General features: G+C 40.2%; 9 protein-coding genes across 15 annotated transcripts; 5 read left to right on the top strand and 4 right to left on the bottom strand.

Moving 5' to 3' along the window:
• Positions 1–83,885: 83,885 nt before the first annotated feature.
• Positions 83,886–96,404, bottom strand: hnf4g (hepatocyte nuclear factor 4, gamma). The gene is made up of 11 exons (XM_083995175.1): positions 96,221–96,404; positions 90,416–90,581; positions 90,024–90,118; positions 89,221–89,327; positions 88,948–89,097; positions 88,652–88,739; positions 87,646–87,798; positions 86,813–86,862; positions 86,482–86,668; positions 85,569–85,688; positions 83,886–85,057 (listed from the first exon to the last, which is right to left on the bottom strand). Exons 1-11 carry the CDS (start codon positions 96,249–96,251, stop codon positions 84,933–84,935), a joined length of 1,272 nt encoding a protein of 423 aa, XP_083851301.1. The 5' UTR covers positions 96,252–96,404; the 3' UTR covers positions 83,886–84,932.
• Positions 96,405–97,075: 671 nt separating this feature from the next.
• gpr141 (G protein-coupled receptor 141) lies at positions 97,076–98,810 on the bottom strand. Its single transcript, XM_083995080.1, has 2 exons — positions 98,646–98,810; positions 97,076–98,086 (listed from the first exon to the last, which is right to left on the bottom strand). Exon 2 carries the CDS (start codon positions 98,083–98,085, stop codon positions 97,147–97,149), a length of 939 nt encoding a protein of 312 aa, XP_083851206.1. The 5' UTR covers position 98,086; positions 98,646–98,810; the 3' UTR covers positions 97,076–97,146.
• A 2,217-nt stretch (positions 98,811–101,027) lies between these two features.
• pign (phosphatidylinositol glycan anchor biosynthesis, class N) lies at positions 101,028–110,267 on the bottom strand (the record flags this gene model as incomplete). Of its 2 annotated transcripts, none has more annotated exons than XM_083995701.1 (29): positions 110,004–110,267; positions 109,401–109,652; positions 109,101–109,222; positions 108,840–108,938; positions 108,493–108,599; positions 108,149–108,273; positions 107,922–108,052; positions 107,689–107,808; positions 107,474–107,514; positions 107,285–107,344; positions 106,996–107,088; positions 106,805–106,860; positions 106,480–106,558; positions 105,965–106,147; positions 105,712–105,851; positions 105,216–105,315; positions 104,943–105,035; positions 104,263–104,354; positions 103,635–103,740; positions 103,443–103,551; positions 103,161–103,263; positions 102,956–103,058; positions 102,341–102,427; positions 102,192–102,247; positions 101,845–101,920; positions 101,681–101,754; positions 101,547–101,589; positions 101,353–101,405; positions 101,028–101,151 (listed from the first exon to the last, which is right to left on the bottom strand). In XM_083995701.1, exons 2-29 carry the CDS (start codon positions 109,625–109,627, stop codon positions 101,028–101,030), a joined length of 2,802 nt encoding a protein of 933 aa, XP_083851827.1. In that variant the 5' UTR covers positions 109,628–109,652; positions 110,004–110,267. The 2 variants fall into 2 exon arrangements, with proteins under 2 accessions (XP_083851827.1, XP_083851828.1); XM_083995702.1 differs by having other exon boundaries at positions 110,100–110,261.
• relch (RAB11 binding and LisH domain, coiled-coil and HEAT repeat containing) lies at positions 109,534–142,694 on the top strand. 2 transcript variants are annotated; one of them, XM_083995699.1, is made up of 32 exons: positions 109,534–109,613; positions 110,564–111,232; positions 116,456–116,545; positions 119,209–119,280; positions 119,426–119,481; positions 119,678–119,791; positions 120,056–120,250; positions 121,415–121,509; positions 122,052–122,184; positions 122,326–122,483; positions 123,618–123,693; positions 123,780–123,875; positions 124,858–124,881; positions 128,327–128,439; positions 128,692–128,782; positions 129,602–129,673; positions 129,785–129,925; positions 130,129–130,293; positions 130,423–130,570; positions 130,745–130,901; positions 131,008–131,131; positions 131,546–131,594; positions 132,233–132,312; positions 132,611–132,717; positions 132,826–132,925; positions 134,504–134,586; positions 136,745–136,808; positions 136,923–137,061; positions 137,193–137,309; positions 138,851–138,939; positions 139,550–139,620; positions 141,000–142,694. In XM_083995699.1, exons 2-32 carry the CDS (start codon positions 110,773–110,775, stop codon positions 141,118–141,120), a joined length of 3,600 nt encoding a protein of 1,199 aa, XP_083851825.1. In that variant the 5' UTR covers positions 109,534–109,613; positions 110,564–110,772; the 3' UTR covers positions 141,121–142,694. The 2 variants fall into 2 exon arrangements, with proteins under 2 accessions (XP_083851825.1, XP_083851826.1); XM_083995700.1 differs by lacking the exon at positions 124,858–124,881.
• A 3,078-nt stretch (positions 142,695–145,772) lies between these two features.
• tnfrsf11a (tumor necrosis factor receptor superfamily, member 11a, NFKB activator) lies at positions 145,773–160,161 on the top strand. Its single transcript, XM_083995444.1, has 10 exons — positions 145,773–146,059; positions 151,167–151,245; positions 152,108–152,233; positions 152,538–152,684; positions 152,770–152,860; positions 153,260–153,336; positions 153,550–153,651; positions 153,955–154,004; positions 154,159–155,092; positions 158,930–160,161. Exons 1-10 carry the CDS (start codon positions 145,985–145,987, stop codon positions 159,211–159,213), a joined length of 1,965 nt encoding a protein of 654 aa, XP_083851570.1. The 5' UTR covers positions 145,773–145,984; the 3' UTR covers positions 159,214–160,161.
• Positions 160,162–160,888: 727 nt separating this feature from the next.
• Positions 160,889–164,919, top strand: LOC311003663 (retinol dehydrogenase 12; the record flags this gene model as incomplete). The annotated part of the gene is made up of 7 exons (XM_083995457.1): positions 160,889–160,947; positions 162,778–162,893; positions 163,273–163,428; positions 163,519–163,623; positions 163,713–163,922; positions 164,363–164,555; positions 164,817–164,919. 7 exons carry the CDS (start codon positions 160,889–160,891, stop codon positions 164,917–164,919), a joined length of 942 nt encoding a protein of 313 aa, XP_083851583.1.
• Positions 164,920–165,690: 771 nt separating this feature from the next.
• On the top strand, positions 165,691–172,709 carry LOC311003662 (retinol dehydrogenase 12). Its single transcript, XM_083995456.1, has 7 exons — positions 165,691–165,774; positions 166,458–166,573; positions 168,840–168,995; positions 169,182–169,286; positions 171,187–171,396; positions 172,216–172,408; positions 172,594–172,709. The coding sequence occupies exons 1-7, from the start codon at positions 165,764–165,766 to the stop codon at positions 172,694–172,696; spliced, it is 894 nt and encodes a 297-aa protein (XP_083851582.1). The 5' UTR covers positions 165,691–165,763; the 3' UTR covers positions 172,697–172,709.
• A 2,213-nt stretch (positions 172,710–174,922) lies between these two features.
• Positions 174,923–177,010, top strand: sec61g (SEC61 translocon subunit gamma; the record flags this gene model as incomplete). 2 transcript variants are annotated; one of them, XR_014596280.1, is made up of 4 exons in its annotated part: positions 175,001–175,072; positions 175,477–175,580; positions 175,757–175,859; positions 176,839–177,010. XR_014596280.1 is itself a non-coding variant. In XM_083995594.1 (3 exons), exons 2-3 carry the CDS (start codon positions 175,487–175,489, stop codon positions 175,861–175,863), a joined length of 201 nt encoding a protein of 66 aa, XP_083851720.1. In that variant the 5' UTR covers positions 174,923–175,072; positions 175,477–175,486. The 2 variants fall into 2 exon arrangements, 1 of the variants encoding a protein (XP_083851720.1); XM_083995594.1 differs by lacking the exon at positions 176,839–177,010 and having other exon boundaries at positions 174,923–175,072; positions 175,757–175,863.
• A 103-nt stretch (positions 177,011–177,113) lies between these two features.
• On the bottom strand, positions 177,114–242,747 carry tpk1 (thiamin pyrophosphokinase 1). Of its 4 annotated transcripts, none has more exons than XM_083995591.1 (9): positions 242,707–242,747; positions 239,959–240,050; positions 235,401–235,475; positions 227,707–227,776; positions 215,092–215,164; positions 212,933–213,028; positions 203,015–203,161; positions 198,619–198,730; positions 177,114–177,892 (listed from the first exon to the last, which is right to left on the bottom strand). In XM_083995591.1, exons 2-9 carry the CDS (start codon positions 239,999–240,001, stop codon positions 177,747–177,749), a joined length of 762 nt encoding a protein of 253 aa, XP_083851717.1. In that variant the 5' UTR covers positions 240,002–240,050; positions 242,707–242,747; the 3' UTR covers positions 177,114–177,746. The 4 variants fall into 4 exon arrangements, with proteins under 4 accessions (XP_083851717.1, XP_083851719.1, XP_083851716.1 ...); XM_083995593.1 differs by lacking the exon at positions 242,707–242,747 and adding an exon at positions 241,565–241,630 and having other exon boundaries at positions 198,619–198,727; XM_083995590.1 differs by lacking the exon at positions 242,707–242,747 and adding an exon at positions 241,565–241,630.
• Positions 242,748–288,358: the final 45,611 nt, after the last annotated feature.

The raw sequence follows: 288,358 nt of genomic DNA on the forward strand, positions 1-288,358 counted from the left end.
TTGTTTCCCCAAAGCACAAGTTCTTGATTATGGTCACAAAAAAGCCATGGTGTTCCCATTTAGCCTTGTTATGAGGCCTTTCATCCACTGGCAGAAGAAAAAAAAATCAAAATCTACTGTCAGTGTTTGGTCTGTAGGGCACATTCAAGGAAAGACAGAGAGGGAGAAAGTTAACAGTGCTATAAAAGATAAAACTGGCATATGACACCTAATTTATATTGTGTGTGTGTTTTATTGTGTGACTGTTACCTTGGGTAACCTCGGGAAAACATACGTCCTCTCACTTGAATAAAATGTGTACATGGACTGGGTCAATGGTTTTTAAGAGTGCACACACACATGCGCATGCACACTTACACACAGTGATACACCCACACAGGTTGTTCAGTTCTTGATTTTGAAGTAGAGAATGGAAGTTGATGGTGCCTCTCCTCTCCTCTCCCTTCTCTCAGTTTGGTGTCTCTTTCTCTCTCTTTGCATGAGCAAGTTTTCTACTCAGTCATGCTCCCTTCTACCGAATGTTAGTCCTAGATGGGCCAATTTAATCCCTGGTTAAACCAAGCTGCAGTGAACTACTGAAATCTAACTAGTTGGCTGTCATTAGTTGTAAACCCTCATGTTCAGATCCAGATTACAGCAGGATTAACGTGGATGAACTCAAGCTGAGTGTTGGAGCGGGTTTAACTTTCTCAACCTCTCCCCTTGAAAGGTGAGATACGGTAGGATTCCTAGTGTAACACCTGGATTAAGCCTGGTTTCACTTCCTGGGTTCCCCTTTCATTATGACAGAGGTTACTGTAGAGCAGCGCAGTATATTGCACCATAATAGGAAAACTTGTCTACATCGTTTCAATTTCTTCAGGCACATTTAGTCATGATAAAGCATCAAGTAAAGCATTCGGTTTCACTGATTTTGTAGCATTATGGTAATGATGGTGTTGGCTCTTGCTGTAATCATTTCGACATTCTTCTTAGATTATTTATTCTTGTGTTTATGTGCATACATTAAGGTTTCCAACTGTTATAATCATAAATTATTCTCAACATATTTCAGCACTCCACACTCACAATTTGCAGCTCAGTAAACTTTCTCAAGGTCATCTGTGCATGAGGGTAGAAGTCAACCCGCCACTCTCTTTTAAAACTGAACAGTGTTTTAGTCCATCTACCCACTTTACTGTTGAATAAAGACAAAAGGTTTATTCCTGCCAACATATATTGTACATTTTTGTTGCTTCCAGATTGTGACATTTGAGGAGAAGCTAAAGAAGCAGGAGGATGAGATGGAAATTCTTCGTCAGCAGCTGAAAGGAGCCATGGAGGAGCTAAAATGCGCCAGTTTGGAAGCCCAGGAGCAGAAAGAAACAGTGGCAATTTTTAGACAAAAGTACTCTGCAGCGATAGAGAAAGTGCATAGGGTGCAAGGTCGCGTGGAACTTTTAGAAGAGGAACTACAGTATTCACAGCAACAGGTATGGGTGGTAGTTGTTAACAATACAAGTGACGTTTATGTAGAGCAGTATCTTATAAAATTGCATTTTTTGCAGGCTCAGTGGCTTGAAATTCCATTTTAGTTTAATGTGTCTTTAGTGCTGAGTGAAGCCACAATCTGAAACCCTGCCTTTGTTGTCTTTACTATGTTTAATTGGCAGCTAAGGGAGTCCCAGTTAGCAACTCATTTGGTGAAGACAGAGCACGCAGAGCTGGAGAGGAGGTACCAAGAAAAGGTTGGCCAATGGGAGAGCTCGCAGGAGGCTTTTGACCAGTTAACAGATGAGCTGCAGGCCAATCAAAATCTACTGATGGAGAGTCAGCAAAAACTGTACCACTTCAAAAGCCTGACAGGATCCCTGCAGGAGCATGTGGACTCACTTAAAGAGCAGGTCAGGACACATTAGCATATATAGACACAGGTATACGTGCACTCATACAAAGTACATGCTTATCATTCACAGGGTTAAGTAGTGGCTTGTTTTGAAGCTTATGTAACTACTGTTTCTATACATACATTAAATTAAACAGTCCTGCTATTAAAAGAATTACACCTGAAAACTGTAATTTTCATTTTAAAGGTTGAAATCTAGTAAAATGTACATGGAACAATCAATAAAACTTGTTGGCAGATAATTGTGTTAACATAGTGAGGTGATGTCATCACTCAAAATATAAACCTTATATTATTACATATTCCTATTAGTTGCATCTATGTTTTTAAGTTAGCATTTTTTTTAACATTTAACTACAGTCTTCAACAAGGAGATGTGGATTCTACGTCTTAATGTTTAGATAAAATCACAAGGGTGCCTCAGCCTTCTTGCATGTGCACCCAGGTGCTTGCCTGCTCCATTAATGTTGTGTGAGTGCATCCATGGGTGCATCCGTCCTTTTGTGTGTGCGTGTGTCATTGTGCGCATGCATAAGCGTACGTACAAGTGTGCTTTTGTGCATGTGTGCAGTGGTGTGTGTCACTTAATCTTTTCTCCCTTTTCTTTCTGTTTTATATTTACTACGTCAGGCAACAAATGAATCATCTTTATTACGGAGAAATTTAATTTGGATGAACTTAACTGCTGCCACCAAGGTCAGACGGGCAGAATGTCATTTTAATCCAATCAACTTTAATCTGTTGGTTATAAAAGAGTTAGGCTGTTGAAGAATGGCTGTATCTCAGGCCCTTTATTACACTGGCTAATGACTTTGATTGTGAGGCGCCTATCAAGAGGTTAGGAGCTCTTATGGAGTTTCACGTCCTGGTAATTCTCTACCTCATGCCAGTGTTGGGCTCAACTAACCCTAAAGTCACTAATGCCTTTATTCCCTGTTTACAAGAAAATCTAAATATTAGAAAAATATAATACTTATCAGAAAAGAAAAAGTCTAAATAAATATAAAATCAATGTTCAAGTTATAGCTTTTCATATTGAGCACAAATGGAAAAAGAAGTAGAATCTAACGCATTAGCTTAAGTATTGTATCTTAATGGTATCTCTCTTGTAGTCCATTTGTATTCTGACTATGGAATATTTCACTATAATGTTAAGATGAAAACCGGACAAGTTAAAATTCCCCCCTTTCCTACAAAGATGTCTACTTTTGAATTAGTTACTTAATTTGCCTATATAGAGGACAGCAGCTAATAGAGCACGATTGAGAGAAGTTAATACATTGAGCAATTTCCTACATAATGAACACAGGCATGGAGGCACTGCACATACTTTTAGCTTTTGTTAGCGTTTAGTTTGTTGCGGTTGTTTGGGTTTGGAACACCAAGGCCATGTTTCTCTGCTCTGTGATGCACCAAATCAATACACAAATGAGTGTAATACATACTGATGTGTTTCCTCAATGGCATATCACTGTCATTTGTTGTTTCTTCGTAAACCAAACCTGTTGAAATGCTATACATTACAAATGCAAGTCACTGTGGTTGCAATCAGTGCGATTGAGTAAAATCAACCTAACAAGAAAACAAGTAAATTTGTTTTTTTTATATTAATTATTTTTCTTTTGCTTTACCGTCATAGAAACTGATGTTGGAATGTGACCTGCAGCTGTATAAACAGAGTCATTCTCATTCTGATGAGGAATACCTGAGCCTGCTAAGAGACAGACAGCAGCTACAGAGGGTAAGGCTGTATATTTGTACATCCTATACATTAAGATTGTACATTATAGATTACACCACGGTGCACATTATCGCCACCCTAACCATTAGAATATATATGTACAGTTCCATTCACAGATAACTAGGGAGAGATAAAATTCAGTTGGATTCTTATTTAATCTAAAACCTACACAACCGATTGCAGTTGCACAAAAAGTTAGTTTCAGATTTACATTAACAAAAAAAATAAGGCTTCATACCATTATCAACATTTAATGTATGTTTTTGGATGTGTCTGTCTCTGTGCTTGTGTGTTTCAGTGCTGTGCTGAGCAGGTTGAGCGCATTGCGGAGTGTGAAAAGGCTATTCTTCAGATGAAGTCAGACCTGGAGAGACAGTAATAACGGAGTCTATAAAACTCTCATTCTCCTCTGCTGTTCCTGGTTCCTGTCCTTGTCTCCCCTCTCATGCCCTTCCCATCCCCCTCCACCCCCCACTCTCTCTCATTCTCTTTACAGTTCGCTAATGAAATGACACATTACTGGCATATTACATGTTTCATGGAAAATGTATCATAATCTGCTCAAGTAATTTATTTTAATTTTAATAATCTGCTATCAGATTTTGTTTCTTACATTTTGTTAATTGCTACTGTGCATACCACAGCAGCTTGCATATATAAGTCACTCTTTGCTGTCCTCCCTATAGAGCCCAGGAAAAAGCTGATTTGAAGCAAAGTCTTGCTGCATCTCACCATACACACCTGAGCAGCCGCAGCCAGCTGGAACAGGAAGTGACACGGCTGAAAAGCAAAGTAACACACTTAGAGCTTAAGCTGGCAGACACCCAAAAGGTATTTAAGTAATGCGTACCTTCTTACCTGTCCTCTAACTTACAGAGAGTCATTTTGACCCAATTGCTTTGAATTCAGGGACCTCACCCATTGGCTTTAAATGATGTCTATGCTCAGGCTGGATTTTCAGTTTTCTAAACTCAGTTTTCTAAAGAGGAATACTCAACACACCTCCACTGGCACCACACACCCACCTCTTGTGATTTTCCTGTGATTGCCTGGCAGAAACAAATTGCCTCACCATTAATTAAAGCACCAAACGGTGCCAAGGCTGGTGAAATTGACTCCAATTAAGAGCTCAATGGGACACTAAATATTCAAATTACTCAAAGTGGTGACTGTAACCTGGCAGAGTGCCAACATTGCTGGCAGTGAAAGACACATTATTTAGTGGGAGTGTGTGTGAATGTGTGTGTGTGCTCACATTCACATGCTCACGTCCACAAGTGTGTGTGGAAACATAAGTGCGCAGGTCAAGGTGGAAACTTTTGATTTTACCTATTAATTCATTGTTGTGCTTCTTACAGGCACACAAACATACATTAGACTAGATACATAAGTGTATTCTCCTCTTGCTGCCAGGTCTTGGCCATTCTTTCAGTCTGCTTCCCTGTGGACTATCACCTAATGAGACTGTGTCATGTAAGGACACATGTATTGAAAGCTACATCTACATTTGTACAACCACATGCATTAAACATTCAGACATTATTAATCTCCATTATGCATATATACATGGTTTCATATAGAGTTTAATGCATTACATGAATGCTTCATCATAGACACACTGTGGCTGTATTCAGAGCTATTTTCAGTGACATCTTTTGAAGGAAAATTAGTATAAAAATGTAATTATCTATCAAAGTTGTCAGGGACATGTTTATTCTTACACATCCCATATTGTATGGCATGTAGAGTGTGCCATTCAATGTTTTACATGGATAGCGAATGTAAATGAGCAAGCAAAATCTAATGATTAAAGGTCACTCAAGATACATTTAGACTCCTTTTTAGTTAAATTGTTAAATGCATTCTGAATAGTCAAAAAAAACTTGATCTGAATAGTGCAACAAGAATAAAACATGCATGTACAGGAAAATACAGTCGCTCATTCACTGCTCCTCTTTGGCCCTCACTAATGCCTGCAGGTCCGTGTGGCGCTCCTCAGGCAGTCAGAGGAGGAGCTGAAGGAGGCCCGGCAGGAGGCCGCCAGAAAGAGCAGGGAGGTGGATGTACAGCAAGGAGAGGCGCAGAGGCTTCAGGGGGAGTTACAGAGGGAGGAGGAAAAGATGAGAGGTGCCATCAGAGAGAAACAGAGCCTGAGCACTTACATCAAGCAGCTGAGCCGAGAGCTGGAGGAGCTACGCAGCAAACACCAAGTGACAGGTAGCAATCAGTCAATAAATCTATCAGCCACTCATTTTGTCCATCCATCTGCCCATTTATCCATCAACACATAACTTTAAGTCAACCCACATCCACAAATACAGTAAACAGTATGTGTATGTGTGTGTGTATATATAGAGAGAGAAAGAACATGAGATGCTTTTTTTTATTTGATGGATAAATTATTTATTTTCATTCAACTCAGCATTTTTCGATATAAAGAATGAAGATTTTTCTGTGATTTGCTGGTTGTCCTGCTTTTAGAAACCTGGCACACTGTGGAGCAGCTGTATTGTGTGCACGGCCTTTTGTTGGAGAACCAGACACATTGCTGTTAGCTCAATCAGTTAGCTCAAATTAGCCAGCAATGCTACAGCATTGTGGTTATTCGGTTGCTAGCTGTCTGCACACAAAGTTAACTCAGACACATACACACAGACAAACACACACACTGTAGATTGAGGTTTGATTTAATGGTGCACTGCTTTAGCTGTATGGTAATGATCTGGTTTGTGTGTGTGTGTTTGTCTGTATCTGTGTGTGTGCGTGCATGTGTGTCTGTGCGTGCACATGCCCAGTGGTGGCGTTTGTAGTAGTGTGTCAGTACAGGAATGGTGATGGCTGGGTCTCTCTGGGCACAGAAATGTCTCATTAAGAATTAACGTACACATCTACGGTCACGCCAGGCAAACACCTCACGCACACACACGGCCATTTCTCCCAACTCCCACTGCTTTAATTAGCACACACACACTCTCCAAAGTACAAACACACACACACACACACACACACACACACACATACAATCACCTATTGTCCGCAGAGAGATGAATCTGAGGTCTCTCTCTGTGGCAGACAGTGGCAGGCTTGCTCGGTGAATACTGCTCATTAACAAGATAGAGACAGAAGGACAACGCTGTGTAGCTTGGCCTTTGTCTGTGATCAAAACGCATTCCCTCAACTCTATGCTCCACACAAAACCACATATTATTCAGCTTTTACCTTCAGCAAATACAGTCCAGAGACGTAGAGCCTATTGTAATGACTTAAGAAGAATAAAGATGCATTATTATAACAAAGGAGGCATTGTTTACCTGGATATAGCAATGGCCTGAATAGACTGGGTGAGGAGTCAGCTTGAGAAATTACTGTCATGAACAAAAGGCCTTTTTATTAACATGAAGCCCTTGTCAAGGTTCTGTCTGTGTTTTGAAAACATTGCCATGAGTGGTGATGATTCTTTTTGTTGCTTGATAACAGTAGATCTGCTCTAGATTGGAGTGGATTGTAAAAATAAACAGGTTAGACTGCGGATATTTAGAGCCATATAGTACACAGGGTATGGGAAAATAAATGCTGAGGAAAAATAAACTTGTACGAAGGGTAGATGCTCATCACCAGACATAATAATAATAATATATTTAAGATATTCTTACATTGATGTATGTATTTATTAGCCTGTCATATTGTTGTATGGAGTCAGTATCAAGTAATTTGTCTATCTCTGCCTTTTGTGCTCTGTAAAACTAGAATTACTCATCCAGTAAATAAAAATGAACTGAAATATCCACATGGTACTGTAGCAGCCAGCAGCAGGTTTAAAAAGCAATAATCACACTAGTTCCATATAATTCTTAGTGCTGATGTGTAAATTATTTTGGAATTGAAATTTTTGTGGTCACAATCAAAGCATTTTTTATTTATTTGGTGATGTGAGGCAAGTATCATGTTATCTGTATGGCACAGTTAAACTGAGCATATAACTGTAGGGATTTTTTGCAACACGATGGATATTATACTGAAAGTGGCCAGATAGAGGAAATGTCAAAGGAGGAGAGAAACAGAAAGGAAAAAAGGATTGGTGGATGAGTTGGGAGCCAGAGAAATGTCATAGGGATGATATGGAAGTGTTGGTAGGCAGCTAGACTCAGTCAGTCTGTGTCACGAGAGGTTGCAGGGATGAGAAAGTAAGGGCTGATTAAAAATGAGAGGGAAAAAGTTCTTAAACTTGCTGTTTGACTGCATGAGTCAAATTTTGTCACTGTTTGACAGCAGCATTTCTGTATGATTCCCAGCTCAGTACTGTAGATATCCTGTTTCTGACAAATAGTGATTTAATAAACTTCATACAGTGCTAAGAGCATGCCCGTGTGTGTACAGTACACAAAAAGGGGTCCATAACTCCATGAGACCATGTTCACACACAAGTGAGTTAGTTTTGAACCAGAGCATATATATTGCAAAATGATATAGCAGAGTATGTTCGGTTTGCAGTAAATATATAATGCACAGTGTAGTGAATTTACTGGTCTCAAATGAGAACAAAAAGCTATAGATAAGTAAAGATGGTGTTACTAGTCAGTTTAATAATTAAATGTGTTTGCTGTAATCTAAATGGGTGGTTAATAGTTTAGTGAAAAGTTTGTATTCACCTAACTGTGAAAGCCAAGCAAATGTGACTGATGTTGTCATCTTACATGTTAAATAAGATGTGTTGTAAAGCTGGCCATAATGTGAAATAAATGTGATACTGTGTGACAACAAATGAAATAACAGCATAAACAAAAACACAATATCCATATTTCCACACTCCCACAAAAACAGAAATGTGATATTACCACTCCTCTGTGCTGCTGATGTGCATCTGCCTAAAGATGATGAAATCATTATTGTGTGCATGGGTGTGTGCGCACAAGTGTTTGCGTATACGTGCGTGCGGGTGCGTGTGTGCTGCTATCCAATCTGGATCCCTGGACGCACACGTGCACAGGCCTCTCTCCTCCAATTCACCTCTATTACTAGCTATAATCCCATTTCACACTCTATCGATCCCCAAAACTGTTGTTCACCGGAACCAGCAGCAAACACTGGCATTTCTCCCCATCATTTCACCACCATTGTTCTTTATTACACAAAGAAGCCCCCCTTTGTCTCAGAGCAAACTCAGCCCACTGAAATATGAATTATAAATGTATGGCTAATAAAAGAGAAGGGGGGGAAAGAGAGAGAGAAGGGGAGAGAGCTGGAGATAGAGAGAAGTGGTTGGTAGAAACATCAGAGAAAATGACTCCTTTACAAGAGTCTATTGATCAGTTTCTATCAAAGGGGGATGTCAGACATGAGATTACCTGGCAGTTTGAGCATTAGGTGCCGTGTGTTATAGCCCCGGGCCCTTGTACCGCTGCCAGAGGATTGTAAATAAAGCGAAGAGGAGAGAGCAAGAGGGGAGTGTGTTGGGGTGTATGTGTGTGTGAGTTTTAGATTCTATGTGTGTATGTTAGTCTTTGTCTTTGTGAGTTTTCACTGTTGTGTGCATACCTCTTTTTTTTGTTGTGGTGTATTTGTGTGCATGAGGGTGTGCAGCTGTGTGCCTGCACCTTGTGGCTTATACCCAAAAGCAGTGTTGCAAGCCCATGAAACTTCATAAAGAGAGAGAAAGAGTCTTGGGAGGCTTTGGGACGCCTCTCGGGAGCACCTTAGCCTGCTACGAATCCCCCAACAAAGCCAAAGGAAGCCCCTATGAAGCCTTATGAAGCTTTTATGAGGGGCAGGCAGGGCCCAGCCTAGCCCCAACCACTGATTCAGGGTTAGCTCGGTTTTCATCCTTCTCATGTTAAAGGTTAGCTGTGAGAGCAGGGTAATCTGACCGCAGATCTGTGATTATAGGCTGATGCTGTATGATGGGCTTTGAAGCTCATATGAAGGTGTTGAGAGGGAGAGATCGAGGGAGAGTTAGATTATGGACTAATGTCATACCTTAAGTTGTGAAGCCAGTATAAAAGGGTCAAGAAAGTGAGAGAGTGAGGGACCCAAGATCTTAGATTGTGGACTAATGTCATAACTTAACTCATGAAGCCACTAAAAACAGGTTGTAAAAGAGCCCAAACCTCACAGTATGGAATCCCCTATGGGCTAAATCTTGCAGGTATCTGGTCATCAATCCCTACTAGGCTAAATGTACCCCTGAGCTTGCCTAAGGTAAACACCTGGTGTGCATGTGTTCTACACTTTGTTTTCTATGATTTTGTGTCTGTCTTTATATTTTTAGAATAGTTTTTCACGTTTGTGCCTGTGCATGTACCTCGGCCTCGGTTTTATTAGGTGCAAATAGAACAGTTTGTCTAAATGTCCAGACTATGCAGCTTCTCTCCGTGGCCTCCTCTGGTTGCAGGTGTCACTCAGGTGATCTCTAACCTAATGCCATGAAAGCAAACTTGATCCCCACTTCCAAGGTTTCACATCTTGGCTTTATTGATTATTGAGTCATATCAAACTTTCACCTTGATATTCATAAAAAAAGGAGCAAGGCTTGGGTGCATACATTCACATACACACAAATAAAAGTGTTTGTGCATCGTTGAATATTTAGCAATTCCAGTTGCAGCTTCAATATTCCTAGGGCTTCAGTTTAAACAGTTTGGATGCTGCAAAACCATGAATTAATCATAGTTTTATTAAATGTAGATTTTCTTCTCTGTATTTCTTCCTTTCTGGTGTTGGTTTTAGCTTCCTCCTATTCAATCTGTCCAACTACTACCATCACAGCATGGTGCGTGGCCCTAAAAGCACTACAGCAATACACTAAACATTTCTCTATTTCTATTTCACACACTCAAATACACATGCACACCCACAAAGTCAAGGTCCGTCCTGTAAATATTCAACACACACACACACACACACACACACACACACACACACACACACACACACACACACACACACACACACACACACACACACACACATACACAAATATACACACACTCAGGAGCGCACACACCTCTACATATTCAATGCACACACCTTCTCAATATTCACAAGCCTTGGCCACCGATGGCTGACAGTTTATGTTATATTCAATGAATACTGAATTTAGTGAAAAGGTTTTAAGGGCTATGAAGAAACATTGACTCACAAAACAGCATGCAGAACAAAAAAAAAAGGGGGAAGGAAGCAAATCCTAAATTTTAAATTCAAACTGAAAAGGGCCTGCAAAAGCAAACCTTACCAAGGAACCTGACTAGTGGTTTATTTTTGCATCCGCTCGATGTGCTAAAGTACTAAGTGTAGGACAATGGGGTTTTATTGCATGCAGACGGAAGAGACAGCTGAAAAGGGAATGTGATTGAAGGACTACAGTGTATGAGCTTAAGTGGCCTGCTCAAGGTAAAGAGTGCCATCTATTGACGTGGTCGGGGAGCACTTCTTTTGTGTTTCAACAAAAGAGCTGTTGCCCCATGTAAGTGTAAGCAGTGCAATATGCTCACTCATTCCTTCTCCGCCTCTGAAAGGCATTTTGTGCCTCCTCTGTGGCGGAGTTCTTCGTTTTGCTTTGAAGGTGACTCGCGGTTCATATTTTCCCACTCATGCTGAACTTGATGAGAATCAATAATCACCCCTGCGTATGCATGTATTGTAAATCATTCCATTAACCTTGGTCTGCTGGAAGATGTGAAACACTGTGGAAATATTTACTCACGTTGCGCACTTCTTTCTTTTAAACACAATCACAACAAAATCAACTCGGTCAAAAGAGCTGAGACAATTGTATTAATATCTCAATCAAACTGTCTATTTTTCTGTCATATGGCAATTTGAATTAGGTCTAGTCTCTAATGGATCTTAACCAAGAGTGTCTGAAGTGAACTGTTGCTCTTTATCTCACACTTTCTTTCTCTGTCTCCCCCTGCTCAGTGGAGGATTTGGCAGCCCATGCAGAGGAAGCGAGGCGGATGGAGGGGTGTCTGAATGAGGGAAAGCTAGCAGAGGAGAAAATAAGGTAAGAAGGGAAAGAGGGAAAGAAGCTTCCTCTGTTATCCCATTTCCCATCGTCCCCTGTGTAAGCTCAGTAATCAAAAACATGTAGCTTTTTTATGTGCGGCGTACAGTAGGCTGTTTAACTGAACATGTGTTAAACAGAACAGCTTTAAACTCTAAATATGTACATTGCTTAGAGTGTACAAAGCAAAATGACAGACTGTGGGTTTTTTTTTTAATCAAACATTGAATGTTCATTTCTAAGGATTGTAATAACCCAGCTGGTCAACTTAAAAAACACTGACAATTTTCTGTTCTGTAGAAAAATTCAAATGTGTATTGATGGGACACAGTAGGTAAGCAGATCCTAGGTCATGGAGTTCAGAGTTCAGAGGTGAAACCCCTGGTTGACCCCTGTGTGTCACCAGAGCTGTGGTGATGACATCAGCAAGCATGTATCACCCAGTGGAGAGTGTGTTTGTGTGTTTCTGTTTGTGCGCACATAGTTGTGGTTGTGGCTTTGGCTTCGACATGACCTCACTGCAACGGTCTCCGTCTCAGGGAGTTTCTTGGTTAAGTTGAGCCATGGAACATTTTCCTTGTCAACCGACAATTTAAAACGCGGCATGGAGACTTTATAGGTTACATTCTGAATTATTGCATTTTATTACATTTAAACCAATTTTAGGTACTGGATGGTAAAACAATCGCTGTGTCTGCATATTATATCCATTTGCAGAATCATGCTGTTTACTGTTAACCCAGTATTATCTAATAACTGCAAAGACATGAAAGGTTTTTAAGCAACAACACCATACTAATGGCTTCCATCTGTGCTGTGGGAAATCCCCTCCTTTCTCCACAGGATGCCTCGTCTCTTTCTTTCCTTTCTTTCTCCCGCTCTGTTCATCCTATCATGTGTTCTCTCCGTGGACCAATCTATCAAGCATTGTCTTTCCTTTTTGTTTTGGCTGTTCCAATTCTGCTTCAGCTTTTACCACTGAGTTACTCTTGTATCTGTTTTTACTTCACTGCTCAAATAATCTGTGTTAAGAAACAGACAGAGAGTCAACTGTAATTTATTTTGATAACATACTTTAGAATTTATGCAGATTTTTTCATGAATTATTGAATAATCATTCGAAAAGATGTTTAAAATAATCAAGCTTTGGCTCATTGTACTTTATTGCACCATCATATGATGAATACTATACTTTGGCTTTTTTATTATAACATACTGAGTCCAGCTGGGAGCTTATGTTGCATATCGGAATCCATCTTTCACACCCCACAGTCTCTGTCCACTTCTTCTGCACACCGTCTCATAAAGATATAAAGATGAAAATTATCTTCAAAATATCTCATTTGAGCTGAAAGGATTTGTCAGTTATTAAAAAATGTAACAGATAATTGACTGTAAGTTTGTCATTTCAGTCAATTCTGGAAGTAAATGCCAAATTCAGCAGTCCCAGCCTTTCTGATGTGAATATCTCAAGGTTACCTCTATTAGTTTTGTTGTCTGTCGGTTTGACAAAACATAAAATCTGGGTTTTGGAAAACTGTGATTAACTGTTTTCTGATGAATGAGATTCATTAATAATAATAATAATAATGATAAAACAAGTCAAAGTAAGAACATTAACAGGAGTATGTACAGTAACTTGTTGCCATTGTGATAATCATTTAATGATAACTAAAAATAACAAGTGCTGAACAGACTGAGGAGTAAATAGTGAACTGTACATAGTTTTTTTTGGGGGGAGGGGGGTGGATTTAATTAAAATTGTATTGTTAAATGTTGACTAAAACTGTCAAATATATAACATACTAACTTCAGATCACACAAAATGTTTTCCCCCAGAATGTGATGAATATTTTCTACTATTTGTACACTTTTAATTTATAATTTTCACATTTATTTATAGATGTGTGAGTTAAGAGCGGGGCTGGTTTGTTTTGGTGTGTGCGTGCGTGTGTGTGTGAGTGTGGACGGGGTTGATAGGAGTGTTGAGGCTCACTGAGCGGCCGAAGTGCGGCTGTGGAGGGAGGTTTGTGGAAATGGTAATCATTTGTCGTATTGATCCTGCTGTAGCCAGGGCAGCTGGCACACACAAACTCACTCACAAGCATGTACACAGACACTAACTGACTCACATACACACAGACGCACAGTTGCGTGGCAGGAATAGACCCTTTTATATTGATCCCCTTCACATTCCCTTAGCTCGGCTGCCATACACACATACGCACACACATAAATACTCACACTCACACATAATCTAAATCAAACACTTGTACAAATCTGGCTTTTCACCAAATTTAATATTGGAATTAAATACTTTAAATGTATTTGTTTATTTTAAGGAACATTCATCTTGATAATGAATGTGAAAATCATTTATAGATTGAAATGAGTTTTAAAAAATGCATTTAAGTTGTTGAGATTATACATTTTTATTAAATATCAACCTTATATGAGTATACTGTAGTATTTTCATTGTTTTTGTTTGTGTGTGTGTGTGCAGGTCAATGGCTGTGATGCTGGAGACAGAAGTGGCAGAGCTCAGGAGGAACCTTCAACAGGCTGTCAATCTCAAACTCAAGGCAGAGAGAGAGAAAGAAGATGCACAGGACCAGGTAAATAAATACACGCCAGACCTGGGTGACACAGCCTTGGCAAATAATTTGGAGTGTTTTTTTAAAGCGGGCTGGAGGACTGCGTGGGTGAGGTGTTTGTCATCCGAATCACTGAGACACACACTGCACTCGCAGAAAGCTACACCAATGTTACAACTTAATATCATTAAAATGTTATCTACTCCTTTTGCCAATTAGCATGTTGATTTTTGTTACTGATCCTGTCCATGTTAGAGCCAGGTCTACTGTAGACAAGAGGAGGCCTCCTCTCCCTTCTCTCCTCCAACGCCCTCCAAGGTCTTCCTCTCCTCTCCTCTCCTTCCTCCTCCTTCTCTCTCCTACCTCACTCCCACCTCCCACCCCCTACCTTTTTGATGATTAGTGGCATATATCCGGTGCTACAGCCTGGATTATCTTGTCCAAGAGAAGGAGGGGTGTATGCGGGACCTAAACCTGGCAAGGTGATTTGGAGCGTTAATTCCTGGGAGTAATATTCCCTGATATTCCCTAATGTTCTGGCTGGGAGCGTGGGGGAATCTCTGGGGAGAGCAGTTGTCAGAGCTGAGCTGCCGCTGTACAAAGGCAGAATGGATAATTAAGGGTAAAGCCAGGATGGCGAAGTGATGTTCATTTAGATTCGACAAACTTTGAATTCAGTGGAAAGCTTCCATGCACCACGGTGCTCTCTTGGATCTTGATTTTGCATTTTGCTCAATGTCTTTTCATAGAGTTGCTCCTTTTCTTTCCTCCTGTCTGCCTTTGTTCCTCTCTCCCTCTCTTTCTGATCTCCTCTCTTACCGTCTTTTTTACCCATGTGCTTCCCTGTCTTCCTCTCACTCTGTTTCTTTCTCTTTCAGTCGTTCTCCTTCACTCTACTCTCTTTTTCATTCTGTCCTTGTGAATAATGCAGTTCACATAGCGCGGCTCTCCTTTTTTCTCCTGACATTAGTACACCAGGGTTTAACAATAGTGATTGCCCAGGGCCAGTAAGACACTGACTTAGGCCAGTTGATTGGTCAGTCAGTAGCCAAGCCAGTGCTCGCCAAGAGTTCATCTCTTTCTGAACTGTTGAAAAATCCTTTCATCTCTGCCTTTGCTGTGCGACTGGCCATATTTTCTCTGTTGTACAATTTCTGATCAAACATATTGCATGATATGTCAGAGTTAGTCAGGGGTCTGTCAAGTCAGAGCCTTGCATGAAACAGACATGGCAATGGCTACCAGTGTATGAATTACAAAGTATAAAGTAAAGGTCTGTTCCTTTTGAACTTGAAGCAACAATTTCCTTGAGCTGAAATCGTGGTGATTAAATTGATGTTATGGATGCTGTCTGAATATTAATGACTATATTTTTTTCTGGTATTGATATATATGACAGTATAGTTGAACAAAAGCTCATTTTAGGTGAAATATTGCATTACACCATTAATTGCCAAGTGTTGGTGTTTTCCCATTGGACACTGCTCTTTCAAAATGATTTGAAACTGTTTATACCGGGTAGCTTATTTGTCACTAGGGATTAAAAAAAAAAAACGCCTACCAACAAATCCTGGCTTTTGGGACAAACCATAGCTAGTACCCGTGGAATAGAGTTGCCCCAGGGGTAAAGTGGGCCAGAAAGATCTGAAATGGACACCTTTGATTAATGAGTAAACAAATCTGAGTGTCTTAACAAAAAGCAAGACAGATGATCACACACACACACACACACACACACACACACACACACACACACACACACACACACACACACACACACACACACACACACACACACACACACACACACACACACACACACACACACACACACACACACACACACACACACACAGAGACACACAGGCAGGCAGAGGAGAAGAGAAGCCCCTCTGGCAGATCATCACACAGGGCGGTGGTCCTTTTAACGTGATTGTTACCGAAGAAGTGCCCTTCCGAGAACACAGAAAAAGCTCTACATTATAAATTCACATGATTATAAAGATCAGCTCCACCTGTGATTAAAAAAGAGCAATGCTCGTGCCGCTTCTGTGAACAGCCAGGCGACTGCTGCATGACACCGGAGATAGATTGGTCACTATTTCAAACTTGTTCTGTTGTCTGACAAGATTAAGAGAAAAACATGTAAATGAGAACAGCTTAATAGGAAACTTGGCTGTATTTAAATATAGTTACAAAGAGAGTAGGAGACAAGCAAAGATAGATGACGGACTGAATCCGACCGACACTATAACGACGCAATGATTTCAGTTGTTTACAGCAGCTCCACAGTGTAGTTTATACTGTAGCTGCGTCCTCAGTTTTGCACATTGACCATTCTTTGTCCAGCCTGAATAAGGTTTTCAAGTCTTGTTGACTCTTGAACCATTTTCACTTTCTCCATTGATTTCGGTAGCCAAAGGTTAAAGGTATAGGTCATGGCAACTTCACAAAACATTACATCAGCCTTGCAATCACAATATATTGAGAGTTCCTCTTGAATCGCTTCAAATTTGGCATTCACACTCACTTGAACTGGATGAGCTGTTTCAATTTTGGAAGGTCAAAAGGTCAAGGTTGTGGTGACCGTTTCGTGACCAGTTTTTTTTTTTATTATCACTCAGAGACTCCAGGAAGTCACAACCTCAATCCAACAAGTGGTCCTGTTACCTTTGGACAGACCTTGTTTTTTTGTCTCCCCCTGCTTCCAGTCTTCATGCTAAGCTAAGCACACTAGCTGCAGGCTATATAGCCTGGAGTGGTATAGATCTTCTCAAATCTTTGCAAGGAAACAAGGGAGCGTATTTCCCAAAATATGAACAACTATTCTTTCAAGGGAATGGATCTACAAACAGACTGTAAATATATGATGCTGTACCTATAACAGCAGGCGGCATTCTCAACCAATGCATTGCAGTTTTTAAATGACTCAATCAGTTTCATATGTATTGTTTACTTTAGGCCTGTAATTGTAATAAGCTGTTTGGGACTGTGCGTGTATGTATGTGTGTACACTTAACTGTTTGTCTGTGTATCTGTATAGTCGCTGGCTGGATCCGGTGCTCATACACAATCCCTCACATTTCCCCTCTGCATCCGTGCTGTCTTCCATCATCTCAACAACAGATGAGTTTTTCAATGAATTTGCCTCCAAACAGTGTTTAAACACCTGTGTGATGGCCATCCTGACTATGACTCCTTCATTAGGTCCCAATCTCTGTTATTGACTAGCAGAAGATGAATTATCCGCTGGTGAAAAAATCAAAGGGTTTGAAATGGTAAATGGTACACTACAGTGGCCTATAGAGGAAATCTATATTACAAATTGCCTCGGTGCACAGTAGCTGAACCTCAGATAGCTCTGTCTTTTTCTGTGTGTATGTCTTTGTATGCAGGGTGTATATGTGTGTGTTTGTAGTGTGTGTGTGTGTTTTATGCTGAATATTGTTTGTGTTTTCTGGGCCTTTTTAGTGTCTCTTTTCTGATATGAAGAAAAAGGATTTGCATGATATCGGTTGGTCAACTCTGTGCTTGCATGTATGCCTCTCAGAACACACACACACACACACGCACACACACAAACTTCACTCGATCCCATCCCTCTGCATGAGCCCAGTTCAAATACAAGTAATGGTAAACATGGGGAATGTTTTGTGACTGATCAGATCATCCCTCTCTTCTTTTTCTTCTTACACACACACACATACACACACACACACACACACACACACACACACACACACGCACACAATCATAGTCATTAGTTTGTTTACCTCAGCTTCGTTTAGCATGGAGTAAAAGATTTCAAACAGTTTTAATGAGAATTTGCCGCAGAGTTTTTTGATAGCAAAAGTTTATGAGTATGTTTTTATGCCCATCAGCGTTCCTTAGTTACCCAAAAATCTTTAAAACTATTGATACCATCCTATAGAAATACAATTAGACTGTAGCTTTTAATCGCCTTGACTCTGTGGGGTGACTAGGAATAGTCCTCCCTTGAGGATCCATGATCAAGACACTGAATCACAAACAGCACTGAGACTCTGCTTTACTCTGCACAGCAGTTGGACGTGGAGGTGGACAAAGAAAATGTCCATTAACTTCAGTTCCCTCTGTTTTCTTCACCACTTCAGTAGCTATAGACGACAATTTACTGTCACTGCCTAAGGTCGCTGTTATCTAATCATTTTTGTGTACGATGTGCAAATGTACATCTTCACCTATAAGTGGCTGTGTGGGTGAACTTTTCAAACATGATGGACTACTGTTTTCATTTTGGTGATGCTAGAGAGAGTTGGTCTCTGGAACGGTCTTATCTGTTCATTGATCTCACTCATTATACCTGATTGAGGCCCCAAGGCTGGCCTAATTAGCTTCGAATGACCCACACTAGATCACAGTTCTTACACATACTATACACACTCGCACAGGTTTGATGTTGGACAAATGAGGACAGATAAATGAAGCTCATTTGTTTAGTTGATGAATCAAGAGACGCGGACCAATTGTCTGACTGTTTAAGCATAGAATGGACTTCGTATTTGTTCTGTGTGCGTGCATGTGTGTCCTTGTGTCCCATCAGTCTCCAGCACAGCTCATTAAGCCACAGAGCTGTAATTCATTTGAGAGAAGAGATGGACAATCAAACAGACAAACTAACCGTGTTTTCTTTTTCTTTTTTTCCTTTCACTCATGTTGTTTACAGAACTTTCTATGCCCTTAGCAGCTTCAATACAGTGTATTTTATGATACATAATTATCCTATTGTATTTTATGTTTCAGGTGCTTTTTTATGATGTACAATTCTATTATTGTGTTTTATGTTTCAGCAAAAAATGATTAGAGCCATTAACAGGAGTTCAAAGTTTTATTTGTCGTATGCCAAGTTACAATGTACAAAAACCAAAGCGGTGAAATGAGTGATGGACTGAGCAGTAGAGCACAAAGGATGCAAAACAGCATCATTTGTCTGGTATTATGAAAAATATTCCCTTGGCCTATGGCAGGAAATATTACGATATTCAATATTACTGAGTAGCGGCCCTAGGAAAGTTGGTGTGAAAAGGTTTAAGTTTTTCCTCCCAAAGTGTGTGCTTGGAGTGTGTATTTACTTTGTTAGTTAATTGCAGTTGGTCAGAGCGAGACTCTTTTTTTATTCACCCGTGTGAATGTCACCCGGGCCAAGGTTTGCAACACTTGAAAGAAAATGAACTTTTCCAAATCACAAATCACACTTCTTTTAACAGTGTTTAATTTCCAAAAGTAAGAAAGAAAGCTGTTATAATAATTATTCAGAGTTAACCTTCAATCATCTCAGGTACAGATTTTACTTTACTAATAGCCTGTTCACAGATTTCAAAGCTATGCAATGTCAATGTATTCAAATTCAATCAAATCTTTCTCTATCTTTAAACTAAAGAATAAAAACTAGTTGGCTTTAAGTGGAATGATTAATGACAAATAAAAGGGAAACCTAAAGACACAGCTCTTTCCCTTTTCAAAATTTGCCACAAAAGCGTGTGTTTTTTTCCTTTCTTACTTTGTGAGGTTTTTTATACATGAGTTATGAGTTCAATGCTTCTTACTGTATTATAAAATCAACTAAAAGATATTTGTGTGCATAATATATGTCTCACAAATCATATGTAAGGAAAATAACTGTATAAACAGCATCTATACATTTTCTTTTATTTTCCAATGGTTTATCAAGGTGTTGAGGAAATGAACAACTTTGTGAATGCAATGTGCAACCTGTGCGCTGGAGCTATTCACAGCAGGGCTGGCTGTGTTTTTCCCAAACTTGCTGTTTCAGCTCATCACTAAACAATACAGCAACAATAAAAACTTTAAATTGTTCTTTTGTGTTGCTGCTGTCAGCTAAGCACTGCTGCAGGCTGCTCACCTGAACAACTAAATGCCTGCCAGTCTACCAAATGGGACTCCTTCACATCCAGGATACATTTATAGCTTTCTATTGTTAGAGGTTTCCAATAAAAAGAGCATTCTTATAAATTGCACGAGACTATCTGCATAGTTTATTCAGTAATTCTACAGCACTTACTTCAACCTCAAGGACTAACCAACCCTAACTAATGCAGAATCAATGGACTAACACTGTGAAATTAAGTTATATACACAACAGGGTAGTCTTTAAAATCATACTAACATTTGATTAGCAAAAACACCAAAACTATATATATTTTTTTGTAAACCTTACATTTTTCAATTAATAAAAAGAAACCAAATCTTTCAAAATTATTAATTTTCAGAAACTTGACCTAATGCAGTCTGAAATGATCAAGATTATGATTGATTTTTGAAACTACAGTATATGATAAAAACGCAGTCAGGAAGATTATAAAGCTGAGTCCAGTGCCAGCATTCAGTGTTTGACATCACCTGACATCCAGTGCTCTGGACATATGCACCAAAGAGAAAAAAAGTAGTTAATTTGTTTTCTGTATAAAGGATACCACCAATTGAGCTTGGAAGTGGTTAAAGAAACTTCCACAAAGGCTTGTAATGTAGTTGTGCTCATGCAGGCTAGATGCAAGACAGGGGACTTCAATAATGGCAGCCACTGATAAACAGCCCACCAGCATGCGTAGGAGAGTGTGTGATGAAAGGGCTCAGGGAAAAGGAGTCAGGCCATGCTGCAGCAGACGAAGGTAATTAAAGAAGCCATCATCAGCATCATTAATATGCTAGATCTGCTGTGGCCCACTGACTAGTCTAATGGAGAACATGTCATCATCGTCACCATTAGGGAGAGTGGGACACACACAAACACACGCACACATGGTCTTAATGTTGGGTCACGCCATGATTATCACCATTAAGCCTAGAGTGAGAAGACCTGCTTAGGAAGCCTCATTCTCTCCTGCCATCGTACATGCACACATACAGTACACACACACACACACACACACGCTTGTAGATCTTTAATTCAAACCCTGTGAGTGATAAGTATGCATATTTAAGTGATGTCAGGCCTGTTGGGTCTTTTAATTAGACAGAATGAATGAATGTTTTATAAAAACGTGTTTAACAATAAATGTGTTCATTAATTTGATGAGAGGATGTGCTCTGATGAGCTGAGTGGAACAGAGTAATGGCTCGTATTCGGCTCTGCTGGTTTGATGGTGATGGTAGCAACAACCGGGCTGTTTTGCTCATCTTCATGTTACTCTCTTTTGCTCAGAAAAAAAAGTTAACTTTGACTTATGTTTATCCCATGATGTTGGACACTTTGGTCTCTTATAGTGTAAATGCACTTTTGTTCTGTATGGCTAATGTGCAATGTGACACCAGTCCACATCTATATGGAGAACTAGAAAGATGGAAAATCCATTAACTGTTAAAGTCACCCACCTTTTTCTTACTCCTGTCTGCAGGTCCACTTTGTGGTTTGTCATAAAAGCAAATTCAGATGTAAAAGTTCAGAAAAAAAGATTGTGTGAGTTCACAAAGTCCATCTTGTATCTTTTGTGAATGAAAACTGCGGGCTGTGGACTGGACAACTCTGCCTTATTTCGATAAAATAAACTATCAACATGATAAATACAGTTGAAGCAGCTGTACCGATTCCAAATGCTTCACCAGCAGTGCAGCAGTAAACTCATATTTTCTGGCATAGACCTGAAAGGGCCGGCGGTATCACCAAACTTGATTATAAGTGTGTCCCAAATGCATTTTGTTGCCCCTTTTAGCCCCCATCATCTGGTAAAATATTTGTGCAACAAAACCAATCTAAATGTTAAGCAGGTATGCTACTTTACTCCTCCCCCCTCTTGCAATCGCACCTCCTTGTCCTTTTTTCCTTTTTCTCTAAATGTCCCCCCTCTCTCTCACACACACATGCACTCTCCCCCTCTTTCTCACACACCCTTTCACTGCCTCCCTTGACACTGTTGGAAACAGAGTGACGGTGTGTAATTTAGTCCTAATCACAACATCAGACTTGCGCTGTGATTTACATCCCTCCACCAGCCGAGCCAGTCAGGCAGTCAGGAGGGAGATGTTAATGTGAGACCACAGGTAATTACTGTCATTACAGCACGCCACAGATCCTGCCACCATGTGTGTGTGTGTGTCTATGTGTCATGCATGTGGAGGTGTGTGCAAATGTATTGTGAGTGTCGCTTTTCTTTTTTGTGAGCTTTTGGAAGGCACAATTGAAACAAATATATAAATATTTTATACATGAGATAGATTAATCTGGATATGCAATGTGAAGTTGTGGCAGTTCAGAGGATCACATGAAGATGTGTTAATGCATGAAACAAAACTTGAATGAGAACTGAACCAACAGGGGATTCACAATATTTATTCCATTGTTAAAATGTGATTACAATCGATACCCTGACTCAGTTTCCTTCAACAATACAATTGAATTTGCTTAATATGATTTCATTGCTCAAACTGTTTTGCTTCATGTTTGCATCTGTTGAAACGCAGCTGTTCTTTAATCCAAATGTAATTACCATTAGACAAAGTGGTGACCTCTTTGTTTTTTGTTTTATTCGACTAGAACCTTTTTGGTTATCAATGGCTTACAATGGATGTTGAAAAGGAGAGCGCAGGTCCGTTCCCCAGTGATGCGATCTTTGTAGATCCTGTGGGCCCACATTAGCTCCATGCAGCTCAACCGGAAAGGTTTGGAACCATTTTGCCGGTGACGGAGTGAGATACTGTGAGGCGTTAAACCCACCAGCCCCTTCTTTCAGACCGATGACACATTTAAACTTTGAGTTGTCCTTCACAGTACTTGACCCATTCTGTGAAACTGTGTGAACCTAATTGTTACAGTATGTTAAAACAAGATCAACCGAGTTTAACTGGTGAACCTCTAAACTGGCTCGGTGGCCCATGAGAAGAACAAACAATTAATATCTATTTCTCATCTTGATTCCTCCTTCCAGTGCTTGCTCTTAATATCTTATTTTCTGTATTGTCTTGCTCCACTGAGGCCATGTGATGGTGAAATGATCATAATCAGATATTTTAATTAGTCCACCATTGTGTTTTCGTTTTTTTTTTTCCATTGAGCTCTGTTTAAATAGAATCAGCTATTTTCATTTCATTTATTTGTTTATTTGTAACGGGGCTCTGCATATTCATGAACATACAATATGTAAATATGCCAGATTTAGCTCTAAAGCTAATTTTCATTATCTTTGCATTAAGTTTGTCACTTGCACATCAACAGTAAAATAGTTTGGCATTCGTATGGTTTGCAAAATACACATATAGGCATACACACACATGCACACACTACATGATTCATTTCATACAGCAGTTGATATTTTGACATTTTAGGTTAATCATGTGATATTTTTAGATACTCAAATCATGGCCCACATATTGGAAACTTTTTTCATGTTTGCCCGAGTCTTTGTGCGAAGATGCTATGGTATATCAAGGTGTTTCCATGGCGATAAGGGTAATGTGTCAGGGTCCCCAGAGTTAGGTCTGGAAAGGTCCTGACTGATAAGCAGAATGAAAAAGTCAGCAGTTTGGCCAGTGCTATCCCATCCCTGTTTTCACCCCACACCCGTCTTTCCCTCCTGTCGTCAGGCTGATTCTGCTCTCCACCATCCTCCATTTTTCCTCCTTGGCACCTGCGTATTACCTCACCCTGCGATTTATACCTGCATCTGCAAATGTCACCTCTTTCATTCCTCATTATTCTCCATTTGTCTAATTTTCCTCTTGTATTGCTATCATGCTCTTATTTTTGACATTTCCTGTCACCTTTTCTTGGCTTCCCATATCAGAGCCTCACATTTATTTTTTTTATTTTTTTATTCACACCTTTGCCTTCCTTCACCCTGCAAAGATACCTTAATGTGGAAAGGAAATAACATTTTTTTCCCTTTTCTTTTGAGATGCAAACCTCTTTTTTAAATCAAGTACATTAAAACTTCAATGTGGAGTTTTGTTTATCACCAATCCAGCCTGAATAGATGAAGGGATTTTAAAAATAGGAAATATAAACTTAAAAAACAACAACAACCCACATCTGCTTAGGTTGTAAGAGATATTCAGCTACTTGCATTTTGTAGGTGGAGACTCTTCAAACAGAGCTGGAGGGGACGCGGTCTGACAACACTAAACTTCGCCATGAGAGCCAGCTGGTCATGACCAATGTGGACCGTTGGATTGCTGAACAAAAGTATGAGCACACAATGTGACATGTTTCTATTTTATATTCCTTCCTCCATTACATAGGCATATATACTGTAAAGAAATCATAAATAAATGAACGAACAAAGTAACTTGGGTACCCGTCTTGGTAGTGCGTTTAATGCAATTGTGAATATTATTTGCATCAGTGTTGCTTATTCATCTCTCAGTATACTGCACTGTGTCCTTCTTGCTGCTGCAAAAGACACTTTTCAAGTTGAATGTTGTGTAATTCTTTATAAGCGGTTAGAATTTTTTTTCTTTTCCACTTTCAGAGATTCCAACAAGAGCCTCACTGCCCAGATGAAGGCCCAAAACAAGGTGCTGCTTATTGTTGCTGATGAGAAAGAGTAAGTATTTATTTCCAGGTGAGATTTCTATCAGCTTGTGTGTGTACTGTATGTGTGTGTCTCAGCTCTGTGCAGTGTATTTTTTTTTGTTAAAGACGACTAAAGATGAAAAAACAAAACAAAACAAATACTCAGCTAACTGCTACATCTGCAAACAAGGTCACCTTTTCTCACCAGGAAAGAGCTGGTTATTATAGTGCATGAGTGTATGAAATTATGTGCATGTGTTGATGTGTTCAAGTGGATTCTCTGACATACTCGCACCTGAGCTGTCTATTTGCATGTCTGCATCATCATGACTCTCTCACATACACACACACACACACACACACACACACACACACACACACACACACACACACACACACACACACATACAGTGCACGAACAGACTTGGGCGTGACATATTCCTCTTTCCAGAGATCAAAGTGGTCTAGCCGTCTTCTGTCATCCCGCCCCCCTGCGGTGCCATACCTCCCTCAGCCCCTCCCATCAGCACCATGGCTGTCTGTGTCTGTCTTTTCCCCTCTCTCTCGATTGCTCTCAGCTTACACTTTGTGTTTGTGTGTTGGAGTTTTGTTACGATTTTGTTATGGTAACCTGTAGCAATGGTAACAATCTTTATACACCTTGAAAACACTGCCTAATTATGTTCTAGTCCAAAAACAGCTGATGACGTGTTTCATAGAAAGATCAGTGCCCACAATATTCCATAAATGGGAAATTTCTACTTCCATTCAATAAAATACAGCAATTTCATGTTGTATAGTAGTAAAATATCTTAATAATCATCACTGAAATAATATTTTTAATAGCTCTGGTGTCTGGAGAATTGTTGGCATTACAAAATACTGGGGGGAAAAATAGCCGCAAGAATAAGTGACAATTGGCAGCAGAAATATAGCATTTCATTATAATGGACCATGATGTGTGTTTGTGTTTGTGTGTCAGAGATAATGTCGGAGCTGCTAGTTAAAGGCTGTTCTGAGAAGAGAGAAACACAGACACCACTGCAGTTGCATTGCAGAATATTTTGTCTGCCATGTTAACAAGAGTCTCTTGATGATAATAGGTGTCTGTCTCTCTCTCTGGGTGCCTCTCTATGTATATTTTTCTGCTCAACTCCGTCTCTGTATCTCCCTCGCTTTGTCAGACATCTTCAGGAGGCTAATGACACATTGAAGGTGGAGGTAAAGAGACTGAAAGAAGTGGCAGAGAAGAAGGAGAGAGACATGGAGCGCTTCAAGGTGAACAAGTGCAGACTGGAAAAGCAATGAACTACAAATAGGAAGAGACAAAAGAGAGTCGATCACAAACAGGTTTGTTTTTCATTTTATAATTGTTTGCAGGCCCAGATCCGAGACCGGGGCGTCTGGCAAGATGAGAGAACGTGAGTCATCTACATGCATGCTTGTGTGTGAGTGTGCGTGTGTGTGTGAGCGTGTGTGACCGTTTGCTCAGTGTAAGTGCATATGCATTTGTGTGCATCCACCAGCTGATCAGAGTTAAGCGTTCACATACAACAAAAGCGTTGCCCACCATGTTTCACTCTTTCACACACAATCTAGCCCGAACAAAGCTGATGATGATAATAACAGCGGGAGTGCCAAGTTGTGAATGAAACACCCCATGGGCCCAGACACCTGTGTGTGCGTGTGTGTGTCTTGTGTGTGCGTGCGTTATGTCTCTCCTTCAATCTGAATACGTTATTCATGCTGGGCCTTTAACAATGATTACACTCCAATCAAGGGCCCATCCTCTCCTGCTTGCCACCCCCATGGCTGTCAAATAGCATTCATCAATAGAGAGGAGATATATTTATTATGTTCATTAAGGCAATGAAAATGAATGTGGCACAGATGGGATTGGGTGTAGGATGGAAGTGAGAAAGGAGGGTGTGTATGTGCGTGTGTGTGTGGGGGGTGGGGGGAAAGGATGCTTGTGGGGGCACCTGCCTGCAACAGTGCTCCCCGTACCCCCGGTGTGACCCCCTAAAGTCTGCCTCATTAACAACTCCCCCCTTTCCCCCACCTCACCCTGTTTTACACCCATGCACGCAGTCATGTTGCACCCCTCCCCTAACGAACCACCAGGCTTCAGTTTCCAAAACGGATCAGATTTGTTTTGACTGGGGTAGGTTTCCAATGCTATTCAAAGCTGTCAGTCATTTTAATGATATCATTAAGGGGCCACGACAGAAAGATGAATCGCTTTTCTTTGTCTTTCCCTCATAATTGCGAACGAACGAGAGAGAGGGACAGAGCGAGAGAGGCAGTTCATATAGATGTATGCATAAGAGGGGTTTTGATTGAGCGAATATAATAACATGGAATGAGATAAAAACAGTGAATGAAAGCCTCTTCCATAGTGTCTCCCCGTCCATTCTCTTTCCTCTCTCTCCTATTTTCTTTATTATGAGGATTCCTAATTTATTTCATTTCATTATTTAACCCCCCACCACACACACACACACACCTCCCACCAAGACACCTACCCAAAATGCCATATGTATGAAAATCATGAATCTATAAGGCAACAGATGTGTCATGGCAGCCGTATACATTTAGTGTATAAATCTCATTACTGCTGGCAAAGGGGGTATCTTCACAGTGTCTCTCCACCGTCACTATCACTGACAGCAATCAACACAGCATGAAGGTTTTGTCATTAGATATGCCTTTATTAAAGAAATGTATTATGATTATGTGGCCTTCTGTTCCATAGAAGCTGGAGTGTCATGACTTCACATTGTGGATGATATTTTGCACTAATACAAAGCCACAGAGAGATGAGGAAAGGAGAATGGGGAGGATCGAAATTTAGATAAAATGAAAAGATCGTTGTTATATTTAACATGGAGAAGTTTTGTGTGTTTAGGAACAAAATAAATGCCAAGACAATGACAAGAAAAAAAAAAAAAACAGCTCGCACAATAACAAAAAAGGCTCCTGCTTCATATGCAGCGTTCGCGTCGGTGCCAACTTTGCAAACCCACACCCACGCAGCTGATTTCCAGAACCAACCTGTTTCCCATAATGTTAATGAAACACATTGCAGTCGCTCACTTCACTTGTATGTATGTATTAAGCAGGACTTGATGGCTGGTCTGAGGTTATCTGTAATTTGGCATAATGCACTTTCTCATTCAGATGAGCGAAACACTTGCACACTTGTTGTTAATGTAACACACAGTGACACAAAGATAACCCACGTTCTTCTCAAAGGACTGCGCTGCCGCTGTCATTCAGTGGCACCCTCAGTTCTGAAATGATGACGAACAGAGGGGTGAAAGGCGACATCACAGGCATTCACAATTAATAAAGAAACCAAGGCAGCTAATTAGACTTGATTAAATCATGTGTTAATGCGCCCCCTTTTTTTCATCTTATACCTGCTTTAAGCTTGTTTTTACCCATCCATACCTGTGAATTGAATATATAATTAATTGCATTATAATTATCTTTCTTATTCATTATACATAATTTATACAACTTATGTGGAGTTACCAAACCTAGTGCAGAAAGCAGCGTGTTACAGCAGGTTTTGTTCCGAATTCCAAATGTAAATATTTCAGTTTGTTACTTTACAGGAATTATCCCTCAGTCTCAAATTCATTAGACGACTCGTTATCAAAGTCATTATCGTTTCACCTCAAAGTATCTCGGAGCAGATCTGAAGACACTGACATACCAGCGCACATTGAAAGGCACTGAGTAATGAAAGCAGAGATTGATGCTGTTTGTTGCCGTCAGCGTTGACTGCCTGACACAAACCCATGTGGGGGAAGTGCTCATAAAGCATCAGGCTTCATCAGTTGCACCACTAACTAACCCAGAGATCACAGAAGAGAATTTGTACAAACACCGAGAACTAAAGTGACAGACAAACAGAAAGAGGAGATAAGAGGGAGACCGCGAGAAGAGAGTCAAGTCTTGCATAAAATTTACAGCAATATGAAAGCAGTAAATAAGAAAGATGAGTGTGAGATTGGAGCAAGAGGAAGCCTGTAGTTTATTGCCTAGTTTAGAGAGCATGGCAGCTTGGCTTTGACACTAATGACCGTAATTATATACACACTGATTGGGTTAGGCTGCTAATTACACACAACCATGTTTGCGTGTAAACACAGGAACACATGTTTACACAGGCGTCATACCAAGCACTCAGCGCATCGCTGCCTTCTCACATCGGGTGCATAAATCTCACACAGTTGTCTCAGCAGCAGTGATGTTTCATGATGTGTTGAAGACCACATTACCATCGAGGAAGGAGTTTAAATCACAAGAGGAATCTGTGTAGATGTGGCGCTTTGGATTTTATGGAGTTGGATCGTGCTTCGAGTTTACGCCTCTCGTTCTTTTTCCTTCGCTGTAGCAATTGCAACTCATCTTCTAAAAGGCGTTTACAATTTAGAAGATCAAAGGAAAATTTCAGCATTTCTCCTTATTAATGTTCTTTGTATCATCATTATGGTGTGAAATTAAAAGATCTGTAAGGGTCACTAGCAATTATGTTCAGTTTATGAATTTCATCTGAGGGAAATGAGCTTTCTTTAAAAATGTTTACATTGGCCAAGCTAAATTAGTTAGACCATTAAACGCAGTGATTCACAGAGTGTGTGTATGGAATTTTTTCCATGTAAATTGTCTGGATCATTTAATCTCTTTATGCATATAAATTAAAATACACACACATACTATATGTATAGCATTTTAACATAGATATTCATACTTTATTGCCTTCATCACTGATATACAACTAAAACAGTGTTTGTTTAGTGATGAATTTGTCTACTCCTTCACTTTTTTGTATCTCACTGCACAAGAACAAATATTACACATCACTAATTTACTACTTAGATTATTTTCTTCCTTTTATTGTTTAAAATGGTTTTTAGTTAGTTAGTCTGTTTTCACTGTTAATTGTAACTCAACATTGCAAAAAAAATCATATATGCCATTCCATAAGTGATCAACTTCAAAGCCAGGTGTCATCCTGGTCAAGACTTTGTTGAGATGGTAGAGTGAGAGCATTGTTAGTCAGTGGTGTTGTTGTCACTATTGTTTACTTTACTGTTATTGTCTCTCAAGTCAGGATTTACCATAGATGGATACAAATACATGGGAATTGTGTAACTAATGAATCTCATAAACTTTTCAGACAAAAATGTCAGTTCACATATCAACATCTCCCTCCAGTGTCTCCTTGGATCTTAAATGTTTTAAGATGAGGCTAATAGGGGCAAAAGTGTGTGTGTGTGTATGTCTGCTCACCCACATTTAAGATGCATTTATTAGCGATTCGATGAGCGCATGCGTCTTCTCAACTGAAGCAAAACGGGACCATCTTTCCATCCGTTGTTCTGATAGAAAATCCCAGCTTGCTCTTTTACAAGAAAATTAACATTGGAGAGGTACAGTGGTACTTTAATGGGCTAAGAAGTCTTCAATAAAGTATTTAGAAGGTTTTTTCCGAATGCTAACTGGACAGGTTCAGTGGGGCATGAAAGAAAGAGCGTAAAGCGGGGGCAGCAAGCTCTTCAGCCCGTACAGAGCACCATTATCCACCGTCGTTAATTTAATAGACATTCCTTAGTCAGCCCTGGGTCTGAAGATAGCAGACCCTAACATTTGTTTGTCATTTCCCAAACATTTTTAATAAACAGTTAAAATCTTAAATGGCTTCTTGTACTCTTAATGTTCCCTGGCTGCGGTGGCGTTCATGTTGTTTTTGTATTTTTTTTTTTTCCCTAGTTTTATATGCGCTTTAATATATAATTTAATGATTCCTGGAACCCATTTGCTCACCCATCTCCTTGTTTAGTAATAAGTTAAAATGAAGATGGTTATAATGAAGATGATGTACGCCAACTTCTTTATGCCCCAGATTTCAGAGGACATTTGATTGAAACTGTTTTGTGAGGCAAATACAAATCACTGTGCAAAAATACTGGAGTTTAAAAGTTTACCATGGGAGATGCAAAGTGTATACTGAAATGTGCTTTTTATGGTAGATGACAAATGAGGTCGTTTTAAGCCACATCAGGAAAGTGAAGTCTTTTTTTACAATACTGCAGGTATAAGGATTTTAAAAATGTCAAAAGTTGGTTTCTGATATATGTTTGTTTGTATGCATATGGATATTGTGTTACAGCATGGAAAATCAGAGTTGTGTGGCTCTAAACCTCAGCAAAATCGAGGAAATGCAGACCAGACTGCGAAGCAACCTGGAGGCCATCGGAATGCTAAATCAACAAGTAAGTCCGCGTGCACACACACAGACACAGACACACACGTTTATATATACAGTCCTGACAGTCCTTTTACCCAATAGATAGAAACACACACCCACACACAGGCCCACCTGCTGTTGAGCTCACACAGAAGAGGAAGCTTTCATGCGTCCAACTTCAAACGCACACACGCACTTACACACAGGCACACAGAGGCATCCATTTCCTCTTCCTACGATAAAAGTGAAAAGTCGGCAGCGGGGTGGGGGGGGTGTGTGTGCGGTGTGGGGAAAGGGTTGAAGGGGGGGGGGCAAATTGTATCGGGAAAAAGCAGTGACGTTTCTTTCCACTGGTAAATGATTTCCCTTTCATGAAACTGAGAGAGGGATGTATATCAATACAGCCGTGCTGATCTCTCCATGACAGCATAGGGAAATGGCCTGCTGTGATAAAACAATGTGGGGGGAAAAACACAGAGGAATATTCTGAGGAAAAGCTGACATTTTTTACTCTGTTGAACTTCACAAGAGTCAACAAATCACCAAAGGAGAGACGAATCAAAAGTACTGCTCAGCCCCCTCAGTTCTCCAAAACTCCAGGGCCTGCAGAACGGCTCACCTGACTTTTGTTAGTTTGTGGAATGGCCCGCTGATTGACGGGGTACGACGAGAGCTGGCACTTGTTGAAGTTTTTAATGTAGTGTCAGTGAAAAGGAAATGGCGTTAGCTTCCATGTTTGAGACAGAGGAAGGAGAGAGGAAGAGACAGACAGACAGACAGAGAGAGAGAAAGAGAGAGAGAGGTGTTGTTTAACAGGTCAGGTGTGTAATAGCACCTCTTAATCTCTAGTGTGAATCATTACACACATCGATCCAACATGGACAGTCCACTCACACACAAACATACAAGTAGAATTGGAAAGAAGGATATAGACAGTTCATTTACACAGGGCTATACCCTTCACTGTCCACTGGACACACAGTCACATACACAGTTGCACACACTTACAGATATCAGTAAAGAGGCTGAATGGAATGTCTCAGTTTATCTGTGTGAGAGGCGTCGGGTTATAAATCAGGTCTGTGTCTCTGCTTTGGATTAGTCTCATTCACTCATAGCCACAAACTGCTTTAGCACTCTTTCTTTCTCATCCACCCACAGGCGCATATTAACACTCGCTGTAGCCTGTACATCACATGCACAAGCTTGACGTCCCTCCGACTGTCAAGCAAATTTCATGCAAACTTTTGAAATGTCACAGAAAATTAAATGTGAATTAAATGAATTTCCATCAAGTGGGATAAAGATGAAGATCAGAGGGAAAAAATGAGATTTCCTTCAAGACTTGATTAGCATTAGGCAAGCTGTTATTTTTCTTAGTGTCAACTAATGTCCAGAGTGTTTCATGATGCCATGCAAAGATAAGAAAATAAAAAAGAGAGAAACATGAGGCAATTTTCCACCACAAGCCGCTGCAGGTATGACATGGAGGTCAAGATGGACAGCTTTTCCACAGTGTTTTCACATTTTGAAAACTCCTTTTGCTGCTGCTGACAGATCATCACGCTCAAACTGAACTAAAACATCATAAAAAAACACATTTGAAAAGTTTTCTGTCAATATGAGGAAATTTGCTCAGAGTTTGCTGTGTCTATTCATCTTTTCTAGCTCAGTAATTTTCATAATTTGAATTAAAATACTCGGATGGAAACGGAGCCATGCAAAGTGCAAACACGCTTGTGCAGCAGCATTAAAACATCCCCCTCTGTGTCTTTCTGTCTGTCGCTCTCTTTCTTTCATTCTCCCCCCACTTAAACACATTCTTTTCATCCAAACATATGCACACCAGTTCACCCGTACCAATGTGAAGGTTGAGGAGACAAGCTGTGATTTTTAATTTCATCCCCCCTCCCTTGCAATTAGGGAAGCATCGAGAGCCACCAAAGACCAGGAAAATTAAACAGGTCCCCTTGAATGTACAGTTAATTATAAATGTCAGCCTCAGTGTTTTTTTTTTTATCTAGAAATTATATTGCTTTTGGCAGAACATAAAAAGAAGGCATTGTACGGTGTTTGCCTGTTGTAGATACTGAATACTTTTTAAGCATCTTACTGTTGGAGAGTTTTGACACATCGACATGTCATCGGCTCTTCAAGGGTTAAGCCTCAGACCCAGCTATTTCTAGTCATCACATGTAATACATTTGCCCAGATTTATTGAGTGTGCATGTGCATGTGTGTGTGTGTGTGTGGTGTCTGGAAGGGTAATGTTAGCGGAACCGTCCGGAAATGTGTCTGTCTCATCTCCGTTTGTGTTTTTCCCTTTCCCTACTCTCTTTCGCTCTCAAACACACACACACACACACTCACACACACTCGCACACATGTACAAAGATATACGCGCACACATGGCCAGACATGTCGATGTGACATCATTCTTTAACCGCAGCTTTCACACAGATATACACACACACTAAAAAAACAGATGTGGAGAGTGCAACTGTCATTACCCGACGTGTCTCTTTGTCTCTGTTCTTTAAGTTCTTATTTTACTCTTCCTCATGGCTAAAAATACATTATTTTAAATCTTTCATTCTCTTTTATCCACCTTATTACAATTTTTAGACTGGCACATTTTTGCATATAATTATTATGGGTTGCAGCAAATACAAAAATACAAATGCTTTTTTTTTTTTTTTTTGCTTTTAAAGGCACTTTTAACTCACACTCCTCGCTGCCTTTACCCAAATGTCCTTGTCAAAAAATAAAACGCCCTCAATTTAGCTAGTCTGTAATTGTGTTTCAGGGAGCCCAATCATGTTCTGACGATGTGCGATTTGTTTTGTGTCACGGATGATTTTGTGTCAAATCGACCTCTAATGATCGCTCAAATTGGTTGTTTTCATGTAGAAATTTACACCGTTGCATGACTCCCACTTGCAACCATTTCAAACTGTGAACACAATACTCTCCTGAAACCCCCCCCCCTGCAATTTTTCCATTTGCATTTCTGTTTCAACAGGCATGAAAGCAAGTATGAAAGATGAATTAAGCATATAATAGGATGTCAGCTACCTCATCAACATGATAGCTGTTGACTTTTGATGGTTGATATTTATTGGTAACATGAAATTAAGTTTTGTTATTTTGTTGATTTAACTAAATGAGTGTGATGTTTTAACTTTCTTAAGTTGAAACTCCCCTCTCCACACACACACACATACCCCCCAAAAAACTGCCCCTCTTTCTTTTTCCCTCAGTCTGTTTCATGGTCACACATGAAGGACTCTTTTCAAAATGTTTCCTCCTCTGCGCATATGTCTCTCTCAGTGTCTCTTTCTTTCTCTTCCCAGTTAAACACCCTCAGCGGGGAGAATAAGCGGTTGCGCAGGCAGCTGGAGCAGGAGAGGTCCATGCGTAGACAAGTAGAGCAACTGCTCCCTCCACCTCCCACCTCCCAGCACTGCTCCTCCATCCACCTACCCGTCTCCTTCCGAGCCCGCCCACCTCCTCCCGCCATCTCCCTTCCCTCATCCCTCCGCCTCCCTATCCCAGCGGCGGAGGACACAGATCGGATTCTTACCCAAGCTAAGATCAGTGTAGCTGGGAGAGAGAAGTCAGGTGAGTCCCAGGCTTTGTGTGAAGCGCTGTGGTTGAGGCCAGCTGCAGAGCGCTCTGTCTCCGCCGCTCTGGAGGATGCTCGGTCTGGGAGGACAAGCAGGGATCTGACCAAATAAAACCCCCGGAAGACTCTACCCTGTCATGACTTTTTGACCTCCAGCTCCTCACCGGGGAGTATATTCAGTATGAGGTTAATGTCCTGCAGGTCAAAGTCAAGTCCCTGGGTGCTTTTTGCCTGAGGGGGCTCCAGATCCAGCAGATGATAGAATTTACTCAAATCGTCAGCTAAAAACAATCTTTACAACTATGCCAGGAAGTGATTATTCTCAGAAAACATGTGCAGTTTTAGTAGCTGTAAAAATCAGACTCTTTTTTCTATATATAAAAAAAACTATTGATTGCATCCTCATAGTATTACAGTGCTGCAAGCAGTTGTAGCTTAGAACATTACCACTTAATACTTCAAACAATGATCATGTTGTGAGACTAAACTGAAGCACTAAGTGCACTAAGATGTTTGTGTGTGTGTGTGTGTGTCAGCACTTATTGGAAAAACTCAACCATTTCTGATGAACCATAATGAATTTAATTCAACCTAATTGAACAAATGAGCTTAACCGATCACATGATCAACTCCAAGTGTTGATGAATGTGTCTTCCACTGGAGATGAGTCTTGCTTAGGGAGAAATGCGCGGCGGTACATCATGGGTATCCACAGACATGCCTCAGATGTTAATGTGAATGGCTGTAACACAGTCTGATTGCGCTGCAGCTGTGCGCCATGTGTCCTGCATCTACTGTGGTAAATGTGGCTGTGTGTCTTTTTATGCGAGTACATTATGTGTCTGCGTGCTTCTGTCTCTCTCTAAGTGCCTGTTGGTGAGCATGTGCTTGTGTGTGATTGAGACTGGATGTTTATACTATATATGTTTTTTTATGTTATGTTTTATAGTTCAAGAACTATTTGTTGAGTGTCCCCTGTTGCTGAGAACCAGTGTGGTCATGACAGAAAAATAAAAACAGATACGTTGGTAAGTAGTGGCACAACTTTCACCCATTTTTATTTCATCTGTCAGTATGTCAGTGATATTTTATTTAAGCCTGAAGCTTGTAACAAGAGGCTACCTGTTGGTATTGCATAATTCTTAGACCTGAGACACAGAAAGACGTTGACACAGCTAGGCACCAAAACCTTTATCTAAAATAATCTAAAATGGTTTTGAAGCAGGTACAACGGTGCACTCACGAACACAAGCTCACATACACCCACACAAACACACAAACTGTGTTGATTTGACATCTTTCAGTGCGCATCTACAGGTGACTCATGCCTCTTTTTATATTTTATAGTGGTTCAGTGAGAGTATTGCTCATTCGTGCAAAACAAAAAGCAAGGAGAAAATGCATGCAGATATCCGCACTTTAAAAAAAAGCACCGTTATGCTGTGATGATTAGAACTGTGAGGAAAGAAGGTCTCAGACCACAGTTGGCCTCCTCATCTTGCCTCATCTCTTTCACCATCCCACCTGTCTTCTAAAGCCTTTTTATCATTCATTGGTTCTGTATATACATAGCTGTTGTATACTGTAGCTGGTCAGGATGTTGTACATTTTAATGATTTTCCCGAGCGCTGCCTGTCCTTGTTAGCTTGGTTCTCCCCATCTGCCATGTCAACACTCAAAAATACCTTTCTTTTATGTGCAAACACACATGCATGCACCCACTCACACATCCACGCGCATTTAGATTCTCTCACAAAAAAACACGCACACTTGCACAAACGGCACAGTCATTAAAAATGAAACCACAGGCTTTTTGAAAACTCCCAGGACTGAGGGAAAAGTCAGCAGCGCAGCGGTGAAAAAAGTCCCCCTGGAAACAATGAGGAGAATGATCATTTGTTGTTCTTGAAAACCCGGTGAGGTTTCACAGAGGTTAAGCTTCCCTTTGATGTGTTTTTAACTCGTTTCAGCTCTGTGGAGGGATTAGTCAGCCTCTCTCACACACACACAAACACAAATGCACACATTTGCGCACACAGGCACATACAGGCTCTTAATTTCCACACCACTTTCTCTCACAAAGACGGAAAGCACAGAACAGGCTCCTTCCTAACCTAATTTCATCAAATGAGCGTGTGTGGTACTCTGCTGCTGTATGTGTGGTCCCCTGGAAATCTGTGGTAAACCAGCAAAATATTGCAAGTCAGTATTTTCTTTTTATCCCAAATTAGCGTCGGGTTGTTTTTGAACAGTTTGGGCCCTCAACCACGAGAGACACTGAGAAAGAGAGGCAGGGTAGCTGTTGATCATCATGGCACTCATTACAGTGTTTACAAAGCATTATTTGATCCTTACTTTACGATACAAATGGCTGGAGTGCTTGTGCCCATGTGTGTTTGTGTGTGTGTTATCAGCTCCAGTCTGGGCTTCCCTGTAGGTCTGTGTGTGGTTGCCCATGCTAATAATCGCACAGAAAGCTTGCGTTCATTGCTTATGTTGTAAGCAGCTCTGCAACAAATAGTGTTTGCAAATGACTCATGTTTGTTTAACCATCGTGGAGTTACAAATAGGTGAATATAGACCACAAGAGGGCAATTCACAAAGATGACTTGCGATTGTAGTAAATACAACAAGAAAAGTTATATACAGAAGTCGTTTTATGTTTATTTGTCATATATCATTACTTAGAACCATCATTTGGTAACAGGGTTTTCTCAGGAACTCATTCAGACCATGAGCATAAGAAAAATAAACGTTGTGCTCAATTAGATTTCATTTGTTTTACTAAAAGTAAAAATAAAAGTCCATAAAATTGATTTTTTTGTGTGTGTGTGATTTTGACAAAATCATCACTGGACCCTTACATAGTAAAAACAATCAAACATAGGCTTTTTCTTTTCTTTTTTTTAAACATTTATTCAGCATTGCTATATTCACTGTGACCCTTACACAGTTCATACCACAGACTTTTCTCAGGAGGAAACTGACTACACATGCTCTCATTTTAGAAACCTGATGAATGTCTTTGATATTCATTTCTTTTTCTTTTTTTTAATGGCCACATCTGACAACCTATATACAGTATCTGACACCTACCTGGAGAAAGCCTCTTTTGTCGTGTGAAAAAACACTGCAGCTGGGACCAGCCCAGTATTGTGCCACTGTTAAAATGAAAAAACTTTCAGGCAGTTCTGTCACACCACGAACAGAAAATGACAGACCAGAAGGAGAGGGTGAGAAAGAAATAAAACTGACAGGAGTGCTGGCAACATGTCTCCTCTAAAAGTTAGGTCACTCAAAAAAGGAAGGAGAGGGGAAAGGGAGACAGTTGCTCTCACAGTGTTTCACTTTTTAAAAGGTGAGTTTTTGTTATGTGGTTACTTTTTATAGACACTATACAGCAGACAGTATAGCAAAATGCTGACATTGTGACGGTGCAGTTGAATTTAAGTTGCAGACAGAGTGACAAAGTATCCCAGCACGAACCCCGATTTCTCCTCACCAACCCACACACATGCACTTATTAACTACTTTTTGTGTTTAATTTTGTTCAACATTAAGGAGCGAATTGACATAAAATCACTTTTAATGTCTCTGTACCAGTGAAAACTGGCATATTGTTTTGACGCTCTTTGGTCGTCCATTCTATTCCCATGTACATGATATCTCAGGAACGCCGTGACAGAGCCTCTTCAAATTCGGCACAAACATTCACTAGGATTCAAAGATGAACTGATAACATTTTGGTTGTTAAATGCCAAAATGACAGTAACCATTTTGCACTTTTGGATCCACCTCAATATTTCTTGCAGGTATTTTCAGCCTCAGAGCCCTCAAATGTTGCTCATTCAGAACAGTTAGTCTGTAACACTTATAGCTTTCTTATACAGATATAAAAAATATCCATTCATTGTGTTGGTTACACTTATTTGGATAGTTTGCCTTCAGAGAGTTTACAGGGTATTTGTAACATTTAATCCTTATTAGACTCTCCAATGTTCACCTAATGTTCAGTAAATATATGCAGAAGTGTTCAACAAATCAATTGTAAACCATTTCAGGGTTGAATAATCTTTTAAAATATTGCGAATACTGTCAGCCTTGTATCCAAATATCATATCCAAATAAAGTGTTGCTATTATTCTCTGTAGATACAAACAGGCAGTGTATTTTAATGTCTGACACACAGGATGCAGCTGAGTTTGAAGAAAAACATACTGTGTCTCGATAAAATAAAACAACATTTGTATTCAGAAGCTATAATAATATTATTAAACAAGCATAGTTTACATTTTTATGTAATGATTTCATTGTGGCATGGCCTTTATGCAGACTGAACTCCCTGCATTGCCATGGTCATGCTTAACCCACAAACATAAACCACACAACCAGCTGTTAATTCAAATGCCCCCGAGGAGGACTTGAAGCAGCCATAACCAATGCTACAATATTTAAATATTATGTCCATTGGGGAGTTGTAATTAAAATTTTAAAAAGTAAAGAGGTATTTTCTTATTGGTTGAAGTAGAACCCTTTTTACAGTAGGTATTAGTCAGTTTTGAGAGTTACTCTGGATTAATGGTCAGTGCTTTTGTTGTAAAATTGGATGTGGGTATACTCCAAGCTTGAGTCAAAGCACAACTCTGATTGGCTGCAAAATGAGAACACCGTTCCTCCCCGTTAGGCTGTCTGGCTGACTGATCTTCTTCTTTATGTGCAAGATAATGATTCTCTCTGGATCCAGTTATCAATTTAGTTTTTTTATATATATATATATTGTATATACTGTATATAGTTGCAACGTCCAGAGCTGTATTTGACCAACTAACAGTGCAGACGTTGCATCTTTTTGTCATTTCGCTGGGTCTAGCTTTGTAGATCAGACACAAATGAAACATGAAATAACGTGGAGAAAGGCAAGGAATGGAAGTAGTGGAGTTAGTGATATGGATGAAGGTGCAGACAAGAAGGAAATTAATAGAAAGATGGACGGATGAAAAGGTTTGCAGGTAGGATAGATGGATAGGGCCGGTCAAGTAGCACTAGGAAGCAGGGGATAGGGATTCACTGTCAATACAGGAGCACAAACTCAGGCGTTGTTACTGATATCTTAAACAATACAGATTCTCAGGGAGACTTTAGTCACCTGTTCAACAAACTTGTTAAGTATAAGAACAAAGAATAGATGCTGAAATGTTTTTCAAAGGTTTACTTGCAGAGCGCTGTTCTAAACAACAGACAGATCTCTTTACATTTGAGTTAATGGGCCGCGAAACATTACCACAAATGACAACTTGCAACACAGAATCTATAGTGAAAATTAGACAATCTAAGTGAAACATAGCCCAGTTTTAGAAATAAAGAAATAACCCTTTAAGGCTTGCAACAATATTGAGTTTTCTCTTTTATCATGTGAATATTTGTGATTGTCACTATTTGATGCCTCTGTGTATGATAAAGATAACCAGCAACATAAGTGTTATAATATACCGTATGTAGATATACTAGATACATATTTTTTTATAACAGCTGTATTTTAAACTTATACACCTCTAGCAACTTTTTTAGTGAATGTCAGTTGTCGCAGGATGAAGGTACTACCTTCCATCATAAATATTGTATATTATAGTGCCTGCATGAGTGTGGGGTATGAGAGGAGACAGGGGACATGTGACAGATTTTTGGTTCTGCGTTCCCATCTCTTAATGGGTACGTTGACCATTAGGCCAGTTTTTCAAAAATGCTAGTACGTTCCCTCAAGGTGTGAAAAGAGAGTGGGGGGAAATTGTACAGTTTAAGAAAGAAGGAAACCTAGAGGGAAGAAGTGATTGCCAGACAATTTGAGGGAGTGGGAAAGAAAGTTGTAAAGGAAGAGTTGGGGACTACAGGGAAGGAGGAAAGGAAGTTGGTGGGAAGCACAGGGAAGAGACTGAAAGAACATTGGGGATTTAGGGAATAAGTTTGGAAATGAAGGGGAAAAGAAGCAGAGTGAAAGACGGATGCTGCGAGAAACCGACAAAGTAATGAAGGGAAAGAGGCGTAGTGTGTGATTTAGAGAGTAGAGAGGTTAAATATGGAAAGAGGAGGAAGAGAGTAATGGGGCATTTAGGGAAAGGTGGAGAGATGGAAAGAAAAGTGAAAGGTGAGAGAAGCCTGCGATGGGGAGAATGAGAGTCGGAGGAATGAGGGAGACGCTTGAGATTTAGCAAGGGTAGAGATGGGAGAAGAGCAGAATGAGAGAAAGAAAGAATCAGAGAGTAGTGGGAGATTTAGGGTATATATGGAAGAGAGATTGCCAAAGAGGAGCATATTGTCCTTATCGGCCTGCTCCAGAAAGCCTGCTCCCTAATGGGGCTGGTGTGAAGGGGAAATGAGGACTAGGCCTGATGCTACCTGATTAGCCATTGACTCAAACACACATCAAAGGTATGGAGGGAGGGGATGGAGTGCAAGGTGTGTGTGATGTGCGTGTGCTTGTGGGCTGAAGATGAGTCACCTTCACCTCCTTCAGTGGGACCAAGGAATGAAAATCACTCTCACTTTCCCCACACACACACATACACAGACCCATGGCCATTTTCTTCAACCTTGAAAGGGAAAGCTGCTCTGAATAAGGTGATCCTCTGAATGGGGGTATGGAAGAGGAAGAGGAGGAGGAGGAGGGGGGAGTAGGTGGGGGTGGGGTAAATAGTCAAAAAGGCGGTGGGAGGCGTGGATACAGTTGGAGAAGGAGGGAGCAGCGAGGAAGAAGAGAAAGGGAGGGGGACATCAAAAAGAGTCATCATGTTCCATATTAGAGAAATAATGAAATTTGCCTTTTAGCTAATGACATCTCGGGACAGCTCTGTTAGTTTTCACATAAATTATAGCGGGCCACGTCTATGTCTTTTTGCTCAATACCTTAGGACAAAGCCACCCACACCGGCACACACACACACACACATGCAGAGCGATCAGTGGCACAGCAGTGACCGGTCGGTGTTTGAAATTCAGCACTCTCTGAGACCTATATCCCTTTTCCATTCCACACCCTGAATTTATTACTGTCACACACACACACACACTCACACACCTATAATCATTCATCATACACGCTGGAACCTCCCCTACCTCTCTCCCTAAATTTCTATCCAAGGTAGCCCCAATATGGCTTCTGATGACCTTCATTAGTCCCCCCCTTTCTTTCTCTTCCACATGCTGCCTACTGTATTCATTTCTCATCTCTCTCACACTGCGTTTGTTCACAGATGTGCCCTCTTTTTGTTTTGTTTTGCCGTCTCCTATTTTCTTCTGTCACACACATTCAAACACTGTTTCATCTCTTTCTCTCACATATTTTTTTCAGTTGCTGTTTCCTATGCTTTCCCCTCTGTTTCTCTATCCTCCTTCTTTTTTTCATCCGTCACTCTTTTCTCATTACTCCCTCTCTCTGTTTCATTAGCATACAGAGTAAGAAGATGGTGCTGGGGGTAATCTGCGTGAGTCGCCGGTGACAAAATGGAGGGCGTCATCAGGGGTCGCGGCGCTGTCATCAGCCGCCAAACCTCCGCTGATGTCTGCCTGTCACGCACTCACACTCATGCATGCATCACACATATTTGCCGAGCACGGTGGAGAAAGGAGGAAACATGTATCCATAATCAGGTGTGACACATCACAGCGTAAATGCTACAATCTCACCTGACAGCCACGTACACACAAGCAATGCCTGCGTTGTGGACCACCGCGACGGAAACACACATTGACAGGTATCTGAGTATATTCAGAGATACACATAACTTTAGCTTTAATGAATACAGTGCGTTTGCTTTATTTTGTTTTCTAGTTGTTGGATTTATAAGGGTTTCAAAGGATGTGACTGTGGCAGCTTTGCAGAGGGAGATTGGCTGTGATTCCCTTTTGCCTGTCACAAAGTCTTTTTGCCATCTTCAAGTATCACTGATAATCAGTTCAAAAACGGCCTCTGATCAGTTTAGTGTTACATCATTTACATAACATGCTTGTAGGTACAAAATAATGCATACTGCAGATTAAACGATAGGCTATGTGTGTTTACAATCATAATATATTTCATAAGTTTTCATTGAGTCACATTAGCATGACATTGTATTAAATGACAGACAAAACATGTTATGTCTAAATAATTTGGAAAATGAAAGCAGAACTACATAACTTTTGCAGAGTAATGGCCACTGTCGCCACAAGAATTACAGAATAATGGCAGTAAAACATAAATCAGTCACACTGTGTCAGTGCTGCAAGATGTTTCAGATAATTGACATGAAAATGGGATTTGTACTTTGGTTGCAACTGTAATCGACCAATGTTTGAAGCTCAGCACAGCAGTGGTTAAACAAAGCGTCTACTCCACAATGCACCGCATTGAGTTTCAACCCTTAAAAGTGGTATACGATGTGAAGCAGAATAATATACAACAGACACATCTGCAGCACTACTCTACAAGGATAACTAAACATACTTCAAAATGATCAAAGCAATCAGAACATAACAGTAAGTCAAGAAATCCATCCTCTGACCTTCACAGAAACTCCGATTTTCATTTACTATACTGTCATGTTTCTTCTTCTTCTTCTTCCTCTTCGCCAAGGGAGAAACTTGTTCTATGACAATACAGCAGAACTGAAGTCATGGCTGTGTGTTGATCAGTTGATGCTCTCCTTATCTGTTCTTGATTAGAAACTGTACAGTTACTGCTTGCGTGACAAGCCAGATGTGTCTCAACAAAGTACTTGGACTAGAGAACTAGAAAATGAAAGAGGGTGTTAAAGAAGATGGAGGAGAAGAGTGGAGAGAGTGCAAAAAAAGAAAAAGAAAAGGTAGCCATGGAAAGAGAGATGGAGAAACGAAATAGGAAATGAGAGGGGAGAGAAAGGGAGAGGACAAACAGCGAGTGAAGGATGAATTCCCAGGAGGCAGTGTTAAGTTGTATTGGTGTGTGAGCTTGTCACTAATAGTGTCCCTGTCATGGTTATGAGAGCTGGAAATACTTTGGTGCTAATAGACAGATTATGGAAAGAAACGAAGCATGTCCTGAAATCCTCTTAGCAAGACTTCACCTTTTTATTTATTTATTTCCTTCCATATTCTTTTCTTTCTTACTCTCCCCCTCTCACTACCTCGCTGGCTTTGGCATTGTCTCGTTGAACGTGTTTCATGTTTTGTCTGACATTTGGCGGGTAATGTTGTGTCTCCCTCTCTCTCTCCCTCACACACCCTGTCTTACTCTCTATCTTTTTCTGTCTCACACGTTTTCAAAAGGCACTTTATTTATTGTCCCAGGGGAGTACTACATTATGCATTAACCTGTTCAATTATGCATTCATTTATGCAGCCGTTGCCTTATGTAAATGCACTTTATGATTAAACAAATTGTTTCGCTGTTTGGCCGTGTGTTCCCCACATTGAGTGTTTGCCAGTGACATCATGCAGCAGCAGCAGCAGCAGCAAGAGACTCCATGCCTATGGTGTGTATGTGCGAGGCCCATTTTTGCTCTATTAAATTGGTGAAAGGGCCTTGGGGATTGTAAGAACACTGTGGGCTACACAAACTGATACTGAGCGGGGAAATGCAGTGGTTTCCTCAGCCGCTGTGATAGAGGCCAGCTGGTGGGAAAAGGCATTAGTTGGTCCTTTTGGATACTGCCCAGTCATAGTGTGTCAGCCGTTTTTTGGCCATCCACATTGTGTAAGTAGGATAGCCTACTAGAACCAAAGAGATCAAGTATAGGCTATGGAAATCAGTGGAGATGTGTGCATTGAAAAATACATGACAACTCATTGCCTGAAAAACTATTAAGAATGTAAAATATTTTCGCTGAAGTTGCATTTGAATTTTGCAAGGATCAGCTATTCGAAATCTAAGTTTTGCTGTTTCTACATTATGTTAGCTATAGCAAAGCAGCTGTGTTGGAGAACATTGAGTTTAGCAGCAGAGTTCATTGGCTGTTTCCAGCAGGGGGGAGCAGCCCTTGTGTTTTGCTTCTAATCTTATTACTTTTTTTTCTTCTACTGACATTAGCATGCTAACCAGCTAGTTTCAACCCAGACATTTCATCATATCACTGTAGTGTCCAGTCTGTCCTGAGAATATAGTGCGACCCCGTGACACAATCCTCTTGTCTTGTAAACACAACTGTAGCTGAAACTCTTAGGAAAACCAAAGATATTCAATATATGGATATAAATAGTATGTCAATATAAACTGTCTTTGGGAAAACTGGAAAATAGCAGTTGTTGATGCTAATTGTAGCTATGTAGCAATAGCAAAGAGACATAGAACATATTCCTAGGAGGAATTGAAGCAAGCTGCAGATGATACTAAAAAATAGGTGTCTTATCCATGGCAAGAGAAATTTACAAAATAAAACATAGGTGAAATGTAGGATGTGTATGAAATCTCTTGTGCCAGCTGTATAAATCACAAAAAATAAACCATAGGGATTTCATGAAGGAGAGACATCAGTGAAATGTGTTACGTACCCAACATTTCCATAGTTGTCACTTGGGTGATACTTAAAGTTGAAGGCGATGTTAATATTTTAAAAACACATATCTTGATGCAATGACATGAGTGAGTCACAGTCAACATTTCGTCAGGATCCTTTATGATTCATGTTTTCAATAATTGCAAGCATACTTCAAGCTTTGATCGCTCAACTTTTCACAGCAAAACACTTAAAAAACATCTGAGCTGCTTTGCAACTTTGCAAAAGCGTCAAAAGTTTTACTTTTCTTGGCCACGTTTATGTCAGAAAGCAAACAGTGAAATCAGCATGGGTACCTCAGCCAGCCATTATTTGGACTTTCATGAGATCATCTAAGTGGATGTGTGCCAAATAATGAAGTTGTTAGACCACGGCGCTATCACAGTGTCAGAAACTTGCACTTTTAAAAGTGTGTGAGCCCAGGAACAACAGCTAATTTAAAACAAATACCCCTAATAGGCAGTGTAACAATGTCAGCAGAGGCCGTGGAAGTCTCGTATTGACTTAAGACTCAGAGTGTTGCTCCAGACATCTTAATCAGAGCTATATATAGCCTTTCCACTATCTGACAAGAGAAATGAGCAGCCATTTAAGACAGATGAACTGTGTCTAGATGGCGGGTAGACTTATCTAAACCGCAGCCACACCTTTGATCTACTCCAGAATCTCCCATTGGTTTCCATCAGATACAGGCTATCTGATTTACCCACGCCACTGAGGAATGAGAAATTTTAGGGGAGAAAGATGAATGGAATATGCATTAAGACACTTTGACTATACAGTCACTCTATTTTTCTGCCTTGCCTTCTCATTTTTTCTCCTCGTATGCAGCCATTTGTCAATCATGCGGTTGTAATGCTGTGACTGTGCCCCCCCCCTCTCCACCACCTATTTCCTCTTTCTCTCTCTTCACCTCTATCTCTCTCCCCCCTTTCTTCCCTCGGTGCGACTCGATCTCACTCCATCTCTTCGTCTCTGCCGGGGTGTGAGTGAGTGATGGAGTTTTAGTGGACCCTGCGAGCGGTCCTGTGGTTTTTCAGTGCCACACATCAGAGGCAAAGCATTAGCCCTCTGCATGCTTCAGGAGTTTGGCTTGGCAGAGCACCAGGCCCTAACTACCTCCTCTCCAGCACTCGCTGCTGCCAGCGCAGGCCAGACAAACTACCTGAGCCCCATTTGCAATATACATGAAATTATACCGATGTCCCACTGTTTATATTTATATTCATTAACCTTTATAAGGACATATGTGTGTTTTTATTACATTAATTTTCTGAGTGTATCCTGACACAGACTGAGTTAAAGCAAGTTTATATTGGCTGTTTTGAAGGAAAGTGGGTCCCTATCTGCATAATATACAGTAAATCTTCATTATCCAAACCTTAGGAAGCCTGTACAGACTGAATGGTTGAAAGAACAAGCTTAATGAAGAGAATATGCACCGCAATGCAAAGTTATAGTCTGGTAATTTTGTACATTAATAATAAAGCTACCTGGGACTTCTTGGAGCAATAAAATGATGTGAGTTTCATAAGAAACTTGGTCCTGGCGGACATACTGAACCTAAAGAAGTATGAGGATAAAGTATAAAGAAATGATAACACCTATGTTGGTGTGTGATTCATGCAGTTTTACATATTTATACACTGGTTTTCACTATATTATCATATCTGTATGTGTGTGTGTATAACAGAGAGAGAGAGAAACCGTTTCCAAACGCCTGCAGCCTCTTGTGCAGTACTTGCAATTTCATGTACAGGAACTATAATTAAAGACAGATGAACATTAGTTCTGGTTTTAAAACACTGCAGGTCATGATACATACACAAGTGTTGGATAGAATCAAACATAAACATTCATTTATTATTTACCACATATTAGTAAGTATGCTGTATGCGGTCAAAACTGCAGCTCCACAGTTCTGACATTCCCTCTGATTGCAGATATTTCTAAAGCCACTGTTATCATATGGGTTTATACACCAGGGTTATTTCTAACAGTTTTGGCCATGGACGAGAGGACATTTATCCTCGCCCTTGGACCCTGGGTCACAAAAACAAACCAGAAGTCTTCACAGCTGGGGACCAACATGAAATGAGTCCCTGACGTTTTTTTATGTCCCGAGTCATATTAAAAAACGCAGACACACAGACACGCACACACACAAAAACAGCTTTATTGTGACTGACGGTCTGACGGAAGTAGGAGGGCGGCAAGAGTCACCGTGGTCGACACATTGCCTCAGGCTGTGCCACACACTGCCTGCACTGCCGCTGTGTGTGTCCCTCTACGTGTGTGCATGACTTTTGTGTATGATTCTGCAGTTGTACATCATATGCACATATCAACACAAAACACATCTTTAAAGCTTGAATTTTGATTATGCTGCTTTATTAAATAGTAATCACTGACATGCTACACTGGCATAATTTATTGCATTTCTAATGAAGGACAGGGAAATATTCACATTCCACACATCATGTTCCAGCTAATTCCTGGACATAACATCTAGCTAATACACATTTGAAACAGCTCTCCAGTGGTGTTGCAACAGAATAATTTATCAAAACAAATGCTCTATTTTATGCTGTCCTACAATTGATTGTGACCAGCACTAAAAGATGCAATATTTAGGCATGCAATATGCATGGCATTATGCTAATTCACAGCACTTACATTCATATATATCTTTACATGGACATATGTCTAATTTTATATATCTGACAAGAGTAGAACGACTCTGAATGATTCATAATATATGGATGTATAAAAGCAGTCTGAGCACCAGTCTTTTCCTGAATACTCTTCATTCCATAGTAAAACGAATAACTAATATAACCATCACAAGGCAGCCGCATATTTACCATAGTTCCCCTATAGCATAATTAGAACTCCATCTAACCAAATTTTCCTTATATGTGAGTTGTGAGCTGTGTTGAAAACATAGTCATTAAAATACACAGTGGAAAAACATACTCAAACAATGTGTATTCATTTACTGATACATGATCAGAACTCCTTGAATTTAAAATTGAACATGAATGATTATTAATATCTTTGTGTGATTCTTTGAATTCATCAGGTATTTCAATATGTAATTTCCCTAATGTTTTTAGGCCTTTGTCACACCAACCAAGCACGATTTTTGGTGATGAACCACAAGGTATTTTAAATATTTATATTCATTTGTTTGAATCATTTAAACTGATGCATCACACGTTTTTATATATGTGTAGCCTATATATACATAAAAATCTGAATGGCCGGATCACCCATTTGCCACAGGAAAGTTATAGCTGTATGCTAATAGTGCTTAAGTAGATGTTTAGTGGTACACACACACCCTCACCCCACACACACATATGGATATTAAAAACATTCAGTATGCTGGTGACACCTCAGTAGTCACATGCCCGGCTATATATCTATGATAATGGTTACTACACTGATGATCAGAGCTATTTACTTTAAATGGGTCATTATCAGTGGAAGACTCTACCTTATGATGGTGATGAGGGCTTTGACAGATATATTGCCAGGCGGGAATAGGTGGTGATGATGAGCCACAGAAGTGTGCTACTACTGCGCTTTCATTCTCTCCTCGTGTCTCTCCACCTCATCGTCGCTTCACCTCTTTGTCCTTTGATTCAATTTTGGAATCACAAGTCAGGAGCAGTCAAGTACTGCCTTTCCGCCGCACAACGTCGGGCTTCGGAATACTAAGACAGTGAAAATGTATTAGTTACACAAAGACTGTGCAGTGTTTTTTATTGAATTATGAAGAATTTATGATAGCAATTTGATCTGGTGTATCACTTTCAGCTAGGCCCTTGTTCTGCATGTTTAAGATATAGTGCAGCACTTGAGTATCTGTCTCTTTGGGGAGTTGGCAGGGAGCAAAGCATGCTGTGTGATGCTCCACTCATCCCAATCACAGCTTTGAGTCTTCAAAGAAAATGACTCAAATTCATATTTGACACGGTAATAATAAAACTACTTAAAACTATAAAGTCTCTCCCTATTCCCCCATTTTCATAAGTCCATGTTTATCTCCTCATTTTAATTAGTAAGTGGCATTAATTTCTGCTTTTGCTTTTATCACCAATCATTTAGAGGCACATGGATGATCATGTTAATATTACCGAATTATGGAATACATTCCCTAGGTTAATTAGGTTGTTCTTTTTAATTAGAATGTAGTTGTGTGAATTGCTGTGTTTTCAAGGGGAAATGCTGGCCATCAGACACTACAGGCAGTTCAGACGTTCAGGACGTGGCTGAGACTGTAGGCAACAGTGCCCTCTATATGTTAAAGTGGGAACCACGAGTGCTAAAACTGGCCTGTCTCGGTGTCAGTGGGGATTGTTTTGTGTGTGTGTGTGTGTGTGTGTGTCTTGTAATAACATGTGGTATGTTACTTTGTGTACAGGCATGTGTATGAGTATGATTCATCAGTGAGTCATAAAATAATATCTATTTTTAGGACATTTGCTTAGACATACTTATGACATGAGGTAACAAATTTCCCCCTTCTTAAAACTGATGAATGCCAATCACTTTGGTGGAAAGGTCTCTCTGCAAAACATTCATCCTGTACACAATCTAATAAGATATTTTCATTTTTACTTGTTTAGGTTTGACTCTGTCTTAAATTTGTCTTAAAACATTTGCATTTATTCAAGGATACCAGTGCACTTAACCCAAACAGCTTGATGTGTACAGGATATTGTGTGTAGGGCTATGCATGTGTGTATGAGAGAAAGAAAGAAAAAAGAAAGAAAGGTGAGGTAGGTAGCATCAGATGTACGTAGTTTATAGGGTTATGTTCAAATGTACTAGTAGATGTAGTTTGTGTTTGGACATGACTATAGGTACAGTACAGATAGAGAGCACCTTACACATTCTGATTTGATTGATTGATTGAAATGTTTATTTCGAATATGTTATTAAAAACGACAATAAGACAAAACATTTAAACATGAGATATAGAAATTCATATTCGAAAAGGAGTGAGAAGAAGTAAAACTTATAGACTCCCACCCCCTCTCCTTAAATAATGAATAACTACCTAAACCTTTCTAATGATACAAAAACATGAATATAATTTATATATACACCTAATACAGAATTTATACATACAGTACATACATACATACATATACCTACACAAACACATATCCACATATACATAAGTACCCACATACACATGCATACACACATTTGAAGCCTATTCCCGATATTGTACCTTCAAAATTTCAAAATGACTGGAATAAAAGTGATTTTACATTCACCAGAAATAAGTACATTCCTTGCAGTGTGTGGGAAAAAAAAGATTCAGATTATAATGAGGGAAGACGAAGTTTGAGCCTTCTGGTTGTTCAGACAAGCGCAGAAGTCGTTTTATGGCCTCATGTTCCATACATCTTGCAGTCATTCGTGCCCATCTCTCACAATAGGTGGGCCATTATTTGGAACTAATTCAGTCTGCACACAACAATGCTGAGCTCTGCATCCTTGCTGCAACGCTGCTGCTTTCTTTCATAAACATAAACCATGGCCTCCTCCTGTACTTGTGCGTAGTTGTATGTTAAGTAATGTATTATTCCTCAATATGTGTTCATGTAGGGTACTTCAGATTATTTTGAGTACAGCTCGACTTGTTGATATGAAAAGGACGGTGGCCCTGACAGCTGAATGCGCCGCAACTGAAGAACATATTCAAATTCATAACCTGGCGGCAGATTCAGGGAGCAACCTCTATTTGACACATGCTGCAAATTCACGCAAAACAGAAGTGGTTCCAGAGAACACTAAAAAAGTGTTGAACCTGGCTGGGACATGATGCCCTATTGTGATATTTGAAGTTAAAAGCATTAAGGAACAAGTGTGTCCCAGCCAAGGTTTTCTTTCTTTTTTTTCTCTTTGCTCTTATTCTGATAACAGTTGTGATCTTTGCAGTACATGTGCTGTTAAGTGAATTAGGATGTTTTCTCAATTTGCAGCATGTCTGTCTATTTGCTCGAGGTCTCTTACATTGCAGCGCTTTGAGCTGTCAGGGCTACCGTGGGGTTCAAGAGTAACACATCTGATCGCCTGTAAGTCACACATTTGGTGTCCAAGTACAGTATGTGTGGACGTTGTTCTGTAATTTTGCCTATCTATACACCTGTGTGTGTTTGCCTACAACTTACAAACACATCAGCCTCCAACTTATCAATCATTCAGTGCAGACCCACCACAAACAGCAAACATAGCAGGCCACAGGTAAACAGCACTATCTCTAAGTCAATCCTTCACATGGGGTAAGGCAATTACAAACTCTGCATGTCACCGCACTATGCCACCTACATCACACACACACATACACACATACACTTTCACAGATATAACTATGCACACACTTGGAGACACACCCCTCAGTCTTGAATCACCCCGCACACTTTCTCACTATTTCATCTCTCTCATTCCCTCTCCCTCCCTCTCTGCATGTCATTCTGTGTCACTCGCCTTGTGCAAAATTGCACTGAGGCGAGCTGCCACAGTATTGAGGAATAGTGTCATATACTGGCAATTTCCTCCCTAGGTGTCAGGCATACTTTACCTTAATATGTCTGCAGCGACTCTTAATAAAACAGTCTTGTCTATATACATATCTCTACCGCAGCCTGGCCTGTGCCACACTGCACACGGCACTCAATAGCATGCTGTTAAATATTTACCTCCGCTGAATGTCAGTGGAGGAGGAGTAGGTGGAGAAGAGGAGGGGAGACAGAGGAGAGAAATGGAAAAATGTGTCCCTGGTTGGTGTTTTAGCTGTCTGGATCTGTTGCAAGGCAGTCTGGGAGAAATTCCATATCAGCCAGCTGAATGTTTTAGGATATCGTGACGCCATATCAATGTAGTCTGCTTGCTTGAGAGGGCGAAAAAAAAAATGGTGGGGAATCTGAAATTGAAAAATAGTTAGGTATTTGTGACTCAGACGGGAAAGGGGAAGTATTTGGATGCACGGAAATTTAGTGCACGTATCTGCCTTGTGTTTATGATCTTCAAGCCTTGTGCGTTGTGTCTTAGCTCAATGTACAGAGAACTGACAAGCTTTTGACTCAGAAATGAATAGTAGGCCCCCTGCAGAGGGCTTGGGGTAAATTTATCAACACTAACCAAGAAAGACGAGTCTGGATTAGGATCAAACCAAGCATTGGATGATTTCACTGCTACCCGTGATTCTAAGAACAGATGTTTTGTTTTTATTTTTACATCCCCATAGTCAGAGCAGCATTGTGCTTTTGTATTTTTGCAACTGCTAGAAAAAGTCTGGAAAGCACGATGAAAATTTTTCAGTATAGTTATGAGGAACAAAAATAGACATTTGACACTTAACCTTAACATCCAAGGTTCTTGCAGGCATGCTGGATGTCAGCGAACTCAGATTTGTCTTGGTTTATGGCTTGTTTTAGCTCAAATCTGGCTTTCCTCAGTGCTGTCACATGTGAGCAACTGATAAAAATGCAATATACAGCATGTGTGTTATATGCAGCGAGATAACACAGGAAGGGTTGGGTACATGTTTTAACTCTCAGAGCTTCTAGTAAACTGAAATTATCCTGCTGTACATACAGTAGTAACCCTGGTTATCAGTTGATTCAGAGTATTTACCCTGGGTAGCTGCACATGGAGACTGAAAATCCACTGCCCAACCCCACAAACTTTCTCATTTAGCTGAAGTATTCATTTGAGTGAAAGTCAGGAAAAGTATCTCCTGGATGTTAACTATGTGGCAGTTGATCCTGATAATAATCATGAGCTTGAAGGAAGGAAAGCTAACATCTCCTTTAAGTGCAGATTCTCCAGCTCTGACTTAGAGGCAGAAATATTCGCAGCGAGGGGAAAGAGAAAAAAAAAGGAAGAAAAACGGCAGCTGGGTTTTTAATGACTTTCTGCACATTAGAATAATCTGTCATTTCAATTAGTGGGATTGTCATCTATGAGATGTCTCCTGCTGCACCTACACATAGACACACCCATGAGTGCACACACACACACACGCGCACACATACTACACATACCTATACCTTGAGGTTGTCATCTGTACCCCTCATGGGAGAGAAGCAGGGGTGTCAAAGCAGCCCCCCCTCCGCCTCCGCCACCACCTCCACCACCACCACCACCACCACGATACACGCACACACACCACCACCACCAACACCACCGCCACAACTACACACACCATCCCTAAAAAACAAAGCGAGGTTTCAAGGGAAATTGCTTGACAGCAGCTTAAAAGCCAGTCAGGAATAACTTATCAGGCGAGGGCTGCCATCGTGCCTCGCGGGGTCATTTCATTACGATTACCTTACCCTCCTTAACTCAAAGAGAGTGAAGAGAGAGAATGAGTAAGAGAAGGTGGGGGGTGCAGGTGGAGTGCTGGTGGTGATGGCAGGGAGGGGGTAAACTCTTCAAGAAAGATAGATAGAAAGGAAACCGAAGTTTCAGGAAGTGCTTAACTTTTACTTTTCTTCTCTCTCTTCTCTCTGGTTTTTTAAACTTGTCTCAGTAATGAGCTTACATCTCTTTTTTTCCCCTCCTCTGCTTCCTACTATATACAGTATGTCATCTGCTGTTTCCTCTTTCCTGCAGGTATTATAGGATGTTTCAAGCTGTACAGAAAGAGGGAGAAAGAGAAGAGAAAAAAGGAAAAGAAAAGGTGAACAGTTTATTTGTTTCTTTATATTGTCTTCGGTTTTTAAGGTCAACATTTATATACAGCTGACCCGAGACCTTATTTCCCCTCGGGGCTCTTGCTGCCATCATTACAGTGTTTGCACCAACCACGGTTTCCAGAAAGGAAAAGGAACTTGTCCTCATGTCCAGTACTGTAACTTCATTAAACTTTTTTTTTTTGTTTTGTTTATTCGGGATTACTTGACCCACTTTTAAGCTGTTATTACTTCTATCTAATTATGTTTTCTAGGGTAAAGAAGCATTTATTTCTATTTCTTCTCCTGTTTTTTTTTCTTTCTTTCTTTCTTCCTTTTTTTTTTTTTTACCTCAAGGCAATTAAGTGGCTTCCAGAAAATAAGGCCGTATGGCATGTAGGGATGATGTTATGATTGCTAATTATGCTCTGATGTGGCCCTGAGAAATGCTCTGCGCTCTGGCTTTTGTCCGGCCGGCTTTGCCAGGCCCAGATAATATTTATGAAATGTAGACATTCTTGGGGCTAAGGCAGAGTCTTTATAATGGGAGACAGATGGGGTCTGCTTCGGATTAAGAACATCGACTCCACTATCTGTGGGAACACCTTCTCTCCCCGTGTGTGTGTGCACTTAAATGTGCGCGCATGTTTGCCTCAACGCATTCGCAGCTGTGCATATGTGCGCCCTAAGTGCTCGCTCATGTGTGAATGTGTGCGTGTGTGTAAGCGCAATTGTCTTTGACAGCCGCAGCGCAGTTATTTTTTAATGCATTTCTGAGTTATGATAACCATCGCACAGTCTGCTCCTTCCAATGGCTTATATATCTGACAGTGGAAATGGGAATAATTGTACAAAAACGCTTCTCAGTAACAACAAAAAATCCCTTACAATTACATAGCTGGAGTTCATTTGGGCCAGAATGTTGTTATTGCCAACAACCAAAGCTATGTTTCCGAGTAAATGTTTCTCTAGCACTGATTCAACAGAACCAATGAACCTCCACTACCTCATTGAGATGAAGAGATATGCAATACAAAGGCAAATTGCAGATAATATTGAGCTGACAAACAACACAATACACTGTAGTGTATTGTTTACACTGCTAACATGTCATCCCGATGACATCATACTAACACACTAATGATAGCATAATAATTCCAAAAGGCACAAATGGTCTTTGGACTGTTTCGGCAGACAAAGTGTTGCTCTATCTGTCTATCGTTTGCACTTATCGAGATTTAATTATGTCAATGTGATTCCCAGAGAGAGTGAGAGCAAGTAAAGGTACCGTGTTATGTTTGGTGCCGTGATAGAACTGTATTATGTTCATTAGATTCCAGAGAAACCATAAAATCAGACGAAGCATCAGGATTCATATAGGTGGCCTCTGTTGGCACTGATGATAATGACACCAGGATATCAGCTACATGACTATACCTATCGCTCTTACTCCTGCTTTATCTCTCTGGTTTCTCTGCTTTCTACCCCTCCACCCCCCACCCCCCCACACGTATCTGCATGTTCTCTCTTTCTCACCTCTTTCTCTGTTCTTTTCTCTCCATTTTCTCCTTCTTCTGCCTGCCTTTATCCTTTCTTCTCGTTTCCTCTTTCTTTTCCGTCTTCTTCAGTCCTTCTCCAACACTTCCCCTCCCTCCAGAGCTGGGGTTGACATGATAAGAAACATGTTTCAATATGATAGTCCAGGGAAGGAAGGATTGATAGTGAGACAAAGGAAGGCTTTACAGCAGTATAGTGTGTATATGAATACATGTGTGTGTGAGTGTGTGTGTGTTTGTAAGTACTCTTACATGCATCTGCTCCTGTCTGAGCTGTACACTCGGGTCTTTCAGCCAGAAGAGACAGAAAATGGAGTAAAACTTGGATGATTGCATTAGCATTGAACAGGGCTCAGATTCAACCAGCAAAACACTGCTTCCATGAAATACGTTGGCTGAAATTCATAAAGACACTAACACTCCACACCTGAGCAGAGGAAATCAATATTTTTGAAAATATTTTCTCGTGTTTGAGCTACTTTAGAAGGACTGGACTTCACTTTTCTTACACTATGGGATCCTAAAAACTCAAAACCGCGCCCGGTAAATTCAGAGAAAACACACAACCCATTTGCAGATTTTCCATATTGAAAGACAAGAGGAGGAAGGTTGGAACAAGTCTATTTTGCCTCATATTAATACTCATCCTCTGCCAAATTGAGCAGATGGAAATTAAGTGAATCTATTGAGGCCATATTAGTCCCATTTGGGCAAGTGTCATTGAAAAGATAGTGAACGGAGCTAAGTCGAATGACACTTTCAGCTCAATGAATTAGGCACAGTTAAGGATTAGCCCACAATGGAGGTCAATTGATTAACAGTGTTAACTACTGAAGTTTGAATAAAGAGAACATAGAGGGAAAGAGGAGAAGGACGATCACATGAAACTTGAAGGCAACTGCTTCCTCTATCACAGGTCAGGTTTGCGTGAATTTATTTAACCAACTAGTTCGTCTTCTCCCCTGTTGAGATTCAGTTTCCCGGAATATCAAAGACTTGGATCTTCCTTCTTTCATCCTCCCTTTCCCTCTCTCCTTCCAGTCTTTTATTCTTCTCCCCTTCTGCCATAGCTTTCCTGTCATATCCCATCTTTTGTCGTTTGCCTGGTTTCATCCCCAACAATGGGGGTGAAAATTACATTTTAGCTGGAACGTTTCATGTTGCAAAGCACCAGCCGGTGTAATCTTTTTTGCAGAGGTGAAAACATCAGGCTGCATTTGCTGCACTTCATGTATGTAAATCAGAACAGTGATGCACACCTTCTGAGGCCCGGCTAGACGATGTGTTTAGACTGCTTAGGGAGACTGATACAATGTAAGCTCTCAGTGTGTGTGTGTGTGTGTGTGTGTGTGTGTGTGTTCAGTGTGGGGTTTTCACTGCGCACGGGTGAGCATGTGTATGTGTGTGTGTAGGCCCATGTTTATACCCTTTAGTGACAGCCTCAACATAATCTGAGCTTGCTCTACAGGCATGGTGGGATGATACTTCAAAGTAAGTACCTGCTAACAGACATTAGTCCATGTAAACAGGGCATACTCTACATAAGCTGGGTGTGTAACAGTATGTGTGTGTTTGGGTGCACATGCATCTTGTTTGTGTGCGCATATGGACACGGGATGGCATATTAATGTAATTATATACAGTTTTTTGATGTAGTTTTCTGTCTGTGTGTACAGTTGTGAAATTATGTCATGCTGTGCTGGACAATTCAGCGTGCACTCACAGGTGTATGTGTGTCTGTGTGTGTCTGTTTGCATGTCATCTTGCCTCTGCAGTGGCAGGTGAGGGAGTCAAATGTAATGAGGCTGTCTCGTTCATGGTTTAAACATGAGCACGGAAAGATGGCGACATCGAGACAGAGAATCAGTTAGGTTCTTGAGAGAGAGAAATAAAGAGGGACTGAGCCTTCAGCTGTGGAACAGTTTTCCACTTTTTGCTGCAAGGAGGATTCAGTGATAAAAAACAAACACACACAAAAAAAATCACACGCATTTTTACATTTTCGCATTGGATTCTTTTTTACTGACTATGTTGAAGTGCATAAGATATAAAAATGTCATAAAAACAGAATCTTCAACTACATATTGTAAGGGTGTAGATAGGATTTCAGGGCTTCTGTTTTGACTTGAGACCATCCATGACCCTGCCAATCCTACCATGTTCCACTGATCTCGCTGTATCTTGCGTTACATCCTCAATCCTGTCTACTTACAGCATACGTTCATAGACTGCTGATTTGCTGTGCCAAGTTTGCTTTTGTTCGATTTTTTTTTCAATCCTATACTGTACAGAATTGAGAGGGTCATACAATGCAGTGATAGAAGAAGAGTTTTCCGCTTTGTATTATTAGGTGATTTGACACCTCGCAAATTACATCAAATTTTGGTTTTGATTAAATACTGTAAAAGCCAGCAGGTGATGACAACAATGACAGCGATCTTTAACAGATCTCAATTTAACAGATCTCAATTAATTATTTCCAGAGCCGCAAACATAACATAAATCATGTTTGAATTGTGAGCAATGGATATTATTATGAAGGATATCAATGAATTAAATATCTAAATGTAATATACATGGCATTAAGTTATTTACCAAATAACATCGGTTATAGTGTAATAATTTTTAGGAGACAGGGTATTGATGAGATTCACTCATCTGTCAAATAAAGCACCTGTTTCTCTCAGGCATTTTCATGGATCAAACACCACAAGAAACTTTCCGAAATAATCAAGTAAGAGTGGATCAGAGACAAATGAAATGATCTCAGGCCCTTTGTCATTTACTTTCACTTTTTGTGCGAAAAAATTTGATTTAGGGCTCAATATGATTCACTGACTTATATGATCTGTTGAGACAGATCGCCTCCAAGTCCAACACCTTTACCCTATACGTCTCAACGTTACTGAGAGGACATATATCAAGTGCACTCATCAAACACCATTATCACACCTCTGGATGCATTGATAGTCACCCAACCTGTCCAAACCAGCCAGTTCATCCTTCACCACATCACCACGCTTTTTTTTTCTCCTTCCACTGATAGAAATGAGAGAGCTGACGAGAAGGTGTAAAAAAAAAAAAAAAAATCACCCTTGCAGACATCATTCCCACACTGAGACCTTTTTTATGATTTGCCTTTGTGTGTGACTTCCATCCAACGTACTTTTGCACTTTTCTCCTTTGAATCCCTCCTCTGTTCTTCTTTTCTGTCTCTTCTCACTTCCCTCCATGTCCCGGCTCAGCCCTTATCACCGCATGTTTAACATAGGCTGAGGGACTCCTCTCCCTTTCTCTGTCCTCCCTCTCTCTTTTCCCTCCTCTTTCCGACCAAGACAATAGGCAGGCAGGATAACCCCTTACTCTAGAATTAATTATCTGCCCCTTTAATTCTGGGCCACGCTGATTAGCTCTGAATGTAAAATGGAGTCCATATTAACATAATATTTGGCTATCTCCTCTAAGCTGAGGTCCCTTGACCTTTTTAGCCTCCTAAGTCTCTCTCTCTCTTTCTCTCTCTGTCTGTCTCTCTCTCTCTCTGTCATCTTTTACTCTCTGGAGGTACCTGACAGTCCCAGCCTATGAATGTGATTTGAAGGGGTAAATTAGATTTTGCTTCTCTCTCTCTTTCTCTCACGTTTCCCATCCCTCCCTCTGTATGTGTATGAAACTAACGACAGTTCATTTCGAGGCCCAGGTATAATTATGTGTGCTTTTTTTCTCTATCATTGACTGTTCTGATGGCAAGTCTGATATGCTGTGTTAATATAAACATTTAGCTGGGTTATTATGAGCCCAGAGAGTCATAAAGGACAGCCTGATTGTCTCCTATACAGGATGTCCACCTTCACTGTCTGCTGCTATTCATCCCTTTATCGCTCTCCTCCGTCTCTCCATTTCTTCTATTTATCACCATCTTGTGTCTTTTTCTATCTTTGTCTATGCCTGTTGTAATGTCTCCCTGGCTGAATTAGAGTGCTTTCAAATCAACTTTCTCCAATGGTTATGAATGGTTGCCACACTTAAGATGGCCACTGTAGGACTTGTGATAATTTCATTTGGGGAAATGAACGCTGATGTGGAGCCTGAGATCAGGCGGGCTGACATACTGTTATGGCTTTTTCATCACATGCACAGCAGCAAGAGCTGTTTTATAGAAAATTCCAACCACAGATGTTATTTAACTCTTAGATAATGCATTATTACTGTTACTAACATAAACTTTGTATATTAAATTTGCACTAGTATCTAACTAGAAATTTATTATTATTTGGCATTTTTGCTTGATACATTTCTCAGAGGATGAATTCATTGTAAACATTGTTGTCAACTACTTTTCTCTTTTCTCTTTTAACTTAATTGATTAACTCACTTATTGTTTCAGCATTAGTTCAGAAAATGGGTTGGAAAATGACATACTTGTCCACCTTGTTGGTCTGCTAACCTACCAGATAGGAGCCAGTGTTAAACAGAACTGTTGGCGTAACATGTTGTCTAGGAGGATAGCTGACATCTGTTGCACCATGATGCATTTTTGTGTGTTGATATAACTGAGAAAACGTCTTCTTCAAGAACTTGACAGTCAGCTGAACAGCTGCTTATTCATCCAAAGAGCCTCTAATATTTCCATTTGTGTTTTTAAGTAGTCTGATTTGATTGTAATTACTTCGTTTACGTGTCAGCTTATTGAACTTGACAGTTCATTGTTGACCTTGAAAACTATCTACACTCAAATTCCACTCGTTAGCCTGTTCCTAATGCAGTTTCAAAAGCAATATTAATGCTAACTAGTGAGTTTACCAATCAAGGTGTCAAAATATTGAACTATGGAGCTCAGTCAGTTAGTCAGTCAGTCAGTCAGTCAGTCAGTCGCTCGCTCCACTCACTCATTAGCAAGCTGTTACAACATCCACAACAACAGCTAAGAAAATTGGCCTTAATTTGCTGAGTAGTGTGGGAGTTTGGTTGTGTGTGTGTGTGTGTTTGTGTGCACTTGGACTCATCCTCTTTACCCTTCTCTTCCTTCCCCATTAGATATGGTGTGTGTTGTCTCAGCTCCGGGCAGGTAAACAGTCAGAAGGACATTAGCTTCCAATCAGCCTCCACTATATCACCTAGAAGTTTAATTAATTTAAATCCATAGGGCATGCAGTGTATGGAAAGTCTGGATTTCTACGTGTGTGCGTGTATGTGTCTGTGTGTGTGTGTCTGTTTCCATTTAGACTCCCTTATAACCCTTTCACGGTCAGGGTGTCTAAAACTGCTGGAAAGGTCAGCACATAATCACTCTCTTTAGCCTGCCTCACATTTTAATTGACTATCTCTAACACCCCCCCTCCACCCCGCCGCTCCCCCCCCCCTGCACACACTCACCTACTGTACATACACACACACACACTCCCCCGTCATTACAGCAGGTATGGATCCCAGTATGAATTGATGATCTCCTATCTAAAGCCTAATCACTCTGCAGGACCTTAGGGAGGCTCAGTGATCCGTTTCCCTCCACTACTCCACAGGAAACACACACTCACATGCTGAGCCTGTTGATGAGTAGAAAATGAGCATTCTACCTGCTTTAATATTGTCGTTCATCACAAAGTCCTGTGAAAAATTGAAACGGACATAAAATGGCACTTGGAGACAGGCATCAAGATTGGAAAGATTGGTGGAAGTGAAGGATTAATGGTGGCACGCAGAGGCAAATTTAGATAAAAAAAATCATGATGATTTTCCATTTATTGGCAAGTGATTACAGGTAATGACTTCATATAGATGATATAAGATATAAGATGTATGAGGTAAGGCGTTAGAAAGGCAGGCAGATGCAGAGATATGCAGATCGTGAGTTGGCCTTGATCACAGGTGTCCAGTTTGTGAGCCACAAAGAACTGATTTATTCAAAGAAAGTCTATTTTATTTTTCTTAAATATGTACTAAACAAAGTGTGTTTGTCATAGATCAAGAATGGCACTTTTAGTAGGTTTCGAATCAACAGTTTTATAGAACAGGTCCTGTGATGAAGCTCCTATATTCTCCACAAGACCAGGTTGCTTTCCCCAGAAGAAGAAAAAGCTTTGTCCTCACAGGCTAACACTGGTGTTTACAATAGCCCATTGTGTGTTCAGTGCAGTGTAGGGTGGCTAGGGAGTCAAATATGAACCATCATCATTTTACTTTACTGGCAGATGGAGCAGGAGAAACAATTATGCCAAATAAAGGATGAAAATAGACAAAAGATGCACTAGTGAAGACAGAAACCAGAGTGACTATGTGCTAGTGTATGTACGGGCTTTTCAAGTTTGAGGATGGACAAAGGACTGCCGACTGAAAGAGCAAATTAATCATGTATTTTAATAATTCCATTGATCATCTCTCTTATTAGGGTCAGTGGAAGGCAATAATGGAAGCAGAAAACAAAAGGGGAACATTCATTTGAAAATCACATATGGCTCTTTAAAACCATTTCACAGCAACATATGTATTTATATATATATTTATATATAAATATATCTCAGATCTGATCTTTATGAATTTGTTTTGTAAAATCCTCTGTTGTTAAGACAGACCGACAGACACAGACAGAATTATAAAGACCCAGATACACAGACCAGACCCTGGGTGGCAGCTATTCAGACATCTACATAATACCCATTGATGCACTATTTCCTGAAGGAGCAAGACAGGACACATGGACACATAAATGCACATGGACACACACACATACACATGCATAGACACACACACACATACACACACACACACAAACAAAATGGCAATAACACAGGCCTGCTTTTGTCTCAGGCTTTTGGAAGTGGAGAAAAGGGGAGTGTGAAAATGAGTGAGCGAGAGAAAAGAAGCCCAGGATGAGGTGTGGTATTCAGCCTCGCCACAGGGGGTTAGGACAACTAGGAGACCAGGAGAGTCTGCCCATTGTCCACACATGCCACACACAAACACATACACATACACACTGGACAGAAAGCAGGCTCAGCCCCAGCAAAACCCAATATGTTGCTACATTTGCCAAAGAAAAGTGAAAATGAGTGTAAATTGAGGTTATTTTCTCCACCTCTCCCTCACTACCTCACACTTGTTATCCAGTCACCCTCGGCTGTGATGGGGGTTCATTCTACACCCCTCTCTGTGTCTGAGGTTCAGTGCAGCCGCCATATGCAGGTGCCACCAGAAATTTAAGTAAAGAACAGGGGGCTGGAATTACTTTTTGCTTCCGACACAGATTTTTAATACAACGATTCATTTTGTCTTGCTCCTCTGGACTGTTCTCTGTGACAACTGCTACTAAAATGGATCTGGTGAAGATCCTTGTTGGATCTTGTTAGACTGCTAGACTCTTTTGTCTTTTTTATATTTGCATCTTAACTTTTAATGTTAATCTAACCAGTAACCACCTTTAATTTGATATTTCGGGGGGTTAAGAGTTTTGTAGTTGTGTGAGGTTGTCATGTACGGTGCACACCGCCACCAGAAAAAAAATCATGTTTTGAACAATCTAAAAAATGACCATGGAAACAATACAATATGCATTCAAATGTAGGCTTCATGTAGAATATTTTGAGTGGTTTATCTTTCAGTGAAAATTGTACTTTCCTTGGCACTACATTTTCCAACTACCATATGCACAGTGTATAATCTGTAGATGCGCCTGTGGAGTACTTGTGCAGCACAGTAGGCTACTTGTTAAAAAATGTAAAAATGGGGTATTGGTTTGTTTCGGAGGGTAGTTTTGTGTGCTTTTTCCTGCTAGTGCTCCCACTTGACTCTTGTAACTGGGAGTGCACTGATCAGAATCTACTGCATGATGTACCGACTATGCGTAATGCTAAGGAACACAAACTATCCCTTTAAGTTAGGTTTACTGTAATCTCATACCTGAGAAATAATATTGATATACTGTAGGTGGACTCAAAAATTGCTTTTTTAATATATTTTCTCATCTTATTATTTGACACAAACCTCCTGGAGTGTTCTTGTCTCAGCTGCTTAGGGATAACACAGGCTCTTGCCAAACTGGTTGTGGCAGCCTTTTATTCCATTGTTAAGGCAGTCAGATAAAGCCCCTCTTGGCAACAACCTCTGCAAAAGGGAATGTCAAGTTTCAGATTTGGTTGTGCTCACATTGGTACAAACATGTAAAATTATGCATCTGACAACTGATTCAACACCAACCAGGTAGGCGCAGGACCAATCAGCACTTACCTGGAAGTGAAATTTTGTTGCCCGTACTCTTCACTGTTGACTGTGGTGACAGTGGTTTATTTGGCATTTTACCGCAACAAAAAATGATTAATATCTTTAAATAAAAGCAGATTTATTAAATTTTTTACAACTGCATTACAAATGTTGTGGACAAACAGGGACACTAAGTTATTTATCAGTTTGAGTCTTAATACTATATTTATAGAAAAGTTAAATACTGTATGTGCACATTACACATCTTCATCCCCAGTTTCTGTGTTTATCAAAAGAACATGTCAGTCTTGCATGTTGGACAACAAAAATATGTAAGTAGAACTGGTGTTTTGATCCAGATGATACAAAAATCTGCCGTTGCAGGCTGTTGATTTTTTTTTTTCTTTTTTTTGCCTGGAGCTGACTTTACCTGCAAACCTAAAATTATTTTGCGTTCCTTTACTCTGAATCACGTATTGCATCTCCAGAGCTTTTCCGTATATCTTGTACAGACCCCCTGTAGAAGTCAAAATGAATGAAGAAGTAGCTGATACATAGTCACATGAAGTCTATCTAAGTCTGAGTATATTAAATAATGTATTAGATGTACTGATTTTTATGTCATTGATAGTCATCTTTTCAAGACAGTTTAAAACATGCTGTACACTCCGCACCACTAACACCCAGTCGAAACTAAATGTGCAAAATATTGGGAATGTGTGCTTTCTCCCAGAGATGGGCTGATCAAGGGATTTCACATGAAAGCTTCGATCCTTTATTGATTTCACCTTTTTAAACTGCCTCTCTTCTGAGGGCGAGATTCAGATTATGAGAAAGACACACAGGTTAAAAAAGGATTTGCAAATTGACACGTGGACTGTGAGAAATGGGATGGAGCTCATTATTAAAATGTCATTCCTAATATTTTGCACACTCTGTGTTTATTAGTCAAGCTGAGGTCCTAATTTTAACTGTCTTTGCACATACATCATATGACAAGAAACAAGCTCCCTTTTCCGTTTGGTGCAAGGTACCCAGTACAAAGTGGGGACATGTAACACATCTGGTTGCTTTGAAAAAAAAGTTGATAAGGGTTGATAATAATATAGAGAACTACACTCGAAACTGTCATCATTTGTTCTTTGTATAGCACCTTCCAGTCTCACAAATCAAAACTCCAAACCAGAGGCTCTCCATTTGTCTCCAAGCATTTTGATCATTCTGCTTTAGCAGTTTCAAAGACAATATTGCAAGAAGAAGAAAAAAAAAAAACGTGTCACAGGAGCTAGGCAATTGTGACACTTGGGAGAGAAAAGATAGAGCGTCGTTGAAGGTGTTCATTGTTGTTAAGCACCAAACATGTGTCTGTTTGTGTTCTCATTCTGCGCTTTGCTGCTGGCTTATTCCAGCTGGTCCATTGCTTTAAGTAGGTGAATGCAATTTGTAAACGTCGACCTCTGTCATGTAAGTTTCTGTGTGCTTAGTGAAGAGTTACAGAGTTACAGCTATGCAAATTCACAAGACCAAACAACAATTAATCACAGTAATTACTTTTCTATAAATGACTGAAGTCAAGATTAAGAAACCTTGCAGCTCTGTATATGATTTAGTGAAAATTTCCGTGTCATTAAACAATGCACATGTACATTAATATTAACTGCATAAACTTGCCTTTTTTATTGATTAAAATAAACAGTTTGCAGAAGAGACATTAAATGGTTCCTGAAGATAAGTCAGATTGGCAAGCTTTTTATAGTGACAAAAAAAGTGACCACTACAACCCCAGTCCTCATCATTTCACATTATGACCATCACTTAAACTGATGCACAACCATTGGCTGGGCAAATGTACCATAATGTGCCTAAATGTAATGTGTTCATTACAGGTTGATTTGTGAGAGATGGAAATGAGGAGGAAAAAAATCATGTTCAGAGAGAGACCAAGCCGAGATGCTCAAGAGGAGAAAAACGGTTATGTCAATCTTTTCTTTAATTGTCAGGATTCGAGAAGTGTGTGTGTGTGCGCGCAAATGTGTGTGCACGCACCTGCATCTGCTCTGATATACTCCACCACACATGTGTGCTGTGTGCTGTATGTTTATGAGCGCCGTATAATGATAAATTCACAAGCTGCTCCCGTCGGACCACTGCGACTCTGACCTTTGACCTTGAAATCTCCAGTCCGGTTTAATGATCCAATCCTCTCACACCCTGGAATATGTTACCGTGGAAACATAGCCTTTTCCCCCCACTCATAATGCAGGAGAGTTCTCCATCCGTGTCTAATTCAGTCTCAAGCCAAGTCGGTGACCTCTGAAGAGATGTTTGCAGTCTGATCAGTATATCCACAGACGCACTGTTTGTCTCCCTGAAGCTGATGCAAGGATTTTCCTCAGGTTAAATATTGCAGTTAATATAATTGACAGCGAGCAAAGATACTCCATGCAAAACATTTGCATTACATGATTAAAATAAACCTCCCAAGATGAACAAAGGAAAAGTCTTTTGAGACAATTCAATAGATAAACAGTTATTTTATTGTATAAAAGGACTGTTTCACCTTTTGTATATTTATAGCTAAATCATTTTAGGGCAGGTATCCAGTCTCTTTGGATAAGATGCAGTTCTTAAAGTGAACGTTTTTTACTTGCCGTGTGTGCCCATAGACACATGGTTGTTCTCAAGTTTGATTCATATTTTTGAGAGCCAGGCCAATTCTATCATCAACATTAACACTAATGTCCAATTGCACATGTCTGCATGACTTTAAATCTACATATTACAGATTCATATTAAATTCTACATTAAAATAGAAGCAATAAAAGTCATGGGAAGCTAAATGTTAGTCAGATAAAGTTAACAGTGCGCTGTATGTATTCTGCATGTCCAGCAATAGAGAAGGAGGAAGGAATGGCCCCTTTTAATCAATGTGAGTAATATTTGTGTCTGTGAGCTGGGGAGCAGCCACATTATCATGTCAAGTTACAAATTAAAATGCCTGACCGCTAACAGACTGGGGATATAAATGGGCCATCATGGCCATCTAAGTGTTCTAATGACATTTTTCAACTGCCAGACAATTAATTCTATCAATCTGCATAACCTTTCCCAAAGCTCAGAAAACAATGGCATTTTTATGGGTCAAAATGAATGGAGTCCAACTGAAAAGTATGCTTAGGCAATCATTACATTATTTAACAAATGTATTTAATTGGATTTTGATGCCTCTTTCTGGAGCGACAGGGCCAGTGCACTGACTCCAGATCCAGCTAATTCAATAGGCTAAATGGATTCACTGGAAACACTCTGCAATCATCACTGCATTAGGATGCTCATTCCCATCATGTAAACATTGCTTTGAGCTCTTGCCATTTATCTTCTAGTCTCCCTGTCTATGTTTTCCCTCTATTTCCACCACTTCTCAAGACATTCTTTCATCCTCCGTTTAATGAAAGCTGAGGTTGAGTTCCGTTTTGGACTCAAGTGAATTCACAAAAAGCAATTTACCAAAAAGCTAGCACTTCTAGATGCACAAACTGCTTAGCTCCTCACTTTTCATAAATTAAGGGTGGAAGGCTTCCATCAGACAGGGTCTCAAAGGGATTGGGAAGGTGCTAAGCACGTCTGCCTTTAACGGAGGTGAAAAACAGACTAATTCATTAAGCATTGATCACCCCAAATGACAGCAAAGTGCTTCGACATTTAGCGGGCAAATAACTGACAAATTGGCAGCAAATTTTTGTACATTTCCAACTCTTTAATGGGTAAAGTATGGAGCAAAAAGGCAATAAAAATGTTAGCAGACAACCCAATGAACCCACACCCAGCCCATTATGTTCACCACTCCTTATGGCTAAACGCCCTTAATGTCTTAAACTGTGGGCAAGGGCTGCCCTAATGATGCATTTTGGTGAGTGTTTCTTACTTTTTGATCAAAATTACATGTTTTATTTGATTCTTTTAAATGCAGTTTGTAATAGGAGCCCCATTATGTAGTGGGCGAATGGACCCATTTTGACGGGTTAGGCTTAAAGTACCTGAGTATGTATTTGAGTAAATGTGCTTAATCTTCGATGGCCTAACATCATTTCTATCAACACTCCACCCTATTCCGGCCTGTGAGATGAATACTGATATGACCTCATTATTGTATTATCTTTGGTTGGCCTGCATGAGCAGCAGACACACATGCATTCACATTTCTACCCACAGTCTTACATAGAAAAATGCCGCATGCACACATATCAAATGTACCAAATTTGGCTGCACACTGTCTGCACAAACACATAAACGGTCACAGATGGACGACTACTGATTCTGTATTTTTCACAGATTCAGCCTTTGGCACAGCTTCTGCTCAAGGACAATTAAAAGGGGTTAGGTCATGTCAGTCAACACAGGAATGCTCGCAGACTGCACCAAAACGTGTGCGAGTGTGTGTTTGTGAGTCGTGTGTGAGGCTGGAGCGGCGCTAGATGAGCAGCGGGCTGACCTAGCCCCAGCCAGACTTTATTAATCAAGGCAGGAAACGTGTGCAACCTCTCAAGCTTGGCCTAAAGACTTTGCTCGCTGTCTTCCTGTTATGTCTGCTTCTGTGTCTCAATGTTCTTTCTCTGTTTGTGCTGATTTTTTTTCTCCCTCAATTCTTTCTCTGCGCTGGCGATGCCTACATTTCTGTCTCTCTCCCTCTCTCTGTCTGTCTCACACATGCTTCGCTGATAAATTTTGTCAGAGAGGATCAGATAGCAGTGCAAGGATTTCAAAACAATGCCTCTTTAACCAGGTACTCTGAAAGGTGGTAATGATTAACAGCGTTATACCTGCGGAGACCCGAGAACTCATGTGTCTCAATGATTCATCTGTTTCATCTTCTCATTAATGGCAACAGATGGATTGATTGTGGTGCCGTGCTCATTTCCAGCATTCTGCGGTTGGTTGTGATTAAGTGTTTGTGGCCTCCTGTGGCTATTTTACTATTTGGTGCTTATCAGGCTTTCTTTGTGGTATTTTACAATCAGCTGCGGTTGTTAGTGTTACGCCGACTTTATGTGGTAAAGGCCATGTTTTCCATAAAACCTTGCTTCCTGTAACAATGAAGTACTTTAACAACTCCCTCATCCTGACATTGCTTTGTGTCTGTTTGTAGTGATTTACTTAAAAAGAGGTGATTGTGTTAAAAGGACTTTTCTTGTAGATTTTCTTTCTTACAAAATCCGACTACTTTCACACAGATTGAAACTGGAATCCACAAGAGACCTCTCGTCTTGTCTCAGCAGTGGTCTCATTTTTATACCATGATTATAGATATGCCTTGAAATTAATGTAGTTATGATTTCTTAATATTAAAGTAGAGTAGCCTATCACATAAAACCTCCGAGCTTAAGTTTTAGACCTGCTGCTTAGTGCTAGATCCTCAAGTACTCCAACTTCTTTTATTCACAAAGAAACCCCATTGTTATCCTGAGTTAAGCAGATGGAAGAAAGAGAAAAATAGCCTCAAAAAGTTACTTTGTTTGAAACTCTGAGAAATCTAATGGAAGTTTTAAGCGACTATTGCTCTCACTGAATATTGCTGACATGATTTGAGGAGTATGCTGTCAAAAGCATATGCAGAACCAGATGTAACTGTAAAGTACATTTCACTTGGGGTCTTGAGATTCTCATACCAAATGACGCAAATAAGGCAGGGGAGAATGATTAATGTGATTGCATGAGTGATTGCAGGATTGATTGATGGTTGGCCTCTTTTAATAAAAAGTTTGTGACAAATAATGTATTTTTCGTCACAAGAAAGGGAGCAGAAGTACAGCAGAGTTGGGAGGAAAGTACTCAGACAAGTTGGTGCAATATTGACTGTGCCATCTGTGATGTGTGTGACTTCAAAGCTACAATTACTTTGAGCGGTTTTAAGACTGATACCTGCTCATGTTAAGAGGCAGCCTCTCACCTCCGGAGAGCTGCCTGCCAGACGAGAAATAATTCATTTTTAAGAAACTGAGGCAAGGGCAAATTCTGCCGCACAGCTCTTTTCACATCCATCTTCAAAGAGAACCAAGTTCCTATATGAAACAATTGAATATTTGGCTTCTTATTCATGTCATGGAGCTTTTTCCTGTGCATGGTCCTTTAATTCCTCTATTGTTATTGACAGGCCCTGTTGTGAAGGCCTAAGAAGCTTTTTGGACCCCACTGGACACTCTTAACACAGACCAATCAGAAAGCACAATAACAAGTTGAACATTTCATTCCAGAACTGCAGGGATTTTGGTATCAGTAAGATCTCCATCTATAGAGAGACAATAAAAAGTCCCAAAGACATCCTGGGTCTTTCCACAAGAGGCCATTTTGTTCGCTGCAGCTGTTTCCTCATGTCTCTTAAATGACAGCTTTGCTGCAGCCATTAACATGCATGCCACTGAAACAAGTATTATAGTTTAATTCCTACCATGAAAAGCTTCCAGAGGCATAAAAAAAGGAGCCACGATATGGAAGGGGGGGGTGAAAAGACAGACAAGCTCCAGAGGCCTCATTGCTTGTGTGTTGCGTTGACTTAATGGCAAATGGATGTCATTGGAATTTCGAGCGAGGCAGCAAGATCTTATCTCGCAGATAAATGAATAAATATTTTACACTTCAGCTGGATTTTTTTTCCTACTACAAGAAGGCTAGAGTTGAGGGGGGAGTCAAGTAAATTAAGAAAAAGAAAAGAGAATGAGAAAGAATAGGAGAGAAATAAGAGCTTGGGATGTGAACTCTCCTAATGTTATTCAGAGGCAGTGAGTCATGTAAGAGAAAAGGATCTTTTCTTGTACCAGTCAAGGACATTATCTGCTCCTGCTAGCAGTTATTAGCATTAGCATTTATATATTCAATGCAATTTTGAGGTCTGGTGATACTCTGAGGGGTCAGGAGAGAAAAACGAAATGAGGGAGGAAGAATAAAAAAAGGGGGCTTTTCTCTGCGCACAATTGGCGCTAACCAGGACAGAATAACCAATGAGGTAAGACACAAGGACATTTCATGCTGGAATTCAATCTGTGATCAGAGCTCAAATTCTCCCCATCAACAGGAGGCCACACCTTGGAACAAAGCAGCAATGATATAGACAATTTCGGTGCGATCAAGCAATGAATGTTATGACTATTAGTTAAAGGCATACATGGTATATTTTTTGATGTAGGTAATACACTGTGATCTTATTTAGTAAAAGAAAAAAAAAGGTTAATATAAAATCTTTAACGCAGTAAACCCAGATATGTGATAACATTTTGCGGGACAGATTGTATTTGAAGCAAGTTGTTTGAATAGCTGAAGAACTGTGTTTTCCAAGAAACAACAGTGGGGGAGGTGGTCCACTTGATGGACAAACGCAGAACACACAAAGTGGCTGGAGGTATAGTCAGCTAATGGTTTATCCCCCCCATGAAACAGAGGGTCAAAGATCATGAGCTCAAGCACTCAGACGGTTTAAATGCATCATCTGTTCAATTTAAAGACAATGAAAGGCAATCAAAACGGACCATACCCCGTTGATAATTTGGAAATTTGGGCCATTATGACGCAGATGACTGGAAATCTTCTTTTGGGAGGAAGACGTCTTTTAGCTGCTTCGCTGCTCTTCCTCAGAGTGTATAGCTGGATTTCACAGTCATTATTGGTTAGCCTGTCAGGGACATTTGGATAAACTGTGTATTCCAGTTGGGTAATAAACTTGAAGAAAATACCAATAAAAACGATGTAGATTTCCTCGGTGCACTTGTGTTTACCCTCCACCACCCATCTAATGTCATCCATCTGAATAATGCTTCAAACCACTCTGCATTGTTATTTTAAGGCAGCATTATTTTATTTAATTAACCTATGGTAATATATTGCAGCCGTGCGCTTGAACATGCCGTTTCGAATGTCTAAGCACCATTATGCTCTGAAGTTTCTTTTACTTGAGAGACAGTAGGCACTCCCACCTCAGTGATAGCGCCGCATCGCATGCACCTATATCATTTTGAAGGCAGATGGGATGTAATGCCCATCATTTCCAGTGGCGATGTGCATTAAGGAAGCTCTGAAAACAATATGGGCTCTTCTTTTTTCTTTTCATAGCAACAACAGAGCTGGGGAAAAGGGAAGAGGAAGCTTTGTGACTAAAACTGCTTCAGTTCTTCATTTTAATATGGAGCAAAGACGGAAAGAAAGAGAATGAGAAACTGCGATCCATGAATCTTTTATCGACATCCGTATTTCAATATACCACCTATGTGAAATATCATCTTTACATAAAATCATCCCTCGGTGTGTCCACAATAATCATCTAATCTCAGATATAATGAGGCTCTTTATTCTCATCATCTTTGTGTTTGTTCCAGGAGTAATTTGGGAGGCCCTAAGTGTCACCCCACCACCACCACCCCTCATCACACACATATAGCCCACCTTGTCCTAGACAGTCATTGTGCAGTTGTATTAAGTGGTAGGGGGCAGAAGAGGAGGGGATGGGGCACAGTGAGGGGGGCACATTCTCTTCTGAGGCTGACTTTGAGATTGTTATTATCATTTTCAAAGCATCAAAGCTTTCTCTCTCGCTTTCTCTCACTCTCTCTCCATCCAAGCTTAAAGAGATGAAAGTTTGCCTTTGTTCCATCCCCTGCTACATTACCTCTATGCATTAGGCCTCCTCTTTATCCGTGAAATTACCTTTTAGCTTTCTCATTCAGTGCAGGCAGTCTGCATGCGACGAGATGGCTCGCACTTTTTCACCACATCATATCCCCCCTGCACACCTCTCTCTCTTCTAAAAAGATTGTTGCATTTGCAGTTTGATTTTGTCTGCACCTCTCTCTCTCCTCTCTCTCTCTCTCTATCTCTCCATTTCACTGTATTTCTTTCTCTCTCTCGCTCTCTCTCTCTCTACTTGATATAAGGTCCATCTGTCCCTTCATTATATGGTTAGTGTTGTTCTTTGATCGTTCTATCTCCAAAGCAAACACAGGGGTCTGTGTTGTTCCCCCCATCACGCAGATGGCTTGGAGATGATGGCTGAGATGCTTCTGTTCTCGTTGCTGTTCAGAGAGCCACTTTCCCAGCCTCTTAAAGCGCTCTTTGAAGCTGACAGGAAGCACTCTAAGAGAGAAAAGTTGCTTGATCGTCATGCAAAAACACCTTCCTCCCCCCATTTTGGTTATGCATGTTTTCTTTTCCTCTTCGATTGAGCTGATTTTTCTCTTGTTCTGACTGTTGCACATCTCTCTCTCTCTCTCTCTCTCTCTCTCTCTCTCTGTCTGTCTGTCTGTCTGTCTGTCTGTCTGTCTGTCTGTCTGTCTGTCTGTCTATCTATGGTGGAGACAGTTTTTACAAGCCTCAATAAATAATAATATTCTGAAACAGGCAACGACTGGGAAATAGTGTGAGGGTTAATGTCTTTTCAACCAGTGCCAAGTCAATAGATTTAATAAATGTTCCCGTGTCTATACAATGCTCATATAGGAGTTGCCGTTGTGCCTGTGTGTTTACTTTGTGAAGCAATACACATGAGTTAAAGTCCTTTCCACGCTCATAAACTCATCTCCAGAGAAGCACTTACTAGCCATTGTTTGGCCGCAAGACAGAATTGATATACAAATGAGCAAAAGTGTATATGTGCAAGGATGGGAGATACACACACGGACAGAGATACACACACATATTCTACACAGCTGGAATGGCTCTTCGCAGACTAATGTAATTAATAGCTTTTTATCCATGTAGAATTTGAAATGAAGATGTAAATTGTTCGTTTAACATAGCCATAGGACATGGAGTCTTCTGCTGTCAGAGTCAATTACAGACTCAGCATAGTCCCAGACTTTATGAAAACCTAATCAAGATGAGGTCTCTGTGTGTGTGTGAGAGAGAGAGTGTATGTGTGTGTGTGTGTGTGTGTATGTGTGTGTGTGTGTGTGTGTGTGTGTGTCTGGACACAATGAAATGATGAGACATGGGGTGCAAGCTTGTACTCATGTATTTGTCAATGTGTGTGTAAGTGTGTGTGTCTACGGGGCCAGTGTCTTAGTGTAAGCAGAATGTTTTACACTGATTCTGGGCAGTTGCACTGATATAAAAATATCTACAAACCAAATCTTATCAACAAAGGAAGAAGCTGGTTCCATTTTTGCCTCTGTGCATGGTGGAGGAGGGCTGTACAGTAATCTTTCGAAAACGTTTTCACTTTTACTGCCACTTGAGCTGTTTTCTAGTCATGCCTCTTTAGTCTGGGTAGTGTAACATTTAACTAAATTGGCAGTATTTGTACAATGGTAAATTGTACAGACTGGTATCACCAAATGGTGTATGAATAAAACACAAATTTCTTAAGACATTTTAAGTGTAATCACTACACATTTTTTGCTTTCGTGTGTCATTTTGCACCAAATCATTTCTCCACCGGCTGCCCCCTTACCCCAGCCTCAATGGAGAGGGCATTCAATGCCTCGCAAAACTAAACAACACTAAGTGATACTCACAAAGCTTAAATGCACATGTGGGATGAAAGTGATGTGCAATTTGTGTGCCATCTCATGATATCAAATCCACAATATGTCCATTGGATCAAGCCAAACACATGGCAAGAACATGTATATTTCTTTTTATTCAGAGGTTAAAGGCTGATTTTTTTCCTTCTTTTTTTAAACATACACAATATAGATATACATAGTCAGTTCATGATATAATTAATGTTTAATTTTCATTAAAATTTACAAAAAGTAAGATTGCCATGTATTGACAGCACAGTAATACTGTACATGTGTGATACGACATTGTACGTTCTATACAGCACTGATTGTAACAATTACTCAAATAATTGATATGAACAACAGAAAATCCATTTTTAATTTTTAATTCTGAAGAAAAAAAGGTAAAAAATTACCACTTCCAACTCTTAAATGTGACATTTGATATTTTTCATTAAGCATAATTACAACGTTTTGTGATTAGACAGTTTCAATAAATGGCTCTGATACACAGTGATACTGTCTTCACCTGCCTTTTTTTTAAAGGTAGAACCCACCAGAAAACTGTATGAATACTTCCTCGTTCAGTTTCTCACCTGCTGATTACCACCTGAAGCTCATTTTTTGGCCACTTTCCTATTTACCACCGCAACAATGTTTATTACTGAGAAAGTTGAAAACGGTAGTGAAAAATCTTGTCCAACTTTCTAATGCAACTTGCCATAGCAATGTACAGATGACACAAATTCTGTTGACTGAACTCAAGTACCTAAATGAGCTCAGTGAAGTAAGCCATGCAGGCGGAGGTTTGCTTGTGTGGAAAGTCATTTATAAACGCCAAGGGTAGCCATTCATGCTCAATGATTTAGGACTTTCAAAACACATTTCTAGCTCATTTGAATAATAATGGTCATAAAAAACATTGCCTGAGGCGCGCAAGCATACATCAACCAACAACAAATGCTTTCTGAAGTTGTCGAAAGGCCCACAAACATGAAAACAATTAGGACACACAACTTAATTTGCGAAGGGTATGTTTCTCTGTTACGCTATACTCATTTTAATGAGTTTGAAAGCAGTCTTGTCCTGTAGTTTGTGCTGCTGATTGATTAACTGTTGCATCCACACACTGTAGGCTTATAGCCAGACCTCTCGTATGTAGGCGTACACCTGCCTGTTTACACATGCACACACTCATACACACACACAAAAAAACACATTTCCCCAGTTCCTTATGCCTGACTTAATCGAATCAGGTAGCTGCTGATAAGACATTCAAACACCCACATGCATGGACTCACACAAAGATGGATCAAACAAACCTATCCACTTCAAACAGATGACCTCATGATTGCCGTACATCAAAACTAGCATGCAATTAAGGCTGAGTAGTGTTCATCAGCCAAGCCTCGCTTTGTCCAGAGGCTTTTCATTGTCCTGCACACTTAGTAGAAAACATCAGCGTTGAGAATCAAAAGATGAGTGCAATTACATGTCACCACTCTGCTGTTTAAAAAAACAACCTTTAACTTCTGAATAAAATTAAATTTTATTTCTCTATACATTCTTACCATGCACTCGGCCCGAACCTGAACATATTAAACACGGGAAGCTGCATCAATGTAAACCACAACAAGAAAGCTATGCATAGTGTCTAATGTAATATACAGGATCTGTATGTAACATGATTGAATGTGACTGGAAAATCACATCCAAGTTTACATTTGAATACAGTTCACCATAACCAGATGAATGTGGTTCACCCAACCAGTTTACAGTAATAAGTAACTTTATACTTGACTTTTAGATGCTAGAAATATCCTGCATTCGTAAGGCTGCTATTTTATTATTATGGCAAATCGGCCCAAGATATTCCTGCATGGTTTGTAAGTAAGTAAATAAGGTAAGTTTGAAAAACCAGTTGCAGACTAGACTTTATTTTCCCTTGAGAATGGCTAAGTGCTTTGTAGGTGAACACCGCAATAATCAAAAATAAAATAACCAACTGAAAAATGAATTACCAACTGAATTTTTTTTTCTTGTTATTGTGAGAAAAGAATTGAGAAAATGATGAGCTTTTTTTATTTTACGAAAAAAAGAGCTTGAGATACTCATGAGTTGGCTTTGTGAGCCAGGCTAACCACATAACCCTGATCAACATGTCTGAATAGCAGTGAATGAAGAGCAACCCTGAGCACATTAAATATGCTAAGAAAAAAAACTTTCAAGGGGAATGCTTAATTCATTATTACAACATGCCAAATATGTCCACTTTCATTTGCGTTGCATGGAATAACAAGCAATGTATAATAATGAGAATAGGTTGAGTAGCAAGACAATATCTCATAATTGTGAGAATGATCTGGTTTCCACCTGAAAATATGGGAACTTGTTTGCCAGGTGGATGCTGCACTCCTCTGCCAGGTTTGAGCTTGAATCACAAAATGATTCTTCTCCTGTTCCAGAGCTTGTTGTACACAGTGGCCTCAATGACTGGCTTTTATTGTCAGTGTAAAAATGAGAATCACACATTGTCTGTCTCCACTGGAGACCATGTACACGCATCCAGACAATACATGCATCCGCACATGAAACAGCATGCTGAGACACACGTACACTACACTACACACAGAGGACCATACCGCAGCCTAGGTGGAAGTGACACAAACAAACACGCATGGCTCACTGACTAAAAAAGCTCCCAGCAAACAATGCAAAGTGAAAAGATATTAATATTTAAATAGATCATTTGCAAGATTGGTATAATTAGCGGTTCATATTCATGTATTCACTTCAGGGATATCACATTGAGACATGTCTACTTATTCAAATAAGATGCAACATGTCACAGGGTGCATATATGCAAATGCACATATGCCGCTAATTACACATTGCCTGTCACAAAGAGAGAGGGGCTTTCAGCAAAAATGTTCAAAGTTTTCTATGAACTGTTCAACCAGGCTGCTCAGGCTGCTCAGGTCTAATTAAAACATGCATGTCCCCAAGGCCTTATCAAAGCACTGTAGAAATATGTACATCTCAAATAGAGGAGAATTAGCTAAATAAAGGACCTCCCTGGTGCTTTTGTCCTGCTCATCCCAGGCTCTGTGCTAACAAACTTTATTTCTGATTGATACTGATAGTCCACCGCGGGGATTTGAGAATATTTTGACCTGAGGCGGGGGACTTTTATTCTGACATCTCCTCCCCTGGCACAATCCCAGATTTGATTCTGCACTTGACACCAGCTGTATTGAAGGCTGTTGTGATGGAGATTGTTATTTTAATGAGGTGGAAATGAGAGGTAAACCTTCTAGGAAGTGTTTTCTAATTAGCCAAATGATTTGGCCCATAGGGTTGGCTACTGACAAATTATACATTGTGTACCACACACGATTTATAACAGTATTTATTTTGAGGCATCAAAGGAAATAAAAAAGACATACGGAAAGTGCAGCACAAAGTTTTGACTGCTTCTCACTAGGAATGTAAGTTCAGCCTGTTTTGATTTGCTGCAGAAGACACTGGGTAAATCATTGATTAATTGTTAATTGAATTTGAGTGATCATTATCTGCCACCAGCTATTCCTGGTTTGAAACTGGACATATGCATCCCTGTTAACCAGTCGTGGTGACAGCTGCATTTAACATTCACTTTTTCCCTCACTCTCCGTGCTGTTCGACCAACAAACCACCAAGGTGTAAAAAGATTATTTCACAAGTTCTGCTTTGTAAGCTCTGTTACAGTTTATATTTCCAAAAGAGCGTTTTGGACCAAACACAAAAACACACGCTCATGGAATTCTCTAAAAATGGACAGGTGTAACAAATGCACCTGCCAACAATAATTGTCGAACAGGACATTTGTGTCTCACTGTCCTGCTTCAAAACGTATACAAACATTCACGTTAACGCACATTTGCATTTGCACGTTGAAACACAATGGCTCCCACTGCGTAGCTGTCCAGTAGCCTGTCTATGTGAGGAAAATGTATGCAGCTCAAATCAAAGTGATGTTGCACACAGTAATCTTTCTCTATTAAGGATGTCACTTTTTGCAATCTTTTCGCAATTGCAGCCTAATATCCTTTACCACTCCACTGCTGGGATGGTGAGCCTCTGCGAGCGCACGTACACACATACACTGACTGTTTCATCACACACATCCACGGTGTGTAGGTATCCCGCTGAAGGAGTCAGTCATGTGTATCTTTCAGATAGGAGTTGAGAAAGCCCTTGATTAGGACAGGAACTCATGTGTGTAAAATTCACACTTTTTTTCTTCTTCTCTATACATAGTGAAGGTAGTGTGTGTCTCTGTGTGTGTGGGTGTGTCTGTGTGGAGCGCACACATCTGTAGAGATCATAATTAACTGACGTAAAGGTAAATAGTAATATAAAATTAATTACACGCTTACAGTGAATTCCTTTGTACCTTTTAAAGTGAGCTCAGTTCTAATTTCGGGGTAAAATAATTAGATCCGGAGCTGTTTTGGAAATGAAACGCCTTGCCTGTGCTATGAAAGGCAAATTATTTACACTTGGTTTGTTTCTGATGATAAAATTCAAAATGGATACCCAACAGTCTTGTGAACTGGAGATAAAAGTGGCTATTGTCTAATGCCACTGATCTTCCTGAGGTGCATTTAGATCTTTTTTTTTCTTTTCTTGATTAAACTTCATTTACTCAGAAATGCTCTGATTCACACTGATAGGTGCACACATTTCCCTCAGCATGCTAATGATGACCAGGATCCACCTCCACTGAAGCAAGTGACAAGTCCAACCTAAGGTAAAGCTGTTTTTTTTAAATATTCATAGACATATTCTTAGACCTTATTTTCATGTACACTGGTGCTTGGCGGTTATTTCTTTCTTTCTTTTTTTCCCAACTTGATTCCTATTTGTCTTTTTAGTAACATCCTCCCTTTCCCAAAATGTCCCTTGAAAGCACCCAGAGAATATGTTTGTACTTGTTGCACACAGTTGTGAGCTTAGCTGGAGGGAGCGATGAAGATGGAAGTGAGAAAAAAGTGAGGGTCACCAGTTATTCAAGACGCAGCATGTCTTATGACTGCATTATGGCAGTATATGGACGATTGGTGTGATGTCACCGGAGAAACTGCTATCTCGGCCTCTGTGATGGATTTCTGCGCTATTGCTGAATATGTCTAGTATTTGAAGATGATATTGAAGATGCAGATGATTTTAACTCATCTTTAACAAGACTACTCTACAGAGCACAGAGATTCCTTCAGCCACAGAAACCCAGAGTATTATCAACAACAGGTCATTAGTGACTAGAAGCATTAAATCCAATTTGCCAATCACAGTGTTAAACTTTCCCAATGATGATCGCTGTATCACTAAAGCTAACAGTAGCATTTAGCTTAAAGCTGTCTATCCAAACTCTTATTCAGTCATGCCAAACTGAGACTATTGGGTCTGTTACTTAGTGCAGGTGATCCAATGGGGGTTGTCATTTGAACCCAATAAGAAAACATCTAATTTAAAGGAAAAACACAGCTGCCTGCCTCGTTGGAATGAAAAACCATGCAGACTTTCTGGCCTTCATGCCACATGGTTAAAAAACAACTATGGTGAAGACATTTTCAAAGAGAGGTTTCCAGCCATACTTAGCCGTGATTCCATGCTGCTTAGTGTACAAATAAGGGCAGTACTCATGCACTCTCATTACTGTTTGATATCACCTCTTATGGTGCAAAACATAGCCCACCTACATGCCACAATTTGCAATACATTAAGTGTTATTGACCAAGGTCCAAAGGCGCCCTACAATTTAAGATACCAAACACAGATTTTTACTGCACTTCACTACAGGGTTCCTAATATCCTTTGGATTGAAGGTGCTTTAGTTTACGCTGCAAACCCGTGAAAACATTAGAGGGGTGAAAAGGTAAATATTTTCTCAATGCAGATGGAGTTATCTGAAATCATGGGCTCCAGCGTTCAGTCCTCTCTCCCTCCTTCTTCTCTCCTCCTCTCCTCCTTTTCTCTCTCGCCCCTACTTTCTCAGTTGTGTCCCTCGCCTCTGGCAAATGGGAGTCATTTGTTTGTGTGAACTTTCCATAACCTGCAGCGCGTGAGACACTTATCATTCAGAGTGGGGTTGCTTCATTTGGAGTTGTAATACCTCTTTTTCTTCTCTTCTCTTCTCTTCTCTTCTCTTCTCTTCTCTTCTCTTCTCTTCTCTTCTCTTCTCTTCTCTTCTCTTCTCTTCTCTTCTCTTCTCTTCTCTTTCTCTTCTCTTCTCTTCTCTTCAGTCTGTTCCTGCTGAGTCTCACCATGGTGCATCATAAATTAGTCTCCATCTTTCCTTTTTCTTTCACTCCTTCTCATGCTTCCTTCTCCCCCTTTCCCCCCTCTATACTACGGTCCTTTTTCTCTCTCACGCTCTCTCTCCCCCCCTCTCTCTCTCTCTCCATTCAGTCTCATTCGCTATGTAATCTCGGGGTACACAGGGCTGTTTTCATTACTGCACTACTCATCTTATCATCCACGCTGTCATCTCTTCTGTCCCCTGTCTTTTTTATATTCCTCTATTCTAACAAGTCTGCATCTCACAAGCCATCAGTGGTCCACCCCTTTTCATTTCCCTAATGTACCCTACCACACACACACACATGCACACACACACACACACACACACACACACACACACACACACACACACACACACACACACACACACACAGACGCACACACACCCTTCCCTGGCCTTAACCCCTAATTTCATTGCCCTAACCTGGTCCCCATCATCATGATGTAGAGCACACCCCAGCTCCCTGCAACTGTGTAAATCACTGTGTGTGCGTGTGGATATGTGTGTGTCTGTGGGTGCGCGTGCCGTTCATGCGTGTGTGTGTGTATATGTAGCCAGAACAGTGCAGCGTTTTTACTGTAAAACCGTGAGTGTATCTCTGGGCAATATGAACTAAACAAAACAGATGCGTCTAAACAGGAAGTGACAGAATTAAAAAGGAAGAAGGAAGGAGTGAGATAGAAATAAAGATGGAGACAGAACCAGGGGTGAGACTGAGAGAGACAGACAGGGAGAGGAAAAGAGTGATTTTTAAGGAGGGAAAGCTGTCATAGAAGGCCGAGGTGAGCCCTAACCCTCTTGCTTGCTTTAATCCCTCATTTATGTGAACTCAGCTTTGGAAATGAAGCTGTCACTGTATTTTCCTTCCCTTTACCCATGCTGTGGTATAATCAGAAACCACACATGCAACACACACGCACGCACGCACACACACAGACACACACACACAGTCGCAGAACGGAGACACAGAAAATCACTCAGGAGAGGTTTTAAATTCATTCCAGAGTTGGAGGCAGAGATTCATAGAGCCTCACCTTGTCTCCTAGAGGAGGAATCATTATATATGTTGGAGACAGAGGGGAATTATGGGTAAATGCACTGGTGAGGAATGATAGTCTGCAATCTCTGACTCTAATCTGGGATCGTTGACACATGCCATTCATTTTAGACTGTACTGATATTCCCCTGCATGGTGTAGAGCCTATAATGTGACTTTGCAATCTGCTCTGTCCATTTTCCAGATACAGATCTATGTAATGTATAACTAGATTTTTTTTTTTAAAGGAAATTCACTCTTGTTAGAATCATCTTGGTTGTTTAAATAACCTTCATGTAATATTTAATGGGCATTTTAACTTGTCAAGGCTAAGCGACATATTTTTAAAAAACATGAATCATATGCCAATATGATTTTTACTTTTGTTGACAGGATTTGAAATAAAATGATTGAAATGCACTGTGTGTGACGTCTTAAATCCTGCAATAGGTAAGTATGCTTAAGGCAACAAAATATATTTTTAATAAGATTTTTTTTCGTTACATTTAATTTTTACATTCATGTTATTATTTTGACCTAGAATGACAGAGGAAGGGCAAAGTACACTACGTAATAAAGGGCAGTTTGACTATTGTGAAATCACAGACCTGTACTGCCATCTAGTGGTTACAGGAGAAGGAGGCTGGACGGTTGGATGGGTAGATAGAGGGATGGATGGGTCCTTTATTTTGATGGAAAGATGAAGGAGAAGTGGATTTCTGCTATCCAGGTCCAATTTTTGGACAGCTTTAGTTTCAATAATGATTTAATAAAGATATGTAAAATAAAAGTCAATCAGTGCCTTGACAACCCAGGATATAATGTATTAGTGCACTTAATGCATACAGTATGTCTGTCCCGCATATTTTCATTCAGCAGGTGTATTCAGTATGATTTTTTAGTCCTTATATTACTTTCAATTGATCAATCAACCAATTCCCAGATTACAATAAATATGTATGAAAATTCCACAAATACACTCATAATTATCAATACCAAGGGTCAGCCCAAGTAGGATCATATAGGAGATTACAGCAAAGTTCACAAGTGAAACTAGAAAAATAAATAAAAGACAAATCATATTCCTGTCCATCCTTTGCTCCTCCATCCTCCTCTAACTCTTCATCCCTCTATTTCTCTCCCTCGTCGTCCTCCTCAGGTGGAGCGAGCATCATACTGGTGTGTAATAGCATGCTGTCAGTGTGGGCTGTGGTGAGGTGTGGGGAGGAGAGTGGTGCGTCTCAGATGAGATATGTGACTGGCATGCTAACACACAGTTTTATCTGAGGAAAGAGAGAGAGAGAGGGCCCCCACATCTCCTCACTATAGGCCTTTGATTAAAACTCCCTGGGTACACACACATTCACACCCTTCCAAAAACACACATATACAAGTGTACACACGTGCACCCGCGCCGATTATAAATAAATTGCAGGTATGAGCATGCACACACATACAGTGTACACACATGCACGCCACACATCCTCCCATTGTAGTGATGTTGTTTTGACCTAAGCCAGGTAGCTTGTCCATTATGGAGTTGATAGGAGGATTTGGCCATGTTGGTTCTAGACAGCATCATCTCCTCTGCCATAAATAACCTGAGTGTTTTCTCTGAGTCACACAACAATATACAGAGAATAGGAGCTGTCAGCTTTATCCTCTGGTCTCATCCACTGCACACAAACACTCACACACATACATAAAGCCCAAGAAAATGATTATGCGTGGATGGACATAAACAAAATCACAGATTTAGAAGTACAGTTGGCCCCATTACAGGTCAGTTTGATCTTAAATGACAGTTTTACATTCTAGTTTGGCTTTAGGGTTTGTCCCAGAGTATGTTTTCTCAAATGGACGGAGGGGGAAACTAGTTTGATTTTAGATGAGCAGCATCATCCGGCAGCACGGTCTCAATAGCTTGCCAATAAAGCTTTGGATACAAACTGTACATCCCCAACCAATGGAACTGTTGGGGGGCATGATGACTTCCATGAAGGAAGTAATGGAGAAACCACACTCAGTATTACTGCATGCGTGGAGACCATATTGAAATGCATTTTTGTCAATTTATCCTCATCAGTGTGTCTATATTGTTTTCCTTTCAGGATCAAATATGAAAAAAGTCAATTTTACTTTTCCTCTTTTAGCAAATATCTACTAAAATTATATTGTTGGGGCTGCAACAACAGATAAATTGGAAATGAATCATTTTTTCAATCTTACATTTTGTTTACTTTTCCCTATTTCAAAAGCAGGAAAATGAATGAATGAATGCACTCTCATTTCACAGGGTGTACTGATGCATATAAGGAAGTAGTCCGTTCACAGCCGGTGCTGTATTTTCTCTCTACAGTAAGAGGGTGCTACTGTACCATATGGTAAATCCACATTGAGCCATTCATTTTCAATACAGTACTCAGGAGTTCCACAAAATTGCAGTTTAATCAATTTATAAATGAAAAAGTTTTCATGTTATCAATACAAACCAAATACAAAAAAATACACATATAACTCATGGTATCGGATAAAGCAGGACAGTTGATTGAGTATCCAAATATTTGCATAATTTTGACTACAGTATATACAGCACAATATTAAAATAATTTATCCACAAAAATTTAGTATTTACAGGTTATTTTTGAAATTTCATATATCTTCTTACTGTGAAAACCTTGTCCACAAACTATATATACCCCTTATATCATATTTCAGTCGTATGTACTATTGTATAAGTTATATATATTCATGGCTCAGTACTAAATACAATAGGTATATATTTTCCAGTAAAGATGTGTAAAAATAGTTTATTACATATGCACAATTTGATATGAGTTTTGAAGTAAAAAAAAAAAGAAAAGAAAAATCAAATCAAGAGTATTCAATTTTCATGTGATGGCCAGCTGTAATTTGTTTTCTATTGCTGTTTCCACTGGTAATTTTGATTCGATGGTATTTTGTACATTTACACATTATCAGAAATTCCTATTTGATATGCACAGGTGATGAACTGCACTCAAAGAACCAAAAAAGACTGATGACATTTTCTGCACATCTGTGTCCAATCAAGCAAAAAGATTATTCAATAAAACTTACAATTTAGATTTAACTGCCTTCGTGTTCACTCTTACATGCTCTGAATCTCATTGTGTTAAAACTGGGTGAGTGAATACTGAATTGAAAACCAGTACATTAGATTAGGGTGACCACAAAAAAAAGGAAATGCATGTATAATTTGCCAAACCCTGCTGTGGCGTTCAGATCAGATCGCTTGATTCAAAACTGGCATATTGAAGTGTGAAAGTGATGCACATGGCAGGCTTTAATCATACCTTTGTTGCTGTTGCATCCCCACCAGTCATCACAGCGAGAAGACCTGGGGTAAAGTCTAAGCTCAGACCCTGGACAGATATTGCTTTCACAAGTTTTATGAATGACTGAGATGATAAATAAAGGGCAAGTAAGCTGATCCCATGTCAGCTACTTTGACAGAGTACTGGGAGAAGTCAGGGGTCTGTCTGTGAGGGAGGAGAGGGGCTGGCTGGAGGACAAAGAGGCTGGGGAAAGTGTTTATACATCTCTGGGGCAGCAGGGCCCTGTGGGGGCGATGGGATGGGAGTGTCTGGAGAGGCTGCAGAAAAGGCAGGCAGATACAGTGAGACATTTAATTTGACTTTTTGATAATAAAAATGATTTTGTTTGAGAAAAAAAATCATTTTAATATATATTTATAGTCTGTAAAATGCATCTACGGTGGCCCAAAGGAAATGGTACATATATAGTTGCTCCTTTATAGATGCAGTTCCCATCAGTCTTGTGTGGCCATTAGTTGGTGTAATATTGCCAAATGCATTTTTTATTTTAAAATGAAAGCACAGAATACGGCCAGTGCTCATCAAGTCTTTGATTCATTTATTTAAATGGGTTCTTTCACATTCAGGATGCCTGTTTGGATGACTATTTAGTTTCATCTGCTAATGGAAATGCACCTGGCACTTACTTTTGTGACATTATATGAGAAGGAACAAATCAAACATCAACTTTTGCTCTGATGTTCGCGTGTCGACGACTGGCCTGTATGAGTGGATATAGTTTGTGTGATTGCATGCGTGCCTCGCAGTTGTCAAGCATGCGGTTCTTACCTATTTGCAGAGTGTGAGTGATAGGCATGGTGCCGATGACCAGTGTGTGTCCAGTCATAGGGTCTTGGGCCAGCTGGGTGTGTGCTGGGTGGTGCAGGTGTGTGGGCTCAGATGTTTGGCCTGAACACATAAAACAGTGAATAGTTAATCAACTAAGCTTTAAGCAGATGTTCCTCTAGAAATTCTCAAGGACAGATTTCTTCCAATGTCCAATCAGACCAAAAATAGGTACGTGTGTGTGCATGTGTGTGTTTTTCTCAAAGCATCAACACATTTTGGAGCTTTTAATTACTTTAGTGAGATGAGTTTTCCAAATTTATGCAGATAACAGATTTGATTTCAATCTGTACGTACAAAAGTGTATTGATGTTTGCCTGTTCTGGATAGTAACAGTGTTAGCAGGCCTCCATGATTTCATTTAAAATGACTAAGAAATCTATGTAAGCAGTTCTGTAACATGCTCACATGACAAACCAATGGGTCAATGCCTTTTACCATCTCTTTGATATAGAGAGAGGTCACGTCATTTGATTGTCTTAATTATTTAATTGTTAAAAGTTTGATAGTTACTCAGTTCCAAAGTGTTTTAAATTTAATAGAGTATATTGGCAAACAATTATTACCTTATATCCAAAATGCATTTATTGTCATCTGTCATTGTCCTATTTAGAATATATTTGTATACATAGTTCATACAAAATTGTGCTTGTTTGTTTGTTTTTTGTCTACCAAATGTACTTATACAGCCAGGAAAACTTTGCTGAGCATGTACTGCACACTTCATTGCTTTACCTTGTGCAGCTCCACACAAATACCACTGAGGAGTCCCTCTGGCACATTTGGTGGTCTAACTGAAGGTCACTCTATTTTTCTCTCTGCAGGTTTACAACCACAGACATGGGCCCAGTCTCACCTCCCAGCAGCATCTCATGCAGCAGGTTGTCTATCTTGGCCAGGCCACAGAGCTTAATGAACTGGAGGTGTTCGATCATCTGCCAGGTGATACTCTGCAGGGTGGGCAACAGGAGCAGCAGCTCGCCGAAACGACCCCTGGAGTCATACTGACGGTCATTAATGTAGTCTTCCAGACTCATCTGAACCTGCACACACACACAAACACACACAATTTAAGTCTCCATCAGTGTAAACTGTCTTTAATTCTTTAAGTTGACTGGTATATTGATGATAATTGTGTCAGCGTACAAAATGCTCAGTGGTATTAAAGCTCGGATGCTGTGACCTACCTGCAGACGCATGGCCTTGATCTTTGAGGGGTCCCGCAAAGACTTTGCATCTGCAGATTGGGAGGCAAAAGGATGGATGTGGGGGAGAGTGAAGGTGGAATGAGTGAGGGAGGGTTGGAGGAAGCAATTGAAGGACAGGGAGGGGAAGGGAAAAAAATAAACAGACAGATCAGGGATGGAGCTGAAGATATGAGTGGAACTGATGGAATGATTATGGACATACTGGAGTATGAAGGCAAAATGAGGGGATTTACCGGAGGGGAAAGAAAACGGGAGCCAGGATAGGAATGATGGGATTTTGTTGTAAGTTTGAGGGGAAATGTAACCAGATGGATGTAATAGGTTGGGATTGGGATAGATATGGCAAAGGGCACCAGCCAAAAATATTTTACATATAAATTGATTACCCTCTTACAAACAAGACATTTATATCATTCATGTATCATTTAGTTAAGTTAACAGTTGTTAATTAATAATTCTTGCAAATGATGTGGTGATAAATCCATAGGACTTTACATTTTATCAACCGCAGTAATCATAATACATGATTGGCTGTCATAAAGGCAAGGCAAGGCTGTGTTGAAGTTAGTATCAGCTATAATTTCCAGGATGTCATTCTAATTTTGCAAATAATTTCCTAAACCTAAAGAATTTGTGCTCTAGATTTTTAAAACAAAATACCAGATCCATCTTTTCACTAACAATCAGTTCACAATTGAAATGACATGCACAGACAATGTTCCTGGATGGAGAAGCAAAGGTGAGCTGGAAAATAGGGTAAAGAGGAATAAAGAGGTTGTTATTACCTTTACCTCACTACTTTTTTTTATTACCTGGGTCAAAGAAGACGATGGCCTTGAGCGCTGCATACTCATTGTCGTCTATTTGAATATTCTGAAAGGGCTGGACCAGCTCATCAAGCACCCGATTTGCTACCCTACATATCTCAGGTTCAGCGGTGTTTCTGTGTATCACGCAGCCATTACCTGTGGGCATAGAGAATATTGGTCAGTACACTGTAATCATTGTTGTTCATTTACAACATGATTTCAACAGTATTAACAGTTACTGTTACTATAATACATACAAAAATCTGTTAAATTGTGCTCCAATTACCTTTTTTCTTTTTTTTTTGTAAATCAGAACTACAATCAAAACCATCTAAATTACAGTATCATACAGTAGCCTAAGGTAACTATTGCTGACTATTGGGTGGTATTCCACATTCAAAATTTGGATCAGAGTTTGAATGCTGAAGAAGAAGATTTTCTTTGCTGTAACTTGCTGCTTCTTCAAATCTGTGTAAGTGTGGTTGTTTTTCTAAAACGTATCATCACGTACATACAGTAACTGCATTTTTTTTGTTGATTACAGCCAGTACTCAAGTTGTAAAAACTAACACAGGTGTGTTGAAAGGGAGAGACAGGTATGTGGGTGTGTAAGGGGAGGAGTGTTTTTGTGTACTTGTGAGGAAGGGTGAGGGGAATAGTTTTAGCCTTGAGAATAAGATAAGTTAAATCTTGTAGGCTTTTGTTAAGCCTATATAAGAGTTTCAGCCAAGGTTAGGGTGTAGGGGTGTGGGGATGGTCCAATGCTGAATACGTGCGTGTTGAATGCGAGCACTTAACAGATTTACCTACAGTACGGTGTTGGCACATGCCCCAGTAATGAGTAATGTTGTTTACAAGGGACAATTTTGAAGTCATAAAGAAAGAAACAGAAAGCTTTAGTTAATCATTCTCAGCTAACACAACATTTGATCAGTCTCTTCACTTCAGTGCTGAAGCACCTTGTTGCACCACGTATAAATAAGATGTCATTCCAGTGGTCAGTTTGTACCTAAAAGCAGGACGTCCTTGAATAGCATTGACCTTTTGGCAACCCCGAGCAAGAGGTGTTCACCTGCATGAGCCCTGAGCAAGCTGACCTGGAGACAAAGACACACACACACACACACACACACCCACAGTTGAATAAAAAACACAAACAATGCAACAATGCCTCCCCATTTGCCCTAACATGAATCACACAGGGGGCATTTCTAGTGTAGTATAGCGTATTTAGTGCACTGTAAGATCAACATCAAATGACTTGCTTAATCACAGATTACCCATCATGCACTGCAGCTCAGTTACCTGGTCATCCAGTGGAAGTTCCCCAAAGGTAGGAATATATTTGGCCCATTCCACCAACACCAATAACTGTTGTCTCATCGAATCACATACATCCCCGACGGTGGCTGACTTCTGCTCTGAAATGTCTTCAACTACGACTTGAGGAGTGATCTGAAGCAGATAACAGTTTCCGCACATTACATTTACATTACATTTTCTGATGCGTCAGCAGTTTAGTCAAGTCAAATGATGCGCTGACTGAAAATAGGAAATTCTCATGGGTTGGATTGTCACCTGTTGGGACAGTGATTCTGCTTGGGCCAGAATGGTAATGGTTGGCAGGTCTTGGGAGTCGGGAATACTTCTGCGTGAGCTGATCCGATCTCTCTCATTCTGTACGGCTAAAATCAAACAGCCAAAGTTACCTTGTGTGTGAAATATGAGGGAATGTCAAAAAGAACAGGAAAGAGAAAGGACTTCATGTACTTTCCTTATAATATGAATTAATTGACTGTTTCCCTGTTCCATTCACCATGTTGTTTTCAAGAATTGCCTTAGGTTGGGTTGTAGTTTGTTGGCAGAAACAAAGACAGCGCACTCTACAGCAGTTAATATTTAGAAAAATAACTATAGAGCCTGGCATCAGCAGCAGGAGTCAAACGTTAACCAGTTGCAATCCAGAACAACATGTTTGAATAACACATGATTAGGTGTCATAAAGCTCTGTGCCAAGGTTATACCCCTCATAAATACACACGCTAAGTAATCACCTCTTTTATGACCGAGCCAATTTCAGCCATCTTGAAACAGCTTTCAAATTCTTTCCTTCAGTGTCACTAGTTTCAAGTCTGTGCCTTCTGCTGCTGGCTGGCAAAAATAGAAATAAGATATGCTGAATGTATATTTATTTACAGATTACTGACTGTATATAATGTCTTCGTCCAAAAAAAACAACATATGCCCCAGAAATTGTACCCTTTCTATTTTATATCAGCTTCAGTGCTGAGGAAAATGCAACATTTTTGGTTGTGAGTGGTAACAACTCTGCACTCTCTACTTTCTGCCTTATTCGAGGGACAGGAGGAAAGTTCCCTCACCTTCTTTTTTCATGCCAGCTCTGAAGCATTTGTTGAGTCTGCAGTAACGACACTGGTTCCTCTTATCTTTATCCACAATGCACTGCCTGCTGAACCTACATGTGATGAATACACAATCATAGGTTTACACAGCAAGACACATGATGACAGTGTACTGTAACATACCATAATGCCCTGCAATGTGATGACTAGATTTTGAAAAGTAAGTTATCAGTACTTTCTGTTTGAATATCTGCACATGATGATGAGCATACAAACACACACACACACACATGTACATACTACTTAGGTCTGTATAGCATGTCTAAATGTAAATGTAGAATTTGCATAAATGTTTTGTGTTATTTTATGTGTGTATGTGTGCTCATGCTGTATGTTTTTGCTTTCTTTACCTGCAAGTGTAGACGTGGTTCTTGCGTATTGAGCGTCTGAAGAAGCCTTTACAGCCGTCACAGCTGGAGGCTCCATAATGTTTCCCTGTGGCTTTGTCGCCACAGATTGCACAGTTGCTGCTGACCCCGTCTGGACCGGGCAGGCTCTGCTCCGTTGGCATGCTGTCTGAAACACACAAAGACATTGACGCAGGTAAACACACACATACACATATATAAATAGAGATAAAATCATGCACAATTTGGTATAGACATAAATACTTAAACAAACAGGAACATGTTACAGTAAACATCCAGAAATTGTTCAGTGTGGTCTGTATCTGACAGCACCAGACCTCACTGCTCACTGTCTGATGCATTTGACGTTAATTCTATGATATAAAGTCTGTAAAGTATGAAGTTGCTTGCAGCTGATTCATCCCCCATCATCCAAGTCAGATTGTTCAGGTTGTTATATCATGCAACCAACACAATGTGTCTTTTGATAGTAGCTTTGGCAGGACAGCAAATTTGGTAGTTTTTTTCTTTTTCCAAATAGTTGTAAGTTACTGCATGAAATCTCACTGTTTGAACAATACAGTATATTCAAAAACCATGTTGTCAAAACTGACAATAGCCACGGTTAAGGTCTATCCTTTTGAAGCAGTATGTACATCCTTCCTAGGAGAATGTTTCAATAGGAAGTTACTAAATAGGTTGCAGAGCTTTACAGTATGTACATACATTGCAGAACCTCGCTGCAGTTTGTTTAACATACTGTAGTCATTTGCAGGTTTCATTACAGATTACAGATTACATTACAGTGTGTGGATCTATATAATTTTAATCAGAAAAAATAATATATGGCTGTTCAGTTGCCATGCACATCAACATTATTGTCAATGCCTTTATTTTTTATTGTTGTCGTATCGTTATCATTCTTATCATAGTCATCATGATTGCAATCATTATCAGCGGCATCATCACCATGTTCAAAACCTCAGTCATCATCACTATCTGTATATTTATTGCTCAGTCAAAGTTAGCCAAGCAGAACACAACAGGAACATGGCATGTGCAATAAGAACTTGGTGCATCAACAGACACATTTACATCCCACCTACCCACAACGCGCGGGGGAAGTTCCTGAGTAAAATGCGTGTCAAAGTGTCCACTTTCTGCTCACACTGAGATGACATCAGAGTTTCACTGAGCTGAATGCATGCTCTTCTATATCTTTATGGCACAAAAAAAGTGCACTTCTGGTCTAAACTTCATTAAACTTCATTGTGATTCCACACTTTAACAACCTCTGCCCAGCCCTTTTCTTTCCTTCACAGCCATACAGTAGATTTCCACTTTAGCATCACACAAGCAACAGGCAGGTTGCCAGCATTTCCTACAATTAGCATTAACAGACAAGTGGATATACGCACTACTAGTCAGCATCAAAATGTCAGGAGTTCCCGCATCACTTGGTCTAGACATAACATGTAATGTTAAATGTAAAACTAACCACCAGTGATTTCCATTGCAAAAAAAAAAAAAGATTTGCCTTCAGCTGGTCTCACTTCATCTTTATTTTCTATTTTCTTACATACTAGCTCGCCCCCTCATCCAGTTATGGGGTAGTGATCCACCCAACCCCCTTCAGCAAAGAGGCCTTTCTTTCTGTGGTGTAACTGTAGTGAAGTCCCATATGGGCAAAGAAACAAATAATAAAAATACTGGTTTAATTTATATAGTGATATTTTGACCTTAATTTCAATGTATTTTAGCAGGCAGGTCACTCCACTACTCCAACATCCCTGTGCATCAATTGATCTAGGCCCCAATGCAGTTGGATGTGTGTGTGCATCTATTCCTATGTGTGTATGTTCATGTAGTTTAAAGGTACATATCTTATTTTTGTTTTCTGCATCTTCTTTATGTGTGAGTATCTGATCTGCATGTACTTACACTTACCTCCTCCTCCACAGAGCACCTCTGCATTCTCAAAGCCCAGTGTGCTGTATGATGGATCCAGGCCTTCACAGTAGTTGGCTACTTCCATATCTAACAGAGATTTACTCTGAGGAGCAGGAGGATACTTCATTCCTGTTTCAACCCAACCCAGTGTTCCTCAAACCTTCCTCTTCTTTTCTCTCCTATTCTCTACCCAGTTCACCCTTAAATCTCTCCCTCTCCCTATCTTCTTGCCTCTGCTTCATCTAATTCGGACATGACAAGGGAGATCCCTGGCATAAAAGATCTATAATCCCATCTGATTGGGTGGGAAAAGAGAGAGGGGAGGAGCTGTGGCCAAGACTTCTCACTTTATTACACATTACTTATCTGTCCTTCTCCCTCACACTTATCACTAGGATGGATAGATAGCAGTGAAGGAGTAATTTCCCTTCTCCCCCTCTGTCCCATTTTCTTTCTCCTTCTCTCTCTCTCTCTCTCTCTCTCTCTCTCTCTCTTTCTCTCTCTTTTTTACCATGAGATCGATTTTATAAGATTTTGAATGACAGTTTACTCTTTATGTGCATGTGAACAAGCTTTGTGCACTTGTATCTGCATACGTATGCGTGTCGGGGGTTGTTTTTATATAGACATTTACGTGTGTGTGTGTGTGTGTGTGTGTGTGTGTGTGTGTGTGTGTATGTGTGTGTGTGTCCCTCTCAGGCTCCCTAATCTAATCAATAGTGGAGTAATGGCACCACCACCTCAGCAGATATAATCTATAAAGACATGAAGTGAAGTGGAAAACACTGATAACTTCCATTAGCTCTTCCACAAACACACTTCTTGGGCTTACATCCCAAGCCTTTGTCCATAAAACGTAATTCTACATATCTCCAAACTAACTGGCCATACCGTAACCATGCCAAATGACATTCAACTTGTTTACATTATACTTTTGTTTATTTAAAATGATATTTATATTGTCACAAACATATTTCCCATCTTTGCTGTACTATTTGAATGTTTATCTATGAAACTGGAGAAGGTATTGTGCTGTTGTTGTCTTTGTACTGCTGCTTGAAATTAATGAGGATTTTCAGTCAGGATTATACAATTAGGAACTGTAAGACAATCAAAAAAGAGGGGAAGTGGAAGTTGCCATTTTGTAAGTAACAGGCCATTCAAATAATTCATGGCACTTGATAGCTATAATACTTTAAACAACAGGAAGGTTTTTTTTCCCATGTATGTAGAAGAGAATCACACAACATCAAATGTGGAAATCAAAACCAAAAGTTTTACAGTTGGCAGTGAGCTGTCTCCTGTTCCAAGACAGGAATGCCATAAACACCATAAATCTGTTAAAATGTCCCAACCCACTCATTTTACATCAAGAGTTTCACTGTGCTCAATCTTACTGTGTGGCTTAAAGTTAATCTGTTCGGGGTTTTGTGTTAGAGAGGGCTGTAAATGATAAGAGGCAGTATTACAGGAGATTTGATGCCCTACACCAGTAATGAGTGCTCCACTAAGAAAAGCACATACAGTATACAGTATGAAGCAGGCAAATTACCGCTGTAGGTGCAGTAAATCAGAATGCCATCATCACGACACGGCTTTGTCTGTTTTAGGCCATAGAGCATTTAGTTTCCAGTTGCAGTGTTACAGACTTGAGCCACTGCACAGGGGTTAAGAGATGGTAACAAGAAAGAGAGAGAGAGAGAGAGAGAGAGAGAGAGAGAGAGAGAGAGAGAGAGAGAGAGAGAGAGAGAGAGAGAGAGTTTACATTTTAACTAGGCAGTGAGATCTGACCTCCTGACTCATCAGGTTTGTTAGGAGTGAAGAATTTACTCTTCGAAGTCACGTTCACAATCATGTAAAAAGCCAAAGGACTGACACAGAGCACTCCAGCATGAGGGTACTACTGTAGATTCAATTAAGTTATGACAATACAGCATGTACTACATGTGAGTAGCTTTCTAAGAGACTATCTTGTGATTTAGCTGGGTTTAACAAATATTAAGAAAGATCCATTCTGGTTTGAGGCTTAGAGATGAGCACAATATCAGAAAGAATTCAGTGTAAGATGAAAAGTAAAAATCTGCTGGACTACCTATCTATTGGTGAGCAGGTTAAGAGCTTTAAAAAGCTCTTTTCACCCCATCCTCGCACCACTGAGTGCAAGGACAACAAGCAGAGGAATTCATGTCTTTATTAGTATAATCATAAGTGCCTTTTATCACTTTCGCCCTACATTTTTAACACTTGTGACAACCCACACCCTCCTTTTTACAGGTTTGGAATGAGATACCATACTCCAAACACTGAAGCTCTTTAGAAAAGCAGAAAATATGTTCATTTGAGCTACTAATTTTGCTCACTTCACTAATCTACTGAAACATATTCAACCTGTAGAAGCTTACAAATTATAAAATGGTCAAAAACATGTGAATGGCTCTTTTATACAGTAACGTTAAAATAATAAAACATTATTATGACTTCTTCAGCAGAAAGTCAAGCAGGACGTAACTGCCAAACCGTATGTCCGCCTAGCAACCGAAAGCTCTTTGCTGCCATAAAAGCCCTTGCTAAGAGGCTATCTCTGTGTGAACTAGCCATAATAGAGTCTCCTCTATTTGGATTAGAGGTTTTAATAGTTGCAGATGATCATCAGCCTCCCTGACAATAGCGAATGATATTTCCTGATATGCAGGCAATAGCAAAAACAAATTGTTCTGAAGTATAATGTATGGTTGTAAATCTGTCCAAAGATCATCATTATTGCTGTATTTGTTTGACTTGTTGCTGTGTTGTTCAGTTCTTCAACCACTGTTACGATGCAGAGTTTGTGTAATTCAATAAGGAATTAAATATTCAACACTTTACAACACACAGCAGATGGTTTTCTTCAGCATATGTGTTACACACAGTAAAATTTCCCAACCACTTCCTGAGAAAGGTCCCTGAGTGACATACTACTTAATTTTCCCTGCAGATGCCACCACTTAACGAAAAGTTTTACAGTCTTTTTTGGTCAGTAACATTAGCACCATTAAATGGAGAGAATTTACTAGTGTGATTGTCTCCAGCTAAAGCAAAGCCTACTGTATGTGTCTTCAGACTGGAAAGAGTATACACAGGCTAAACTTAGATCGGTACAATTTGAGGAAGTCCAACACAACATCACACTACAGCCCGATAATCAGTCAGATCTCTGCCTCACACTCTCAACAAAACTTCATCAACTTCACCAGTCAAGATTTGACTTTTCCTGATTCCTGTTTTTTTATTTTTATTATTTATTTCATGTACTTTCGGTGGCAGTATTGTGCAGTGGTGGCTAGGTACTACCACCTTCCTGCTTAGCAATATGTTGCTCTCTAATACTGTCCTTGTTACAGATAACATAACCTCTAATGTGAAATGGGTTATCACATGATCTTTACAGCACAGCATGCATGATAAATCCACTCTCTCTTATCTTTTTTTTTTTTTTTTTACTAAATATTGTCCGCGGAAAGAGTGGGGATAACAATATCTCAGTAAACTCACATCAAAACACAAAACACAAAACACACATACACAGAAAATAAAACAGACTTGAGCAAGCACAATACAGTATATCTCAGAATCAAAGAGCACACCATTTCTTGGATACAAGACATGTAGCAGTGGTTGAAGTGTGTGTGAACAGAGCCTATTATCATGAAGATAAAACCACATGATTTAGCAGAACATGTCACCAAACTTCCTAGAGAAACTATTAGACGTAAGCTTCACTTCCTCCACAAAAACAACAGCATCGCTCCTGATTCTCGTGTCCAGTGAGGATGTTTGGTATTTCTACACAGTAAATGTCACGGGAGACTTTTGACTTACCTGTGTTCCTCTTTCTGCCTGGGATGTGCATTTATCCAGGTGTACTCCGGTAGTGAGAAGCCCCTCAGTGCGACATTAGCCTAAAGTGACACTGACAATGGGAAAATGGTAAAAGTGTTCAACAAAATTAAAGGGGAAGGTTAAAGAGCTGAGCGGCTTATAATTCATGGAGCAACACATTGGATGGCGCCACCATAGCCCAGCCATTAGATCGATTTACTAAACAAACTCAAACTAGGGTGGGGATGTTAAACAGTAACCCAGTGCCATAAACCAAAAGGAAAAGGATCACCAGGTGTGTGTGTGTGTGTGTGTGTGTGTGTGTGTTTGTGTGCGTGTGTGTGTGTGTCAGCCAGGGCCTCTAACACCCCCTCTTAGGGCAGAAGGTAAGAGCTCCAAGAGGCTTAAGGTAATGTTTCACAAAATAATGGTGAAAAAGTAATGATTTTAGACATTTATTTCTCTTCTCAGCAACAAAGCTGCACACTTCAGCTATGCACATAGGGGTTAAATGTTAGCAAACACAGTATAAATACACACTTCCTCATGATACGAAACCAATAAAATTGAAGTAAACTTACAAATACATTCCAAATGTAAAGCTTTAAGCCTGTGTAGTATATACAAAGAGCAATAAATGACAGGAGTTCTTATTATGTCATTCATTTTGCGTAAACATAGAGTTTAGGGGAAAAAAACAGTAGTCCACTGAGGTAGACAGAGCTCCACATACTCTCTACCACACTGACATGGTTAAAATAGACGAATAAAAGAAACAAAAAGAAAACATAATCTATATATAAAATTGAATTTCAAATGTGCATTTTATGTTGATACATGTTATGGGGCTGCACCCCAAGTTTGACAAGCAACAAAGAACAGTTCAAGTTACAAAATAGAGTAAAAAAAAATCCTCTTCACCCCCCTCACAAACAAAAAATCTTTCCCAAGAAAGCGCACGTGTACCAGGTTCTCCTCCCCATGAAAGTGAGCATGTCCAAACAGTTAAATGTGGTCAGACTCAGAAACACCTCGTTGATGTCCTGTAGGTGGTGGACATTTTCCAAGTAGTAGAGTCGAAACATGTGGTAGGGGACGAAGCAGACCACCATGATGAGGGCAAAGCACAAGCTCTTCAGCTGAGCCCCGAATTCCTGCTGAGAGGTGCATCCCTGATGCTTCCTGTATAACACCCTCAGGACATTGGCTTGCAGGGCTGTCAGCACAATGGCCACTACTATGATCAGTGTGCTTATGATGTAATTGAAGACTCTGGCACCAGTATCATTTATGCTGGGGCCAAATTTGAAGCAAACAGTTTCATTTGATGAGGTATTTTTGCCATAGGAAAAATGTATGATGCAAGGGACCAAGATAAGAACCACGGTCCACACCACAGCGCTCACCACCAGTGCATGAATCCTCTGGAAGGAGGCCAGCCCCCCAGCGTGGTAGTAGAACGTCATCAGGCGTGTAATGAGGATGATCACATAGAAGAGAAAGGACATGTACATGTGGATGTGGATCATGCCGCTGACCACTTTACACCACTCGGAGCCCAGGTTCCAGTTCTGAGTCACATAATAGTAAATCCTAAAGGGCACAGTGATGAGAAAGATGAAGTGGGCAAAGATGAGGTTGAGGACAGCGATTGAGGTGCTTGATGTGGAGCTGGACTTCAAGATGTGCATCATCACGCTCAGGCTGATGGTACCAGTAACCAGAACCACACAGTAGATGGCCAGGAGAGCTGTGCTGTACTCATTATCAGCAGCATCACTTGGAGAAGATGTGGTTACAGAGTCTGAGATGCTTGTGGAGCCTATGGTTGTGGATAGCACGGTCTGAGCTGTCGTGGTATTCATCCTAAATAGGGAAAAAACGGAAGCAAGAGAGGGAAGAGAGTGTATCAGATAAAAGTGAGTGAGAGAAAAGGGGAGAAATGAAAGAACGGTTTAAAAATGTGTTAATTCAAATTAAAAAACACACAGAACACAATAGAGAAAAGACAGAGAAAGAGAAAGTAGGCTACATGACAGTGAAACTTGGCTGATCTGACTTCTTTTTGACTCTTACAGACTACATTGCTAATTACATATTGTATGTTAGAGACACTACTGTGCCCTCTGTTATTTATTACAGTATCTAGATCAAGATTTTAACCAGAAAATGTTTTTTGGTGATGAATATCTTACAGTAGTTAGAATTTTTTAAGAGTTGTCAGTTCTTATCAGGAAACAGTGCTAAAAAATAAACAGCTGTGCACCAAATACTTTAGTCGGTCAAAGTGAATTGAAAACTTGCAGCATTTATAGTGTGTTAGAGGTAAAGGCGTTCACAGTTTAATCATTACAAAGAGAGCAACACTGCTCTACAAACTTCATGAGTGAAGACAAAACCAGAGTTTATAAGTAAACTTACTTACCTTTCAGAAGAAGAAGCTGCTGAGTGCTCTTGCGTGTGAAGTAAGAAGAAATGATGTTGTCTACATCACATTACATTACACCGTTTAGGCAATAGTCAAGTTTTCACAAAACGCCAATGAGCATGAGAAAAGTGTTCTGTAGGACACTAACAATGTGTGTGTGTGTGGGTCTGTCGCTCTGAATGCTGGTGTTCTCTGGGTGTGTGTGTGTGTGTGTGTCTGTATGAGAAGTGGAAATATGTGCCAAGTTAAGGTTTCAGTAATTTAATGTATTTATGGATGTGTGTGTGTGTGTGTGCTGTCGGAAACCACAGTCCAGTTTTGCATATTGTGTGTGTGTGTGTATGTGTGTCTCTGTTCGCCTGCATGCATCTACCAGGAACAAGAGGCTATTGCACACACATGTCAGTACAACCACAGAGCTCACAGCTTCCTCCTTCTGGTCTCCTTTCCACAAATGGCCGTTATTGTGCATCCACAGTATAACTACAAGCCACTGGAAAGTGATGCGGGACTGTATATTGAGTGAATGTGTGTTGATTAGAGAAAAGCAGTTGTTGGGCGCACAATGACTTGTGCATTTTTGGCTTATGCGGTTTTACCATTATACAGCACATTACTCTTTGCATAGTTCATTATGACTGAGCAGAATAATGAAAAAAAAATTCTGAAAATCGATGATCAACAGATGTCATTGGCTTTGCACTTTACATTCAACATCATTTACTTAACAATAGAGGAAGTAAGAGAGGATGTGGTGATGCTGGTTGTTGTTGTTGACTGATGTGTTAAACTTTTTCTCAGTCATGTTAGTAGGCTTCTCAAATCATCCAAAGAGTTAGCGTATTTCTCAGAACAATTTGCACAAAAAGGACAATGTCATGACCTGCACAATCCACAGGAGCCTATGACTTGCACCTTAGTCATTTTCTCAAAAATAAAATAATAATGAGTGAGCCTGACTACACTGAAAATACAGACCCCAAAGTAAAAATGCAACAGAAGTCAGGATGTCAGATCAGTTCAACAAATTTGATTTCAACTGTGACTCTGCATTAGCGACAGTATAAATAACGTGTCATCATAGCTCAGCTTCTTCAGTTTGAGGGTTGTCTCTAATAAGGAACTGATGGAACATGGCAAAAGTTATGTCCCAGCCTTAAGAAGCAGGAGAGAAACTTTCAAAACAATAATCCCAAATGCACTGGTATTAAAAAAAAAAGAAAGAAAAGGACCCGGCCAAGTGTGTCGCTTGATTTAAATCCAATAAAACACTGTTGAAGTACTTTCAAAGAGCAACTGAGAAGACCCTTTTGTTAAGAATGGCAGAGCACAAACCCACAGATCTGCTGGGATCATCCATGCCCAGGAGGATCAAATATCTAAAAAAGAAAACAATGGAACCTTATGAACAGACTTTTGTTGCAGTTGATTCTTTAATGTGGACCTGTCATTATAGTTTAATTAGTCAAATTAATTGAATTAATTCCTTTGCTTCTTTAGCCAAGAATAAATCAAACTTCAGTTGAGAGAATGTGCAATTAGATAACATTTTAGTGACAACCACCATGGGTATATTCAATTTTATTTTTTATTTAATGTCTCTTCATGAACATTCATGTTTCCATTCCACTGCTTCAGTTTGATTAGTACATACAAAGTCACCAGAAATTAAATAAGATCCCTTCGTCCTGCAAACAAGGATATGTTTTAGGCAGCTTTATAGGAAGTAGTGTTACACAGTTAACCAGTTATCAAGTTACGCTTCTTTGGTGGATCATAAATCAGCACTGCTGGCAAAGACATGGTTCACAGTCAAATATTCAAGTACTCTGAGTCAGTTCATCAATGATTAATGTAAAAACAATGTAAGTGTACAAAAGCATACAGTGCAAACACTACAGAGAAAAAGTCTTAGGCCACTCTGCGACATGTTCTATCAAACACATCTATTGAAGCTGTACGAGTTGATTAATTATTTATGACAACATATTGTAACAATGACGTCAAAACAAACAAAAATGAGACAGAACTCATATTTCTAAACCAGAAGTAAAATTCTTGGTGTGCCATTTTTCGCAGGTAGTCATGTGGGAAATTATTTGAAGAAAGAGTTCGAAGAAAATTATAACTTCCTAAATAATAAGAGGATACAAAAAGGGCATTGAGCAAAGTGATGCAAAACCTTTGTACTGTACTATATTTCATACTTAGTACTAATATCCCATATATTATATAAATAAACTATAAATACTATAAAACCAATGTCAAATGAAAAGTACCCCCCCCCCCCCCCCCCCCCCCCCCCCCCTAAAAAAAAACAAAAAACAGAGAGAAAAAGGTCAATGACACCATTAAATACACATGCAACCACATGTTTGTTTAGGGGAAGTGCAATTTCGGTTTTCTCCACAGGACCAGTCTTTGTGTTGTGAGTATGTGTGTGACCACACTTAGCAGCATCAGGAAGATGGTCATTGACATCACTATCACATAGTGGCTAATGCTGTAGGATACATAAGAAATAAGTTTATTAAAACTAGTTCAAGTTCAAGTGCATTTGTTTCAGACAGCAAAAGGCGGAGGAGTGAGTGTGTGTGTGTGTGTGTGTGTGTGTGTGTGTGTGTGTGTGTGTGTGTGTGTGTGTGTAGATGTGATTCAGGTTATTGATTAAGACTTGAAACCATATACTTTTTAGTTAACTTACCTTGTGCCAATGTCCAACCAGCTGCCGTAGTCTTGCACCAGGAAGAAAAAGTGCTGAGGAAAGGAAGAGTGATGTAAAGTTAATTATTGCCAGAGGTGTGCATTCAGTCTACTCTAACAGAAAAAGGTAGGGCAAAAAGTCCTCCAATCCACCATTCAAATAGCACTTTGAAAACCTGACAAGAAATGCCTCACCAGAGCCATTAAGTCAGAGATGACCAGGACTATTAGGAACAAACTGAAAGAGAAGAATATACAAAATTGTGTACAATCTGACAGATTGAAATTCACTCTTCTTTTGGCAAAGTGTCTGTTTAAAAGATTTTTACCTTCTTGAGGAAAGCTGCGTTGCAACCTGGATGGTCTCAAATGTGCACATTACTATTATGAATGGAATGATAACCTGGAAGAACACAGGTTTAATTAATAAGTACAGGAAATGTAACCCATTTACTGTATGATGATTGATACAGATTATGCACTAATATGGTACCTTCCACATCATTAGGCCTCCCATGATAAAGGGGTTGAAGACAGTCAGGAAACAATAAACTGATGCTGGGTCAAAACTGTGTTAAAAGAAGAAATAGAGGAAGTGACTGTACACAACTTCATCAGAAGTGTCAAACTCCTTAATCATGCAGAAACAAACTGTCTAGGGGATATCAATTTCTTGGTTACTGTTTCACAGAAAAGACTGACCTACTGTGCATGGTGCAATTTAAAAAGAACTCACATTAAGTAAAAGGAAAAAGATCACATTACACAAGAGACGAGCTGGTCTAAACAATGCAAGTAAAACCAAGACAGTATGAGACAAACACTCAGACACATACATACCTGTTAATGGAGGCGATGTTCCCTGTGCCAAAGAAGGCTGTTATTATAAAAAACACCTGAAGAGAGCGTATGGTTAAGGAAGGAACTAATACAACACTGGACCCGTCATAACGCTAATATCACCATTGCAAACACTCTGACAAGGATACAAAAAAATAAGATCTTCTGATGTCATCCAGCTTCAATTGTCGAATCTTGGCAATGTCAATGTTTGCAGAGAAATCAATAGTGGAGAGCTGAAAGATAGAAAGAAAGAGAAAACACAAGGAGAAGAAGAATTCACACACACATGGCAACAATCAAACACCCTTATGTACATTAGGTAGAGCTTCATGTAAACCCACCTCAAGATCATAGTAAGTTAACATATGTAAATAATTGTCTTGTTTGCTTGGTTAAACCATTTGCAGATAGTAAGTAAATACATTTTAACTCTGCAATGCTTCAGGCCATATGGAAGTATATATTTGCATAGCACATGTACAGATGTGACATTAGCCTAGAAGAGCTGATAAATACATACGGTACATGTTTTAAAATGTGTTTTTTCCTCATCACAGTTAGAAACTAAGATGAGTGGCTTTAGCATTATAAGTAATTAAATTAGTGAACTCTGTTTAGAGATCCAATGTGTGCATAAAGTAGCAAAAAGTGAGATTCAAATATATACAAGCCTTGAAATATCATATGTCTCTTATTTTTATGGAATTTACACTGCTCTACAAAATCTTGCAAGTTTGGAAACAATCACATGGGAGTTCTACCTCTTGTCTGCCAGAGACACCCTGAGCAAGCATGGCTTCCTGCTCAATGTTGATCCACACAAACATCAACCAAGATAACACCGGGGGAAACAAGGCCTCTGACCTAGGTGGGAGAAGGTATGCACATTAGAAATGTGATGATTTGAAGTGTTGGTGCAGCTGCTTGATGTGTGTGTGTGTTTGTGTGTGTATTATCATGTCTTACCCAGTGCTGAGCAGTAGGTAGGTGGCTGTGAGAGAGAGGAATATGCTAAGGAGGCGATGGAAAAGACGTGTGGAGCTCAACAATGGAACCAGCATGGAAGATCCTGAGAAAAGAAAAGAAAAAGAAGAAGTGCTTGGCCTTATACTGCAGTCCAGGATTTTGCATTTTAACTGACTAAAATAATTTGATTTATATCTTAAATATCTGATCAATATTTCTAAATTTAACATAAGAAATATGATTTTATATGTCTTAATCTCTCCAGGAGGCTCATGTACCTACCTAATGTGGTCCAGCTGATGATCTGATTAACAAGCGGCAGGCCCTGTTTCTGCTGCAGACTGGAGTGTGTGAGGGATGGCACGTATGCACACACTGCCACATGGAGCATCTGTTGAGTTTGACAGGTAATCCTTTATTTTTAGAAAATTCGAGTAACACAATTGCATACAACGCGGCGTGCACTGTAGTTACCTGGGCAACAAACTGCTGACTGTCACCGAGATGCAGCGGCGTTCTTTGTCGTGATGACCAGAGGTAACAAAGTGACGTGAAGAGAGTGAGCAGACCAGCACAGACTCTGAGCAAATAAACAGAATAACATTATCTTATTATTATAGACTCATTTATTTATTTATTTGTTTATTTTACAGGGACAGTGCACGTCTCTCAGCAGTACCAGAGTTATCATAGCATACAGTACAAGTACTCAGGCAAAAAGATGCTGCTAATAATTACTATAGCACTTTATCTAAATGTAGTTCTGTATCTCCCACTCCTGTAAACAAATGTCACACCATTAGTTATTTAAAGGATAACTACACCAGCTTTGCATGTTCAGGTTGTTTGTTAGAATAAGCCTTGTTTAGTTTTTGAATATAGTTGAATTGTGTACCACTGGGTGAAGGTTTGTTAGGCCTGAGACTACTGTATAACGCTGGTGATGTCCCAGATTGGTCAAATTTCCCCACTTTGTGATGGCACTGAATCTTTCGTGAGTATACACACATAAATCATTTATTTGTAAATGGCTGACCTGAATCTGGCTTTTGAGGTTCAGTAAACTATCTGATAAAGTGAAGCAAATAGAGGAAGCACTCACACCAGATGAATGTTGGGCTCTCTACCCACAACTGGCATCAGAGGGAACAGAGCCAAAAATAGGCAACCCAGAAACCAGCTCAAAGAGCGAAACTACACGGGGGAGACAAAGGCAGTGAGTTCATCGTTAGTGACTGGACAAATCACAATTTAATCTGATAGTAAAATTACGTATATGAGTGAAAGGTCAAAAAAGGAGAAAGTTACATAACAACAAAATGTAATCGTTTTGTTTATGTCATGTCTCGTGTTTAGTCAAGGTGATGATCAACCTCTCTGTGGCTTGCTTATTGGTGCCAACAGATTTACTTTAAATACTTTAAATGCAGTTGAAGACCAGTTGAAAAGAATATGTGGTATTTTATCATGTGGTGCATTTTTCAAGGCTGCTCTATGAACTTTTTATTATTATTTTAGTTTGTTTGTTTTAAAAGTTGATTTGTTTTGACTATTACGGGAATTTGCCTCTGTGCTTAAAGGAATTTCCATAATATTTTCCCAAATTTACTGGAAGCACAACATTTGCCTTTTCACCTTTTTCAACTGTTGATATTAAAATATTCAAATACTGTGACATTTCCTGGCGTGTTTGCTTGTCACGTTTTTGTATATATGACACTTTCTCAATGTGTGTATTATCCATTATTGAAGCATTGGAGCCATGACCCATGACACAGTTACCTTGGCCTTGTCGAAAAGTCCTGACAGGAAGGGCCAGAGAGAGAGAACAACCAGGCCCACACTCAGAATGGCGCGATAGAAGAAACTCACCACCTGGGGGCAGCAAAGGAGAACAGATATCATACACATGGCCTGTATCTAACTTCATACTACACATGGTAAGCCCTATACAGTACATTGAGAACAATATATGATGTGTACTGTGTTATAAGTAATGCTGTATACCTAATAAATGACTCTAACTGTACATCAGAAGACGTTAAAGACACCTACCAGTAGCTCGATTCCAAAGGCCACCAGCACAAAATAGCCAAAACATTTCCATAATGGAAGCGAAGGAGCAGACTGAATCAAATCTGTTAGTGTCCCAGACCTAAAATAGATCATTAAAGAGATTATTTTCCCTGCTCTAACACTGAAAAAATAAAGACAACATTGTTTTATCTGTTCACAGAGAAGAATCATGAATGGATCCAACATGAAAGGATCAAAGATGTAATTAACACCTCGCCACAGCTGTGATAGACATGCATTAACAAGTGCGTGTGTGCTAAATTAGAGCCACAAAAAAGTGCTATATTCATTGATTGCTGTGTGGTCTCATTGATGTCCTTTGATATTTGCCCACATCCTTTATGTGAGGGTGGTCTCTGAGAATAACATGGCACAAGGCACCATACATGTTTATGATTATATTGTAATGTGCGTGCAAAGACGTGTTTCATGCTTTCATTTATTTGACATTTTCCTCAATGCGTGAACTACTCACTCTTTAAGGACAGAGTACCACACAGGAACAGGCAGCAGGCAGTAAATGTAGTAGGTGGGAGGGCTCCTTTGGATAAGTAGGAACGCAGTGATCACCGCTGCCACACACATACACAGCCTCAGCAGAGTATGGTTCGGATTCTGTAAATGCACACACACGAGAAACTCAACAAGACAATAAAAATTCATAAGTATGTCTTGGTGGAAGAAATCCAGAAAGGCAAAGAAACAGGGATTATAGTGTATTCCCTGACCTGTTGGAGGACACTGGGATGTCTGTTGAGGCTGGCATGAGTCTTCAGTATAACTAAAATAACATATGAGGTCCAGCCTACAAATCCTAGTACCACACTGCAACCCAGGAAGAACCTGTCATAGGTGTGGTAGTAAACCAGTCCCTCCAGGGAATGGGATATTAGAGACTGGCACAGAGAGATCTGAAATAAGAAACACATAATGGGAAATGCTTTAAAAAACAATGGCAAAAATGGAATGGATTTTCTTCAGCAAGGAGTATAAAGTGCAAAAAAACTAACTGTATGTCCATTAATGTAGACAGTATTAACCACAGTAATCAGGACATCTTTACATAACGTTAATTTTCATGATAAACGTGTATATATGTAAATTGCAGGTGCAAACACCAGCTTAAACCATTTAAGTATCCAAAACAAATCTAAATCTAAATCACTGTGAATGAGTTAGATGCTTGTACAGACACTAATATGACTATAGTGTAAGACAGGACTGGGTTTTCCCCGATACTCACAGCATCCTCATACTTCTCCAGCTGAATCAGTATTCTGGCCTTGCGGATGAAGTCTGCTTGTTTTGATTCAGTCAGTAGTCTGTGAAGAGAAAAAAGCAAAGCGATAAAAATGAGCATGTGAAATTGCATTTAAATGTGGTCTTAAATACAATGACTAGAAGTTTTACTTGGATTCATACCCACAAAACACAAAGGATAATATAAGCAATGCATCAACCCACTTCATATTTGCATAGACCAATAACAGAATAATATAACACTTCAAATATTATTCTACACATTATTCTTTTTCAGTACAAGTCATAAATTCACTTGTTGGACTTACTGGTAAGGGGTGAAGAGAAAAGACAAGGTTGTCTCTTTCTTCTGGGTCATTTTCATCTACAAGAAATATAGATGTGTATATAGAGCTCAGCCATCAATCACCATACATTGAAAAAACCGAATTACTTTTACCCTCAATGTGCATCAGCATAATACATCATTTAAAATAGTATGGTGTATTAAGACACTTACCTTGAACTGCTCTAGGACTTGAATAGCATTAGTGTACATGCTCTCTGCTTTGAACAGGTCGCTGTTGTTGAGGTAGAGAAGAGGTAGCACACCCTGAGGAGACACAAATAGTCGTAAGTAATATTCATAGAAAGAATTGTTTGATGAACAAATGTGAACTCACAATTTCTATCCATTCACTTTTTGTCACAGCCTCTGAAATCTACAGCATTTTTACATTTTCTACAACTTTATAAATTAAATAAATTAATACAATATAAGACTCTGCCTAGATTATCTCTGAACTTACAACTGAGTTGACAGGAATGGGCACACCAATGAGGGAAGCCATGAGGGGAGCAATGTCAGCCTGCAGAAAACAACATGGAGAGATATGACTTTACTACCCATTGCTCTGTTTCATTACTACTCTCATGCACTCTACATGTAGTGACAGTGATTAATAATTGTTACTGTAGTATAAGACCCTGGGTCTTACCTGGCTCACATCAACCCTACGGAGGTGCTCCAGTTTCCAATCTGAGAGAGACAGTAGGGATTACATTAAGGAAAGAATCATATAGTATTCATTTTTAAAAGAGCACCTTTGTAGTTTTTTTTTAAGCAAAATATCACTTTGCCATAAATATTCCCCAAAATTATTAGTTGTTCACATTTAAATAAGCAGTGGTGAGCATAATGTAAGTGCAGCACCTTGGAGGTATCTGTCGTCATATGGTTGGGGTTCAGTGACTCTCTGTGCATTATGAACTCCAGCTCCCCACACCAGTAAAGGTGTGAGAGTCTCAGAGGGATGGCCTGCACCGTGGGAACCTAGAGACATATGGATGAAAGAAAAAAAGTACAAATGCAAAGATTAATGTGCAATCCAAAAATAGGTGTGTTTTATTTTCTCAAATTGCAGATGGTAAAAAAAAGCATCTTACCCCAGTTTGTCATGCCATGGTCAGAGGTGAACACATACGCTGTTCTTCCATCATAGCCAAAGAAGTCTTCAACTAGAGATACCAGCTCCGCTACACCAGTGTCTACTAGACCAATATTGTCTAGGTACTCCCTAAAATACAAGATACCAATAGTAGACAGTACAGTAGACTACAATCACATTTAATATATCAGCAACAAGAGGTCTTAAAAGTATGCTGTCTCTTACTGTGACATTGGTCTGTGAGCATGTCCATTTGTGTCAATGCCCAAAAGGTGTAGGAAGAAGACATTCTTATCCTCGAGCAGACTGCCCCTCAGACTTGAGTTAGACTTAGCTGACTGAAATAATGACTGTTTTGGAAAGAAAAATAATGGTTAGATTTATTCAGGAAAAGTAATAACCTCGATGATGGTACCAAACAAGTCTAAACAAGTCTGATATTATTGTATATTACTGTAACCTAGTTTATGTGTCATAGATTTAATTCAGAGACAGTTCAAGCCTAAAGAAACCATTTCTGAACAGAAATATGCAAAACATCATTATTGTTTGTATTTCTACTACAGTACTTTGACTTGAGTGAACACCCAGCTATCCAGCCTGGAGGCATCGGTGGAGGCAAAGTCCTCCTCCACTGCTGGGTATGTGTGGGTGTAAACATGATCTCCACTGGCACCTACAAGACAGATATAAGGACATGAGAATTTATTGGAAGCGATTTTGAAGAGGTTATGAAATATCAAAATATCTAAGGATGTGAAAATGTGAAAAAAAGTGTTTTGATAAAACTTGATGTATTTGAGTTTTGATTTTGACAGACTTTATCTGTGACCTTCTGTTTGTATTGATCATGCTTGTGTGATTGTCTGTTTGCATGTGTGTGTGCAAGAGTGGGTACATGTGCAAGCCTGTGTACCTTTGGCAAACATAGGAAGAATATCAGGGCTGCCCCAGCACCAGGTGTGTCTGCTCTCATTGAACACTGAGTCAAACTCTACAGGATTCTCCTTCCAGCCTGAAAATGCACACACACGAAAAGGTCAATGGACATGCAGTTGCAACCACACACATACAGTACACACAACAATAGTGAGAGCAAAACATTCCCACTCATTAATCTCTCGCCTAGATTTTTGTACTGGAATCATCAACATGCACAAAATAAATGCACACCTACCTTTAGCAACAGCACTAACATCCTCGTAGAAGCCAGCGATGAGAGCAACATGTCCAGGCCGGGATTCAGTGGGCACGCGTGTATGTGACACACCCCAGGTACCCCTCTCCTCAATCACACTCCTGATATTGGGGAAAAACACACAGACATGCATACACAGACATCAGTTAACCAGTATGATAACAGTATATACACAAACAAAAGCAAAACTCAATGCAAATATGCATACTGCTTCCAGCTCTGTACTACAGTAATTAACACACATCCAATTACATCACATTGAAAATGCAATTTCACAACCTCAGATACGGTGCCCTGGATGAGCCATTAGGATGTAAGGTGAAGAAACTGTCTGCCCTGAGACCATCAGCTACCACCAACACCAGTCTGGAGGCAGGAGGTGCCAGCAACGTAGCCTGGGGTGTCATGCCATGGACCAGGGGTGAGGTGAAGTAGATGTCAAAGATAGAAAGGAAGAAGACCACGTGGACTGTCAGACCGACCACGAAGAAGGTGATCATCCGCATTTTAAGGATCAACACCACGCTGCGTCTGTAAAACAATCAGACTTGGCTCAATTGAAACAGCATTTAGATGAAACAAGGTGGGAATTAGAAAATATAATAAGTTATACATGCAAACAATTATATTAGGACTAGGATGCAAAGTTTCAGCATAATATATTATAGAGTCAGTGTGTGCTAGGATAGGAGTGCTTAAGGGCCTAATAATCCCTCTGTCACCATATGCTATCTGTCAATAAGCAAAAATAATGACTTCAAATTGTTTCCAATAGATTCCAATGGTAATCATTGCGCCAGTAGACTATCAGTATTTAAATATGTTCACAAGAGAGTGGTTCAGAAAATTAACTGCATCTTAAGACCATGAAATTAGTCTTACCTCTATGAAGTGTATGAAGAATCTGACACTGTGACACTGTGTCGCTGATGAATGAATGGGCGAGCAGAAGTATCTACTACCATTTCAACAGCTCACCTGTTACATACACTGATTTAGCTTCCATTTATCTTCGTGCATAACCTGTTATATATAAACAGATCCCGACAGATTAAGGCCTTGTTGTTCGAAACAAGATCAACGTAATCTTTAGGTGCGCGCTTTTACAAAACCAACTGTCTCTCTTTTAAGAAGATTAGTTCAAGAAATTCAGGCACCATGAGCATCAACTTCCTTGTTGTGACTGACGTTTTACGTTTACGTATCTACTTTGCTGTTGCATTGTGGGTAATGTAGTTAAAATATTTATCTCCCAGGGAGCTTTATTTTAGATTTTACCTCTCTTGAAGAGCTTTGGTTTTTATAACGTTATTATTTTTCATTGCAGAGCAGTTTTATTAGGAACTGTAATTTCATAGCTTTTTGTTCTTTGACAATATATTAGCTAGTAAAGGTGATATGTTGTCAAATGTGCCCTGCCCAATTTTCCTTTCTGTATCCAGGATCCAATCATTTCCTAGTATCCCAAGAAAGAGGCGGGCTTTCACGACAACGTCACGAAGATTGAACCAATCAGAGCTTCGCATTCTTTCCTGTTGTCAAAGCTACCTACCGAAGCTTCGCTAGCTTGATATCCATTCAGGAAGAAGCGGTCCTGATTAGCCTTAGCCAGGCTTGGGTTGCTAAAAAAATAAATCTTTATAGTGCAAAAATGGCGTCGGTCAACCCGTTTAATCTCAGTGACTCCGAGGAAGAGGCTGAACGGCGCCCGAATGAAACAGTTGACACAGAGAGGAGCCCGAGTGACGGAGCTCCAGGGCCGCCGCCGCCACCGGGCAATCCTTTCTCCCCGTCCGCGGACGCTGAGCCTCCGACGCTGCTGCTGTCTGGCAGCCGGACGAGCCCCAGCGGTGAGGGCATTTCGTTCTCGGCCGCGGCCACGTCCGCTATGGCAGGCAGCGCCGAGACACGAGTGTCGGTGGATGTCATCGCTGCTCAGCTACTACGGGACCAGTACATCCTCACGGCCTTGGAGTTTCACACCGAGCTGCTGGAGGCAGGCAGGGAGCTCCCGAGACTGAGGGATTATTTCTCCAACCCGGGCAACTTCGAGCGACAGAGCGGCACCCCGCCAGCCAAAGACCAGGTTCTCGGACCTGGAGGACCACTGAGTAAGTAGCAGCTCCCCAGGGCTTGTCACGTATAACGTTAGCTGTGTGCTAGCTCTATATTTAATGCTGCATTATACTGTTAGCTCCACCAGCTACCTCACGTTAGCTTGAACCAATCGATCAAGAGATGTCGGTCCGTTTTTGCTGCACCTGCCCTCCTGGTCCAGGGCCCCGGGGCAATCAACAAGCGGCTTGTTGTTGTGTTACAGTAGCTGACACACACAGTGAAGCATCACTGCATCACACAAATGTGATTATGCTGTACTACGGTGTTTAGTTGCTGACATAATATGACTTGTGATGGTAGATACTCTGTATCATGCCAGGCACGTAGTGATCATTTTACTGTCATGCAGTTCTACTGTAAAATACACGTTTGTTTGTTTTTTTAGGCTACATAGAGGTCAGAGGTCAGGAACTGCTGCAGATAAGTGCAAAGAGAGGTCATCCAAAAAGGAAGGCTCGCACAACGTCCCTTTCTAATGCTGTATTATATGACTGCATCCAAGCCAGTAATATGAAGAGAAGGCTGCACTACAGTATGTAGAAATGTAGTGCTTTACTATAGAGTGCACAGTAAGATATTACATATTCTGGCTTGTGAGTGGTTGTGTTGCTTTCCACCTATTGTGCTTAGACAAAATATTATTTTGGTTTGCTGGCCAAGGCTGTGTGACTGTAGCATCCCCATCCAATTACAGGACTGCTTTATGCAATAACTTGCAGCAGTATATAGTGGAAAGTGTCTACACTCATCAATGTAAATGATTCCCATGGTGATATCCCAAGCCTCAAATAAATAAAGCCTGATATGCAGCGACGGGAGTAATAGTACCATGAAGTTCTAGTCCAGTGTGGCAATGAACAAGGGCTTGGCATTGAGTATGAGGCATATGAATATGCAAAGCTTTTCTTGTGGCCCCATTTCACTGGGTGAGCAGAGCAAATCTATTCACGTGGAGCACAGACCTGTAGCAGGCTACTACAAAGGTCCCGCAGGTCTGAACACAGCAAATTGGCAGAAAGAAATTACCATGCAGATATTTTGACTTACCTTGGAGGATGGAGCTTACAAATGCCTTGTGTTTGGGTATTGAACTGAAAGTGATAATGTGTGCCTTGACTGCACATATTGGATCCTCTTAACAACGTTTACTTAGATTTTAATGGAAATGACTCAGCTTGATATTCTCAATTGCAGCTTGCCTGTCAGGAGAGAAAGGATAGGAAGAATGTCAGTTGTCCAAATTGGGTCAATCGTGACACATCCACTCCATCGTGAAAGTGAAAAAAATTGCCACTGTATAAAAGGGGCTTGAGCATTTCATTCAATTAGCCATACAGCAGCTGACATGAGTGCACTTCTAACTTTATCTCTGAGTGATAATAGTGTGAATAAGTAAATATGGGGATTTTTGTCAGATAATATTGTGCTTTTATGACAATGCAGCAGCTCTGAAGTGGCTTGGGAATGACTGTTGGTTAATGGATAGGCTAAATGGGCTGCATTTTAGTTCATAGTTGTTCAGTTGCATGACAACAGAAACAGAAAAGCATGTAAGTGACAGCAGCTCTATTGGGGAATTGTCTATTAAAATACAGTACGTGAGCACGGAAAGCTAAAGAGGCGAGCTGAACCTGTGTGGCACGAGGCAGAATGCAAAGTCTCCAACACAATCCAACCATACTGGTAGATGTGCAGGGTCATTTTCATTATTCATTTGAGGTTTTCATGCTCACTACTATTCAATTGCTTGCTTTAAGAATGGTTCAGGGTATTTACAGTATGTCACGGCAGTGCCACTGCAGTTGTAATCTTTTCCTCTTTTTTGCAGGCTAAGCAACAAGACTAGATAATGAATTTTCATTGAGTAAACATTTGGCAGTTTACCAGCTGAGAGAACCACAGAATTTAAATACATGCTGGTGACGAGAAAGTGGATGTTTTATAATGAGAAGATTTTCTCTTCCTTCATCCAGAGGCAGTGGAAATGGACAATGACCTGATGTCTTGGGGTTGTTAGTCCTGACTGTGGGTCGAGGTAACTGGCCTGGGGCTAGCTTCAGGAAATGGCAGCCTGTCACATTCACTGTATCCATTGTCTGTCATTGTGAAACCCTACCGTGTGAGGGTTACCGGCTACCGTTGAGTTAGGTCGACTGACTTGTACGCATGACTATACGAACCAGCAACAGAGTGTTAGTTGTGTAGTGGTGTAGTCACGTGGTTGCATTATCATACAAACCCTCAGAAGGTTGGAGCAAGGTAACAGAATAAATGTTTAATGATGTTGTCTTCGAAGGACGAGATAACTGTCTCACACTGAAACTGACAGGAAAGTCATAGAGGATCTTGTTAGTTATTGATGAGAGCAAAAAAAAAAAAAAACACAACCAAATCTTGGAAGAAGCTGAAGATTCAAATGTACGAGACAAAAACGAGTAAGGCAGCTCGTTGAGTTGTGAGAGGAGAAAGAAATGGACTCAGCCTAAGAAAATGTCACTTTTGTTTCCATCATGTTCTGATAGCCAAGACGTCATGTGATCACTGGAACGACCTGTTTCCACATGCATAAGAGGCAGAATTCCCCTGTGGTTGGCTGCAAAACGATACAGTTAATAAATTGTTGTTTGAGGATAGATAATGACACAATGTGTGATGTCTTATGTTGTCTATCTGTCTTAGTTGTTTAGACAGTCAGTTACCAATGTGTTTTTCAAACAGTAGCAACACATAAAATACCAAGCATTTCGCCTTGTGACTGTATTCCATTGTTGTAGCCCTAGAAAAGAAACAACCTCTACAGTTCTTTTAATTTACTTGATGTTTGAATAACAATACCTATTATATATTATATTTTGTGCTGCCAGTAGGTGTTGAAAGGATGCATGGTGTAGTGCACTGAGACGTGGCGCAGCATGATGATGGTTTTTGTTTAGTCTATGTATGTAGTGCATAATCAGTTGAGATAATTGGTAAAGGTCCCTGTTCTTTTTATCATGCATTACAATGAAGCATAATAGGAGCACAAGGAAGTGCAGAAGTGCCATCGTGATGTTACTGTTATGAATACACGACCAGTGACTGATAATCGATTGCACTGAGCATGTGTGTGGATTATCCATTGACAGTGTTAGGAGGAGCTCCTTTATGTCTGCAGCTGTTGCTCCCAGGCACATGACACAGCGAGGCATCTCTCACCACTTTGCTAATATCCACCAACGAAGGATGAAAGATTCTCTCCTCACCCCTTATTGGCTGGTTGGGTAATTATTTGCTCATGTGACATGAAATTGCCACGTAAACGCCATATCTCAGAAGTAATTGTGGTTTGGTAAGGCCTAAAAGTGGCCACATAATGTACAGTTATACCACCTCTATAGAGAAGTGTGTTCCAGTTGATAATCATAGTGTTCAGTGTATGATCTGTGCTTATTTATTGTTCATAATCAAATATATATTCAGACTTTTAATATAGAGGGACAGATTTATTCCCAGGTTCGTGTCTCTGCCTTGCATGTGCATCCTTCATAATTTGTGCCCCATTGTTTCATCCTATTATAGCTGCATTTTAAAAGAGCTGACAGCCTGGGCCAGACATCCCCGCCATTTAAAATAAAATCTCGTTGGATACCGGTTAACCATTTGTACACTCTTCTTCTTCTCATCGTTATTTTTATCCACCCTGTTTAAACGTGTGTCTTTGTTCTGTCTGATGTCTTGCACCTCTCTACGCCTCTAATTTACTTGCTTCATTTATTCTGTGTGGCAACGCAGGAAGAGCTCTCAGCTGTCTGTCAGTCTGTCTCTCCTGTTTCTGATCCCCGGAAAGCTCTTGTCATCATTTTTGTGAGATTTCTGTGTAAACAACAAAATTACCAATGAGATAAAAAGGCTTCTTTAATTCTGCACACCAATAAAGGCTCGTTTGTAATGAGTGATTGAATGTACGTAAGTGGGTGTCACTGATCCATAAAGATCATAGAGAAAGGGAGACAGCCAATGTGGGTGGATTCGTGTGTGTGTTGCACAACCTGCCTGGCAGGAGGGCAGCGAGGAGGTGACAGTCTGAAGAGGCAGATATATCACAGTCCAGGCAGCACACGCCACAGGCACTGGACGGAAAGGTCAACCTGTAGGAAATGCTTGCTTTCTTTCTTTTTTTTTTGCAAATAAGGCACACACACAAAAGACATCTGTGCATGCTCCCACTGATTGTGGAATTACAGGTTTTTTCTCACACACATGCAGATTGCAGCTACTTAACAGCAAACATTGTCACACGTTATTGGGAAGTAATGAGAGCCGGAAGAATTCTTTACAGGAGAAGGGATTAGCCTGATGTTAGCATGACAGACCACTGAGACACAAAACATACACTCACAACCAATAAGCCTTGTTACTGTGCAGTGACAGGACTGAGACTGTGTGTGTAGAAACTAAACACATTGATTCTGTCAGCTCAGGAAATTTTATTAATATCCTCTTAATACCAGCTTCATTATTCACTCAGTCGCCGCTCCATGGCTTTTAAGGCTGACAAGACCTCACACTGCATTTTGCTTGACCTTCTACTCCCTCTCGTTATCAGAGAACAAACAGGCCAATCTCATTCTTTGGAAGGAAAGCAAACACCACTGACTAAGCTACCAGGCCAGCCTGGCTGAAACAGGAGTCTGAGGATGTTTATGTATCAGCAGCTTTATCTGCTCTTTGAGTGAACAATACTTATGGCACTTTTGGCACACTCAGATGTAAAATTGTTGTTTGGTGGACTTACTTTGGAAATGGATGTTTCCACCACCACACTCTGTTTTTCCCCCATGTGCAGTTGAGTCAAACTTCTTTGGCTGAAGTATAACCTTCCCACACAGTTTTAAAGGTCTCTGCTTTTAGCTGAATTTAATAAAGTTTCCATCTTTTTTTATTTCTTTAAGAAAGGTGGCCTAGTGGTTATATGCCATCCTTTTATTCAAGCTCTGTCGGCATGCTTCCAGCCCGGTTAAGAGTTCTTAAGCAAAATACTGAAGGCCTCCTGCTGTGGAGCTGACCCTGTCCCTTCAGAGATCCCCTGAGGGGACAGTGTGTGTAAAGCAATCTCTCGAGGATCAGTGAGTTGTCACATTTTTAGCTGTGCAAGCCACTCGACCGTGGACTCATCTAACTGTGTGGTTATTTTTATTGTATATGAGTCTCACTTCCACCCCTGTGTTTTTGTTCAGATCGAGCAGGCAGCATCAGCACCTTGGACTCCTTGGACTTTGCCCGGTACTCTGATGATGGCAACCGAGAGTCAGACGATCGCGTGGCAGGTAAGGTGAACCGTACCATCAGGGCTAAAAAAGCAAGAGACCGGGCTAACCTTAGGAAATCAAAATCTGAATTGAAGATTAACAGAATGTGACAGGTGGCATAAAAATAAAATCAAAAACACCCAGCAGATGCATCGAAGACTGTCAGTTAAATCCAACGGCAGCTATCATAAAGTTCAAGGTGGCAGTCCTGTATTAGAGCTGCTTGAATAATAATGACACAATAATTAACATCATTTTAAACCCCCAAAATAAGAATTCACACTAAGCACTAATTAAATTGTTCATATTCAAAGTACCACAATGTTTTGTTGCTGCAGAGATTTTAGATTATACAATTAAAGATACAGTATCTGTCTGTAAAATTTGGGCAGTATGTTTCTTTAATTGATTTGCTGGAGGTGTCCTCTACTGTCTCACATTGAGTTAGTGGGTGGTATTTTTGGCACAGGACCTGTCTCAGCATTGTTTGATATCACACTCCATTCCCACCTGCGGCTCTGTCGTGACACACCATTAGATAGTTGTAGTCAAACGCATCAACATCAGACTGTGATGGCGATGTCACCTGATCACAGAGCACTGATTTAGGAGCAGCAGCTGCCGATGCTGTGCAATGAGTGTTTTTTTAATGCTGTTGTTAAGGGACTTTTATTTTTAGGGGGACAGTGACATCATACAGGGACCATTCATATCATGTTAACTTCTTCTTCCTCTTGTTTTCATCTTTCTATTTTATAACTGCTAACGTGAAAACATTACTGTTCAGCCCTACACACTGCCATAGTACAGTGGTTAACATCCATTGCCAGCTTTCTGTAGTCATCCACCCATTTGGTTGGTATTAGTCAGTGAATCCTGAAGCCCCAATCCATAATAGCACTATGGATTTCTGGAACTGTTCACACATACTGTTTAAATGGTAGCATATTGTGTCCATTGTGTTTTTTCTTTATTTTCTTGTTTTTTTGTTGTTGTTTTTTCTAACTGAGACTCAGTCTGACTACTTAATGTAAATTAATTTCATCAATGATTTGTAAATATCAGTACATTCTTATATTGAACAACGAGAGTAGAAAAAAGGATTAGTATTCTGAAGTAGCAGCTTGCTCATGGTTTGGGGCTTTTTCAGTTGATGATATAGGCCTAATAATGCAAGGGCAAAGTAAGAAAAAACCATGCAGCAGAGATGTTGGTTCCATGCTCCCAACTACTTATGCATCTTTTTAAAATGACTATTATTAACACACTGCCCACTTTCCTTGAAATTGGCACCTCCCACCCTTCCCCTCTTCCCTCTTCACCCAGCCCCACTCTCATCCCCCTCCGATCTGTTCTTGCCATCTTGCCAAGATGCCTGCCCCCCAGCTGTCTGACTCTGGGTTTTCTGGCTTTCTCCTGACGTTGATCAAACCCCAGTGAACAATACTGGACAAGTCACTCCATCCAGACTAGCCTTTTGCTTTTATTTATTTATTTATTTATTTTCTATTTTATTTTTCCCTCTCCGTTATTCAGTTCTTGGTTTTCCATTTTGTTGCGCTTGCATGCTGTGCACTCTTGATCTGCTGGAAATGTTAAGGATGATGGAGTCAGAACAGATTTATTGTTTCAGAAAAAAAATCCCTCTGTTTTATTGCTGACATTTACTCTAACAATTGAAGAATTGCCTTTGAGGAAATTGCATAATATGGCCTATCATTAAGAAAAAAATCTGATAAGAATGATAACCTGCTCTTCACAGTTCCCCTGGTGGTGGGTTAAGTACTTAGTAGTAAAAAGAAATATGAAACCGACCACAGCACCCGTTGAACCACAATCTTAGACATGACAGTAGATGGCAGCTTTTGGGATAACAACAGGATCAGATCAGGTGGCAGATTTTCAGTGTACAGCCATGCAACATAGTCTTCCAGCTCCATCGCTTCTTACTTTTGCGTGTGTTTTTTATCTAACGTGTCCAAGATCTTGTGTGTTCTTTTTCTTTATTCAGTGTCAGTTTAGCAATTCCAGTACACAGATGAACAATTTCATCCAAGTGTTTGCTGCTTCTGATTGTGGATGTCAGAAACAGCTTGTTATTATTATGTTCTTTTTTATTAAACAACTCTTAAACACCAACAACAGTGACATTTATGACATTCAGATACTTAGGTTTTACAGGTTATATGTGTGTTTTTCTAGTATCATGGTCTAAACTATTAAGAAGTAAAACTGAACAGTGTCCTTTGAGTGGCTTGAAACCAAATTATTGAATTGCTTGTTAGTGAGGCATTTGCCTGGAAGAAATCCTTTGTCAGACAGCATCTCAGTAGCTTGAATAAATTTACTCACCTCAGCTAAAGCTGAAGTCATATTGGACTCCCATTTTTAAAGGTCAGACACATATTAATGTGAGAAAAACAAGGGCAGGAAATCCTATGTCTCAGTGCATTAAACACTCTTGTCAAACAAACTCATACAGCTGGCTCTACCATGATCCTCTGCTGCATGCGTTCCTTAGACCCATGATTTGCATGCATTCTTTTTTGTTTTGTTTCATGACTCTCAAGATCCTTCGTGTGGTTGTTTTGTTTTTCATGCCCATCTTTGTTTTATTTGTTTGTTCCCTGTCTTTGGTTGGATGCACTTCCTGTGTGTGTGTGTTGTCACTTCCTGTCCAGTGCTGGAGTTTGAACTACGGAAAGCAAAGGAGACCATTCAGGCTCTGCGCGCCAACTTGACTCAGGCAGCAGGTGTGGCGTACTTTTAATTTCTTTTCCACCTGAACCCTCTTTTGTTACAGCTTTCTCTCTTTTTTTTGTTTCACAGAGAATTCCTGTAGTTGAATGACACTGTGCATCTTTTCAACCTCATTCAGTATTTTCTCAATTTTCCCAGAGAGTGAAGTGCCCTGTCAGGAAAGAAAAAACTTCAAGTCAAGTCCTGAAGTTCAGGTGGGGTATTTTAAAGAGATTGATTGATTGATTGATCATATTTATTTCAAACCAAACAAAAATGCAAAGAATTGTGTATTTTCTTTCTTATTTTCAAATAAAACCAAAGATTACAAGTGTTCCTTTTATAACCCACTGCAAGGCCTTGAGTTAAAAAAACAAACAAAAACATATTTTCTTTCTACCTCTGCCTCAGGAGCCCATACGCCCACTGGAGAAAAGAGCCTTAAACTTCCTTGTGAATGAATATTTATTAAAAAACGAATACAAACTGTCATCCATCACCTTCTCTGATGAAAACGATGATCAGGTAAAGATCATATATGACTTATTTTTGCCTATATTTAAGTACAAAAGTCTTAATTCTTTTGGTAAAATAAGAGCTGTCAGACTTGCATGAGGGCAGTCATCTTAAGTGATGCAGTAGGGTCATTTGAACATAAATATGAAATAAATTCAACACCTGGGATCAGCTATCTTGTTTTGAACTTGCCTCATGTCCTGCTTTATCAGTGCAGATGACATCCCCCGCTTCTCACACTGGTGACTTACTTTATTCCCTATTTGTTTCCAGGACTTTGAGTTGTGGGATGATGTCGGCCTCAACATCCCCAAACCCCCTGATCTATTACAGCTCTACAGGAACTGTGGCACGCCCCTGCCTTCGCCTCGTAACACAGCTGATGTGTCGGTAGGGGTGGAATTTGGCGATCTTCCAGGAAACTGCATCACCCAAGATCCTCCAAAGAAACCAGATCTTTCACAGCAGGTACATGTATGCACCAGAGCTGTCAAAGCTGACTGAAAATTACGTTTGACTGCGTAGCTGAGACCTGTTTAATATCTTTTTCTATGCATTATCCATAAAAGCATAGACCAATGCAACTGACACAGCGACTTGTATGGGTACAACATGCTGTATATTAAAAATGTACCCTCAGGTTTTAGTGCTAAGTTTTTAAGATATGTTAGCTGTAACTTACACAGCTTGCAGACAACTACGTATATCTTGAAGTTTGCAGTTTTTCTGTCATTTGCAAACAGCTGTATTTCACTCTCACTGCCATCATCGCCACATGGCTGTCGTCAAATTATTCGCATGGTCCAGCTTGATCTACATCTCATTTTCAATCAGTGAAAGTGACGTTGCGTGACTCTCGTCTGTCACGCAGTCCATTCAGTGCAGCGGCCCAGACCTGCTTGAGTAGTCACAAGACAGACAGGAGTAGTGGGCCTCCCACAATCAAATCTTCTTTTCACAATCAAATTCTTCTGTCATTTCCAAAGTACAGATAATTCATTATCACAGACACACAGCCCCTTTTCTGGTATGATTATTCTGACAGAAACAGGCTTTACATTTCAACACCTCTACTCTACTACTAAGTGGGAGTCTATAGAATCACAGTGATGGTGATGAAAAAGTTGATGAAAAAGTTATTGCCACTTCTTCTTGCCATGTCTATTCTATTCAATTCAACTTTATTTATAAAGCGCATTTCATGCACAAGGCAGACTCAATGTGCTTCTCAACAGGTATACATAGTTATATAGAAATCAATTAGAAATCGAATAGAAAACAAGAAGAGTGCAAGTAAACAATCATATATGTCATCTTCAGCACATACACACTTAGACTCACACATGCGCACCCACTGACACAATCACATATGGACACATGCACACACACACACACACACACACACACACACACACACACACACACACACACACACACACACACACACACACACACACACACACACACACACACACACACACACACACACACACACACATACACACACACACAGTTCAGCAGAATGCTGTTGAGAAAAGATATGTTTTACAGTGGCAATAATATCTGAAGTATCACCAAGTCATGAAGACTTTTGACCTGAGTGAGTGTATAATGTTTTTTTTCTTTCTGTAGCAACAGACAGAAGTCGTACAAGAGCTGGAGTACCAGATCGGCCTCCTCAACAATGAGAAGCAGAGCTTAGCTGAGCAAATCAAGAAACTGCAGAGGTGTGTGCATGACTGCCTGTATGTGAAAAATACATGTAAACCAGTCTGTATGTAAGTCGGGTTGAGACACTGCCTACACTTGTGCTACATATTTTTATTAATCACATGACCACTGACTGTTAGTATGCCATGGTACTCACATGGTTTCCTCCACTTATGCCAACCCAACAAGAGCACTCACCACCACTTTCATCCATAAAAATCTAAGAACGTTTCACTTCAGTCCCCATTATTACCATAACTGTGACCAAAATTGGCCATGAGTGGAGTCGGTATGGAAATTTCCCTACTAGCGCCACTGTTGCATGTAATTATAGAGGAAACCCTGTTCTGTTCTGATACATAAGTGGAACTTAGTTTAATTCCATGTGGGATATTTATTTGCTACCATAAAGATTCAGATACATTTTACTTTGCCGCAATGCAAAGTTGTTGAGGCATTTTACAAAGCTGTTCTACCGCTGCTTCTGAACTGTGGACCTGCTTATTGATGTAAAACTATGCAGTGTTTGTGAGGCTCTCTCATTTGCTCTACTACACAGTGAGATTCAGACACTGAAGAGGACCGTTGCCTCCCCACCTCCGGCCACTCTCAACCTTGCTTGCCAGAATACACCGAACACCTCTTCCTCTTCCACCACAACTACTACTTCCTCGGCTGACCCCAATTCTGTGGTATGTGGTCAGAATGAGTGTGCAACACTTAGATTTCAGCGAGTGATCAGAGACCAAAAATAAAATCTGATAATTACAGTGTATTTGGGCATTTCTTGGCGAACTTTGACGAAACTAATATAATCTAATCCTGTCCCTCAGCCTCCCACAGATAATGGCCAGTATCTGGACATTCGGGGGGTTTCAGAGCCTGAGACTGACCCGGATCCCCCCTCTACTCAGAACACATCACAGTCCCACCCACTTCCCCACAACAAGCTTAAGAGCAGGCCTCCTGTCCAGTTTGATAAGCCGAACAGGTGAGTGGAAAGTCAAGTGTACAAGAAACAGGCAAGAGGGGAATGTACTTTATAATATATGAAAAAAATGAAAAAAAGTGATAACTATCATCATAAAATATATGTGTACAGTATGTTTCCTACAGAGAAAGATGTAGAGCTGCAACAATTAATTATTAATCAAACAATAATCGATTATTAAATGAATTGTCAACTATTTTGATAATCGAATAATCAGTTTAGGTATTTTTTTAAGAAAAAAAGTCTAAATTCTTGGATTTCAGCTTCTCAAATGTGAATATTTCTGGTTTCTTTGTTCCTATACGAAAATAAACTGAGTATCTCTTTGGTTTGTGGACAAAACAAGACATTTGAGGACGTCATCTTGGGGTTCGGGAAACACTGATTGACATATTTCAACATTTTATTGACCAAACAACTAATCGATTAATCGTTTAAATAATCTAGACAGATTAATCGATAATGAAAATAAAATTTTGTTGCAGCCCTAGTGTCTATGATGTTGTATTTGTTGTTGCCTTGTTAGACATTTAGGGCTCATGAAATAGATTGAATTCTCTCATATTTTGCTGCTAGGAACCTGAGTCTGCACCATTTGTTGCAGTTCCAAATCCTTACCGTTAGATGGAGGTAGTTAACAGACTATGTAGCCACAGTGAGCAGCTTGGTGAGTTGCTGCCCTCTTGAGGAAAAATGTAGGTTTTAGCAGTTGCTTCATTTCCTAAGAGGACATAGGAGTCCCAGGGGGAATTCACCCTGTGATCATGTGATCACATGTCTTACCACAATCTAGCCCATGCTGTTGTTTGTCTTGGGGTTTGAATACCATCCCATTTAGTCTCATTTTACCTTGAAAATGCCCAGTTCATAGACAGCTCACAAAAATGCACTGATATAAATAGTTCATCATCAGCATCTGTTGAACTGGCACCACTGACTCTATCATGTCTTGTTGCCAACATCCAGAGCTCTGGGTTTTTTCATCCCACTAAGATACACAACAATGACATGGGAGAGTGGCAGCACTACGCTCTCAGGGAAATCTATTGCAGAGTACAGAGTCAGTGGTACGAACTGCATTGACTGTTTATATTTTAAATTTTTTTCATGTGTGTGTGTGTGTGTGTGTCTCAGGAAGTTATCCCCAGCCTTCCAGCAAGCCCTGCTGTCCTTCTGCAGAATGTGCTCTGACAGCCGCCTGGGAGCAGAGGTCAGCACACAGACTTTCATTCATGCACACATACAGTACAAACTGTAAAATACAGTACAGTATATCATGCCCCTTCTCTTCTACAGGTGTCTCGTATAGCAGACAGCGAAGAGAGCGTGATGTTAATGCTGGGCCGCTGTCTCCCTCACATCGTCCCTAATGTCCTTCTTGCGAAACGAGAGGTAACCCCACTTCTGCTGCTCCTCTTGCTCCTCCACTCCTCCCTGTAACCCCTTCATTATTGTCATCATCACAGGCTTCTTCTCTTTGTGTCTGATAGATACACACACTGCAGCGAGGCTAAGCAGGGTTAACATTTAGAAAGAACTGTAGAGTACTCTCATCTTAAGTGTTATGGTGGAAGGTGTTGCATAATTTGTCAGCATATTAAATTAAGATACTTGAGAAAACTAATTATAGGATTTTAAGATGACACAATCTTCACATGATTATTATCTGTATTGTTGTTACAGTCCCTGATGCAACACTTTCCATGAACTCAATTTAAAAGTACATTGGCTTCTTTAGCTGGATTTTTTGTCTTTGTTTGCTCTGCGTAAGGTGATAAACATATTGAAAGTGAAATTTTCTGTTGGTGATTCACCCATTTCACCATCTGCTATTGTGAGAAAAATGTTGTGTTTGCAGCGAAAGAACACCACCCTGTTTTTGGTTTGTGCCACAAGGCATTCCCCCAAAAAATCAGCTAACATGCAATGTAGTGTTACACACTGTGCAGAGGCTGCCAGTCTCCTTGGCTATGCTTTAATTGGCATGACTGCTGGTTTGTTTATGGTAATCACACTAATGTCTCACATCTATTATCTAATCTGCAGTTAGCATTTCAATCCCTTGTGCAAATTGCAGATTTGACTGTTTCCTCTGCCGGCGAGCTCTTTGAATTCAAGAGCTCATTCAGAGATGTAAACATTGACTTTTGCAACCTGCAAATATCCAGCTGACTTGTGTCTATCTATTGAGTGGAAAATTCACCTTCTTTTACGACGGTGTTTTTTTTTTTTTTACCAGTGTCAACATCATTTCTCCTCTGCTGTTTGTCCCCCCACTCACGTATGCTGTCCTTTTTGCCTTCACTGGTTTTATTTTTATTCTTCTCTTTTCGTCTCACTCATTCTCTCACTCTCATGCATGCCTCTCTTCTAGAGAATGGTTGCACATCTTTGCCAGGTGAGTCTTTCACGCACTCATCTGCATGGTTCTCACATGACCTCTAGGCCAAATAATATGTAACTAATGCCCAGCTCCTGTCGGCTACAACTGTTGTCACTTAGGCTCTGACCGTGTTTTTTTTTTTTTTTTTTATGTAAGCCTCATCTATCTTATTTCTGGAAACAGTTCTTATGCTATCTTGCATCATTTCAAATGAAAATATGAAATTTGATTTGTAGCCAAAATATGAACAATCATGCAGTGATAGCCTGAGGTATACAGTTTTAGCCTTAGGTGGGTCATGTACTGTACGTCTCTTCAACCCAGTGTACCTTAATCCTTTTCTCATTGGTTTCTTGTCTGTTTTATTTGCTTCAGTGCTAATCACTTCAAATGCTTAAATGGCTGATGTTATTTCATAAGTCTAATAACATTATCTTATATTCTTATTTTTAAATGAAACCAGAGAAATTTGCCTTTTAACTCCCTGACACGAGGTGTGCAGTGATACAGATCTGTATCTAAATATAGACTGTTTGTTTTACCAAGATGAATGTTAATTTCTTCTGAGGAATACAGAATATGAAGATTTTATCAAAGTTATGATGCAAACACCTGCACAGGTGGGCTGTCCACATGTAACAACTTGCATGCAATTTGTGTCTGTGTGTGTGTCCATGTGTATACAAATGTTATGTGCTTGTATTTTGCACACAAAGTGTTGAAACATGACACAAAGCAAAAAAAATGGAGTGTAAAGAGGTTAATCTGGTTTGAGTAGTTCTCTTTGTGGCTGCTTTGCATATCACCATGGTTATGGGGTTTTGATCAGCCACTGACAGTTATAGCGACCTTAATCTCATCGCACAATCAAGATAAACAAACTGAAGGGAGAGGACGGCAAAACAATAAAACACAGCCGAACACTGAGGCCTCAGAGGGATCTTGAGAGGAGTGGACTTTGTCCTGTATCCGTTACGTTCACCGACCATGACACTCAATGCACACACACTTACACACGCAGCTGCTCACACTTCCATCTTGCAACTTGAAGCTTTTTAACAATCACAAGTCTAGAGCCACACCTTGAGTTGTTTGAATGTGACACCCACTTAAGAACACAAGGTGTTTGACTTGAAACGGTAGAATGATACATTAAAACTGTGCCTGCCACCTGGCTGTATTATCAGACACTGTAAATCATTAAACATCACATTCTTCTTCAGTATACAGAACTGCACAGTGCACATCTTAATGTATTGTGCTTTTTCTTTTACAGCTCTGCATTATTTGTATTTTCTTAGTTTAACTACTTACAGTAGCTGTCAGTTACAACAATATTGTGAAACACAGTTTAATTTCTGTTTAACATACTGCGAAGGGTGTATAGGATTCCAAAGAAGCAGTATCACTCTAAAGAGAGTAAATATAAAATTCTGACTTCCCTTTTTCTCCTGGAAAGATTAACTGTGAGCTATAACGAACTACTGGCAAGATAAAGAACATTGACGGTTTTATCTGGGCAGGTACAAGACAAAAGATGAGCAGTTACAACTCAAATCATAGAACAACTGACTTTAAAACGGACTATTTAAAAATGAATAATCAGATTAAAGCATCATAGAAGCCCAAACCATGGAACGTTTGAAAATAAAATTTTTTAAAAACGGTCACAAAGTCTTGATAGATTACAGAAGATAAAAGAATAAGAGTGTGGAGGAGCTAGCGGCTCTGTGTCGCTGTTTTTACAGCGGCGCTTTAAGTATGCTAACATGCTCACAAAATACAGTACTAACACATTCAGTTTACTACAATGGCATGGTAGAATTTTCTAATTAGCAAAGAGGGGTTAAGATGGGAATTTACATGCTTTTTCAGATTTTTTTTTTTATGGCTTTCAGTACTTGATGAGAAATTTCACTCAGCACCACAAATGTCAACCTCATGGTGGCGCTAGAGGAAAAGACAGGAATCATCGAAGTAGGTACTATAGGATACTTGTAGGCTATCACTAATGGATGATAAAACGTATTAGTACTAGCAGCGCAAGTCAGGTGATCAGTTTGTCATATTCCGTCTAGAACAATGTGACGTGGCCTAGCGTGGCTACAAAAGATTGAAAGGACACGTGGGGCGGATGTCTGTGGATATCATTACATGCAGGCTCTTGCCCATAGTGGTGCTTGTACTGAAGCGTGCAGTTGCTCTGCTCTTTGAAGTGAAAGCATCAGGTCCCCTGGGCTCTGGGTCCTGGCGTCGTGCTGTCCACTCTACCTGCCCACAGTGTTTACTCGGCGCCGGTCTGGTGTTTTACCCCCTGAAGAAGTCTTTACATCAGAAACGCAGGAGTTCACACAGAAATAGAACAGGGTCAGCATGGCCTCTGGTTTTTCAAATGTGTGGTCTTCATGAATTCCTTTTTTGTTTTATCAGCCCAGTGCTGTTGAGTCTCCAAAAATATCTCATGTTGAGGATGCGTGATATTTTCAGAGGCCAGGACTGAGGATGATTGAATGTGGCAGTTAGATTTGGCAGAATTCAGTTAATTTGCAGGTTTTTGCTGGTTTTTGATGCTTGACCTCATTTGACTCGAATTGAACCCGTCATGTAACCACTTAAAATGACCCGACCCTCTGATTCTTAAATGCCATATTTTTACTTGTTAAAAGATAGCCAGCATGGCACAGACTTCAGAGTGTTGGTTCAGGATTGAGTGACTCATCACAGCCTATCTTTACCCAAGTTTCTCGGCCCGGGCCGTCTGTTCATCTAGCACTGGGGTTTTGCTCCTTCTTCCAGCACTTGGCAAGAAAACATGATATCTTCCTGGAAAAAAAAGAAGTTTGTTTGAAAAAAACATATTTTTAACTATGTATGCACTCTCTAATTTGGGTGTGTGTGGCGGGAATGTAGGGCTGACCACAACTTGGCCGTGGAGGCCCTGTATCAAGGGCAGCTGAGCTCTCTCCCCTCTGGCTGGAAGGCCCATGAACTCTGTCTGAACTCTGGGCTAGAGCTGGGTTTTAGTCGGGGTAACTAGTGCATTAGGTATGTGTGTGTCTGTCTATATGCAGCTGTGGTCTGGGTGTGTGCATGCGCTATTTGAGTTACCAAAGTGTGTGTCTCAAATTGTATATGTGTGTGACTCCAAAGCCAAATGAGTCGAGGTGTAACACCAACAGGGTATTATTGAAGGTAAGCATGGTTTTACTGGTGTTGGCAGACTCCTGTTGGTTTCGAAGGTGACCCCTGTGTTTCTTTTTCTCTGTGACTCTCCCATTTTTCTCCTCTTTTTAAAAAAAAAAAAACACCTTCTCCCCCTCTGCTGTTCCCCAATGTGCCAGACTTCCAGGCCTGCTTGACTGCAAACACTCTTTCGCCGTGTGTTTCAACCTCACTTTGCTTTTGCCAAAGAATCGAAGCTGATGCCACTTCTCCTTGTCTCTCTTCTTCTCTCCTTCAGGAGTTGATTCCACTCATCCTGTGTACCGCCTGCCTTCACCCAGAGCCTAAAGAGAGAGACCAGCTCCTCCACATCCTCTTTAACCTAATCAAGAGACCAGATGATGAGCAGAGGTGTGTGTGTGTGTGTGTGTGTGTGTGTGTGTGTGTGTGTGTGTGTGTGTGTGTGTGTGTGTGTGTGTGTGTGTGTGTGTGTGTGTGTGTGTGTGTGTGTGTGTGTGTGTGTGTGTGTGTGTGTGTGTGTGTGTGTGTGTGTGTGTGTGTGTGTACAGGAACATGTGCAAGATATCACTGTTTAGGCTTAAGATAGACTACAGGTTATATCCAGCATTGTGTTCTCATATATCTGTGTGTGTCTTTCCAAAGACAAATGATCCTGACGGGGTGTGTTGCATTTGCGAGGCACGTGGGTCCAACCCGTGTTGAGGCTGAATTACTTCCTCAGTGCTGGGAACAGGTACGGTACACACACTGCAGGTGGCTTTGTTATTGCATGTCTTGACACTTATTTTCACACCTGCTACTTTAAACTCAACAGCGAATTGCATATTACATAATATTTATATTATATATTATATTAAATTATTATGTTCTTCAACATGAGACAAGATTATATCTTGATCTTATTTTCAAGTTTCATTTTAAAACCATGTTTTAATCCTTAAGTGTTAGCAAGATCAATTCATATTTAATAACTATGCAGTTGCAGAACTACCGTGTTTGATTTGCATATGCTTTTGTTTTTCTGAAACCGTTTGTGACATTTATTCTTTATGGGGCATGGCTCGCTTTTTATTCTAGTATTATTATCCCTGGCTATTTTTTATTATACTCACTTTGACACTCACATATATAGAATTTTTATGAATGCTGCACAAAGCCTTAACCTCTGCTAAATTGGTGGGAAAAAAAGATCTCAGTTTTGTCTTACTTTTTCTGAACTTATCATTCAGTGTTGTCATAATTGCAACTGTTGATCCTGAAATTCATTGTAATTACCTCCTAAATGTCCCTGACTTAAATGTGATAGCAATTTTGTTTTCATTGCCACCTGTGTCACCTCATGCAACATATTTAGGACAAACAAAATCTGCTTCCATAGCGTCAGCAGCTGCCAGCAGTCTGGAGGCTGAGAACCTGCCTAGAAAGATAAATAGCGGTTTCCCAGAGGGTCAACATGTCCATGTTTCCATTCCATGGTGGCTGCTCACCTACCTTCAGTTTTCACTATCGTTTCACTGCTCTGCCCACTGTGTTTTGTTGTCTTCTGCTGCAGATTAACCACAAATATCCAGAGAGGAGGTTGTTGGTGGCAGAGTCCTGTGGAGCCTTAGCACCATATCTGCCTGTAAGAATATGTTATCCAGACAGAATTAAAACTGCATGTGCATGAATATAGACGACTATAATATATAGATCAATTATTTATCTCTGTCTGTCTCACCTTCTGTCTCTGCAGAAGGAGATCCGCAGCTCCCTGGTGTTGTCCATGTTGCAGCAGATGCTTACTGAGGACAAGGCTGACATGGTCAGGGAAGCTGTGGTCAAGAGTCTGGGGATTATCATGGGTTACATAGATGACCCTGACAAGTACTCACAAGTATGTGTATATGCCAGGACTTCTTACTTACCACCCTGTATTTAACTGTCAGGTCACATCAACAGTTCCCTTTGCTGTGGAAACTGTGTTTTAGCAACCGGATGGAAAACAAAAACTGGACCCTTGGGAATATAGTTGCTGCTGTGTTGTTGATTGTGGATGAGTCTTCATGCCCGACTTCTGTGAATCATGTGTTCCTCCAGGGTTTTGAGCTGATGCTGCTATCACTTGGGGACCCGTCAGAGCGGGTGGTCAGTGCAGTCCACCAGGTCTTTATTCCTGCCTTTGCTGCCTGGACCACAGAGTTGGGGACCCTGCAGTCTGCACTCATCCCCTCTCTGTTGGCACGTATAGAGAAACTACTTATGGTAATTACCACTTTTGTTTACATGCAGTACTAGCCTACAGATCTTGGCACCATGGATGTGATGAACTGCTCGATAATCATTACTCCTCTCTTCCTGGTTCCTGCCCTCTGTACTTCCCTCTCTCTGTAGCAAGGAGAACATAGTCTGGATGAGCACAAGTTGCATGTGTTCCTGTCGGCCCTGCAGTCTCTCATCCCTCCACTGTTTGGTGTGGTGCTACAGAATGCACCTTTCACTAGCAGAGCCAAACTCCACGGAGACATACCTGCAATAGAGGGTAGAGCAACTGCACTTACACACTCAAAAGCCACACAGAAGTCAAATAGAAGAGATTTGCTTCAGAGTGCTAAATATCCTAAGATTAAACATTCCCAAATTCCAACTGTGTAACATTCATGCATTTTTCTCCTTGAGGATGTTTTAATTTGTATTCTCATCCTGTATCTCACAGTAACACGGTTCCCCAGGCCTGCCTCTCCCCTCCAGGATGTAGCCACCATCATAGGCAGCAGGGAGATGCTGAGTGCCCTCCTGCTACTCTATGACCACCAGCTAGAGCACGAAGGAACCACTGGCTGGGACACTCTCCTATGGGTGGTCAATCAACTGTAAGAAATGTTCACATACACTTACGCATTTAGTGACGTGTGAATAAAGACGGTTACTGTATTATGCAGATATATGAACAATGATTTCCATCTGTCTGGTCTCCAGCCTTCCTCAGCTCATAGAGATTGTGGGTGGGATCAATGTGACATCATCAACTTGCGTCCACGAGTTCTCCCGCTTCTTCTGGAGGTTCTGTCGCACCTTTGGCAAGATCTTCACTAACACTAAGGTAAAGGATACCACAGTTGGTTGGTTTTGACGTGCCTGATGCTGGCTGAACTCAAAGCTAAACCCTAACCTGAATCTAAAATGTAGTGACTGATTTGTTCCCTGATGAAAATGTCACAAAGAAATCATTCAGTACACTAAAGGCCACACTACATGATTTACCAATGAAGCTAAATTATTTGTAGGCATTTAAAATATTCGTTCAGTATTTAGGGAGTAATGAATGAGTCATTAGGTGTTTGATTTCAAACACAACAGTACTGAGTGGAGTCCACAGCAAGTTTTACTCACTGTGCCTTTTGTGTACAGATCAAAATCTCATGATGTCTTGAGATCTGAGATTGTTTTTACCTAATGTGAGTGATATTTATACATCAAATGATGGCAATTTATTCATCCTCATGACCTTTTGCAGGTTAAACCACAGTTCCAGGAGATTCTCCGGCTCTCTGAAGAAAATGTTGGTAAGGACAGAGTTCACACACACACACACATACACACAAACAATGTGCAAGTTTTCTGAGATTTTCTCAGCTCGTCTAGAGAATGTTGGTAGGTGGGGCTCAGACAATGTTGATGTAAACAAGCTATTTGGGGTCAGTTTTGGGTGTTCCCCTCTTTTTTTCAAATTCCAGACATGTCTCTGTAGTTGTGAGAGGTGCTTGGTCTCAACATGCTGCCAACTGACTTAGTTTTGGTGTTGTGGCCATTTCTGAAATGTGTTTTGTCCTGAGGCCCAGTCAGTGTTTTAAGTCATCACGACCTTACTTTGGCAGTCGTCCTTTTCAGTAGATTTTTGTTAACCCGCAACAATGTATATGTGGTGGTGGACATAATGTTACAGTCTAAATATTAAATTAATTGGGCAAAAACAAATTATGGTACATTTTATAATAGTATTTAATAGCAGAAAAGTACTGAAAGAAAAATGTGAATGTCAAATCTTGAGCATACAGGAAAACCTGATCGGAGCATTGGTAGACCATAATACAATGCTATTTTCTAGTCTATTTCCTGATGCTTAACTTTTTTTTTTTTTTTTTTCATTTTAATGGCTGCTCCTTAATATTGGGTGATCATTCATTCCTTTTGCCCTAACCAGATGCTTCAGTAGGGAACGGTATTCTCACCAAAGCCACTGTCCCCATCTATGCCACTGGAGTGCTGACATGCTATAACCAGGTAACTTATAACAATTTTTTCAATATATAAATGTAGAGTTACACTTTCGGTTATTGTTCGTTGTCACGGAGGAAAGTTCCCACCAAAACACATCAGAGCAGAATGTGGGAGTGGGAGATTTTTTTGGTTTTAACTTTCAGCACGACATGTCAACAAATCATGTTTAGAGCTCCCCAGTTGAATCATGTGATAAAATACAGTATGTCCCAAAATACAGTCACCATAAACTTGTGAATATTAAAATGTATTGCTGTCCACATCACATAACTGACAAAAGCATGGTATTGTTTCCCCAAAGGATGAGGATCGTAAGTTGTTGGTGGGTTTCCTAGAGGATGTTATGACAACCTTGTCACTGTCCCATGCTCCTCTCGACAGCCTTAAGGCCTCCTTTGTAGAACTTGGGTAAGACACACACAGTCTGTAGATTTATCATAGGTTTTATGGGATGTGACACACACTGCCCCCACATATAACTAAAGCTTTCACTTTTTATGTTTTCTTCTGTTTCAGTGCCAACCCAGTGTACCATGAACTGCTGCTGACTGTTCTGTGGTATGGCGTGGTCCACACTTCAGCACTGGTCCGGTGTACAGCAGCACGGATGTTTGAGGTACAAACCACACGCACACAAACATGCAGATAATCTACTGAGCCAACACCAAGTAAAGATTTTTGATAGGATATTATTTCTCATAACTACTACCTAAAATGTGTCTTTACTGATGCATTTGCTGCTTTTATTTTTACATTTTAAGGAAACATAAGAATAATCTACTATACCAGTGCTATTAAGTGTATACTGTTAATTACATTTATGGATAAAATGGTAATTTATTAATTAATTAATTAATTAGTTGCATTTATTTGTAATCATGATTTCTGAATGAAGTCATGATTGGTTCTAACACATTGTTAATTAAATGTATAAGCTAAAATTGTCTTGTTCAGTTACACTCAATTGTAAAGTCCTTCATTATAGATACTATTTTCATGTTTACCAATGTGCTGCACATGTGCTAGCTCTGCTTGCTATTGCTGCTGTTTACTGCGTATTTGGTATTTAGCTATTCTGTCTAATGAGTGGGGAAATCCTGTAGTTTTTCAGCACCCTGGTTTCAACTGTATGGCTAGACCATTTACATTAGACCTTTCACTGTGCACTAGTCTCAGAAGTGACTGCGTAAATATCTGCTGCATGTCAGAGAGAAAGGGAAAAGTCAGCAGCCCGAAAGAATAGTCAAAAGAGTTCAAGGCCTGTTCCTTTTCAGTGTTGTTGGAAAGTGTAATTCAATCAGAAGTGTTTTCTTGGGAATATTTTCTCACTCTTCTGAGTATTTCAGGTCTTGTGGAAATATAATCCTACTATTATTTTTAAAGGGAGATGACCATTTCCCTGTTTTCTTCCTCGTGATTTTATTCCACCGAGTCTATCCAGGTTTAAGCCAGGTTCCCAAAGCAAAAGCCCTGGCCGAAACCATTGGAAACAGCCATAACAAATCACGTCTCAGTGTCCCTTCAGTCCCCTGAGTTCTGTGCACACTTTGAGGTCAAATGTTCTCTAGGCATAGCAGTAGACCTGGGCCTACATTGACTAAAACTTGGGGAAGGAGGAGTGGTAGGGTGTATTCATGTTCCCCCTGTTCTGTGAAGTACTTTTCCCTTTCCCAACACATCTCACTGTCACCATTCCATAGTGTTTAGCTGTCCACCATTGTCCAACCTGTGGGTTGGGTTGGACGGTGGACCTCTACCACAGATCCCAGATCAGATTAGTTAAAGCCAACGAAATGAGAATCTGACCTGGAGTCTGTGGACAGATCCCACAGCTTTATGCTCACCATACTGTAAAAGTACCTGTGCAGTTTAGCTACGTTGCCATTACTTCTGCATACCTGCGTGTGCATGTGTGTGTGTTTGTGCGTGTGTGTGCGAATGTGAATGTGTGTATGCACACTTGCTTGATACATGCAGTGCCGTTCCGTGCCTTGCAGCTATGGTTCTTGTCATTGTATATCACTTTCTTCCTATCTTTTTGTGTTTGTTTTTCTTTTTTCCTCCCTTTCTGTTTTGCTTTTTTTTTTTCCTTTCCTTTTTTTTTCTCTCTATCTATTGGCGGTGTTGCTCGCTCTTGTCCCAATGCCCCGCCCACCTCTGTGACATCACGGCTGGCTCTGTCCAATCCGATCAGCTGCTGGTGAAGGGGGTGAATGAGACGCTGGTAGCTCAGAGAGTGGTGCCGGCTCTCATCACACTGTCCTCCGACCCTGAAATGTAAGTGGAACAACAACGATAACGCGCCGCGTCTCTCTCCCCCCTTCTCTCTGCCACCTGAGAACTATCACATCGAAGTCTGTACCTGCCAGGAGCAAATTCAACATGAAACAAACTCATCAAAAATACATCAGCCATCGATGTATTTTGATACAGAGTTTATTTTCAGGTTCTCCCATCAATTTCCAACACATTTTTTTCTCCTCCTTTTTTTCCTGGCATTGTCACAGTGATAGTTTGGATTTGCTCCTGTTTAGGTTTCGGCTGTGCCTTGGGATGGTTCATCAGCATAACCACCGTTAACATTAACACTGCATGCCAGCGCCATCATTCTGCAACACTAATCCATGCCAGCTCTTGTTGCCTCATCAGTCTGCAACACTAACCAGTCTTCAGCCAGATTGATGTGTGTGCACATTGCCGGCATGTAGCAACAGCACAATCCTAGCATGCTCATCTGTAACCCGCCCCACTCTACCTCCTCCTCCCCACCCCACCCCATTGAAGCAGGGCCCCTCCTCCTGACCGACCCATCAGCTAGTGGTTGGTTATCTTTTCCTGTCAGTCTATTTTTCCTTTCTCTCTCTATCTCTTTTCTATCATCCCTTCTATCTCTACCTCCCTGTTTCACCTCTCTCCTGCCTCCCTCTATATTACCTTCCCTCCTCCTGTCTCTGTCTCCTCCCACCCTGCCTCTCCCTCTGTCTCATCCTGCTGTGTGATGGGTTTGCAGTTGGTTCTCCGAGGCATGAGTGAAGCATTAGTAGATCGCCGGGCGGCTCCGGCCCTTATAACTCTGTGCAGTGGGCCCGAATTGTGAGTCAAACGACACAAGAAACCCTCTCTTTAAACATTGTCATTTTGTGGGCTGTAGCCTTACAGTGTATAGCAGTAGAAATATGTATTGCTGAGCTGGAATGGGCACAAAAAAAAAAAAAGATGTTGCGACCATGTGGCATCCTTCAGTAAACTGGAAAATTAAGTTGACGTGGCAGTTTCTTAAACCACCACAAAAATGGAGGAAGTGAGAGCCTGAAGATATTTGTGTCTCTTTCTGGATCCTGTCATCAATAAACACTGATGGGGAGCCACAGTGAAAGACTAAATATAAGCTGGGTGAATACTTAAATTTCTTTTGTTTAGTCCTGCGGGACATTTGTCCTGTTCATTGCAATATAAACAAAGGACATTGTTCTTAGCCCTGGTTTACATAGTAATTCAAGGAATTTAAAGAAAACCCCATTCCTCATTCTTTGTGTTTGTGATTAGACACAATGATGCAATTAGTGTTGACACTGTTGGAATGCAGCCCCTTTCATCTCATCTTTTCTGTATTGAAATACACATGTTAATGGGCACACACACACTTTTCCTAATTCACAAATTCAAAATATATTTGTTCTAAAATCTTAACATATGTTCAATGCAACATGGAGTGCTTATAGATGTGAGAAATTTGTTTTTATGCCTCCAGTTCTAAGATTGGCCATGTGCATCTTTTGATCTTCTCTGCTCCTACTGACAGTGAAATGATTATCTAATATCTATGTAATCTAATATCTAATATCACCCGATCTGCACCCCATTAACTTGGCTTATTGCAGTTCATATTAACCATTGATTGCTGACAGATGTTTTCATTACGCGTGTTGATGTTGGTGTATTTTATGATAACAAGCCATTAGCTCAAGAATGATATGGGCAAAATAAAGTAAACACAGACAACTGAACTCAAAACTAAGACAGTTTTGAAACATCTTTGGTGGATTAGGGTGATTGACAGATTTTAATAAATATTTATACTTAAATGTAACAGATCATTGGTAATCAGACGATCAACTTCTGCCAAATCTAAATTAAAGTTACCAGATCAGCAAAACATTTAGAGAAGTATTGATGTATAAAATGAAGCCCAAAGATTAGTGTGTCTGTAGTAATGACCTTAGGCCACCACAGTTTTCTGAGTAAATGCGGTTAAATCCCAATAATGGCTTTGGCAGTTAACACATTTTATAATAAATCCTATGATTAATTGCAGTAAATGTTTGACTCATTCTGATTATTACGATTTCTAACCGAGAACATGGAGAAAACCAGAAAGACTGGTACGGTGACTATGAATGGTAAAACCATTGTCTTGCTCTCCTGCTGGTTTTAGCTCAGTGAGGATATCCACTATTCCTGCCTTCGGTACCATCATGGAAACTGTCACACAAAAAGAGGTAGGAAACCTTTCAACGTCCAACTGTGCACATCCACAGTCCAAATGCAATTTTAATCAATAGTTTTATGAATCTTAAAACGTTTAAACTGTGGCTTTCTGTTTTTATGTGTAGCTGCTGGAGCGTGTAAAAATGCAGCTGGCATCGTTCCTCGAGGACCCGCAGTACCAAGATCAGCACTCTTTGCACATGGAAATTATAAGGACGTTTGGAAGAGTTGGGCCTAATGCAGAGCCACGCTTCAGAGATGAGTGTACGTAACAGATAGAAATGTTATGTTTATCCAGGTCTACATTTTTTTCTCTCTTTTTTTGACGTCACTTCTCGTGATCTTTATGTGCATTTGTCTGATAAGCTTTATCTTTTTTTTTCTTCTTCCTGTAGTCGTTCTCCCTCACCTTCACAAACTGGCCCTGGCTAACAACAGCCAGTCAGTGGAGAGCAAGAGGATTGACATCGCCACGCAGCTGTTTGAGGCCTACAGCGCCCTCTCCTGCTGCTGTATCCTTGAACAGATCACGCTTAATGGTGTGGATATATGCGGTTCGCCCCCTGGATTTACTTTTTATGAGAGGAGAGGACTTTTATCCGTAGCCTTAACACTTTTCCATACACCGGTACTCGCTGCAGTTAATGTTGTGAAAACCTACGAGGAAAATGTGTAGTCAGCTCACTTATGACTACTGTGCTGTATGTATTTCCAAAGGATTTACAAGAAGTCTGTGTCAACATTGGCTTAGGTTCAGGGTTAGCTGGTGTAGCAGTGAGTCAGTGAGAAGGCCGTTAGAATAACCGGTCAAATGCTAGCTGCTCTGGTCACATGTTCTCCGGCACATGCCTGTGTGGTGGTACGTATCAACGGTGTCTGAGTGTGTGGTTCGGTGTGTGTGTTGGCAGAGTTTTGCCTGTCATTTGGCAGGAGGAGAAAGGGAAAATAATCTCCCTCCTCCATTTTGGGGCTAGAGGTAATTACAGGGTTACTTAAGCAAAGGAAAGGATGAGAGCAGAAGAAAGAGCGTGAGAGGAGAAGGAAGGACTGAACATCAGCTTCAATCCTCAGTAACAGTGCCCAGGATCGGTCTCGCGTTTACATTACTTACCTCTGCTCCCTCCCTCCTGTCGCTCTGTGATTCTTTTTTTACTATTCCTCTTTTCTCCCACTCTTTTTTCCTCTGCGTCTCTCCTCTGTCAACCCCACCCCACCCACTTCCAACACATTCACACACACATGCAAAGAGGGCAGCTGGTCTGGGGTTCATTCCTGTGGATCTTTGTCAGGCTGTGATTTCACAGTGCACCAGTGTCCAGGAGGTATAGCCCTAACCTCAGAGGCTTTACCTCCCACTGCACAACTTTTTTCTTCTAATCAGTGTGACTTGCTTTGAAATTTTACATTCCCAATCTGTAAAAGTATATATTCAATGACTGTGTGTCCCTTAAAGCTCCACTGGCTATGATGGGAGGCAGAGCACATGCAGGATCCTTAAAGACAAGAGTAGTGCTGTGCTGAAAATGTAACTGTGTGCCCCCTCTGACTTAAAGAAAATATTTGAAAGATCAGATGTTATTTGGGGCCACGGACATATGAATATTTTGATTTATTCTAAACTACGGTAAACTCCACCCATCTAGTAATTCCTGGAAGCACCTTCCAAAACTGTATTTTTAGCTGTTTGGCCTTGGAAACAGCTTCTCAGTTCATACGTCTATACATGCAGAGACAAACAAAGTCTGGATAGATAAGGCACTGTTCCACTTTCATGGAAGTAACTAAGAGAGGGTTATTACACTACAATTATTTGTTATCAGAAGGCCCACTTTGCTAATGCATATATTTGTTCAGCTCAAATAGGTTTTGTTGTCTTTTTCCATTACTTTCGTCCCTAAATTGTCGTACATTTTTTAATGAGTAGTCATAATTGGCCTTCTAGGAACCTGCATGGCAGTCTGGTTAATGAGAAGTTACACTTAATCTGCGGTCCTGCACTGGAATTTCAAACTTCAGTACTCTTTTTATTTCCACTCCTTAATTTCCTGTGCAGTCATTTCTGAGGAGGTGATGGTCAACCACTTCCTCCCCGGTCTCAGGTGCCTCCGCACCGACATGGAGCAGCTCTCTCCAGAGCACGAGGTCAGAGACACACGCACTCTCACACACACACAGCAAGGAGTAGATATTGACTCTAACACTCAAAATACACACCATGCAAACATGAATGCTGTATACTCGTGCTCTGATTGGCCACCGTCTCCTTTTTTCTATCTCTTTCTCCCACGGGATCTCACACAATAAGGAGAAAGACAGACAGTCTGACTCTTGACCTCTTTCTCAGACAGACTCATACACACACACACCTCTACCATATTTATTTATTTATTTATTTATTTGTGTCTTAGAATCTCACGCGATCCATTTCATGTGAGCATTTTCCCAAGGTGACTAACAATCAGATGATTCTTTCCCTCTCTGCACATCCGCTCTGTCTACGAGAGTCTAAGACGGGAATTATTTTCCAAACTGGAAAACATACATATATACAGTACATACAGTAAAATGTCTTTATTTTCTCATTGCAGAATTTAACCCACATCCCCTGTTTCTAGTATAGGGAAGCATGCTTTTTACCAGTGTTGTATAGATGGCAGTGTTCTCTATGAGATATATCATGACATTTCTATGACAAAGACCATTTTTAAAGACAAAGTTGTCGCTAAGTCTGTGTCTGTCATGTTCCCCACAGGTGATTCTGAGCTCTATGATCAAAGAGTGTGAAATCAAGGTGGAAAACAGAGGAATGGCAGACGCACAAGGGTGAGAGCAATCAAACTGTCCCATTCACACACATCACACCACTTTTTTTTAAACAATTTGCGAAATAGCCGTCATTGTTGCGCAAGATGCTGTGACAGGAGCGAGGGCCGGCTTTTAAGTGGTAGTTTAGAAGAATTTGGACAGAGAAGAAGTAGCCCTGACTGTTGAGAGAGGGGTCACTCAACAGTTCTGGGAGTGGGCCGATGTTGTGGGTTTGTTCCCCACGGGAGAGGAGAGCATGCAGGAGTGTTGGAACCACACTCATTATGCGGGTATCTTCACAGAATGAGAGAGGCTAAAAAACGAGAGGAGTTGTTTTGTTGAAGCCAAGACAGCTGGGACACCGGCCATAGTGTGGGTGTCTTTTTAAAGATCCTTCTCCCATCTTGTTAACATGTGCTCTGGGCTCGTTAAAAAAAAAGAGAAGTGTGTGCATATGGATGTAGAAACTGTGTCCGTGTCTGCATTTGTGTATGGACATATGTAACCTCAGTGTTGGGTGTGTTCTTCCAAACCCTCAGTTAAACTCTGAGCTTGTGCCAAGAGACATTTGTTCCTCTTTCATTTTGGCCTGTAAGGTCTTTCTTTGACTTGCATGACCTTAATTGATAACTTGTGTCTTTTTTTTGCCTTTTTAAGAAGTTCTGCAAAATGTAATTTCCATATTACTTAATCTCGTTTGATTCATTACTGTGCTTCTGCATGGGATAATATTGAAACTCTTAATATCTTATGACAAACATAACTCTGGTCATAAAGACTTTTTAAAGTGGAATTTACATAAAATTGGTATAATCGTAGTTTTTTTTTACTGTATGTATTAATAGCATACTCCAGTGGATGATTATGAACATTACTTCAGAAAGTGTATAAAATTGCTTGGGCTCCCACCAAGATGGAGGTATTTATGATCCACTGAACCACACGGTTCACGGGGAGTTTGGTCCTTTATGACACAAGACATGAGGTATTTCAGCAAAAATTCTTGTGTTTTTTTCCACATACCAGGGTTTATTTAGAAGCTGTGTAATAATGTTTTCTAGTCAGTGTGTCTAAAGTTGTTAAAGTCATTGGCTGTAGCTTGATGTTGGTGCTAAGATGAGATGTTTGTCCTGTTGAGCAATTGGACTTGGCAGAATGCAGTAACTGCTCTGCTGTGTCAGAATCCCAGATAGTTCAAAAGAGGAACTTGGAGAGCCGTTGGACTGTAAAACGTCTAGAGGACGTGTATCAGCAAACAGCATTTCCTCTAACAAACTAGAAGGATGACGTATGCTTATCAACAGATTTTGTTTTTTTGGAACTCATGTGGTTATTTTGGTCAAGTTAGTTCATATATTGTGATAAAACCTCTTTTCTCATGATTTTTTTCATTACAGGTCCATGTCCATAGCTTCCAGCTTGGTGGGTGAGGATGCCAAGACCAAGTTCCTGAGCAAGATGGGTCAGCTGACAACCTCCGGCGCAATGCTGGCCAATGTCTTCCAGAGAAAGAAGTGATCGCAGCGCTGGCTTGGATGATGGACCACCACACTTATCTGACGAATGAAGCCCTGCTGTCTTTGGGAGCATTTAATTTTACTGGAAAAAGCACTGGTTCAGCTTAACGTACAAGACAGTCAAGTGTACTGTTTATTCAGTTTCGAGAAACGAAGGTTTGTCGAAAAGCTGTGTTTTGTTTTAAGATCTTTAGAACAGTGGGACAACCGGCTATTCAAAGGGGAACAGCAATGTTATTTGCAGTGACAGCTGAGGTTTTTCCCTCTGCTCATTTTCCTCTCCTTAATTCTTAATCATGATGAAGGCGTTGTCAGACTGTAGATTTGCTTTTTACAAATCAGTGTTCTAAACACTGACATTTCAGAAAAAGGGGAGAGAGGAAGAAAATGAACAGCACTGAGATTCACCCAAAAGAATAAATAGGGACTCGGTTTTTGGACCTTTCCGAACTTGAAAGTATCATCAAATTAAATTAAATTTTCAGTGCAGTGCTTCTTGTTTCCGAAGAGATTCTATCGTCTCTAGGAAACAAAACTCTTAAGCACGACCTGCTGGATTTCATTTAGTGTTTTAAACGCCGTTTTGGAGCAAAAGGTTTGCACGACAGTTGCACTGACTTGCATTTGTGAGTGAAATTACACTGAAGGATTGAACCACAAAATGGCTCTCAGTCTGTTAAGAATGCCTTGTACAGTGTGTCTGTACGGCTCAGAAGTAACGCCTACCTGAAGCTGAAAAAAAAATGTCTTGCCTTTATTTCTTCAAAGTCTGTCTCTGGATTTTGTTTTGATAGCTTCTATTTTATAACTTATTTATGTCTTAATGAAGAAAAAACATACTTTATTCCAACTTCCAAAGAAATTTGCACTTCATGTTATTATTTTGTTCTTTATTTTACGTATATATATATATACACACACAGATGGGTGACAGATGAAAGGAAAACCCAGAAATATCGGAGGAACCAGGATGACAGTGCCCCTCTCCATGGAGCATGGATGGTTTGATGAGTATGATAACGATGTGAATCATTACTTCTCAATCCAATCAAACACCTATGGGAGATTTTGGACTATTATCAAAACACCAAATGAGGGAAAACGTTTGAAAGAAGTTGTTTATCCTTCTAGTAGTTGCAGTCCAATCAATGCCAGGGAGCATCTGGCAGCTTACTAAGACACTTTATGTTGGTTTTTCCATTTAATTTGTCACCTGTCTGTATATATTTGTTTTAATTCTCAGTCTTATACATAATGAACATTGTCACTACTGTTAATGGATTTTGATTTTGTTTTTCCATTTTGGCAATGTGAAGTTAAAGAGAACACTGATCATAATTATTCCCTCCCTGTCCGTTGCATCTTGTCTCTGTGTTGCAGTGTCTCTGATAATTGTACGTTTTTTTTAAAAAGTGGGTATCTGGTTCTTTTTTTTGTTTAGTTTTTTGTTTTCGTTTCTGTTCATTTTTGGTATGCTCTACGAGAAACAGTAAATAACTGTATCATACACTGAACTAAAGAGGGTGGTACTCATTATGTATATTTGAAATTGGTGTCATGGTAATAAAAGATGGAGATCAGTTGTGTATTTAAAATGTAATTCTGGGAGCTTCATTGAAAGTCATGAATGCGTGTTTTCAGCGTTTTTTATTGCATGCGGTAAAACATTCCGAGGTATGATTATGGCCCCAAGTGTTGACAGGTGTTGGAGGTCGTAAAACAAAGCAATTTGGCAAACAAACTTATTTCTACTCCCCCTGCCCCTTAGCTCCAACCCTTTGATGTGGTCTATTGTCTTCTTAGTACAGCAAACCAAAGTCCATCTCACGGGACATTCCCAACAACTTACCCCAAATAAATACAGACAGAAAGACACAGATCTTCAGAGATTACGCTATCTCTCAATCCACGCTATCTGTCCTTTCAGAACATTATGACGTTGTTAACTTTGGCCTAAATCTTCAAAAGGATGATTTCAGTCCAAGAAGTGTGCACCTGTTCTCGGGAGGATCTCAGATACATAGCAGGATATTAAAAGCTTCCCTGTAGTGACAATAAAGTAGTATTTACTGTTGTCAGTAAGAGGTTCTGGACGGTCCTGACTGACATTTAATGGAGGATATTGATTTGTGTTGAAAGGAGGAACAGGTCAGGCAGGCTTGTTAGGCCACACTTATTCTGTGGTTGAACATTGTGTGAGTTGACTGAAGAATGATTGATAAAGAACAGAATTTGCATATCCGGCTAATATTCAACCATCATTACTGATTATGAGCAGGTGGACAAATAGTTGAAATACGTCAGGGGTGGAACTGGAAACCATGAGATGGTGTGTGTTGGGTTATGGCTGTGAGGGCGCACCTTTCTGTGTCTGTAGATATGTGTGTGCACAAGCGGATTCCTGATGCATCTGATTTGCATTCAGGGTAAATAGTGTCGGTCTCTGTGTGTGTTAAAAACAACATTCTCTCTGCTAAGACTTTTGTTTGGTTTTTCAGCATCAAGCTGGGAGGGAGAGGGGGGAGAGGGGGGCACATGCAAATATGTACCTACATGCACGTCTTGTGTGTTGACCTGCGTTTTCTCTATGGTCACTTGTTTTGATAAAAATTCTCCCATTGCCTTGTTAGTGTGTAGAAATGGCATCGACTGGCAGCTCTTACTCACGTTGGTCACTCGGGTGACTCACAGATCACATGTTTCCGAAGCGAGCAGGAGCAATGATCAGATCCAGTCCTGAAACCACCGGAACATGGTGGCCAGGCTTCAGTGTTGTTATTCCACTGTGATCCGTGGAATAATCTGAGGACCATGTGCATGTTTTTTTGTTTTTTCTCTCTGTGTGTGTATGTGTGTGTGTGTGTGTACTCCTCAGTGTGTGAAGCTCCCTCCAAAACCTTGGTACCAAAATGGGTTGTGGCTGCTTTCTACTCTGGAGTGAGTAATGAGTGTGTTACATTAATGGGAACCATTCAGCGGCTTATGGCCTGCCTCTGTGTGTGTGTGTGTGCATTTTATGTATATGAGCTGTCTGGAATAGGCCCGCTTTATGAACTTTGGCTGTAGTTGCCAGTGATGCTAAGCAACACAAGCCACACACACTTGCACAACTACACAGTCTGTGCGCAGGTCGTTTTGAAGAAGGATGCTTGTAAAAAGCAGCGTGGCGTCTCCCTGCAGTGGATCTGCATTTTTATACATCAAAAAACCAGCTTCATTTTGACTCCTGCGTTTGAAGTGGAGCTTAACAGGGACTTCTCGTTTAATTTTGTTGTTAGGGGAGGACCTCAGTGTGAATGTTTGGGGTGCGTTCAGAGTCAAGCTGAGGTTTCCTTATTGCTAAAACAGTCACATCTGGCTCTTAATTGCTACTGTGCGAGCTGCAGAGGCCCTACCACAAAACAGCTTCACTCAGCATGTTTTTACAGGAAGAGGGCGAGAGGGAGGACAGAACCCATTACCTCCACTGGCTCAGCGTAAAACTTTCATTATTCTTCCACTTTCTCCGCTATTAAACTGCTTATGAGGTAAAAGATTCCTGTAAGCATCCCCTCCTCCTGCCAGTTGTGCTGATCATGAGACGATCAGCTGGATTGTAGTCTGTACACTGTTATGGATACACAGGACACTTCAGTGTGCAATAGTCATGTTATACAGACACAAATCTCTGAATCATCACTTTTAAACAGATTTGGCTTTCTCTTCTTTCTTTCTTGTCTTAGTCCAAAATTTGCCTCACTCTTCTTTCTTTTATGTCTTGGTCCAAAATACTCCTTTTTTCCCCCTCCTCTCATGCCAGTCGACCATCCCAGTTTTATCCATCCAGGCCCCAAACATGTAATTTAATATTTGCATAACTGTCACCTTGAAGAGAACAGATTCTCCATTCTCTCAGACCTTCCCTCTCTTGACTTGCCAAGTAAGGTTGGGTCTAATCTGCCATGCAAATTCTGAGGGAAATACACCCAGTATCTGTGTGTGTGGGTGTGCATGTTTTTTTTTCTTCCCTACACACACACACACACACACACACACACACACACATAGACTTTCTCTTCCAGCTGCAAAATTTCCTGGTTCCACTATATTTCTAAATAAGTGGCATTTGTAGAGTTTAGATACGGTCAGAACGGTTCCAGGGCCTACACTCCAGGAACTAGTGTATGCTGAGATCAGCCCTTACTTGCTTCCATGATGAGCGGCACCTGCAGGAAGTGAAATCTTTGAAAGTGACCACATGCTTTGCCTTTGAATGTGTGGGGTCATATTTGAATTTTTATTCTGCTCATAAGGTCATAACTGGTCATTCTCATAGGAAATGTCACATGACAAACACTTTCAGAAATGCATCCTGCAGCCTGCACTGTGACTGCAGAGGCTTTTCCACTGTGTTAAAGTTCATGTTGCTGTGATAATTGTACATTACTGAGAACAACTAACTGCCACATACACACTCATTCAGGAAGAAAGAAAAAGACCAGAGCATGGATCCAGGAGGGGGGGAGAGGTGAACTTTTTTTTTTTGCCTTCCATATGACAACGTGGGTGGAGTTCCCACCCTCCTTCACTCACTCGCTCAGTTTTCACAAGCTGTTGCATGCTTCTTTCAGCAGAACGCGTGGGTGAAGGCAGAGAGAGAGAGAGAGAGAGGATGAGAAGAGGAGAGGAGAGGTGGGAACTGCAACTTCCCAAACGGGAATGAAGGCACAAGAATGCCCTGTGAGACGCTGTGGAGGCTCCGCCAGAAGAAGTGATTTACTGTGAGGACATTTGAAGAGAGAAATCGGATCTCGGGTGTTCAGAGTCATCTGTTGGGCTGAGAGAGAAAAGTTCGCCTCTGCGGGAGTCTTCATAAACCAGCAGAGATGAGACAAAACTTCTCCACAAGTTGGATATTCCGCGGCTGGATAACGTGTGCCCTGGTCACCTTTTACGCACAGGTAAAAACACACGACTGCCACCAGAAATGGCCTTGAGGGAGTGTATTTGGTGTAGAAAAGAGCTGTTTATTACTTTACTTTGTGCTGCTTCTCTGTCATATTACTGTTCATGAGCTGTCAGGTCTTATTTCAACGAGCGTCAATGTAAAAAAAAAACTGAGATTTTTTGTTTTCTTGGGTTGATGGACAAGGAGATGTAACAGTAATCCATGTATCAACAAGTCAGATGATTTTGGTGAGAGGGGGAGGATGGGGGTGGAGGGAGGGTTGACTTTTTTACGCCGGGACACTGACTGGAAACAGTTGTGTTTGGGTCGAGTCCACCTCCCCTGTTCTCACCGCAAAAACGCCGCTGGCAACTGGATGTCCCCCCCGCCCCCCTCCACCAAACATTCTCTGCCGGTCCACAGGGGACCGGCGCGGGCCAAGTGGCTCATCGGGAACCCCGTTAGCTCCGCCAGAGGAGACGGTTCTCAAAGTGAGGCACAGGGACCAATAACTGACCTAGAGAGATCCAAAGTAGTTGTCACTGTTTGTTTTTTAATTCTCCACGGGTTATAGGGTTACAATAATTTGGCTGTTATCTTCCACTGTCAGCATCTCCACCAGGTTCCATACATACATACATCCATACATACAAACATGCCATTTTTATGATCATTTCTTGTTTTCAGTGCCACAGCTCAAAGGCAAGGATTGAACTACTGGCATTGAAACAACCAGGTTTCACAATGTCTGAAATGATCCAATGTCATCATTTAAAAAAAAGAAAAGAAAACGAATGGCCAATGACATGATGTTGTCCATGTTGTTGTTGAGTCCAAACAGCTAATTCTGTCCAGGTGGAGCAGTTTATAAGATGTGGTTGGTGGTGGGACTGCTGGGCACCAGTGATCTATCACTGCCTGTTTGTCTGTATTACTGTAAGCCAGCATCGTTATGACTTTGACTGGAACAGACACTCTGCCCTGTTTTTTTTCCCTCTGCTTCCCTAAAATGTGTTGCAAGAGATGATGTTTTTTTTTTGGTTTTTGTTTTGGGGGGGACTGCTTATTGTCCAAGCTGAGACATAATTGCACTGAAGAAAGATGCTTTTTACAGACTATCAGATGTAAGTCACAGTTTCTCAAGCAGTGGTAAGGAGTGAGCAAATACAGAGACGATATCTGGAAAACAAATCAGTGTACGGGAAGAGAGAATGTATTTCTCATCAAGGCTTGTTTCAAGGTGACACCTTAAATCTTTGGCTTTGTTTTCGTCTGACCATGACTAACTCACATTATTTCCTATTAATTCCCCTCATCATTTCAAATGGCCTGTATCATTTCGCAATACAAAATTACTTCAAGATAGTCGGGGGTTAAAAGTCAATGTGTCATGAATAAGCCGAGGTTTGGTGAATGTATTCCCTAGCCTACCCAATCAGGTTCTGTACTTTTTATTAGTCAGCTTCACTTGGCCTCCACCCATCCATCCATCCTTTATGTCATCCACCATCAACAATGTCTAACGACCTATTTTTCTAAAATTAAACAAAAAACCTTCTTCACTTCAAGCATTATTTACTTCTTGTCTTCATGTGTTTTTTTCTCCAACCTCATGTGTATCCACGCCTCCATCAATTTACACTTACACACACACCGCTGTATCATTAGTAAATGTTTTGTCTACAGTACCTTGGCTTGAGCAATAACACTTATGTTGCCTCAGGTGTGCAGATCCAAACTTGATTTAACTATTCAGACTTAGACACTCTGACATGCTGATTGGTAAAGTGTGCAGCCTTATGATGACAATAGAGCTTTGTGTGGAGAGAGGAGGAGGGATTATAATGATTTTTAGTATGTAACACAACCGGATTAAGGTTCGTTAAATGCCCTTAAAACAATTAGCACAGATTATAGTTGTCAAGGGACTTGTTTACAGCTTTTTTTTTCTTTTTTTGCAAGATCCTTTCTTCTCTGCTAAACCTAATCCTGCTGACTTTCTTAAAATTCTGCTCTTACATTTTCTATTCATCCACAGCGGCTTTAACACATCCTGCTAATTATCCATTTTTATTTTTAAATATATTAGTTACTGTGCACCAGAGGATATCCCCTAGGGAAAAGGTGGTACAAAACAAATGCAAACTGTCCATGTGTAACAACTCCCACATTCTTTTAGAGCCTTGTGTGTCTTAAAAGTATTTATCAGTTGAGTGTAAGTGATTTTACACAGGTACAAATCTCAGGTTGTGCAGGTGGAAGAACTTCAGAAGGATTTATTTTATGGCTTTTAATGAATTAACCTCAAGTGGAATCACTATACAAAGATTCAATTGTTGTGCAATCTGCTTTTACAGCACCTTATCTTGGATCACTAAAACCCCTAGAGGACTACAGTCACACTGTGCTTCTTTAGGCCCGTTGCCAGTGGGCGCCGTGGCCGTTATGCAAATTCTCTCGCACTCTGACAGCAAATGGAATGCATTCACTGTCGCACACCTGTGTGATAGGATCACGCTACTGGTGATGGATTTCCAAAAGATAAACAAAACACCTAGAGAAGGATGATTGAAAAAGGGGAGTTTCAGAACAGCACTGGGGCGGCGGAGCACTTAATGCACCCTTTTGTCTTTCTGTCAAAGCAGACTACTCTATCCATTCATTTGACTATTTTCCCTTTCTACTCCCCTCTCTCCTTTGTACTTGAGTTAGACACACACAAACTATATGTGCATCCATAGAGTCGATAAAGTTAGCTTTGAGGTTAGATGTTCTATCTTGACCAATGTAATAACCTATAATCATAAGGGGTGGATCAGCTCTTTTCCTCTTCCATATATATTTAGTGTGTCAAAACATACTGCCTCACATAACTGAGACCCAATGTTTAGATGTGGTGGTAAGAAAAACACAGTTCCCAGCATTCTTCATTCTTCTGGCTTCCTGTGCACTCAGTTGGTTCAGTTGTGTGAATTAACCTACAGTGTCTATCTATCTATCTATCTATCTATCTATCTATCTATCTATCTATCTATCTATCTATCTATCTATCTATCTATCTATCTATCTATCTATCTATCTATCTATCTATCTATCTTAACATGGGAACCTTCCTCTTCTGTCACTTCTGTCTGTTGCTGCACATGGTCCTCGTTAGTGTTGCGGTCCGAGCTATGAGCGCTGTGCATCATTATTCCTCTGGTTAGATTTTAAAACAAAGACTTGCTGATGTGAGAGAGGCAGAGTGGAGATAATTAAACTCTTGCCAGTGTTCATGTTGCACTGTTTTTGCCCGAGGCCAAGCAGAGGCACACACTGAGACTGAACAGATTTAAATGTGGAGGTGTGAGAGCGAGGGGGGGAAGAAATAACAAAGAGAGAGATAATGTTAGACTAAGTGCCCTCTGTGTTCTTGATTTAAACTGGTATTAATGTATATCGTTGAATTTTTAACTTGATGCCAAGAGAAACAATGATTGAGTGCTTCCTCGAGAATTTTATTGTTCTTAGTCTACAGGAAACTTAAATGTCAACAAAAGTAAAGTTGCCAGCTCTGTGCAACTAAACGTTTTGTTGCTTTCAGGGAAAGTCCAGAATTCATTTAGCATTTAAATGAAGAGAACAATTACCAAATGACACTTTAAACAGTGCATACTGTGAGTGAACAAAATGGCCAAAGTAACATTTTATTACAGGATATAAAGGCTGTTTTATGCAGCTGTTCTTATTTAGAGAGCTCAATCATGACCAGAAGCACAATGCCTTGTGTATCTTTGTAGTGAGTTACAGATACACAGATGCATCGTGGGAAAGAAAAGAGATGTGGAGTATGATGACAGTTTCAAACGTGCTACTTCTAAATGTTGCTGGTGTGGAGAGTGGGAGGGTGGATATGTCACATTTCACTTCACTGGACCTCTGCAGTAACCAGTGTTTCTTTACTCCATAGATTACAGTATGAATGTAGTCGTAGTCACAGTGTAAAATTTCACTAGAAGAAAACACTCTCAGAAGTGCTGAATGTGGAGAAAAAAAGAAAGGAAAGAAAGAGGTAAGCCTGAGGTCAGGGTGAAGCCTGGTCCATATAGGTTGTATTTTTCTACATTTATATAGACACTGTGGCTTTGGCATCGTTTCTATCATAACAGCCAGATTCTCTAATTCAGCAATGTGGCAAGGATTTTTACCAGCCCCTAATTAAGGGGCGGCTATAGTGGGTGTGTGCAGTGCAGTATATAGGCTACTGTGAGAATGTGTGAGCCTCCTTGGCTTACCTTTGTGGCCTTTTTACTAGAGTCCCCAAATGTTTCTCTGCAGCATGCGATAGCACTGTTGAATGACAGCAGGAGATTTTAGTGAGCTACAACAGACCGATCTTTCAAGAACAAACCAACTATTTAACGTGACAGCTGCCACAAAACCTTTTTTTTAATCACGCCTTTTGTAAATCTAGTCCTGTCATTTGCATTACTTTGTCAAAATCATGGTAATTATCAGAATCAAAGTAAGATTTACTGCTTAATCGATTTGCACATATATAATTATGTAATTTGGTGCATAAACATGGTAAGTAGGATATGAGAAATAAAAGAAAAGATAAAGCACATACTTAACCCGTCTTATTAGTATGGACTAGGAGAGTATAGCCACATGCAGCCAAGTGTTTATTAATTCCAAGAGAATTGAGGGTGATTGCATTTAATTCCAGTTGGTTCCCCTTATGTAATTGGGTACTATTGGGGTTTGGTTTGCTGGTTTGGAGGCTGTACAGTGCTGTGGTCAGGTGCTTCTGAGAGTGTGGAAAGAATTCCTGGCCATGTCTTGGAAATGTTAAAACCATCCTCTTCCTCTCATTACTCACCGCCATCTCAAAATATCATGTGTGGATTTGAAACGATGAACTAAAGAAGAGGAAAGATGGCCGCACTTGCACAGCGTGGCATTCACTGAGGAACTGTGAAGCACTGATGGGTTTAAGTAATGTCTTAAATGTTAATTCTCATTGTTAAGTGTTCATCTATCTATCTAAATGATATAATGGTATATGACTCTTCTTTACAGTATACACAGAATAATAATACACAAAATGAGAGAATAGTAATTTTATACTTCTGTTTCAGTATGCAGTCTCCAAGTCTCTGCAGTGTGAGGAAACACATTACTTGAAAGGCTCCAGATGCTGCAAGAAATGTGAACGAGGTAATAATGCACACACTTAGAAATGCTTGCTTTATTATAATTGAACCATCATCGACATAGTGTGTGTCCTGGATCCTTCCCCTAACCCAGAGGCGTTCAAACTATGCCACAATGGGCTGTGTGGCTTTTATTTCAACCGAACAGCAGCTCACCAGACTTAGATTTAATCAACTGATCTCAGTCATCAGACAGTTGATTGGTCAAATTGTGAGCTCTTGATTGGCTGGAACAAAAACCTGCAGCCACACGGCCCTTTGTGGCACAGTTTGGACATGCCCTCTCTAAGCTTACCCATCGCAACTGAATGCTTTAACCCAACCATAAACCTAACCTAAACATTATTATACCTGATCCCCAAAACCAAGTCTCACACAGCGATTAGGGTCCAGCTTAATGGTCCCCGCAAGGCTGCTTGACCCCACAAATACAGCAAAACACGCTGAAACACACACACAGGGAACAAAGGGAACACAAGGAACTACTGTCAGCATATTACGTATATGGTTTAGTCAATGGAAGCAGCATAATGTGAAAATAGATTTCCATTCATAAAGATTCTAAATGAAAAAAGGAAGGATGTTTAAAAACAGAACAAATGACTTAAAATAGCTTGTTGTCACTCCCACTCACACAGAGAAATACACACACACATCTGACATTGCTCCACTAGTACCCTCTACTTTAAAAAAGGGAAAAGGGCCCTAATTTGATCAATTTCCTTCTCCTATTTTCCCCCTCCATTAAGTTTTTAGTGGTCTCTTTGATTATGTATGGGTCATTAAATTCCTTTTTTTCTTTCTTTTTCCTTCCCCCTCACTCTGTCTCTTGGTCTCACTTTGTATTTTATTTTTCCCCCCATCAGGCTTTCGTGTGCTTTCTGACTGCAATGAGTCTCACCAGACGAAATGTAGAAAATGTAATCCTGGTGAATACCAGCCCGTGTGGACGGATGAGAAGCGCTGTCTCCAGCAGAAGTTCTGTGACCCAGGTCATTATTTTTATTTCAAAATTTGTAACATGTGAGCCATAACAATGCTATAAACTACACCCTCAACATTGTTGACATAGTCTCCAAAAAGAGTTGTCTTTTTGTAGTCCAAAAAACTCTGATCATCACAGAAAATCTTTGAATGTGTAATTAGGATGTGGTGAATTTAAAATAGGCTATTCCCCATAAATGTGTATCAAGAGGTGAAAGTAAGATGAGGTGAAAGGTGAAAATAACATAATAACATATTTCACCCACAAAAGATTTTGACCTAACCCCGCCCCCTCCTTTTTAAAAAAAAAAGTGAAGGGTTTTATGGAGACGGCTGAGAACCTTGTGTCGGAGGAGCCATGTCGCTGCCGCCCCCACCTCCAGTGCTTCCTCATCAACTGTGAGTTCTGTGAGAAGATACCCACCTGCAGAGCTGGATTTGGACTCGAGGTGGATCTGGGTGAGACACGAACACAAAACACACTTCAGTCATTCACGTCCAGCACCTAGATATGTATTTCAATATGTATTATTGTTCATTTCAGCGTCTACTAATGGAAGGAAGATCTGTGTTCCATGTAAGAAAGGCTTCTTCTCTGATGACAACAATGACGAACAGTGCAAACAATGGACCAAGTAAGTGTATGCACACATACACCCTAAACAGACAAACACACATACACACACACAACCCCAGACAGACACACACACACACATAATTTTTAGCCTGGAATCTTTTTTTAAGGGAAAATGCATCTGGGTATCTCCTCAACATCATCCAGCTGCTATGACTAATGTGCTCACCGCTTCCTCTGGAACCCTGGACCAGACACCAGCTTCCACTGCTGGCTGCATCTGTGATGATGTTGATGATGGAGTCAGAAAGGGAGGGAATAGGGAGTTTCTTTTTATTTAATCTCTGTCTCTGCCTCTGTCTCTCTCTCTCATTCATCATGGTGTTTCACTCTACTGGGGAAAAAAAATGTCCACGTGTAGATATTTCTCTTCACTCTGTGTTTTCCTCCTCTCTCCTAGTTGTAAAGCTGAGGGCAAGAGTGAGAAGCGTCCAGGCAGTGCTGAGGATGATGCAGAGTGTGGACCACCTGTGTCTGGTAAGACATGGGCATATTGTCACCAAAAATAAAACCTTTTTACACCTACATAAGTGTTAGAACTTTTAGGTATAAAAAATGACAAAATGGAGGAAAATAAGGTGGAGTCTCATGTCTGATTTATTTTATAGCTTTCCTTTGGCAATTATCGTGACTGACTGCACATGTAGAGTTCAAAAGTTAACTCTGAACTTGTCTTTCTCGCATGTGCAGCTCCCTCCTGGGTCATAGTTTCAGTTCTGTCAGTCATCACAGTCCTGTGTCTCCTCATCCTGCTCCTCTTCTGCTACAAGGACAAACTGAAGTTACTCTCTGGTAAGTTACAGCTCTGTATTCATCTTAGAGTTTCCTTTCGAGAGATGTTCAATTGTTTTTCTTCCCAATGATAAAGCAGATGTATATATCTAGACTGATTTCAAAGTAAACATTAATTCAGAACAGACATGCATCATGAGGATTGCACACTATGCACATTCTTGATGTAACCACATTAAGTGAACACTGGTTGTCAAATTGATTTATCAAGCATGTTTAACTGCCTGCCAATAATCTGCACCAGAAATAAATACGATTTTTTTGATTGTGTATAAAGATACAACATGCTGTTTCTTTGTCTAGTGAATCTGCGATCCTGTGTTCAGAATCTGAAGCGGACTAGGATACAGCAGGTAAAGTCGAATTTCAGTTACAAAGCAATAAAAACACACAAGAATCAGGTTTAATTTACTTGTGAAATGAATTGGAAAGAAACATAATCAGTCATCAGAGAAAAAAAAATACAGGACTTTAACAGTGCTGCTTTATTTGTTCTATTTCTTCTAGGAGACCTTGGCCCCTCTTTACCATAGTGGGGGTCCCAAGTGTTCACCATGTGAGACGACCAAACTCATCTGCCAAGCACCAAACAACCCCACAGATGAGTCCCCATGCACAATCCCCACCTCTGTTCCTGACGCCAAAGTCTCGCTGCCATTCACAGGGGAAGTGACAGGGCAAGAAGGAACCAACAAGAAGACACTCATGGAGGACCAGAGTGAGGGGTCTGGAGAACCAGAGGAGGTCTCAGAAGAGGAGGAGGTCGTGAGTGTGTCTCCACTTTTGGCAGGTTCTTGTGTGTGTGTCATTCCTGTCCATGAGCCTCTGGAAGTAGGGGAGAATGAGGACTGTAGCCAGGCCGTCAGTCCCGGGACTCCAGGAACCTGCTCGTGCGGAGGGCTCGATGGAGATAGGGATGGAGAACAGAGTGGGAGAGAGGGGAAGAGTGAGAGTGTAAGGGGAATCAATAGTGGAGAAAAAGGTGAAGGAACTCAAGAAAAGATAGTTTTGTGCAGGAGTGAAACAGGTGCTGCGTCTCTTGTCTCTCATTCGCCTCCACTCCTCCAGACCTCCTCCGTCGTCCCTCCATCCAGTCCCCTCCCTGAACTCTGCCTGCCTCTGTCCCAGGCTCTGGTGTCATCAGAGGTCAAACCTTTCCTGACTGACAGGTCACAGGTTAAACAGGAGGAACTATACAGACTGGCAAGCATGGACTCCACCTCAACAGAGACTAGCACAACCTCCGTCAGCCCCTTGATGACTCCCTCATCTGTCGGAGAGCTCTACCTGGACAAGTCCCCCGAGGCTTTTAGCCTAGAGCAAAATCGAGGACTTTCCTGGGAGGACACTAATGGGAACAAGCTCTCATCTGGGGAATCAGAGGTGGAGTGCTCACCTGAGAGCCTCCATAGTCAGCTGGCTGAACCAACTCTTACCTCAGGTGAGTGAAAATTCAAAACTGCAAGAATTTATATCAGCCGAAATGGAAGCCTGTAACTGCCAGAAAAAGGAAAATATGAATGAAATATTACAAAAGGGTGAAAAAGAAAATTCTCAAAATGAAATATGAAGTCAACATCATGAATTTTTTCCTTTTCCTTTGTCAAGGTTATAAGTAACATTATACATAACACAATATCAAAAAGTCTAAATTGATTGTTACTGTAAGTGATGTGATAATAATGATGATTGACTTCAACTTATTAATAACTTATCATTTTTATCCATTCTTGTATTTTCTGCATAAGTGTGCTTTTAACTAACTGTATTGTATTATTATTACAAAATTAGTCTGACCTTCTCATTCTGTGATCATAACTTTCAAACATAGTGTCACAAATACTTTTTTTTTTTTACAACACAATTTATAATGTAGAATTTAAAACAAACATGAATAAAATGTGATACAATAACAGACTTTTAAACTTTATAACTTTATTCTGTGGCAGAAATGGGCCTCCATACAGCTGTGTGTAGCTTCCCAGAAAGGGCAATACAAAGATGCTGTATCCACACAGCAACGTCAATGAAAACTGTATGCACTGTGGTTGTGCACTATTTGGATAATGGCTCATTACAAAGACTGTGTGTCCACAGTTGTGTTTGCCAGGTGGATTCTGTGTTCTTTGTTTGTGTAGGCAGTCACCACTGTATTGCCACAGGGTTATACCCATACATGATTTGATATACTACATAACAGTGTTCCCTCTCCGCAGAAGAGGTGGGACAAGCCACCAAGAATAACAGAATGAAATTTATGTTGGTTTTAATGGAAAGTTTTACTGTCACGTGGTTGAACTTGTATTGTTCTCACAGGGGCCTTTACACTCTGCCAAGGCAAAAAATATCTGGGAAACATTTATGTATTGTGCCTCAACCACCCGGTGGTTATGGCTCGTTATAAAATCAGCATTATCAGAACAGTCTGATCGGGACAGTGGTTAGCTCAAACTGGGGTATCATTAGGTGAACATGCTGAATACAGCTAACAGGGGATTGATTTCAGCACAAGAATGAGAAGCTTGTGTGTTTCCAAGAAATATGTTTTATTAAAGCCAGTAGTGATAGTTGAACCCTGAATTTTCAGGAGACCACACAGGATGGAGGAATAATATATGTGTGCTTGATGAGCAATGAACCACCAGAACCGCACACACTAACATACAGAGTTTGAGTCCGCATCAGTGTGAACTATGCCATCTACAAAGCTCCTGTTTACCCAGAGTTCCATAGGGTTGCGCAAAGTGACCGCAGCTTTAATTGAATCAAGATGTGTGCAGCTTGAGTAATACTTTTATAAGCCTGCCCACCCAACAAAAACACACTCACACACACACACTTGTGAAGACTTTTTTGAACCCTCACTGATGGCTGTGTACTTTAATTACATGTTTGCTGGCTTTAGATGAACACCATTTCCCATCATGCAGTAATGGCACATGATTAAATAGACTTCCCGCTCATGCTATTTAAAGGTGAATTAAAGGTCAAAAGGTTTCACCTGTCCACTTTTGAACTCATTTCTCTAATGGGTCACACATAGAAGTCCAGTATACAACATCAGTCTTACCTGGTGGCTCCACAGGTGTAGTGTAAGACATGAACTTTCACTGTTCAAGTGCTAATTGGTGTATTGGTGTAGTGCTAACAGGAGACCCCTGTCTGAAAAACTGTATTGCTAGATTTGTTGGTTATCCAGAAGAAACAGCACAGTATTAAGAAAGGATAAACAGAAGAACCCAAGCAAATTCCATAGAGCTTTGTTTTCAAAGTTGTGGTGAAATGACATAGTTTTCAGATAGACCTCTCAGACTGGTATTCCGGGAAAGGCTCTCAGATGGGGGAACACAGAGACACACACTCTCTGTGAGTGTGTGATTGTGTTTGTCTGTCTTTGCAGCTTTAGAAAACGTGTGTGTGCTTTCTCAATGCATGTGTATGTATAGGTTTAAAAGTGTTAACCTGTTTGTTTAGATTTACAGCAGTTATGTTTGTATGTGCACATATGTGTGAATAAATGGGACGTGAGCTGTGAGTCATGGAGGGTCGGCTCTTTCTGCTGGCTGGAAAGTCAGACAGGCGGCTGGATAAAATAGGAACCAGAGGCTTAATGTGGTGAAAGATGGCTTACAAAACAACAAGGCACAGTTTTATTTCATAATTCACCTGGCTGGCTCAGATTCACGGGTGATCAGTACATGGACGTCAATGCAGCAAGAGTACAAGTTTGTGCAAATGATTTTAGGGCAGGAATCACATTGAGAGACGAGGTGAAAAACAAGAACATCCCCTTTTAAGGAAAAAAAAAACATATTAGTGGACTGAGTGAAGGTTAGAAAGAGTTTAACAGCACTTTTTTTCTTTTTATTTTGTTCAGCCATGTCTGTAAAACCCTAAACCCGTGATAAATTGCCTGTTTTCAGAGGTCCTGACTTTCTCACGCAAAAAAAGTGCTGGACACTCTGAAACAAATATGGCAAAAAGGATATGATATGGCAATCTATGTAGCTGCGGCCTGTCTGTGGTCACCCTGCACGGTCATTACACCCACTGTCCATTTGTCATCCGAGGTTAGCCAAGTTTTAGTCCCTTCTTCACATAATGTCATGAATAGGGGAATCTCTGTCTGACTGTGGAGGAGGAAAGGCAGAGTCTTACACAATCAAAACCTATATGTTCATGTTTCTACACATTTCCCAATCAGAGACCATCTTGTGTTGGGATCACACCCAGCAACATTTTGTCATTCTGACCTTTCAGTGTTTTTAGATTGACGTAGCCTCTGCGACATCACCCATAGAGCGGAATTGGGGAGGAAATGGGGAAAGAGGAGGGGCATGTGTGCAGACCAGATTTTAATGCATGCTAGCTTCTGGCAAGCATACATTCACTCAACTGTCAGTCAAAGCAGCACCCCCCCAATTATGCAAAACTTAATAAAGTTCAAATGCAGGAGTTACATAAAAAATCTGGCCTCCATACAGTCATCCCGAAGGAGGAATGTAGCCACAGAGACCGAAACCATTTTTTTTTTTTTTGCAAGGCTGTAAACACGTTTATTTCTGCTGTAAAGTTGGACATTTTAACAGGAGAGTCTATGGTGATTTACTCATTTTTGGTGTCAGCCTCAAGTGGCCATTCAAAGAACAGCAAGTTTTGTTGGCTTCATTTTTCAGCCTCAGGGGTTGAGGTTGCTGCTTGGTTCTGACAGGAGTGCTTGGTAGTCATTACTACATTATTACATGAGTGCTCAATACTCCACATCCAATAAACACGGCCTTAATTTTGATCTCAACTACACACCTCTTGTGTTTTGTGACTGTCTTTTGCGCAGATGTGATGCTATTCTGGTGAAAAATCTGTCCACAGACATAAACACCTACCAAAGTAGTCTAAACCACCTCCAGGTACTTCCCCCTACAGTACTGTAGTGTAGATGTCTCGAGGACCATGATTTACCCTGATGACAAACACACAAAGATCCAGAAGGTTAAAACAATACCAGCCAAGATGTCACAGCTTGGCTGAGTTGCTTTATTTGTGTTTTTCTATAACGTACCACTGAGGTAAAAGTTGAACTGCAAAATCAAGGTTTTTCTCAGACTAGCCCATTTAAAGGAAAAGAAACTTTACTTCATAGAAAATGAATGTATCAATAGTTTGTCCACGAGATTCTTCACCCTTTTATGGCATCTCTTGTGTCTTGTTTTTATCTGTTTTCAACTGCTCACAATTTCTTTTTTTTCTCCGTTCCATGTTCTTTTTTTTTTTTGTTCAGGTCAGGTGTCGGGGAATCACAACACAACCTTCATCTCCAGTGGCCAGGTGATGAATTTCAGCGGTGACGTCATTGTTGTCTACGTCAGCCAGACGTCTGTTGGCAGTGAGGGGGCAGGGCAGGATGATGCCTTTGGAAGCCCCGTTCAGGAAGAGGCCAACGAGACAGCTCCATTTTTCCAGAACAGCCTGAGGTCACATGGGGATTCTGTTTCCCACATCACATCGCAAGACGAGACACTGCCAGTCCAGGAAGCGGTGGTTGAGCGGCCACTCGGAAAGTGACAAGTGACCAAATGGCTTTTAGTTCAGCGATCATCTCGATAACTATCAGATGGACCTTGCAAAAATGATTTCTGATTTGGTCCTGGTTGTTACATCACCTCACATTACGAACTTCAAATATAGAAAATACCCTTTGACCAACGAGATCAGCTTTTCAGATAAGAGCAAGGACACAAACTCTTTTAGTTAAAATGAAGCTGATCGATCCAGTTGACTGAGGAAGAAACTTTTGACAACATGAAGCTATCAGTCCTTGCCTTGCCCATCTCACCTTTTTTGAAGTTAATCTAAAAGAACATGTCCCTTTTTATACATTAGTCATTGAGTGTTGCCTCAGGCATCTCTTAATGTGCCTTTTTCAGTTTCCAATGGAAAGCTGCAGGCTTTTTTCAAATGGAAACTCCCTTCATTCCAGACAATGATGGGGAATTTTGTTGGGAATTGGATGTGGAACTAGAGCTCAGACTGGAAGAACGTCATGTTTTTATGGTTGTATGGAAATTGCAGCTGGGTCTTGATTCAGAAAAGGTACTACATTTCCCACCTTTCATTATAACCCAGGTTAAAGTCTGTTGATTTCCAGATTCTAGATTTGACATTTGGATGATTTCAGAAGTTTTCTTACATAACTAGATATCCACCATGTGGAAATAATTGCGTTTGCTCTGAGAAAATCATGCCATGAAAGTAAATATTTTTATGCAGGAAAATTCAATCTACTTGCCACATTAAGATTTGGCAGAGTAGAATCAACTTGAGGGGGAAAAAATAATAGTGAGTTTTAAGCATTTCACTTGCCTTTTTCTGGTTTTGATTGATCTAAGAAAAGCTATTTTACAGTAACGAGACACATCCAGTTTTGGTACGATGCTTGTTCCCCCTGTATGTAGACTTTTTTATTCTCTTCGTATTGCACCACAGGTGCAGTTTGTGTCTAGAAAAAAAATGCTGTGCATTTGATAAGCTATTTTATTACTGGTTTGTTTTGTTTCATTATGTTTAATGTGCAAGCCTTAATGAAGAAAAGTAAAATGTCAGCCTGTTTATAATATTTTGTTTTAAATAATTTTTTCAAAGTTATATTTTAGAAGATTCATGCGTGTGATCAATGTTTGTATATATTTCAAAAGAAGAAAAGCATGATGTATTTGTGAAATAAGTGAATGTTCCCTTTGTGCTTCCTCTCAGTTGATTTGTGGTGTGGATGTGTGAAGTTTAGTAGAGCCATCAACAGCTGGTAAAACGCACACATTCCAGAAGAGGGACTGTTCAGATTAATAGTTTTTCATATGTATTCTGCTTTACAAAAAATTCTGTACATATCAATGAAACTTATTGAAATGAATGACTGAAAGGATGTTTTGATTGAAATTAAATATGTTTTGCATTTAATCCCTTGAGGGATGGCTGCCATCCTGCCCTCTGTGGTTTCTCTCTGTCAACTTTCCTATTCTTGGATCAGTAAATTACAAAGAAAAAGTCATTTATCTCCTCAAGATCATCTATAATCATTGTGAAGCAATGCTAATTACACATGTGGCATGGCCTCTTTGTCTTTGTCCCCATGCTGACAGACAGACAGACAGCCAGCCTTTCATCAGGCCTGGGGATGGTGAGCAGCTGTGAGGAGAAACTAATCTAGCAGTCAGACCAGCTAGCGTCACAGAGCCACCACATGAGAAGAGCTGGCAGCACTCATTTAGACCTGGTTTGGGTCAGCAAGAGTATGTTTATGTGTGTGTGTGTGTGTGTGTGTGTGTGTGTGTGTGTGTGTGTGTGTGTGTGTGTGTGTGTGTGTGTGTGTGTGTGTGTGTGTGTGTGTGTGTGTGTGTGTGTGTGTGTGTGTGTGTGTGTGTATGTACTGTAAGTGTGTACGTCTGTGTGTGCGTAAGTGCGCATTTTGTCTTAGCTTATTTTATGGTTGTTTGTAAAAACAGGAAGTTATGACTAGCTTTCACATGGTTTACATGAGATCTGGCTGGCCAGCCAACACAGGCCTTGACTGTAGATTTAAATGGTTTCAACTTTATTTTTTCAGGTCTTCATCTGTTTAAAAACTGTTTCTCATTTGAGCCAAAAACCACTGCATGTTGCGACAGTCTACCCCCCAGTTGTAAAGGCATATTGGGTCAAAAGACGACACATTTCAAATAATTACCATCACTGATATGTTCTAAACATGGGCTGCAATACAAAACAAGGCTCAGTTGATATTGTTTGTATAAGCGGGAATTGTATAATTCATGAGATATAGAATCACATCCCATAATAGTCCAGGATCAGATCTCATACTCTGAAGGGTCAAATGAAGTAACCATGTAGTTCAAGTCAGTAATTAAACAAACCGCTTCAAATAAAGGTAGCTGATAAGTTAGACCTTCCTGTGGAAAGCACCAGGAAATCCGTAGCAGTGTAATGCTGAAATTACAGTCGCTTCACCTGTGGATCCAGGTTTTGAATTTCAGCTGTAGAAAGAGTGGTGACTTTTCACAAATGGTGAATTTTCACTTATCAAACAGAGTTTCCAGTTACTTCACAGATCACGGTTTAGCTCACAAGACAAGATGAGTTTCCTTGAACTGGATGAATCCCCTCAAATCAAACCATGAAAAAGTAGATTAATTAGCTCGACTAAGCAACATGTGAAGCCGCAGATACAACTTTCAAAGGATGCTTTCAGGTTCATGCATCAGGAGCGCAGCAATGAGGCACACTAACAATCTGCTGTGATAATTTAATTCTGGCCTTTTACATTTAATTAAGTGTTTTACTCTGAGGGTATTGCTGTTTTTTTTGTTTTTTTACTACTGTATAAAAAGAATATTTCCGTTGACAGCATCAATACTTTTTGGCATAAACTGACACAAAGAAAAATGAATCTCACAACCATCTGTATAAACATATACAGTACACAGTGCCCTCTTACTTTGACCTATTGGAAAACGGTGGTACTGTACTGTACATGACATGTGATTGCTTTCTCTGAAACATTTCGTTATTTCACCTTAATTGATTAGTACAATGACACACTCTAAACAGAGGCGGATTTGTATCTAATTATGACTCCCCACCGCACTCTGAACCATTTTAAGGATAAATAAAGCTGTGATTCTTTCTCTCCCTCTCTCATTCTCATCCTTGGTCTCATTTCTCCGAGTCTCCAAGTCTTGAGACACACACAAGAGTCTTTCAACATTTTGGGAAGGATATCTGAACTTTATATCAGCAACTACAGAAATGCAAGCAATCAGGTAAGAAACTTTTCAAAGGATTTCATCACCAGACAAATGATGAGGTAAAAGTTGTATAGTTGCTTTCAGGACTAAATACCAAATGTAAGCCAAACACAAATTACTGTCTTTACCTATTAACTTGATGTAAGACGGGTGGATATTGTTGCTAGGTTTCTGTTTACTGAGAGTAAATCTCACATGTCTTGTAATTTAGTTAGTGTAAGATTAACAAACATGTCAAATAAACATTTTCACTTCTTCAAAAAAAATGGATTCCACCCTCATGAGTCAAGATTCACCTTAACGCTTCTCTAATCATTTATATCCTCAGGTCTCTGTTGGTCCCAAACTGGTCTTCAGATGTTAGTCTGGAGGGAAAGACGGCAATAGTGACAGGGGCTAACACTGGAATTGGAAAAGAGACAGCTAAAGACCTGGCCAGCAGAGGCAAGTACCAGAGCTGCACATTTAAAGACAGAATAATAAGTACCATGATGACTTATACTCTTAGTATTTCTGACATTCTTTCTTTTTTTAGAGTGACTCAGAGTGTGGGAAACACTTTAAGCCTAACAAGCTCATGCAAGAATAACACATATAAAAAGGTGGCACACGTATGAAACTGTTAAATGGAATGGGATTGTATTGGTCTAAATACAAGACAGCTAAAAACATATGAGAGCAGAGAGTGCTGCCGCATGCACTGACAGAAGAAACACTTAGAGAAATGCTTAAAAGTAAATGCAACGTCACCTTACCTTGGTCAGATTTCAACATGCATGCACGTGCAAACACGTACACCACTAAGGGGTATTAATCTGTGTAGGTGCACGGGTGATTCTGGCGTGCAGGAACATGGCAAAAGGAGAGCAAGCTGCTCGTGACATCTTGAGGGACGTGAAGGGAGCCAAAGTAGTCGCCAGGCAACTGGATCTGGCTGACACCAAATCAATCTGCCTGTTTGCTGAGAATATCTACAACAGTGGGTGTAGACACAGACACACTCAGACATATGCAAACTCAGGGTGGTATTACTGGCTCTAATGTGGGTGATAAACATTGTGTTTTCTAGCTGAAAAGTCTCTTCACTACCTGATCAACAATGCAGGCGTGGCTATGTGTCCTTATGCTACGACAGGAGATGGATTTGAGATGCAGTTTGGAGTCAACCACTTGGGTAGGAGATTGAAATTGTATTGTATTAAGTTACTGATACATACATTTCACCTCATCTTCCATGTCTCCACCAACTTTCTCCCTGTTAAGGTCACTTCTTCCTGACCTTTCTGCTACTGGACTTGCTGAAGCACTCAGGCCCTTCCCGGGTCATCAACCTGTCATCGGCAGCCCATGCCCTTGGAAAGATCCAGTTTGATGACCTGAGTGGTGAGAAAAGCTATCACGCTGTCAGGGCCTATGCGCAGAGCAAGCTGGCCAACGTCCTGTTCACCAGAGAGATGGCCAAGAGGACTGAAGGTAGGGAGTATGTATGTGACAGTGAGAAAACAGGATTATGTATGTTGGTCTTTATGTCTCTTTCTGTGCCTCTCTGTCTCTTTTATTGTGCATAAAAAATGGATCTGCATCTCTTGCCAATGTGAGAGTCTCATGCTTCAACCACAACCGCTCCGGGCAAGAAACAGAGCATGGAGGAACATGTTTGTAGAAAACACAGTCAAAACACAGTCATTTCGGAGAATTAATCATCACTAGACCTGCCACACTTTGTCTGTCAGCCTCATTACTGAGATCAAAAAAATAATTTAAAAAAACCCACAGAGACTGATTTGGGTAAATGATTGTAATCAACAATCTACACGTGGATTTAAAGTCAAATGTTCTGCTGAGGAACCTTCATCCACATTATTCCAAGAAAGTCCTCTTCTTACATGAATGATGAATCCTTGTCCCTGCAGTCTTAGGTGTGACAGTTTATGCGGTGGACCCTGGAGTAGTGAACACTGACATTGCCCGGCACATCAAGCGCCCTCTTGTGGATATTGGCAATTTCTTCAGTCGGCTGATCAAGACCCCAGCAGAGGGAGCCTACACCGCCGTCTACTGCGCTGTCACTCCTGAGCACCAGCTGCACAATGGAGGATACTACAAGTCAGTTTGAAATGCAATACCTATCAGTCTAATAATAATAAGTTAACCAAATCGAGCCATGTGTGAAATAAAATCTGATATCAGGCATCATCTTGTCGCATGCACGGTCAATGAAGACCAGTATTAGGCTACTTTCATACCAATCACAGCAGAGGAGGATTAGATAGAAAGAAACAGGCCGTCTAAAAGCTTGAAGCGAAATGTTAAATGTGCAAAGGAGGTGGGCCTAATATCCATATTTTTCATTTTCTTTCCTTTCAGGGACTGTGCCCTTGCACAGAGCTGCAGGGCAGGTCGGGATGACGGCACTGCCTTAAAGTTGTGGGCTGTGAGTTGCCACCTGCTGGGCGTCCGCTGGAGATAAACCCCCGCACATCTCCTTCTACTCTATGAATCAATATTTATTAGCACAGCCATAACATCAATACATCAAGCTAGATTTTGTGAATATTGATATGTGATAATGGACAATGTGTGTGTGTGTGTTAAGTGGACAAACAGGAAACCAGAATGGGTTGAACCTTCTGACTGTAATTTGACTGGGAAAACTCGGAGGTCATGGAGGCTGCTATGCAAAAATGTTGGAAAAGGAAATGATAATAGCTACTGCTAATAAAAAATATTAATAAAAAAAAAACATCACTCATATTCCAAATGGATTTTCTTTTTTTCAGGTAATTTGGGGATTTTCAAGGCTGGGATAAGATATGAGTAGTGTAGTCCAATTTGGATCAGGGGGAAATCAAGTAGCCAGAAGGCAATTCACAGTATTATTAATATAAAGACATATTTAACCATTAGGTTACAGGTAATAAACCTTCTATTCCAGTGGAGCTGAAACTTTAAGCAGCCATGTGTGGGCTCTCATTTTCTTTTTGCACATTATGCTCACCGCGCGCCCTGTGGTGAAAAAAAGAAACTCTTCAGCCTGTCAGACAGCAGGAGACAGCAGGAGAGCCCCCCCACCCACACTCCCACCCCTCCCTTCAGCTCCCCAGCCTGTAACTTGTGAATCAATTATGCGTCAGCTCGCTCCTGATTGGCCAAGCGCTGATATTGTGATGACAAACGGGCGGCGGGGCTGGGGAAGAGAAGGCAAACACGAAATCTGTTGATGAACTGTTGTGAAGACAGAAGGAGGTGTTGTGCTCATTTCATGCTCAAGTCCTGAGGTGGATTTTTCTGTTTTCTGCGCTCCAAAAGGAAGAATGCACTGCAGGTAGGAGAGCAGCAGACACACAGCCGGTGGAAACGACAGAGGTTAGGTGGCTGGCTTTAGTATTAACAGGAATGTCAGACATGTAAAGGGGATTATGCTCCATCGTGGCTCCAGATTTGTCAGTAGATGTAGAGATTTTGCTCTTTGCGTGAACTCAGATCGTTTTTCTTTGCCTATACATTATTTATATAGCCTAGAGTGAAATAGTTTCATTTACCACTGTGACTTTTTTCTGCTCATTTGAATATGTTACTGTGAGTTTGAAATTGTGATTCTTTTACATTCTTGCAAGAAAATATCCTGATTTTCATCTCACAATCAATTGAGCAATATGAATACAATGATCCCCTACTATAAGCTACAGGATGTACTTAGGTGTTCTTAAATGTCATAGAAATGTCAAGGTTTTGTTAAGGACTCACTGGAATCACTCAATATTGGGTTCAGTGTGTTGGATCTATTTCCTCAACATTTCTGAACTTTAGTGGAAAATTCCACAAAGGATCAGGTTGAATGAGACAGATTACTGACAGAAATAGCAGCAGGGATTGAAACTTCTCCAAAATACTTATTATAATGATGACAAATACTTTTTTGAAAAAAAAAAAAAAAATCAGAATTGTGAAAGTTTTCTGTGATTCATAGGTTTTTTCTGTGCTTTAATGGTTGTTTCTGTTGTTCAGTAGTGTGTGTTGTAACCGCTGGTCATGTCAGGAGAGGCTTGATGGGAAAACAGTCATCATCACCGGAGCCAACACCGGTATAGGCAAAGAGACGGCCAGGGACCTGGCAAGACGAGGTACTGTACTGTGTTGCTTGTCCAGCTGGGTTGCATTGATATGGACCCGTCACCCTACATCTGTTTTCTCCTCCTGTTTTTTTTTAACAAACTTTCAAACTGTGACTTACACATTCCACACTTGTCAATGGACTTAAGCTCTAATGCTTGGGTGATGTAAAGCTGTGAAGCATGATCTTTAACTATGGCCTCTGTCCTCAGACCTCCACCATAGAATCAGGTTTAATCCTATACTTACTTGTTTGCTTATGTCTGTGATGCATTATCAGGCTTTATCAAGTGGTTTTATGAGCACACCATATATGAGTTCCAAGTCCAAAGGCAGACATAGGGAAGAAATTTGAAGCTGTGTCAACAAAAAAGAGCATCTTGCTTAACACGTTGCAAATGCGGGAGAAGACAAATAACAGCGACGCAAGAGAGACGAAGCATCAAGGGGACAGAGGGAGCATTGTGAGGGTCTGCTCCACTCCAGAGCCAGACAGGCAACAAAGAGAGATGGGAGGGTGCACCCAGTAGTGCACACACACAGAGACTGAAAGAGACACACACACACATGCACACAGTGAGTAATATGAAAACTGGTTCTGCATATGTGATTCAGTTTGTTCATTCGTCTGCACTTGAAAGGCTCAGCATGGCATTAGCCTCCTTTTTTTGTGAAAACAATCATTGTGCACATGTTCAGAATTTTCCTTTAATTTTGAGTTTAATCTATAATGTAAAACAGAAAGTTATATTTTGGATAAAATGCATGGAAAAGATTGTGCAGAGAGAATAAAAACACAGCACACAGGTTAGAGGAGTGGAAATGCCACACTGTGCTCGTTGTTTCAGGAGAATGAGAATGCTCCATCAAATTACAGCATCACCTTCCACTAAATTGGATTATGTAATAATATGATGACAACATGATTAGCTTTTTAATGATTCATATAAGAAGGTAGTTGCTTGGGGCAGAACCCCATCCCCTACCAGACATTTAATCCTTTATTTGTTTGGTTACATTCGTAAGTGCATTTATCTTCTTTACAAGTGAAATGTACATATTACTCATCCATGTCAAATGACAAAAGTTAATGTCAGAAAAGTGAAATGATGAAGCAATGCCATAATTACATATTATTGAGTCTGAATATGCAGACAGTGATCAAGGCTCACTTGAGCCGTTATTTGTTTTTTGCCCTTATTTGCATATTTATATTATTTATGCATGCGTTCAGTGTGTGATTATCTGGTGGGTGATCTTTAACTTGACTCACTGTGCCCCTCCATTCTCACTGTTTGCGTACTGTTTTATCTAATTGAGTGAACTTGGCTACCAGGGGGATGTGGGAACAATTGGGTTTTCCCACATGGGAGCAGCGGGGGAGAAACAAAGACACTGTGATGGGTCACAGACACCGCACTCCAACTGATTAATGGCTCTCCGCTTCCATAATTGCTGGGCACAACAGCTATTTTGTATGTGTGTAGGAGGATGCATGCTTGTCTGGATAGGAGAGAGTGTGTACGTGTATATGTGTGTGTGCGAGAACGCACGTCCTCAAAGACCCTTTCTAGTCTCATTAAGGAGAATGCATCGTAATTTGCGTCACAGGCGAATGAGAATGACACAGCTGAGAGAGTCTTGTGTTCATGTGAGTGGAGCAGTCAGCTAAATGAGATGCTGAACGAGAGTTTAGAAAACATTAGAGGATAGTCAAAAGTGCACTGTGAGATTTAGGTACTTCCTCTCTTAATTGACATAGGAAGCTCTGTGTGCCTTCAAATGAACAAAGCTGTTCTAGTTTCATGTTGGGAAACTTTCAAAGGATTGCAATCTCCTGTGCGTAGAATATGTACCTAAATAAATCGCTGTCAAGTTTATGGTGTAATGTAATGACTGAGGAATGGCTGCTGGTTATCTGTGTCCTGTGATCTGTCATGAAGTAAAATTCACTTATAGAACAAAATTAGTGCCTTGATCAGAAAACACACAATTGAGAGAAGAGAATTGCTGTGAAATGATGTACATACAGTTTGCACTAGTCTATGTTTATATTATTTACGTTTTCTCTCTAAGTCAGGGTGATGAGGGGGCGAACTCAGCATGCATCACAGGGAAAGAGAAATGAGCAAGCTGGTGAGCTAGTAGAAACTCAGAGCTTCTGCTTATGAGAAAGACTTGACAGTTGAATGGGAAGAACAGGCAACAAAATCCAAAGCCAGAAGAGACAGTGTTGACTTTTTGTGTAATTAAACATTATTACACTTGTTTTCCCAGGTGCACGTATCATCATGGCGTGCCGAGACCTGGAGAGGGCAGAGGAAGCACGGACGGACATTTTGGAAGACACAGGAAATGAGAATGTTGTCATCAAGAAACTGGATCTGTCTGACACCAAGTCCATTAGGGCATTTGCTGAACTCATCATCAAAGGTGGGCAACTGACACATTTTGAGAAAGGCTGTTCAGAGATCAGAACACTTGACTCAAAATTACCCTTTACTGTGTGTCCACGTGTGTGTCTATCTACCAAATATTAACTGCACCTATACCTCCATTTAATGTATGATACTTCTGGAATATTTTTTATACCAACTAACCAACTAATATTCTTTTCAGAGGAGAAACAAGTGAATATCCTGATAAACAATGCAGGTGTCATGATGTGTCCCTACTCCAAGACTGTGGATGGTTTTGAACTGCAGTTAGGGGTCAATCATTTGGGTAAGTCATATATGAAAATTTCATGTTCATGTACATTTTTGGGACTCTGTTGAGCAGGCATGGGATTAAGTGAAGTTGTTTGATTGGCTGTGATGTTTATCAGCAGGATTAATAAAAATAGGATTTTTAAATTGCTCAGGTTTGGTAATTATCAGACATCTTCTTTTGAGAGATGTTATGAACAAACTGTATAACTCCTGTACGGCCTAGCTGACTAACACATCATCCAGGAAAATGAACCAGGGTTACTGTATTCTTCAAGCTGTCAGTGTTTTCCCAGTATTGGACCATGGCTTCCTTCCAAATGATCATTTCCTCGGTGGTATTTTTGTCACAGGCTGACAGGAGACAAGAACATGTTGTGCTCAGAAACGGGCACCCACACACATATGGGCGCGCACAGCAGTATACATACCTGTGCATTCACAAACATCCTCTATATGTGGATTGTGTATGTTACATTATGGAAACTGCTGGTAGGGTCAACAGGAAAACAGGAGAAACAGAACAATTGTAAGGAAAGCACCAGACTCAAACCAGATCTTGAAGTTTCCTTCCTCATGTCACACTTTATCTAAATATAGTCATGTCCCACCTCATGGTTGATAATTTAGAATAATATTCAGTAACTACTGGTCATTGAAACCTGTCCCGTAATTAAGTTGTTTGGCTTGTAACGCATTTAACATACAGCTTACTGTATTAGGAGGCTGAATGACAAATACAGACTTAGTTTGAAGTACTAGATAAACAGATTAACCCCTTCTCCTCAGTGTGAACAAAGAGCATCAGTTGAATTTAGGATATCTTGCTCTTTTGAGATTAGTCTATTTACTGAAGAGAAAATTCAATAGCGTGTCCTCAGTTGGCCTCCCATCCACATGTGTTAGTGTATGGTGGGAATAATGAGCTTCTCACCGACAACACAGTTAGAGCTAATGATTGATTTGAGCTGGTGGTTATGAATAGGAGCCACTTGTGACCTCAACATCACATGGAGTCACAAGTACAGCACAAAGTAAATATTCAGCCATATTATCATGATGTATGCTATTCAATCAGCACAAGGATTCAGGTAAACATGGTAAATTAACGAATGGTCTGTTTGTGCAAAGAGAGGCAGGCTACCATGGGAGAAGAACCACAGAACCAGGAGGCTCTTGGTGCCACAGTTTTTATACCTGCTTCAGCTTTCTCATTGATCCCTTTAAAGTCCTTTGTAGCCAAATTGATGTGTTGTTGAATGGCGATATGTCTATAGAGTGTGTATAAAGATGATTGAGGCCCCGAGTGGTTTCGAAGCTGAGGATGAGCTGCTCTGCCATTATCATCGTGGCACCACCTGACTCCTTTTAACTCCTGGCTAATCCAAAAATGGGCAAAGTGGTGAGCTGTGAGTGAAGCCGAGATTTTGGTACATGCCATACTGGCAAGAATATTCTCCCATTAGCATTGTGAGCACAGCTGGGTGTCTGGGCATCCTCCTCAAAGGCCACTCCATCCAATGTTAATCCAGATAAGCTAGATAAAAAGCTGAGCTAACAAGGCAGGTATGGTACACTGATAAATGCTGGTTAGCACTATTATATGAATAATTCTTGGATTTTACACCCGTAAAAAACATTTTTGACTGGTATTTGCATGAAAAATCCTTTAAAATGCACCTCCACCAAAGCTGAGAAGTCGCATCAAAATAGCTTAGGTGAAAAACAAGTGTGCCCTTTTTCTTTTTGCACGGATTCTTATTTCAGTAGATATACCATACTATTTTGGAAAATCTGATGCACTCCAGACATATTCCAGTTTAGATTTGCAGGCGCTTGTGTGATATGTTGTGTGTGAGAGTTGTGTGACATGTGTTTAGCTGGGATGAATCTGTGCATCTCATGACTTTCCCTAGGTCACGTCCTGTTGACTTACCTGCTGCTGGACCTCATCAAACGCTCAGCTCCGGCCCGTATCGTTGTTGTGGCATCTGTGGCGCACACCTGGACTGGGCTTCGACTGGATGACATCAACAGCGAGAGGAGTTATGATACGATGAAGGCCTACGGGCAGAGCAAGCTGGCTAATGTCCTGTTTGCACGCTCACTAGCCAAACGGTTACAAGGTAAGGCGAGATAGTCGAGTCTCATGTCATTAATGCACAATGAAACCACATGTTAGGGATAGATGACAGAAAAATAGCTCGGTGGCAGATTTGCCTTTAGATTTAATCCACAGCTTTGTGTTGTGGACATGCATGTATGTTTCTTGCTGTGACGATGAGGAAAGTCTTGATGTTTGGACTTGGATGCTTGATGGCAAACTGAGATATGAATCAGGAAAAATAGCCACGTATTCAGTTGTACATAGGACCAGACAGCGGCAAGCAAGTCCAGACCTTCCATTACTGACAGACTGTATAAGTGCTCATCTTCATCTCCATATGATTGTCTTTTCTTGTCTGTTCTGAGGAAGTAAGCTTACATATGAATCAGATTTAAACTGGAAATGAGCCATTTTGCTGTCTCAATCCATTGTTCTTTTTGTCTTGCCTAATGGACAAGAACTGAAAGAAATTACTTTAGAAAAAAAGAAAAGAAGCCCTCCAAGCTAATGGTTGATTCTCTAGATCTGGAGTATAACTCAGTCCAGAGGAACAGACGATTGGGCTTTAAGGGAGAAAATAAAATTAAAATAGAATGCAAATGCTGTTGCCAAATTTTGCTATTTAATTTAATTTTCAGAAACAACAGAAAAAGCTTATTCACTTACGCAGTCACTGTATCTGCTTAAGTATTTTCCACGGATTTATATGTGAAATCATAACATCAGAATACTTGTGTGTAAATAAGCAGGTCGTATTTGCTTGAATGTGTTAACATATATACAGTCCAGTATGTATGTACTGTAGGTGACTGCGTGGGTGTCTGTACATATGTTGCAGGCACAGGGGTGAGCGTGTTCTCTCTGCACCCGGGGGTGGTGCAGTCTGACCTGTGGAGGCACCAGCACCAGTGTATTCAGGTGGCGGTGAAGATTTTCAGGATTTTCACCAAGACAACAGTGGAGGGAGCACAAACCACTATTTACTGTGCCGTGGAACCAGGTCTGGAGAGCCAGAGTGGAGGCTACTTCAGGTACACACATAGTATTTCATCCAACTTTCAATTGGCTACATAAGGGCTTTCAGAGTGCTGCTTCATGCTGCCTACTATTTCTACCTGCTGACTAACAAAAAAACAAAATCACTTAATGTAGTTGTGTAACACATTCTTGTGTAACACAGTAATAATGACCATTCTCTGTCCCTGTGTGTGTTCAGTGACTGTGCCCCTACAAGGTGTTCAAGAGCTGCCTCTGATGATGACCTGGCCCAGAAACTGTGGGAAATCAGCTGCAGTATGCTTGGCATCACCTGGGAATGAATAGCAAACACTTAACTGGGCAGTAAGGGCATTGTATATGCTATATATTAATATCATCTTTCAAACAGCACTTTTAAGCACTTTTATAGAGGCATTGATGTTTCTGTTACTGTTGTGACAAAAATGTATTTTATGACATTACTTTATGAACTACAATACTGTCCAAAAACCAGTAAATCACTGCAAAGAGCTCCAAGCGCTTAGGGTTAGCAAATTGCATTAATCAAATAATTGCATGCTGTTTTACCCCTTTATGAAACTGTTTGTTCACATTCACTGCCACTCAAATACTTTTCTGTACTTTTTATAGAAATTGAAAAAATGATGAAGAAATAATTTTGAACGTTTTGAACACTTTTATTGTGCTTCTACTAACTGATGTGGCTATTCTTAAAGTTGTTTTTGTATCTGTAGTGCTGATGCTGTTCTTGCTGATCTTGTAATATTTTAGTTTATAAGAATACATTAGCCTGCATGATCTTGCTTTTTCATGATCTATTCTGAAAGTCTCTCAATCATGTCCTTTAGATGTGTCTACTGTGGCAGAAAGTTTCTGGCATCAGTGAAAATTTGTCTCTTTTTTAAAATAACATTTTTATGAAATATTGTATACCTGTGGTTGACATTTAAAGCACTTAGATGACAATATGATGTGATTCCTGTTCTGCTTTTGTAACCCTTTAAAGTATCAAAATAGACTTTTATTCATCTGCAAAACTTTGTCTAAAATATTATTGTTGAATTGCCTTTTTGCCACTTTGCAGTTTCAGATGCCTTTCCTGTTGATAAAGCACCATACAGTGACACAGTTTGTTGTAATGTGGCTATAATGTTGGGCATGTTGTGACTTCAGCAATGTGTCTGACATTGGGAATGTGTTAATGTGGCGTGGCAGCATGTATGTAAAAAAATAAACCTATAAGACTGGAAAATACAAACTTTGCTTGTTAATTTGTCTGCTTGTAACTTTGAAGAGTTCTCGGGGTATGAAGGTAATGTTGACATTTTCAAGCTGCTGGGTTGGCTGTAGTCAGATGCCATACGTAACATGTGACACTGGTGTGAATTTTTCCTTCAAGGGTTAAAAAGATTAGGTAGGCTTTGACTATTAATAACATGGGGGAGGTTTTAGCAAGTACCACCCAAACAATTTTTGTGACTTACTCCACAGTCACCTCAAGGGACAGATGTAAAAGGTAATGTTGAAATCCTAATGCTGTTTGGTATTATTTACAATGGCCGTGTACTAAGATTATTGTCCTGTGGGATCTTGAATGCAGCACGAAAACTTTGGCTTGAAATGATGACACTCTAAGAGCAACACTAGTCAAATTATAGAGTGAAATGCAGAACAAAGATCAAGAGAAGAAGACAGAATTATATTACGAAAAACTGTATCTTAATCTAAATCACATGAGGGTATTTAAGACCAAAAGAATGTGGCATGAACAAGAGCAGTGGGTGCAGGACAGGACCAATGCTCTCTCTAAACAATGTGTGTATTGTGAAAGGTGCATAATCACACTCCAAATCAAAGTTCACACCTTTTTCTAAAAAAAAATTGAAAATTGCCCTTTATTGCCTCATTAAACTGAAATGCACAGTACTGTTTGTTGTTAAGCGCCTTTGTCCGGATTAAAAATATAGGCCAATATACATTTGTTTACATGTAGTAAAAAACAATAATGTGTGATGTATGTATGTAAGTTTATGTCTATATAACTGAAAATGCCTTAAATAAAGTTAAAAAAAGAAACAATAATGTGTGGGAAAGAAAGTGCTTTTATTTTGAAAATAGTTGGAAGGAAAAGGTTGGAATAAAGTTGGATATATCATCTAGAAAAAAATAATAAAATAACTTCTATTGCTAGAATAAAATGTGCATTACTAGGCCTTTTTTCCCACGTATGATATTTTTTTATATGTTACAGTTAGAAAAACACAGGTGATATAAAAATATAGGTTTCAGGGTCCTGGTATCGTGGTGTTTTTTTTTTTGTTTTTTTTTAATTAAACATTTATATATACAAAAATACAAATATTCAGACATTAAACATACAATGAATAGACAAACAAAAAATATATACATATATACACTGAATCGTGGGTGTTGCTCGTTATCCCAGGGCCATGATGACTGAGACAAACCCTGCTGTACTGATAGCTGCCGGCTGGCTGCCTTCGTGTATATAATCCTCCTGGCCTGCAGGTGGCGCTGTGGACAATGATTGGAGCTCAAATAAAAAACAAAACAGCGTCGGATGCGCATGCGCGGTTAAAGTCTACGTCAGCTTTTCTCCAGTAACAAGCTGCCTGAACGCTACGTGGCCCTCACTGCTCTGACTGTCTTCTCATCACACACGACCTCGGACACAGGTAAACCAAGTGCTCTTATTTCAGATATTAGTTCTTTTAAAAGTATTATTATTTCTTTATTCTAATATTTTAACTGTGAAATATTTGACTTTTGTTTTTGTTGGTTTTCTATCTAACCTTACGTCGTGCTAATAGCTTTTCTTGCGATAGCTAGCAAAGAGGAGTTGGCTACTCATTACAACTACGTTTTTGTTTCAGTTTTGTTCAATCATAAAGACGTATTTAGATCTACTAGTTAACATTTAATGGTAAAACAATGTGATATGTGGCATAATATCGGTCATTTTGGGTGTGGGAGTTGTGAAAGGCTTGTTTTCAGTGGTGTGCTAAAGTCAACGTCAGCACCAAGACCAGTCCAAGATTCAACTCTGACTTTTGTCTTTTTAAAAACCTCTTATATGCAGAACTTACACCATGGATCAGGTGATGCAGTTTGTTGAGCCCAGCCGGCAATTCGTCAAAGACTCCATCAGGCTCGTAAAAAGATGCACGAAACCCGACAGGAAAGGTAAAAGAATATATTTATTGTCTTCGTTTTTCGTTGTACCGGAAACTGTGTCAAATCATTCATATAAAGCAGAGCTGCTCGGCGACTGCATTCGTGATTTTAAGAGCAAGACGAGTAAAGCGCTGTAATTAAATTATGTTTTGATTTTATTTTAACATCGATTGTTTCCCATACAGAATTCCAGAAGATCGCCATGGCCACAGCTATTGGGTTTGCCATCATGGGTTTCATCGGTTTCTTCGTCAAACTCATTCACATCCCCATCAACAACATCATTGTGTAAGTACATTTGTATCAACCTATTATCACGACCTAAAGTGCTGTCTAAACCTTTGTATCACTGCTATCAGTGATGACTGTACAAAGATGGAGAGTTTTCTGTGGTGTTCTGTCAAATGTTGATCATGTCAAGGACTCTACTCGCTAACCTTTACTGATTATCTGATTTTAATTGTCCCTTGCCTCACTGCAAAGCATTGTAAATAATATCTGTTTGGAGTATGCAGGAATTAACTAATGTCTGTCCATCTGTTGTACAGCAGCACAGCATGTTTATTCCATGTCTTAATCTTTCAATATAAATCAAATTAAATGAAATGCTTAATTAACCTTAACATTAATAATACTATTGCTACTACCACTGACAAATCCACAGTAAATGATAATAGTCTTATTATAGCTCTTGTCCAAAACATTACCAGTACATGGTGTCAGCAACTCCCTTACTAATCAGTTGGCAGCAGAAATGATCAAATATCCAAGCGAGACCAAATTCTGAGTTTCTACCAGTACAGTTAAAAAGTATATACGTAATTAACATAGGAACTGAAAATTAGGCTACTACATTTGTATCTCCAGGTAGAATTATCTACTGCATATGTTAACATAGAATTAACTTGTTCTTAAAGGATCAGAAGTGATTTACCATGTTAGACATTGTTGTTGTTTAACAATGTGAAAGAACTTAATCATTTGTGACATGGTTACATTTAAATCTTATAGAAAATATTTACTTCTTTTTTTCCCTATTCAGCTGTTCGTTTATCATAACAGTCCATAATAATGTCTGAAGTTTAATACAGTAGTATGATGTGACTAAAGTGGTACTTATTATGGGTACATATTAAAGGCTGGTAATTTTGTGACTTAATGAGTTTGCTGCTCAACTGTTCACTGCAGTGAAATACTTGTATTTGGAGACATTGGAGATTTTTCTACAGTTTCTAACTGTTTTTTTTGTGTGTGTTCTTTCCTCCAGTGGCGGTTAAATCCTGGTCAAGAAAAAACACAAACTTCACAACTTTTGGACGGGAGATGGTGCTGTTAACTGTTATTGGGCTGGTGTGATTGGGTCTGAAGGGATGGCATTTTTACATTCTGTGCACAACATTTATATTTCGCTGTGTAAATAAAACAAATGGAAACCCACAGATTGATTTGTCCTGTCTATGCAAATATCTCTCCTACTATTATTATTTGGGGCAATTTACCTTTTCCCACCATTAATTAAAAAAGTACAAAGATGAACTCACACAAAGGCACAAACACCTTTTATTCTGTTACATAACATTTGGGATGATATTGGTGGTAACGAGGTAACACTAGAATGGGGTGATGTCAAAGGCACATGTTGTGGGTGTAATATGAAGCAGATACATGCATATTTTAAAAGGATATTATGTGATGACTATTATAATTCATTACAATTTAGTGTTATGTCAGTTGTTACTTTAAAAAGTGCCTGTTATCAAAATATGTTTTCAATGAAAGGAACCGGGTGTTGTTTGGAATAAGGCTTGGCTTCTTGACATATAAAGGTGCATAGTCATAATTAGGATTAGGCTAGTTCATTTTTAACTTAACCCAGTACAGTGAATATACACAAGGCGTGTTGTAAGAATACAGTATAAAAAGATGCAGGCATGGCCACTTCTGTATAAAAACCTATAAACACTGATCAGATCTATTTGTTCAGTTTTGAGCTTACCTGTGATCCATACTGACCATGTCTTGATTATATCACAGTACACAGTACAATAATAAAAAAATAGATGTGTGATATTTGGTGTTCATAAGATCATTTCTGGCTTAATATTATAGCTAATTAATAGGAAACCCAGTTCATCCAGTGTGTAACTAAAAAACAGAGGAGTAATCTCTCCTGTGCTAATCCCTGTCGTTGCGAATCCCCATGCTCCAGAGAAGTGGCTGGTCTGTGGTCACAGTTACAGGCTTCCTGGGGTTTCCAGGGGCAACAGGCTCATAGGTGTTGGAGGTGCTCACCAGCTTTCCAAACTGCAGGACCTGGTTATCTGGACAGAGAAGACGGATTAAATGTAGTTACATGCAGCAGTAATGAGGGTCTAATGAGTGAGCCTGTTAGTCGATTTAAATTATTCAACGTGCCGAAATAAATTCCAGTGAGTCCTTTCTCCTGCCTGGCTGTTCGAAAGCCTTGGAGATTTTATGGCTTTGTCACTGAGGTGAGGTGGCCCACATGACTTTGCTTTGTGTCTTAACACAGACATCTGGGCCTAGTGAGGTGGTCTGAGGACCACACAAGCTTCACAGCCAAAACCACACACATTCACTAAGGCTATTATACACAGGCCATTGAGCACACTCCCACTTTATGGTTACTGAGGTGAAGAAAATCTCTAAAAGAGAGTCCTTCAGCTGACATAGCAAAATAACCACTTCAAGCTACTTACTTTTCACTAATTATATTATAAGTATGATGCAGTGAATACTATACCTTTTTTCACCCTTCAACTTTTTACAAAGGCTACATGTATTGCAAGGTGGTGGTGGTATAATATTAGCTCCAGTTTCATAAGTAACTCTTCATGTTGGCTCCACACTTGGAGACATAATCGCCTCACTCTCACTTTAACAAATTCAAGATGTAAATAGAAATGGGTGTAGTTGTTTTCAGCCTGATTTTTAACCACCTTGACGTTGCAAATGTTAAAGTGATTGAAGTGAACCATCCAGCCTGAAGAGGACACTTGGCCAACACTGACCTCAAGTGGTTAAATCTGGAAGCTCAGGAAACTCAAGCACATCCAATTGTGAGTCTGTGTGAGCAGTCAGCAACAGGTTTATAACCACGTTGTTGAAAGTACTGATAAGATAAACTGGTCTCACATATACCCACTGAGTACTTTATTAGGAGCACCATATTAATCTAATCTATTTGATCTAAAAAATAAAAATAAAAAGAGCCTCAATTCTTTGTGTTATGGATTCAACAAGGTAGAAACAGTCTGATAAGAAGACTCTGGACCATGTGAACTTGAATGCGTCACATCATTTCTGCAGATTCATCAGCTGAGAATCAACTTGACCACATCCCCAAATGTGTTTTATTGGATTCAGATCAGGTGATTCACCACAGTTTTTTTTAGAGCAGTTATTTGTGTTACCCCAGCTTTTCTGTCAGCTCCAATCAGGCAGGATTTTCTTCTCTGTCCTCTCTCATCAATGCCTTTCACTCGATGATTTTATTTATTTATTTTTTGGCACCATTCTGAGTGAACTCTGCTGTGTGTGAAAATCCCAGGATATCAGTAGTGTCAGGAATACTGAAACGGTCGCCACCATGGGTATTGTACATGTGAGTTTTTATGAGGGGCTCACTCATGCAAAACAATGAATCTTAATAACAAACCATTGGCTGTGCTCCAATGGGTCTAAATGGCAGAAATATGAATTTGTGTGTCATTTTTCCCCATTAACAGTTACATTTCTTCACGCAACATTTGGTCTGAACAAACTGAGCTGACAAGCACCCTGAGAGTGGAGCTGTTGGATCATGTCTAATGTGAAAAGGGCAAACACACCTCAGGGGATTTACACCTGGGGTTTTCTGTTATTCATCCACTATTATCACTCACTGTTATTACTATTTGAAGCTAGTTAAATGGTAAAATATTTCACCTTTATCAGTTTGTAATCCCCACAGTTCAGGGAATCTGTAAAATGCTGCTGTCATTACATTCACATATTGGGTGTAATACTTCTTGGAAAAGCCAAAAAAGTTCTGCTGTAACTTTTGGCTTGAATTGACTGAATTTTTTTTCTTGGGGGAGGCTTAAGGCTGTTTGTGTCTCATAAACCAAGTCACAATGATTTTTCCTTGTCATCCCTGAAGAACTCTGTCTCTCAGCATTGACTTTTTTTGTTTTTTAATTCATCTTGATCTAATTATGCTTGACGTTGGGGATCCATGAGCAACGTCTGAAAGCAAAGTTGAAGAATTAGTGCTCTGAGTGGCACGAATCACAGCTGGAGCGAGGAGGGCAGGTGAGGTTTTTGTTTCTACTTGTCTTGCTCTATTATCATTTGCGGTACGAGCATCGCCATCTGTTCCTCTGAATATATTTGGCCTGGGTGAATGACCTTAAAATGCACCGGTATCACTTCACACATTTTTCATTAAAGATAGCAGGGCATTTAGTGCCAGACTTGTGAAGTTGCTTTACTTGTCTGATGTTGCTATTAGTTAAAAATCTTGACCAGCCAGTTCAAATGTTATTAAATGAAATGACAAAATGATTGCAGGCCATATCAAGATGTTTTGGTAGCCAAACTCTGGCCAAAATACAATTTTAATTTTGTTTTGTGCAGGTTTCAGTTGCAAAACAACAGACAAGTTAATTATAAGTTCTATATTTTTTCTACAGACACTTACAGTACAATATAGTTAGTTTTCATAAAATATGAGGGAGATCTAAAATAAGACCAATCAATTCCAGGTCTGACATTTTGGGAGAGTGTGGATCAGAGAGAAAAATACAACTCTTCAGACTATTTTCTACATAGAGGTAATTTCAAAGAAGTACCAAAGAAGAGTAAAGAGACCAATTAATCATGCAACCTGTTTTAGCAAATGCTGCGGCTCAAACATCACACAACATCTTGCACACTATTAACCCGAACCAACACCTGATAATTGCATTGTTTCAACATGATTTAAAAGAGGCAAACACGAAGAAATTTACAAAATAAGAAATTAATGAATATGCAAAGATGTTATTGGTGAAAGATATTATTCTGCAAAGGCGGAAATTAACACTAAAGAACAAAGCAGGATAGAAGGAAGCAAATCATTTGTCCACAGGCGACTGCACGAACATCAAACAGGGGCAAGAGAAAAACCTGTTCTGCTTCAAAGACTGTAGAGTAACTATGATATTAGACCAGCTTGACGCGAAACTGGGAGGAAAACAAGTTGTATGTGAAGTTAAGATACTCAATAATTGAGTGAACACAGGGCCACAGTCCCTATGCCATGGGCGTATGGGAATAATGTCCGACTGTGTTTAAGTGCAGGCCTGAAGGTTTTTTCTCAGCAGGGTAATGTGTTTCGACCCAATTCATACAAGCCGAGCCACAAGGGTCGTCTGAGCGAGACAGAGGTCAAGGCAGCTGCGGTAGTGTTTTTCGCGAGACGCGTGAGTGAGCATGCACACTTTTATTTGTCTCTTTGGGAGGATCAAAAAGTCCTTACAGGTAAATGTGCGAGTAAACAAGGACAACTATGTGGATGTGCATACAAATGGGATGTTAATTCCAACCTGTTTTCTCAATCAGCCTCTTTTATGAGCAATATGGTCCTAGGTGAACATATGAGCGTCTGCCAAAGCTGAAACCGTTTAGTTACTGTACACAATGGATTTCTGATTTTCTTCTTGTCTCCCCTCAGTGGTGTGGGGGAAAAGTCACTTTTGTGTATGATATTGTGTTATAGTAACAAGATTTGATGCTTTTTTAATTGAAACGTGATATCAGTAGTGGCACTGTTTTCCTATGTTCACACCTTAATTATTAAACAGTTTAAATGAATTTATGAATGTTAAACTGTTAATTGATAATAAAAAAAAAAGTTTTTAAACCACAAGTAGTTACCAACATACTAAGTTTTGAGAGTATTTAAGGTCTTTAAATAAGGTCTGGAATAGGCTTGACAAAAAATACAAATTACTCATTAATGTTAGTTAACGCCATGATAATAACTGAAAATAGTAAATAGCTTCATCTATTTTCTCAGAAGATGGCAATTTCCACACACATTAAGACCCAGCAGGACAGATAAATTGCAAAAACCTTTCATAACTGTTTATGTAATTGCTATAAAAACATCATAGGATTTATCCCTCTGCACAATATGATTGCACTACAACCAAAGAGGAAAATGGATATTGGGGTAAGGAATTGATAACTGGTTTAATAGGAACTGCCACCAGAGGCAGCAGAACACTACAATAAAAACATTAGGAGGCATGCCCAACATGAATGGTGAGTACCACCTACATTTACCAACACAGATTATCTCTGTCTGTCTCCCATTTACAAACATGCACACACACTCACAGACACACATATGCGCGTGCAAACTCTTTACTGAGCACAAAGGCTTTCAGATGGCTTCATTAGTAATCCCCTCCTCAAAGCTGATACCGATCAATACCGGCCCCCGTTGCAGAGGGGACCGAAATGAGCGTCGCACCCTCCAGTGATAACAATGGAGATGTTTGCTGCCTGTAATTGCATTTCCAGCGCCACAGCTGAAAGGGCCCGTCAGCTGTAAGTAGACCGTATTTACACAACAAATTACCCAGGAGAGAGGGTGGGCGAGGAGAGCAGAGACTCACAGACTCTCACACTGCAGCGGACAGGTAGAGAGGGGAATTATGGGTGTTAGAGGCCATTTTTGAAAGGGAGAGAGGACTGTTGCTGCTCCATTTATGTCTCCCCATTGTTTTTTGTAATCAGGCTCTTAGATAGCATGTTAAAGGTGCTGGAACAAGCATTTCTAAACACTGAAACATTGGTGTCAATTAATCTGTGACAGAGCCATTGTGGATGTGACTCATCTAACGCTTTCATTTATGTTAATATACATTAAAGACACTGAATATTCCATAATGTCTATTCATTTGTTTTTCAGAGATGATACCAATTCCCTTCAGTATCAAGGCAAGACACAAATGTTTCACAGACAGGAAAATGTGAGACATCACATGTTATGTCTCACATTTTTAGAGAATGCATATTAGAAAGGTTTAATCATTCCCCAGATAGTCATTTTATGTGTTTAAATGTTAGTGTTACTTGAGCATAAACAAATGACAAGGTTTCATTTATGTTAACTGAGGGATCAAATTTTCAGTAAATTCTGTAATTTTAGTTGTTAAAACTTGATGGTGTTTGTTGGGAAAACTTATTATTAATTGGAGGGACAAATGAACACTGAACAGATGTTTTTATGTTGACCCCACCAGACTGGAAGAGTATAGGTAAAACTCAAAATAATTCATGCAACAAGTTCACTCGTTTCTTTAAGTTGAGGCAACTGAACATTTTTTACAGTGCACTTTTAAAATAACTTCATCCCTGTGATCCAAAACAAACAAAAACAGATCATTTTCTCTACCTATTATGGCCCAGTGCGCTTAGTGAGGAACATGTGTTCCCTTTTAACACGTCTTGTCACTGAGAGGGAAATTGCTCTCTGGTGGTGAAGATCCTCCACTCCCTCAGACCACTGTGCTATCACATTTCACTGCGTTTCACAGTTAGAGAGGGAAAATTGCTTTCTATTAATCATGTTTGTTCAAGAGCTATCCAAATGACTCACATGAGGTGAGCGTATGAATGTGTTTCACATTGTGAATGACATTACATGGCATTACTGTCCATGGACTGCACAAAATGTGTGCACGTTAATCCTTCACAATAAATTAGATCCACCAAACAACCTTGCGGATAAATCCCCCCACCCCACCCCTTAAAAAAAAGCTTAAAATCTTTAGTTGATCCAGAATTTGCATTATTCAACCAAAGTAAGAAAGTAATCTTACTCTAACAGAACACAAGGAAATGCTGATGTGTATTTTCTCTTCTTTTTTGTGGGTGAACCATTCAGATGTAAAACTGCAGGACAGCCTCCTAGAGTTTTGTTTGAACAGTTGATTCAAATCCTTCAGAGTGTGAACAATGATCACCCAAAAACAAAATCAAACAAACACACAAACAGACTAAATCCTTATTATATAAAATGTAAAAATACTTCACTTTTGAGTTGTGGTAAAATGGGATTGCGAACATTGCTGATGTGCTCGATGTGCTCGATTTAGAGTAAACACAAACTATGCATATTATACCTGCCTTTGATTTCAATACAGCGATGCCCATTTTCTCTATCAGGCACTCGCCTTGTATTCAAAGCTATTTATTGGCCACGACGTGAGCAGAGGCAAAGGCATGCACTAGCAGTACTAGCACCATCTGCAGTGCAATGATAGCTGCTTCCATTAAATGTTTATGATGGCACTGCTGGGTTTGTCTAAGAGTGTGAGGTGACAAATACTGTTCTGGATTAAGTTGACCTTCAGATAAGAAAACTCGTCTCTGCTGGGATTGTGATATCAGTCAGTCTAGAGACGAAAGTGCAAACAGATGGGAGAACAAATTTTGTGTTTTGATATTAGAGGGAGATTATGGGGATAAGTCATTGTTCATGGGTTTTGCTTGATGAAGTGTTTTAGCAGATAAATTGATGGAGTTTATGTGTTTGTGGATATTAGTATCCTCTCATGAATACTTGAGTGTCTGTGTTTAGGTATTGCAGTAGGTTGTAACTAATGCATATTTGGTCCAAAGTCTAATATGTGTAGGCAAGTGCTCCCTCCTCCTCTGCCTCCTTGCTAGTCTCCACTGGGGGTACCAGCAGCAGTTCACATCAGGCTGCTCTTCATTCCCCCTCTGCCCCGTGTGTGTGATGTGCACAGCGTCAGAAATTTACAGAACCATAAATAAAACCATAAAACAGCAGTTTCCCCTCCTGCTGCCACACTGCACCACTACAGAATACATACACTTTTCATTTCCCCTCTGTAAGACCTTGGTGAACAGGAGCGAAGGAGGAGAGGGAGGGTGTGAGGAGAGGGAAGAAGAGAGAGTTAGGAAAGTGGATGGTGTTGGTGTTGGTGGTGGGGGGTAGGAGGGCAGAGAGAGGTGGCATTATGTAGAAAGGTGTAGCAGAGGGAAAGAGTGAGCGGGAACACGTGTAGAAAGGGGATATGAAAGAAAAAGCAAGACGGAGAGATAAAGGCGGGATAGATTAATTTCTTTGCACTGAATCCCTGAAAGAATGAGACAAAAACATTAGGCCAGCAGAAAAACATAAGCAAGGGGAGAAAAAAGAGATATGAAAAGAATAGAAGGTCAGGGTACGTGTTTGCATCTCGGGAAACAGAAGGAAAAAGGGAGATCTTATAGTAGAGATGTCTGCCGCTGGCAGGGACACTGGGTAAGACCTCACTGAACCAAGTTTGTCAGACACATCTATCTGTTTGACTACAAGATAAAGTACATTGCTTTGCCCTCCTTTGAAAACAATCCTTTCCTGTATTTAGAATGCTTCCTGAATACTGAAATCTCGGGCTGCGCACACACACAGACACACACACACACTCCAGAAGGCTTAAGCTGCAACGCTTCATCTCCGCAGCAGAACAAAACTTTAAAGGCAGTCCTGTCAACATATCCATTTATTTTTTCTGAATTCATATCAAAATGTTTTTCCCCTGCTGTTTCACATCTTTAAAAGGGATCGAAATGACTCGCCTCTTTTTCTAATAAGGCTATTGTGTGTGTGCTTGGAGAATTTGAACCAAACATCACAGCACAGAACGTCACGTAAAACTTCAACACAGGGAAAATCCCTGCTGCTTTCAGTCAATACAGAATATATTAGTAGTAGTCTTCATGAAGCATGTTTACCCTCTTCAGCAAAAGAGGTGAGAAGAAATGATGTGTAGAAGTTTTTTTCATCACTGCGTGCCCAGCGAGTGCTAAAAGGTGCTTTAAGATGTTATCACATGAACTTTTGTGCCACCTGCACAGTTCAAAGATTGAATCTTAGCAAATTAAGCTAAATGCTGCTTCATGCCTGGATCGTCAAAATACTGCATTTCCATGCTCTTGGTGAGTCTCAAGGTTCAGAACGTAACTAAAAATATGGAACATGTAGTGAAGTATTTATCAAAACACTCAACGCTCATTTGCATGCCGATGTGTTTGTGAAGGCTTACATTGCATAAACAGCGTACTCTCATTAACAGCGAGGGCAAGCTTTCTAAATCTTATCCAAAGTTTACTTTTAATTAAGATTTCTCAATTGCTTTGGCTCTCTGAGAGTCTAGTTGCAGAAATCCATCTGGGTTCACATGTTTCAGGGTTTTTGTTTTAATCAAACGTTAACACCTGTCTATGTTGTTTTTGTGTTGATGTGTGAGTGTGTGTATGTCCACTGCCAAAGTGTGTGTGTCTTTGTGCAGCACTGGGTCATTCAAAGTTCCCTTAGCATTCGGATGACATTTCAAACAGTGGGATGGTGAATGTAGCCTCATCTGTGGGTTTTGAAGCGCTGGGATTAGGTGTGAGAAATATGGATAAAATCTATATGTCATCTAATATCAGTTTGAGATATAGAACACATTGATACAGTATGAAGCATATAACCATTTTCAAATAAAATAATCAGTGATGATTAACGCATTATCTACCATGATTATGTGTAAGACCACAGAGTCTGTCTTGATTAGTCTTCTTCATTAAACAACATGATGGGATGTGTCATTTCCCTTCCTCTTTTAAATTAATACAATTTAGTATCTTTTCGAGCAATGCCATTGTCAAACTCAAATGGCACATTAATTATGTGCAACGGTGCCACATGAGAGGCACTCAAGCCTATAGTCTTAACAATTATGACTCCAAGAGTTGTGTATGTATGTATCCGGTGCTTGTTAGTGCATGGGTATACAGTATGATGCTGAAGTTGTAAAGAACAGAGGTGGAACCGGTGATGTGGAGTACTAGCAGCTCATTTGCATATCAAGCTGAGTGGAAACTTTAGAGAGGAAAGCCTCCACAGCCTTGTCATCAGTGGGCTGACAGCCGTTGTTCATGGTTCACAGAAGTTTCTTTCACTCTCTATCACATGCATAACACACTTGCATACATATATATCTGCATTCCAAAGGAAACAGCACACTGAAACACAAACAAGAGCAAAATGAGTCACACACACACAAAAAAACACAAGGCTTATAGAAGAGAAGATAAATCCATACTCAACAAAATCCCCCTCTCCACTTGCCCTCACCTCCCCAACCTCCCCAACCACACACACACACATTCAGGGAAGAGTGAGTGAGTGAATGACAGCTATTCAAATTTTGTTGTTCATTATGATCCATGCTAAGCCAAAAACACCATGATGAAGCAGGTTTTAACGCACACAATCACCCACACCGTGCCAAAAGCCATAACTCAGCCTGCGTTTGCTGGGGGATGAAGGCTTTTTAATATTAAGTTGTTGGATGAGAGAGGGCTGAGTCACAGAGAAATGACTAAGGAGGTTCCACACGCCAAACACACACACTTGGACACACACATTTAGGATAGTAGCTGTCAGTTGCAGATAGAGACCTACTGTCTAACTGACCCCCCTATCTATAATCATCCAGAAGGGCTTTGCTTTTTTTCCCTCATGGGAATAAAGTTTTGTGGCATAAAGTGGAAGTCCTCCAGATGAACACTTGGAGGAATTTCATCCTTTAGCAATAGCTCTTGACCCCAATTTAGTTCTTAAGGAACATAATAGATTGCTGCCAGTGAGAAGCATAATGGGAAATGGGTGTTTAAACACAAAGCATAAAGCCTCAGGCATGTAATGGCCATTTAAAATGTGGCTGCTGTATTTTTGAGTGCACTCCGGTCCGCAATGCATTTCAGAATTACTGGAAGATGTTTGTGTGTGCAATTGAGACTTATTTCAAAGTCGCAAAAACTGCCATCCCAGACAGTGAAATGTATCAGCAGAGGGTCTGACCTTTAATTTTGTAAGGCTGAGGTGCATGTGCAGGTCACACATAAAGTTAAGATAGTCTATTTATGATAATGCTATAAGTCCTTAACCAGAAACACTAGCATTAGGTCTGTAAAACTGCTTAAACGGTACCAGAACAGACTGGAACCACTGAAGTAAAACCGCACTTGTATATGGTGCAAGATACATATCATAAAATATGAACCTTTGTCTCCTGCTGTCAGGCCCGAGGAGACAGCTGTTAAACTGATAGGGTTGTCAAAGATCATAACACTGTCATGACTTCAAAAATGTTACTTTTCACTGTAATATACATGGGCCATATAAGTTATGGAAGACAGCTGTTCTCAAAAGCCGGAGGCAACAGACTTGATTGTGTCGATCATTTAAACTAAGCACCATGTGCTTGATAAAACCTTCAGTCATTGTCTTTTTCATAACTTTACCTGTTTAGCTTGAGTTCTTTTAAGGTGAACCCTTTTAATGAGTGACGAGGAAAGTTTTATCTCCTGAAAGTAGCCATCATATCACTAATGTAAATGCACTGAACTCTACAGAGGCAATATCCATCAAAGCAAAGGAAAAAGGAGAACAATTTAAAAAATCAAGCCAAGACCGAAGCTTCTATCCAATTCTGGCTTTTAAAATATTTGAGGATTTAAAAGTCCAACACCCCAATAAAAGTAAAATACACTTTATAGATCCATGTTTTGAACTGCAGCATTATCAAGGCCTATAGAAAGTACATTGGATCTCTCCATCCTACACCCACACCTGCTTCCTTTTCACCACATTCAACGTCAGCATGACACTGCAACCTCTAAAAGTGTCAAGCAAATATAAGTTTCATAACAGATACCACAGTTACATCTGATTGTTGGTGGTTAATACGAGATCTTGTTTCTTACTTGTGGACCTGGAGTGAGCTTGTGATTACACTTTATCTTGTATCTGTGTGTCTTGGGCATGAAGATAAGGTGTCATTAATTAAAAAAAGGTAATGGAGGATCTTTGCTGCATGCTTATTGCATGTATTGATGCTTGTGTCGTGATGCACACCGTTGAAGGAGGAAACAATCACACAGGTGTCTGCTAAGGGACACACTGACCTTGGCTTCCTGTGTTGTTTTTCAAAAGGGAAGACATTTGCACAAAATAATACAAATCATTAAAATCCCAATTATTGTATATAGTAGCAATGTGCGATATCAGCGTGTGTATGAGGTTCACCGAGCTGAGTGTATCTCTAGTTCTGTGACATTTAACGCTAAGCACGGTTAAACATTATTATCAGTGTAAATAATTTGGTAGAGTGAAAAGAAAACCCTCCAACCTCCAAATAACTGAAAGCATTAATGTGGTAAAATATTCACATATGCACACACACACACAAGCACAGTGTGATCTGAAGGTTGCTGTGCAAGAGCTGAACATGTCAGTGGTTTTCAGTGGGTGACTCCTCGCCTCCTTTCAAGGCTGTGGAGACTCAATGACATCCCTTTATGTCAGATTAATATTACAGTGGTTATTTGCTGTGGGTGGTCCAGCGCCACTTATTTTCTGCAGGGTACAGAGGTGGGAAGAGGGCAATGGGATGCACAGCAGCAAAGAAAATGAGCAGGGAAAAGTGGAGGTTCGTGCTACTTAATGCAAATAAATTGGCAGAGGTCTTAAAGTGTAGGCAACACCAATGAATAATCAAGAGCCAGGGCAATAACAGCTTGTTCTGGGTTTATGTACCCGGGCATGACCAATCAAGAGTGCAAAGATGTCAGCCATATTTTGCATAATCATTGATATCAGCGACCTGGGTTGAGCTTCTACATCGACTGATATAAATAAAATAAAATAAATTGTCATAGCCTCAGTATTATTGTTTATGCAACAAAATTTTAAAGTGCAAATAATTGCAAGACTTTGTAATGTTTTTTTTTTTTTTTTTTTGAGTGTGTGGGTTTCCTTCAGGTACATCTGCTTCCTCCCACGCTCCAAATACATATACAGGTTTAGGTTAATTGGTGAATTTAAATTGCCAATAGGTCGTGAATATGAATATAATTGGTTGGTTGTTTGTATGTTGACACTGTATAATAGACCAGTGTGCCAGTGTAAGATGGGGTTGGCTCCAGTTCCCCTGCAACCCTAAAAGGATAAGCAGTATGACTAATGAAAACAGAATTATACCCATTATTGCTGATTAATGATGTCTGGACTAATAACACAGTAATGGTCTGCTCTTACACTGCACTTTGAATGTACAACTAAAACATTGAAAAAAGCCTTTAGGTGAGTGCAAAAGACTGATGAAACTTTTTTGAAAGCGTGGTGGTAGTGTGTGTGTGTGTGTGTGTGTGTGTGTGTGTGTGTGTGTGTGTGTGTGTGTGTGTGTGTGTGTGTGTGTGTGTGTGTGTGTGTGTGTGTGTGTGTGTGTGTGTGTGTGTGTGTGTGTGTGTGTGTGTGTGTGGGAGGGCGAGTGGGGGGGGGGGGCACACTTATTTTCCCCAGTTTCAGCTTTTTATGAGAACTGAGCAATTTTCTGTGCATGTGTGATCAAATCAAATCTCTCTGAAGTCAAATCAAATTCCCAACGTGTGGTTCATTTTGAGGTCTAATTGTTAGGCATAATGATTTACACTTGACAGTTACTAATTTCATGGAGGTGGAATCAGCACATGAAGCTACAAACAAACACCACAGCGGCTGCCACAGATGGCTGCTGTATTATTTGATCCAAGGAAGAACAGATGCACTGCTTGACATTTAGAATAAGGACAATTGAACAAACAAAAGTGGAAACTTCTGATGAAAATATACAAGACCGTAGCATGGCGGCGGATCAGGAGAGCTACAGTACAACGAACAAAGGAAGAGCAAGTCTGAAGAAGACGTCAGTGCGAGAATAAGAATATTGAATTTGAAAAAAACTACTCAATTATTGAATGAAAATTTGACAGTCTAATTCATAAAACATTACAAAGATACACATTCCCAGGGCCATCAGTTGCCAAGCCAAGCAAGCTATTGTACCACTAATTAAAACTGCGCACTTAATGCTCCAGTCTGAAATATGATTTGCATATTTTCTGTTTAAAAAAACATCAGAAAAGAAAAATCCTGTCTGCTGCAGAATGGCAGCCATCAACAGAAGGGTGCAGAGTGCCTTAGTTCCCACCTTCAGGTTTACATTAATGGCGGCCGGCCCGGGGAGAGCTACAAAGCAGATTTGGCGGAGCCCAGAAAAAGAAGCCCTGAAGCATATCAGGCAGACATTATGGGCCACAAGAAAACTGCTGCTGCAGTGTGAGACCAGGCCAAGAGGAGCAGCAACAAAGAGAAACCATCCTTGACCACAGGTAACCGTCTCATTTGTCTCAATCATCTCATTTGAAAGATCCTCCTGTTGTCGCCCTGTGAAATTGCCAATAGCTGATATGATGGTGGGGGGCTTAGGGGGTCGGGATGTTGTTATGTGTTGTGTGAGTTTTGCTCCACATTCTCTCCTTCACTCTTTCACAGCTACTCTGGGTGATTAAAAAAACGACATTTTATGGCTATGTCAGAACCAATAATTAATTATTTAAATGTCATAATAATAATTACCAGAGTAATCCCCATATTCATTCAAATTCGATAAGGATAGGCTCGTAGAAGCAGCTGTTTGTAGCTTGCAGCTCTGTCTCTCTCGACTGTCTGAAAGCTCCACTTAGAGCCAGGCTAAGAAACCAAACGAAGCGGCGTGTTCTCTCTGTCTGCGCATCGATCTCACTACTCTGTTTAATCACAGTGCAGCACCTAGTCAGCTGGACCAAGTGTGTGTGCCCATGCTGGTTTGTGCTTCAAGTATTGGTCTACTTACTTATGTTTTGAGTATTTGCAGCACATGTCAAATTGATGAGGATGTTGTTTGTGTTTTTCATGTTTTAGGTTGCAGGGTGTTTGGCTCTCAAGGCTGCCTTTCTCGAAGGATCTCATTCATATCCGAGCAAATTTGATATTGTACTTCCATATTGAATTGAATCAGGAAATCCACTGACCCGGGACCTTGTCGATCAGAAATGAACTGGTACGGGAAACTAGTGCCAATACTCAACCCTTTTTGTGATTTCATAAACCTGTGTTTACCTCTTTCATATCAAAACAAAGCAATCCAAGGCCCACGATAAACATGTTTAGACTATAATGGTGGGTAAGCATAATCACTTTATTCCCAGTAGAGAGATAAAACTAAGAGAAAGAAATACACAAGGAAACTGTTTTTTAGCCAACTCTATTGGCAAGTGTCTGCTGTGGTGAAGCATCCTTGAGAAAGGAAACAGAATCTCTCCCTCTGCTGTTCAAACTCACTCTCCTGCAAACACTGCACCTGTGACATCTTCTGTAACCTGATATCAAATAATTGGGAGTAATGAAAGTAATGAGCACAGAAAAAGCCAGGAATAAATGAGGGAATCAGGAAACAAGAACTTCTTGTGCAAAAAGGAACAGCAAAGGATGCTTTATAGCAAATTGACTATATTACAGTTGAGATTGTGTGCGCTTGTGTGCGTGTGCATGCATACAAGCTCCCACTAAAGCTCCGAGGTACGTATACTTCCCAACAGCTTCCATAATCCTCCATTTCCTGCTGTGTGTCAGAATCCTCGAATGTCAAATAAGCGAGATGCCTGCCATCAGGTCTTTTTTCACCCTCTCATATGTCATCACATCACAACCTTTTTCTTCCCACCTCGCATTCACTTCTGTCCTCAAAATCCTTCTTTTCTCTCCTTGCGTTTCATTTTTCTGACTCAGCCGCTTCTAGGCTAGCCTGTCACCTCTCCATTAGTCTCTACTTTTACCACATCCTCCTTACATTTCGCCTCACCACGTCATTTTGCATCCTGTGCACTCTGATCATTGTGATTATGGCTTTATCGGATAATCGGAATTAGACTCGGCACCTACGCAGCTGGCTGGCAATTTAAGGACACGATCAACTACGTTATTCTTTTTTCTGCAGCGGTGAATTCAATTACGTCTGTTGAATTTATCATTTAAATAGCATCTTTCAACACCCTAAGAACAACAAATAACATTTTAAGACATGCTCAGCCTCAGGGATCCAAATGAAAGATGTTTATATCCAACTAATTTTCTGAGACAGTTATCTGTGAAATTAACAAAACACCCTTTCCCACTACAATTTTATAATGGCCTTAACTCTGTATGCATTCATATAGCCGATTTAATTATAAAGTATGACAACAGTGACCTCTAAAATGTAATTAAAGCTAATCATAGACATGATAAAGAGACTGTATGTACTTTTTGGAACTAGTCTTGTCATCTTTCTGTTTCTGTCTCCTGGCTAAAAGACACAAACCTTGGAATAAATATTCTAGAGACAACCCTGTCTACTTATCACATGGAACCTCCATTGAAGTGTGGTGCTCGTACTGGAACGTGTGGAAGTGGCATATAAACATGACTTTTAAAAACCTTCCATGGGAAATGATTTAATTAAGGAACACTGCCCTGAGCTACTGTGCAAACCCATCTTGAAATCCACACATGTGCTCGAATGCGAGCTCACGCATGGACACATACACAATGACACTATTCAATGGCAGTTACCTTGGGGGATTTTGGCACCGACGCTTGAAAATGAAAGTAACATAGGTACAGCGAGCAATAAGTATGGCAGCTCAGCGGTCGCTGCATTTATTAATGAGAGAGAAGTGATATCAGGAGTTTGAGAGAGGCAATGACGGGTCAAATTGGATGGTAAAGAACAAAGTGGGAAGGAAATCACAGTAAGAAATGAGAGACACTGGACATTATGGTAGTATTTGATTGAGAGCAGTGTTGAAAATGCTGCATTCATGCCAGGTGAGAAGTTTTCACTCAACCACATTTCAATCACAACGTCCAGCAGCAGTTACTTTACTATAAAATGTTATGCCCCCCCTCCTCCGTTGTTGCTCTTACTACACTGCAGTTACTTCATTATTTAGGGGTGCACTCCCATCCTTTAGCATCATTACAGGCTTTCTCCAGTGCATCCGTAATGTTGCAGATCTGCCTCCCTCGCAATTCAACAGGCTGAGCTCTCTAAAGGTTTTACTGTGCAAAGCCTGTGCATTCGACCTTTGCTGCTGTGTTAGCAATAACAATCAATATCAAATCCTGTTATGCATTTACCTTGACAACGGTAAATTCAGAAGTTCCAAAAGATTATTTTAAGGACAATTACAGCTCCCAGACAGCCACAGTACTATATCATACCATTGGCAAAAAAAAACTTAGACTGTATCATTACGGGATCGGTTCTCTACTCCTTTGTGTTTCAAGAAACAGCATTAAAATAGGCAGAAAATGAAAGTGAAGCGGTGTAGTTTAGAGGGAAAGCATCAACAGAAACAGTCACACTCCAACATGAGCATCTTTCTTTCCTTTAAAATCCCACATTTATGTAAGGGTGTCGGATGAATACGTCTCATCTGATCTATACAAATTGCTTGCAGAAATTCCTAAGCAGATTGCTTCTGCCATTACCTCAAGAAATTGACTGTGCTGCCAGCAGTACCTCCTTTCTCCTGCTTCCACAGGGCATTGACCCATGTGCTCCAAGGTTCCTCCATCCAAAAAGTCAGCCCTCTGGTGTCCTGGCCTGGCCTTCATGTCTCAAAGGTCCTGTTCAGACGTGGCATTAACATGCTTCTTTGTGGATCCAATCACAGGCAGACACCTCTAAGTACCCCAGTTCACACCTGGCGTCTCAAGTGACCACTTTCCCACTCTATATGCAAATAAACATGTATGTGTTGTTGTTTTTAGCCAAACTATGACAGACAGGTCTGCTGTTGTCTGTGAGAGAGAGAGAGCAGGTCAAGGAGGGGTTGAGTGGCTCATTGTGCCGCACACAGCACAATGCACTGAACTTTAGCCATGTGAAATAGTTTTTTTTGGGGGGGTTTTCTTATGAAACTGTGACTAATTAGTCTGTGGAGGAGGACATCAGCTGAGTATGTGCTACTTCAATGAGGCAGAGGGCACATTTACATTCATATGGCTGCAATATGAGATGTACAGGTGTGCACTCACAGCTGTACTTAGAGCTGCCCACTTGTTACGATACCAGTAAAGACAGATGTTAGGGATGCAAACAATTAATCGACTATCGATTAATTGTCGATAAGAATTTAATCGATTAAATTAAATTACTTGCAATTAATCGTTCCTTTTCAATGGGAGTTTTACTGTGAAATGTAAACAAGCAAAGCCGACATAATGTAGCGGATCTCTGTGTAAACGTGTGCAGCGCACTGCAGCACTCAAGGGAGAGAGGGAGAGGAGGTGAAAAGAGACAACAACACCTGTTGTAGCTTTACGGGACTCAGGCTGTACCATCGCTAACACACAAACGACCAGTGAGTAACGAGTCAAAAAGCCGCCGACACGGAGCTGCCTGAGGAGTTGTAATGCAGCCTGAACGCAGCTCAAACCCACGGTGCCTCAGCACGGCGACCAAGCTTTGATAAACACACCGGATCCGCGCTGGTTAGCCGGTCGCTACCGGAGCTTAATTTAAAAAAAAAAAGAAAAAGAAAAAGAAAGCGCTCGTTGCGGAGCCGCGGAGAACAGCGCGTGTGTCCACGCTGTGTTGGTTTATGTAACTTGAGGGGACAAATGAACCACATATTTATTGTCATGCATTGCTGACCTGGGCATTGTTTCTCATTAAATTAGAAAACCCTTTCCTATCATTCCCCTTTTCCGTGCATGGTTGAAGGAGACTGGCTCGCATCCACACTCCACTCCCTCCTGCGCCGACATGTCACCTTAAGTCACATAAACCAGTACGGGTGTGTGGACACAACCACCTATATTGTTGTCAGCGCCTCATCACCGCTGGTGTTTAAAAGGCTCCGTTCTTTCTGCAGTCAGGTTAAAGCGCACATCCGCCGTGTTGGTAAACAAATAGTCCCTCTGTATCAACGGAGGAAACCGTGCTTGAGCAGCTTGGGTTGGAGGTGGTGTGAGTGCGGGCCAGCTGGCCAGCGGGGGGGGGCATTAGAGCTTCAGCGCGGTACAGAACAACTGGCCCTAGTGTGAGTGCGCCCTTATCTGTGGCCGCTGCAGCGCCACACGGGCTTTGCCTTTCAGCAATCAAGCGCTGTTTTTGTCAATGTTAAAAACAATAACAGCAACAACTGTCGGCAGCTGAGATCGCTGTGCCGTCACCATAGAAACGCAAGACGCATTACGGCTCATTAGCAAAATACCTTTCAATGGAAACACCCGCAAATGGCAATTGCACTTTTTCGAAGTTTCAGAAATATCGCTTTTATTTTGCAAAAATCTGTAATGGAAACGCAGCGGTGTCTCTCATCTCATCTCATTATGATAGGACTTCAACCTCAGAGCTCTATGTCCCAATAACGTGCTACTTAAACATTTTCATTGTGCTGTGCTCTTAAAATAAACTAACAAATACTAGTGTAAGTCCATAAGGAATGTTGATCTTAAATTTTCCCCTTAAATTTAGGTTCTCAGGAAAATCGCCGCTTATCAATTAATCGATCATCGATCGATAAGGTCTATCAACTATCGATTAATGAATTACTCGATAATTTGCATCCCTAACAGATGTTAATGCCAGATCTGAATTGGACCACAGGGTCAGTTAAAAACAATTAAATGTTATTCTGGTGTCCATGGATGTATTCTCTGGAGCTTGAGTTATGAGTGAAATAGTTCCCAATGAAAATAATGTAAATATGAATAATGTATAACTATGAACATCTTTAAATTTGTTTCAGCATGAGAACATAAATAACTGTGAATATGTATGAGCATGTTCATTTATGTATGCTTTAAAACCTTTTAAAATTTCTGTTCAACCATTCAACTCACTGTATTGAAAATTTGGCTTTGCAGTCACATTATTTTGAATCTCAGGAAAAATTTTAACAGACAGAATCACGAAAACTTCATTTGTCCTTTTGCTCACCCTAAGCAGGAACATAAAAATAGACATAAGTAATAATATTATATAGTATAGTAAGTATAATCTTTTTTATTGTAATGCTTTAATTAAGTGAAAGAATAACAGGTTTTAATTGTATTTGCTTTACTTTTTAATCTAACATCAGAGCCTTGTACAGTGTCATAGAAAATATAAATTAAAAACTTTGACAAACTTTCACTAAAAAATTACCAGGACAAAAACTGTATGCTCGCACTGTAAACCCAAGTTCATCTCTATGAGCAGACGTGCACTGTGCCTAGTCTAATTTCACAACAACATAAATTATTGATAACCCACCATGAAAAAGTGAACACATGATATAATTAACTTGGGCCGAGGGTATTTCATCTCATCCTGCAAATGCCCCTGGAGTATACCAACCACAAAAAAAAAGTTTGCTCAATAACGGTCTACTCATCCCAAATTTACGCTCTGGATCAAAACAACATGAATCATTGCAGACTTTTATTCTTTAAAGCAAGAGTTAAAACAAGCTCTGGATTCAAGCAAAAAGCCTCCTTTGGGTCAGCAAGGCTGTAATGGCTGACAGCCCAAAACTCTTTCTTTATATAAAGATCATACATTTTTCATCACAGAAGTGCTTTGAACCCAAGTGTGGGGGATCATTTCAATGGACTTCTAAAGGGTCTTGGCGTCACCAGAGAGTGGCACACTGGTGATTTGGGTTTCCCTGAGCAAGTTGCGTTGGAAACCCTGCGCTGACACAAATTTAAACAGGAAAAAAAACAAATGCACAGATCAATGAAGAAAGGCAGAAGACACCAGATGCAGTGGTGCCATGACGGCTGCAGTCACACATTTGAGAAGAAAACTGATATTCCTAATTTTTATTTCATATTCTGGTCCTTCCTCCCGACCCCAGTGGGAAATCATCACTTCCAGCCTCCTAAATATGCATGTGATTAATTACGCATCTTGTTATCCACGGCTAATCTGCATAGGACTCTCATGTATAAAAGTCCCTCTCATTACCATTCATAAGACCATCTCACAGGTGTACCGAGTAAATATACAACACCCTGCACCTGACCAAAAAATACGCACAAAAATAAAAACAAAAAAAAAGTTAATTTTCAGGACTGTAGACACACACACACACACACAGTCACACATTCAAACAGGCCTACAGACATGTTTAAACAAGTACAGACACAACCGTGCTTGCTCAAGTGTAAAGACTCCCAGAAACGTACACGTGTACATAGAGACACTTCGAGTGGACACCCACTAGGAAGCAGACACATTATGCAACCCCACTGACAGAAGGTCCAGGTTTCCCTCATATAGGTGACAGTTCGGTCTGTGCCAACTCATTAACAACACAGCTGGCCATGAGGCTTGGAGAGGGGCAAGAACACAGGGGTCCTCAGATGGGTGTCTGATTGGATTTTCTCCGTTTGGGAACATAAAAAGCTTGTCGTGGCATGTCTGTGTCTTCAATATATGACATGTATTAAAAATGCAGCCTCATTTGACTGAAGCAAATTAAGCATCTGTACTTTACAGTATCTCGTTATGCAAAATTCAGGAAGTTGTTTGCACTGTGAACTTATGTGTGGGGCGCAGCTCCTGCTTCAGATGTTAAAACCCAGAGCAAAGCTTCAACCTCTGCCACAACATCAAGACTTTCTTCTCTTTCTCTACACAAATAACTTATCTTCAAGCTACTTACCGCCCCCAGTCTCTCAACATGTATCTGGATTATTTTGCGCATTTTCACCAAATTTTCCCCATATTCCATACTTTTTTCTTTTTTTTTGGGTGGGGGAGGGCTATTTTGCCTTTAATTGAGAAGATATTTGAGAGAGACAGGAAAAGGGGAGGTACAGAGAGAGGGAAAGACATGCAGCAATGGGCCACAGGGGGATTTGAACCGGCATATGGGGCGCCTGCACCCAGTGAGCTATATGGCATCCCATTCCATACATTTTTTATCTTAAAGAATTAACTCTTTCGCCCTGTTTCACCCTACTTTCATTCTAATTTGTATATGTTGCTTCTAAAAGTCAAGTATTCTATTGGTTCAACCAACAACTTTTTAAGATAAGTAAAGTTGGGGTCTTTCTGATTTTACTATGGCATCATTTGAAAAAATAGGGACTCACCCAGGTTCCACTTGAGTCCAGTGGTGGTTGTTTGGCAAGGTCCACCTACTGGAATGAGACTGCACCAATGCCCCTCCAGGCCTGTGTTCACTTCCAGTCTGTGGCTGCCCTGCTGACACCACCGAGAGAAAAATGAATAGTATTAGTCTGCACAAATGTGTGTATATGACAGAGTCAACGACAGGTTGAAACAAGGACAGTGGAAAGAATTAAAGAAGAAAATAAACGTGGCGCAAGACTTCTTAAACCTATTCAGCCCCTAAATGAGAAACTTAGCTTCTCCGCCCAGGGAACAAAGCTCATTAAAGTAAATTATTGCGCTTGTCAAAACTGCAACCCCATTTTTAGTTCATACCGACACTTAAAAGGATACATTGCCAATTTGAATTATACTCTCGTGTCTGTCATAGCGAGTCAAAAGATTTTTGCACTGACACTGCGTCAACATCCTAACAAACCAGCTGCTTACACTGGTTGCATTATCATGAAATGCCTCAACTCAAGTCAAGGGCCACTGAATTCTATAATGTATTTTATTAGCACAGAAAGAAAATTATCCATCAGTGATATTTGGGGTGGTTGACAGTGTTACGTCTTTCAGTGGCATCAGATGAAGAAATGTTTTTGAGGTATAATGAAGTCTTTTTTTGAAGTGCCCTCCAGAGAAGATAAACAAGAACAAAATGTCACGGTATCCCTTTTAGAAACTAGGATTGAGAGAAAAAAGGAAGAGCACTACATAGTGTAGGGGCAAGGTAGTGTCAGACTCAACAGGCTGAATAATGACTTCACTCTGAATGCACTGGTTCTAATAAAACCTGAAGCTAGAATGCAAAAAGGTCAAAATAAAGTTTTTCTCATTCACAGTGTACAAAGCCACAAAGAAACACCTCAACACCTCAACAACTCATTATGGCTAATACTACATTTGTAAGGAGGAAGATGTAGGAAAGTGAAAAAATACTTGAAAACGGATAATTATGTATCATCAACACTTAGCAGTACTTGGTACACTCAAGCTGTTGTACACCTGAGCATTAATACAATGACAAAATGCGCTGACAGCTAGGGCTTAGATCAGTCATCTAAAAAGATCACACGGACACCGACAAAGGCTGCACAGTCGGTTAAGAGTTAGAGATCTTCAAGGTGTGACATGTTTAAAGCAGAGTTTTCTTTGCTTGGCTTCTGAGAGCTACGGAGCCAGAGGGAAGTAATGATGGGGAATTCTACGCTTTAGAGCCTTTAGTGTTCAGGAAACATCCCCGAGGTTGTTTTCTATACATAAACACAGTTTCTTTGTGCAAGTCTGTCAGCGCAAGAAGGTGTATGAAGAAGAGTAAATACATGTGCAACTGCACACTAACAAACACACATGCAGACTTGAAGGAGGTGCTGCTTGTAACTGTGCTGAAACTCCGCAATGTTGCTTTAAAATCATCAATATGATCCATATTATCGTCATTCTAATTATAAGAGAAAAATATTTAAACTTCTGTTTGTTACACATTATGTATTTCAGTACAGAACAAACCATCTTAGTTCAGTTCACTTCATGTCTATGTTTCATATTTGAATGCCGCATATAGCTGCTCACTTGCTGCAGCACAAACATACCGCGGGTACCACACTTTATCATTTAAATCAGCTCTTACTTTGACAAGTTTCACTCCTGGAAAGGGCATCAGGTAAACAAGCTTGTAGATTTGACCTAGAGAGTGTGTGCTTATAGAATGATTTATAGTATGGACTTGGCTGACACAGCGCTGTAAATTCTCTGCCATAGGCTTTCTTAAGAGTCTTCAGGGCCCGGGATACTAACATGGGGGAAATGTGGCTCTGCTTGGCCCCTCCGACTGAGTCTCCATAGAGCAAACAGTAAGAGAAAAATACAAACAAAAGAGATGAACTCAGCGCAAGTTTCGCCTTTTCTTTTCATATTCAAACCGAGTAAATTTAGCATCACCTTGGGATCTAGACAGATTAAAACATCTTCTTGTCATGTAGGGACTCTGAATAAACAAGCCTGCAATCCTCTCAGTGTCCCTTTCCATAATTTAATTTAAAAAAAAAACATGAGAATTATGCAATGCTCTGAGCCAGATGTGGAAAAACCAAGTCTTCAACATATTTCCCAAAGATAGAATAATAACACTTGTTCCCCATATGACGCCTCATATGGGAAACAAAAGTTAAAACAAACAGCCACAACCCTGATTAAGTCAGAGCATGTCTAAACAGGGTGTTTGTCTGCATTTCCTGAGAATTACAAGGCTGCCACCATCAAATTTTGTGCCGCTTCTAGCTCTTTAGAAATTAAACAAACATTATTTTCTAACAAGCATTGCACTTGGCGGATTTCTGTCATTTGTAACTGCAATTGTGGTATCACACCAATTCGGTCGCGCTGTATCGCCATCAGCACAGTGGGATACACGTAGGGAAATGTGTGGCTGGAGCTGCAGAAGAAAAGAAGAGCTAAATCTTCTTTTCTCTAACTTTTCTCAAATAACTTTTCCTTAAGACTGTGCGTTTTTTTTTACTACAGGAGTAATAGTGTGTCAGGTGGTGATCGGATATTCTTAGGTGGTTCAAAAAGGCTGAGTACTGTATACATGTTTTTTTTTTGTATTTTGCAACTAAGCATGTCCTGTTTCCTAAAAAGGGTTTTATCACTGTTGAGATGTTGTGAATTTGTCAGGTCTGACAGTAGTGCACAACCACTGGAAGAGGAAGGGCCCGGTGATGAAGAGGATCATAGTCAAAAGACAGCACAGGGAGACAACGTAAGTGTATTTAGGTGAAAAGTGTTTACTGTAAAGCTGACATTTGTGCAACATTAGCATCACTTTTCAGTCATCTTCCCCACAGACGTTCAGGTAACTGGTTTTAAAGCACCTCCCTGGAATAATTACAGTTTTTGTATTTCAGATATTATATCTCAAGGAAGACTTTGGGGCATTGTTTATCTTTCTGATAGTGGCTCAGTGTCACCTGAAAACATAGCATTTCTCAGAGGGCGTATTATAACCTCCTCAAACAAAAGTGAAGACATTGCAAGCAATTCACAAAGGTAACATCTACTTAAATCGGTACATGTTATTGTTCCCCAGATTCACTTGAACTCTTACAACATGTTGCCTGTGAAAAAAGTGTTTGTTTTGATCAGGTGATCAAAACAGTCTCCGTTTGTTTGTTTGTGTGTGCATGTTAGATTGTGTAGAGCATGAACAACTCTGTATGTATTGATTGCATCACCAAATCCCAAAGCGGAGCACATAACAAAATCATGATTGCGTGGAAAACGGGTAATGAGGATGTTTGGCAAAAGTTGTAAACACTTCAATTACAGATGTAACTTGAACAAATAGCACTGGGCTTTTCGAAGGTTGCGTTCACCTTCATGTACAGGCGTCTGCGTTCATCAGTTGCTGGCGAACTGGAGCCGCGTTGACAAACGAGCTTAATTTACCCTCAGTGAAGTAAGATTAATTGGAGGTGTCGAGGTATGAAGCAGCAAATGACAATGCGTCTTTGGAATAATGACAAGAAGTGGGGAGGGAGTGCATGAGAAAGAAGTTAACACGCTTAACATTTTACAAGATGTCATCAGGAGGTGTGACAGTTAGCTGTTTGTCCTGAAGATCCCAGAAATAAACAACACAGAGGGAAAAAAAGAAGGTTAAAAAAGAGAAGTGTGTGTCCCAATTGGCGGCTACCCAGCCCACTTGTAAATTCAATCAACTGAGGAGCATGAGAAAGTGGCTGGCACTGAGGAAAAACAATTTGGGAGCATCAAAAGAGACTCTCTCACTCATGCACAACAGCAAATTGGGGCACCATAAGAGTGGCAAAGTGTGTGTGGTGTATGTGTGTGCTTGAAGTGATTACTTAACAAAGAAACAAAGTGTTCAACACTCCAATCAAGGTGGTCGCAGAACAAAGAAAAGAACATTTTTGAGAGTGAACAGAAAACGAAGAGAAGCACTGGAAGAGGGGTGATTAGAGGGTGTGGGAGATGCAGAGGAGCTCAGTGTTGGTGTGCTGAAAACACGCTGTGGGTCTGCCTGTGTATACTGTACATATATAACTTATAGGATAGATATAGCTACAATAAGTCAGGTCCATGCAAAGCAAAATAGTGGGAGCCTGACATTTTTAAAACTCAATGATAAATGCAACAACCAATTTATTCTAAGGCAGAGGTGTTATAACCTCACATTTTAGTTGCATTTCCTACCACCTGGAGAAAATATAGCCAGCTGGCTTTGAAGCTCAAAGGAGACAAAATTAAATGAAAAACAGTGGAGAGAACACAATCCTTGCACAATGGAAATAAAGTGGCCTATATGCATGCATAAGACGACTATGCAAAGTGTGTTTTCAATGCACTCACGGGTCTGAGTAGATATGCCAGGCTGGTTTCCTGTATAACCAACACAGGCAGCTGTGTCATGGACAGAGCGTGGTGGAGTGTCTCAACAGATGCCATGGTCTGGTCAAATCTGCCCGCAAGACCACCCAGAGTTACTATGGCATCCACCTGGAAAGACAAACAAGAGATTGATAAGGCACATAACAGAAAACTACCATGGTTTGATATAATTTGACTTTCTGGCGGGATGCTGCTGAAGTGAAAGAAGAAAAACACTCCTGTCTTCAGCTTATGGTAATGTGAAATGAAAAGAGAAATGAAGAAAGAAAGAAGAAAAGGATATTTTTAAAAAAACTTTGTTTTTCCTTCATTTAAACCCAGAAAGTACACAAACAATTGGCACACAATTATTACTGATTGCCTGATGGTAGCCCTAATTTTAATAACACTTAAGTCCTACATGAGTAAACATTGTGGCTTCATGAATGGGTGATTTGCAAAATAAAAAAATAAGAAAAACAAGACTCATGACTACTTGTTTATACTTGTTTTCACATATGAATTACCATTCAAAATTTGCAAATTAAACTGAAAATTGGACAGCACCTGCACCAACAACTAATCACTTCTTTTCATACATTTTTTTAGTGAAATCTTTTGAGTAGATTCTGAGATGTGCTGTTAGGTAACGGACAAACAAACAAAATAATTTGTTCAATGTGTGCAATGGTTAGAGCAACGTTAAAACATGAGTTTGGTAATAATGTCTATTTCCTGTCAACAATTCCACACTCGGACCAAAACCACTGATGAATTGATCCTACAATAACTATTGTCGGTGCAGCCAAAACCTCAGTGCTCTGAGGTCCACTGACCATAAAAACACATCAATCAGCCACACTATTCTACTGGGTGTCTTCTTCCTTCCTTACTGTCATGAACAAAGGCCCTGTAGTGTATTTTCATCTCACTTAAACTAGGCTACTCACAAGTACAACAATCCATCCCTGAAAACATACAGGAAATGCACAGAGATAACTTTGCCTTTTTTTTTTTTTAACAAAAATGAAAGTGGTTTTACATCTTCATTTGTAACTAATGAACTTGAGTGCCACAGACAGTCTGGGAAATCACTGATAGATGGACAAATTGCTTTGGTGCACAGATGGAGCAGGGGACAGTGGCATATTGTTTTTAATGCTTTCATTCTCTAAAGCACTTTGTGTTATACATCACTGTGTGTGAAAAGTGCTATACAAATAATTCTAACTGATTGATTGAAACACATGGGAATAGTTGAAAGTAAAAAAACATATAGAATATCACCTACCTGTTCATTTTATTTAAAAAAAAAATGTAGTAAGTAAAAAGCACTACAATAAAAGCCATGGACACACAGACCTTAGAGAAAGAAATGCATTGGAGGACAGGTAAACAATGAGGTAGATCAAAAGAACTCAGGCCATTACACTGAGGGTAAACATCTTTCACTTGAAATAAGAGGTGGACAATTTAACAGCAAATCAGGTGAGCTAAGTGGATTACTTAACCTAATACCATTTCCTGCAGCCTCAGAGCTGAAATGGACTTCTTCTTTTTTTAACTTTGAGCCAGCAGTTTACTTAAATATCATATTTACAGCTCTCAGCAGTTATATCCTTATTCAGAGTCTCCAAGCAGTCAAGCACCAGTGCTGACAGCTTTAAAACCCAACAGAGTCTAGAGGGCAGAGGCGGTGTCATAGGCTGACAACTGACAGTCACACCATCATGGAAAATGAACCATATACCATCCGTCACACTCGCTTCACTTCAGTGTTTCCACTTCAGCCATGAAATGTGAATAAATAAATAGAGTATAGAAGTAATTATTCCCTATTACCTTAGCTGATGTTGACCATAATTGCTTGGTCTGTAGCTAAACATCAGGGGAACAGCGGCTAATCTAACTTTCAGAACCCATTACTCTTTCCACTACAGCTGCTGATCAGTCAGATCACATTAGCTAAATCAATTTGCTACAATAACAGATGTGTGACCATTTTTTGTGTGTGTGTGTCTGTGTGTGTGTGTAAATATGTGCATGCATGAGCCCATTTTAAAGCCAAGAACAAGAGGGTCCTGCAGCGTCACTTATCTCTTCACATAACGGGAAATGAATGTAATAACTAACTTCCTGCTGCAGGAGATGAGTAAAGGAAAACTGAGCACTGAGATCGAGGTTACATCAACATCTGGCACACACCCCCATATGCAGAGGCATGACCGAAACTGTAAACAACAACATTTGGTAAATGAACCCCCCTCTGTGAGAGAGAGAAGATTGAAAGACAGTGAGAGAAAGAGATACAGATGCATACAGAGCAGTGCATTCAGTTTTCATTTTCATTCTTTTTTTTTCATCCATGTTTTGCTATGTTGCAGCCATTTGTAAAAACAACAAAATAGGTGCAATCAGATGAATAGAATAGAATAGAATAGAATAGAATAGAATAGAATAGAATAGAATAGAACTTTATTGATCCCCCGAGGGGGAAATTCACGGTGTCACAGCAGCAACAGATACAGATACGGTCAGAATTTAAGAATTCAGACCGTTAGCTATGGCACTCAGGCACCTTCCATTTCTCTTGATCATCTTTGAAATGTGTCCCTGGTTGGAGTCCACCTGTGGTAAATTCAATAGAGTGGATGTGATTTGGAAAGACATATATCTGTCTGAATAAGGTCTGACAGCTGACAATGTATATCAGAGTAAACGCAAAGCCATGAGGTGGAAGGGACTGCCCACAAAGCTCAGGGACAGGGTTGTTGTAGAGGTGCAGACATGAGGAAGGCTACACAAAATGGTAGAAGTTTAGATTAACCAGGACTCTTCCTAGAACTGACCATCTAGCTGAGCTGGGTAAAAGAGATTTACAAGAACCCAATTGTCATTTTGGCTGAGCTCCAGAGACCCTGTGTGTGCTTGGCTCCAATTCTACAGTACATGTCAGGTTAACAGGAAACCAGCCAATGCTCATCAGCTGTCAAATAACTTCCCAGCAGTTACTGTAAGCATGAGGGTGGCAGCATCATGCTATTTTCTTATTTTAGCCCAGGGCTCCAAAAACACGACACGTGATATGAAAAACATGTGAGCTTTTTCTGAATGCACTGTGCCAACCAGAGAGAGGAAACAACAAAACATGAGCTCCGACTACAGCAAATAATCGAAGAATGTGGGAACCAGAAACCAGTAAGCTAAAAGTAAATACAAGTGTGGGAGAAGCTAGATACAGAAAAGCAAAGCAGTAGTAACAACTGTCATAGAATCTCCAGGAGAAAACGACTGAAAAGGACACCGAAAGAGGAACCACCAAAATAAAGATAAGCAAGAGAAAGATTATACAGGACATATCTGAGAGATAAGAACAAACTGAACCTCTATTACATCTATGTACATCTAAAAAAAATAGCTAAATAGCCTAGCCCTAAATATGAAGAATGTGGGGAACACAGCAGTCATTTATCATAGTTGGGAAAAATGGACCCAAAACAACTACACCCAAATGAATGGAGTCTAGATAGTGTTGTGATCCAGTGCTCAGAGAACATGATCAATGAAGCAGGAAGAAAAACAGAGGCAAACTGCTCAGAGACCACCCTGAGACACTCAGAGCAGGCTTAAAAAGGAAAGGTGACAGAGTAGCAAACAGACCTAGGGAGCTTCCCAGGGCTAGCAGCACCATCCACGCTGCTGCCACAGACCGACTTCTCCTGGGACCTGATCCACTATATAAACAGGGCAATCACCTCACAGTGTGCAAAACCAAACAAGGTCAACATCACCCTTCACCCAGCCCAGTCATGGACAGCAGCACACACCACACAGGCCAAGGAGGAGAAGACTGCCATCTGGCACAGCGGAGCCCAGCGGAGCCCAGTCTCGCGGAGCCCAGCTTACCCGAACCCAGCCAGCTAGACCCCAGCCGGCCACGGTTCAACCAACCAGAGTGCGGCTCAACAGACCCCGACCCTCTACAAGTCAGGAAAGTAGTATCGCCAGGCTTCAAGGACGCAGATTTGGAGCAGCATACTATGCATGCAGAAACACAGGCTGACATGATTGAAGCCATGTCACCCCTGGGATGCAGCCGACATTGCACGGGGAGTGGCCAAGAGTTCAGACACTGGAGAGGCCAAGCAGCTGCTACAACTCAACTTTATGCCCGCGCCTTATTTCAGATTGTATTTTTACTTTCTGTATTAAATCATTACTGAGGAGCGCAGACACAGAATACATTTCAAGTATTAAAAGTCAACTGCAACCCACCATCCTTCCAACTACAGTATAGAGAGATATTGCTTCCTTCAAAGAGAAACACATATGTCACAGGTGGAGATCCATAAACAACACACATCATCCGGCTCAAATTTCATAATGATCAGCTTGTATGTGCAGCCTATCCTCTTCCCATTGAGTTACTTATTATAGTGAAAATGTTCATGAAAATCTCCATAAAGAAATCCAGAATTACCAGGCCCAATGTACTGTCCTGTTGATGGGAGATTGAAATGCCAGGATGTGCATCTGACACAGTGGATCCTGCTGACACCAGTCACACCTCTGCACTATCCTCTCCACACCTCATCCCCACTTCTAGCCACAGATACAATCAAGACCACATTGTGAAGAAAATGGGGAAAGAGCTAGTGCATCTCTGTCGCTCCTTAGGTCTGTATATGATTAATGGCAAGATGAAAGGTTTAGGGAGGAGGATGAAAGGCTTTGTGGAAGGTTCACATTTTGGTCATCTCCTGGGATGTGTGTAGTCGCCTGTGCCAGCACTAACATGAGCCCCTGCCTCATCAGTACACACACCCCACCATCAGATCACTGCCAGAAAAGTGTATGCATAAAACAAACCCTACACACACAGTTAATAACATAAACTGTGCCATGTAAATTACCTAAATAAATCATTTCAGAAATGCACTCCTGAAGGTAAAGTTAGACTTAAACATGTTAACCTGCACCTGAAGTCACTCAGCCAATTAACACATTAGCCTACGCTCTTTACAGTTTTAACTTCGAGAAATCAAATATGGATTTCACAAAAATAAATGTTATTATCATAAATCCGGCAGTAAAGCATGGTTTGCTAAAAACAGCTCTGCATCTAAATAGAGAGTGAAAAGGTAATTAAGACATAAAGAAAGGAATCTTACTGCTGACAACAAAGACAGACCTGAGACAAACTCACAAGCTAGAAACGGGAACAAAGACAGACAGGTCCAACAAAATGTTAATATTTGGAAAGATCACATTTCACATAATAATATCAACTGTGAGCGGAAATAACAAAAATTGACAATCCTTGAATGGAAATGGAAAATAAACACAGCCCCCTTGGTTACCTCATTATAATAAAAGAATTAGAAAACAGTATGAAAAACTGTAAGTGAAATCTAAAAAAAAAACACAGCCCTGAACTGAGAGCCCCTCTTCAGTCTCATTCTTCACCCACTTTGCTTCCCTGAGATCTGGAGCTGGAGGTTCTCTCAATACAGTGGAAATAAATTGGACCCTAACAGTTACCATGGCATCTATGAAAGCAGTTTGGGAAAAGGTCTTTACAGAAATGTAATGCTTGGATACTGGTCGTCCTTATGGACCACAATGCATTACTCACTGCATTTACACAATACATACTCTCATTAATCAACCCGCACACAACAAAAACAAGAGGAAAAGTTTCAGCATATTCTATTGATTTAAAAATCTTTTTGACTCTATTTGGCTGGAAGGATAATATTTAAATTGGTGTAAGAGACACATTTAATATATTAGAGGCATTATATGTCAACACAAGTTGACTTTTATAATTAAGTATTGACAGGAAACACAATGCACTTGTGGATGAGTTTAGAATTTACCAATATTGTTCATCAAAAATGTTTTGACAGTGGATTAGTTTGAAATTTTGCAGAGACTAATGGGACAAGGAGCAGCCACAATGAGGTGTTACATGACAACTGCAGGCGACAAACTGCACACCTCAAACTTGTCAGCATTTGTGTACAACATAAAATCAGATCACAGTTGCTCATAGCACAATGGGCAAAGACCAATTATTGCTTGACTTCTTTATTAAAATGACAATAGTTTATTTTCCTGCATGTTTCCTCCAGTTTTTTGCCAAATCAACCAGGGCTGAAATCTGCCTGCCATATTTACACTGAAGGCATAGCAGTATTGGAACCACTGGCTTATCTTTTATAATAAAGGGTTAGTTTAAGTTCAATTGCTAGACCTCCTTTTAAGTGCTTTGGGCCCTGAAAGTCACCATTAATAAGCCCATGACCCATACCTCAGGAAACCAAATATCAATTCAACCCATGACACCAATTTAATTTTGGCTTGAAGTAAGTTTGGTTTGGCAAAGTTAACAAGACCTAAACAAAACAAATACAACGCAATAAACGGAATTAACCAAAGATACCAATCAGGAACATTGAATGAGTAAAACCAAAGCTCAAAACAAACTTCATTTCTGTCTCACCCTAAACCATGAATATAAATGAGCAGAGTCTGTCTTTAGTGTCACAGATACAAAGCAGAACAACACCAACACTAAATACACCCTGAAGAATACACAAAAATAAAAAATCTGAAATCCACTGCATTACACATACAGTATATAACATGACACTACACTATCTGAGAAGGTCTTACAATTCTTTTCAGGCCTGAAGAAAACATAACTGGAGCAGCATGCAAAGTATATGCTGACCAATATTTTCTTTTTAGTCTTAAATCCCATGACAAGACCAAACCCAAAAATACATCAGTCTCCCTCAGAACTTTAAAACCTTAATAGCCTGCTGTGAAAATCTACCCAAAGCTCATTCATTCCTACAACAGATGTAAATCTTCAAGAACGGGTTGAAAAGCCTCAGTTATTCCCGAAAACATCTGGTAACTGTGTAGCCTGTAGAAAGCTTTACTCAAACAGGAACATTTGGAGCCTTAATGAGTGTTTACAGCACTGTGACACTCAATGAAACAGTGTGACTCATTTTGTGTTTTTAATATTTTTTGGTCAACAATGGGAGTCTCAGTATGTTTAACATTCACAGCAAGTCATCAAAACCAGAGGAAAGAACAGCACAGAGAAAAAGAAAGTAAGGAACGCTGAGAGAGAACAAAAAGCAATGAGTAGATAAAACAACAGAAAGCTGCGGGTTGTGTTTCAACCTCCAATGACACACTGGCTTGCCCAATCTACCGCTCCCCATCACTCCACTTCTGTTGTGTCTGTCACACATATAAAACTCTATATAACTGTTTGAATTCTTATTTGTTCCTATGTCTGTTTGCTTAAACCAAAAAAACAAGCTGGCTCAACACATCCGGGCCTTACTGTCTCCTGATTGGCTGAGGGAACCGCAGGAAGCACAGCTGGCTCAGAGATCAACATAAAAACACAGGTCCATTTACTGAGCATGATGAATAGATAACAAGAGAAAGAGAGAGAGAGGGGAAAATGAAAAAAACAAAACAGTGGAGCAGCTTATGTCTGCCTGCAACAGTGAAGCAAGGAGAGAAACTAACTAGGACAGAGCTGTGAGAAGACAAACGGGCTACATTCACACCACACAACGGGGGGCAAAAAAGCACGCACACATTTCAACAAGTAGATACACAAACAGGTAGTGTAAGCACACAAACAAAGTAGTCTACTGCAAACACATGCACGTTTTGGACAAACACAGTAACACTTTTCGGTACACACACAATGAGACATAGGCAAATGCAAATATACTGTATATACACAGACAAACACATACTCATCCACCCACCATAATCCTCTGATACCATTCTTTGGGATTTCACCCAATTCAATACAAGATAAATTCTCCAAATCGAGCGCTACGCTGTGTAGAGGAAAACATTCAGGGGCTAATATGTTGAATCTTAAACAGCCCGAACAGGAGCAAAATACTTAGCAATCTGCAAATCACCCTGGTATTATTTCATCTGTGAATGTAATTCATTTGAACAGGCTAAGTGGATGGAAATTACTAAAGGTGAGGAAAAGCGACAAATGACATGGCATGATGTAAAATCATTAGAAAGGTTGTGCTTTTATAAAACCGATGCCTATGCACAGTCAGGGAAGAAAAGTTCAAGAAAGAGTCATAGCTGAAGAAGAAAGAGAAAAAAATCCTGGCAAACAAACAAACAAACAAACAAAAAAACAAAAAAAAAGTCAGAAAAGATGGGCAACACTTATAGGGCGTCAAAAAACTGATTGCCAGGCTCCAATCTCTTGAAGCCAGATAGATGGACAAACATTCAGTGCCAGTTCAAAGGCAGAGTAAATATTAGCCTGGCTGAGAACAGAAAAGAAAGAAAAGAAAAGAAAAGCCCATGGAAGGAAAGGACGAAACTTTATCTTTTCTCTGGTACCAAAAAAACAGAGTGACAAGTGAGGCAACATGCATGCATAGCAGCTGAAGTGTGTGTTTGTGTGTCTGTAAGCGTCTCCTCTGTGGTCTTTCATCAGCTTAGAGATGTGAAGTGATTAGGGCACTCTGCGGTGAGTGGAGCAACACTCGGCATGCTCCTTAAAAATTCTAATAAAGCAAAACTAGAAAAATAAAGAGAGAGGGGAAGGAGACAGACAAACATCATTTCCCCTGGCACTGCTCATCTTAAGATGATCATTGTTCAAACTCTTGAAAATTGAAAATGTCCTCTTTTTTTGTTTATTGTATTACACGCTTTTCCCCTCCGGTGATGTATATTCTGTGCTATTTAGCTGACATTTTTAGAGTCACAGTGGAAATTTAGTCAATCTCCGTGTTGGATCAGTGTGCGCCCGGGCCTGGCTCTGCAGCAGCTGGCTGGGCACGGGGCTTCAATCTGGCTGGCAGATCTTTGCAAAGACCAGGACGTGAAGACAGCAACGAAACGCAGCATTTATTTATTTTATTCTTTTTTTTCTGAACAGGCAAATCACAATTACACGTGTATTCAGTGTGTAGGTGTAACTGTGGCTAATGTTATTCCTGTGATACTTTTTAACAGTCATTTCCTCAGGCGGTGTTGGGCGAGAGCACGGATGTTCTTCTCTTAAAGCGCATTGTTTCATATGCATACACCCACACACAATTACACCTGGGATCTACCCGCAGTCGACCACAGTCCAACGCTATTGACCTATGAGCAACTCATCTTAAGTACCTGCGGACTGAATGCCTTGCTTAAGGGCAATAAACTCTCAGAGACTCAGGGGGAGGAGAGTTTTACTTATTCATTTTTACCCAAAGCTACGAACACTGCTATTTATTCTAATGATATCTGTTACAACAATGTTTTAAAAACAATTTTTTACACAGTGATAGTCAACATTTTTGGAAATAAAAAATTACTTTCTCACTGAGAGTTACATAAAATGATAGATTCCATATTCATATCTGTACATTGTACATAAAGCTGAAGCCAGAAGGGAAGAGGTTTAGCTTAGCTTAGCATAAAGCTTGTAAACAAGGGAAACCATTAGCGCTGCTCCATCAGGTCAAACAAAATCGGCCTACCAGTACCTCTAAAGCTCAGTAATTAACACACTATATTTTGTTGGTTTAATCTACACAAAAACAACACGTTGTGCCTTTATGGGCGTTATATGGCACATTAGGAAGTCACTGTTCCCAGCACATAAACCCACACACGCCTGTAAAACCAAAACTTTTGTTGCCTTTGAGTTTTTGTTGGAAACTTAAACTACACTTAAAAAGTAGTGAGTGGGCAGATTTTGTCACCCTTGGACAAAGGCTCGTCAAATGTATGGACAGATGTTCCAGTGTCTAACAGCTAATTTAGAAAATGTGATCATTCAAAATCGAAAAGAATAAACCCATCAGAGTATGTCTGGTGTGCGGGGGTGTTTACCTGTAACTGTCGTCTCTGTATCTCCTCCAGCATGATGGCAAGACACTTAGTGAAGTCTGTGAGATCCTGGTCGGCCGTTTCTATCAGCTTGCACCCCTGTGTGCGTATAGAAAATTGGTAACACACATGCACAGATAACAAAACACAATCAGACAGATGTATATATACACAGATAGCGAAACAAAAACATCGGCAGAGATAAGGGATGGGGGGATAACAGAGTACAGGAAAACAGAGGGGGAGAAAGAGAGATGGTGGTGGTGGTATAAATCAGTGTTTTAGTGTTGTCTGGCTGTCTGCGGGCTGTGTTGCTGAATAATGTAGAGGTTCCAGTCAGTGGCCCTAAACTACAGCATCCAGGTAAACAACCAAGCTCTGGCTTTCTCTCAGGCTTTCTCCCCCTCGATCCTTTTCTCTCTCCACACACTGTCACTTTCCGTCTAAAACACACCAGCTTCCCTGTTTCATTCTCTCTCTCTCTCTCTCTCACACACACACAGTAACAGTATAGTCAGTTCACACAAACTCGTTCTCTGTGCTCTGTTTGATCCCATCCATCCTCCCCCTCCCCTCCCCTCCTTCCCCTCTCTCTATTTCTGCCTCCCCTTGTCTCTCTCTCTCCCTTGCGGATGCTTTTCTGTTCTCTCCTTTCCATTTATGCAGAATTATTCACCGTTTCCAACAAATCTCTGAAGGAACGCCTAAAACTTTCCTATTGTTCTGCTCCTAAAGCATTACAACAACAGCGTGTTCCTTCTCATGGAAAACGGTATGCCTCTTTCTTTTTTTTCAGGAAACCTGTGATATTTGTCAAAAGGGACTAATGTTACAGGCAGTTAAAAAGATGGGGGATAGGATGAGAGGAAAAAAGAACGTTTTACAGCTGAAGGCAACACATCTGTGTGAACATGTGGATGTGTGATCACGCCTGTGTGCATGGTAAAGTACTGGACAGGAATTTCAAACTGTAAATGATGTACAGTATAATGACGATCACGGCAAAAACATCACACAGGCATTGCGCTGTCCTTCCTCTAGTGTGTGTGTTTATGTGACACCTTACCCTGTATTTATTATTTACTGAACTGAGGTTCACCTCTATTCAATGGTTCTGGTTTGACATTTTGCTTGTTATAAACAATGGAAAGTCCACTTGATAGAAGAAGTTGCATTTTATTTTAATGACCTGGGAGAGTTTAGTCGTGAGCAATTCTCCTGCACAGCTACGGGCACAGGGAGCCTGGACTATGATGTTTTCACAAGTCTCTGCCTAGCCCTGGCTTCTACCTTCTACCTGTGTGTGTGTATATTATGTATATGCAGCCTACTGTTACTGCATGACATGAATGTAAAAATGTCTTTTTGCACAAAGCGTTCCATATTTTCTGTAACAGCCACCCAAATAGATGCCAAATAGATGGTGGGGCAGACCTTTTGTCGCATCCATACAGACTCTAACAATTGCAGATTATAGAATATATTTTGAATGAAATGAAAAGACACAATGCGCATGAAAAACAAATTGTATCAAGTTTTTCTAAGCCCAGTAAAATGGGACTCTCTGACCTCCTCCTGCTGTGCGTTTTGATGCCTGGGCGTAAATGCGGAGCTGAAGCCATGTCAGACTGCAAACTCCTGCACCCACTTTGATGATTCAGTCTTACTGCTGTGGAACTCCTGGAGAGTCTTGAGCACAAGAGCCTTTTTAACCCCAGTCAGCTTTGAATAGTCACTTTATCCACTTAGTGTTAGTGTGGTAGGCAGCGTGATCTCAGCTTTGCTTTGTTGCTGAAGGTTTAGTGTGCTGAATGGACTGACACAATCAATGGTCATTCTGGGAGAGCGTGTCTTTTCCAGGTTCAGATATATTCACCTAACAACATTAAAATTAACCATCTGGAGTGGACACAAGCGCTCAAATGAATAAATTATAATAAGGAAAAAAAACACTTAAATGTCCAGTATGTACACTGTGATGAAAATATCTGTATGCATGTTGTATGTTTCAAGAACTTATCTTCTGCAGCCTACTATTTGTCACTTTTAAATTACATTTACCTAATAAATTGTCTTTGCGTGTGTGTGAGAAGGTGTGTGCGAGTGCATCTCTGCGGGCACCTGTAGGTCTGGGAGTGTGTGCAAGTGGTGCCTCCACTCACCTTGGCTGCATAGAAAGCTTTGACCTCGCCAGTAATGGAATCAAAATCCCCGCTGATATAGTCAGGGAGAAAGCTGTATGTAAGGATAGAAAGCGAGGGTGAGTGACAGAGGGAGAGGGTTAAGATTGCAAGAAAGACAGAGAGCATGAGGCAGAGATAGAGGAGAGAAGGAGAAAGAGAGAGAGAGAGGACATCGGGGCATATGTCAGCTCTTTGATCTGTGCGGCGAGGGAGAGGAGTGACGCCGCCAGGGGAGGACGACGAGACATGGAGACTGACAGGGTGATTTTCTGTGGCACCCTGTCCTATAGGCATGCATGTGCACACACACACACGGCTGACAGGGGGGAGATAGATTGATGGGATAGCATACACAACCCTACATGTCAGCACACACAAGCAAATCTAATAGTCTGCTATATACTGTACATTGATATAAAGTCAAACACACAAACATAAGCACTGAAAGTAATGACAGGACTGGGGGTAAATTGCCCCTAAGTCACTCAAACAAAGATAGAGTAACGGAAAAATCTCTCTCTTTCTCTCACATACACACACAGGCACGCACACACATACACACACACATAAACAAACAGAGCATGAAGTACCCGGTGTTCATCAGATATTGACCTGTTCTATTCTGCTGAGAGATTCGATTCTCCACTAGAGCCGAGTATCCGTTTGATTACTGCAGGTCGCAGTGCAATTTGATGTTTTGATGCGTATGCTAAATAAAGCACTGTAATAGTTGAAACGAGGTAATAAAATTCATATACATATTTTGGGAATCTGTTCATTCGAGTGGAGAAATGTTTAGAAGCAGCACGCTACAAATATGAAAAGCAAGTCACTATTCATACGTCACTGGCAAATGAGTTCCAATAGTACAGAGGACTGAGGGCAATTTCATTTTTTAGGAGATTGCTAATAAAAAAAAACATGTTTTCTAACAGAAAGTAGCAGGTGAGTTAATGGTACACACATTTTATATCCTGTGCATCCAGCTTATTATGATTTTATTGCACACACAGTATTTCAGGTAAAAGACAGAGATAAGGAAAATGGAGAAAATACATTGAATTCTGATTATGTCCCACAGCTCCACTATATAAATAATAAGAACAATTAATAAACACTAATCTGTCAAACTTTATTTTGCAAACCAATTTCCACATTATTTTTGAAATGATGAAAACAGAAACTAATCTTCCTGTTAATTAGTGTACCACATATATGTACTCAGGATTTTTCACTTAGTATGCATGGAATTAGTTCACATTACCATTCATGTTTACAGTGTTGGTGAATGCAAATGAGCACAGACTGCTGCTGCCAATTCGAAGTTTGAAAGCTCACAGTTTTGCTTAAGAAAGTAAAACCACTGCTGACAAATGAATGAGTGGCTCTATTGAGGATGCATTTAACTAGTTATGGGAATGGGAATGGGGGTTAAATCTAAATGCGATTTATTGTCATAAACTTAAGTCATTTAGTCCTTCTTTCCCGTGGTATGTGACTCCCATAACCAACAATTAACTCCCAAAAAAAAAGAAGAATAAAACAATACAGAGCATAATTTGTTAACAAAATAAACCTTGGCAGAAATACCATGTTAACACATTCAATTAAGAGGATTAAGACTGGAAATTAAAACTGGGCAGGTGGTTTGGGAATATATTTACAAGCAGGCTTTGCATTCTGAAAACAAATTTCCCTGTGCATTTCTTTTATCCAAGTACAGCTGTGTTCTGAGACAACCTGCATCCTCAAGGTGTAGGAATTAAGAAGGTCTGTTGCAAGATATCAGTAAAAAAACAGCCCAAAATCTACCAGCCACTACTGAGCAGAACATTCCTGTCAGGGAGAGTCAGATAGCTCTCTGTTTGTTCCATTTGTTGTGTACGTGTGTCTGTGTGTTTATGTGTTTATGTGTAAGGAGCAGAACCACGCAGGGATGCAGTTGCTGCTATCTAGAGGCATTAACAGGTCTGACATTACGATTTCATGGTTGGTTGGGTAGTGTGTTTGTGTGCGTTTGTTTGTGTGCGTGCACCCCAGCAAGAGGCGAGAGCAATGTTCCGGTCGGTTGAGGAAAGAGATACAGAAGGATTATTCCCTCCCTCCCACCCTCCTCAGCATTCACACCAACAAGATACAGCGAGACAAACAGAGCAGCAATTGTATGCAATCTGTCGCCAAATACAGTGCGGTCCAAAAGTCAGAGACCACCTTCCCATCCAAGTGAATAGTTAAGTGGTCTTGGACTTTTGGACCTCCGGCAAACACACACAAACACACAAACCTATCCCCAAAAAAAACTTTCCTTGTCCACATACACATTTACAGCCACACACAATCTGCACAAACACCTCCAAGCACGCTTTCCACCTTCTTATAATAAAAAGGACACCACAATTGCATCTCCATTCAGAAATAACCTTCATGTGACAGATGGGACGAGACGTGACACTGGGCCCCATCAGGGTTTTACACACAGGCGCACACACATCCCTTTGTGACCCGAGCGCACGACTCCATCGGCCGATCGTAATTGACCAGGCGAGATCCTAAATTCTGTATTTGTGTCTGTGCGAGTTCTGTTTGTGTGTGTGTTGTGTGTCTGACAGTCTTCACTTCCACATTAATATTAACTGACACTTTAATTTGGACGGGAAATAGAGCATTTTACCGCCAGTTTGTCTGAGTGCCGGGTGGCGGGGGTGGCTGTGTGACCTTTGCCTGTGTTTGGGTGTGTGTGTGTGTGTTCAGCTGTCTTTGCGTCTATATCTCCCTCACTTTCTACACTCTCTTTTTTTTCTCCTCTGCCTGCCAGCCCACACTTCCCCTTCCCATGTTGCTTTCTCCGTTACACTCTCCTCCAATCTCATCTCATTTCTGCTCTTACTGCTTCTGCTTACTTTTTGTGTAATTAAGCCAGCTTCCTGCTTGCTAACCACTTAATTAAAAGAAAGAAAAAAAAAACTTTTCTTCCCCATCCCATTCTTACGCATCTTTCGTTTCTATTTCCGTCTCTGTGTCCTTCAAACTCAGCACGACAACATCCATCCATATGACCACTTAATTACAACAAACTGTTGTTTATATTCTGTCCCTCTCTCGTATCCTTCATCATCTCCTGAATCACAGCACAATGAACACTCTTCTCCTTTTCCTCATCACTTACAAAGATGCAGCCCTGATTGCCACTCTCACCCCTCCCATCTCCCAATCAGAGGAGGATAGCCAGTGGAGGGGTGGAGGAATTGCTTTGCATGACAACAGTAATGACCCATATACATAAACATGCCAAGCAAAGCACTTAGACATGTTCAGCTCTCTGAGTCATAAGTCATTATAAGAACTGCATGCACAGTGACAAGCTCACATTAAGTGTTTTTTTTAAACGATCTAGGAACCTTTGTTTGTGCACATGCTACAGAATAATGGCTGATCTATGAGCCTGTCCTCATTAGCAGATCATCCAAACGCAACATCCTGTGGTTCCGGTAGTTTTTCCCCACAAGTGGAAGACTGACTTGTAGTGGGTGGCTGATGTGCATACAGAGACTCATGCAGTTTAGGAGGACGGGGGAGTGAGCCAGGTTATTTTCTGTAGCTACAATTTACAAATGTCCCTTAAAGACCTCAAATGCAGACTATTAGTTATGATAACTACTGTAGAAGCAATGACTCACTAGAAAAGATCTGGTCAAAAGATTTGCTCTTCAACTCATTCAGTGTTTGACCAGAGCTCCGTCTGCAGAGTTCTGCTAAGTGAACATGTAGTGTGTATTCCTTACTCCTGTTCATGGTGTGTGGCCAAAAATGCATTGATTTGAGAATAATAAAATCTAGTGTTCTAACGTTAAGTGGAAACTGAGAGATTTGATTATGTACCCAGGTGCCCCACCGAGGCACATACAGTACTTGTAAAACACTGTCATCATGTGAATTGTGAATGTGATTTCTCTTAGCAAATCCTCTTGGGGAGGAAGGTTGTAGAGTCTTGTCTGACTAAGGAAATAATCATATGAATGAATCCTACTGTAATATTATCTCTTCGATATGAAGACATCTAGATGTACGTTGCAGCCGTGAGTTGTATGACAATGTGGTTTACACGTGTCTGGTTCCATAATAAAGCAGTACTGCAAAGGTAGGCATGAAAAGTCCCACTGCAACAAAGACTCTAATTAGCAAAACCTCAATGCACAAGTCTGGGCTTGCTTGCAGATGTGTCTTTAAAATGCGTACGTGCATCTGTGGAAAAAGAAAAACACTTGGCTTCCCATGACTGGCTGCATAATTATGAAAAGCATGTACAGTATGTGTGTGCCTTTGGATCACAGATTTCTTTTCTTTTTGTGCACAATCTAACAGTGTCTAATCCCACAGTTAATCAGCTAGGTGTCTGTAGGCAGACTAATAACCAGACACATAAATCCACACACCTCTTACCTCCAAACCACACACACTAAGTTTATTAACTCTCGGTATACTCTTAGGGCAAACAGGTGCACTATGGAGAGCAAGCAGGCGAAGGAGGGATAATTATAATTTTAATCAGCCTTAATTGTTAAAAAATCTAATATGATTTACTAAACAAAAACTAATGATAGTACATGTAAAAACAAAACTGTAAACTCGTCACATTAAAAGGAAAGGCCCAGTTCCCTGTGCTCATCAACTCAACTCAGCATGTTAATTTCCAGCACAGAGCAATAAACACAGGGGGGAAATTTCAAACTAGTCTATAATAGATAAACTCCACCAGGAGAGTAGCAGTGTACGTGAGACAGAAGCAGGTGAGGGCTGATGTGGCTTTGAGCTTCCTAACAAAAGATGCTACAAAAATAACCTATGTCAGTTATAGCACCTAATTACTACAGAATAAAACAACAGAACAACTAAATTAGCCTACTAAATAAATTACTACACCTACTTCCCAAAAAAACAAACAACAAAACTAATCATAACTTTAACAAGATGCTGTTAAAATGTGATGCACCAATTTAAATCCATGTGGAGTGTAGAGTCAAGTAAGAAGTAAACGGGAGAGCTGTCAGTTCCTAGACATCAGCTGTTCTGTGAGTCTCTCAAACTCCCCTGCCTATAATCCTCTTAATTGCTGGCATGTAGCCCTGTTTTCAGGTCACGCAAATATTTGATACCACAGCAGTTAAACCGCTCCCATGCAGCGTGGATATGTTTATGGCATATTCAAACAGAGCCCCAGAGGAGTCATATATTCATATATATTGCATAATAGTTAATTGTCTTGTTAAACCTAAACAAATTTAAGCCTTGGAAATCTTCACTCTTCAATAATCTTCCATAACCTCTTTAAATATCTAATATGCATTTTTGAACACTGTACTATGAATATCCTTCCACACAGATCATAAAAAATAATGAGGTGTGAGTAGAATGAAGAAAATGTGGTATTACAAACAGATAGAGGGACTGTCAGAGATATCTCTTTGACACTAAGTCTTGTGAAATAACTTTCACTCTCGACAACTTCATTTGCTGAAGCTGACAGCATTATCTTCCCAGAAATGCATACACAATCATATGCTGACACAACTACGTTCAGAAAATCCCTTTCACACACATACACAGGCTTTGACTTGTGAGTGTGTCCATGTCTCAACGCCATACCCACACACACGGCTGCAAGTTTTATAAACTATGCCTGTGCACAATTACCTCTGCCCACATTCAGATGTGTCCTCCTCGTTTATCCATATGACTTCTTATCTTCACGGAGGATTTGATTAGATGCACAAATTATGCCAAAATCCAATTTTCGTTCAGAAACAAGGGTATACATGGTCTGATTTACATGGGAGCCAGGGGGGTCGAAACCCCCCATGAAAGCAATTTCAGCACAGATTTGGTTACCAATTCCTTCTGCGCAGGAAAAAATGCTTTATGTTGCTGACTCATGCTCGTTGGTCAAGTTGTTGAAATGTTACTCTTGATCCAATTATAATAATGCATTTAACATAAGCTACAGTAAGAAAACTTTGTGTTCCTGTGAGTGTCTGATGATTAAAAAAAAGGGAGAAACCATGTTTTTATGTCTAACCTTAACTGTCTTAAACAGGCATGTCCAGGTTTTTGTTCCAACCAGTCAAGAGCACACACACAGTTTGACCAATCAACTTTTTGAAGACTGAGATCAGTTGATTAAATGAGTCAGGTCTGGTGTGCTGCTGCTTGGTTGAAAAGAAAACATGCAGCCACACCGGCCCTTTGTGGAAAAGTTCAGACATGGCTGGTCTAAAATGTGTAATAAGAGGATTGGACTAAAGTCTGCTGAAAAGCTATTCAACCACTGATGTCATTAACCTTATCAACAGTAAAATAAAACAGGATATTATCTCAGAATAGTTGTATAACTCAAAACAACCTTGATACTGTTCATATAAACAAATGACTCTTTATTAATTTTCTTCAGTCTGCGTCTCCTTGTATTTGAAAGATTTGACTTCAGAGCCCCGTCATGACAGATTCACATGCACCTGCGCTCACAGCTCCTACAGACAAGCTCAGGAACGTACTGGACTAATGTGCTTATTGCTTGCTGGAATTCCACTTGAGGTGTTACTGGATGATTATACGAACTTAAAACCATTTCATTTCACATATGTGAATACTGTTTCATTACTGGTGGTAAGAGAAAAGCATTTGTACATTAGCAGCACTTATTAGAGCACATCTCTCAGAGTTAGAGTTAGTAACTGTAGTGCTTGAGGACTCAGTTCTAGGAAAAGAACAAATAATTGGATAAGATTTCCACTAACTTAACAACCCTTTTGAACAGTGATGAACTGCTGCATACACATCCACCATATATAGTATATCACCAAAGTGCAGAATACTCTGAATGCATCTTAGTTAGTTAGAAGAATACATAAATGTCATTCTAAGACCATAACAGGATAAACTGCTTTAAGGAAATGAATAATGTATGGAGTATCTTACCATTATTTACATCTGTATAAGCTAAGAAAGATCACTAAAATCAAAAAAGGAGGGAAAAAACTGTTAAAATGGATGCAAGCTCCGTCTGGGATGTGGGAGATGTCTTCTAACACCCCATATGGTAAAGTGAAAACATCGTCACTTGACTCATGAGAGGCAAAAAACCTTAGCACCCCCCCCCCCTCCTCTCTTCATCTGTAATGACTACCATTGAGGCTGTTTTGACAGAAAATTACGTGGCACCTTTCTTTTAACCATGGGAGTTCATCCGCCCACTCTGTTCTTGTGTCAGTGAAGGAGACTGTAGAGGCTGACCGGAAACTTTATTATCCTCATTATTTTCTGATGGAAACACACAGCCACAGACAGGCAGACAAATACACACAGACGTCAACTGGGCCTTATTTTTCTTAACAAGACAAGGCTAAAATCTAGTGTATGACTGGACCACACCGTAGGCTATTTGCATTCTGCCTAGTGCCGGCTGCTTTCAGCCTTAATTTGTTTGCCTCTCTGCTATTCTCTGTGCTCACATATAAAATATTTTAATACAAAAACAGTCCCAAAGAAGCAAATCTAAATGTGTTTTGTGTGTTCCTTCTGTCAGACAATGGAACAAGAATAAAAAACTGACTGACACAGGTTAACCAGATAAAAAAATGTCAGCATTTGCAGTTCAGTCTTATAATTAACTGGGCAAGACTGATTGACCCGGATTGAACTCAAGGAATGTTTAACAGTGTTTTTTTATTTTCTCGTCTTGTTTAGATGCTACGACGTGCTCAAGGATGTGAAGCTGTGTTTTCTGCCAACGATCGCAGTCTCTTCCAACCCATGCACTGCCAAAATCCAGATTTTTTAACAACGACGTCATATGACAAAACCACCACACACAAGTAACACACAAAACTTCACAATTGTGCAATAGTTTTGACTATATCCTCACATTAGCTACCATGAGATCAGCACAGGGAATACTGGCAGCTCCGCTCTGCAGTCAGTATGATTTGTCAAAGGACTGACTATATTTGTCGCTAGGTGTTTTTTTGAGAAATAATTGAAAGGGATATGAAATGTCACTAAGTTGGCAATACTGCTATCATTCTGAAAGGGCGATGTGGAGTCCCACTTGTCTGACTAATAACACCATCCTTAAAGCTAATTTCCTTCTGTACAGGGGGTGAATTTCGCACTTAAACTTTGTTAGGGCTTTGAGGTCTGTATGATTGAGAGTGTGCTGTTTTGAGCGACAGGTGGGTGAGCGTATGCTCAGGTTGGCATGCACTGAAACCTAGGCTCCACACACGCCCCTCTCTCTTTGCCAATTTTCGATTGGACCGAAGTTCTTTGAAATCAGGTAGAAGAAAGGTGGTGATGACAGAGCAGCTTCTAATAAGCTTCAGAGCCGCTCTTTAGAAACCTAAGGGGGACATCACAAAGGCTACATCCATACAGCCTATGGGGCACATATGCAGCACGCTCCGTTACACAACCAGAATGACAGACACACACAGAGGACAGGTCAAGACACACACAGACGGTAAAATCTTAATGGATTTTTGATGGTCGGCACTGATGCAGCGGGATCTCTCTTAGTTAGCTGTCACTGTGTTTGTGTGTGTGTGTGAGTGAGATAGAGAGAAGATAGACAGCAGAATGAGGACAGTCTAAAGAAAATCAATGCACTGCACGTGATTCTTTGCATCAACTTGTGATGTTCGATGTTGAAACTGTGGCAGATTGCAACAACAAAATCAATGTATGGAAAACATTACATTTACATTTCAAAGGCAATGTTTAAATTCATCTATGACATCATAGCCTTGAATTTTGATTCCCCCCCCCCCCCTTCTCAGACACGGCTTCCCTACAGAAAACTGAAACGCTTTGATCTTCTCAAAATATCTGACATAACTTACATCTTTACCAGCACAGCTGCAGTGCATGCGGTCAGAGTGATGACAGAACAGAGGCTGTGGAGCACTTTTCTGCCTTCCCCGTTTCAAAACAGGATCTTAAAAAGCCGACATGCAGAGAAACAGCACAATTTGTCAGCATTACTTGCAGGAGTTTGGGGGTTTCTGATCCTTTCATGAGTCTGTAAGCTACAGCTGAGACATGGGACTCCTTAGAAGACTCCGACAAACCGACAAAAACAAAATCTCCCAGTTTTGATATTTACAACATAAGATTAAAACTCTGATATCTTGGGTGGGAGTATTGTCTCTGAAATGGCTTCAATTGCACATCATTTAGGGGGAAAAGTTAAATCCAAAGAGATGCAGCCACACATAGACACACACAGAAACTGGCAACACACACACTGCTCTGCTCAAGCTATCTATTATGTCTTTATCTTCAAAATAATATTCATCGAGGAGTCTGTTTTTCTTGATTTTTTGTTTTTCTTTCGCTGCATCTCTTTCACACTTTATTCTGTTTGATCACATGGGAATGTAACTGCTGTTGTCTTGGCTCCATAACTGTCTTTTTCATAAAACTTGGCTTTGATTTATTACTTGCATCCCCCTCTCCCTTCCTCCCATCCTCTCTTTCCCCGTAGTCCATTAGTTATTGTAATGTTAGGTTAAATACATCTTAACTTGCTGGTGATTGATTTATGCATCTCCACCCATAAACCTTTTTTCAATCTTTTCTCCTTCTCTCCTTCCTTGTTCTTTTTCCCCTCACAGTCCCCATTCACCCTGTGTAATGTAGAACTTTTTTGTGGACAGATGTTGTTGAGTTGAGCTAAAGGGGAGGTCTGGCTGTCAGCTCCAATGTGCACGGCTGCTGACAGAACTCTAACGGGAAGGTCAGGAGATGAATCTGCGATGTCACACTGACAGAAGTATGAGCGATGCGTTTGTGGGAAGGACCTAACAATCTCAAATTCACACGCTGGGACCGAGATGCATAACTAGCTGTACTGTGAAAGAACAACAAAAATTGTGCATGCACAATGCAGAGTCCGAGTGTCTCTGACCTGATCCTCAACAAAAAACTAACCCTCACTACTTGCATGTTCTAATTTCATTTCTGTTCTTCTAACTTTTACTACACAGACTCTTTCCAATCAACCAGCATAACTAAATAATACTGTTATAAAACTATAGTTGTTGGCCACCCATTCACTCTGGCAAATTCCACTATAAAGTCATTACTGCAGTGAACAATTAAATTTCTTCTACCTCCTCCTGCTTATGATCTTTGTTAATTTTATCTTTGTTTATGCTTGGCTCATATTGTCTAATGCTCTAAAGACATTTTCATGATACTGAACTACAACGACAGTTTTCATTTTCTTGTTTTGCAATTATCATTTTATAGTTATTGCTGTGGGCAGAAAACAACAACTGTTGTCAACAGTTTCAATGTTTTTCTTGTGAAAATGATCTTCATCATGTCATTATCCTTGACTTTAATAGTATTATTTTCGTCAATTTCATCAGTTTTAATGTTGCTGAAGCATCAAATGCTTCTTTTGTAAAGTTGTTTTTACATCTGTGAAAATGTTGACTGGTGTTATAAATCCTTTTATGAATGTGTGATCCAATAGATAAACTTTTCAAAGGTTGCAAATCATGCACCATGATATGAGAAAAACATATGGTTTATTTATAATGAAATATGATGGATTTGAACCCTAAACGTAAGTCCAAACATCAGCGACTGGGGAAAAAAAGTGTAAATGGGTCTAAATGGCGTCACTTTGCAAAAATGTTCTCTGTGTGTGACTTGATATGGCTACGGCGACAGAATTGTAACAACATGCATATAAACACACATAACATTGCATTCACACCCTGGCGAAAACACACACTCTGAGTGTTAATGTGAAAGCCTCGACACTTCAGGGACCCAGTGAACCCCAGATCCATCTCTGTCCTGACAGCAGTCATCCATTAGCAGCAGACACAAAATTCTGGTGGTGGTGGTACAGACACACAGGGTGGGCTACTTATGGTACAAACACATAGGGCCTGATTTACTAAAGGTTTGCCTGTGTAAAACGTATGCAAACTTGATTGCATACGTTTGCCTTGATGAATATGGGCGTTTGTTTCTGCCAGAACGTGCAAAATATTGGGAGCAGTAGATCCAAATAGATTTATTTAGTGCATGCAATGTCGTTTACCAAACCTGAAACAGATTGTGGTGGCAGTTTTTGCGTCTTTATTCAGCGTCACGTTTGAAAGGTTAAGTATTGACTGGCACAGCTTTGCGAAACATTCTGCGGTTATTGATTTACTATAGGCTACCTGCCAGGGCAAAAGCTCTCATATCTCTGCATTTCCTCACATGTGGGTTGTTCCAGCGAACTGTGGCAGTTTTTTAGGTGTGTTAAAAGTCCTGCAAGCCGCACATCTCTCCTCCAGTGTGCTCCTCTCCTCTCCTCCCTCTCCAGTACCTGGCTGCTCAGCTCTGGGACAGGGACTGAGAGACGTCAACGCTCCCTTCACCCCGTCCTTGATCCCTCTGGACAGAGCATTTAGATCCGAGTGTGGCCTGAGTGCCCTGCCTGAGCTCTCTATTAATCCATCGGATCAAATTTCATTCTGTCTTCTCGGCCATCCAGTCCACACTCTCTTACCACGCGCAAAACCCCTCATTTAAATACTGCGGTTTGTGCGTGCTGTCATTTAGCGGGTTACTGATAGATCACCCGTTTTGCGTGCCCTAACCAAACACGCCCAGTAAATCAGGCCCATAGTGGCTTCAGAGAGTGTTCAGACCTGTTTTGACAAAGCTAAGACATGATTTTAGAAATAGAAGCTATTGCAAATCATTAAAAAGGAAAAACTGGACTATGACAGAGACTGAGGCATTTAGCCTTTGCTTTAGATTTAACTGCATCATATTTGAGAGGTGTCCACACCTTGGTTTGAGTCCACCTGTGGTGAATTCAACTGACTGGACATGATTTGTTGCCCACACCTCTCTATAAAAGGTCTCACAGCTGACAAAGCATATCAGAGCAAAAAAAACAAGGCATGAAAGAACTGCCTGCGGAGCTCTGAGACAGGATATTGTTGAGGCAAAGATCTGAGGATGGCTAGAAAAAAACAGTTCTGCTGCATTGATGGTTCCCAAGAGCACAGTGGGCTCTGTAATGCTTAAATGGAGGAAATGTTGAACAATCACAAACTAGCCATCCATCTAGACTGACCACTCTGGGAAGAGGGATGACCAAGACTCTAATGGTCACTCTGGCTGTGTTCCAGTGATGCAGTGTGGAGATGGGAGGGACATTATCACTGTACTGTAGCTCTCCACTGATCTGGGCTTTAGTCATATACCCCAAGAAGATGCAAAGCTATAACCACTGCCAAAGGTGCTTAAACTTAGCACTGGGCATAGTTCTGTTTTTGCTTTGTAATTATAGGATGCTGGTGGTGGATTGATTGAGGGAAAATGAATTCGAATGATTTTTGCAACATAACAAGATGTGAAAAGTGTGAACTGTGAAGTGGTCTGAAGACTTTCTGAATGCTCTGTTATACTTATAAGTTGCAGGCACAGTGTTGATGTTCCTCCAAAACATAACCACAACCACAGAGGAGCACGTAGAGGTGAAAACACAAATTAACGAATGCAAATGTGAACACAAGACAGACTCACCTGTCACGATCTCCTGCAGTCATGCTATAAAGGTGATTGGCAGCTCCATCAGCACATGCCCTCAAGAGAGCTACAAAGAGACACATCGATAGACACACTTAAGTCCGTATAAATGAAAGTAATTAGTTTTGAATGAATCGCACGCCTCAGTTTTCTGCTTTCTGCAGGGTTAATGTTACACATGATCCAGTTCAACGATGTGTAGTGTCACAGTGAGCTTGTTCACACTGATGCAGAGAAACTCTCAGGGGTAGATGTGTCCAGGTTATTTGATGCATCGCCTTGATTAAGTGTTAATCCAGGTTCAATTTCCTCCTTAAACTTCAAAAACCAAATTTCTACTATCCCCAAAAGAACCACACAAGAAATGTGACCTGTCTTTCGTTTGAAACATTTTTTCAAAGAAACTGTTCTCGGTTTGTGTAGTTTTTTGTCCTGTGTTATGCAGAGGTGTTTCTTTTATTGAACCTATCCCCAATGATTTGAATGAGGTGGACTTAATACTAGAGACACTCATACACACAGTTTCAACAAAAACATTACGGCCTTCAAAAGGGGAGGATTTACTGAAGGACTGTTAGATGTAGTTTAAGCTGGTTTATCCTAACAAACCAACAAGTGGATGTACATATGACTGTCTGAGCACCGAGTGCACAAGATCATAATTCATTGAAAAGGAAAAGCATAATAAGTGATTTAAACACAGCACTAGATTATACACAGCTTGAATAGGGTCCAAAGTGGTTAGAAAGAAGCCACCTTCCTGCCATTGAACACACCACACAATAAGTGAAGCATTATGGTTATAGAATAATTTGACCCTTCAGATGCAAAGTGCGTGAAAGAGCACTTATTTTTACTGGTTTTAAAACAGACAAATGAGGCGGTGATTCACCATTCATAAAATGGTATTCAAGTTCTCAGAAATTAGATGCAAACTATTTGCAAATGTATGCTCTTTCAAGGCCTCTATTCTATTCAAATTAAACAGGCAGTCTATTTTTTAAGAGCCCCTTTCTGTTTGGGGCTGTTGGGGGGCACACAGGGGAAAAACATCAAAAGGATCAGCCATAGTTTTCTACTTGAACCTAGTTTAAAACTAACCAAAGCCTGCAGCAAAGACACCAGCAAGACTTGCAATGCACCTACTTTACATGTCATTGTTAAAAAAAAAAAAAGTGATGCAGCGTAAAGACTCAGCCCCAGTCACAGCTTACGCATGTCAACAGGTTCACTGTGGACACATGAAGTGTAGTGAAGTATGTTAAATCTGAATGAGTTGGGTTTTGACCCACTTTCACTCATTTGCTGCCTCCATCTCTGCACAACCAGTGGACACATTAAAAACACCTTTCTAATCCTATGAGAAACACGCCAACTACAGAGAGTAACATTTTGTGAGTGCTCATGGTTCTAAAAAACAAAATAAAACCAAACTGTTGCAATTTCATGAATATTGCCTAGTGCTTGACTTTCAGTAAAAGAACACCAAACGCTTTAATTGTAACCAACAACCTCACAATTCACAGTCACAAAACATCTTATACAACACATCATTAATAAGATATTAACGTTTACTCTTCTGTTCCCTTCTGGGTGAATCCTAACAAACACAAAGCTACAGAGTTTAAACAACAGCACTTAAGCTGCTAAACTCCACGTACATCGCAAAACTCTTAACACTCTTAGCACAATGAATTCAAGCATGGGACAACAAACACTGGTTAACACCTACATACTGAAAATTGATATAGACCGATCACTCACACAGACAGACAGAGACCCGCATGTGCACTAAATTAGACCTGCTTATCAGAGCTAAATGGAGAAGAGGATTATTCCAAAAGTGGAGTGTATCTGTCTCTGTATAACTATATTTGGCTTGAGCACTTAGAAACTAAGAGAATGCAGATGCATCTGCATTGATGTAAATAAGACATTTATACTGAAGGTAGTATCTTTTATCCTTAACCCCTGCAACCTGCTGCTGAGGTTTCACATCAAGAAATGATTGGAATGTAAATGACTCATTATCTCTGACGGAGTGCAAAAGCTGTGAAACTTTTCAAATGGCAACTCCTGGGAAAACAAAGAAACTCTTCTTTAAGTCTAGTGGTGACAGACTGTAAAGATATCAGTCATTATCTGTGTATCAGGATCTGCACATAGACACACACACACGCCAGCACTGAATAATTTTCTGACTTAGGGTTCTAGAAGAGTTACCTCTGTCAATCATTCACTCTGTTTGGATGGCATGTCATTAAAACACACACACACAGAGAAAGACAGCGAGAGAGATACACACACACACACACACAGCAGTACATCTGATGTAGGCTATGTGTAGTATCTAAACACTCTATTGCTTTGGTTAAGTGCTTGTAACTGGAACAGCATAATGTTTACAATATACTGTAGTTTAGTTGAGTTGGAATCGATTTAGTGACTTTGTTGGTGTCTGGACTCAATGACAGATTTCCAGTGCGAACACTGTTTTGGTTATTAATCAGTAGTATAACAGTTTTTTTCCCTCTATGAAGGTTACTGTCCTTGAATGTGCAGCCATTTTCTTAAATCTTGTCACTTTAATAGTCGTCCTTTATCCACATACCAGATAGGAAAGGGTTTTGCTCTTCCGCTCTTTTAAGGTGCTGTTCTTGAAACCCGTACTTGTTTAGACCGACAAAATTGCGTGAAGCAGGTCAGGGCCCAAAAGTTCATAGTAACAGAAAGTTTCACAAATGCCTGCAAGAGCCTCTGTCTTTCTCGATTTCTCATCATCCCACTCATCTTCATCACAGTGAACGGCACAAATGGGTAAACTCTCTCCTTCTCAACTCCACCCAAAGGCAGTGGATGCACAAATCATGTCCTTCTCCCACTGAGAACAATGAGTTGTCAGCTATTTGAAATGCACCGCGACTGTGAATGCAATAGCCAAAACGACTCCTTCTCATTTCCCTCAGAGCATTTTGAGTTTAACAATCATGCTGAACAGAAAATCACATCCAGAGACATAGTCTTATGAATCCTGAGGGTGATATGATGTGAGCTGAGCAGGGACAGCAGAAGCAGTGAGAGGAGATGACCTTGTAAATAAACTAGCTATCATAATCCCTCCCTGCGGGCTTCAAAACCAAATGCTGCTGTCACTCACTCTGCTGTATGATAGATACATATGGTGGGCAGGAGATAATGCAATTCCACACACACTACTAAACCTGTCATGTCTGTTCTTTTTAATCATCTGTGTCGCCTCTGAGCTCGATGCAGAAAAGGTGCATGCACACATGCCGAAACACACACACGCGCGCGCACTCGCTGTGGGGAATATTCTATAGCATTCCAGTATTGATGAGGTTAGTGGTGAGGATTAATACCTGTCAGGTTATGGCTTTAGCGCAGTACAGGAGAGGGCAAACGGTCACGGAGAGCGGTGCAAAGATTATCATCCTCATTATGATGCCTTGACGCCCTCCCTTCATCTATCAGTCCACCTCTCTCCCTCCATCTGTCACCCTGTCTCCAGATCCACCCTGCTCTCTAAAACTCCCCTCAAATGTGATTGATTTCCAGCACCAACATCTCATTTTTGTGTCTCTCTAGCTCCACTTTGTTACCCTTAACTCCACCCGCTCCATCCCTCTCTTTGTTATTCGAGATGGCACAATTTCACTTCCACTCATTCGCATTTCTCACGCCGGAATTTTGCTTCATAACTCTCTTCAGCTTTCCAATCAATCAGTTCTCTCCAACAGCATCTTTCTTCAAATTTTCAACATGCCTATTTGTGCTATCTGTGCTTAAATGTTGTGCGCGAAGTGTGAATATGTGCGCCGACACACTGCAGCTGCATTATCCGGCTGGCCTTGATTGCAAGGCTGATACTTGACTGACTGATGGGTGACGTTCACAAACTTCAACTTCAGCAAGCTGCTCGCCATCAACAAAAGATTAAATGAGGCACTTGTAGTCAACATGGGGCTGGGTTTTTTTTTGTCTTGTGGAGTGAACTGCCTTTTCTGATTGCTTTATTGAATTGCTTGTTTGTGTTGTTACACAGCGAGTATGTGAAGGATCTGTAAGTAAGTGACTGGTTGAGCGAGCGAGCGAGTGAGTGGGTGACCGACCGGATGAGCGAGTGAGTGACTGATGGACCGGATTGAGTGAGAGGGTGCGCGAGTGAGATAAGCAGCTTGATCCCACTTCACAACATCACACTAGGCACCTGTAAATGAGCCTTCCTTTGATCAGCGTTGTGCTCTCCCGGCCTGCATCGCTCCTGTGCTCCCTGCTGCTCTGGGGGGAGGGGGGGGGGGGCCCAGGGGCTCCACATCAGAGGACCTGAGAGAACCGCGTGTATGTGCACGGATGTCTGTAAGTCTGTAAGGGTGGAGACCTCCGGAGAGTGACACACACTCAGACACACTGCATGCGCGCTGACATCTGCTTATTCCATAAACAACATTAAAATTACATGGCATATCAAGTGAGGAATGGTAAACTTGCTTACAAGCGTGTCTTTCATCAAACTGTGAGAGATTTGAGATCTGCCATTCACAAACAATCATCATCCTGTCAAAACTTCTTCAGGTCCCATGAGCACCGCCGCCGAGATCAAAACTGATCAAGAAAGCTTCCCAATTTCTGACATCCACACCACAGCATTGCCACATTGCTCGTGGCACTTCAGAAACTCCTTTAAATCTCTCTGAAACTTTTTTTTTTTTTTTTACAAGTATCCTTATCTAAACGTGGGCAAATACCCAAAACTGCCATATGACAGTATCAAGCTTCATCAGACTGACAACGTTACATCTGATATGTCTCTCAGTGATCTCTGAGCGGTACTGCGACTTGGTTTGACAATTTGATGCAATGCTTTCCTTGTGATTCTCGTTCCTGTACTGGCAATACCTGAATGTGATGACAAAATATGAGTGAAACAATCGATAAAGCATATGGGATAGCCCACACTATGCATTTATGCAAAAATTAATCTCTAGATTGTAACAGTATTAGGTAAATGCGGGAGGGATAGTCATAATTTGGATTTGGAAATACGGTTATTAAATAAGGATATAAAGTTATTAAACCAAAAATATCAATATGCAAACTCTGTTGAGGGTCATTCACAATCAGCATAGCGTGAAGTCTAATATCTAGTCTTGCTGAGATAGTCAACAGACAATTTAAACTCAATATTGAAAAAAACTGTCCAATTTAGACATAGTTTGCACTAAAAAATTGAAACGGATGTTCAAAATAGTTTAAAATCAAATTACTGCTGCACTTTTCTAAAAGAGAAAAACAACCACAAAAAAAGCAATGTCAGATTTTTTATACTAATGCTGCGATCTATACAAAACTGCTCTGGATACACAGTGGAAGACTTGAGATTATGCACAAATTAAGCCATTCCCTTGCCTCCCTTTACATCTCACAGGCATCGCAACCCTTGTGATGAATGTTTTATATGTTTTTCTTTCTTTAAATTATATATTTATATATATTTTATTAATAATTCCTTCTCTTAATAGACTAACCAAATAATCTTTATCTTGGGGCAGCAGGCAACCTTTGGAGAAAATTGGTTTGTCAAATGTCATTTAACATTTTCTATAGGTTCTCTAGTGAAAAGACACAGACCAAAGAGAGCATGAACTATCTGACTGTGTGACTGCCGTGCCATGGAAAGAGCTCAAGTGCCTCTCGGGTTTTTATGAAGTTGATAAGAACACAGCATCAAAGCCGTGTTCTTTAAAATTCAATCTGATGTGGTTTTAATTACAAGTTTACCTTCAAAGTTACTTTGTTTACTAACCTCCTTCCTTGATTGCATAAGTTAATAAAGTAGATTCTTTTTTTAAATGTGTCTGCCTACAGTTTTGTTTATTTTTTAGTTTTGTTTCATGGTCTCACATCAAAACTGAGAGACTCTGATCACAGTCGCTTCTTTTCACTCTGTCCTTGATAACACAATTGCATGTTTAACATTCAGTTTGGTTCAACTTATTCTTGTTCAGTCAGGCTCCTTTTCTAATGATTTTACAAAGTTTAAAAGAAAAACAAATGTGGGATACAGGTTGGGATGACACTGTCTGATTTAAAAGTTCAAAGTCGGCTTTGCATATCTAATAAATCACAGCCAAGTAGCACAACTGCCATGTATCAGTGCATCTCATAAGCAACACCTCGGGGAGCCAAGGGTTCTACTTCCCTTCAAAAACCTATTTTGCCTTTTTAACAATAAGCCTTTTGTGCCTGTTTTTTGAGTTTTCTGAATCCCTCTTTCTCTTTTACTCTGATAACAAGCATTGGCATATTCATGAAGCAGACGAAAATCAAATCCATTTTTATATCCTTTAGTTACCAGAGTGCAAAAAAAATGTTGCTGGATTCTTTCTTGGGGATTCTCTTGGTTCACAGACTTGTCGGCAAGCTTGTGACCAGCATCCTCAACAATCATCGTTAAAGTATTACTGGTAGAGACAGTTACTGCAAAACTGCTGGTGGAGACATTCACGGAGCGTCATGTTTTTGTATGAATGAATGTATAACTGCTGTCCCAGTTTCTTCCCTTTTACGCAGACAGTTGCGTTCATTGCTTTTCATCTTTCATACAGAGGGTTTGTGCATCAATACTAAAATCCTACCCGTGTGAAGGACATGTGCAGTATCAGCAGTGGGATTATTCAAAATATTTCCCCTTATCATTGAAAGATTCCAAGAGGCTTCACGGCTGCAGGGAACAGATCAGAGTCAATTGTGATGGCAGATTTGTTATGGTTGAAATAACCTCATTCTGAATACAGGGGTATTTGGTGCAGTGGGATTGTTCCTAATGACCCTGTCACTCATCCATTCAGTGGATTGTCCACTGCCTGTCCTCACATTATTTACAAACCGTTTATATAGAGAACATGCACACTTGAATAAATCTCAATAGTTGTGCCACCCTAGGTTGCTTAAGTAGCAAGGAGCAAGGTAGTAAGATCTTACAACTGCTTCAAATGTCTATGATAAAGTCAAACAGTACAGTTTAGTGAATTATGGCTGAAATGCATGACATTCTTGTAAGTTAGCATATAGGATTCATTTGATAATATAAAATCTGGATGAATCATAAAGTTTAACGATCCTTGATTAAGACCTTGGCTCATTTTATTTTCATTATTTTAGCCACTGCTCAATGGTTTTATAGTTTCCTGCGGTGTGAGCTTGGTCACACATTTAGCTGCAGATGCATTATGTCAGAAATAAACGGGCTTTTAATTAAATCACAATGCAAAAAAGTCTGTATCTCAGGGGTTAACAAAATCACGTAGCATATCCAGGCTGTGTTTAAAATTATTTTTGTTTTGAATGTAATAATTGTTTGGGTCATTGAAAGAGACACAGAGGGTCATTCTTGCAGAAAGGAAAATTATTTCTGCAACAAAAAAAAAGATGTAATCTTTAACTTCATTAAAACACATCTCACAGGAAATGTGGGCAAAGGGCAGGGAGGGGGCCGACGACATGACAGCAATTATGATTCTGCACAGTGAAGGCTGCTCAGGCTAGAGAGCACAGCCTGACAAAATAAACAACAAAAGAAAGCATGCTCAGTGCAAGTCAATGCAGATGGGATCTGAGTGATATAGAGAGGGCCTATTTGATCTGTGTTGCTGATGTGAGAGGATCTCTACCTTTACTCCAGAGGATGCGCAGGTAGTCTTTATCCAGAGGCTGGTTCAGGATGATCAGACAGATCCTCTGAGTGCCTGGGGAGGGACACGGGACAAAAAGGACAAATCTATAAATCATAAGAGCGATCAAAACAGTCAGACAGAGACATGGACAACTGATGGAGTGCCACGGCCAAATCTATTTGCATTATTCAAAACAAAACCTTTTAAATACAGATTGGAGGTGGGTGTTTGTGGCACTGAATGTGCTAAATAAAGAACAAAATTAGAACAAAGCCGTGATAATGAGGTCGTTATCATGCTCCACATGGAGACAGGAAAATAAGAGAAAGGATTACAAACAGAAACCATTTCGAACAACTCTCAGTTTCATCACAGTTCAAAACGTTTCCCACTCCATGCAATTAAGCTGTAAGGGATTTGTTTGCAACATCAAAAGATAACAAAACCTAAACCAAAGTATAGACATTGTGTGTCTACATTATGCAATGATTTCACTCAACTACACTATGCAAGGTCTGGGTTGTTTACTATTCTTTATTGCATGTAAAACTAGACAGAGGAATTTGTGTGCTTGGCTTGTACTGATCATGCTCATCTGAATACTCTGACCTTGGTGACACACCGTGTGCCTACATGACAACAGAAGAAAACCTTTTTTCAAAACTGCACAAATGAAAGCGACTTATCATCCTATGGCTTCTTTCTTTCCTCTAAGTGTACCTCCATGCTTCTATGTCAGAGTCTCTGCTCCAGTCATAGATTTATCATTTCATAAATTTCCGCCCTTGACAACCCATCTGTCTTGCTTTTAGCTTTTCCTTTGCGGTGCTGCTAATGCAGATCCTCTGAGTAATACTTTAGAATTGTCATTTCTCTGTCTGTCGGAGAGTAGAAAAAATGATGGGACACTCATGGACAAAGTAAAACACAAGGCAGAAAAGAAAAACCTTCACAGACCAAAGAATCAAGCACATCCTCTCTTCCCCGTGCCTTCATACTTAGTAGTTTTATTGCTTTCTTATTTGGCTTTCCTTTTCAAGTCAGCCCTTATGAATGATCTTTTATCCATTTTTGAAGGCAGTGCCTTTCAAAGCAGAGACTAAATGCTTTACACAAGCTTAAGAAACTCTGAGAAATGCTGTGATTACAATGTCCATTTCCTTTCTTCTAACCTTCTTTATATGGATCCAACATGACTGGATGCCAGTTTCAGGGCAGCATGACAGGTCATATCTAATAAAGTTGTATCTTCCTCAATGCTCTTTTCCTGATACATCGCAAATGCAATTTGAGGCTGGGGAAACAACAATGGGGAAGAAAAGAGAGGAGCAGAATATAGGCTACTTTAGGTATAATCAACTTATCACTGCATTTTGTTCTGAAAAAAAAAAGCATTTTTGGATTGAACCCCTCGTGTGAACAGAGTACATCTTAACTTGGCTGAGGAAGAGTGGTGGAAAGAAATGTCCTTTGGGTTTGTGACTTTGTTGCAGTGGCAGACTAGACTGTTGTTAAAAAAGTTCACATCACTGGAAGGTCATTTCCAAACTAAAGTCAACCCCAGCCTATTATGGTAAAAGGAAGAGGAGAGGAGGAAAGGGTAAAGAGGAGACACAAAGAAAGAGGAAGAGAAAGGAGGGAACACATGGAGGGTTAGGTGAAGACGGTTGGGGGGGGGGGGGGGATTTGTCAGTCTTGTCTCCTAATTGGCTGGAGGTGTACAGAGAACAAAAGACAAACTCAACCAGCCGTGACTTTTTAGATAACCCTTCGTCGCGTGAACGTTCACCTCCTCGCACATGAGGGTGCGGCCTTTCATGCACTCTCTTCAAAGAAATGTCACCTTGGGATTCTTTTCATAAAGTGCCAGACAGCATAAATACCACAAACACACATTCATACACACACAACACAGGCCAAATCCAAGCACATAAGCTATATTCATTTCATATTAAAAATGTGAAATTAAAAAAAGGCTAACTGTGCACACCAGGGGTTTTAAAATGCAGACATCCAGGGGCTGGTGTTATATTCTCCCCAGAGAGTCTAGATAAGCATTTCCTGCAAGAGATTATACTAAAGAAGCAATAGAAATACACTTTAAAGTTATCTAATAGGGGGAAGTGTTTCAAAATTCTGCTCAGCTGGGGAAAGGATTTTAGAAGCATATGATTCAGGGAATCTCAAACACATCTTCTTTGATAGCGAGTGACAGATTTATCAGCAAAATTATATCATCAGAGGGACGTGGTGTGTGCTCAGATTTGTTCTGTTCTGCAGCAATTTGGGGATTATTTGCACACCCTGCGAAATCTTTAGAATAAATCTAGGATTTGTTCAGTGTGCAGCGTATAATGCTTAGCTAACACATCTGAGTAAACACTTGTTTGAACGGATGCTTCAACCTGCTGATGACTTCCTATCAGAGGAGAGTGTCTCTTGACTTGGCGCTGGCCTTTTGTGTTATTGATTTTCAAGCTGTACAAGCATAGAAAATCAACAGCGGGTCCTGCGCTGCTGTTCTGCACAGAGAATGTCAGGTATATACAAACATAATATGTTCACATACGCAAGCGCAACTATAGTCGACTTTGTAGTCCGACAAGATTATTATAGTGAATTGAAATCATTGAGGAAAGACAATGAAATGAAGAGGGAGAGAGAGCCAAAGGATGCAAGAAGGACAAGTGAAATGCATTGTCTACTATGATAAACGTAAAGTATAATACAGCACTAAAAGCCTATAGGTTAGGTTCAGCCCCTCTCATCTGTTGATCACAACAGGACACATTGTAGTCAGAGCAAACATCGAACAATAAATCCTCACACTTGCACAGAGTAAAGTGAAATGAGAAATGTATTATTCATTGGAAATATATTACAAATGCTTTATAATTCAGTCATAGCTTCATTTATATGCTTTATTTTTGGGGTAAAATTCAACACTAATCACACAAATCACCTCAGCAGCACTAATAGAAACTGCTCTTGCAATCCCTGGCACTGTGTGCTTCGTGTATGTTTACAAACCTGCTTCATCTGCAAAGACCGTGTGCCAAAGGATCTGAAAAAGATGAGATGGTACTGCCGAGGTGTCTGGGGATATAATGTTTGTTTCCTATATTTATCTCTCTGTGGGTGGACAAAAAATCCTGCCAATGTCAAAGCCTCACACCACAATTTATCCGGACGGAAGTGTATCTGTTGCGTCCCGACCAATGGCAGGCCTCATCATTATGATGAATATTCCTGTACATTAATTTCTGGAGCTGGAGCTTTTTGTTGTGATGAAGGCAGACGATGTGAGATGGAGGTAAGTACATGTGTCTGCTGTCTGCTCTACAGGCCAAACTGTTGCGTGATCCCCTTGAACTTTCCATCTTGTGTAAAATCAGCCCGTAGGTCCTGATCAGCTCTCCTTCCTCCACACTCATACACACACCACCAAGGGAGCTCACATAAACCTTGACCTGAGAGCAGCGGCTAAAAGCAGCAGCTTCCTCCTCAGGTCTGCAGGGCAGTCAGCGCTGACTATTTGCAGGTTTTCTTTTCAATGCGTCAACAGATACGGAATGAATCGCGCAACACAAAAAAAGTGTCTACATTCATTTTAAAAAGAGAGAATAATGATTTTACTTGTCAAATGTCAGATTTCAAGCAAACACACCGAGCCCTCTTTCGGAAAAGATTCATTTTACACGCAGCGCAACAAGAGAGACACATTACGTTCGTACATACGCTGTGTCAAGATTTGTTTATGAGTGTCAGATTGAGTAGCAGAAGCAGAGGGAGGAAGAAAAGTGTGATGGCGATGTGTGTGATGATAAGTGTGTGCTCTGATCAGACTTGTACTGATTCTCTCTGGTGCCTTGTTGGAGTGTAAAAAAAAAAAATGTGTGTAGGCCTGCACAATGGGAGGTGTGATGACGTGAATTGCTCACATGCTGAGTGTGAAGTTTGTGAAAGCTTATGTTTAGGCTGCAGTTGTGAGAGAGCAAGGGTTCTTATGTTGTTCTTTATTGGCACATATTTCTTAAAAGGATACAATTTACAAGAGGGTTATAGAGAGTAAACAAAATTTGTCTCTAGAGCAGCAACATTACTGCAGCAGAGTCACTGTGCATGAACTCGATAATATCTCTATGGAAACTAATGTGAAATATCAATAAACATAATAATGTTGCTGACATGAAAACACTGGGTAAAGCTGAATGAGGAGCACAGACAAAGGTCATTATCGGTCATCTCCTCCATCCTCCTTCCTCTGCTGCTGATGTTGACTTCAGGTGAGACTACTGAGAGGGGGAAATGCCGTCTCAGACTCTAGATGTAAGTTTACAAAAAGTTGTGGCAAAGACAGTTGCAGTGCACAGACTTTCCTTTTAGCTTTTTGTTAATTTAACATTCTACATACTTAAAGCAAAGGTTTAGATAACAAATAAAATATTTTTCATTACATTTGAGTCTGTGATATCATGACGACAGTTAAAACACGTGTATCTGACTGTGCTCGTGTGTGTTTGCACCAGGGGAGTGTGTGTCTGTACGACCGTACCTGAAGGCAGCAGGCAGTCCAAAGGCGCCAACTCCTTATCCATGGTCGTGGAGCCACAGGAGGCCGTTTTCAATCAGCCAACTCACCTGGAACTGAGAACAGGAGGACACATACTGTTACTTCTCTTATACCTTATATCCTTCCTTTCTATTTCTTCCTTTGTTCTACATGTATCAAAGGAAGTCATTAAACTTTTCCGACATCTCTCTAACGCCAGTTCATCACCAGCCTTCATCCAGGCTAATTATTTCACCTTGTTCACACGAGAACATGATGAAACCAAGGTTGCATCATTGGACAACTCAAGACCTGTACTGACTCTAGGGTTACAATTAAACTTCTTTTTTTTTATGTGTCAATTATTTACTTGATTAAAGTTTTTGTGTCGAAACAAGTGAAAATAGTGAAAACCACACATTATATTCTGTGATGTCATCAAATGTTTTGTGCTGTAGATCAGTGTAACACCACAATATTTTCAGTTCTCAATAATATCAGAGGTAAAAGTGGCAAATTCTCACAAATCCCAAATAATACATTTATTCAATTATATATTAAGATGCCCATTAATTTTACTTTGATCAGTTAATTGAATTCCCCCAAAATGCTGCTAAATAATTTGTGTCTCTCCTTTGTAGCATACAAGCATTTTGAAAACTGATTTAAGAAATTTTTTTAAATGCTTTGCAAATGATGATAATTAGTTGCATTGCTAAAAATGCTTTTAACTCACATCACATAACCCAAATATACAATCTTTCACTGCATGAAACTGCATCAACAGTTTTCTTACACCTTTGCACTCCTTAGCAGAGCAGAGCTAGGTGCCACCTCCCACCTTGTTCAATGCGCTGGCACACCACGGGCCACCAAAACAAGACAATATGTCAGCGGTGTGAAACTTTGCAACGATAAAACACTTTATTTAACATCCAGAGCAGCAGGTCTAATATATTATTCCATTAATAAATGATAAAACAATTTAAAATATATTGTTTGTTGAGTTGTTTTTTAAAGATCAAATACACACAGGGCTGCAGGCCATGTGCTGTGGAATATTTATTCATTTTATCTGTTAGGCTACATCTGAACTCCTATTACTTCAGTTTGCATAATGAAGCTGGGCTCTTGTTTTCAGACGCATTGCCTTCTTTTTATTTGACTATTTGCAATGCTCAACTTATTGAATAAGCTTTATCATTATCATTATTAGTAGTAGTAGTAGTAGGCCCTAGTAGTAGTAGCTAGTAGTAAAAGCCTCCTTGTGCTGCTCTATTAGATAAGTTAGAAGTAAAAGCATGTGTTTAATGATAAGATGACAGGCTTTAATCAGGTTGTGTTGCTTTCTGTTAAAGGTCCCAGTACACTTCAAATCTGAGCAGTCTCACCAATCACTAAACAAGCTATTAAAACTATGCCTGTGCATATTCTCATTTGTCCAGGTCATAGTAGGCTATCTCAAAGGAGTTTTCAATCGAAAGCAACAGGACTTGGTTATTTGTCTTTCCTAGACAAATAACCAAGTTGCTTTCGATTGAAAACTCCTTAGAGATATTAAAACTATACAATAAAAACGATCAGTATTAGTCTATTAGCGTCATCTTACCTTTTATCAACTAGTTATACCTCTGGAGAGTTGTCAGTCTTTATCCCCTCATATCCAATTACAAATGTCACAACTCGCTCTCTTTCTTTTTAAACTGGGCCATGTTAATTATTAATTGTACTATAGCCTACTATCCTGAACTATTCATTTAACAACTGACCTGAACTTTAACTTGCCACAAAGTTGAATAATAGTTAGTCATTATGCTGCCTTCAACTGTCATTTAATAATGCAGACAGACAATATAAGGTGGTGGCAAGTCAAAGTAAATTCATTTTAACTGGTTTACTATATAGGTTACTGTTAATTTTTCTACTGTCACATAAAATAAATGTGGTATATAGCCTACACTTTTTGTTCATGCCTATATTAAAGTTTGGTTTTAAAAGCAGTCATTTGACAATGACCTTCTTTTAACTTTTAACCACTTGTGTTGAGCTTTGAATGGGCCACTTTCCACATAAGGGCAGCTCAAACCCTGCAGCATTTTAAATCACCACCTCTTGTCGCTGCATGGCTTTCAACTCACCTTGACTTTTTATCTTGTTACTCTATAGCCTAGATTTTATTTGTTTTTACCTAATTATAGTGATTGATTTTATTGTCCTAACTTTTATTGTTCATCCGTGTTGGTACTTTTATGTTATGTTATGTGGCACTGGATTGCATCCTATGTTGTGCAGCACTTTGGCCAAATAAAACTTGAGTTCAGTTTTGCATTGAATATAAAACTAACTTGACATCTCCATGCAACAACCACAATAGCCAACCTGATTAAAACCACACACTGCAGTCCTAACACGCTAGCACAGGTACCCTCGCTAAACCACTGAAACGCGAGCTTTCTTTAGCCGTAGGCGACCCTGTTAGACTAGATTAGACAGCCAACAGCAGCCCGGGGGAACTGGGTTTTGGTATCGTCCCCGGCTGCTCCTCCAGTCTCACAACAGAGTAACCGGTGTGTGCTAACACCGGTCAGCGTGCTGCAATGTGCCACGCTGCTTCTCTCCGTTCACCGATAAAAACCTCACTACTCTGACCGAACAGCACCCACACAGACGCCGTGTGTCACTACTAAAAATCCGACTTCACATTTCACAGCTGTCATTGCGATATTTTGTGAATATTCAACATAAACTTACAACATGAATGGACTTCCGCCCAAGTCGTTGTAAACAGTCGAAGAAGGCGCAGGGAGCTGACAGAGAGGAAACCCTGCAGCTTCCTAAAGGTGGGAGTTAATCATGGGGGACACCTAGAGGCTGAAAGAGAAAATACACTTTTCTTTGTGCAATGCTTTTTTAAGCGAGATTCTCAAAGGTAATCCCAGAAGTTTTTTTTTTTTTTTTTTTTAACGAGGCTCTAGGGTCCTCAAGCAAATGGAGGAATAGTTTAATTTCACTTCAACTCACATCCACTGAAAAGTATCTTAATAAATGAGGGACTAGTCCAATCACTGCTTCCACTCACTATAACTACTTACATCACCATCAGCCCTATTACAACGCAAATGCTTAACCTCGACTACCAGTTTGGTATCACTAAAACACAAGTGCATCTGAACTCTTCCAATTTCAGGTGTAAAATTAATCTTGTAAAACAGGTTCTCCTGGCCCAGTGTAGTTATGTATATGAACTCTAAAATATTTAAAATGTCAAAAACCCTAAACACAGATCTGCATTGACACCAATTCACGATAGGACTTTTATGGCAGGAGACTGTTTTAATTTAATTTAGTTTAGTGGAGCATTAAAGGAAGAGTAAGTGATCTAATAGTCCTACATTTTTTTCTTTCTTTTTTTTGTCAAATTCAGTGCATCTCCTCACGGTCAGCTGGTTGTCCAGTCTGGGCTTGTACTGAGAAAATGCAGTTCTCTCTCCTCCAAAGCCCTGGTTGTAAATGAGATATAAACAGTGGCTCGGACTAACAATCACAGCTAATCAGCAACAAGGAACGCCCATACTCGTGTAGCTACTGGATGAGGGAAAAAAGAAGTAAGGAGGGGGGAGATGGGAAGGGTGCAAAGAGAGTGAGAAACGGTATTTGCACATGCTAATGAATAGTGCCAATTTAAGGATTACAAGGGGGAGGAGAGGGAGCAGTCTACGCTTCTGTTGCTGCCAGCGGTTTGAATGGGATGGAGTGAGACTGCAGATGAGAGACTGACAGCAATATTAAGGAGAGAGCATGCAGAAATGCACTGTCACTAAAAAAACAGATGTCTAGTGTAAAAGGTTATGGTTTCAAACAGCTTTGGCACCCTGTTGAAGAAACAGTTATTAATGTGTTTGATTCTGCTCAGCAAGGAAAGTTTTGAGCATTGATACATTCACAGAAGCGCGCTTCTTGTATGAAAATAGCCATTCTTTAATCAATAGAGTATGTGGTGGTTCATCGGCAGTCCACAATTTCACCTGCAGTGAGCCCAGCAAGGAGGAGATGTCTGTTCTCCAAGACATATTACCCCTCATTGAGAGGTAATATGTCTTGTGATGCAGGAATCCATCTCCGGACCTCAACAGAGCAGAGAGAGAATAAGGCTCTTTCCCCCAACCAGACCTTGACCTCTGGGCAGTCCCAGACCATCAGAATAAATGTCCCATTGGTGTCACCTGAACAAAAAGAACAGCAGGGGTCCACTCTGGTTTTCATTTGGGAAAGCCTGCAGGGAGAGAGATATGCCTTGTGGAGTTTATAGTGTATTATCTGGTGGTTTGGGCTTTTTGATAACAGGGGTAAGTTGGTCCATATGAATTTCCACAGTAAATCTAAAAGGATGGTTGTGTAAGAGGCTTTAGCAAAGATATTTTACATCCCAGAAACTACAAATTTGGATTTGCCTTGAGCATGAATTAAATAGAGTGGATAGACTATAATGGAATGATGTAAGGGTATGCCAAACATTTTAACCCCATTGTGAAAAATGGTATATTGTATATTTAAATTGAATTAATATGGATGTTGCTGTTTTGGTTTTTTTTTGGTGGTATGAGAGATTGATAACCTAATTGGTTATTGAATGAGTGGAGATCAGTCAAAATGATGAGATCAAACTACTGTCTTTGGGGTATTTAGTTGTCCACAATTGAAAATCCTACCTTGACTCCGTTTGTGCAAATAGCACACGCTGGTAGGCTACACCAAAATCTCCGACATATCATGCAAAAACAATCACTCAGACTGCGCAAATATACACAGGTAAACAAACACACGTAGACTAAAACCAACACACGCACTCGCTGTGGACTGATGCCGTATGCTTCAGATATCGTCAGACAGCAGTGTAATGTGAGAAACCCAAATCTCTCTCAAGGTGAATCCACTCTGGAGGCTCGTTATAACAAACGCTCTCATCAGTCAGCGCTTGCCGTCTCTCCCAGACAGACTTCACATGGGAAGAAACCATATACACGCAACACACACTTGTGCGCAGGGATATGCAGACACAGGTTACACACACACACACACACACACACACACACATGTGCACACACATGCTATGCCTAGATTCAGAGGAAGTCATTCATTCAGTGGGCATGCATTATAAATACATCTATGAATAAATTCCAGGCTGAGTGCATTCTTCATTGGCAGGGATTTTTTACAAGGCCACATCACCTGAATGTTTGATCAGATCTCTCTCTCTCTCTCTCTCTCTCTCTCTCTCTCTCTCTCTCTCTCTCTCTCTCTCTCTCTCTCTCTCTCTCTCTCTCTCTCTCTTTCACACTGCATCTTCCTAATGACCTCATCCTTTCTTGTCCATCAATCTTTCTAATATTTACTTTTTTTTCTTATATCCCTCTTCTCAGTCCCTTCTCTCCTTATTACAACATTCATCTTCTCTTTCTGTCAGTCTCACATCATGTGCAGTACGGGTTCACATCTCTCCCCTTCACCTCCTCTATTCTGAATTCCCCTATATGATTGTTCTGCTTTACTGTTGAAGGGAAGGTCCGTGGTGGGCATGGGAAAGTGGGTCAGTGGTGGTAGGAAGACTGTAGACAAGGTAAAGGTCACAATGTAGCCACTTGTTTGTGACATGGCTTAGTGACTTACAGTTTTTCACAATGGTAAAAACACATTTTTCGAATCCTCCTGTCCTTTTCTCAGAATTGTAAACACAAAACTCTGTTTTCACACTACATTCACAAAACCTCAGTTTCCTCTCACACTCTTCTTCACTCTTGATTCTTTTTGCAAAACCAAACCATCGCTTCAAAATAGTTTTACAGTACCTGTGCTCAAAACCAAACAATGTTGTCAGACCTTGCTCTAATCGGTCAAAATAGAAACACAGCTGAGCAGTGATTACACACACTACACCAAAACATGGAAAACACAGTGTTCAGGGCACATAGCTCATGGAGAAATGTTTGCTGATCACATTACAGTATAGCACATGTATTTTCCGTCTTCAAAACTGAAGAAAAAAAAGATTTCACAACTTTGTGGATTTAGCATTTACTCTGCATTCATCAAACATAGTAATACTGTAAGTACTGTGAAAAAAAAATCATCATTATCCTGAAATTCATCAATACAGAAAGTCTACAGCTTATAATGCAATGTAAAGTGTAGAAAAATCAAAAGAATGTACACAATTGATCACACAGTCATTGAGTTTCACCTGGTCTTTAGGTTTCATTACAGTAACATCGCTACATTTGTCCTTTTTACACATCATATAGTGTAGTGGCATTGTTTTGATGGACCATCTCAACTGCAATGTTCTCCTGCTGGGGTGTGAATATACATGTAGGTGTACTCTCACCACAGTATGGCAGTCTTGCAATTCTACAAAAAGTGAATGTGCAAAATTGTACTGTAATGTAATGTTCTGAAATATGCTACTGTAAATGTACAATGATAAAACAGTACAGTAGACTGTTGTCTTGACTAAATCTCTGGATTATGGTGGACACAGAGAATCGACTGATGCTTGGTTGGATTTGGCCTCCCTCATTGTCATGCTATACACAACATGGTCTATGACAGTAGTCTGAATGTCAACAGAAGTTATCACTGTTTGTCTTTTTGCATTCTAAAGTGGTTTATATTGGTTGTCACATCATGAGTCACATTGGTTGTCACATCATGAGAAAGTGTGATCAATTTTGAATCGTATTTGCGTATTTTGCCACTTGTTGTTTCCATTATGCATCACAAGTGCATGACAGTGACAACTGTGTTTTATTGCACAAGAATTGTGTTTAGAGTTTTGCAAAAGGAATGACTGAGATCTGGAAATAGTGTTTTACTAGGTGAAGATTGTTTATGGTTTTGTCAAAACCTGAGCAACTAATTCACACAACAGGAATTAGTGTTTTAGCAGTTCACTGTAATATTCTATAGGAGATGATGTACTGATGTACTTCGAATCTACTGATGTACTTCGAATCTGCAGTTATGTATTTCAAATTCTATTGGGGATCTCAAAGTTAGACATACCATGGCTGAGTTTTGGATAAGATTTATAAATTGATTCACATGCATATTTTCATTTGATCACGTGGTACAGCTATAAAAACTTTTTTTTTTTAATCGAAAACACAGTATTTGCACAGTGTTGTTTGAATGTTTTACACAGGGTAAACATCATGAAGCTAGGGAATAGTTAAACATTCTGAGTCATAGGCAAGTTTTTGAATGAAAATAAAGCAGAAATTCACAGAGACTTACATGTTATTGGGGGGAGAAGTCAGCAGAATAAATCTGATTGATTTGCGATCTTCCTGTGATAGTGCATCCAGGAGGAATGCTATCTGACTACCATATTCCCAGGCCAGCTTGTCTTTGACAGCAATCCCTGAGAAGCCAGTGGAAAAAATCTTGTTTTTTTTTTCTTTCTTTTTCTTTTTTGTCTTTTTTCACAAATAAAAAAAACAGGGGGAAAAAAAGATCCTTACATACTGTATATAAAACTGACTTTCTAAGAAGCAAACTATTCTTTTAATGGAAAAAGTTATCCTTTTACATGATAGTGCAGGTTATTTGAAGTGGGGTTGTTACCCCAGATCCCATCTCCCCGTTGGGAGAAGCAGTGGGGAGCACCAGCACAGAAGTTGAGTGATGTCCTGCTGTGGACAGGAAAACCCACAAAAATGTGTCTCAGCCACTTTCAAAGAATGTCCACAGGAGAAAAATCAATATGAGTTGAAGTTTTGTATATTACATCGATAGGAAGTATATTTTTGAAGAATTGTAGGCGTACATACGCATAAGGTTTTTGGAGTAATACAGTGCACTTGTAAGTAGGAATACAATAATTTAGTCATTCAGATAAAATGGTGAACATATTCAAAATAAAGTGTCAACTAAACTGATACTGTATTAGCTTTTTTTTCTGTTTTTGGTCATCTTCTGTGCCAGTGCCTCCAACTGTTCCTCCAAACTGGAAACGTGCTGATCCAAATCTACGGATCAACAATGACTATCCTTTACAATCCATTGTTATAATCAAATATCACTTTAAGGTGCTGAAATGATTTTGGCAACTAAGTGTCATGGAAGTTAAAACAAAGCTATCTATGCTTTCCATGTCTCCCCATGAGGCCCAACCTGCGTCTTCATGTCCTTCAACCAAAATAAAGAGACAATGGCTCACAGTTAATCCACAACATGGAAATTCTCATAGCTGGCAGGTGGCAGAACCACAGAAATACATCTGTGCCAGGTATTCGTTTATTTTCTTTCTTTCTTTCTTTCTTTCTCACTTCTCTGAAGGGTATACAAGTGTATCACAATCTCTTGCCAGTTGCTGTTTAATTATTTCTTTGCAGAACGTGGTGGTTGGTCTGGAGGTTTTGGCTATCTATCTTGTGCAGCTAATTGCCTTTATTATTTGGCACATCAGAACCAGAGGAGCTATTGCCAGTCTCTCACATGCTAGAAACAGCGAGGTAATGCTAGGTTGCACCCCAGTGTTAGTTTGCTAAAGCAGAGACTAAAGCACAGCCAGCCATCAATTACCACCTGCGTACACACATTATGGTGAGGGACTATGGCTGTGGATACTGTATATTTTTTTAATTTCACTTTCTCTTCAAGGTCATATCATGGTGAAGTGAATGTGTTTATAGAAAGTTCAATTTAATATCCTCTATCAGCTGGTATGGGTCACATTATTACCCTGCTCACCCCTGGCAGAATACACCTGTTATTATGACAGATAATAAAACAAAAAAGAGAGACTCTAACTGACATGCAAATTCACACTCTCTCTCTCCTGTGAACTCACCCTTTAATACTCCCTATCATTACCTCAACTCTTTCCTGTCATTTCTCTTTCACCTGTTCCTTTTCCCCCACTAATGCGTTTTCTCTTTGTCTCCCCTTTATTCCTTTTTATCTGTCTTAGCGTCACATCCCACCTGTCTTTTTTCCTCTCGCTTCCTTTTGTCTCTTCCTTTGCTTTCAACTTTACCTTACCTCATTGTGCCTGTCTGCTTTTTTCCATCATGCTCACAGGTTTTGTATTCTTGAAGCATTTTATTTCACTTATACTGATTTCTTTTAAGTTTGATAAAGGGGAGAAAGCAGCTAAAACAAGCCAGCTTCGGGCTACTAATGGGATCTTACAGCATCGCTCAGTTTGGGGTCCAACTCTTCACACTGACCAAAACTGAGGAAGTTGCAGGGGGTACGTGCAGATGAAATAAGGCTAAGTAGGCAATTTTTCCTTTTTATCTGCCAATGACGATGATCCATTTAGATAGGAACGAAGAAGATGAGAGCAGCGGAGGACAGTCTCTTTTTCACTTGTTTTTGAAGTAGACTCTCCTGCCATGGCCAACTAGTGTAAAAACAACACAGTGCAATGTACTGCTTTGAGGGGGATTGCTCTCTCACTGTTAACAAATGGCCCTCAGTGGAAAGAGACAGGACTTAAATTACTCTCGGTATACCTGTGCTCTCTGCAATGGGCCACCAAGAACAAATAGGGCATATCACAGGTGATTGGACGCAGGATGTTGAGGAGGAGATGGCTGCACTTTTAACTCCCAGTACCCGGGCCGGGTGGTGATTATTGACAACTTGACAGGTTCCTCCCTCTGGCGTTACCATGCTGTACCTTTTCTCCCCAGAGGATTCCTGTCATGTATCCAAGAAGGAAGCTGGTGGATTTCTTTTTGGTCATAATATCATTGCCTTAGGGTTGGTCTTCTTCACCTGCCTATCCAGAAGCTAGGATAAACACTGACCTTGAGTGTGGTGTGGGGTGGCACCATTTTAACTGCTAGTATAAACTCATATCTGTTAAGAGGGCCAAAGGACGTGCTCTTAGAGAGGACTGGGGCTGGCAGCTTAGTTCTGGAAAGTAATTTTTCCCCCACTGGAAGCCAAGAGTGAGCAAATAGGTTATTAATCATACATGCCTCAGATGCTGTCACGAGGGCCCGGCACCTGGTAAAGTGTACATTAGGCAATGATATAATATAGGGTTTAAAGTGTATGGATGTGGGTGTGGTACAGGTCTGTCATGTGAAAAATGAATATTTCCACTAGTGTGTAGTACAACCCTCAGGCAGATTTCTGTGAAGGCTGGTATCACAAAGTTGGAACACACCCTTTGTCACCTAGGGGAAGAGATGGAAAAGCTGGACTGGACTGACCTCCCAGAAACTGCTGGGGGGGTTCATGGGGGAGCTTCTGTGGGCCCTGCCAGGTGCTGTGAGGGATGATGCAGATGGTGCCTGGTGATGCCACGGGGGAGGAGATTTCTGAGCTCCCTGTGGAGCAGATAACGGCAGAAAAAGGCGTTTGGCAAGGGGAATGGAGACAAAACTTTCAGCGCTGTGTGCGAGGGTTATTTCAGACAGATACAGAAAGTGGACCTGTACACAGCACGAGTTAAGGTCAGGAGCACAGACAGCCCGGTGAACACCTCAATATTGACTGGATGTTGTTATGACAACCTGTAGGAAAACTAAATAGCTGCCAGAATAAGGAGTAGATATTTTGAAAGAGCAGTTTTGGACATTATCATCTAAATGCTGCATAATTTTTCATTTTCATGACCGAAAAGTTAATATTTCAACCTGTTTGTCTCAACTTGGACAGCTTTCAGAGACCACCAAGGCACCAGTACTCCTTGGAGGCCTACTGTCTGCAGAAGGCTACAGAAAATAAGCTTTGCATATAGTTTTTCAGTACATTACATTATTTTGTGCAATCATTTTCTACTTGTATCAACACCATTTTCATTTTTAATAACAGTTAACACGCACACGCTATCATTGCATTACAGTATGTGAGAATAATTTTTTTTTTTTTTTTTTCTTTGCAGGAGATACCGTAGCATTGTGGTTGAAAATATTCTCGCATTTTGACAAGAGAAAATTAATTTAGGCTTGAGAAAAGACAGATGATTCTGATGGTGAAATGTGAAAGTTTATATAGCAAATGCAGATGTAGTTGTCACTGAGAGGATTTTTACCTTATTACTGCTGTATATGTACTGCTGTAACACCTGGCTGTCATTTTAGCTAACAACCCACCCAGGTGTTCTTTGATATTGATGTATTTTGAGTACTTTCTTACCTGAAATGCAGCACATTGCACCATAGCATTAAAATAGTTATTGCTTTATTATCTATTGTGAGAGACAAACCGACAAGTCACATTTTTCTTCTACGGCTTTCATTGAAATGTGTGCATACTAGAGGAGAGGGACGCATAGTGGTATGCAGTTTGCCAAGCTCCAATATGTTTAAAAGCATATGCGATGAGTCACATTTGGGTGAAGTATGAAGTATTTTGGTGTTGGAATTTGCATCATAGGTTAATGGTTATAAGCGCACATTTGTGGGGAGTAGTGAAAAAATGTATTTTGTATTGAGACAAATGTGGAAACAAGAATGTACTTTTATACATTTTATTGTAACTGGCTGAAGGAAACTTTGAGTTGTCATGGGTTCTTTATGTAAAAAGAGTTTTATTGAATTTTCTGTTTCAGGGCATAGTTTGCCTCTTGGGTGATGCACAAGATAAGGATGAGTGGTTAGGTCAGTGCTTAAAGAGAAAAAACATTTTTTTTCTCTTGAAATGATATTGTCATGGGGGCAATGTGTTTTTGGGGCCTAGGAAATGCAATATACTGTATAGCTATACTGGGAAGACGAGCTCTCATTGTCAGTGATGCTTGTGTGCTTCTGCTGACAATGAGGGTTTTTGAGCTGTCCACTCAGTTTGTGTATGTGTATGTGTATGTGTGTGTACATGTTCATGTGTTGATGCTTTCATTTTTCCCTAACTAGAACAGCAGGCTTAGATTGCTAGGGGACACATCAGGTTACATGAAGCACTTCTCTCTTCTCCTCTCCTGCCCTCTCCTCTCCTCATGCACATTTTTTTAAACAATCATTATCTGTTGTGTTTTGGCCTTGGTGTCTTGCACTCTGTCTGTGTTTTCCACAAATTTCTCCAGAGCTAAATCCCCTCTGCACCAACCGCCACCTGAATCACCTTCCCTGCTCCTAAACCAGCCTACCCTTCCAGCTTATGAACCAGCCTGCCCACCAGTACTCGATTAAGCTGCACTGCTTTCCCTGTATATGACCCACACGGCCCACCAGAGCTGCCTTCACCAGCTCTTCCTTGACTGAACAATACCCATTTATCCCATATTCCATGTTGTAAACTGTTTTCTTGTCTGTACACAACCTCTATTGCACGCCTGCCCATCCTGGGTAAGGGAGTTTTTCCTCAGTCGATGTGAGGGTCTGAGGGTAGAGGATGTTGTTATGATGCTTGAGACAAACCTGCCTTGCCTTGCCTTGCCTAGCAGGATGTAATGACAAAAGTCGCATGATATGTAAACTGTTTTGAAAAAGAAACATGCAATCTTTGTGTGTTGTTGTATTTTTCAATATCTTGTTTCAGTATGTTTCATTGAAAGCAGTGTTAATTCTCACCATCTCACTTTCTCTCACACCTTCTATCTGTCTTACTTTCTCTGGTGATCACTCTCTCCCATCCAACTTCATTCTTTCCTGAAAACACCATTGATCTTTCACTCCTTCGTCTGCACAGCCTCTTGGGCTCTGTCTAAACACACAGACCAACAGAAAGTCTGACAATGAATCAATCAGTTTAATGAACGAAGTGCCATCCAAGTCTTCACACCATTCCTCTGAAATAGTCTTTGCAGAACCAATCCTGGTCTAACACCGTCTTTTGTTTCTTTTCCACTCTTATTTGCTGACTTTCCCAAATCCTGACAGTCAAAATATTACCTTAACCAGATTCAGTTCTCTCACATTTTTAAATACAACTAAGACTTCCTGTGTTTCCATGAACTCTCTTCCTCTCTCTGCTTTATTCCTTTAAAAAATATCTCAATAGCTTCACACACACAAAAAGCATCAACGTTTGAAAGGATTTGTTTAAATACAGCTATTTTAAAAGAAAGTAAGTGTATGGTTAGTGTGTTATTCATGTTTCACAATAAACATAATAAACTCATTGAAAGAACATTTCATAAATTTGATAGCCTACTCTGTATTTTGTATAATAATGATCATGTTACTGATATTTCTAGTGAGGGCTACATACAAACAGAAAGTATAAAGATGGACATCACTGATGGGTCTGAATGGTTTTGAAGCACAGGACCTTGAGACCTACTTTATATACAGATTGTATAGGCTGTATTATTGTATCAGTGATAATTTAAAAAGGTTGTTAGTGTGAAAAAGCATTGACATAAACCTTACCACCTTCAAATGTCAAGTAGGCTATTCTCAAATATAGCTGAATTTTATATTTATTTGCTGCAACTTTTTATCACCATAATTCTTGAAAGGCAGACGTAAGTCAGAGGTCTTTGAAACTGGAAAATACATGTAGTTTCTCCCCAGATACTTGAACTGAAGAGAATGTCCTTCTGTAATAAATGAACCCATTTGTGCAGCTATTTATGACCCATAGTTGCGTTTTGTTGTCAGATGACATCTAGTGGTCATTGTATTATGAAAGTGACAGAAAGGGAAAACGTAGTGTAAAGAGCGCCAGATCCATTTAAGGAGAAGGTTGATGTCGTTGGAAGGATCAACAAAACACAGAATTTTGACAGATTCGAACAGTCTTACAGATCATACCAAAGGGCAGAAAAAATGAGCCGTACAGTTGTTTAGGTTGGAGAACTTGCTGGAACTGAATGTTGTTAAGGAACATCATTTATTCTTTAAAGAAAAAAAGGCACTTTTTTTTTTACATTCATAGTTTGTGAGCAGCTTCTTTATATTTATTTTGGTCACGTATCATCTGCATACATGTGGACATTTTCTCCCATGTTTCTTGAAAGCAGATCATTGATTTTCACTGAGAATTAGTGACACTCTTTTACTCAACTAGGGACCATCATAATGAGCTAAATAGCCTAAACCATTATGTTGTAGCACCATATCCCATTTATTATACTTCCTTTGGCCAGGACTTCTGCTTGTCTTACTTTATCCATGATGAAAAGCAGTCAAATACTTCTGCCAAGTTCAATACGTTGTATTCTTACAATATGTGATAATCAGACAGGTGTTACTACAGATAGTCCCATTAATTCAAACTTTTAAGTGCAGAGGTTTAACCTGGGAATAAATTCAGATATAAATGTTCATTTTCATGTTGCATAATGTTGGAAAGCTCTGCTGTGATATTGTTTAGCACGTTCAAATACAAAATAAAAATACATAAATAAATAAAAACATGTCTGTAACTGCAAGTCATGTGTGAAAGCATGTATAAGATCTACTTTTTTTTAGAAGGAGTAGTGATTTCAATAGATGAACTGGAATAAAATGTGTTGATTTAAACTCAAAAATGTTGCCAGGTCCAAAGACTATGTCAGAATAAAACATTATTAAATATTTCATCACTACAAAAACATCTGTAAACACGCTGCCCATGTCCATATTATATAAAAGTGATGGAAATAAATTCATATTGCTTTTCTATTTAGTATTTTGACACTTAATTTTGTAGGCCCTTCAGACCTTGAGTGATGGGTAAATCCCCAGGAGTGTGTTATATTGGCTCTGCATTATCAACAATTCAAATGCACAAATCAAATGAAACGCTGACAACAACTCTCTTGTTGTCTTGCTGCTGTCCCCTTGGGAGGGCTATTTGTGATTCCCATCTTTTTTTCTTCCCTCCACTCTCTTTCATGGGTGAAGAGATTTTTTTGTTACACTAAATGGAGCAGTGTAATCTCAAGGGAGGTTTTCTCGGAGGTTATTTGTGTGTGTGTGTGTGTGTGTGTGTGTGTGTGTGTGTGTGTGTGTGTGTGTGTGTGTGTGTGTGTGTGTGTGTGTGTGTGTGTGTGTGTGTGTGTGTGTGTGTGTGTGTGTGTGTGTGTGTGTGTGTGTGTGTGTGTGTGTGTGTGTGTGAGCACTCTCTGCGGGATGTTCATACAGTAAGTGTCTGAGAAAAAGACCACCATGTTACATTTTGCTTACCTTTCAGACCTCACGCCACACCAGCTGCATGGTGAATTGACTTTCGAAAAACATTGAAGAGAGACAGCATGAAAAAGAAAAAGAAAGAAAGAAAAATGACTTTTTGACAATCTAAGCATTTTTTTTAGCTTCATGCCTGATGAGAAAAGGGAAGCACACAGCACTTCGTAGCGGCTCAACCCATCAACCTTTTGTCTCAAGTGTAATGTAGCTCAGTCTGCTGAGGCTATATTTTCTTCATATTTGTATCTGTCCTGAGTTGGTTCTTGGTTAGATTGCTCTTATGCCTTCACTATGAGGCAAGGTGATAACTTCAATCCTTTAAATCCAAGTGCTCAAGTCACTCTGGGAAGCCTCCACTAAATTTAATTGAAAGATTTTTAAATGTTTCAACGTCTAAATTATACTTCAAAACATAGGATGGGCAGATGTCAGAGAGTCTGTTTGCCAAAACTAAGAAAATCCCCCTTATTAAAGGCTTTTATATGTACGTGATAGAAGTTTTTCAGAGTCTATAGGCCTTTGCAATGTACCCTACTGCTCACACACTTTTTCTATGCATTCATACCAAAAAGCTGCTGAGTCCAAATACAGAACAGACTTTTACTATTGGAACCTGAGTGGAGCAGATGAGGGTCAAGTGCTTAGCCCAAGGCCACGCTTAAAATGAACGTTTTCAGGTCGGATAAAGGAATGCTTCTCCTCTCTCCCCGTCCAGATTTTCATACCATGTCCAGGGATTCGAACTGGTAATCTTCTGGTCCCAAGTTTGAGCTCTAATCTTCCGGTTAGTGCTGGCAAAATTTATGCGGAAAAAATATCAGGGTAAAGAGCGGGAACCTGTGAAATCCTCGTGCCTCAGTAACAGCGAGAACTCGTGACAGAACAGCAATGTAATAACTTCTCTTCATAAAATATGTCCTCAGGCTGGAACTTTAATCATTGCTCACTGTATATTCTACAGATTGAGCTGTAAACTCAGCAAATTATGAGTTGGAGGCTTTTTAGTTTAGTTTAGGAAGAATCTGCGAGTATGTGGGTTTGAATCTTGGCTTCCATTCCAGCTTTAAATCTTCATCCCCTCCAAATTGTTGTTTACCCACTGTCAACTTTGTCTGGAATAACAAAATGATAATATAGGAGAAATTAAAGTGTAAGAGAGAAACAGAAGGCACTTTTTTGTGGCAGAAATCTTTACAGAACTACTTGCTTAAGATGCAAGTTGTTTTTTTCCACCCTGACACTGCATACTTGGTTTGTAATGAAGTGTAAAGGAAATATGAATGTGTTTTATCAGACCTCAACACATTTTTAGTTCTCTTATTGCTCAGCAAACAAGTCGCTCATTAAAAAACTGTGTTGCACTGCCACACACATGCACACACACTCATACTTGAAGGCTACTTCTATATCTTTGTGGGGGCACTAACTGACATACTGCATATCCTAGCCCCTTAGCTTAAATCAAACCATCATAACTAACTGCCTATAAGTCCTCACTTTAGCACCTAAGTCTGTTTTGAACCAAATATAGTGGGCCCTTGGTTTTTGGACACCACAAATACAGAAAAACTCACGAATACACAATAACATATGATTTACAAGATTTGTTAAAGAGGCACAAACAGTGCAACAAAAAAGCTGCTACCCTTCTACAAATTCACACACTCTAGAGATGTTTAATAAGGATAATAAAGTTGTTACCTTCTCCACTTCATAGTTAAGACCCTTGGATTAAGTCGGCTCTTAGTGATGACATCATTACAAAGAGAGGAGGATTACTAAGGCTCAGTAACTGTGTTTGTGATGTTTGTTCAGCCTGTTGTTTGCTCACCTTGAGAGTCCCTTGTCTGCACCAACAAAGGAGAGTAAATTCAAATCTGTTTCCAGTTTTGGTCGGAGGGTCTGCGCCAAATCTGTCAATAAAAATCAGTACAATCATCAACATCAATATGTGAGAGGGGGAAAAAAAGATGCTTTCCTATATTGCAGTGTAGCTTATCATTCATCAGGAAAATAGAAACTTTGTATTTTTAGCCACTTAATTTTGATTAAACTGAGTTGTTGTAGCCACTATTTACTATTGATTTACTGTTCTAAACACTTTCATCACCTAAATTTAGTAAATTGATTCAATTTCACTTGAGTCACTTTGTTGCACTTTGTTGTACAAATTAAGATGGTGGAAGAAATTGGAAAGTTATAAAGAAGTTAGCAAGTAAGTCGGCTGGATCAGGCAAGCACTAGGCAAACAGGCAAAGACAATAGACTGGAGGGAGGGAATGTAAAGTAGAAATTATAGAAGCTGATCTTTAACGGGGTTCTTGTCACACCTTTTTAATTATTCTAACCTTTTGATTGAGGTTTAAAGAGTAGCAGCACTCTGTTATCGCTTTAATTTGATCATTTTTCCCACAGAAGACAAAAAAAACGGCATCAGCATGTACCATTTATTTTATCTACTATTGTTTTTTCTTACGCAGTGCTGGTTTTGCAGATAAAACCTGAAGGACAGGAGGGATAACATTTCTATTACCTGTCCAAAATTTACAATGAAGATAATAGGGGATTACAATTTGGCATCAATGCCTGGAGACTTTGGGCCCTAATTTCTTGGCGCAACTCACGGGGGCGCAGCGAAGCGAGCCCTGACGCAGCTGGCGCAGTGGCATTTTCCTCCAGTGCAACAAGGTGCGCAGCGGATTCGGTAAATTGGTGGACTGCTGTGCGCTGAGATGGGAGTGGTCGCGCAGCAGGGGGAGGTGTCGACAGATTCGCAGTGGCGCAGTGACAATTTGTTGCCGATAGACCGCGCGGAGAGTGCGCCGAAAGCTCGCCAGCTCCAACCTGGTCTAATGTCAGCGCAAGGCGAAGCGCAGCCAGCGCAGTGGCAATTTGACTGCCCAGCGCGCAGTGCAGACACGTCACCAAGACCTCACAGGCAGATTTCCACACTTCCAGGCACATTTAAATGCAATTATTAATAATAATAATAATAATAATCATCATCACAATAACCCCTATTTATTGTATCTGAATCAGCACATACACCTATATCTATATAGATTGTCCCGTCACACTGATGACCATCAAAGGCTTGCGTAATGGAAACTCAGCCTGACTGAATGAACACAGATGAAACCAGGGAGGGACTGAGACAGCCGTGGATGTCCCAAGAGCAGGTGTTGACACTACACACTGTGCCGTTGCAGATGATCAGCTATTTATTTATTTATTTATTTACTTATTGATTTATTAGGGGCCAGCGCCGCATCGTCACGCGACCATAACAAATACAACTGAAAACAAATAAACTATCATCTCTCACAGCAAACCACAATCAGCCTCGGCACCATAGTGAGCAGATATTAACATCTCCATCTCAGGTAAATTCTAAAGAAAAAAGAAAAAGAGAGACGCTCCGCGATGCCTCGTTACGCCCAGCTGTTTGTTATGTTGTGATCTGTGCACACGTGTTTAAATATAGGTTACTAAATATGAGTGTCTTTATTAATGGAAAAGGGCTGTGTGTGTTTTGTTTTTTGTTTTTTTTTACTGGGCAACAGCAATCTGTCAGAGCAAACATCATAACCTCCTCCCTCCCAGACTACTTTTGCACCATCAGCCCGTGAGGTCTGTTCGCGTGACCTGACACTGCCAGCTTGGACCGGACCAGAACATCAGTTTCCTCCCGTCTCACTTGCTCTGACAGATTGAGAGCTGTTGCCCAGTAAAAAAAAACAAAAAACAAAACACACACACCCCTTTTCCATTAATAAAGACACTCATATTTAGTAACCTATATTTAAACACGTGTGCACAAACAGCTGTGCGTAATGGATGCATCGCGGAGCGTCTCTCTTTTTCTTTTTTCTTTAGAATTTACCTGAGAGGGGAGATGTTAATATCTGCTCACTATGAACACTATGCCAGGCTGATTGTGGTTTGCTGTGAGAAATGATAGTTTATTTGTTTTCAGTTTTATTTGTTATGGTCGCGTGACTATGCGGCTCAATAAATCAATAAGTAAATACATAAATATAGCAGATAATCGTGTAGTGTCAACACAGCAGTAATCCATCCTCATCTTTCATCTGTGCAGCCTTTGATCTGTCATCAGTGTGACGGGACAATCGATATACTGTAGATGTGCTGAATGTCTATGCTGTAATCTGTATGTGCTGATTCAAATCTTCTCTTCCACGGTGAAATCAAACGTCCGCCTTGCGCGCGCGGCGGATTTAAAGGTGAGGAGAGGAGCTCATTTGATTGGTGAAGATCTGACTCGGCTGTGTCAAACCCACTCCACGCCTTCTCTCCTCCCTCTATGCCATTTGCGCCGGTGGGAGGGAAGTAGGCGGGATGCGCTCCGCTGCGTCTCGAAGCAAAATCGCAATCTGCTCCTGGCCACTCCCCGTTGGCGAAGCGAAGGCGAGGCGCAGGGCAGATGCGCCTCGCCTGCACCTAGTCTACCAAAGTAGAGCCATTTGAATTTAACAGGCCAAGGAGATAAGGAAGGAGTTTAAGGAGTGGCTCAGTTACTTTATGATCTTTTATTTGAGCTGATTTTATTAATGTTCATTATATGTTTCATAGTCTTCTATTTCTATTAAGAATGTTTCATCTTTGTTTTAATGAGATTTTGAAATACAGCTTATTTTTGAAAAGCAATAAGTAGTAAAGAGGAATGATGGATCAACCAAGTAATAGAGAAACAGAAAGAAGAAGGAAGGGAAAGAAAGAAAAACATGTCTTATACTATGTCAGATATAGAGTGGAACAGATTGGCTTGGTGCTGGGACTGGATTTAAGCAATATTCCTGGAGTGTGTCTGCATGTGTGTGCGCGTGTTGTTCTCTGCTCTGCAGCCTCCTCTGAAGCTATTTTATCAAGAAAGCCGTCCAGTAAGAAAAAAAAACTAAACAAAAACCCTACAGGTTGTTTCTGCAAGCTTGTTATTATGACTCACAGCGTTGCTGCTGGGTCACCTCAAAGTCATTATTACAGGAACAAAGATTCAGAAAAAAATTGATTTACTTCAATTTAGGGAAAACCACGTATCGCTTACTGCTACTGTTTCCTGAGCCTCAACCTGAGTCTCTGAGTTGACAGCCAGGGGTTTGATACACCTGCCACTCAGTTTCTGTCACTAAGTGTGAATTCATGTTCATACACATAAATCAGTATACTTTTCTTGGCTATTACCAAATGAGATTGAGTTGACAGCATTTTCATAATTGTAACCAGGATGATCAGTAAATGGTTATTCCATTTAGACATGAACATATTTTCATTAAGAAAACTTAAGAAAAATTAAAAAATTAAGAAGACATGATACCCAAAGGGGCTGTGATTTCACAAGACCTGCATTAAGCATTTTGTGTTCCTGAGTAAGGCATTAAATCCTGACAGGCCTCTGAAATAAGTTTTGTTCAACTGAAATGGGATATGCATGATATTCATTTATTTATTTATTTATTTATTTTGAGTTAATGCTAATAATCTCTATCCTTCTTCTTCCCTGCTCATTAAAAAAGGGAAAACTTGACGAGTCTGTCGTTATGTACAAAAGTACAATAGTGCTGCATTAAAACTACTTGTTTACAAATGTTCAATAACAATACTTGTTTCATTATTCTGCCCCTAAGGTATTGAGAACAACATCACTCAACCACAGAAAAAAAAACAAATCACCGTGTTTTCTCTCCGGTAGTACACCAGATGGTTTATGTCTCTGATATATGATATTAATTAGCAAAACAATGATGCAAGAAAATTGTTTGACTGAGAGGCTGAGGTGGAGACTGGTTGGCTGTTTGCTTTTCTAATTCATAAGGTAACTGCTGACAGGCTGGCTCCCAGGTAGGAAGCTTTGTTGGCTGGCAGATTGGTTGTCTTGATTGACAGATTTGTCTGCCTTGCTGACTGCAGAGCTGATGCACCAGCAGCTAAAGAATTACAGTGCTCTGTACCAGGGGAAAAATCAATAGCTGTTGAGGATGTGTAAATAAAAAGCAGCTCTTAGAGTATTTTCACAAGTATAGATTGCCTTTTTTTTCTCTTGAGTCATGCACCTATAACATTAATTAAACAAAATACATGATAGGGGTAATGAAAAATGTCAACTGAAAATAGGCAGCATGGAAAATTGTGATACGGCATTAAACGCACTTGGCAGGGATCAGACACAGAACTGTGAGCTCAAGCACCCAAAGCAATGATGCTACCACACTGCCAATAAGGGGATTCTTCAGTCGGGAGGCTACCAGGCAGTTCCCATGGTTATAGCAGACAATATTCAACATAAAGAAATATAGCAAGCTGATATTTGTATGAATTAAGCTGAATCACTCCAAAGCCTTTCTTTTTCCATATGAGGGCTCTTTCTGGGTATCATGACTCCCTCTCACAGCCCAAAGACAGGGTGTTAACAGCTTTTGCATAACACCAGTGAACCAATAATTATCAGGTTCTGAGCTTTGTGGGTTTCATAACTCAAAACACAGTACTACCTGCATAGCAGTATCAGAACAATGTATAGTTTCCAGCCAGACATTTCAGCCAAAAAGCAAAATATGATGTAGAAGTGCTATAATTATTTTTAGTTCCTGACATCCTGACAGATTTCTTCTTCACCTGACTTCCCGCTGGATGTCTGTCATACAGGCAAAGGCATGGCAACAAATTACCCTTCTTAGTAAGGTGCTAGGCCACCATGCACCACCAGAACAGCTTCAATACGGCTTGGCACATCCCTGGATCTCTACTGGAAGGCAGAAGAAACTAGTCTTTCACAAGATATTATTATTTTGTAGGTATTCAACTAGGATGACACCTGGCCATAGCATATAATTGCATATTGTTAAACCATTCGGTGAGTCTCTTCTGCTGAATGGTTGTTATACCAGTTTCATCAGGACAGAGTTCATCAGATTTCTCACTGGCATTTGCATTTATTATGTCTCTCCACTCATTCATTCAGGTTGTGTTGCCCTGCAATATAAACATCTGTAAAGTTCATGTGAATAAATTTGATGGCACATTGCAGGAGAGACATGTAATGATATGCAGCATCAGCTGCACATAGTGTTTCTGGTTAATATGTTTTGATCTGCCAGTGGGCTCCCAGAGCTTTAAACGGCGATGAAGGTTTAAGGCTATAGTTCAGTTTTTTTAATTTATTGATAAGGAATGTTATTAACGAATCAATTTAATTCTCACATGATTGACCTTTATGTGTGGCATAACCTGGAATGCAGTTAAAATGAGTACAAGTAACTTTTTAAAAACCTATTTTGTACTGTAATACATTTGAAAATAAATTGTCAAATATCATGGAGGAAGGTGGAAAATGTTTATATTGTCTTCCACCATGACAGCTCTGACATTTGGATGAAATGGAGATAACACTTTTCTGGTCACCAGACAAAGATTTTGTTATGTTCATCAGCTTCATTTCCACCGTCTCCTCCTCAGACTGATCTTTCATGGACATCACTAGACACAGGTCAAGTGTTCTACAAGTTCTAACCATAGACTGTAAAAAGAATGGACGTAGCGTCCGTGACGTCACCCATTGGTTTTGGGGAGTCGTTTTTGTGACTCAAATATGGCGGCCTGGACAGCGCCATGTTGGATTGGCCGGCCGAGAACCCGCCCACTGGCCTCGAAGCAGCTGTCCACGGAGCTGCTCGGGCCTGTCACTCAATATTTCCGCGCCCTAATTGGCCAGAGTTTTAACCTAATAACAGTAAAATGGTAGAGTTTTAAAAAAATTCACCCCCCTCAGAGTGTGTGCGGGGGTAGAAACTATCGATTGAGAAAAAAAAACGTTCTGACACCAGGCTTTTAACATGTTTACTGAGGATGTAAAATCGGCGATTTTAACATGGGGGTCTATGGGGAATGCTCCCTTCTGACACCAGCCCCCAGAGGAAGCCGAGGGGATTGCAGTTTTTTGAACGCGGAAGTGAGCTTCACTTCTCAGATCCACAACTGCCCCCTTGGTTCTAACAGAAGTAGGTCAGAACAGCAGGTCTAGATCTTTGTAACATTGATTACACAGACCAAACTATTTCCACCAGTCACTTGGAAGAAGTGGAAAGAAAAGAGGCAGAAAGCTTGAGCAGAAGGGTGGACGTCATCTGTGAGTGTGCATGTATATGTGCGTGCCTCGGAGCATTAGCCTTGTGGCACTAATGATAACAATAATAAAGTGTTGAGCAGGATTGTGGGGTTGAGTGGTGGTTTGCAGTCATATTTCTAGACTTGAAAGCTCAAGAGGCAGAAATACCTGCAGAGGAGGCAGATGAGACAAGGAAGCACAGAACTACAGTATACTAGAGAGAGAGACAGAGAGAGAGAGACACAGAGAGCCTGTGTGCTTGAGGCAACAAACAAGAGTTAGAGTGATGCGGGATTTCAGAAAGTTTGCAGTAATCTTGTCAGCAAGACAGCATGGACTACTGTTTATGTTTAACTGGTGTATTGAGATTGAGGCTGACCCTGTTAGTGGTAAAAAGGTAACGAGTAGTTCAGAGCCGGAAATAGGAAAAGAATAGGGGCTAAGTGAGAGTTATTTACTATTTTAGTAAGTGTTGTTTCAGTGGAGTGGCGTGGCTCTGAAGGCAGACTGGTGAAGTTCAAAAAGATTAGACGAGTCGGCCAAACCCAACTCTTTTCAGTATTTTAGAAAAGAAAGGACGGAAAGGAGGCTATAGCTGAGTTATTACTGTAAGAGATTCTGGATCAAGGTGCAGGTTCGTCACTCGTCAGTAAAGGTTCAACCACAGCAGTTTTAAAACAGGGCCAGTAGTCAGTGATGATAAATTAACAATGTTCAGCACTGAAGGTCCCATGACTGGCCAGAGGTCTTAAGAGAGTTCAGCTGCCTGGTAGAGGGTCAAAAAGGCAGGTGGTGGGATAAGGAGCCAACACCATCTTAGGGCTATTCAAGAGAAATGATCTGGGACAACATAATGTTCAGTTGTGTCTTGAGAAGAGACTGGAGAGGAAGAGCTGATTTTGCATCTCCCCTCTAATTTACTGCACTGCAAGAGCTGAGAAGCAGCCAAGAGGTGGTTATATTTCAATACAAACTTGTGCCATTAAATGCAGAGAGCTTCTCCCACAGGCCTGACTCAGAACAGGTTTCCTCTGTAAACCAAGGTGAACACTTCATTTATTGTTTGTTTTTGGTTGTTAGAGCAGCAATTGAGTCCAAGGAGCCACACAGAGCTGTTCTAATTCATCGGTCCAATTATCAACAGAGCCTGTCAGTGCAGTGAAAGGAGCCAGGTCAGGACCATCAGTAATCATCGCTGGACCACCAGCAATCATCGCTGGACCACCAGTAATCGCTCACCAAGAGCAGCTGAAGTTGATGGAGCTGTGTGTAGAGTGGTAAATACATTTGAGCCAGTGTTACGAGGACAGGCCAGTGTCACCTCAAAATTGATAAGAAAGTGATCAGAGATAACAGAGGTGATGGAGGACACAGTCAAGACTAGACACCTCAATCCCACAAGACAGAATGAAATGAAGACTAGACACCTCAATCCCACAAGACAGAATGAAATCGAGTGTTATCGCTTAAATGACTAGGTTCAGCCACAAACTGGGTGAAGTGAAGTGTACTGCTCGGAAGGCTTTACTTGTAGGTAAAAGGCCTTACTTAGGTGAATGTTGTCAGTGTATGTAGGTAACAACATCTGAAATAAATTCTCTGAATTCCTCTTAAAAAAATGTCAATAAGAGCCACCAGAAATACAAGCTCACACAAACAGCGCAGTCTTTTGTCCTGCAGATGGTGATTCATAACTGGTAGTTACGGATAGAAGCTGTGTCCTCACCTTTCTTAGTGACTGGAGCAGTAATCAGATGGCAAAGCTTCATTACAAGCTATGATAATAAATGCTTTAAGCTATATTTCACATAGACCAATCATCCAGCTTTTGTTGAAGAATTAAGTCTGTATTATCTGTAATGACAAATCAGCAAGACAACTGACCTGTGTCTGATGTGGGTTGGGAGCGTGTTGGAAAAAGTATAACAACATTTGTTTAATGTCAGTTCACCAAATATGAATAATATTATTTAAAAAGCATGTTTTTCCCTCAGCCTGAAATGCAGGAGGGAGAAGCTTTACACAACCTCTCCCTCCTCATGTCTGCACTTGAAACTTGAGAATCTTAAAAAAAAAAGAGGGGACAATTTTTAAACGATTCTTTGAGAGAAATGGAGAACAATGTAGGTGGTTTGGCAGGATGTCCGTGCCAGAATCATTGCTGTCTTGCTCTCAGGTGGTCAATAAAGATTATTGAAGACTTCTGGAGTGGAACATTGTGGTCTTCTGTGACTCATCTCATCTAGAATTTCTCAGCTAGTCTGCCTTTTAGTCTGCCTGTCAGGCCACTAGTGTTACTGATTGTTCCAGTCAAGGAGCAAAGCAGCAGCACAGACCAATACAATGATAATACAAGAAAGTAAATGTGGATGGATTTTAAATTGCTTATTGTTCTATGGACACAAACCAGGAAGCAGAAGAATCATGGAAAAAAATAGACAGCGAGTGAGATCGGATGGGTTCAGTTCATGAGGGTAATCTCTCTGCATGTCAGGCTACATCAATTTAGTCTCTCTGTGATTGTACAGTTTGCTCATTGCCTACTGCTGAGATATTGGCTCCCCACAGACCTACACACAAAATGATCGTTTCTTCGCTGCCATATAATTTACCTGGGGGGTTTTGCATCTCTGCAAGGCTCTAAACCTGATATGCTTCATCACCGTTGCCTAAGAGGGAAAGAGGTGAAGATCATTAGAATGCTGGGAAGATGAAAAATAAAAACACGATTGCTCGCGCCTGACACTACCTACAGAGAAAACGTATAAAATATGCAAGTAAAGGTGAAAAAGATGCAATAGGCAAATATTATTTTTGCAGAGCATGAAGCATTGCCACTGTCAGGGAATACTGTAGTTATTCTACGATTGTGTATATGCTGAGAAGAAAAAAATACATGAATATAATATATCATATTGACAACAGTTATTGACGTCCTTATCACCTCACGTTTTCCACACAGAGTGGAAGATTTCACTCGTACGTCTAAAAATTGAACCCATAATACATGCGTGGCATATTGAGAGCGCTCGGTAGATAACAGGTGCCGGATTTGCATTTATCAGATGTAAAGGGGAGAAGTGAAAGAAAGTACAGATATAAGCAAGTATAGAAGAAAAGTGAGAAAACAAGACGTGATGCGGTGATATTCAGCCGACCGTGCGTAGCCTATGTGATCCCAAGGATAATGGTATTGGAAGGCTCCCTCGGAGTGCACAGTTCCTTCACCCCGGAAACATATCATGTCAGAGAAAACCTCTAATGCCAATCTTAATGAGATAGCCCTTGCCGGAGAATGCCATATATATGAACCAGTGGTTCTCACTGCAAAAGAATAAGCCAGAAGGGTTTTTATCTCAGCAGAGGAAATATTACTCTCTGCAGAAAAAATCCTGAGAGATTACAGTCACATGAAACATGAAATAAAATCCAGAGTTACGGGAATGTAAAATAATAAATGATACATGAAATAATAGTAAATGCTATGTTAACAAAAAAAATTCAGTGCAATAGATATGGTATTCATTATAAATATTTCTGTCATAGTATGTGCATGTCTCTGCACCTTGCATCTTACACATTCAGCCTGGGAGCACTGTGACCATTAGGATACAATTTAAAATCATTCTTCTCATTCTAACCTGGTGACTTTGACCAGTATTTGTGTTGATTATGGTCCTTCTGCTCCCAAACTTCATTCACAATACATAATGTATTGATGGCAGATGCATCATCACACCAGAGGACAATTTACAACAACGGCTTTCAGCCCATAAAATTACCCCTGGTAGTGATGCTCCAATAGCCTGTGGCACTGGAATATTTCTGCAGTTTTATGAGGAAACCGAGCATGTGCCATGAAATCACAAACATCTCCATGCTATTATCCTAGAAACCTGCAATGATGATCTGTGGTGTAGATGTGTTTTCTTTTTCAACATCCTAGTTCATCTGACTGAAACAGCACGAATTGTGACTTATCAGTCCAGGCTTTTTTTTTTTAACAAATCCCCAGAGCCCAAATATTCAAATGATAGTGAGCTGAAACAGTGGCTTTATTTCCTTGTTTCTGAAAGATGTTGAAGTCTGTGAAGTTGTTAGCTGCCAAAGCTTGTTTATGTCAACAGCTTGGGCATTCTTTTTCAAGTCTTCCAGGGCAATTATTGAGCCAAACGTTCAAATAACTAACTGTAGACTGTTTGCTACTCTACTCAGTGTGTGTCAGCCTCCTTTGACCTCTTTCATTAATGAGCCATTTTTGACCACAGTCCTGCTGTTATTGTCATGTCCTTTGGGAGCTGAACCAATCGACATACAGACACGACAGTGCTGAGCTTGAAAAATCTGGCAGTGTTGCAGTTCTTTACACACTCAAACTAACCTGGCACCTTCTATCATTCCCTGTTCAAAGGCATATAAATCTTATTTTCCTCCTTTTCTCATTCAATCTAAAGTCACAGAAGCCTGAAGCCTTTAAAATCCTTTTTAAGTCATCTCCCTTCATTCATCTGCACTGATTAAGGTGGCTTTAAAAAGTGAAATTAAATGGGGATCACAGCTTTCACCTAGATTTCACAGAGATCAGTCTGTTTTGTGGGAAAGAAAGAGAACATTCATGTTTAAAACATTCTGTACATTAAAGCAGCACAATTAAATATGAATAAGCACTGCAATGAACAATCATACTGCTAAAAATCACCAATAAAGGATCTTGAAACCATTCCAAGGAAGGAACTCGTAATCCTCTGTTTACCAAAGCAAACAAATCCTGCCATTCAGATTTCACAACTGATAAGCATCCTGAAAGAAACTGTTCAATCTTGGTCTGAACTATATTCAACATATGTGACTATAAAGATAAGCGATTGATAGACCTCAGATTTACTTCAACATCTCTGTGTTCAGGTTCAAAATAATGCTTTAAATAATTCAATGTTTTAGGGGGTTTATTAAAAATGCATTTTCTCTTATGTCACTGTATCATCTATGCCAGGGCTTATTTTACATGTCTGAAAGTGGCACACATGCTCCCAGTAACTCACTTTGTGTATATTTGATGAACTGTCTATTAGATTTCAGTGATCCTTTCAGCAGTACTTTTGCCAGGAGGGCCCATTTTACATCCCTAAATACGTTTTGCACTGCGGCTCCACCATCTGCAGAGGCTGTTAGGGAAGGATAGAGGGCATGTGGACAGAGATGAGCTACCATGTACTCCTTAATAACCCCTTTACTGAAGCCGGCAGATGTGAGAAGAGGATGCCTATGGGCCAGAAGCATGTGATAGACTGGGCTTGTTGAAACCTAATCCATATGGAGAATTCCAAGCATAAATCCTTCACTTCTCAGACACTACAAAAGCATGTGCTCGATTTGCAAAACAATATGGCTGCTCTCAATAATGCACCCTGAGGTGACAATCGAGCCAGCTATAGTATGCATGTAGGCAAATCCATAGGCACACATATACAGTAAACCCACATTATACCATGAATATCAATAAATTCACACCAACACACACACACCTACACATGTGAGGGCCGGCAGAGTGACAGTAAAAAGAAGATGATCTACCGTGAAAAATAACATCCTGACACACATTAACTTTCACATGCTCTCACACACTCACAAACACAATCCTGCCAAACCAAATCTCAGAGATTACAGTTCACGACTCGCAGATTAAACTGGTAATAAGAGCAATGGCAACAACAAAAAAATCTCTTTTCAACACCCTCTCAACCTTATAAATTGCTATACCTGGGGCTGGGGGTATTCAGTGACAGTAAACATGTCGTCAATCACATAGTGCTTGATCTTTCAAAAACAGAACCAAATGCTTTTCAACCAATTTGCTAACACCTAAAGCAGCGATGCACAACATGTTCTATGCCCTGTACATCTTTAGAATATGTCCTAAATGCTCCAGGATACATTTTTATTTCTCATTTTGTATTATGGATTTAACTTGGAGGTTTTGGTTTTAAACACAGGGTTGGGGGGGGACTGAGGAGGGCATTTCACAAACGGTTAAATCATAAACAGAATGGGTGGTTTAAGTTGAAGCTCACAGACAAGCACACTGACACACACATAAGAGGACATGCACAAAGAGCCTGTGGATGGGCGGGTTAAACAGAATGAAATTAGGCGGAGGCTGGGTACTTTTAAAATCCCATCTGGGACTCAGTCAAGCAGTCATGACACCAAATTAGCATTTACGGCGAGGAGCAATTACCGAGAGAAAAGCTAACTGTGCTCAGCGTTCTGCAACCGTACCTGCCTTTAAAACCTGGAACACCATCTCTTTCTCTCGCACACAAAGACCTTAAACACACACGCTCACACACACACACTCATTTGCGCCCCCCTTTTTTTTTTTTTTTGCTCTTTGACTCCTTCTCTCTCGTTATCAGATCCACACTATTCCTAATTTATTCCGCTTTCTTCATATGCACACATGGGCCTACCCATGATCTTGCTATGACATCAATTTTCTGCACTGTGCAACCAAAAGAAAAGTGATCAGGGTCAAGATATGGAAGGCGGGAAGGAGGCAGGAGGAGGGGAGGAATTAGAGTGAATAAGTCGCCAACGGAGTAGATGCCAGTAAGAAATTCATTTTATGCATTACGAGCTAAGCCAGGGCTCCTCATCCACCAGTTTTCTTTTTGGTCCCTTATGCATTTGGAACAATATAGGGTCATCCTCCCATAGACACTAAGCCCCTGAATCTCTTTCCATGTCCCTCGCTGCTTTTGTCTGTCCGCTGCTGAGACAGCATGTAGCCCTCCACCAGGAAATGACAGGGTATTAAAAAGTATTAAGAAAGAGTTAGAGTGGGAACTGGAAATGATAAGAAATGAAAGTTTACATACAGCACAGCTATCTTTGAGGCTTTTCACTGAGAAAGGGATTAGTGCAAGTAGGGGTGCCATCATGGGGGTGAACCTATATCAAAATACTTGTGAAGATAACATTGACTGCAGTGCATAGAAATTCATGATGATCTTAAATTAAGAAAATCATGTGCCATCATGAAAATTAAGTTTGTGAAAGTGAGAGAAACTTAAAATTGCACTGAAAATTTGCAACTAAACTCGGCAGATTCTCTATGCAGGAGGCAGAGTGAGAGTGCAGCAGGTACCAAGGTTCATTATAAACTATTACAGACGAAGTGTGGGATGATGCAAAGTCATATCTTGATGCCATATGCCATATGCAAAAATTCATATGCACATAGATTACACTCACATACGTTTAACATCAAAGGTTATTTTTTTGCAGACATCCCACTAATAATGAATTCTAAATGTTTCTGCCCAGGGCCAGATAACATGAGCCGAGCTGTGATTACTGCCTCCTCCTCCCAGGGTTGACCACAGACGCTCCTATTAGCAATCACCTGTGTTTGCCGTGTTTACAAGGGCAAAATCTGATGCATTTGGTCATTTACATGCTATTCATACCTTTAACTCCTGAATATATATGAGCCAATTTCCTTGCCTCAGCCCTCAATGAGTGCTCTTAGGCAGAGTTATGTCTCCTGTCAATGACGGGCGAATGGAATAACACAAATCTAAAATCCAGAGTTGCTGCAGTGGAAGTGGAGCACTAAAGAACTTTGCAGGCAAAATTGTCGTGGGAGGGATCACGCTTGGTGTCAGAAGATTGGTAGTATTTGTCATTCGTGTGTAAGGTTTGATCTTTCAAATTTTAGAATTAAACACACAATCTTATGAACCTTATGAAGCCCTTAGTACTTGCAAACAAGCTCATCCATAACGGCAGAGTCTTAGGTTCACAAACTCATGAACTCCCAGACCTGAAGCACATTCATGGTAAGTCCGTGATGGCTTGGGGCTATCTCTCTCGAAATCATCAAGGGCATTTTGGGCCTTTTATGCACACTTTCTGTAAACCCACATTGTGCAGGCTCAGTGGGAATTACCCACAGTTCACTGCATTGTGACGTCAAATAAGGGGTTATTGTGGTTACCAGGGGATGCCCAGGAGCGTTAAAAAAAATTGGTAAACAACCCCTATAAAAATGAATAGAAGATGATAGAAGAATGATTATCAAACAAGCTTGAAACGACTGAACATTTATCCTTCACTTGAAAGAGTACATAAGTAAGTACATAAAATCACTTGACATAAACTTGGACAATTAAAACATGACATCAGCTCAAATTGATATAGTTTATTCATGCATTTTGTATGCATGTATTTTCTTTCTGGGTGTTTTTGGACCACTGTATTAAAATGCAGCACATGGCAGTATCCCACATATGAAGAACATAAACCTCCTGAAGACAGAAATGTGGACTGTTAGAGACCATAGCCTCTGCTGTTGCAGCCATACTGAAAAACTTTCAGTGTTGGGTTCTCTGAATTCTCTAGGAATTCGTTTAACACAAGAAATGCCTTGATCCTGCAGACTGAGGGGATGATGAAAACTCTAACTCTACTCTCTTGTCAGTTTGAAAAAGTTCAGCCTCTTCAAACTTTTGTTTTCAGACAGAAGTCTGGCAGTGAGAGATGCATTATCAGCCTTGTACGGCAAGCAGGTGCTCAACACTGAAAAACAATTACAAACAAACATGGCTGAACTCTAAATCCAGCCTTAAATTCATTCTTTCACGACAAGGACTACATCACCTTCAAAATTACTGCACTAGTGGAAGTGCAATCATTGTGAATCCCAAATGATTAAGGCTGGCATTTTTTTCATCATACCCTTAGCTTGCTCTCATGCTTTGATATCATCATGACATGTGTTACACAGTCAGTCACCAGATTGTAATTGCCTTCCTTTTAGCTGATCACACTCTTTAAGGGGAGAGGTTTCTCTGTCCATCTACTGTCTTTTTTCATTTTGGCCTACATCGCTTTGGTTTCTGTCTATGTGGGATCTTAACTTTTAACAATCTTTTTTTCTTTTCTACAAAATCACACCTAGCTTGACATCTCCTTTTAAGATTTCTGCTCTATAGCTCGTACACCTTAGAAAATTTTTGCTCTCCGCTTCCATCCGCAAATCCTGGCCTCAGCAAGACCTTGACAGCTTCAGTAATAACACTCCAGTGACCCCAGTCCTTCACTGCCGAGGATCCCAGTGTGACCACCACTGACCTTTTAAACCCCACTTTGCCACGATGTGATTCAGAAGATTTACAACATCTGTCAAATCCAGCCTTTTCTCACCAGGGATTCAGCTCAAGTCCTTGTCCAAGCCCCAGTCATTTCTCGACTAGACCCCCTGTCAGCTTGCCTATGTGCCTCTGTCTGTGCTGCGCAATTCACCCATTAAACTGCAGTCAATCTTCCTAAATTCCTCCAAGTCACCTTAGTGCTGACAACAATAGAACGGAAAGGAGAGGAACTGTACCCCCTGCCTCCAGGCAATGGTTCAACCTTATATTCCAGCTTTGCACTCTGTAGTTAATAGGTGCTCAGCATTCTCCTCCCTGTGGCGACCCGGCTATCACTGCGCCCTGTCTGGACTGTTCTCCCTCCTGGGTCCTCAGTGGTGAAATGATCCTCCTGTCAGCTGCAAGACAGCAGAATCACTCCTTATCATCTATTGTATAATGAAATCTTCAGGCTACACCACACCACATAGCCCAAGACTCCCCTTACTTTCTCTTTTTTTTCTACTTTTCTCTTTTACACTCACAGCTAAATCTGAACTAAAATAAACCCAGAGCAATGTTTTAACAGTGTTTTTTCTTTTCTTTTCTTACATCATCCCTGTAGCACAGTATTGTCAGTTTTGGTGCCCTCTGACTTTTTTCCATTGCTAAACTACTTTTAATATGTCTAAACTCTATGTCGGCTGTAGTCAATTTGTTTTGTTGAGTTGCCGTCAGTGAAGGAACTTGCAATAAAGCTGAAATGTAATTGCAAGTACAGTGCAACCTCACACGGCCATGCTCCCCAGCCACTCAGCACAGACACACACTCACACCATGCTTCAGCATCTCACTTGCTCTCTGTGGGTGACGTTTGTGAAATTCTGAACAGCAGCCAGAATGGCAATCTTATTCACATGCACACAGAGGAGTCACATGATGTGTCACACGGAAGGAGGTCTCAGTGTCTCTCAGCCCCAGTTTTTATTATTGCATGAGTTCTCCATATGCATAGAAGACGTAGGTCTCTATTTTATGCAGAGAGCATGTCATTGGTATAATGTATTATGTACATATTATGGATATTTATGTACATGCCATTATGTCAGTCAAATCTCTGCCTACGCAAGCACTGAGACTAAACAGTGACTGGGTGGGAATCATGACAAATTGTTGTTTGAAAATCTCAAATCTAAAGTGTTGGATTGTCAGATGAGAAATATATTTTTCACCTGCACTTCATGCAATTGTTTCACTGCCCAGTGAAGGCTGCAGGGCAGTTGATTTCCCAAATGTTACGCAGAATTAGATTGACCCTGCCACCACAAGCACAACCACCACCACCACCCGTCAGTGTCAAGTCAAGTCAAGTGCGTACTTGCTGCTGTCTGTGTGTGTTTGCTCATGCCACAGGAGAATCAGACACAGTTAAATAAGATAAGACATTCACGTCCATCCCAGTCTCTTCCCATCACTGGAGATGACAGGGAAAATGCTGACACCACCCTCTTCTCAAATTGAATTTGAACTATAATATATTCCTGTTTTAATATGAGTGGTAAATCATGTGTGAATAACCCACACTCACTCACTTTGAACGCTCTCTATTTCCCTCTGTGTTTCTGGATTGGTGGATGGTGGGAGGAGTGGATAGATGGAGAGGTTAAATGTGATTTGATACAAATCTTGCCTTCACTCGGTCACATGCACACAGGTTACATGAGTACACAGAAAAGAGCAAATTGTCAGAGCAAATTTTGTTTGGAAAGCCCGTCTCATGCATACTGTACCTCACTTGTACCTTGTTTTCCTCCATCATGGCATCACTTGTCAAAAGGCTCTCACACAGTCTCACTGAGGCCCCGGATCATCCACCACTGCAGCTTGAGTAAAAAATAAGATGGTGAGTGTCAGAGGAAACATTAAAGAGACTGGTTGTGTTGATGCATGCTCTTGCGGCCTTTCCAATGAGGCTGGACAACAACAGTGAACCGCCAGAGAAAAGTGGGGAAGGGTGAGTTTATATACACAAGGTGAGGGGAGGCAATGAGAGGTGGGACACATTAAAGTCAGGGTAGGTGATCACATGTGGGGGTAAGTGACCAACATAAAAAAGAAAGTGACATGAATGTACTGAAAAAAAAAAGACATCTTAAGATGTCAACCTTACTGAGATAAAAGTATATGAGCGCATAATATAAGAAAAAAACAGTGACTCACTTTAGCCCTAAACCTGCCGTGGAGTAGCACTGCTTTCGAGGATGCATAATGATCATTAGCAGCAGAGAAAACAAATAATCCTTTAAATGAATTTGAGAAATCACTTATGGCCAGTCAGAGAGCACTGCCACTGACTGTCATTGATAATACATGTTCAATCATGCTACTGTCTATGCCAAAGCCATTGCAAAAACGTGCAAATTTTGACGATGCTCCACATAACTGAATGTGTAGCCACCAGCTTGGAGTGTGAGAGCTCGAACAGCTTAACAACAGACAAACCAGGACAACAGCCTTAAGCTGATAATACCTTGTGTGCCGTTCCATCAGTCAAATTGATACCCCAGAGTTGAAAATTGTTAAACTTGCTTATCTGTACAGAATTGGGCCATTTATCACAATTCCCATAGGCCACAGAAAACCATAAATTATTTAGATGGGAAAATATGGAATAGAAAAAACAGTAAAATGTACAAGACAACTGATGCTTCGGTTGTTCAGTCAATCAGCCTCTATTTTTATGTAGTTTCCATTTTCTACAGGGTAAACACTGGGAGCTTAACGGCAGCATATTGTGATAAAATTCTAAAGTCATTTCATTTTACAGCACATATTAATGCGCTCTTGCAGGTTACACTCTGGATGCAGAATGAATATGATGCCTCTCAGTAATGTGCCTGACTCTGATTCTTACCTTCTGTCAGATGTTTTACTTCCCTTTATATCCGTACTGAATCTTGACTAACTCAACAAATACATAAATACTGTATAAGCAAGGTAGCCTAAAGAGAACTTGAATAATCACACACCTTCATACATACAAGCCCCTGGCTAATGCCCCCAGCCACCCACCCAACACACACACATACACACGCAGAGGCTGGATTTCTGGCCACGTTTTGATAATCACTGTAGGCAGACCGTGTAGTTTCGCAGAGACAGGCAGAAATTTGATGTGGCCTGCAGTCTTACCTGGCATTCATACCCCTCAATAGAGCTTATGGAGACATTAGGCAGAAGTCATTAACTACAACAGAGACACGGAGAGATTGGGAACGATTCCAACTCACTGACCGAACTTTAATGCACAAAAATAAAAAGGCCCTGGTATACAGTATGTCTCATTGTGCTTATGCGTTTAAGAGCCCTTGCATGTGTGTGTGTGTGTGTGTGTGTGTGTGTGTGTGTGTGTGTGTGTGTGTGTGTGTGTGTGTGTGTGTGTGTGTGTGTGTGTGTGTGTGTGTGTGTGTTGTGATGTGTTTGTGCACTAAGGTGAATGAGAGAATGACATTAATGCTTGCATCAGTAATTTAAATCCATGACTTTATACCTTAAACACCACGAGCTACATTCTGTTCATGCTGTAGTGCATAACACTGATGCTGTCAGTTACGAGATCCACTGTGACTAACATGACGATCATATTTCAGCAGTGCATATGCGCACAGCACATATGTTAGGATTTATATTATATACATTATTCCTTGTTCATGCTGACAGCACTTCACATTTCAATATTCTACATTCAGCTTTTAAAACAGAAATAGAGATGGTTAAATCTCTGCAAATGTCAACATATGCCAAAAATCATTTGCATTTGCTTTCATATTCAAATCGGTTCCCCCATGATATTTTGTAAAGGAGAGAAACAGCAGCATAAACAACATCTTGGAGAATATAGAGATCTAATGTCCCTAAGTCTGGTGTAACCTCTGTTTGGATGCATGTATTTCATTACATTCATATGTTCCCATCAGTGTTTTGCTGTATTATAAATGATTTATATTTACAGTGATTAAAGATAGAATAAAAACACCCGGTGGTGCAATCTTTAAAAACTTCTTTCCACTTTCCACTTTCCATTTCTCTCTTGCACACTCTTACCATATTTTAAGCCTGGCTTGGTTTTATTTCGAAAATAGTTGAAGGATACTGTAGGTTAGTGAAATGGTTTTGTACGTCTGCGTGAGCATTCATAAGTGTGTGTGTGTATGTGTGTGTGTGTGTGTGTGTGCGCACACGCGTATACGTGTGCATGTGTGTATGCGTGTGGCTAACAGTACAAAATGAGGGAGACTTAAGGAGCATTTATCATTATTAGTCTTTCATCAGTGGACCAGAAGAGGCCTTTAATATCATTGACAGTCATTCCCTGCTTTTTCCATCTTCATTTTTTCGCTCCCAACCTCACTCAGCTCTTCTTTCCAGAGGCTGTTTTCATCAAAGAAGCTCAATAATCAGCAACTCCCCTCCTGCTTTTCTGCCCATCACCCCAGGCCTATAGGAGCACTCATTAGCTTGACCTTGCTTGCTGTTGGGGTGTAAGGGTGAGGGGTTGCTATCCATATCTGGTTGGCATCATAGACCGGTGGCGTGCAGTGACTGTTACAGATGTTACAGAGCTGAAGTACCAACTGCAGGAAAGAAGAATGAGAAAAAAGTCCACTCCATCTTCCCCTCTAACTTCCTATTGTACATGTTAGACAAGGCCATCTCTGTGGGACAATTTACACTCATTTAATTAGTTTCTTCAGTTACTTGCATTCGCTGCTTCTTAACACTTCAGATATATCGTATGAACAAGTATTTTCCAGTGTGAGCATGTGAGGGTTTGTGTGTCAGCTCCGTTGATGGACTGGAAACATGTCCAGGGTTTACTCTGCCCTCATCCAATGTCAGCTGGGATTGGCTCCAACCCCCCTGCAACCCTACACAGATAAGTGGTATAGCTAATGGAGAGATGGAAATAGATGGATGGAAGTATTTTCCACACAGATCTGTGCATGTGTATATTGCTGCAATATCATAACTGATCTCAGGACAGTGAATGGTAAGTCAAGGGCAGCTTGACAAGCACACTTGTCTGCAGCTAGACAGAGCAAGTCACCTGTTAAAGGATGACCCACCCCCCAACCCACCCTGCTTGACAAGCCCCCAGCCTTTATCAAAGGGACATTGCCACCTGGTAGTTAACCTAGGCTTCAGGGACAATAGCTTTCTGCAGACACAAAAGGGAATAAAGCAAAGTGACAACAATCAAAATAACAAGATGAATGCAAACAGAGCTAATGCTTTCACTTCGGTATTATTAGTGCCACCGGGATAACCCTCCAAAGTTTTTTGTGCCTAGGCTGAATCTCAATATGACACAGACATAGAAAACTATATATAAAATCAAGCCATTTCAGGTTCATTCTGGGGGGATATACTGTCAGAAATAAATTGAAAATTAATTCATATTGAGAAGAAATCCAACACTGGAGTAGCCTGTAAAACTATGTGGGAGGATAGAGCTGGCAGTAGCAGTGATGCAATTCAGCCACCACACATATAGACAATGCGGGAAAGCAGTGTGTTCCAGGTGTTACTCTGGAGGAAGTTGAAGTACACCAGTTTGGTTGAGGAAAGCTCCAAAAGATCACATTGATAATGTACATTTGGGACAAAATTATAATATAACAGGCCACATGTCAGTTTATTGCAATAATGGCAAGTTGTTTACTGTTTTTATTTTGGTCTATTAAACATTAGATGTGTGTGGATATCAGAAGGTTTAGCCTTTGTTTCCTTTGTTTCCAGTTATCCTTGCACTGTCTCTTTATTTAATCTGAGCTGCAGTAATAGCAGAAGAGAGGAATAGCATCAAGAAATCTATTAGGAAAATAATTCTTGTTCAATTTAAATGAAGCTGTAATAGTTATCTAGTTAGTATGAAGAACTCCCACCATTTCTAACAAGCTCTGGACGCATGGAGAGCCTGGAACAGCAAAATGATTCAATAAGCTATGAAAATCTATCTCATTTTATCTCTTCAATGTAAACTTGTATGTTCCTGCTGGGATCCTGTAGTAATGATATGACTCTGGTTTTCCAGTAAGTAATCTGATCGTCCAGTAGTTGGATGGTTGACAGGTTTTGATCTGATTCTCTGGCAACTTGCTCCAGGGGAGGTGAAGAGTTCAGTAGAAGTTACCATGGTGATTTAGGGAGTGAACCACTATTGTAAGCCTGAAAACCCACATTAATCCTGAGGTCCACTCACTGACCTCAAGTCCTGCTGCGTAGTACAGATCCCTGATAGCACCACTCGGCCCCAGAAAAGCAAGCAAACATGGTAGGATGATGCACTGAGCAAAAAAATAAAACCCAGTCTAGGAAAACGTGCTGTTTTTTTCCCTGAGTAACAGTAAGCTGTATCAAACTGATGCAAGTTATGAGAAGAGTTCCTGAAATCACAAGGGTTGCAACTTGCAAAACATCATATGCTTGCGTCTTGTGCAAGACACAAACTGGCCAGATTTAAAGTTGTTAGCTCATTGTCATTTGTTCAAACAGATTTGTTGATTAGTTCATGCAATCTACTTGGACAAGCACTCCATCTACATCTCCAGTCATCTTGGTTTTTCCATACATCTGGCCAGCTCGCGTGTGCTCTCTGTTCCAGCATCTTTCTTTAATACAGCCACATTGGTAGCCATGGGACGCCCAGATCGATGGCCGTGCGTCGGTTGCCATAGCACAGACTTGCTGGCTGGGAGCTCCCAGTGTCGATAGCAGTGACCAGAGACTCCTAATTGCTATCTTCTCACTCGCGCTTGGTAGGCCCTTGTGCAGGTGCATGTTGGTGACATGTTTGTCCTGTTTGATGTTGAGTACTTCAGTTCAGTTCAGTTCAGACAACTTTATTTATCCCCAAGGGGCAATTCGGTTTAGCAGACTCAGTTTCATTAAAAGACAAATAAAAGAAAGAGAAGGGAGACAAAAACAAGTTCATATCAGGTAAACAGTATGCGGCACAGACTCTCACCGCACGTTGGTAATAACGCTCAAAGCTTCTAGTGTAGCACCCATCCAGGGTTAGATTATCACACACTAGTCATGCCGTTAAGAGCTCTCCATGCAAGTGCAATATTGTAGATCAATAAATTAGTTATTATCAACAGAATTGAAAATCTATCATTTGCCAAAAAAGTTTGGTCAAAGTTTGGTCTTTTTTTTTATATGAAATATAAATAGTTAAGATCTATAATAGCATGTGTGATATTAAAGTGATGAAATAAGAGTTGAAAAGCAGACTTTCATTTGACAGAAAACTACAAAAAAGAAAAAGAAAAATCCCACCTTCTATTGATCACTATGTTGCTGCTTGAGAAATAACATTGGGCTTAAGTGGTAGGACAGAGTGACATAAAGCCTGGCTCCCTTTACCCTGCTCATAGTTCTTGAGAACGGCAGTAGCTACCAGCACTGAGCCCTTTATGTGTCTTTTAACTACACCGTATCTGTCTAGTTCCCTTTTGATCTCCAGCAAGACAAAGAGGTGGCAGATGCTAGATAGTCATTTCTTACCTTTCTTGGAGGGCTGAAAAAATCAAGTGTGGTGTTAAGTCTGATCCTGTCAGTGCAGTTGACGGCTAAAGGGGGCTCTGTAAGAGGCTTTATTTCTGCTGTGGATCTGTTGTCTGTGGGATTTTTTCTTTAAAAGCTGAGGAAAGATAGAGAAAGTCCTTGAGAGCTTTTTCTCACTGGCAGAGAAAGAACATCAGTTCTTGTTTGATTTGACTCTATGGTGTTTGGATTATGACAAGACACTGTGCACACCTGCAGCATAAGCAATGTGAACAACCTAAACACATGCATACTCAGAGTCATACACTATTTACCTCCTTCCTGCAGTCTTCGTTTGGATGTGTCCATCTGTCAGGGATCAGCTCCATACTTTGTCTACTATTTGTTAGGTGAAATGGGTTGTGGACACTGGCGTGTGTGTGTGTATGTCTCGAGCCTTGCTGGGGGAGCTGTTACAGGCCAGGTGACAGATTGTTCACCCAATTGCTTTTAACAAGCTAGAGGGAAAGTAGGGCAAAAATACTAATGTCTTGCCTCACTGATCCATTCCACCTCAATTCATATTTTCTTTCACTTTCTATAATTTATAACAGAAATGCATTATCCACACACACCTCACATGTGCACTGACATTACTGTGAATGTGCACGTGCAGACACACACTGAAAAGCAGCAGGTTGGCTATATGTGGCTGCTTTATCAGTTTCTGTAATTTTTTAATTTTCAGGTTTTGTTTGGCTGAAGTAAATGCCAAGAGCCTGAGGGACACACTGTTACACCTCGATTTAGAAATTATATGTTTGTGTATTTATGAGTAGGAGTGTCTGTCTGCTGTGTGTCTGTTTATTTGCATGCTATTAAACCCCAGGCCAATGTGACCTACTTAAGTCTGAACAGAGTGTGGTGAGTACAGTGTAAGATTAGTCAGTGAAGGACAACTAATGAATTCGGAAGCAAATGGATTTATTGTTAGCTCCCAGATTCATGAAATAGGAAGGATCTGGCCGTCAAAGAAATAAATAAAAGGACATGTGTTGTTAAGCATGAATGTGTTTTTGCATAAAAAGAACAGAGGAGAGAAAGAAGAACAACCGAGGAAGAGATAAAGACAAAAAAGGGCTGAGAAAGGAAGAAATAAAGATTCCTGTGTCAGGAACAAAGGTTTGCAAAGTATTTTCTCCTGTTTGTTCTACCTGGCAAAACAGGAAAATTAGATATTGACTGCAGAATAATGTTTTTCATCCCAGTGAAACAGAGGCATGCTGACACCAAACAAGCTGTTGCCTTAAACTTTACCATGTGTGTGAGTGTGTGCACAGACACACACACACACACAACATACAAACCAGATGAGTGCACTGCAAAATCATTGGTAAGGAAGTCAGATTACGTTCTCTACCCATTTTAAAATCCATATTGATCACCATTAGTAAGTTATAAATTAAAGGTAATCTCCACTATTCTTGCAATTCTTAGTGTTGGTGTTACAATATATAATAATAATAATAATAATTTAAAAAAAAAACGTATATCTGTCCAGTGTCAGCAGCTATCTGTCTGCTTTTCTCCATATGCTCGCTCAGTATTTGAATACAAATGAAGTTCCAAGCCTTTTCCATGCTCATCTGACATGTTTATCACAACAGTCATGTCAGGTTTGTGCCATTTCTTTCTAGTTTTCTGCCTAGCTACAGTACAACTAAGTTAGCACCACTGCAGGCTGTAAACACCCACCCATTAAAGCCTGTTTGTGCCAGAAATTCAATAATGGAGTTTATTTACCAGTGATGGAAATCTGATCACTCACTCAATCACTCAGATAAATCACTTCAGATTAATGGACTGACAATTTTAAAACTACATTTTCGACCAAAGCTAGGTTTTATCTTAAGTAGTAAATTATAATTATAATACATGCTGGTGTGCTCCAGTTGTATTTCATTTGAAATCACATAGTACAAAAACTGCTCTTCTTTTCATTTCAATCATGTGGCCATTCATGAAGTTTATCAATGAGCGTTTCATTGTCCAATAGCCACTTAATAGTGAAATGCTGCTGATGAACACAATCATACAGCAGAATAGTGGCTTCAACAGTGACAGGATTGGAGCTAATTCAGGCTACCAGTAGGAGACAAGAATGGTAAAATAGCTTTTATTAGGATTCCAATACAAAACTGCCAGAATGGTGGGGTTCATTTAGAGCATTATTAAAAGGCATAAATTGACCCACAATTATCTTTTCCCTCTTTCGCTGAGTATTTCACAATTTGCACACAGAACTTGGCAATTATCCTGAAGTTATTCTTAGTTTCGAGAGAGAACAAAATTCAATCTACTGTTGCTAGGAGATTTGCGGTAAAATAGGTGCCCCATTAGCAGAAAGCTAAATGCATGTATTCTAACACATGATGAATTGTTATCTTTGAACGTGCTGGCATGGGGTCATTTGTCAAACTCTCTGGAGTTGTGTTTTTGCCTGTTTGGCTATTGAAGATGTGATTCAAACTCGAGAAACAAAATGTGTAATTGCATCTAAGTGAGCTCAAAGTGATGAATCTCTTTCTAAACTGAAAAAAGGGAAGCATGTGGATTTCTTGCAATACCTGTAACAACTGTGGACCAAGAGGAGCACAAAGAAAATATTTGCAAAATGTCATTAGTTTTCAGGCAAAATAATGTGATGTAAAGTGAATGTGGTGAAACCAATTTCCTATTCTGAAAAACTATCCAATTGTCGAAGACTATTGTTTTTTTTGTTTTTTCGCCACACAAATGCCGACTTCCTCCTGACAATTGTCAACTTGTGGTCATACACGGTGAGTGTTACTTCAGCTAATTAACAATAAGACAATAGTTTTCTCTCACAATTAGAAAGAATAAAATATAACTAAAATGTCTTTAAAAAACAATTGCATTCCATCCAACTCTAGTCCTGCTCATGCACAATCAATCCGAGGGAGGAATGCTTGGCATGATACATTTGAATATTTATATACTTATAAATATTAATATTTGCTAACCTCCCAAATTTCTCACATTTCTTATCTGCTGCTGCGTGCATCTGTCTTTGTTTCCCGCAGTCCCTGGTGTTTTCTGTTTCCTGTTTCAGCTCAGGCAAAGTATCAATCCATCCATAAATGTGTAATGAGAGATTTGTTAGAACAAGGGATTATAATTTCTGTCCCTCCACCCCCTTTGATCACATGTTCACATGTTCATGTTCATACTTTTAAATTGCTCAGAATTGGGTTAGAAGTGGTCTGCAGGTCTCTGCTTTGCTGTCAACACAAAGACCACCACTGGTCCAAAGTGTAAGTGTGTGTATGATTGTGCATGGGTGTTAGGGTGTCCAGCATTTTCATCCCTTTACCCACATCCCGCATATTGAGATGAAGTCTCGCATTTTGAATTGGGTCTAGGTTTGTTTGCTTTTTTTTTTTTAAATAGTTCCCGTTTTCAAAAAACACCCCTGCAAGACTGATTATAACATTTCACTCTAACAGTTGTGAAGAAAGAGAGAAGGCTTGTATTACTGAGGTGTGTGAATGATCAATCAGCGCACACAGTTGAAGCGTAATAATTCATTGTGATTACAGCAAATACTTCTCACATGTAAGAAAACCAGCTCTTCTTCTACAGATCTTGTAGCCTCAAGCAACATAATAGCCATGACTGTGATTCAAACCCCAAGCCACCCAATCCAAACTCAGTGCCATTTCCCACTGAGCCCTAAGCTCCACCAGACTATTATGTGACATTACACGTGTCACTTTGCATTGCTTCAAACCTGCAATACAGAACAAGGTTAGTCATGAGTGAAATGTTCTGCTACAGAGCACAGCAGATAACATTTTCACATTTATTTATGATAACAAAGTAAACAACAAGTAAAAAAAAAAAAAAAGAGAAAAGGTCTTGACCCACACAACATATTAGCCACGACTAGAATTCAAACCCACAGCCTCTCAATCCAATCCAAAGTCAATGACATTATCCACTGAGCTATCCCGCTGTACACGTTGTGTCACAAAGTCCAGGGCTGAGATCTCCAAAGAGGAAACTCTAAAGATGGAGATGTGAGAACCTCCCACTGTTCCTCCCACTTTACAAATAGAGGCCCAGTTGAGGCCTTCCCCCTTTTCCTTTGTCTCCAGACTGTGTGTGTGCTGGTGGTGCTCACCTGAGTTTGCCATGCGTGTTTGACTTCATCTCATTGTAAGTAAATCTAAACTTATTTCAATGCATTAAGGTTAAGGTCAATGTCTAAGTTTCAAGTATTTTAACATGCCTAAGTTTAACGAGAATCATTTGGTTTGATGTGTTTATGGATAATGGACTTAAAAGATTGATTGAGTGTATTCTAATTTAATGGTATTTCGTTATACGTTATATTTACCAGGCATGAATTACTTTGTTTCCTTTCTTTCTTTTCTTTGTTTTAGAACCATGGCACTCGGTGACACCACCCCCTCAATTTAAACGACAAAACTAATAAACAGAGATTAAATACAAGCAACTTCTGTGTCCTGGTGGTTTGTGTGGCTCCAGTCTGAACCTTCTCAACACGTTGATGTGAGACAAGTTGACAGCTCCTTCATGTCAGCATCCTGAGAGAGAGGTGAGCATGTGTCTGCCTGATTGGCTCTGTCTGTACAATGTGACAATGACTCCTGATGTTAAGGTTGTGGGATTAATTCCCATGTTGACAGAGCTCACAACCCAGCAGCATAGGAGAGTGCAGATAAAAAAATTTAAAAAGCTTGTATAACTAATAGTTTGTATTAAAAGAAATTGTGCATGTAACACCATGATCTCAAATCGAATCAAGTCATTATGACACACACCAGCAACTTGAAATTTGCTGGATTTCTTTGTTTACAACAGAGCTTCTCAGCCTATGGGCCAATGATATTGCAGCCCTTAAAGGTGTACAGAAATGGCCGTTTGTCTTGTTTGTCGCGCTGGTCGCGCCGAGTTGTCACGAGCTGCAACACAAGTTTACCCGAGTAAGGAAAACAAATTTGATTGGTCGTTATCGAGCGGGCGGGATATTCAATGCTTGGGGCGAGCCCGAGCTCCATGTGTGTGTGCGTGTCTCAGACGTTTGAATGACGGATTACGGATCCAATATCAGTGGCTGATGAATCGTGTACAGGCTGATGTATAATCCGTGCGCCTGCATTATCCAATGCGGAAAAAAAATACACACTTTCATCCCGGATTTACTCAAAAATAGAATTTTGCACAAAGTTTGGCCTACATCGTCTGATAGATGAGTTATTACACTCATTTTGTGACCCAGAGTGGGCTTAAATTTTATTTTATTTTCTGTACACCTTTAACCTTAAAGCAGAAGTAAGCGATCCGGTCGTTTTGGCTAATGCTGCGTTCCAGGCAGGCTTTTGAAACCGTAAATTACAGCTTCAAGTCACAACTTACGATTTTGTAGCGTTCCAGGCAACCCACTCGTGTTTTTCCGACCTGTTTTACCTGTGAAAGTGCACTATAATGGCCACTCGTAACTTCCGACCCGTGAACTCGTACCAGATCAAACTGGTATGACTTCACAGGTCGGAAAAACACGAGTTACGAGTTTCCTTGAACGCACCATAACACGGTCCCTACGTCACCGCATTCATGGCGTCCCTTGGCTGCATACACAGCCCTGCATGCCGTTCTCTCTCCTCATTGGATAAAAACTGTAGGATACGAGAAATGTTTTCTCCTCGGCTCAGAGCAGAGCAGAGTGACTGACAGACCCGTGTTTCGGTCCAAACACTCTATGTAAGTGATTGCTGTCAGAAGATATAACTATTTAAGACTTATATTAACACAAATATATCACTTACTTCTGCTTTAATGTATATATATATCATATTTGTTACCCTGTATTTTCCAATGTTTGAAAGCAATAGGAGGCTGATGAAGGAAAAATTCATTCAGCCTCAGTAGACGCATTAAGAAGTTCATCTAACCTCTCTACTTTTTGTTTACCATTCAAAGTTACAGAATCGATGGCAATGTATTGAGTTACGTTCATTATAAAACTCCTCCATCCATTCATCTACCTATTCAATAAATGGTTATATGGCTCTTGGATCATTGTGTTTAAATGTGCACACCAGCTTGTGGCTTTATGGTGCTCATCCTTACACACAATCAAGCCATAATAATCTAACTCACACCATATGTCAAGTATCAAATTTCTCTTCATTTGCTACATGTGCAGAAGGAATGGCAACGATAATCCTTTGGTAACAAAACTCTCTAATCATATACGCATGGATTAAAAGTTTCCCCTCTTCTAAAGTTGCATTCCAGAGAAAGAGACACAGAGACAGAACTCTGACATCATTAATATATGGATTAATTTTAAGCAAAGCACAGTAGCTAACACAGCTGCAAAGGCTGCTGAGAAGATAACCAACTTCAAAGACCAAAGACACTCTTAAAAAGAAGCAGCATAGGGTCCTGTTATAAACTTCAAGTTTAACTTCAAATTATTTCCAATTAATGAGACATTGTCAACTATCTGGAGCTTTAAGAGTCATAATAATACATAAGCATTTTGATGCAACTGCTTTTAGCCAAAGTACTTTACTCTACAGCCCAATCCCCTAGAAAATATAATCTACACTACAGGTCAAAGGTTTTATCAAATTTAAGCAGTTTATGTCCAGGTATTGGTAATATCCTTGAATGGCACAAAGGTAAGTGTGATAAGTAAGTAAGTAAACTGCCTAAGGTTAAACCCAAACACAAGTTTAGTCACTAAAACTTTTTTATTATTATTGGGAATGAAGAAAGCAGTTGACTGTAAGTTTTCATGCCACAAAGGAAATGAATGAAGCAAAATGAATGCAAATAAATCCCAGTTCGCCCAAAATTGGAGAAGTTCCACACACACTTTATCTGTATGACAGCAGTGTTGGAATAAACTTTGCTACAACACAGTTTCACACAGTTTCAACAGTGCACAGCACTCTGATGCATTATTAGGACAAAACTGGACAGCAGAAAGTGGCATTGTATGTCGCTATCAGAATGCTGAGAAGAAGGTGAGTAACAAGGAAGACACACTGGTTGGTCAGAGATTCATCCTACAGCAGGATAATGACCTAAAACATCAGAGGAAAAAGAACTGGACAGTGGTTTCTAATGATGGAAGACCAGCATGACCGTGGTTTGGGATAAACTGGACTGAAGGCGAAACCAAAACAACCTCCAAGTGTGATTTCTTTGAATTTAAGCACCAGTGTTGGGATGAACATTGTCTCATTTTAACTGTTGGAAGTACATAAGTTTAATTTCTACTTGGCTTGGTATATTCTTCTGTTTTGTGCTTTCTATGAGACAGGGCTGTATTTACCAGTGTTTCATTTACAAAATTAACTGACATTTAATGAAACAAATGAATCTCTCTTCACATTTGCACTGACATTTTGAAAGTTATTTAAAATAAATCTAATTATTACCATATTTTCTTTGCTCAAACCCCGTTCACTGAAAATCAGCAAACAAATGAGTACATTTAGTAAGCAACAGTAAATTCCTCTAACCTGATTTCATCTCAGCTGTAATGGGAGAAAATATCTCTGCATGTGCACAACTCCCACCCTTGCTGAAGTCAAGGATTATAAGAGTGTGGCCAGTCTGTGCACGTGCATCCCACTAAAACTGAACGGTCTGTCTTTCATGGTATTACCTTGAACTGGACCATTTGAAATGTGCATTTCTATCCTTGCTTGCAACCATCCATGCATGTTACTGTCAAATGTGGAGTAGACTTTCAGTAGCCTTTTCTAAACACAGATGCATGTTTACTGCAGTGAAGACAGCAGAAATTCTCCAATTTTTTCAGATTAATAATCACACCAAGCACAAACACAACGAACCATCCGGTCTCCCTAAAGCATTATAGTTAGTGCATGCATGTATTTATAAGTTGCTTATTAGCTTTAAGGCAACGTTAGCCATTCATTTGTTCATGTTAGGTAGTGTGTATTAAGCTATATACATAATACATCATGAAAATGTGAATCATCCTGGAAAGAGTCGAATGGGCTAAATGTGGTCACACTGCTTTCTTCACCTGCATGGCTGCAGGCTACTCTGCTGAGCTGCTAATGGTCATCAATAAAAGGTGTTTAATTTCATTAAACCCTGACTCACAGTAAGATAAGGAGTGCACTCCCTTTCACTCTCTGTTAAGATTTTGATATCACGTTCCGATGATTGTATAGTATGCATGTGGGTCTCTGCAGCAGTCCAGCGAAGCTGCTTCACTCACACAATACAGGCAATGCTCTTGATGTTAGCATGAATAGCACTCAGCCAAGCAGCAGCAGGCCTTTGGTCCTTTGTTATATAATTAAGCCTTTACTGAATATAGATCAATGACATTTCGGCAGTGCTTAAGTCAACACAAAATCACAATTTATCCTTTGGGATAATGCTAGCTCTAACTTTTTGGGTAAATGTGTATTTTATCAAAAACAGAGTGAAAA

The sequence above is a fragment of the Trachurus trachurus genome, assembly GCF_905171665.1.
Source record: "Trachurus trachurus genome assembly, chromosome: 20".
NCBI classification, from domain to species: domain Eukaryota; kingdom Metazoa; phylum Chordata; class Actinopteri; order Carangiformes; family Carangidae; genus Trachurus; species Trachurus trachurus.

Bases quoted from the DNA above. Each gene is read 5' to 3' on its own strand.
- relch (XM_083995699.1), top strand. From the start codon at position 110,773: ATGGCGTCGGTCAACCCGTTTAATCTCAGTGACTCCGAGGAAGAGGCT. The intron at 122,484-123,617 runs GTGAGTGGAAAG...TGTGTGTCTCAG, and splicing joins CAGTTTGATAAGCCGAACAG to GAAGTTATCCCCAGCCTTCC. The intron at 130,294-130,422 runs GTAATTACCACT...CTCTCTCTGTAG, and splicing joins GTATAGAGAAACTACTTATG to CAAGGAGAACATAGTCTGGA.
- LOC311003662 (XM_083995456.1), top strand. The intron at 171,397-172,215 runs GTAAGGCGAGAT...CATATGTTGCAG, and splicing joins ACTAGCCAAACGGTTACAAG to GCACAGGGGTGAGCGTGTTC. The intron at 172,409-172,593 runs GTACACACATAG...GTGTGTGTTCAG, and splicing joins CAGAGTGGAGGCTACTTCAG to TGACTGTGCCCCTACAAGGT.
- gpr141 (XM_083995080.1), bottom strand. From the start codon at position 98,085: ATGAATACCACGACAGCTCAGACCGTGCTATCCACAACCATAGGCTCC.
- tnfrsf11a (XM_083995444.1), top strand. From the start codon at position 145,985: ATGAGACAAAACTTCTCCACAAGTTGGATATTCCGCGGCTGGATAACG. The intron at 153,337-153,549 runs GTAAGACATGGG...TCGCATGTGCAG, and splicing joins GTGTGGACCACCTGTGTCTG to CTCCCTCCTGGGTCATAGTT. The intron at 153,652-153,954 runs GTAAGTTACAGC...TTCTTTGTCTAG, and splicing joins CAAACTGAAGTTACTCTCTG to TGAATCTGCGATCCTGTGTT.
- hnf4g (XM_083995175.1), bottom strand. From the start codon at position 96,251: ATGCACATCCCAGGCAGAAAGAGGAACACAG. The intron at 89,328-90,023 runs GTGAGGGAACTT...GTTTGATTTTAG, and splicing joins AGCTGGCATGAAAAAAGAAG to CCGTACAGAATGAGAGAGAT. The intron at 85,689-86,481 runs GTGAGACTGGGC...TTATGTGTTCAG, and splicing joins GCATGAGATGCTGCTGGGAG to GCCAAACATCTGAGCCCACA.
- tpk1 (XM_083995591.1), bottom strand. From the start codon at position 240,001: ATGGATAAGGAGTTGGCGCCTTTGGACTGCCTGCTGCCTTCAG. The intron at 235,476-239,958 runs GTACGGTCGTAC...GTCCCTCCCCAG, and splicing joins GGACTGCCTGCTGCCTTCAG to GCACTCAGAGGATCTGTCTG. The intron at 215,165-227,706 runs GTGAGTCTGTCT...CCTTACATACAG, and splicing joins ACTGCAGGAGATCGTGACAG to CTTTCTCCCTGACTATATCA.